General features: G+C 37.5%; 3 protein-coding genes and 1 long non-coding RNA gene across 7 annotated transcripts; 2 read left to right on the top strand and 2 right to left on the bottom strand.

Moving 5' to 3' along the window:
• The first annotated feature begins 84725 nt into the window (after window positions 1-84725).
• GPR149 (G protein-coupled receptor 149) lies at window positions 84726-123759 on the top strand. The gene is made up of 4 exons (XM_026668166.2): window positions 84726-85771; window positions 87909-88101; window positions 94751-95202; window positions 123096-123759. The coding sequence occupies exons 1-4, from the start codon at window positions 84821-84823 to the stop codon at window positions 123666-123668; spliced, it is 2169 nt and encodes a 722-aa protein (XP_026523951.1). The 5' UTR covers window positions 84726-84820; the 3' UTR covers window positions 123669-123759.
• A 15135-nt stretch (window positions 123760-138894) lies between these two features.
• Window positions 138895-170121, top strand: DHX36 (DEAH-box helicase 36). Its single transcript, XM_026665344.2, has 25 exons — window positions 138895-139213; window positions 140216-140334; window positions 142166-142382; window positions 143632-143670; window positions 144855-145025; window positions 145124-145203; window positions 148129-148203; window positions 148390-148556; window positions 149564-149645; window positions 150917-151057; window positions 151482-151584; window positions 152621-152708; window positions 154251-154306; window positions 156485-156549; window positions 157862-158005; window positions 159781-159898; window positions 161177-161275; window positions 162536-162709; window positions 162929-163015; window positions 164152-164235; window positions 164361-164460; window positions 164549-164639; window positions 166181-166301; window positions 167075-167227; window positions 169647-170121. The coding sequence occupies exons 1-25, from the start codon at window positions 139007-139009 to the stop codon at window positions 169830-169832; spliced, it is 2967 nt and encodes a 988-aa protein (XP_026521129.1). The 5' UTR covers window positions 138895-139006; the 3' UTR covers window positions 169833-170121.
• LOC148130953 (uncharacterized) lies at window positions 149563-152444 on the bottom strand. The gene is made up of 2 exons (XR_015749501.1): window positions 152277-152444; window positions 149563-149616 (listed from the first exon to the last, which is right to left on the bottom strand). It is a non-coding gene; the product is annotated as an uncharacterized LOC148130953 (long non-coding RNA).
• Window positions 170122-175135: 5014 nt separating the features above from the next.
• Window positions 175136-258704, bottom strand: ARHGEF26 (Rho guanine nucleotide exchange factor 26). 4 transcript variants are annotated; one of them, XM_087965207.1, is made up of 16 exons: window positions 258519-258704; window positions 240205-240282; window positions 229988-231092; window positions 227045-227084; window positions 221913-222058; window positions 209608-209664; window positions 203213-203373; window positions 199113-199265; window positions 198358-198487; window positions 196642-196716; window positions 190372-190461; window positions 189910-190064; window positions 184010-184219; window positions 180687-180754; window positions 178942-179046; window positions 175136-177466 (listed from the first exon to the last, which is right to left on the bottom strand). In XM_087965207.1, exons 3-16 carry the CDS (start codon window positions 231041-231043, stop codon window positions 177324-177326), a joined length of 2589 nt encoding a protein of 862 aa, XP_087821333.1. In that variant the 5' UTR covers window positions 231044-231092; window positions 240205-240282; window positions 258519-258704; the 3' UTR covers window positions 175136-177323. The 4 variants fall into 4 exon arrangements, with proteins under 4 accessions (XP_087821333.1, XP_087821331.1, XP_087821334.1 ...); XM_087965205.1 differs by lacking the exons at window positions 240205-240282; window positions 258519-258704 and adding an exon at window positions 233452-233604; XM_087965208.1 differs by lacking the exons at window positions 240205-240282; window positions 258519-258704 and adding an exon at window positions 233452-233604 and having other exon boundaries at window positions 230108-231092.
• Between the last annotated feature and the right edge of the window lie 29654 nt (window positions 258705-288358).

The following is a 288358-nucleotide window of genomic DNA, read 5'->3' as shown; positions in this document are numbered from 1 at the left end:
ACAAATACAATGATTTAAATTAAAATGAATTAAATAAAATAGAATTAAGAAGAATGAAAAGCGGGAGAAGTTATATAGAAGATATAGAATGGTAAATAAGATAGGTAATGGTATATAAGATGAGCACGAATTTAATTGAGTCCATACAAAGAGAGGTAATCTGGGGCCAAACTACTTTCTTAAAAGAAGTTTTATATTTTTGGGTTTTGTGCGTTCATGTTTGTTTGAGAATTAATAAAACCTCGGAGGAATGTTCAATTAGAATAATGGTAATCAAGTCAGAGAGAAATGTAGATGATGATTATAAATTGGATAAATATAGAAAATAACAATAATAATAATGAAATTGAATACGAAAAGAGAAATAATGAGAAATTTGCTAAGAGATATTTATATGTCCATATGGAAATGGTGTAAAACAGAGTTATGTTGTATAAAATAATATTTTACTTGACTTGTAAAATTAATAATGGAAAGAGGTTTTATGTATTCAATGGTTAATGATGGTTTGTTTGTCTTTAAAATTAATAAAATTTGTTCCAAAAAAAAAAAGAAAAGAAAAGATTGTACAACCATTTGTACTGGATTGTAGAAAGGCTCCAACCTTGAGCAGGAGATTAGATGAAGTTCCTTCCGGACCTGTGATTCTGAGAGAAAGGGTGCATGTGATAAAAGTTAATGATAACATGCTTCAAGTTATATCATAAGACTGTTCCAATAAAATGGTGTTCAGCAGTCAAATGCCATGATCTCAAATCCTTAATCTCTACCCATACTGACACCAAACAGCATCAGTTCAATTGGAGTAACACAAAAATCATGCTACCACCCACCACACTCATGAGTTCATCAAAGCCTGGCATTCCACAACAGACACATTGACCTTCAACCAGCCTAAGAACCCCTCAGAATTCAAATCAACCACACAGCTAACCAGAGACAGCACTGACTCTCAACCAACTCACACAAGCACCCCCACCAGCACTTCACCTCCCAATGACCCTCACTTGATGTAGCCTTCCCATCACAAGACCCATCATAAGACTCCCACTGATGACTCACATCTGACCCATCACAAGACCTACTGACTTGACACAACCACACCTGACCAACCATAAGATCTACTGACCACACGAAGCCCTTCTAAACAGAACATTGACATTGACATCCTCTAAGACTTGTGGACTTCAACTCCCAGAATTCTCTGCTGGCTGGAGAATTCTGGGAGTTAAGTCCACAAGTCTTAAAGTACCAAGGTTGGAGACCTCTGCATCTAAACTCCACTGATGATGTTACCCAACCTCAGAATGAAATATTCAGAAATCAACCCACAAGCTCAGAGAATGAACCTTCACTCTCATCCTACACCCATGCTACCGATATTTGCCACTATTGCATAGAATGTAATTTCCAGTAAATGGGACAATTAAAATAATAGAAAGATGTGTGAAGAAAACTAGTTGAGCATTGAAGAACTATTAGATGTTATAAATTGCAATGAATGGGCTGTTAGGGTGTCACTCAAAAATTCAAAGGAGAACAATTGGTTATTAAGTTGTCAGAGAATCATTTTCTGTGGCAATTATTTGCAGAAAAGAATGTCCCTAGTGATGCACTTTCATGAATGAATGTAAAACTTCATACAACAAAATACAGCATTATCAATGGTGATGGGATAAAATTTTATGTCTGGTGCCTCCAAATTTGTTGGAATTAATTCCTAAAATTCTCACTCAATTTAACCATCTGAAGAACTCTATGTTTGGGAAATGTCTTGCCAGATTTATTAATGTATATATGGATAATGCCTTAGAGATAAAGATGAATTATCTAAATTAGGGTGCTTAACTTGGCTCTTAATACATTTTACTTGGCAATATTACATAGCAATATTTTAAAGAAGGCATAATGAAAATACTCCTTTCTATGAATGCAAATAAAACTTCCTGCCATAAAGGACCGATTCAAACTAAATGCATGGTTTCTCAAATCTGGAGAAGAATTTTTTTAGTTTTAAACAAAGATTTGACATTTTAGCATTGATAAGCACAGCATAAAGAGAATGTTTTAGGAATTTAAAAAATTATTGCAAAATAGATGGTTCTGTCAGTTTTAGAGGCTTGTATCTCCCAGAGAAAATTTACATCTTCCCTAACATTTTAAAAATTCACATTCTTGAAAAACATTTGGAAAAAGTTTATCTTGCTGCTTAATTTGAATTTCTATGGATAGATCCAATTGGAATCATTCAGAAAATGGCTTAGAGATGGTTTGACAGTATACAAAACCACCTTCAAAGGAAAACAGAAAGAAAGTGTAGGTTTTACCTGGAGAAGAAAAAGTTGAACAACTGTTAAGTTGCAGCCTTAAATATCTAAAAGGCTACTACACGTTAGATAAGAAATAAAGCTAAACATAATTTAAGCTGAATTAAACTGGATTGCCCTGAATGATGTACTGTATACCAGTAAGAGCATGGGAAGTGAATTTCCACAAGATTTTTAAAGACTCCCCTCCTTTGGATCTGTCATTAAATCACCTCCAGTATAATGCTGATCTCCAAGTATTGATTGATGAGGTCAAGCATTAGCACAACAGTCTGAGAACTGAGATGACATCATTGCATTTTAAATAAAAAGGGAACATTAACAATCTCACATGTTATAAGCACAAATAATTATGAATATGATAAAAAGTAATATGCCGGGGAGTTGCATTGGAAGGTTTATAAAGGGCTGTGACATAGGCAAACTACCAGAATCAGTCACAAACAGCCTTAAACTGTAACTTTATTGTTTATCACCTATGTTACAAGCATCTAACCAGATGGCTTAATTTTACTTAGGAGTAAAGATAATGCTTCATAGATTTGGGAGGGACCGTAATTATGCTATTTCCACTGCACAATGACCTTATGCTAGGTTCTCATTTGAACCCTCTTCCAGCCTAACTGGCAATTCCCAACAGCCTGGAACCTGGCACTTTAAGGGTGCCGAGTTGGGGTCTAGAAAAATTAGTACTATCCTAAACCTTTTCTTCGTGCTGAAGCTTTTGGACAAAAATATACATGCAGCCTGAATCTCCAAGTATTGATATCCTGTGTGAACTTTAAAGCTGCATTAATCTCAATAATTCCCCTGTAGGCAGGATTAAGAATTCCATCATTAATGAATAACTTTTGCTACTGATCTATACACTGTATGAAAATGCTATAATTAGATTTAAGTGCTACTGGGTCAGCCAATTCTCTAGTTTCACCTTAACTAAACGGTAATAAAACAAAGCTGCATATTAGCCTTGTTTCTATTCAATATTTATATACATTTGCTTTAAAAATGCTTAAAGGGTTTTGGGGTACATGTGAAAGACCTACATGTGATAGATGTTAATCTATATGTGGCAAATCTAGTTGTGTATAAGTGGCAGATGAATAATTACCAGTCCTGATTTAAGAACTATTACGCTGCTCAAATTTAAATCAGAAATTGATTTGAATTGATTCAAATCAGTTATGTTGCTCAAATTTGAATTTGAGTGGAACTATACGGTAAGGAAGAATGGTTGATTATCGTTGATTATGATATAGGGTTTCCTGGACTAGAAGACCTCCAAGGTGCCTTTCAACTCTTATTCTTTGTTATCTTGTTATTCTATTATCAAAGACCCAAAAAATAAGAGTAATGATTTTTTTCCCCCTAACAGCTCCAAGAATCACAGTTGGTATATACGTAGATGATGAACCATAGAACAAGACAAATATTCTAAATACATAGGGGTAATTGTCTAATCTTCTAATTTTCTAATCCTTCATATTAACTGTTCTCCCAAGCTCAAAAGAACATGAGAATTATTTTACAATCCCGTCATAAATAGGAAACTATATTCTAGCCATTATTAAATCATTTATTGCAAAAACAGAAGCACAATTTCCTTGTAGGACATAATTAGGTCCTTATTTCAATTTTGGCCATGACAACAAATCAGCCACGTTTCTTAAGATCCCATTTATGACATCTAGATAGGTCTGCAACATAGTATTGAGAGAAGAGATGGCCCTTTATTATAACTGAAGCCAAAATCTGTCAAGACATGATAACTGCCTACCTAAGGGTGACCATGGCAGTGCTCCCATTAGTAAGGTAGTTCCTGACAATCACAGACTATGAATTCAGAATTGTGATCATAATTCATTGCATCATGTGAGTGGGCTCAATTTTATGACCATTTTATAAATATTGTAAAATGAGTCACTGCAATCACTCAATGAATCATCTGTTCATTAAGCAAAATACGGAATTGCTGCATGAATCCTGTCTCAAAGCTCACACTCTTTTGGCCTCACAGATGGCTCTGCATTGTTCTCTGCAGACTCTGGCATTGGTAGCTCCTCCTTCAAAGCAGGCTGTAACTCACCCACCTCTGGCACTTTCCCTTCCACCATCGCGCTGCTTACTCCTACCTGCCAGCTGCTTGGTCAACCACATGAGAGGCTGTGAAAAAGTGGGGGAAGAGAGGAGAGCACTGACTTTCTCACAAAGGTCTAAGGCCGGACCTGGGTAGAATTGAAGCCAGCACACTCAGGAACCATCAAGCAAACCAAACTTTTATTTTCAATTAGGCCAGAGCCCTGGCACACAATGAGTTAGGGAATAAGGTAACTTGCAAAGTTAGTATTGGGAGCTCCTATCTCCCAGCACGCTTTATCACCAAAGGACCACGCTCTCTGGCCGTCCGGACATGCAGAAAAGCATGATGGGTAGAGTTTTCCACCTGAGTATCTGATTGTCTACAAAAAGCTAAGGATGTTACTTAGCAGAGATCCAATGTACAAAGTTACAATAAGTCATGTCTCCTGAAACTATCAATTCCTCAGATATATTTTTCTGCAAACTATTTTCCAAAATGCTGCTTAAGAACCCATTTCAATAACAATCTCAGCAGTTTTTCAGAAACTATACCTCTGGGATTTAAGGAAGATGGAGTTCAGATTAAAACTAAGAATTTACAAGCAATCCCTTGAGCTAAAACATGCCCAGCTCAAATTAGTTTTATAAAACGAGTTTACTATTATAGGGACTTTTATTTTTTAAAAAAATCAATTCCACTGTATTTTTTCGCAAGCTAGCTTTTCAACAAATCCTTGTTCGTACAATTTATCTAGTAAATGTGATGGTAAAATTAAAATACCACTTCTTAAGGAAGAAAAAGGGATACCATAGAAATGTAACCACAGAGAAAAAAGAACATTACTGCCTGCAGAACTCACAATTTCCGCTAAAGAACCTGAAAATAGCAACAGCTAGACTTTTCATCATCCACATTGACTGACTGTGAGGAATATCAGAGGCCAGGAAGGAAAAAAGAAAATTACTGATAGAAGAGAATATTTGTAGCTCAGGATTAAACTGCATGGTCCTTGGTGTTCTCTGAATTTGGTGTTTTTCTTGCAGACGTTTTATTACCACGTTAAGTAACATCATCAGTATTTGTCCAATTACTCCTTCTGCTGATGATTTCACTAATAATATCACCAAAGTCTGAAAAGTGCCTATTTTCCAATAATGCTTTATGGTGCTTATTACTGCAGGAATCTTTGTGGCTGTACTGTCAGGGGCATATTTTTCAGATAAATATTGATTGTTAGCAGTGATAAACTATTTTTGTTAGGTTTGATTACCATTTGATCTATAAACAGTGTTGTTAATGATAATACCAAAACACTGGTCACATCATGCATATACTATAAAAATATGAGGCCGAAGGTCATGTAATATCTGTTCCTCTTCATGTTCATGATAACTACTATCTCCAATTAATGCAAATTAATTGGAAAAAAGTGTCACAAAGGAAAACTGGCAGTAGTTTTCACTAGATTAGCTTTTATAAGACAATAGCTGTCCAACAATATGTTCTTTATTATTGCATTGTGTTAGATCTGAGGTGGATCGGGTCGAAGGAGACACGAGACCATTCTAGTGAGTTCAGCTCTTTATTTAGAGTGGGAATAGTCTGAAGAATACAAGCCGCGGCAGCCCTTCATATAGGGCTGGCTCGCGGCTCGGCGGCCAATGGCAGCGCTTTGAATCTCCCGCGATCGGCACAGCCAATCGCGGTAGATTCTTACCGCTCCAATCACGGCCGGAGTTTCGACCAATCAGGTCACTGTCCGTCTGGACCAATCAGTTGTGAGGGTTTGGAGTATGCTAATACAGCACACCCTTCCCCTCTTGGTTTCGTCTGTCGGTGCGTCGTGACGTAGTCGCGCAGGTAGGCGGGGCTTCATACCTGTCTAGTTGACCTGCGCAGATCAGTTCTCGTTTGGTTGTCGACCAGTTCGGAGGCTTTCTCTGTCGCTCTGGTTCCCAGGGATGGAACCGCCTGGAAGGTCGGGCTGGGCCTTTCTTGGTAGCTCCCTCCCGGTCTACCTGGGCTGGTTGAGCTGCCGTCTCGGCTGTTCCCGCGGGATCTTTCCGGGCTGGTTGTACTGGCCTGGCTGCTCCTTCCTGGTGACGATTCTGGGGTTGCCTGTTCGGTTGGTCCCGCGTTTACTGGTGAGTAGGACCGGTTTATTTGTGGGTTATTTGTTCCGGGTGGGGGTTGTTCGGCTTGCGCTAGGGGGTTCCCTTTTTCTTTAATGCTTTCTGTTTCCCCCCCCTTCTAGTTTCTTGGTCGGGTGTATGGTTGTTAGCTATTCTGGACCTTAGTTGGTTAATGTGCCGTTTCCAGTGTTTCCCGTCGCTTGTTTCTAGCCGGTATGATACGGGGCCGGTTATTTGGGTGATCGTTGCTGGTATCCAGAGTGGTTCCCCCGACAGGTTTTTTGCGTATACGGCATCACCTATGTTAAATTTTCTGTGCTTGCTGGAGGAACCCGGGGGTTTGTCAGGGGTGTATGTGGGGTGCATTCTATCTAGTGTTGAACGTAGTTTTCTGCCCATCATTAGTTCTGCCGGGCTTCTATTTGTGGTTGCGCTCGGTGTAATATGTTGGATGAGGAGCATCTTATTAATTTTATCCTGTATGCTGGTTGTTTCTATTTTCTGTATGGCTTTTTTGTGTATTGGACCATGCGTTCCGCCTGTCCGTTCGCCGCCGGGTTTGCCGGCGCGGTTAATGCATGGCGTATGCCCAGGCCTGCCAGAAATTGTTCAAACGCTAGTGCGGTGAACTGGGGCCCGTTGTCAGACACTATTATATCTGGCAGGCCGTGTGTGAGTTTGCCCAGTTTTCTTATTACCGCCTCCGTTGTGGTTGATTTCATGGTGCTTACCTCCAGCCAGTTGGAGTAAGCATCTACTGTGATGAGGTATATGTGCCCCTTGGTCGGCCCCGTGAAGTCTATGTGAATCCGAGACCATGGTCCTCTTGGTGTTTCCCATTCATGTATTGGGGCGGCGGGAGGACTGGGTCTGGCCTCTTGGCATTGTTTGCATTTGGCTACCCAGGTTTCGATTTGTTTGTCCATGCCTGGCCACCATGCATAGCTTCTGGCCAGGCTTTTCATCTTAACCATCCCTGGGTGCCCCTCATGCAGCATCCCCAATACCCTTTCTTGTAATGTTTCTGGGATTACCACTCTGTCCCCTCAAAGTATACAGCCCTTCTCGGTAAAAAGTTCAGTTTGTCTGTTTCTGAAGGGTCTGAATAGTTCGTCCCTGTCCCCTTCTGGCCATCCTTTTCCAACCCAGCTTAGGACTCGCGCCAGCCGCTTGTCTTTATTTGTTTCTCTGGCAATGTCTGGCGCGGTCACTAGTGGGTTGGGCATTGTCTCTATTTGAAATACCTCCGTCGTGGGTGCCGGGTTGTCTTCTAGGTCGGGCAAGGGTGAACGGCTCAGGGCGTCTGCGTGGGTGATGTCCTTCCCGGGTCAGTGAATCAGCTGGTAGTTGTATGCTAACAGGAACTCAGACCACCTTGTCATCCTTGGTGATAGAATGTTCGGTGATGCTGCCAGGATCCCTAGCAGCGGCTTGTGGTCCGTAATGATTGTAAAAGTCCTACCATAAAGGTATTCGTGGAATTTCTTGATGCCGGCGATGACTGCTAGGGCCTCCTTGTCGAGCTGGCTGTAGTTCCGCTCCGGTTTTGAAAGTGTCCTTGATGAGAAGGCGATGGGTGCTTCCCTCCCGTCTGGTAGCTGGTGGCTGAGGATGGCGCCGATCCCAAAAGGCGATGCGTCGCACGTTACCGTCAATGGCAGGGTCTCGCTGTACTGGATTAGTACCGCGTCAGATGTTAGCAGTTTCTTTGTGTTGTTGAAAGCACTCTCCTCCCGTGCTCCCCAGGTCCAGGTGGCTGTTTTATCTAACAGCCTATGCAACGGTTCTGCCACGGTCGCCTTTTGAGGTAGGAAGACATTGTAAAAGTTTAACAGTCCCAAGAAAGCCTGCAGTTCCGTTTTGTTTTTGGGTCATGGCGCTTCCCTTATGGCTCTCAGTTTCTTCTCCGTGGGGTGAATTCCTTGTTTGTCTAGGAGGTACCCTAGGAATTCGACCCTCTCAGCCCTTAGCTGGCACTCCCCTTTCTTGACTTTGAGCCCCGAGTCTCTGAATTTCTTCAGTACCTCCCTCAGCCGGGCTTCTAGTTGTCTTTCGTTTCTTGCAGCCACTAGTATGTCGTCAAAATAGGGCACCACCCCCTCTATGCCCTGGAGGAGTCTTTCCATGAGACTTTGGAAGACCCCGGGTGCCACGTTGACTCCAAACTGGAGCCGGTTGCAACGGAAAGCCCCCCGGTGTGTTACGATGGTTTGGGCTTCGGCGGTTGCGGCGTCGACCGGCAGTTGCTGGTAGGCTTGTGCCAGGTCGAGTTTGGCAAAGATTCGGCCTCTCCTCAGTGTGTGCAGAAGGTGCTGCACTCCTGGGACGGGGTATGCGCTTTGCTGGAGCGCGTGGTTTAGGGTGGCCTTATAGTCCCCACAAATTCTCACGGACCCATCTGGCTTGATGGGGGTGACTATGGGGGTCTCCCACCTGGCGTGATCAATTGGCTCCAGTACCCCTTGCGCGATGAGCTTATCTAGCTGCTCATCGATCTTGGGCTTGAGTGCAAATGGCACCCGTCTGGGTTTAAGGCGGATTGGTGCGATGTTCGGGTCTATGTTAAAAGAAATAGGGGACCCCCGGTACTTGCCTAGGCTGTCATCGAAAACTTCCCGGAAGTCCTCCACGAGTGCCGCTTCCCAGTCCGACTCTGTGGTGCGGTGGATTCCGGTTACTTCAATGCCTAGGGGTGCAAACCACTGTAGTCCCAATAGGCTCGGCCGATCCCAGTCGACGATGGTCAGGGGTAGCACTTCGGTGTGGTTCTTGAAGGTGACTTAAATGGCCTCTGCCAACTACAGGGATGCGGTTTCCTGGTAGTCTTTGAGGGTTAGTGTTTGGTCTTCCAATTCTTTCTGCAGATGGAGGGAACCAGGCGCTTGATGGTGTGCCATGAGACCATGGAGAGGGAGGACCCAGAATCCACCTCCATGTCGCATGGCTGGTCTTCTATCCCCACCGTCACGTATACCTTTCTGGCGTCTCTTGTGGAGGAATGGCCGACGATGACGGTCTGATGTGTTTCCTCCCTTTGCCTTGCCTCGAGCCGCCTGTTCCGACCCTCTTGGCTCCAACGGCTCTCCGTCTGGCGGTCTCGGTATCTGGTGGGGTGTTCTCTTGCCTGCGAGGGCTGCCATCTCGCCGCTGGGCTGTAGTGTCTTTTATTTCTGCACACCTTGGCGATGTGCCCCGCTTTCACACTGCCGGCAAACGGCATCGAGGAACCGGCAGTCCGAACGGGGTGATCGCCTCTGCAGCCGGCGCACTGGAACCTCGACTTACGACCTTGGGGTTCCCGTGTCGCCTCGTGCTGCTTGCAAACGGTGGATTTCCTCCTCCTCGTCCTCGGTTCCTGAGAAGGAGTCAATGTCACCGTGGTGTGTGGCTGCGTCCCGGTGGTCGATCTAGGGCGCTGGGTTCGGTGTCGCCTCGCCGGTCGCTGCTCGTGGCATGATGCTCGATTGCCGCATCCGAGCCGCTGATTTCTTGGCCGCTTCAGTCACGGCTACCTCTGTGAGCGCATCGGCAAGGGAGATGTCGCCTTCGCCATGATGCGGCTCTGGAGAATGGGGTCTCGGAGCCCCAGGACGATGCGGTCTCGCAGGGCCTCGTCCAAGTCGGCGAACTCGCACAGGCCGCCCAAATCTCGTAGTGCCGCTTATGAAGTCGCCAAGCCCTTCACCGCGCTGGTCCCGTCTGTAGAACTCCTGCCGCCGGATGAGGATGGGCACAACGGGAGCGTAGTGGCTTCGCAGCAGAGGCTCGAGTTCGCCCCACTCCATGGTCTTGACGTCCTCTGGCTTGGCCAAGGCTTTGGCCATCTTAAATACTGCCGGCCTGCAGTGTGCGAGGAATACGGCCCATTTCTTGTGACCGTTGGCATCTTTAAGATTGCTACACTCGAGGAACATCTGGAACCTATCGGTATAGGATTCCCAGTCCTCGGTAGCGGGATTGAAGGGTGCGGGTGGCGAGTTGATGCCGGCCATGCTGCTTGCTGCTGTGTGCCGCCTCGCCACGTGCTGGGTGGTCTCTTTGTCTCACGATCCCACCCTCGTCGCCAGTGTTAGATCTGAGGTGGATCGGGTCGAAGGAGACACGAGACCATTCTAGTGAGTTCAGCTCTTTATTTAGAGTGGGAATAGTCTGAAGAATACAAGCCGTGGCAGCCCTTCATATAGGGCTGGCTCGCGGCTCGGCGGCCAATGGCAGTGCTTTGAATCTCCCACGATCGGCACAGCCAATCGCGGTAGATTCTTAGCGTTCCAATCACGGCCGGAGTTTCGACCAATCAGGTCACTGTCCGTCTGGACCAATCAGTTGTGAGGGTTTGGAGTATTCTAATACAGCACACATTGTATGAAGTACTCAATGAAAGAACACAGAACAGTATTGTTCTAAAGAGATCTTTCTTTCTGTCTGTCTTTTCTTTTCTTTATTTCTTTTGCTTGCTTTCTTCTTTCTTTCTCTTCTTCTTCTTCTTCTTCTTCTTCTTCTTCTTCTTCTTCTTCTTCTTCTTCTTCTTCTTCTTCTTCTTCTTCTTCTTCTTCTTCTTCTTCTTCTTCTTCTTCTTCTTCTTCTTCTTCTTCTTCTTCTTCTTCTTCTTCTACAAAACTCTTGGAATGAGGAGCATATGTTTGCATAGAAAAATTCCAGATTTAATCCCACCTTTAATAGCGATTAACTACAATATAATAGCTGGATGTTAGGGTCTTATTTATGGATGTGTGACCATTTTTTTCTAGCCTGAGATTTACATAAGTAAAAACACAGGTTTCTCAAATAGAGGCTTCCTTTGCTTTGTGCTTTACATTTTATGCTTCCCCAAATTTTCATCAAATAAATTCATATAAAGGGAAACACTGAACCAATGCAAAAAGGGAGGTTGCAAAGCTTTATTCTTCAGCATTACATCTCTCAAACCTGTTTTCTTCCTTAATTCATGTTCTATGTATGAAAGTATTTTTCCATCCTTTCTAGATCTGGTTTTCTAATATAATTATGTAATTTATGCCCGCCTAGTCAATTTGCACCCATTTTTCACCCAAATTTTGAGTGCAAATTGGGTATGCTTGCTGAAACTACATAGGAGTGACTTCTTTTGTGTAAGTGAATTGGTTAAAAGTGAACACTTCAACAATAGTAAAGTTAGTTGAATAACCAAGTTCAGAGAGCACAAGAACTTCACATTTCAACTTTGGTATTCTCTTATATTGGATCCTGTCTACTGTTAGGATGAAATTGCTAGAGAAAGATTTGTTTTCTGATTCAGCACAGCTGTTGTGTGATATGACTGGTTTCTGGATCTGAAATTTAAATCCAGGTCAAGCTCCTATATGTTAAACTCTTGAGTCCAAGTAACATGGAGGCTTCACCTTACCAATTATTCCAGCATCCATGAACTGAACTCTCTGTACCAGGAACGCAAGATAGAAACTTTTCTTTTGAAAATCATACACAAATGCTCCCATTGAACGCACAAATATAAGCCTCTGTGCACAGAATTAATCATCTCCTAAGTGTTCTCTGAAAGTACCATCAAACATAGGTGTTGCATTTAAATGTAGGCGTCACTCTTTGTAATTCTGTTTTAGTCAGAAGAACTGAAGTTCCAAAGAAGAGAAGCATCTCTTGAGTACAGCCTGAAAAACAACAACAGAACTCTTCAAATAGACTTGAATAAGCTGCTTCTAATGGCCCTGCCTAATTTCTTCTCCGTTCTTTAAGTTTTAGGAAAACATGCTTTGTAAAGGTTTCCTTTCTGCAGTAAATAATCTGTATCTCTTTTTAATGCTTAAAAGAGAATAAATCTCCCCCAATTTAATATTCTACAGATTGACATTCCAGGGAAAAATATCCTACAAATTTGAAAGAACTATTTTGCTGAAGAGCTGATTTTTGTGGCTTAAAGCATAAATTCTATCTTGCTTGTTTTGTTGGTCTGTAAAATGGAAGTAGAAGAGATGGAAACAGAGAATATGGAATATGGCAAATAAAATATTCAGGCTCCCCAGACTTGGTTTACACATTATTTCCTATAAGGCTTGCAGATTATTTTGTAATTATGAACCATAGGATTAGAAGCAATAATTTAAACTAGAATTCCAAAGTATAGTATTCAAGACCAATGACCACCCAGCCACTGCCTGAACACATCTAGCAAAGAACCCATCCCCTTCCTGGGTAATTGGTTTCATTATCCAACTGTGTTTTAATTATTAAAAAATATTGTTCAAAGTTTCAACTGGAATTTGCTGTCCTTTAACTTAAATCTGTCATTCTAAAATCTGAAGTGTGCATACTAGAAGATAGGTCTTGTGTAAGGTAGCTTTGATATCAGGTTATTTACTTTACAAAAATGATACAGTTCACTTATCCAAGCAAAGAGGCAATATAGTCTGTCTTAACAATGCACTTTGTGACACTTTAAAGTCTCAATAGGTTTTAATCTTCAGTCATCCAAATGGGTTTGTGTAGTAGTGAAGCAAAAATGGTCAGCTTCTTACTTTTCACAGATCAGTGAAAATGAGCAAGATCTAATTTAGGAACAAATCAATGTATAAAAAAACCCATTACAGACTTGCACATTCTGTAGGATTCTTCATCAGACAAAGTGGCTGAAACATCAGGTTGAAGACAATCATCATCAAGGCCAAATTAAAACTTGAGATTTAGAATGGAATGGAAACAACCCAAGTAGGAGTTATAAGATACATCTAGCACCATAGAAAAAAGAACTAGCAGATTCCCTCTCACCTATTTCTGAAAACATGAAGGCTAGGCAGAGATCTCAGCTAAACACTGAACTGATAGATGATAAATTGCCACCATAACAAAGATTATGCCACTACAATGGTTTTTTTATATATCCACCAAAGCATTTCATGTTTCAAACAGATAATATAGCAGCAGGCTTTTTTTTTTTCTGAGATGGTCAAGCAATTTCCATATTTTTTTATACACTACGTATTACATGATGTTCAGATTTCATATAAGGCTCTTTCTGAACAGAGTTCAGAGTAGATGCCAGAGTTCTTTGATTCCTGAGAACTTTTGAATTAAATTCATCTACTCCATATGTGAACCCTATATATGTATGGTTGACATTGGTAGTGGATGGATCCAGTTTGCTTTCCTCCCTCAGGTGGAAGATTTCTATTGGAAAATTTAAAAAGGCCATTGTTCAAAAAGCCTTCTATTCTCCACCCAAAACATTCTTTGAAAGACACTCAGCTTCAGGAGAACATAAAAATATTATCTTCAATTGGCAGAGAATTACTTACTGGATTGCACCCATTTAATTAATGTTTTTGGTTTTGAATTTGTTAGGCATTCTGTACAGTTGCTGCCTTCTTTGAAAGTTGGTTTTTTTTAAAGATGCTAAATAAATAAGCAATCAATAATCATTCCTGTGGTCAAATAAGCAGTGACAGTAAAAAAATAATTGAATATCTTGTTTCAACTTCTCCATCAGGACACCACTACAGGACACTGCATGCCAAAACAACTAGATAACAGAGACAGGTTTTTTCCCCCAATGCCGTCACTCTGCTGCACACCTAATTCCCACAGTACTGTCTTATATCTCAGCATATTTACCCATGTAGTGTGGCTGTATTATTTTTATCCTTCTCATCTGTTCTGGTACCTTCTCTTATTGGCATCATTATTATGATTTTTACTACTTTGTGTTTTGCATACACTGAGAACTTCTGAACCAGAGACAAATTCCTTTTGTGTCTAACCACACTTGGCCAATAAAATATTCTATTCAATGCAGAAACTATGGCCCTTCAAATAATACTGGGCTATAAATCCTGGCTCAGCTGGATGGAACTGAATCTCCAGAAAATCTAGATCAAGGTTCTTCAAACTTGGCAGGTTTAAGACTTGTGGACTTCAACTCCCAGAATTCCTGAGCTAACAAGACTGGATGAGGAATTCTGGGAGTTGAAGTCCACGAGTCTTAAACCTGTCAAGTTTGAAGACCCCTGATCTAGATGGTCCTGTTTACATCTTCAAAAGAAAAGACAAGGAAGTCCAATTGTCTCCTGTAAAAGCACCTTAGGGACAACCATGACCTGAATGACTGAAAATCTCTACAGACTTTTAGCTATACAATTTGGGATAAAGACCCTTTGAATGGTGTGGGAGTAGGAATTGATTTCTAGAGGGAGGGGAGGAAATTGCAGACTACAGGAACCAGGAGTACTACACAGGTGACTCTGAAGACACAGATAAACCTCCAAGTGCTTCAATGACCCTCTAAAAGGATGTAAATTACCAGTTGTCTGCAAGGAACATAAATCCTCCATTCCCCATTATCCTGTCATAGCTGAAGAAGCTTCTTGGATGAGAAGCGAAACATCTTCAATGGAAAAAACAAGGAAGTCCAGTTGTCTCCTGAAAAAGCACCTTTGGGCAACCATCACCTGGATAATTGAGAATCTCTACAGACTTTGAGTCCTGATTCCTTATTTCTATACTGTAAAACTATCTAATATAGTTATACCTGGTCTTTTACATTACATATTCTAAAGCCTTCCTTCATGTAAACCACACAGCCAGTTTTGTTTTTGAAGCAAATTTCTCAGCACAGCTGTTGCCAAAATTATTATTTCCCAAAAACTCTCAGTTCTGTCCCTAGTTACTCTGCTGCAACCTGATCAATTTCTTGGGGACTGCTTCAAATTACTTCCTGCAAAACTTATATCTTTTTAATTTATGGTGCTTATTCATAGGAGAATTACACAGTCTGCTAACAAAACATGTTCTGGGTACTTCACAAACAAAAATTAAAGCCATAAACTCTAAAACTGGAAGAAAAAAAAAAAGAAACATCTCTTAAATAAATAAAATGTTTGGGGGAAATAAAATGAAATATAGAGTAGGGTTATTTTTAAGTGAGCAAAGCAAGAATGAAATTTAAAAAAAAAACTAAATATAAAAAAAACTAAAATTCTGACTAGGAGGAATATTGCCATTACTGGAAAGCTAAATCTTGAGTTCTGTTGCGCTGAACTGAAATATAAAGTAGGAAGAGAAAATCTCGTACCTGTAGCTAGAGTACAATCACAGAGGAAGAAAAAATAACTACGTTGGTAATAAGGCTGGTATTATGTGCCATCAAGTCATTTTCGACTCTTAACGTTCACACTGATAGATCTTCTCCCTGGAAGGCTGATATATTTATAGTACCGTTATTATCAATCTATGCTCCAAAGAAAAAGAAAACTGTTGTCATGAAGTACCAGCTACATTAAAAGAAAGAATCCATGTTATGCTTAATTCTGACTTTTTCAATAACCTCTTATTGTTAATCTGTCACAACAATAGAGTCATATGAAGCTTGATCAAAAGTATTATTAAATTTCAGGTTTAAGCAAAGAGCACTTCACATTCTCTAATCATTTAAGGAGATAATGCCGAAAGTCTTGTGGGGCACAGAACAAATTATTTTGGAGAAGACCACATGGCTTGAAATCCAGAGGAGTCTTTGTGGGTCTATAAGACTGCATTGCATTGCATTGCAGTTTTTCTCCTTCTTCTGGGATCAGTTTCAATCGGTGCTGATTGAGAAAGAGATCGAGCCCAAGTCTTTATACAGAGCTCACCACTTTCCATGCTCCTATTGAATATCAGCCATTGGTTTACATCATCTATTAACATGGGGTCAGAAGATATCAATCTGCAACTAATAGACACAGAGGTTAGAAATTAAAGAGACTAAGAGAATGATTAATTATATAACGAAAGCTTTCTAGTATGGTAAGCCAACCTTACAGTTTCTATATGATCATTATCAATGATATGTATATTATGATTACCACTATGCTTATTGACTTTTTGTTGTTCAAAAGTAACTGTAACCAGACAACAGTTCATATAGATATTGAGGTTTTTATGTTTATTAAGGAAAAATGCACCAATAAAATATGTAAAAAGAAGATATCAATCTGCAGATGGTTTTTAGCCTTATATCCTGATACCAGGGTGAATATGTGATGGAAGGCTTGTCCAAGTACCTGAAGGCTATTAGGTTTTGTATAGGGAGAAACTGGCTTAGATTCATCCCTAGAAACATGTGCAGCTTTGAATTCAAGGACCTTCCATTTACAAGTAATTTTCATCATTAGATCTTGATGGGTTTACACTTCTTCAAATAGAACACGTGCACAATTTGGGGGTCCTCCTGGATCCTAAGTCACTGCTTCTTTTTGAGGAATTTGATATACAGGAACCTTGGACAAGTCTTCTTAGTGATGGCTTCTGCTCTATGGAATAGATTGCTCCAAATATCTAGCCCTTCTCTATGTTATTAGGATTGCAAAGCTCTGTAATTTGGAACTATATTCTGGGATGCAGAGTTTTACCCTTTCCCATGGATGATGTTGCCATGGGATGTGTTAGTTGATGTTCAGGGGCTGAGATCCTTGTTTCTGGGTTCTTATAGCCACTTAGGTCTTTAGTGGCACAGAAACCTTAGTAAATAAACCCATAATAGCAATAGCATTTAGATTTATATACCACTTCACAGCACTTTACAGCCTCTCTAAGTGGTTTACAGAGTCAGCATATTGCCCCCAACAATTTAGGTTCTCATTTTATCCACCTCGGAAGGATGGAAGTCTAAATCAACCTTGAGCCTGGTGAGATTTGAACTGCTGAACTGCCGGCAGTCAGCAGAAGTCGCCTGCAGTACTGCATTCTAACCACTTCATCACCACAGCTCATAAATTCCTTTTTATATTATGATTTCATGCTTTGGAATCCAAGCCAGCCAAAGATTGATCAAGAAGTTTGACACTTCACTTCTAATGAACCATTACCCTTCTGTGATGCCAGAGCTTCTTTCAGCACACTCATGTCTGGAGTCATCAGCATTCACATGAGGCAACATAGCACAATTCTTCACCATGCAGTGCATGTGCTTCCTGGCTTCAGCAGTGGGCTTGAATATAAAGAAAAATGTACCCGATTTCCTGCTCCTGTTTTATTCCAGTTGCACCAGAACTGCCAGCAGCTGTGTTGTCAGCATGATCAGTAAGTGGATGGAGCTACATACAAGCAATCGATGATAAATAATTCACTTTGCTTGCATTTCTACTGAGGTATGCCCTTCTCTACTATTTGTGTCCACAAAAACATTTAGAGGCTGCAGCTGCAAATGCTTCTAAACAGAGTGTTATTGTGTATATTTCCGCATTGCCATTTTGAAGAAAGAGAAATAAAATGCAAATGTTTAGAAGAAATAGAACAGCTTGCTTCCCAGAGTGGTTGGGGGCTCCATCTCTGGTGATTTACAAGAAAATAATGTGCATCAATTTGTCTGTGATGGTATAAGGACTCCTTCTATGGGCACAGGGTTAGATTAGAAGATCTCCAAGGTCACTTGGTTGATTCTAAGAAGAAAGCTTACATTCTTACACTGGAACAGCCAATTTTTCTCATGTTTGGAAGAAAAAGTCTCAAGTGTAGATTTTTCAGATCCATTGCCAACCTTTTATCTGAAAGCCATCTCTGTTGCCATATTCTGAGAGGAGCTTGGCTAAGTATAAAAAAAACCCTCCAAATACATGTATAGATAGTCCTTAACTTATAACTACAAATGAGCCAAAACGTATGGTAATAAGTAATTGTGAGTGTTAAGAAAGGAGTCCTTATTACCACCACTGAGTCAAAAACTTCAACCCTGGCTTCTCTATTGGGGTTGTTAAACAACAATACAGATTATTAAGCAGAGTTTGAGGTGCCTAGGAATGGAAGATTTTATGCAGATCCAGGACTGCAGTAGAAAACTCATACTTGGCCTGTGCCAAGTCCATGGGGTACAACAAGTCTTGGGTCTCTTCCCACATGACTGGGCCCTACAACCATTGGGCCCCTTCCTCATCCTGTCACATATTAATCCACTTACCTCTTCCAAAGATTGCCTTTTCGAAAGTGCTCTCAGCCAATGAGATGCATAGTTTTCCTACGGAAGCTGCCTTGAATCCTCCCAGAATCAGGCATCATCCTCAAAGCAGGCATCATTCTTGGAATCTCTCAAAAGGGTGCAAGTGTAGAAGCTTGGCATTTAGACAAATCAACCATCAACAAGGACATAGGTATAAACAATATTTATACACCATTCATAAAAGGCATTAAACAATTTAAAAAGAGAATATGTGACCAGAACACCTCCTTGCCAGCAATCAATACCCAGGTAAGCAATCATCAACACAAGGATTATCACCAGACAAACAATCAAGCAGTAAATGACAGCCTAATCAAAGAACTACCAAGGAAAAAATAACATTCCCACCAATACTGACAGGGAAAACTATTATATACCAACAGGTAACAAACCTTACACTCACTAGTACTGATGATGTTACTGAGTCAGGTAATGAAATGTCTGCAATAAAACAATCAAACTGAGTGGTCATGATTCCACAAGACATATGAGGAAATTTACAAATTTATTAAAGGAACCTAACTTAATACAAGACATCAAATCATTTTTCCAATTTAATCTGAAGATTTCATCTGAAGAAATATATTACTCCACACCCATCTTAAAAAGTCCTTGTAATTTTTAATCTTCTATTTTACATTTAAGCACATAAAACATAAAATATAATCCACAGGATGAATTCTTTTTCATTGAAATACAATTAAACTCTGTATGCGTGTGTGATAGATAATGTTTGGCTAATGGAACAAATTATTTTTATTATCACTTACTGATAAGGTATTTCCCCATATAACGATGTTATATTTTCTTTTTCTTTTTGCTATAGTAGCATGTCCTATATGCTGCTAAATTACTATATTATGTTTTTCATATTACAGTAAAAATAGAAAAATATCCACCTAGGAAACCCTATTTTACACAAGCCCAAAAACAGTTGGTGAAAAATAGTTCAGTATTTCTTTCCTGAAAACAACATAATAGTTATTGTATTTAGAATCCCAATCTTCTGTTTTTCCTAAAATAGGCTAAAGCAAATTTCCATCTTTTCATTTATTACTTACCACATTACAATTCAATTTTGCAAGTGAATTATTAAGGACTTGTTTTATTTTTAAGCAATCATGATTTCCCCTCCCCCTCTTATTTGTCTACTGAATGTGATTTTAACATTCACAAACAACTAGCAAAATGAGACTAGAATAAATGTTATACATGGTCCCTAAGAGGAAAATTATTTTCCCCAGTATATCTGGCATTATTTACTTGTGGGAGAAAATAGTAGCCTCAGGTACCCAAGGGACAGCACAGAATGGTAATTAAATCTGGCAGTTCTATTTTCTGAGGAAGTGATAGCTGTTGTTTTTCTTTTCTGCTTTCAACCCTTTAGTCAACCCTAACTAAAGTTTGTGCTTCCTGGATGTGTTGGGCTTAAATTCCAAAGAATTATTATCCAGCATCAGGGAACTGTAGTCTCAATAATTACAGGGCACCAGTTTGGTGATGTCTCCTGTAGATATACAGTTTGTTCTGACATGAAGACCACTAAGGAAGTGTTATTCCATGTTTTTGTGGTTTTAACTTTTCATCCGCTACAATATTTCTTCGAATCAGCATGTGAGTTCTCAATGTGACAGAACATGGTGTTGATCATGTCAAGTATGTTGACTATAGAAATTCCAGGTTTTAGATTTATCATTTGGTCAACATTTTCAAATTAGTACAAATGCACACCTCTCACTCTCTCTCTGTCTCACTCTCTCTCTTCTCTCTTTCTCTCTCTCCTTTTTTTAAAGATTTCCTTTTGTCCAAGGTTATTGAGAATTGTTCTTCAGGATTTGCTAGAAATAGTCTCATCTTGGATACAAAGACACAAATTCTTCTTGCTTTGAAATTGCAGGTGTGTGGCTGCAGATCAAAATGGAACAATGAACTGTATTTGGAACATTGTGCCCTTATTCATAGTGCTGCCAGTATTTTAAATATGATATCTTCTTGCCTTGTACTGAAATGCTATTATTATAAACATTTTCCTTTCTTGAATCATTTTTATTAACAAGTAACCCGTAAGAGAGTTTTGTCATGGTTATAAATGGAAAAAAAATATTTCCAAGATTGTAATTTTTATTCTCTCTCTTTATTGGAATTTGAGGTCTACTTTTATTTTTCCAAACTTGGTTTTCAAATTAAACTGAAGCATGGAAAACCAAGGCTTCTTTAGGCAACTGAAGAGATTATTGTACATTGAAAGTCAGGATATTCACATATATATTTGGCTACTCATAATTAAATAAATAAAAGAACATCATATTAGTTGAATAATAATTTCTTCAAATTTCTCTCCTCGATTGAGATAATTATGATACAAATATTCTTTCATTAAATTGAATGAGAACTGGTACAAAAAAACTTATGAGATTATCCTAAAATAGTAGATAGATAGATGATAGATAGATAGATAGACAGACAGACAGATGATAGCTAGCTAGCTAGAAGTTGATAGCAGTGTTTCACTGGGTCTTAGACAGATGATACCTCGGATTGCTAGCTATTTCGCATGTTTTAATATAGGCCTTAATTTGGGAGGGGCTTAATTTCATTCATGCCTATAAAACATGCTGGGACTTCCTATTGGGGAGGCTAGATAGATGATGGATGGATGGATGGATAGATAGATGATAGGAAGGAAGGAAGGAAGGAAGGAAGGAAGGAAGGAAGGAAGGAAGGAAGGAAGGAAGGAAAGAAAGAAGGAAAGAAAGAAGGAAGGAGATATTTGTTCCTTTGTAAAGGATTGACTTTTGGAAACTGCCTGGACAAGAGTTTTGGAAGTCGATTGCCATTGTTTATTTTGTAGGACTGAGAAAAAAAAATGACTGGTCCAAGGCAATCTTTGTCCCTAAGATAGGGTTAGAACTCACTGTTTACTAATTTCTCACCTCGTGCTTTAAACTGCTACAACAAACTGGCTGTCAGTATAATATATGACTATGGGTAAAACATAATTATATTTTTAAACCAGGTTTTTAGAAAAAGATCAGCTTTTTAGAAAAGCACGTGCTTTAATAAGTTATTTAAATCACAGCTGACGGCTGGCTGGGAACCTTTTCTATTTGAGCCATAAATCATTCATTTTCATTTGAAATCCATTCCTTATTGGTGCTACAGAATAGCCTTCAAAATAGGGCATTTGGGCAGGGATTATTTTTATGGAAAAACAAAGAATTTTCTGAATTGGTTAAGATTTCATGTGAGGGTGCTTTTAAACTACATTATTTATGATAGCTGCGAATGCTCATCTGGGAGCATATTCCTCTGAGGGTTTAAAATACATCTTGATTAAATGTGTTCTAGTTTTAATTAGCATTGTGACCTTTTCTGTCTTATTAATTCACATCTAATTTGTAGCTAAAGGATCATCCGCTGTTTACAGTCAGGGCAACAATTGATCCTTTTCAAGAAGAACCTACCTTTCTGATCAAAAGATAACCTGACCCACAAATATATTGATATTGGCATTTATGTTGCCATCTATGGTCTGTGGGAAGGTGTATCCAATAGCGAAGGAATGTGGGGAAATACAGAATACAAGAAAGGGTTTAGCTTTGGGAACTGAGTGTCTGTTGTATAACAGAACAGACTGTAGATACTTCTATTGCAGCTGTTTTCTACCAACAGCTTTCCAATGTTAAGAGAAACAGGAAGAGAAGGTGAATGAAGGCAAATGAAGGTGAATATACAGGTCCCAGGATAATGTTGCAGGATCCAATATGGGTTGGTCACTGGGACCAGAAAGTCTTCCAAGCTTTCAAACTCATGCTGGAGTCTTCTTCAGGGAACTTTGCTCTAGTAGAGTGTGGGTTCTAGAACACAGGGAACTTTATACATAGGGAACTTCTCTGTGCTTGAGAGAAGTTTCCTGAGGATGGGCTCCAGCACAAGTGTGAAAGCTCTGAAGACTAAACCTCTGGTCCCGGTGCCGACTCAGATTGAATCCTGCAGGAAGCCTCCAAATGCATTCCTGAGTTGGTTGTGTCTTAAACATTGCAATCTTCTTCTTGGAATGGCTTTCTTTGCTGCTTGCACTAGATTAGCACTTTAGTTCTACATGGAAAAATAGCAATAGCACTTAGACTTATATATCTCTTTATAGTGCTTTACAGCCCTCTAAGCGGTTTATATACTCAGCATATTGATCCCAACAATCTGGGTCTTCATTTTACCCACCTCGGAAGGATGGAAGGCTGAGTCAACCTTGAGCAGATGAGAACTGAACTGCTGAACTGCTGGCAGCCAGCAATCAGCAGAAGTAGCCAACAGTACTGCATTCTAACCACTGTGCCACCACGGCTCTTCTCTATAACCATATAGTAAACACTACTGAATCTAGTTAAATCCATCCAGGACTACCGCCTAAATAAAACTCATTTGAAATCCATATGAATATTCACTCTTGTATTTATTGCTTGACAGGAATATAGGAAACTGCCTAACAAGTCTGGCTACAGTATTGAAAGTTTTCTCAGCATTGTTTGTTCCAGATAGTAATAGCTGCTCTTGTTTTCAGACAAAAAAATAAAGCTAAGATAAACTTGTGTTTACTTATTTATATAAGCTGTTACAATTACCCAGCATCAAAATAAAGTAAAATTTATTATTTATTTATTAAGCAAATTTATATAGCTGCCCAACTCACAGATAGGGGAATCTGGGTGGCTTACAACATTTAAAAAAATCCATCATATAATAAATTTTTTAAAAAACCATACCCCACACCCCATGGCAGCAACTATACAATCAAATCAGCCACTTGATCAGGTCAATCTCCATTTGTGGTCCCCAGGCTCACTGAAAGAACCCTGTCTTTGGGATCTTTTGGAAAAATAAGAGGATGAGAGGGCCAGAATAACTAGGGACGAAAGATGTTCTATAAAGCAGAAGCTACACTGTTACATAAGGTTACATAAAGAAGGCCCTTTTTTTGTGTTCCCAACAAATGTACACCCCTAATTGATAGGACCCATAACATGCTCTGCCTGTCCATCCTCTTGAGCTGGGTGGATGTAATAGAGGAGACACGGTCTTTTAAAATACCATAGAACGAACAAAATAAGTGATTGCAATATAATAACAATATTGAATTTGTTATTTTCTTTTCACTGTTGATTTTCTCTTCTAGAGCAATGTTGTCCTTGAGATGTTAAAATTAAAGAAACATAGCAGCCAACAATGTAAAGGTCCCTCAAGAAATATAAAGCTGATTTGAATACAGAATGGATGAGAAATCACTGCAGAATGAGCAATCCAAAATATACTAAGGTTGCTTTTGAAATCACATTAATCACATTCTGGCATTGCAAAGCGTACGGACCTCCTACTTTCACCTTTGTGCCAACTGTTGATGACTTTGTTTGCTTGCTGGGCAGACAATACACAAGTTTTCTTATAGCATCCACGGTTTGTTTCTCAACTCTTTGAGACTGAGAAAAACAGAAAGAAGTGGAAAAGGAATAGCACCAGAAGTTCTTGGTGGTAATAACTTCTGGTACGTAGAGCCCAGAAAAACTGATCCTTAACAAATATTATCTTTTGAGTTGACACCAGTCATAACATGACAAAGAATCTGACATGAAAATAGCTAATATTAATTTATTTATTTTGGGGTCTGAACACAAACATCTTTACATTATTTCCAGCCAAGTGAACCTACTCTCCTTCTGAAGAGGTAGGCATAGAGAACATTTAAACAGATAACAATAATGTCATTTCATTATAACTTAGGCAATGTGTAATATGCTAAGAAAGTATCAAAACATGAATCCACAGGGTTTTGGAAGATTGAGATGACAGACTTACTTTTGTCCCACCACTTTTCACACATTTTTAGTCTTAGATGAAAATTATTAAATGTCAGGACAACAATCACAAAATAACAGCTGCTGCTGTGGATGATATTGATAAAGTGAATCAGAGAGAGTTTTTTGGTCATTTAAATTTAATGATAAATAAAGAGGAATGACTTGTATTTCAACAGCAAGCAGTTTGACTAAGGTGGGTAATAGCATTCCCATGGTAACATGGAATACATTTTTATTTTAATTATTAATCCAATTTATACAGCCATCCATCTATCCAAGGAAATTCTGGGCAGTGAACAAAATAATAACAGTGTCAGTCCTGAAGCCAAATTGAAGCATCTTCAGGGCTGCCACATCAAGACTGGTTGGAGCTGTGGGAATGGGAGGAAGGGAGATAGAGAAAGCTGGGGATGTGTAACCAAAATAAAATTCTTTTTCCTGGGAACCAAGGACATTCACACCAGGTGCTGGGAAGGCATGGACTGAAACCAACTGGAGTTGGGACTGCGACCTGATTGGACCATGTGATGGACGTGTGGCCTGGGGGCAAAAACTTTGGGCTTTGATTAGAGTGGGGAAAATCGTGGGTGTTTTAGAATCGGGTTTTCACCAGCAGTGCCAATATGACATTCCTAATAAATTCATACTTTGAGGAAACCCTACGCCTCGAAGTTTTGATTGTGTTGGGTTTGTTACTTGGAACCCTGACAAATAGAACATGCCAGTAAATAGCAAGAAGGGCCCCAATGAAGGCCCAACATCTCAGAGTTCTCATCATATGCGTATACCAACACCTTGGAAAGAAATAGGTCTTCACAGCCTTCTGAAAAACCAGTAGAACTAGAAAACCATAACTTAAAGGGAAGGCTTTTCCAATTGTATAGTTGGAGATGGTAGATAGATAGATAGATAGATAGATAGATAGATAGATAGATAGATAGATAGATAGATAGATAGATAGATAGAAAGAAAGAAAGAAAGAAAGAAAGAAAGAAAGAAAGAAAGAAAGAAAGAAAGAAAGAAAGAAACAAACAGATGTGTCAGTATTGTGTCAAAGGCCAATGAAGGCTCTAAGGAGAACCATAGATATGACACACAGGTGGTAAGACTTAACATTAAGATGATTGACATCAGAGGTGGTATTCAGCCAGTTCTGACAGGTTCTGGAGAACCGATAGCAGAAATTTTGAGTAGTTCGGAGAATACCACCTCTGGTTGGCCCTGCCCCCATCTATTCTCTGCCTCCTGAGTCCCAACTGATCGGCCAAGTCTTCTTTTGTTGCCCTGCATAGGAGAACAGAGCTGGAAAGCAGGTTAGTGGGGTGGGGAAGGAATGGGGATTTTGCAGTATCCTTCCCCTGGAATGGGGAGGAAATGAGGATTTTACAGCATCCTTCCCCTGCCACATCCACCAAGCCACACCCACAGAATCAGTAGTAAAAAAAATTGAATACTGCCACTGATTGACATAATCCTCACCACAATCTTGCAGGTGTTTTCCCTATCTCTTCCTACCCAGAAGGGACCAAGTCACTCTAAAGAGGGTCATTGGGCTCTATCTGTGGATGCAATAAAGATGGAGAATTAAGTGCATTTCATCATCTTAATTGCCACAAGGTGAGTCCCAATAAAGACTCTTATCTGTGCTCAGATTCATTGTCTAATTGCCTCTACCTGTGCTCAGGTTCATTGTTTTTTCCCCTTCTTTCATTTTCAGAAAGAAAAAACATCAACATTGTTGTTTATATGGTGTGCCCACAGAATATCATTATACCTGGATGAGATCTTCTCCCGTGGGAGTTCTTTCTAGACATGAATCTATTGGCTTTCTTTCTTTGTTAGTTTTTCTCCTTTTGGCTTGAATGGCAGTGGCTGTGGGATCCACACTCCGAAAATAAATCATTTTGGGCATATGTACAAGAACTGTAAGGACTGCATTTAACAGATCTAAATATAATACAATATCCAGAGTCAATTTTATTATATTTATATTTTGCCTTTTCAATAATAACAAAAGGTAACCTACATTGTTATGATTAAAATCTAGTGCATAATCTAATAACTTAATTATGTCTTGTGGCAAGTCCAATCTACTTCTGAAAATAAAATACACTCTACTTTTTTACTGCAGTTTATTGTTTTGTATAAAATGCCACAACTAGGTTATATACGTCTTACTGAAAACAACTGGACTGTCACAGTTCTGAATATCTTTCTTTTTAACACATGGAGACTGACCAAAGAGACATCATAGCCAATTGACATTATGTTGCTATATTAGGTGTATTGATTTAAATAAAGTTCATATTGGTACTTGCAAGAGTAAAACATTTTTATTTATTTATTTACTCAATTTATGTAACCACCCATCTACTTTTATGTGAAACTAAACAGCTTACAATAAAACAAATAAAAGCACAACTATACACACTATAAACAAAAATAAAAACACATAGCTTGGGGGTGTGTGGCTATTCTGTCTCAGTATTTTTCCATAAGACAAATCCTGCTCAGCACGTATACCTCTCAGAGCAAAGTTCACTAAGCTGACAGGAAAAGAACTGACAGGAAGAAGCTAAAGTTGATAAGATTAGTTTCACTGAGGTCTGTGTCAGATAAAAGATGTGTATTCGGTAAAACATGTTTATCAGTCAGAAAGTTCGTTACTTGTATCACGTAGCCTGGACTCAAAGATAAAGTTTGTAACTTCTTTGTCTTCCTGCTATCCCCCTGCACCCCTTCTTTGATTCAGCACAATAAAAGAGGACAGCGTAGAGCAAGCTGGCAGCCTGAACAATCCATCTGTCTCAGGCTCAGCTGGGACAATTCCATCTGCCCCAGGCGATGCGCTGCCTCACCTAAAGAAATCTTCGCCTTGTGTTCTTTTTTCTTTCCGCTTTGCAATCACTCTTGCGAGAGTCCCTCAATCACCCTGGCTAGGGTTCCGCTGCTCAAACTCACCCTGGATAGGGTCCTGCTTTTGCCAAACTTCGCCCTTGCGAGGGCTTCTCTGTATCTCACTCTTGCGAGGGTCCCGTTCTGAGAGGAATTCAGCAATCAACCAGAAGATCGAAACAACAGACCGGTCGCTCAACGCGACAGGGGGGCCGAGGGGCCTGGCTGAGGTGGGCATGGCCAACTTGACATCACTCAGGTCGGGGGCACCTGTGGTGGTCTGAGTGCTCTGCCAGCAAAACAGGCTCCCTGTTTTTTTTTTTAATGATGTGTTTTAATGAAGTGTCGTCTGAGGCCCTCACAAGCTCTATTTTTAGCTGCAATGGCCTCCTGCAATCCTCTGCCAGCAAAAACATAGCTCCTAAGTTCTGTTTTTGGTGCAGAGCAGTCCTTTGCTGTTTACAGGCCAGTCCCGTGAACCAGATCTAAGCATCCCACAGGCCAGATCGTGGGCCTTGAGTTTGACACCCCTGCCCTAGATGATGGTATCTGGATGGTACCTATCCTACCAGATTGGGTAGCATGGAAAGAAACAACTGGGGAGAGAATTGAAATCCACATGTCTTAAAGTTACCGAGTCTGAGAAACATTGCTCTAGGTGAACCTCAAAACCATTCCCACCCAGGAGGAACTGGGTCACCTGGAACATGGCAGCTATCTGGAGATGCATTAAGGATAGAGAATTATCGACCACCCCACCACCACCATCACTGTCATCAACACTACCACCACAAGGTAGGCCCTAATAGCATCCTTGTTCTTCCTTTGTTCCTATGTTGAAGTGATAAGCACTGTAACACATCATTAAAAAAAACAATTTATTTCAAATATGTGATGAGTTATACCATGATGAATCATGAAAATGAAGGCTGGCAGATTATGTCCAATTGAGAACGCATGCTCCCATTTATTTATGTTTCCTGCAACAATAAATTTGATTTTTCATGGTAGAACTGGATTAATTCTTAAATCCATTTCAGTCTTATATTTAAGGATAAGTCTTCTATAGAATTTTGAAGCTCATAAAATGAGGCCATGATATTGCTTTCATATTCTTTTAAACATTGGAAGGCAGTGTTGAAAGGAGGAGAAAAAACATTAGGATCCAGACATGATGAAATGTAAAATAAAATATTTATTATATAGCATATAAAAAGCTGAGCCACAGCTGAGCAGTTTCCCAAGTACTTTTTTGAGAAAGTTGAGTGGGTGTATCAGATGAAAGTTTATAATATCAGATGTTAGTCAGATCAAAAGCATAGTCTAGCATTTTGTTGTAAAAAATGTTGAAGGATGGATAGGTATTATAATCAATTCAGACACCACTTAAAATGAAATGTGTTACTATGCACAGGATAGTGCAGTCAACAATTTGTGCCATGTGTGTTCAAGTACAATGTCATTCTCTCTTCTAGGTTTGCACAAATATGGATAATAGAATAACAAAGTCGGAAGGGGTCTTGGAAATCTTTTAGTCCAACACCCTGATCAAGCAGGAAACCCTATACCATTTCAGACAAATAATTGTCCAATCTTTTCTTAAAATCCTCCAGTGTTGGAGCACCCACAACTTCTGGTGACAAGTCTTTCCACTCAGTCAATTGTTCTATCTGTAAGGAAATATCTCTGTAGTTCCAGGTTGCTTCTTTCCTTGACTAGTTCCCATTCATTACTTCTTTCTTTGGAGAATAAATTGACCCCTTCTTGCTTGTGGCATCCCTTTAGATATTGGAACACTACTATCACATTACCCCTAGTCCTTCTTTTCATTAAATTAGACACACCCAATTCTTGCAACCATTCTCTATATGTTTTAGCTCCCAGTCCCAAATTACCTTAGTTGCTCTGTTGCTTTGGTACTTAAGCTTAACTTAACAATTTTTGCCTACATGCATTTTCCAAGCCTCTTTTAAATATTTCTGCAGGTTTCAGCCATGCAGAGCTTACACTTTCTACCATTTCCCACAATCCCCAGTCTAATTTCCTATTATTGAAGGCAAAAGGAGAAGGGTGGAGAAGGCAAAGGATGAGATGGTTAGATGGTGACATTGACAGAACAGATATGAATTTGGGAAAACTCTGGGAGACATTGGAGGCCACCGATGGGGAGGCTGGCATGCTATGGTCCATAGGGTTGCAAAGAGTTAACCAACTTAGTGACTGAACAACAACAACAACAACAACAACAACAACAAATAATTGCAGATTGTGCTATGCTAATACCCTTCTTAGTCAGTCTTGTCTTTTGACTCCCTAGCATAAAAGTGTTTAACTGGCCTGAGGAGAAAGAGCTAGAAGCTTACAGTTGATTTCTAACTTAACCTTCTGAAAAGCCAGAAACTCTGTTCTGTTGCTCAGTTTATGGCTTTCTTCCTCAGGGCTCCTTGGGTCCCTTTGCCAAGCAGCACAATACTCATCTCCCTTCCAGCCACTGTTGGAAACTGAGTCAGTCTGTTACATATTTCATGATCCTTTCCTACCCTGTAGCTGCTTCTCTTCTTGATTTTCAGTTTCTGTGCTAGCTCTACTCCAGTCTGCAGAGCGTGTATATATATGGATATTTCCAAAAAGACTAAAGTGCAATTGTGACTGCATGACCAAAATCTTCCCCTTTTTGAATGTGATGCAGTTGCTTTTGACTCATATAACAAGGGAGGGAGGAGCTTTGATCACCCAGTCACAACTGTTCTCTTTACTTTTTTTAACCTCCTCCTACAGATATCCCTGTTCTGCATGGTATCTGTAGGAGCATCATCTGTAGACCTTGAAAGAAAAACCTGTCCTAACAGTTTATCCACTGTTTTCTACTATGTACTTTATTTCAAAAACCAAATGTGTCAGCTCATAGATAATCAAGGATAGTTAGGAATTTTCTTAATGCCTCTGTGTCTCTAATCTTGTCTTTGAGATGGCCAAGGATCCTAATGATCAGAAGAAAAATCTTGAGACATAGCAATATGAGTTGCCACAGAATGTCAACTTCCAAATGCCAGTTCAAAGCCCACCATAGAAACAAAACATGGTCACTTCTTTAGCCAGAAAATCCAAGAGGCTCATTGCTCTCATAATGCACAACTAGCACAAAAACCTTTCACCATCCACCTATCCATAATGGACTTCCTATATCTAAGTGCTTCCTCCAGTCACCCAATATTTATCCATGTCCAATAGCTGTAGCAGGAACTAAGCACAAAAATTACAGAAAAATGTTGATGTCACCAGCAACATTGGTCTCTACCAACCATTGGTTGTGATCTTCACATAATATTTCCAATATAAAAAGTCTATATTTGAAGAAAGATGCTTTAATTGTGGGCTTCCCAATGGCATCTGATAGACCATTGTGTGGTAGGAATAGTGCTGTGGTTCATCTATAATCAGATAGGATCAGGACTCACCTTTGGTCCACCTTTGCAGTATTCTGGGATATTGTAATGGAGTTACTTTAACAAAATGCTAACCCACTAAAGGGCTTTTCTTTCTCTTTCTTACTTAGAAATTTCAAGTGATAATGCCATTGATTTTCAGTGACTTTCTTGGAAATCTTTCTAAAATATTTTTAACGTTGAAGAGTATAATTAATATGTTTATGACCTGCAAACAACTCACAGTTGCTTACCCTGGCCTGGGAAAATAATGAAAGATATGCTTGTAAATTCAATAAAATTTGCATAGAGAAAAGATTAATTATAATTGTAATATTGATATCATGCATTTCCTTCAAGATAATGCATATATGATGTTCCTGTATTCTGTTCTCATAATCATATTTTGGGACTGACAGAAAGCAGTTGGAAGAAGTTAAGCTGTAGGTTCCATAACCACGGATTTAGGGAAAAAAATTACTCACCCTTTTCTTGGCATTCTAGTTAGCTATGCTGCTGGTTCAGCTTGAGAATATTTATAGATTAACACTTTAGCAATCACCAGATATGGAGCACCTTTATTCCTTCTCTGAAAATCCAAAGACATTTTTTCCTAGATCAGCTATATTTGTTCTTATAGGTTCATATGGTTGTCTCCTCTAATGCTCTTCAGAAGATGCTATTTTATTATCCACACTTATTTACCAATATGCAGCTTCTGCATAAGAGTGCAGTTAAATACTCACTTTGTAAATTGCTACACATGAGTGTAGTAAATTTCAGGTTTTCTAATCATTCCGTCAGCAGAATATTTATAATGCATTAAAACAAGAGTAGACACTAACTATTTAGATGATTGTAGTGCTTCATGATGTCCTTTTTCACAAGCAGATACCTATGCATGCTGTATACATGTATATAGTATGTGAAGTACTGTATTCTGAAGTATGCTACATGTTTGATGAAAGGAAATCTAATATGTTTGTTAGAACCACTTCCAATCAGATACTTCCATTGGAACCTTTAGATATTGCATACTGAGCAAAAAAAGTAAACTGCATCGATGCCATAAATTGAAAAGTATCACTGGGAATAAAACATAGTGCAATATGAAGAAAACACAATATTGGCTGGCTGAAAAACTTGGTGCTATATTCAGTTATATAGGATAACAAGTGAGTCCTATTTCTTTGTTTCTTAGTAAAATAGTAGTAAAATAGTCTTCCTTCCTTCCTTCCTTCCTTCTTTCCTTCCTTCTCTCTTTCCTTCCTTCCTTGATTCCATTTGACTAACAGTAAAAATATAAACACATAATAATACATAGAAAAAGCATTAGTTGCCCAATCCAATAGTCTCTGGAGGAACACGGAAGAAAAATTTCGATGATCTCTCTTTGTAAATAGAAAGAAAGATTAAAAGTTGTTTTCAAATTCAATAATAGTTCCATTTATTATGTGTTTTAGGAAAAGAACATTTAATCAGAAAAGGAAATAATTTCTATGAGAGGAAAATTCAATCATAATCAGATCTGATCCTATAAATAATTCATTGCATATTTTGTAACCAAAGTAAATATAGTATTTTTACATTCCAAAGAGGAAATGAGTTTCATGAAAAGGCCTTATTCTTTTGCAATCTTCTGTATCCTGTGCCCCATCTTTGCATATTTCTTTTTCCTATTGAGTTAAATGTCAAATGTTTTGTCCAGCTATGAGGATATGATATATATTGTGTGCTGTTCATGCATGTGGGAGTGTGTGTGTGAGAGAGAGGGGGGGAGGGAGAGAGAGAGAAAGAGAGGGGGAGGGGGGAGGGAGGGAGAAAGAGAGAGGGGGAGGGAGGGAGAGAGAGAAGAGAGAGGGGAGGGAGGGAGAGAGAGAGAGAAATAGAGAGGGGGGAGAGGAGGGAGGGAGAGAGGGGGAGAGAGGAGAGGAAAGGGAGAGAGAGAGGGAGATGGGGTTTAGGTTTAGAGAACTTCAGCTGCCCAAAAGTACTCCCTACCATAAACTGGAAAAGAATTCAGTGAAAAGGAATACATTTGTGAAAACTCTGCATGCCATTGGTGAAGTCACAATTTACTTTCATATCCTTTTTCTCCATGTGCAAGCAATTAAAAGTGAACTGAATACAACCGTCTGTTTATAAACAATCCTTATAATGATTATTTGCCTTCCCTTAAAAAATGATCCAGATAGAAAGTATTTGGAAAGCTAGACTAACTGGTTTTTTATATATAAAACTCTTAGACTATAATTTGTAATTGTACATAATAGAACATAATAGATATAGATATTTATATGTTCCTATGAACTCTATTTATCTATGTTAAAAATAGATACTTTAATGCATACACACATCTATCTATCTATCTATCTATCTATCTATCTATCTATCTATCTATCTATCTATCTATCTATCTATCAACTGTCTGTAAAATGAAGAAAAGCTGAAATAAGATAATAAGAACAGTTTGGTTTCACTTAGCAACTCCTTTGCTTAATGTCTTAGTTGCCAGTCCGAACTGTTGCTAAACAATTTTTACATATCTGAGTGGCCTTGGGCCAGTCTGTCTCTTTCAGACCTGGGAAACAGACAAACCATTTCCAAAATCTTACCAGTAACATTGCAGAGACTTGTCCAGGAAATCTCCAGGAGTCAACACTGACTCAAAGGCACAACAACAACCATAAAAACAGTAATAAAAAAACAAAACAAAAAGACATATTATCCTTTTTCTTAAAATGCAAAGCCCAAGATCACTCAGGAGGTATAGGTTTGGTTCTTCTGTGTAGCCAAGAAGAGCATTCCCAGAAATTGTCTAATATTTTGAAATATTTCTTTCTTTACAGTATTCACATATAGCCCCTCATACTTGACCCAAAGTTCTTTCAGTGCCAGAGAACAATATGTTTTGTTTCCTAGGACTGATCAGGAGTATATTTTTGTGATGTGTGTATGTAGAGAGGGAGGGAGGGAGGAGTCGAAAAGCCAGCTTTTTCTTCTGATTCCTATTCTCTACCTTGTGCTTGTTTGATCTGGTATTGTTCTAATAAGGGGCTTTTTCATGCTGAACATTTCTGCTTCTGCTGTCATTTTGAATCTCTAGCTTTTGCTGTAAGCCAACCAGAATATATCAGTCCTACTTTGGCATATAATACCCTTGAGTATATCAATAATAAATAAAATGGCAGTAGCAGCAACAACAGGTAAAAAAAACTTATGTGTGAACAAATGTCAGCGTAAAAGGGCTATAGAGCAGCAGCCCCTAAACTTTTCTGCACTTTTCTTCTCCAGGTTTCATGGAAGACAAGTCCAGGCTTTCGGTTTCATTCTCTGGCCCATTGCTCATCTCCATCTTTGTGGCCCATTCCTAATAAGCTGGGAGATTGGGGACTTCTGCTATAGAGCACGTGAGAACATACTCTGGATATGTTTCCAGATGAAAATCTGTCTGATTTTTGCAAGTTCAGATGACTCTGACTTCCATATATTGTCTGTTGTGGAGCGGCGGTTACAGAAGAGAAGATGGAGCCAGGTTAAGCTAACATACTTTATTCATTGAATAAAGGGTCGCCGGGGCTTCAGAGGCAATCTGACAGCCAGCTGGCGGTGACAGCTGATGCCGTTTGACAGCTCCCTTTTATAGCCAGCTGTCAAACGGCATCAGGCAATGGGAGCGATCGGCGCTCCCGCTCAGATGGCGGACCAGAAGGAGAACTGCAGGCAGGTTCTTAATACACAACACTCCTTCCCCCTGGTCGCGCGCATGCGTAGTCCTGTAGCCATAATGGCGGCCTTCGTTCGCGGCTTGATCTCCGCGGCTCTGGAGGCTTGGCGGCTGCAGCACAGTCCCTTTTTTCTCCGGCGGTGCCAGGCGTCTGCGGAGGGTCGACGGCCATCCCGGACCTGCTATCTGGTGGCTGCTCCGGTGAGTTTTCATGCGGTGGACGGTTGGCTGGGAAGTCGGGCCTCTGGTAGACCGGGTAGTTCTGCGGGACAGCTAGCTCGGCGGCTGGTTGTCCAGGCCTTCAGCGGCAGGCGAGGTCCAGCGTCTCCTGAGCTGGTCGATATGCCTTCTCCAGGTTCTCCCATCTTCCAGGAGGACTCTGTAAGACCTGGGCCCTGTAATAGAAACTATCCACCCTGGCAGCCATAACGGGTGCCCTGCATAGTTCCTGGCATAAACCAGGTCTTGCAGGGCAAAGCCCCTGGCATGGCTGTCAGATGCCAGGGGTGTGCTGGGGGAGTAGTGGGGGTGCAACCTGTCCAGGGTGGTCCGGAGTTGCCTGCCCATCAAAAGTTCAGCAGGTGACTTGTTGGTTGCAGGGCATGGCGTGGCATGTTGCGTGAGTAGGTAAGTGGACAGCTTGGAGTGCCAGTCTGCCTGGCCCAGCTTGGCCAAAACTTCCTTGGCTGATCTAACAGCCCTCTCCGCCATCCCATTATTAGCGGGGTGAAAGGGGGCTGTGAGGGCGTGTCTGATGCCCAGGTTGGCAGCGAAGATGGCAAATTCATTAGAGCTGAATTGAGGCCCGTTATCTGACACCAAGGTGTCTGGCAGTCCATGAGTAGCAAACAGTCTGGTCAAAACCCTTGTGATGGCTTGAGTTGTGGTGGAAGACAGCATGGCCACTTCAGTCCATTTGGAAAATGAGTCTACAACCACCAAGAATGTCTTCCCCAGCATGGGGCCAGCTAGGTCAATATGTAGCCTGGCCCAGGGTGCCCCCGCATCCTCCCATCTGGTGGGTGGAGCTATGGGTGGAGCTGCCCTTGTCGCCTGGCAGGCCTGGCATGCGTTGACCCAACTGGCAATTTGGGCATCTAGTCCTGGCCACCAAACGTAGCTGCGGGCCAAAGGCTTCATCCTTATCATGCCCGGATGTCCCTCGTGCAGTGCCCTTAGAACTGGTTCTTGCAAGGAGGCAGGAATGACCACCCTTGTCCCCCATAACAGACAGCCCTAAATTGCAGACAACTCCTGCTTGCGGGTCCTAAAGGGGATTAAATCAGGGGCAAATTGTATATCAGGCCACCCCCTTCCCACCCAGTCCAGGACCTGGGAAATCAATGGATCTTTTTTTGAGTGCGCAGCAACATCCCCGGCTGAAAGTGGGAAGTCCAGTCCCGTGCACTCGAAGATTGCGTGGATGGGAGCTGGGTCCTCGACTGGTGTAGGCAGGGGGCACCTACTGAGGGCATCTGCATGGCTCAGATTTATCCCAGGGCGATGGATCAAGGTATATGAATAAGCGGCCAAAAAAAGTGTCCATCTGGTCATTCTCGGGGAAAGTACCTGTGTCACCAGCTAACAGTCCTAAGAGAGGTTTGTGGTCTGTTACCAGTTCAAAAAAATGGCCATAGAGAAACTCATGGAACTTTTTTACAGCAGCTACAGCTGCCAAAGCCTCCTTATCGATCTGGCTGTAATTCCTCTCAGCAGCAGAGAATGTCCTTGAAAAGTAGGCAATGGGTGCCTCAGATCCATTTGAGAGTCTGTGGCTTAAAACTGCTCCTATCCCAAAAGGTGAGGCATCAGCGGCTAGTACTAGGGGCAAATCCTTGCTAAATTGCACTAACACTGCGTTTGAAGTTAACAGGGACTTCACAGCCTGGAAAGCGTTGGCTTCTTTCTGTCCCCAGTGCCAGGAGACCTTTTTGTCTATGAGCCTATGTAGGGGCTCAGCTACAGAGGCTTTGTGGGGTAGGAAGGATGCATAAAAATTTAAGAGTCCTAAAAAGGCCTGTAATTCAGTTTTGTTAGAGGGAGTGGGTACCTCGTGAATGGCTCTGACTTTACTTTCAATGGGGTGAATCCCAGAGGCATCAATTCGATAACCAAGGAAGTCTACTTGATTGGTAGCTATGGTGCATTTGTCTTTCTTCAATTTGAGCCCATTTAGTCTAAATCTGTCAAGAACAGACCTTACTCTGAGTAGCAGTTGTGCCTTGTTAGAGGCCGATACTAAAATGTCATCAAAGTATGGAACCACCCCGGGTAGGCCCTGGAGGATTCTTTCCATGAGTGATTGGAAAATGCCAGGAGCTACGCTGACCCCAAACTGTAAACGTTTACATCTGAAAGCGCCCCTGTGTGTTACTATGGTTTGAAGGTCAGCAGTGTGCTGGTCCACGGGGAATTGTTGGTATGCCTGGGACATGTCCAATTTTGCAAAAACTATGCCTGGCTCAAATGTGTGAAGCAGGTGTTGAATAACAGGTACTGGGTATGCGCTAACTTGAAGGAAACGGTTGATGGACGTCTTATAGTCCGCGCAAATTCTCACGCTACCATCCTTTTTTAAAGGGGTGACTATGGGTGTTTCCCACTTTGCAAAATCTACCTGTTCCAAAACTCCTTGATTAATGAGTTTGTCTTGCTCAGCGTCTAATTTGGGCCTAATGGCGAAGGGAACCCTTCGAGGTTTCAAACAGATAGGGGTGGCTTGTGGACCCACATTGAAGGATATGGGAGTGCCCGTATAACAGCCCAGGTCACTGCTGAAGACATCAGCATAGTCATTAAAAAGGGCATCAACTTCAGAGTTTTTGACAGAGTGAATCCCTGTGATGTTAAGACCTAGGGCAGGGAACCAATCTAGTCCTAGCAAGCTAGGCAGGGCACCATCAACAACTACCAGTGGCAAGTAACCTCTAAAGTTTTGGAATTGAATAAGGAATCTTCCCTTACCCAGGACTGGGATGGTCTTTCCCTGGTAGTCCCGAAGGTTCAGGTGGCAGGTGGTCAGCTTCCTCCTTGGGAACGAAGGTAGAATCTTCTTTAGCATGGACCATGCAATGATGGAGAGGGTTGACCCGGTGTCCACCTCCATGTGGCAGGGCTTATCTTCTAAAAGAAGAGAAACGCTTATTTTGTTAGGGTTAGTGGAGACGCTGCCTACGTGATAACAAGTGTAGCAGCTTTTTACTTGCCTTTGGAAAGGGGCAGAGACTCGAGATCTTTGGAAAGGGGCTTGCTCAGCTTGACAAATTCTGGTTATATGCCCTTTCTTCTGGCAGTTCAGACAAATAGCATTTCTGAACCTGCAAGTGGATCTAAGGTGGTTACCCCCACAGCTTGTACAAGGGGGTTGTTGTTTGGTGAACTGGCTGTTGTTCCTCCTTGGTGGAGCTAAAGGTGTTCTGGGGCGTGTGAGGCGATTTACTTCTAATGGTTCTTCTATTTCCTCCTGGGAGGCTTCATCATAGTGAACTGTAGCCTGCCCTTGTTTTGTGGTAGTACCCTGAATCTCAGCTGCAGATATTTCTGATAACTCAGCAGCCTGAGCTTCTTCAATGGCTAGGGCTAGGTTGAGATCTTTCTTTGCTAATAACCTTCTCTGCAGCTTCAAATCCCTAACTCCACCTACAATTTGGTCTAGCAGCATGTCATCAAGGTAATCCCTCAAACCGCAGTGTATGGCAGCTGATCTGAGTGCTGCCATATATTGACTAATGGTTTCCCCTTCACCTTGAATCCTTCTCCTAAAAGCCAGCCTCCTAGCTATCTGAGAGGGTTTTGGGGAATAGTGGTTGGCCAAAATTTCTTTCAACTCTTCCCAGGGAATAGCCTTAATGGATCGTGGGGACACTAGCGCAGAGGCTGTGTCAAAAACGGTAGCCCCGCAGAAACTTAAAAAATAAGACCTTTTCCTCAGGTCTGTAGCCCTGGACAAGTCTATGGCATTTAAAAAACATTCAAATCTGTTGATGTAAGATTCCCAAGTCTCTGTTCCCGGCTGAAAATATGGGAAAGTAGGAGTAGTTGCCATTGGAGTGGCAGAGTAGGTCTGCTGGGCGAGGAAAAATTAGTAGTCGCTTTTAAAAAAGCGTTTCTGGTAGCGCCTGTCAGCAGCGTTCGGCTCCTCAGCTGCGGAGCTTTGAAGTTCGCGCTCTTTTGGAGGCGCCGGCGGAGGTGACTTCAATCGGCTCTTAGCGGCTTCAGCTCTTTATCGGTGTGACTTCGGCTCAATTTTTTCGCCTGGACGTCTTTACTGCATCCCACCTTCGTCGCCAGTGTTGTGGAGCGGCGGTTACAGAAGAGAGACGGAGCCAGGTTAAGCTAACATACTTTATTCATTGAATAAAGGGTCGCCGCGGCTTCAGAGGCAATCTGACAGCCAGCTGGTGGCGACAGCTGATGCCGTTTGACAGCTCCCTTTTATAGCCGGCTGTCAAACGGCATCAGGCAATGGGAACGATCGGCGCTCCCGCTCAGACGGCAGACCAGAAGGAGAACTGCAGGCAGGTTCTTAATACACAACACTGTCCTCCTATGTTCCTTTACATTTCTTACAACTCTTTTCTGACACATTAAAACAAATCAGTTAAGGAGGAATACATACACCACTGTTTCATGTTTTTACACTAATAGGACTGATACCACTTGGGAACACAGTGGTGGCGCAGTGGTTGGAATCAGGGGTGGGATTCTACCAGTTCGCACCTATTCGCTAGAACCGGTTGTTAACATTCTAAGCAGTTCAGAGAACCAGGTATTAAAAGAAATTACTGGCCTAATCCTGTAAGGAAGGCAGGAAGGAAACATTCTGGTGTTGCTTACAGAAACTGCCTCTCCGTTAACCCTTATTACATTCTTGGCAGGACTAGACTTCCTGTCTCAGGAACGTCTCTGGAGTTTTTTCCCCCTCCTTTGCTGGTACTTTGCTTGTGTGGAGTGACCATTCAAAGTTACAATGGCACTGAAAAAAGTGACTTATGACCATTTTTCACACTTACGACTGTTGCAGCATCCCCACAGTCATGAGAGGCCAGGAGAGGATATGCGTGCCTCGATGTGAATGATATTGAGTTGGCCACACCCAGCCAATAACATGACCACTAAGCCATGTCCACCCAGTCACATGACCACCAAGTTACGCCCATCACCTAAGCCATGCCCACAGAACCGGTTGTTAAAAAGTTTGAATCCCACCCCTGATTGGAATGCAGTATTGCAGGCAAACTATGCTCACAGCCAGGAATTCGATCCTGACCAGCTCAAGGTTGACTCAGCCTTTCATCTTGCTGAGGTTGGTAAATAAGGACCTGGATTGTTGGGGGCCACATGCCAATGTTGTAAACTGCCCAGAGAGTGCTTCAAAGCACTGTGGGGTAGAATATAAGTCTAAGCACTATTGCTATTTGCTCTGCATAATTTTTTTTTTTTAAAGTACACCAGGGAAAAATAACTGTTTTTGTTATACAACAGCTTTGTATTTCATATAATGGAAAATAACTGTGACAAACACAACTATTAAACACATACAAGTGCCATACCAAATTAATTTGGTAGTATATTGTTATTATTATTGTTATCATTATATTCAGTTGATTGCAAGCTGTGATAAGTTATTGGCATTATTTTGATGCATGAAAACAATAAATGGAACAGAAATAAATGTAAAATAAATGTCTACCTGTTGCTGCTGCTACTGAATTGGTGCCTGTACATCTATTTCATTCCTTTTGTTTAATTCCATTTGTCCTAGAACCCAATCTGAGAGAGCATCCTGGGTCAAAAGAAGCAGAAAGGAATATCAGCAAGGTAAACCAGTGTTAGTTAATATGTTGGGCATGGAGAAGAATTTTCAAAGATATACAGTATCTTCCCACAAATTGGCTGCAACAATGGGTATGGCCAACCAGAAAATCAGGAACCAGAGAGCAAACAGATGATGATCTCCACTCTTACTCCTTCTAATGTCTACAGTGTTTGGCCTACCTATAGTGTTTCTGAACAGGAATGCATACCTCTTAGCAAGGCATGCGTTGCCATCTCCTGCTTATTTTATTTCTAACAATGTCTGTCGAATCTATAGGGGGTATATCAATTTCCTCCTGAGTTTTCTGCCTCAAAAATATCAGCATGCAGTCCACTTAGTAATAATGATTTTCTCCAATAATGAATATATTTCTCTATCTAGCACAAATGCCTTTGAATGTAGCTTAAGATCTCCTTGATTTTCTCAGGCACCTTTAAAAAAAAATCTGGTTTATTCATATTACAATATTAAAAAAGCAAAAGAAATAGCATGGTTTTTGTCTTCTTGTCTTCCCTTCCAGAAGGAAAGAGTTGCAATAATGAGCAGAAATTATTAGTACTTTGGAATATATTGTTTAAAAACAGTTTAGTGATCCATCAACTGGGGTGCAATTCCCCAGCTCCTGGGGGACACAAATGACAACATTTATGTTCCACTGGTTGCCCAGAACATAGACATAGTTGAAGTAACCTCCACAGTTGAAGCAGAAGGTAAATGAAGGAGTGACAAACTTTTAAAATAAGCTAATAGCAGTGGGGAATAGATAACTATTATAATATTGTTCGATCCATAAAACAAACATTTGTTATCAAGTGCAAACTGAGACTCAACTAAAGGTTAACTTATCTAACACTACACAAACCTTTGGCTAGTTTGTTAAATTTAATATATGTAAAAATGTCATTAATGCCTGTATTTTACACAAATATGACTGGATGCAATCTGTACATTTCCATGTCATCTTTCCTCGCTCCCTGTTGTAAATGCATTGTTCCTATTCTTTTATTTCTTAACATTTATCTTTCCCCTTTTAAAGGCCAAACATTTATGTTATCAATTGACTAGCTGTTGATCTACACCTAATATCTAATATCTTTCCTGATATTGGCTAGATCTTTACAACCATTTCACAGCCAAAGGCTTAGCTAAACCATATGAGCCAGCAATGTGCTGCAGCTGCCAAAAAAGATAACACAGTCTTAGGCTGCATTAAAGGGACAAAATCAAGATAATGTGAAGTGTTAATACCACTTTATAATGCCTTGGTAAGATCACATTTGGAATAATGCACCCAGTTTTGGTTGCCACAATGTAAAAAAAGATGTTGAGACTCTAGAAAGAGTGTATAGAAGACCAACAAAGATGATTTAGGGGACTGGAGGCTAAAACATATAAAGAATTGTTGCTGGAATTGAGTATGTCTAGCTTAATGAAAAGAAGGACTGATGTGATAGAAATGTTCCCATATCTAAAGGGTTGCAGAAAGAAGAGAGGGTCAACTTATTTTCCACAGCACCAGACAGCAGGACAAAAAGCAATGGATGGAAATTAATCAAGGAGAGAAGCAACCTAGAACTAAGAAGAAATATCCTGACAGAACAATTCATCAGTGGAACAACTTGCCTCCAGAAGTTGTAGATACTCCAATATTAATAGTTTTTAAGAAGAGATTGAACAATCATTTATCTGAAATGATATAGTGTTTCCTGCTGAGCAGGGGATTGGACTAGAAGACCTCCAAGGTTCCTTCCAACTCTGTTATTCTGTTATGATCTACACTCTGCCAAGAATCAGAAATGAAGTCACTGGAATGTAGAGTCCTAAGAACTATGTATCTTGAGGGGAAAAAATGGCAGTTATGTTTTACCATAATGATATTCATGACGATTATCACACACGTAAATGTTAAAACAGTATTAAATTGTGTGATTTACTTCTGCTTTAATTCTTATATGGACTTCAGTATTAATCTGTTCATACTATTAGAAGGTCCATACATGTTTTAAATGTGTGTAATAAACCCCCAATACATTTTGCAGGTTTTTATATTTTTAATCTACAAGTGAAGTAAAAATGCTTGCTTCTCAAATGAATTCAAGAAGGTGAAATTATATGCTTTCAATGCATTTGTCTAATCTCTATATTCAGTATGGTAATCTGCAGTGTATTCAGTAATCTTTATATTCAGTACCGAGCACACCACACCAATTATTCCTGAGCTACAATGACGATAGAATTATAATTCAGAACATATAGAACTTTACTGCCCATCTTCTTCGGTGGAATTCTGATTAAAATGACATTATCCTATGCAGGAAAACTTTGGATGTTCACTATCTATCTTCAAAACGTCTGTGTGATGCAGTCGTAAGTGTGAAAAACAGTTATAAGACACTTTTTTCAATGTTGTTGTAACTTCAAATGGTCACTAAATGAAAAGTTTAAAATCAAGAACTACCTATAAATATACTTATTATGTACCTATTTACAAACATAAGAAAATAATTTACTGTATCTTGCAGTAGTGGATGAGTGGAATCCTCATCTCCCTTGAGCCTCTAGCTGACTCTCCATCCTTCAGGTCTAGTCAACTGTTGTTTATAAGCAATGTGGAGTTCTGGATGTATGTGTTTTTTCCCCCAGTTTGGTTCTGCTTTCTCGTGCCTATGCCATTAATGAACCAGGCTTCTTCATACATATCTCTGGCTGGATAAAAAGACATGTGTCAGGATTTTATCAGTTTATTTTCTTGATTGTGAATTCCTTGGCTACAGCCTATATCTCATTACTTTTTCACTATCAAAAGTCTAGATTTATCAAAAGATTTAGATCAATCTTCTGATTTTTCCACACCCAAAAACAAATGCCTCAACTTACATTGATATTTATTGTGGGGAGTGATATACAGGATCAACTCTTGGTGGGGATTTTTCTAAAGACAAGGTGCCAAGGACTTCAATTACTTTAAAATGGACTATAGTATATACTGTTGTTGTTTGTATTTGGTATGATATATGAAACTAATTGTGGAAATTAGCTAAAATATTTGCTTCATGTGAAGTTTACCTCTATAGCATAGGAGTTTTGTAAAAAAAAATTGATTTCATGGTAGTTTTTTAATATTTTGACATATGAAAGGTAAAGGTTTCTCTTGTCCAGTTGTGTCTGACTGTGGAAGGTAATGCTTATCTCTATTTCCTAGCCAAGGGAACCAGAATTATCCAAAGATGCTTCCATGGTCATGTGGCCAACATGACTATATGCCGAGATGTACAGAATGCTGTACCTTCCCACTGAAGTGGTACCTATTTATCTACTTGCATTTGCATGCTTTTGAACTGCTAGGTTGGCAGGAGCTGAAGCAAAAACAGGAGCTCATCCATTATGGGTGCTTGGGTGCTTGGGTCTCAAACTGCCAACCTTCCTGATAACATGCCCAGTGTCTTAACCTCTAGGCCACTGCATAATTTCACCACAATAGAATATGTGTCACCCAGAGATGGTATTCAGCAGGTTCTACCAGCTCTGGAGAACAGTATCATAAATTTTGAGTAGTTCAGAGAACTGGAAAATACCACCTCTGACTGGACATTTGACAGTATCCTTCCCTTGCCACATCCACCAAGCCACACCCACAGAACCGGTAGTAAAAAAATTTGAATCCCACCACCGGTGTCACCACATCAAACTTATTACCTGGCTAGAAACAGAGACAGTGAATTCTAGTTTTGTCTCAGGTACAAAATCAGCTGGATAATTTTGGATCTATCACTCTCTCTCAGCCATAAGAAACAAGCAATGGCAAACCACTCCTGAAATTTATCAAGAAAACTGCAGGGACCTCTGTAGACACCAGGAGTCAAGGCTGACTTAGAAGCACACACAAACATACAACAACAACAACAAAATCTCTACTTGTTAGATTGAAGTCTTTTTAATCCTTAATGATATGGCTTCTAAAAATGATAAAATACATTAATGATAACAAGATGACATTTACCCACGCAAATTAGAAGCTCATCATAGTTGCTTAATTCTTAATTCTCCACAGAGTTACAAGAAGCCAATGATGTAAATAAATAAAACAGCTGTATATATGTATAGTGATGTCAAAAGAAACTGAGAATTCTCTTGTGGGGTAACACAGATAAAAAGAGCACAAAGAAGAAATGTGGGAGAGAAATGAACATGTATCTCTAGAAAAGCAGATTTCTTATGAAATTCAATTCCTTGTTAATACTTAATACTCCTTATTCCCTGCCCCCCCCCCCCCCAAATAACAATACTGTGAGGTTGGTTGGACTGAGAGAGAGGGGGGCTGAGCCAAAATCACCTATCTGACTTTCATACCTAAGACAGAACTAGAACTCACAGTACCTCAATTTTTAATCCTGGTGCCTTAGCCACTAGATTAAAGACAAGGATTAAAGACACTAAAGACAAGGAAGAGGGGAAGTGCATTCTATTATTGTAACCTTAGAAATAGGTAATGCTAGTATTTGTGGTTTTACTTTCTTGAAGTAAAGCTGGCAATTTCTATAATATTGGAGACCTACAAGAAGAACTAGTAGTGGCCTATATCTTCACCACCACCATCACTCTGGTACAGCTAACAATATGGAACTCCTCATAAATAAAATGATCACTTGGGGATAAATGTTGACATATTTGTTTCAAAATAAGTGCCACTTTCTATAGCACTTCTATTTTGTAACTCTAGAGAAGCAGTTTTAAGAATATTACATTTGTGAATGTTACATCTGTTGGTGCCTGTGGCAGTTGTTTAAGTCTCTTATATGTGCATGTCATCTCCAATATTGACAGGGCATTTTAATATTGGCAGTAACACAAAAAAAGAAATAAGACTCACCTCACTGAATGGGTCAATCCATTGCCAAAAGCACAAAGTCTAGGTGCCTAGCTTTTTATAAATATTTTATTCCAGGTGGTTACATGTACAACCTTATAATGTAAACACAATGAGCTTATTATTTTAGTAGAACAGATACAGTGGTTGGCAGGGAGAAGAAGTACCATCCAAGCTAATTAAGAACTTGTTAAGTCTGTCAGAAAAGCAAACTGATTAGGTCATTGCAGTTCATGTTTTAATAATCTAATCAGTAGAAGGAAGTCATAATTACTCTGCTGAAATAAGATGTGGTCCTCCAGCCAATAAAGTAGAGTAATCCCATTGTATTAATTGGATTATATTCTTGAGCCTGCAGCGCATTTCTTAGCTTCAGATCAGATTATTTTCAATAGGAAATTATAAAGACAGTTTAAGTCTTTAAAAACTGTTTAAGTCTATATGAAAGAAAGAAATGGAAAGTGTCATATTGAATTCTTGGAATCTCAAAACCCTTCTTTAAAGGGGGGAGGGAGAGAGAGAGAGAGAAAAAAAAAGAGAGAGAAAAATTAAACTATTTTCTTTCCTATTTATACTACTTTGCACAGGTAACTATATAAAAACCATTGAAAACTTACAGAGCCACATTTACATTTTAAATTATTCTGGCAAATAAATTCAAATCTGGCAATAGCTAAGAGCAGGAAAGGTGAAGAAAGAGACAGAGGGGCTAATTCTGGCTGCATTGGAATTCTGGAAAGAACTACCACTTGCCTGCAAGCAAGAACTGGTCAGATCACAAAATTGGCAGAGTAATAAAAATAAATAAGAGAGAGTTTAGAATTAAAACTGACAAGTACCTGCTTTATGATGCCCCACTCTTAACAGCTGTTGATAATAAAGGCAAAAATAAAAAGTCTGGATAGTGGACATTGCACTACCTGGAGACAGCAGAATAGGAAAAAAAAAAACAGGAGAAAATACAAAGATCTGCAACTAGAAGTAGAATTGTCTTCTTTTAATGACCGCATAATCTCTTGTGGGGTGGAGTCTGGGCAACTGAATGGAGTTGAGTGATTACTGGCCAGATGCCTCTTCCCTTCCTGTTGCTAATGTGGAGTTATATTCAGCAGATACATTCTCACCATGTCCAAAGTAAGAAATATCTGCCTCTACCTAGGATTGAACTCACAGTCTCCTGATTGTAAGGCAAACCACACCACTCTGTAAATAGAAGTAGAATGAATGTGGTAAAAGAAAGCAAAGATGGTACAAAAAGTAATCGATGCTTTGGGTACAATCCCCAAATCTCTGGAGCACTATCTGAAGCCCATCAGCATTGACAAAATCACCATCTGTTAATTGCAAAAGGCATCTTTACTTGGAACAGTTTATATCTTGCGATGGTAACTTTAACACCATCAAACATCTGCCTATCCTGGGAGGTTGGGAAACTTGCCAAATCCAGTCTAAAAGTCTAGCTGATCATGCGACCAACTCTAACAAACCAAGTTATGTTTAGGACAATTTATTTTTTATCAATTTTGCGTGTTTACTGCAATTCATATACATTCTATTGATGTTATCTTATCACCTCTATATCATTGGTAAATTATTATTATTAACCTGTCTTTCTATCAATAGGCAGAATCAAAGCATTTGTACTTAATTCTAATTCTATCCTGCTTGTTTTTTAAAAAAACAAAACCACCTTAATTACTTATTGACATCCCGTTCAACATTTTGACTCAAACAGTGGATCCTCTTGTGTCCTACAGTTTCTAACTTTGTGCTTTTAACATTTGTTTCTCCTTCAATCTTCAACATTTTCACAAGTTTCAAGCTTTTCCGGCCCTGTAGCTGTCCAGCTCTGCCAAATCCCTAATGCCTCCATCTATCATTATTGGATGAATGCTATTTTTATCTAATTTCATTTTTTCCATTTTTAAATCAGTTTTCCGAGTATTAATACATTGAGCCATCTGCTAGGGAATTTACATACCAACTTGTCAAAAAAACCTGCCACAGCAAAACCAGCAGGAGACACCACTTACAATTCTAGATGTTTCTGTACCAATACACATAAATATGGAAAACAAACAGGGATAACCTAAAACTAGATGGCAGGAGGTATGGAAAAGAAACAGGGGTACCTAACCTAGGAGGACACATATATCATAGACACTATTGAATCTTGATGAGATGACCCACACATCTGGAACATAACCCTGGAGGCTACAACTTATGTACAGAAAAAGAGGGGATACACTGTACATAATCAACCATATGTCTACACATAAATGACAGAAATCCTGTTATATTTAGGTAAGAATAAAAGAAGAAAGAAAAAGCAACTGTGATGTTTTTTATTATAGACCATCTGGTGAGGCAGAAGCTATAGAAATGAGGACTTTCAGTGTCAGATAAATACAGTTTTGGATAGGCCTGAAATAATGACAGTGGGAGATTTCAACTATTGTGTTGGAAATGTAACTCTGCCAAAACTTGGATGGCTCCAAAATTCTCCACCTCTACTGCTGATAATTTCATCTGTCAGAAAGTGAAAAACAAAGCAAAGCCTTCTATTCTGAACTTAATCCTAATTGACAGAAAAGAATTGGTTGAAAAAGTGCAGATTATTCAAACTTTGAGACCAAGACACCATATTATCATTGAAATCGTGTTAGCAAAGTGAGGAATAGGAAGAATAGGTAATATTCAGAATTGTATACTAGATTTCAGAAGAGCAGATTTTGATGAACTCAAAATCAAGGAAGGTTAGTCATACCTAATGGTATTCTGAAAGAGAGATGTTTCTGGGAATCTAAAGTCCAGAATTAGCTGAAGCTTATAAGAAATGCCCTTCTGCATCGCCAAGCCTGAAACCAAAGGAAATAATACCAAATTACACTATGAGGAGAAAAGGGTGAATTGCTTTTAGCTGACACTGAGGAGGTGAAAGTTCTACCATAGAACATGTATAGATAAGAGGGTGAAGGAAAACATATTCCTGTTCCTTGGTGTTCTTCAAACACAGCCTGGTAACCCTCTTGTCTGAACTGAGCAGGAGATTACACTAGATGGCTTTTCAAATCCTTTGCTACTTTATAATTCAATGATTTTCCTCTTTGGTGCCATGTATTTTTGGTTGTACTTGCTTGTCCATATGAGCTTGAATATTTGTTCTATCTAGTTCTTTGTATTGTTTTGAATTCAAGAGTTTATTTGAATTGGCTGTTTCTGATGTTGTGAAATGAAGAGAGAATGTGTGATAGTTATTGTCAGCTTACAAAAGATAGCTATCCTCCCATATTAAACCCCAAAATGCAAATAGTTAACGTATGAATGCCTCATCTTTGGGGAAAAAATAACAATAAAACCCACTTGTTCTATTATCTGGCTCTACAAGTGTAGTCATGCTAATCTGCATGTATTATGAGTGGAGAATGCTCAGAAGCAGTTTACTTCCCATTTTTTTCAGAAGCTCTGAAAGAAATCATCAAACATCTTTCTGATCATTAGCAGTTCCATTATGAAGCTGAAACAGCTTATGTATCTCACTGTAAGACCTGTGAAGCCAAATGCTTTTGCACAAGGTATGTGCCAATTAACAGTCTTGACTCATTAACATACATTTTACCACCTACCCTGTACTGTAATTCTGTTTTCATCTGACATAAACCATCTGCTTCTTAAAAGCCAATCTTTTTTTCTGTGAAAGTAGTAATGAGATTTTTCTTTTAAAGAAAGCAGAAGATGGAAAAGAAATAAAGCTGCTTCTGAAAGTTTATTCATGCTTTTGATAAAATCCATTGATAATATTTGAGAAGGAGACCAACTTACTAGGTGAATTTGGGGCAAAAATATAATGTAATGGGCCCTTCCAGACAGAAAAATGTGTCACTTAGAAACCAGTTCTGTACTTATATGATTCCACAACTATGACTGATTTGTAGAACTTGTGGACAATCTGATTCTCCATTTACTAGATTGGTGGTTCTCAACCTCAAAATGTTAACATGTGTTCAATTCCCAGAATTCCTCAACCAGCATGGAATTCTGGAAGTGCATCTTAAAGTTGCCAAGATTGAGAGAAATGCTGTATTGGAATACATATCACATCTCTCTTCCTGCTTCTGAGCTTTCTGCTACCCTAGAAATTACATGAAATACAAAGATGGCTTGTTAGGTTAGCTGCAGCTTCCCTTTACAGAACCACACAGTTATTTTTGCATTTAATGGAGCAAATATACAGTACATAACATGATGAACTTGGATTATAGGAAAGGGAGAATGCAAGGTATTATTTGATTTCCTTTTACATGGAATAGAGCAGAGGTGGTATTCAGCAGGTTCTGACCAGTTCTGGAGAACCGGTAGAAGAAATTTTGAGTAGTTTGGAGAACCGGCAAATGCTACCTCTGACTGGAGATTTTACCGTACCTTTCCCCAGCCATGCCCACCAAGCCACGCCCACAGAATCGGTAGTAAAAAAAAATTGAATCCCACCACTGAAATAGAGTAAAGGCATATTTATTTTTATAGGATTTGGTGGTAAATCATAGCAGAACTTTTGTACTTTTCTCCTTGTTCTCAGACTGTAAAGCTGACAGCAAAAATGATAAACTTCAAATAAACAAATAAACTTCAAAACTGTCTTTGAGAAATGATGAATGAAAGAGTGATAATGTGGGAGTGCCCAATTTCTTAATGCATCATTCTGTGACACCATCAATATTCCAATTTTAATAGATATTGTTTTCTCCAAAACATTTTGACCACTTTGGTGAATTAGGCTGAAACATTTAACATAAATATTCCCCATAATTTGAATTTCATATACATTGGTAAGGTCCTGCTAGACTGATGTATTTTTGTTCATTCCAGATTTCTATTTACAATGAATAGACACTTCCGGCTAGTAGCTTTGGAAACATTTACTAGGCTCTACAACCTTACTGTCATTCTACCAATAACAAAAACTGATGTTCTCATAATTGTATATTCTCTATGTCTGTATTTTCTTATACTTATTGAATAACTCAGAATTTGATTATAATTGATTTTCTTTTCTTCATTCTCCTGCCCACCCAGCAGTTCAAAACCATGCAATATTGCAAATAGATAAATGGGTACCACTTAAGTGGGAAAAAACCTGGCTGCATTCATGTGTGTGGAAACCAGAAGCTGGCATTGACCTGGCCAGATGTGAAGCAACGCAACATAAGATGAGGTGAGGTGAGACAGCAAAAGAACCCAGAATTGCCAGCAACCCCAGTGTTCTAATCAGCTGGTATAAGCTAAGCCATGCACCAAGGATAGGCATGCAAGCACTGAACAGAATGAACTAGCAATTTAGGCTAGTTCAGGACTGCATTGTGTCTAGCATTTGTAGATTTTCCTGACATTGTATGCCATACACTAAATAAATAAATATTTTCTTCATTCTTCACCTCTCTTAAGAGCAAGAGTTGATAAGGAAAATAGGATCAAAATTTTAGTTATACCCATCCACCCATCCATATGACAGCATGACATAGCCAAGAACTGTCTTCAGTCCTGTCACCTTTCCACCCAAACAGTATTCCATTCTTTTTAGTTTATAGCAGAAATTGAGAAATACAGATAACACATTTTATCACAGATTATTTTCTCCTAGGAAAAGAAGAATCAGCTTTTCTGATTTGAGGAGACTTCTGGGAAGAAGGAAGAATGACTGGTCAAAATCCAAAAGAGATTGGATTTTGAAGAATTGTTGGTTCTAAAATAATCCAGGATAAGATTCTTGGAGTTGACTGGGTCTTCCAAAACAAACAAACAAACAAAACAAAATCCTTATGTGAAAAGAGAAGAAGGGACCAATCGTGTTCTGCCAACAGAGGAAATGCTAGTTAATAGAAAGCCACATATTTTATTAATACCTGCTGTGTATATACATACCCAGCAGGTAGCTCTGTCTAAAAATGCTTGATCAGATGCTAATAAAGCAAACCTTTGTTTCCTACTGTTCTGCTACATATCAGAAAATGAGAAATGGGTTCCAGCTTAATCAGTGGCTGTTATTGTTTAGTTGCTGTAATTAAATATTCCTTATATTGTGCCTGTTAAAAAATTTGGGTTAATGTGGCTAATCAAAGGGAGAAAAAGCACAAGAAAGTGCCGCAAGTTGGATCAGCTCCCATGAACCCATGAATATTTTATCACAGTGACAAAGGATAGTTCTTCAGTTACTATACCCATGTGCTCTTCCCACCAGTATACAGCATATAAGAATTGCAACGCTTGCCAAATGATGGAAAGCTGCCATGTACATTGTCCTGGGAATGAAACTGAGATATTATTGATCCACTAATTTGTTTCTAATCCACCAAATTCCACTCTGCAAATGCCTTTATTTAATGCCCACTGGCATAGTTTTGGATCGTAATACTGACTTTGGTTGCTGAATACTTTCATACTTGTTGTAATAAGGCAGGCAAAACATTTAAAATAATCAAGAATTTCAAAACTTTAATACAATAGATCAAATGTTAGGAAATATGATGTAGCTATCAAAAAGTGACCCAGGCAAATCAACTGGAATTGCACATTAAATAGCAATTACCTATTGCTATATAATATAATTAAGCATGTTTCTGATTGCCATGTGGGTTTTCAAAAACTTTTGGATATAATAATTGAATTGTCAAGGGTGAAACTTTGGCAGCTATGTGCTTCTTCATTTCAACTTGCCATTACAGTAGGAGGGGGAGGTGTTGCTTTTAAATGGCTTAGATGGAGAAACGAAACCTCTAGATTCTACTGAAGACCATGAGAGCCTGGAACCTTTCCAAGGACATCGTAACAGGTGTGGAGTTGAAGTAGACAGTTCCCATAACAAAGTGAACTTGTTTACATGGACTACATGAGAATTTGGGGGTTTGGCTGTGGAAATTATTGTTTAATATTGTGAACTGGTGTTTGGGAACCTCAGAATTAATTGTACTTTGACATTACCATACAGTGTATTCAATAAACAGTAAGATTTTTGAAAACAAAATGAACCAAGAGTTTTATTTGGATTCTCAAGCTGGATATTGATATTAATACTGTTTCCATGTTCTGCCTTTAGAATGTTTTGATTAAGTCACAAAGCATTGTACCTGATCTGAACTGCATTTAAAACTTACTATAGCTAAATACAATCATAATTCATAACAGTTTGTCTTTTGGTGACTTGCCATGTTTACTGTAGCACCATTTTGTTATTGATCATGGCTAATATTTAGAAGGATGCCTTCAGCTTTCAAAATTTTTGCACCAAGACTAATTTTGTTTCCTATTCCTACCTACTGTTTGCAAAAGTGCAATCATCATCACCATCGTCTTTGTCATCATCATTGCCATAAAAATTCAGGACTGAGAAAATAGATGGGCAAAATAAATAAATAAAACAGAACATCCTGGTAAAGTGGCTGATTGGTTGGTAGAAATCCAGGAACACAATTCTATGTTTTATTCATTCATTAAAATGAATAATAATATTTTTAATCCTTAGTTCATTAAAATATCATTTATTTATTTATTTATTATTTGTATTTCATACTTGTCTATTTTTATCTAATGTTTGCTACCAGTAAATAAATCAAACATGGGCTAAATCCTTATTTCATATAAATGTTGTATTATCTTCAAATAATAGCCATGAGGATGAAATTGCAGCTGGTTGGAAGTAAAGTTTAATCTCCCCTCTTTGGCACTTCAGCCAAAAATATTCCTTCAAAACTGTTATGCATCAATAGTAAATTTCGAAAAGGCCAGATGAGAATTTCCTTTCCATGTTTTAACTCCATCTGTGATTTCTCATGTTCTTAAAGTGGTTGTATTAAATGTTTTATGTTACAAAAGTGACAGGTTAGTGAGGAACCATGTTCTCAACTGAGCAGACTATTAAATCACACCACGTTCTCTATAAACAACTATTTTCCATCCTCTTTTCTTAACTTAATCTTGGCCAAGCTCATTTAGCCCACATGAGGTAACATAACTTTGCGTATAGCAGTAAGAAAAACATCTACTGAAAGAGGAAAAAGGAAGTGAACTTCTGCAATCTGTATTGATTGCTAGAACCAGTATCTCATTATATTTCTTAGGTTCTACAAGCTTTTCATAACTTTTAACAGGTGGAGTAGCTTTTCTTCTTTGTGAGAAGAAATAAGTTTTAGAAATAAAAATCTGGTGTACCCAAATATTTAGTTTTTGTGTGTCAACATACATTATTTCTATATGTAAGCTTGCAGGGGCACATGAAAAATAATTGTCTAAATGTCAAGCCCCTTACATAATTTAAAGAGGATTATTCCACATTAGTTGGAAATGTTCTCAGGTTAGAAAAATCTAACCAATGCAAATCTCTGTAATATCATCACATGTAGAGAGGAAATAGAGAAGCAGAAAGAATCCAGCTAGATTTATTTCCTTTCATTTTATTTGGCTATGAAAAATGTTACTGTTAATAATGATGTTTCATCATTAGAGACCTAAACATAATATCTACCTAACATTTTCCCCTCAAGTATTGAGAAAAGAGAGACAACAAATTTTGAGCAAATTGATTTAAGTCTCTGATTTAACTTGATTTAAGTTGGGATTCTAAATAATTTGCCAGAAGCCTGAAAATAATGCCAAAAAGCAACTTATATCTAAATCAGAATGAGATTGTTCTATATTTTGGGCTCATTTATTTTGTTGAACATCGAAAGTCCCTGGAAATAAAGGCCACTTTTCTGCTATTATAGAGAAATTTCTGGCAGTTGTTTCCTTTTCATTTCTCCTGACTCGAGACATTTAGCCTCCTGAGGCAAAGATAGCACCCTTGCCTCAATTCTGTTTACAGAAATTGAGTTGACTAACAACTGAATTTATTTGGACAATCTCTCTCTTTTTTAAAAAACAAACTTTATTGATTACAAAACCAAAATATCAAACAAACACAACACACAGAAGAAGAAAGAAAGAAAAAAGAAAAAGAAAATGATTAAAAAACTAACAATTCTACTATCGACAGTCTATGGTTCCTTGTTTGTTATCAATATTGGTGATACATATACAAATACATCTTATGCGAATATATAATTATCATTTACATTTTACGTTATTTACTAATATATTTTCTATTTTTGTTCTATCCAGTCATATCAGCATTCCCAGCTTCTATAATATTCTGATGTTTCTTTTTCCTTAAGTGCTAAGGTTAACTTGTCCATCTCTGCACAGGCTGTTATCTTCTGTATAACCATCTCCTCTGTTGGAATATCTGCTTGTTTCCAACACTGTGCAAAGGTTATTCTGGCTGCAGTAAGAATATGCAGTATTATATATTTGACATTTTTAGGAATTTGTCTATTAAATATCCCCAATAGGAAGAATTCTGGTTTTAATTCAATTTGCTCTGCCATTATTTCCTCTAACCATTTTTTTTATTCTATGCCAGTATCTTTGGGCTTCAGTGCAGGACCACCACATATGAAAAAATGTTCCCTGTTTCTTTTTACATTTCCAGCAATTCGGATTCATGTTAGGAGACATTTTCGCTATTCTCAAGGGTGAGAGATGCCATCTATAAAACATTTTATAGGCATTTTCTTTATATGCTGCTGATCTTGTAATTTTATTATTCCTTGTCCAAACCTTTTCCCATTCTAATAATGTAATGCTACGTCCTATGTTTCTGTTCCAAGCTATAATGTTGCCTTTGACTACTTCCTCTTCTAATTCCATCTCTAGTAAATAATTATAAAATTTAGTTATATTTTTTTTATCTGGACCTAATAAAATTTTATCTATTTGTTGTGCCTTAGTATAAATTCCAAAAATTTTCTTGTCCTGGCTATATCTATTTTGAATTTGCAAATAAGCCCACTGGTCTACTTGTAGCCCCTGTTCTTGGAGATCTTGCCATGATTTTAAAGGTCCTGGCGCATCAAGAAGGTCTTTGTATTTTATCATTTTATTAAGATCTAGATGATTTGGATATATCATCACCTCCATCGTTGAGATCCAAATTGGGATTTTTAAATAAAGTTTTTATTTTATTTTATTCCAATTAGCCAATAAGGAATCTCTAATTATATGTCTGCTTAATTTTCCCACTGTCCCATAAAAATGCATGCCATCCCCTCTGTAAATCATGGCCTTCTAAAAATAAGATCCTTTTATTCGACAGATTTTCCCACTCTTTCAACCAGAGTAAGGAGGCTGCACTATAGTATAATTCCCAATTTGGGAGTGCCATACCTCCCCTGCTCTTCATATCTTGCATTGCCTTTAGGTTTATCCTCGGTTTTTTCCCTTGCCAGATAAATTTGGTGATTATCTTGTTAAGTTCCATGAAGTAATTTTTATGTATTTTTATTGGTATTGTTTGGAATAAGTAAATAAATTTGGGCAGAATATTCATTTTTATAGTGGCAATCCTCCCTAATAAGGAGATTTGCAATATAACCCATATCTCTAAATCTTTTTTAACTTGCTGTAATAATTTATTATAATTATTTCCCATTAGAGTTTTGCATTGAGCCGTCAACCAAATTCCTAGGTATTTAACTTTTTTTACTATTTGTAATCCCATTATCCTTTCCAATTTTAGTTTTTGTTTTTCTGTTAAATTTTTAGTTATTAATTTCATTTTTTCCCTATTAATTTTAAGTCCTGCAACTTCCCCAAACTGATCTAACTCTTTCAGTAATTCTTGACCTGTTTCAATTGGTTCCTCTATGAAAAATACCATATCATCCACAAATGACTGGAGTTTATATTCTTCTTTTTTAATTTTTAGTCCTTTTATTCCTGGGTTCTGTCTAATTCATGTAAGCAATGTTTCCAAAGATAATATGAAGAGCAGGGGGGATAATGGACATCCCTGCCTGACTCCTTTCTCTATTTTTATTGAGCGCGTGTACTCTCCATTAATTATAATATTTGCCTTTTGTGAATCATAAATTGTAGTCACGATGTTTTCAAACTTAGTGCCTAGATTCATATTGTAAATTTGTTGAATTAGGAATTGCCAATTTAAATTGTCAAAGGCCTTCTGTGCATCCAAGAATACAAGGGCTATTTGTTTTTCCAGGTGGGCTTCGTAGTATTCCAAAACGTTTAATACTATCCTTAAATTATTCCTGATTTGTCTATTAGGAAGAAATCTGTTTTGATCTTTATGTATATATTCATTCAATTTTTTTTCAATCTATTTGTTATAATTGTAGTAAATATTTTATAATCAGTATTTAACAGGGAAATTGGTCTATAGTTTTGTATAGGTTGTAAATCTAAATCTTCTTTCGGAATCAACGATATCAATGTCTCCTTCCATGAATCCGGCATTCTTGCTGCTAGTAGGGCCTCATTATATACTTCCACCATGAGAGGTCTTATTTGTTCTCCTATTTTTTTATAAAGTTCCCCTGGTATCCTGTCAGGTCCTGGAGTTTTATTGTTCTTTTGGTTTTCTATTGCTGCTTTTAACTCGGCCCACGTAATATCTCTAATTAACATTTCCTTCATCTCCTCTTTAATTATTTTATCTTTAGTAATACCCAAATAGTTTCTTATCATATCCTCATTTACCTCCTACTTTATGACTACCTTGGCATGGTCCAGATCAGAAAGATCTTCAAAAAATTTACATGCAATTTCTTTTTTCTGTTCTATCCCTTGTTGGGCATCCCCGTTCTCATCTATTCATTGGTAGATCAATCTTTTTTGTTTTTCTTTTTTAAGTTTATAGGCCAACCACCTTCCTGGTTTATTGGCCTGTTCAAAAAATATCTGTCTGGCTGTATTTAACTTTGAGACCATTCCTTCTTGTTCGATTAAATTAAATTTATGTTTAGTTATTATCATCTGTTTTTTCAATTTACAATCTTTTGGGGTGTTTTGCAGCTGAATTTCTAATTCTTTGATTCTTTCTAATTTATTTTGTTGGGCATATTTTTCTTTATTTCTTTTAGCAGTGTATGATATCTCATCACCGGAAGTCCTTCCTCAAGCTATTTGGACAATCTCAATGATAAAGTGTCATCTACAATACATGAAAGGCATAAATCTACTGCCTGAGATAGTGATTTGTCACACTGCCTTTTCAGAGGATTACTCCATTTATTATTGATAAATTCTTGCCTTCACTGGTAGCAAATCTTGAAATTTCACTTTATGACTACCTTGGCATGGTCCAGATCAGAATACTTTAATCTACGCCAGTGTATTTTTAATTGGCCAGTCTTCCATCTGGCAGTGGAATACAGATACAACATGGCAGTTGAGAGATTAATGCTATCTATTTGCTGTACTCTGAAGTTATATAGACATAAATATACATGCAAATAACAACATATCAGGAATTGCCAGGGAACAGTTTTTAAAAAGCCCTTCTGTTAATAGCTGTCAACAGATGTCATATTTTAATGGCCAAAATCCTATTTAAATAAGCAAACTACTTTTCCACTGGTCAACTCAATCCCTCACGCAACTCCTTAGGCATTTCTTAAGTATAAAATCTCTTTCTCATTTTGTTTTCCAGTTTTTAAACAGAAATATAGCACCCATAATCCTATTCTCCTTGTTATAATCCTTTCCTTTCTCAATTTATCTTAAAATAATGGCCATTTATCTCATGAAAGTGAAGTTAACAATGCACTATGTGAAGCTTTTCTATAAATCAGTTTCATTTGAATGAACCCACATTCAATTCCAAGATAGACAAACTGGGAGAAAAAGTTGTCTCTTGCCCCCATCACTAAGTTCAGCAATATAAATGCTGCAATGTTATATGGTGTAATAAATGATTCCTTGGATCTCAGCAGGGTTTATCCTTCTGCTGGCATGAATGGAATTGAACTCTAAAATGACACATTATTTTATGTTTCATGAAATAAGCAAAGAAAGCAGTCATAATTCTTGCAGCCTCCGAACTGTCAAACTTTTAATGACATTGTTTTGACCAAAGTACAAATAACATGTTAATGTGGATTAATTATGGATAGGAACAATCTGTATATCAGCTTCTAGATTACATTTTGCTTACTGTACCTTATTCATCTGGTTGACAGCTTAATAGATGAAGCACTCAGTGTTTACATTCACCTTCCTTTGTTTTCTGTAAAATAATTCTTCAGCATTAGAAATATTTTTTTAAAAAAAATGAGGTCATGAGTTGACTTCTCTACCAATCCTTTGGAAAATAATACTTTCTCAGTTTTATATGCTGTTTCAACCAAAGCAAAGAATATATTTGAACAGCCAAACAGATAGACCAGGAGTATATTATCCACAAACACATGCAACTATATGCAGAATCAGAAAATCAACACTACACTTTGGGCACATTTACAGGACATGATTTCTAGTATAATATGGAGGATTCCTGTAACCAGAATTCCTAATTCAGAAGATATGCTTAGCAAATGATAATTGGTATTTCCTATAATCTGTTATTCTTCTTATTCTTGCTAAGTCATTGTTAGGGCAATATGATGATTTAATGTGGGAAGAGGACAGTGACAAGATAATATTATTAACTGTGACTTCTCTTTGGCTGAGAATGAAAACAAATAATTTCATTGGAATAATGACCATGGAAGATTTAGTCAAATCAATGGAAACAGCTAATATTTACAGTATGAATCTTCTATAGCATCATAAAGCATTTGGTAATCAGTTTGATAGTGTCTTCCTGCTTGTAATTCAATCCTTTTCATAGCATCCTTCTTAGTTATCCAAATTATGGTGGCTGGCAATCCATAGCTGAACTCTTTCAGTGGTGGTACTTAAATTGAAGAAGTCCACAGAAGAGATGCATGGTAATTTGGCCATTATTTGTCCCACCCAGCATTATCTGTCCTTTCTTCAACAAACTAGACTCCCCTGAAGCGAAATATCTTCAAGAAAAAAACAAAGTCCAATTGCCTTTTGAATAAGAGCTTTGTCATGCCCCTGTCGGAATCTGATTCTGAGGGGAGGCTGAGCAGCTGACAGGGAGTGGCATGTGGCTCTGTTGGCTGTGGAGGAAACTGGGGAAGGGCAAAGTCTGGCTAGGCAGAGCAGGGGAGAGGTAAAGCAAGGCAGAGGGAATTCAGAAGAAGACCCAGGCCCACCCCACTCTTCATCCTAGGGCATGCAGGGAGGAACGGAGAAGGGAGCAACATGAGTTGCATGGTTTATGAGGGAGGAAAGGGCCCTGATTCCCTTCATTAGCTGCAGCTGGGAACACAGTGTTTAAAAAGGGAAGTTGCACACAGCCAACTGCGGAGAGAAAATTGTGAATTATCTGGTATTGTCAAGGCTTATCTGGGTTCCTGGTGTCTTCCCAACTGTGTGTGTTTTGCTGGCCTTTCAAGTCTGCAATTCCTTCTACTGCCCTGTCAAGTTAATTACTGCAGAGTAGTTTGTATAGATTTTTATTTACAGTTTGTATGTACTTTGTTTTCAGACTGAATTTCCTCCACTTAAAGACTGTTCTTGGGAGAGTTTTTTCTCCAGCTGAAGGTAACCTGGACATTGGGAACAAAATTGGAGGTACTAAAGGGACTTTTCTTACTTATGTGACTGTGTTGCCTTTGTGCCATGCCCCAGGTCATCACAACCGTTTGGACAACCATGACCTGGATGACTGAGAGTTTCCATAGATATTCAACTGCCAATTTAGATTATTTTGAAAGCAAGCTTGATTAATTCTATTCTTAGATTACGATTAAGTCTATCAGTGGCTATGTATGTAACCGGAGCTTATTTCTTATAGAATTCCAGGTAGTATATCTTAAATACTAGCTGCGAGAAACTACAATGTTCCCTGCCATATTTGTTTTTTTGTTTTTTTTTGGTAAAAGTTTTATTGATTTTAACAACAAACAAAAACACATGAAACATAACATAAGACATAACATAAAAACATCATCATCCTTCATAAATTTACAGACAGTGTATCGGTTGGTTCACCACTCCTTTTTGTGCATCCATTCATAGTCATCATAATAATTATATCACATAATAACTCATATTATCAATCAACAATTATATATCCTAATATCATTATTAAACAATCATTTGACTATAATTTTACTAATTCATACTTAAGCGAGATAACTATAATTTAGTTAATTTATTTTATAACAATTCATAAAATCATACCAAATCTATCTTAATAAAATATTCTAAAAATATTATCAAAACCAAGAAAAAGTGTATATTCATTATTTCCTAAATTTCTAAACATTCTATTATTATATTGTATTATCTAACCATTGATAAAAAAGATCCCAAACTTCATAAAATTGCTTATCTTCTTGTTCTCTAATTTCAAATGTCAATCTACTCATTTCAGCACATTCCAATATTTTTTTAATAATTTCTTCCTCTGCTGGTATTTTCTCACTCTTCCAATCTTTAGCAAATACAATCCTAGCCGCTGTTAATACATTTACAATCAAATACTTCAAATTTTTATTATATGTATCAGGTAAGATTCCCAATAAAAAAATCTCTGGTTTCAAATCTATATGTTTCTTTGTCATTTTTTCCAACCATATGCGGATTCTAGTCCAATATTTTCTAGCATCCTCACAAGTCCACCACATATGGTAATATGAGCCAGGTATCTGATGACATTTCCAGCACTTTTCAGATTTATTCTTGAACATTCTTGCTATTCTTGTCGGGGGGAAATGCCAACTGTAAAACATCTTATACAAATTTTCTTTATATGCTGGGAGAAGGCGGAGTCTCGTCGCTGCGATACAGCTGCTATCTCGGGGCTCTGAGATAGCTGCTGATATCCCCGCTCCTGGTCGGTCCCAACGGACCTAAACCGTCCCGTAGAGACGGTGATAGTAAGGGGCGCGTTCTGTAGATCCCAGGGGACATCGCAAGTCCCTGGTTGATCCAGAAGAAGCCCCTTTACCATCGGGCGGGAGGCAGCCATTAAGCTGCTGAAGCTGGGACAGCTCCGGAGGGAAGAGATCGTAAGAGAAAGTGTATCGGCTTGGTGAGAACTTTTTTTTTATATATATTAGTATTGGGGCTAAAGGACACTCTAAGGATGAGAAGAAAACTGTAAGATTATTGACAAAACTGACTTAGTGGCGATTTTCAAAGAGAAATGTCAAAGTGAGGCTTGGCTTTTTATTTTTACCTTTTTTTTTTTTTTCATTGAACTTCTATGGTGATCTAGTTAAGCAGACTGGTTTTTTCTTTTATATTTACTAGTTCTTTTTTCTCCTTTTTGACTGTTTTTATTTTATAAAATAGAGGCCCCCTTTAGTTTTGTTCTTTTTTAAATTAAATATATATATATTTGTTCTTTTTAGGCTTTTTAAGGGGGAAGAAGGGGGAGTGGTTTTAAGAAATTTTGCAACACTGCCAACTAGAGGCTTGAAAATATTTTATTTGAAGTTGAGAGCTGGGAAAAAACTTCTGCTTCAAGGCTATTGAAGTGATAAGATAAAGGGAAGATAGAGGGAAGAGTACTGGAGGATGTTTATACAGGTGCTCTTCGGGACTTCTATTATTAATTGAATATCTGAAGCTTGGCTTTGAAATGTGTCGAGAAGCCAAATAAGAGCCTTGGATAAATAAAAGGCAGTGGGTGTTTTTTTTATTTTTTATTTTTTATCAACTGTTCTATCCCTCCCCCCCAACCCCACAGCATTTTGTAATATTGGTATACTTATTTTTATTTTTTATTTTACCTCATTTTAGTTTATTTTTAAAGGGAAGCCTCAGAATATTTATTTTTCCTTTTTATTTTTTTTATTGGGATTTTTGCTTTCTTATTTCTACTTCTGACTTATTTTTATGGATATTTTTTATTTTTGAGATCTCTCAATTGGATTAAGGTGGGAAGAACCTGAAGAACTTCTTCTTTTTGTTTATTATTATTATTATTATTATTATTATTATTATTATTATTATTATTATTATTATTATTATTATTATTATTATTTTTATATTGTTGGCTTTATTTTGTCTCTTTTTTCTCTTCATTTTTAATTTTTACTTTTGAATTATAATTGAGTATTTCACAATTGGATTAAGGTATTGAAGAACCTGAAGAATTTTTCTTTTTCTTTTTTAATTTTGGGCTTTTTACTTCTTTTTGGCTTTTTTTTTCTTTTTGGTGTTTTCCTTTTTCTAATTGGATTATAATTGGTCACCTTATTAACTGGATTAAAAGAACCGGAAGACGCTGAATCACGAAATGAGTAAGAGAATTTTACCTCCGGGCACTTCAACTTCTGCTCCTGTTTCCCCATCAACTGGAGGACGACTTTCCATAATGGCAAAGCAAGATAAAGCACAAATGGATTTAATGACGGTTATGCAAGGAATACAAGATCTTAAAGTGAGCATGGAACAAAGAATGGAGAGTATTGATAAAAGAATTGGGAAGATTGATGAAAAATTTGAAAATTTTCAACAAATGATGGTGAATCATGATGAGAGAATCCAAAAAATAGAAGAGAAAGACAAGCAAAGAGATGACATAATTGGAAATATTGATAATAGATTAACAACGGTTGAACAAGAAAAAAGTGGGATGTTGAAGTGGGAGATGGACAGGTCAGAATTTTATCTTAGATTTCAAAATATTGAGGAGGAAAAAGGACAAAATTTGGCTGCAGTAATGATTGAAAACTTGGCTGGAGCCTTGGAAATAACAGAAGAAAAGATGATGGATGGAGTAGATGAGATATATCGAGTTTTCACAAGATATGCAACGAGGAACCAATTACCAAGAGAGGTTCATGTTAGATTCACTAAAAAAACTATTAAAACCCAAATACTACAAGTGGCAAGAGAGAGGGTGTTGAAGTATAAAGACAAAGAGATTGTGGTCTTAAAACAAGTACCTAGAAAAGTGAGAGAGATTAGAAGAGAATATCGATTTTTGACTAAAAGGCTATTGGAAAAAGAGGTGAACTATAGATGGCTGATTCCAGGAGGATTAATGTTTACGTGGCAAGAACAGAGATACAGAATTGATTCAATTGAGAAAGCAGAAATATTCTACAAGGAATTCTTTGAAAGAAGAGAAATGGAGATAGAAAAAGAGAACATTTCAACTGAATCTGAAGAGGATCTGATGGAAATGAGAAAAGAGGAAGGTGCAATAGGTGGACAAGCGGAGACCAAAGAACAACGTGAAGTAAGATCCACGAGAGCTGTTAGACCTAAATATAAAGTATAACCATGGAGGAAAAAAATTGATTTCTATTAATATAAATGGACTGAATTCAGCTACTAAAAGAAGAAAAACCTTTCACAAATTAGAGAAGCTAAAATTTGATATAATTTGCCTACAAGAAGTACATATTAAAAAACAACACGAACAACTACTGACACGACCAAAATTAGGGAAAATATTCACTTCTCTGACTTACTGTAAGAAAAGAGGAGTGGTTTTGTATATTAAGGAAACTATTCCAGCAAAACTGACTTTTACTGATGAAGACGGAAGAGTATTAATGGTTGAAATAGTGGACAATAATACAAAAACACTTTTGGTTGCAATTTATGCCCCGAATGATAAACAAGAAGAATTTTATAAAAAATTACACATGAAAATAATTGAACTGGACTATGCTAATATACTTATGATGGGAGATTTTAATGGAATTGTAGACAATAAATTGGATTATACAGTAAAAGCAGCACGACAAAATAGGAAAACTCTCCCTAAAACTTTTTTTAAAATGATAGATGAATTAAATCTTAAAGACATATGGAGAGAAAGAAATGCTAAAACTCAACAATATACTTTTTATTCCAATAGACATTTATCATGGTCCAGAATAGATATGATTTGGACATCAACGGAATTATTATCTAATATTCAAGAAATAAATATTGAAACAAGTACATGGGCAGACCATAATCCAATGACAATTAAATGGAAAGGACAAAAAGAAGATCTAGATGGACATTAAATAATACTATTTTAAAGGAAAAAAACTTTACACAATGGATGGAAAAAGAATTGGCCTTCTTCTTCAATGTAAATAAAAAGAGGACACTTCAATACAGAATGTTTGGGATACAATGAAGGCATATGCAAGAGGATTAATAATAGACTATTCAAAGAAAAAGAACATTAGGAAGAGGCAAATGATTAAAGCTTTAGAAGATGACCATAAAAAATTGGAAAAAGAATTACAAAAGCGCCACAAAAAAAAGATATTAGACTTAAAATGGACATAATTAAACATAAAATGGATCAAGCAGAGAAAGAAGAACTGGCACAAAAAATTAGAAGTGCTAAACAGAATTATTTTGAAGATGCAAATAGGCCAGGTAGATGGTTAGCATATAAATCGAGAAAAGAGAAAGAATCAAGGAAAATATTACAGTTAATAGACAATCAAGGTCAAGTATGCTATGGTAATAAAGAGAAAAAAGCAATCATTCAAGATTTTTATGGACAATTATATAAACAGGAGGATCTTGATGAGGGAAAAATTAAACAGTATTTACAAAATGCTAACCTACCTAAGATACCTGATGAAACTGGGGAAATGTTAGAAAGTGCTATAACAATGATGGAATTAACTGAAGCACTCAATAGACAGAACAATGGAAAAGCACCAGGACCAGATGGTCTCCCGGTAGAATTTTATAGAATACTACAAGAATCGTTGAGCATTCCACTATTAGAAGTCATGAATGAAATTATGGTAAATAAGAAAATACCCAAAACATGGTCAGAAGCTTATATTACACTTATCCCAAAAGAAGGGGTTGACCCATTACAAATTAAGAACTATAGACCTATTTCCTTATTGAATGCAGATTACAAAATCTTTGCCTCAATCTTGGCAGAGAGGCTTAAAAAATATTTAAATAATTTTATTCACCCTGATCAGAATGGATTTTTACCAAAGAGACAAATTAAAGACAATATGAGGATAATCCTGGATACATTGGAGTATTACGAGGCGCATCCTGAAAAACAAATGGCTTTGATATTCTTAGATGCCCAAAAGGCATTTGATAACGTGAATTGGAGATTTATGCTATTATTATTGGAACAGATGGGCTTTGCTAGAAAATTTATTCAAGCAATAGAAGCCATATATTATGAGCAAACGGCAAAAGTAATGATAGATGGAGAACTTACAGACTCTATTAATATTAAAAAAGGTACAAGACAAGGGTGCCCATTATCTCCTTTGTTATTTGTATTGCCTTTGGAAGTGTTAAATAGAAATATTAGAGAGGATACAAATATAAAAGGAATGAAAGTTAAAAAGGAGGAATTCAAATTGCAAGCCTTTGCAGATGATTTGGTCTTTATTCTGGAAGATCCTCTTGAGACAGCTTTAAAATTATTCGAAAAGATAGAGATGTATGGTGAGATGGCTGGCTTGAAAATAAATAAAGACAAAACAAAGATTTTGACAAAGAACATGTTATTAAGACAAAGAGAAGAGCTGACAGACCTATTGAAAATTCAAGTTACGAATAAAGTTAAATATTTGGGGATATATTTGACGTCAAGATGTACTACACTGAAAGAGAATAACTATATTAAACTTAAGCAGCAGATAGCATCTGATCTGAAAAAATGGGGAAACTTACAATTGTCACTGATAGGTAGAATTTCAACAATTAAGATGAATATTTTACCTAGAATGTTATATTTGTTTCAAACAATACCAATTAGGTTAGGTAAAGACTATTTTGAAGATTTAAATAAAATTGTGTTGAAGTATATATGGCAAGGTAAGAAAGCGAGAATAAAATTAAAACTTTTACAGGATGCTAGAACTAGAGGAGGATTTGGCCTTCCTAATTGGGAGTTGTATTATCAAGCTGCAAATTTAATGTGGGCTAAAGAATGGATAACGTTAAGAAAGACTAGATTGTTGGCATTAGAAGGACATGATTTACTATTGGGTTGGCATGCTTTTCTATGGTATAAGGGAACTAAATCACAGGGTTATTTTAGAAGGCATTATATACGGGAATCGTTATGGTTGAATTGGGAGAAAATTAAGAAACAATGTTATTTGAAAATTCCAGTTTGGTTATCAACTATTGAAGCCTTTTCTTATCCTATAATTTATAAGAAGGAACAAACAGTTAGATATGGGGAATTACTAGATGAAAAGGGTGAACTTAAAACGATGCAAAATTTAGAAGAACAAGGTATAAAGATGAATTGGTTTTCATATGCTAAAATACATTCAAGGTATCTTAAAGATTCCAAAATGGAAGGATTTTATGACAAAATGACTGATTTAGATAGGATTTTGACAGGTACTGATGAAAAAGTGATTAAAAAATTATATAATTATTTGTTGGAAATTAAATTGGAGGATGAACAAGTTAAAGAAACGATGATTGCTTGGGGGAAGAATTTTGGATATGGGATTGACTTAGAGAAATGGCAAAAGTTGTGGTCTCAAAATTATAAAATGACAATGTCAACAGCATATAAAGAAAATTTGTATAAGATGTTCCCTGCCATATTTGTGATGTTCCTGAATACATCCAGTGAGCCACTGTGAAAAAGAAACATATTGGGTATGTCTAGTCTAGTTAAAAGAAAGACTGGGGGGTGATATAGTAGCAGTGTTCCAATATTTGAGAGGCTGCCACAAAGAAGAGGGAGTCAACCTATTTTCCAAAGTACCAGAAGACAAGACAAGAAACCAGGGATAGAAACTAAACAAGGAGAGAAGCAACTTAGAACTAAGGAGAAATTTCCTAACAGTGAGAACAATTAACCAGTGGAATGGCTTGCCTTCAGAAGCTGTGGGTAGTCCATCACTGGAGGCTTTTAAAAAGAAACTGGACAGCCATTTTCCTGAAATGGTGTAGTTTCTCCTGCTTGAGTAGGATTTGGACATCTCAGGTCCCTTCCAACTCTTATTCTGTTATTCTGACTGATCACCTCATCCAACAGGCATCTTATGTAATATAATGCTCAACTATTTACTTTCAGGAAGCCAGAATTGGTCTTCTGAGGATACTAGTTATCTTCTGTTGTTGCTGTGTAACTGATACTGTGAAGGTCATATTTTCTTAGATTCTGGAAGAGAGATATAGCTAATAAAACTACTAGTCATAAATAATCTACTCTCAGTTGTTTGTATTGTATCTGTAAATGGTGAAGCTAAGGATAAACATTTCCTTTTTACATAATCACCACCAACTCTATTTTGTCTGCTACTGCTGCTATGAGTGATGTGGCTAATTATTTTTTCTCCAATGCTTTTAAATTTTGATATATATTTTAAAATAATTAGACAATAAATAAGTAAATTCTCAATATTCTGGTTTGATTTTTGTTGGCTGCCTTGCAGATATTTGATAAGCATGGAGCATCAATATTTTAATTCCTGGGACAGAATTCATAACAAATGCTCTGATTTAAAATTCTTTTTAAAAAAACTATGAAAAAAGTAACGACACTACATCAATCTACTGCAATAGTAGGTAGAATTTCAGATGCACAGAAATGGAAAAATCCAGTTCACACCTCTTTGAAAATTCATGGTGGCTTGGATGTTGTGTGGAGAATTACTACAGGTATTTTGAGCTTTCTTGAACAGGGACAGAATAAAAACAGAATGTAAAAATATCTACCTCATAATGAGTTGTCCAACCATTTTAAGCAGTGGAAGGATCACTATGGAGGAAAGCCCTTATTAAGAGGTGACACATCATTTTGGCTTTACTGCTTAATTTCTTCTCTGGAAAGTTTGCATAGATAATTACACTGGCTGTGTAGTAGGGGGATTAAGATACTTTAAGAATTTAACCAGAGAGATTTAGACCCATATTTAGCCAGGGAAGTTTAGTGGATGATTTTGGCCCAATCACTACATTTCAATTCATCCTTCTTCATGTTAATAGTGTACTGAACTCCCTGAAGAAAGCTAGGAGAGCTATCAACTAAACAAATTACAGGTAGTATTCAACTTACAACCATTCATTTAGTGACCATTTAAAGTTACAACAGCACTGAAAAAAATTACTTATAATCATTTTTCAAACTTAGGATCGTTGCAGCGTCTCCCATGGTCATGTTATCAAAATTGGCAACTGGCATGTATTTATGATGGTTGAAGTGTCCTGGGGTCATGCGATCACCTTTTGCGACCTTCTGACAAGCAAAGTCAATAGGGAAGCCAGATTCATTTAACAACTGTGTTTAACAACTTCAGTAATTCACTTAACAACAGTGGGAAGAAAGATGGTAAAATTGGCAAAAGCCACTTAACAAGTCTTGCTTAGCAATAGAAATTTTGGGCCCAGTTGTGATAAGTTGATGACTGCCTGTAGTTACATTTCAGTATGACAATATGTCATGCCCCTGGTGGAGACTGACTCTGGGGGAGAGGAGGTGTGGCTCCGGAGATTATGAAAGAGGCTGGGGAAGGTCAGAGGCCGGCTGAACAGTCAGAGGAGGACCCAGGCCCATCCCCTATCCATCCTAGGGCACGCAGGGATGAGAGGATAAGGGAGAGACGTGGTCTACTCGGGAAGAGAGGGCCTTGATCCCCTTCATGGGCTGCAGCTATGACAACTGAATAAGAGAACGGACATGCATACAGGTGAGTGCTGGAAACAAAGTGTGGAAATATTTCTAGTTTATGGTTCCTCTCTGAGTTTGGCGTCCTTCCCAGTGTGTGTTCTGTTATCTGTGGACGTCCTCCAGCCCTTATCTTGCCTGGTTTGTGTTGCTTTTTTCCTCCTTCTTGTAACTGTTTGTGTGGGAGTTTTTTGTCTTCCGTCAAGGATATTCGGAGCTTGGAAGCAAAGTGAAGGAATAAAAGGGGCTTCACCTGTTTTCTGTGACTGTGTTTGTTTTGTATCCCACCCTGGGTTATCACACAATATGTTATATTGTGTTGCTTTTTTACTTTTTGAAGGGAGAATTTTTTTCTGTTTCAGTTAGTCTTTGTTGATTTTCTCAGCCCCTGAAGGTCAGCTTTATATGAGTTAATCTATCTTTTTTTTCCTGATAATCAAAATTAATTAGCAAAGTTTTTCTTATAAAATTGCTTTCAAAGCAAAAGAACATCAGAGACACATAGTAAATGATGTTTTCCACCCCCCTTCATTCTCATTTCAGGAAGGTTCCACATCATGCTATTAAATCTATGATAGATCAGATTTTGTTTTCTTTTTAAATAACAAGTTCCCAATAGGCCAGCCCACTAAAAGCAGCCTCCCACGTAATGTTCTGTAACTGGCACTTCCCCTCCTCAAATAAAAGTTACATCTCAGGCATGAGTTGTTATGTAAACTAAAATAATATTGGATTCAATGTAATAGAATCTCTTGTCCTTGTCATCTGCCCCACTTTAGTTTCCAAAGAAAACAAACTTAGGCAACAAAGCAAGAGCGTGAGAAAAATCTTATGACATAATTCTTGCAGATGATAATACTGACAACTTAACTGATTTTTATTTCCTCTAGGCATCCAGCTTGGGTAGGTAAATTTGCTTTTATTTTTCAAAGATATGAAAATTCTAATTATCATAAAGTTATTGTTATTTAGCTGCTTGGATCTTTTTTTCTGAATCTCAAAATAGAGCTAGTTGGAGAGATAGATATAAATATAGCAATAGCACATAAGATATATTACTTCATAATGCTTTACAGTCCTCTCTAAGCAATTTACATAGTCAGCATCTTGCCCCCAATAATCTGAGTCCTCATTTTACCAACCTAGGAAGAATGGAAGGCTGAGTCAACCTTGAGCTGGTCAGAATCAAACTGGCAATGAGCAGAGTTAGCCCACAATGCTGCATACTTACCACTGTGCAACCATGGATATAGGATATAGATATAGATAGATAGATGGATGACAGTGTAGCCAAAGTAAACTAGTAAAAAAAAACTGCAAGGTCTTCTATTGCCTCTCTGATAACACAGCTTCCTTAGTTCTCCCGTAATTGATTACTTTAACTAACAGGAAGCCACTCTAACATGACTAGAGACAAGAATGCAAGTATAAGAATAATTGTTGAGAAATAAATTAACTGATCCTGATAAGCCTTGGCATTTCCTGTAGTCCAGAAGTTCTCCTTTGCTTAGGCACCACATGCAGCCCACCAAACAGCTTTGTACTTTTGAAACAACACCATATTTGGAAAACTCAATCAAACTACTAAATGTCCATTTCCCTCCGCCAGGAAGGACCCATCAATGCCTCTGCCTTGAAAGGCACACTTCTGAGTGTCTTCGATGCCTCCAGCAATTTCTCAAGGCCTCACTGACACTAGCCACCAACAACTGATTTGCATGCCAGCTACTCCTTTGTGGTCCACAATTATATTTAATTCATCAATATGATCCTTTTCCTCAATGAGTTCTACATTCCTTATATCTAAAATAGTCTGCAATCATCTCTTCCAAGGGCTAATTCTGGAAGCGCTTAAATTTACATGTCAAGTTAGGGCTATTCGTGGTTTGAATATGGCTCAACTAAGTGCTTCAGACATTGCGCAAGAGTGAGCACAGCACTTAACTGTTTTCAGAAAAGATGTATTGCTTTAACGGGCTTACTGCTGAGTCTCACAAATTAGCACATCTTTTTTCAGGCTCACGTGGAAGCCCAGGCCAAAAAAATAGCAAAGAAGTGTTGGCTTTGCATCTGTATGGCATCTAAAGCAGGGGTCACCAACCTTTTGGACCTCAGGGACCACCAAACTCATAATTTCAAATCCTGCAGACCACTAATATGAATTTTGACTGACGATGGTTTGCTGACGTTGGTGGAAAAGTCAGTCCCATATTCCAGAACTACAATAGTCACAGGACTGGCCTGTGCACCGGCCTGTCATGAATGAGCTGCTCCGGGATGGCCAAAGGGCCAGTCTTGTGACTAATGCAGCTCTGGAATATGGGACCAGTCCATCGTGGGGTTGGAAATCTCCACTGTAAGGGCTGGCACCTGTAATGTGCAAATTTGCAGGTGGTGCAATGTGAAAAAAGCAGCGCCTCCCTCGCTAGCCAGAACAAGGTAATGGTGCTGTTGTAGCAAGAGGAGACTGGTGGCACAGGTGGGCTGAAGCAGTGATGGAGATGGCTGGAAGGTGCCGGAGTACCACTCTACTTGCATTTGCACAGTGCTCCCACACCTTCTAGCTTGCCTCTCCTCGCCTGGGCTCTTCCTCGATGGCCATGGGCTGTAGGGATGGCCCGGGGCAGGAAAAGTACTGGCTGCTGGTGGTGGAAAGGGCAAGTCTGTGCTCACCATCCAATTCCGAGGTCTGGAATGAAGCGTCATCATCATCGTCAGTTTTTTCATCCCTCTCGGCAGTCTGCTCTGCTTTGCTACGGGTGGGGTGCAGCGTAACGGCCAGGCACCTGGAGCCCCTTCCTCTTCCTCTGACCTGGGCTCACTGCTAGTGGGTGGGGCCTCCTTGGGAGATGCCCTCCCCCCGTGGGGAGAGGCCAGCACACATGCGCTCCAGGGAGAGGCTTTGAGGCCTAGAGGGAGGGTCTCTTCTCTGCTTGGAAGTGGCGGGAGAAACCTGGAGCGTCAGGGAGTCCTCTTGTGTGGGAGCCGAAGGGGGGGTGTCAAGCCCAGAAAAGCTCACGCTCTTGCCTTCACAAACAGCAATGAGGAAAACTATGGGGCTTCCAAGGAGCTCAGGTCAACCCAACCTGGAGTTCCGGTGGGCTGTCAGTCCCGCAACAAGCCTGCAGTGAAGGCCAAATGCCCAGACCAAAAGAGCACCGAGGAAGATGGGCTCCTAATAACTGGCCAAAGGGGTGTTGCCTGGTTATTAGGAGCCCATCTTCCTCTGTGCTCTTTTGGTCTGGGCATCCAACACCCCCCTTCTGTCTCCACACAAGAGGACTCACCGAGGCTAAACTCCAGGTTTCTCCTGCCACTGCCAAGCAGAGAAGGGTCCCTCCCTGTATGGGGGCCAAAGAGGGGGGTGTCGAGCCCAGAAAAGCTTGAGCTCTCACCTGCACAAACAGGCTGGTTATTAGGAGCCCATCTTCCTCAGCGTTCTTTTGGTCTGGGCATCCAACATTCACTGCCGGCTTGTTTCAGGACTGACAGCCAGGGGTGGGATTCAAATTTCTAACAACCAGTTCTGTGGGCGTAGCTTAGGTGGTGGGCATGGCTTGGTGGTCATGTGACTGGGTGCACATGGCTTGGTGGTCATGTTATTGGCTGGGTGTGGCCAGCTCAATATCACTCACATTGAGGCACGCATCTCCTCGCCTGGCTTCTCATAACTGTGGGGATGCTGCAACGGTCATAAGTGTGAAAAATGGTCATAAGTCACTTTTTTCAGTCCCATTGTAACTTTGAATGGTCACTCCACACAAGCAAAGTACTAGCAAAGGAGGGAAAAATAGCTCCAGAGAAGTTCCTGAGACAGGAATTCTTGTCCTGCCAAGAATGTAATAAGGGTTAACGGAGAGGCAGTTTCTGTAAGCAACACCAGAATGTTTCCTTCCTGCCTTTCTTACAGGATTAGGGCAGTAATTTCTTCTAACAACCGGTTCTCCTTAGAATGTTAACAACCGGTTCTAGCGAATAGGTGCGAACTGGTAGAATCCCAGCCCTGCCGATGGCCCACCGGTTGGCGACCACTGATCTAAAACATTACTTCCAGATCATTTTGAAGCATAGTAACCCTAAATGTAATTACTAGTGTATATCCTGCATCGTTTAAGTAAATATATCTATATTCTAAACATGAACTTCACAGGAGATCAATATACACTTCTCAAAAAAATAAAGGGAACACTTAAACAACACAATGTAACTCCAAGTCAATCACACTTCTGTGAAATCAAACTGTCCACTTAGGTGGCAACACTGATTGACAATCAATTTCACATGCTGTTGTGCAAATGGAATAGACAACAGGTGGAAAGCATAGGCAGTTAGCAAGACATCCCCAATAAAGGAGTGGTTCTGCAGGTGGTGACCACAGAGCACTTCTCAGTTCCTATGCTTTCTGGCTAATGGTTTGGTCACTTTTGAATGCTGGTGGTGCTTTCACTCTAGTGGTAGCATGAGATGGAGGCTACAACCCACACAAGTGGCTCAGATAGTGCAGCTCATCCAGGATGGCACATCAATGCGAGCTGTGGCAAGGTTTGCTGTGTCTGTCAGTGTAGTGTCCAGAGCATGGAGGCGCTACCAGGAAACAGGTCAGTACATCAGGAGATGTGGAAGAGGCCGTAGGAGGGCAACAACCCAGCATCAGGACTGCTACCTCTGTTTTTGTGCAAGGAGGGACAGGAGGAGCACTGCCAGAGCCCTGCAAAATGACCTCCAGTGGGCAACAAATGTGCATATGGCTGCTCAAACGGTCAGAAACAGACTCCATGAGGGTGGTATGAGGCCCGACGTCCACAGGTGGGGGTTGTGGTGCAGTTGGCCCTGGGTTCCTCCTAATGCATGACAATGCTAGACCTCATGTGGCTGGAGTGTGTCAGCAGTTCCTGCAAGTTGAAGGCATTGATGCTATGGACTGTCCCGCCAGTTCCCCAGACCTAAATCCAATTGAGCACATCTGGGACATCATGTCTCGCTCCATCCACCAACATCACGTTGCACCACAGACTGTCCAGGAGTTGGGGGATGCTTTAGTCCAGGTGTGGGAGGAGATCCCTCAAGAGACCATCCTCCACCTCATCAGGGGCATGTCCAGGCATTGTAGGGAGGTCATACAGGCACGTGGAGGCCACACACACTACTGAGCCTCATTTTGACTTGTTTTAAGGACATTACATCAAAGTTGGATCAGCCTGTAGTGTTTTTTTTTTCACTTTAATTTTGAGTGTAACTCCAAATCCAGACCTCCATGGGTTGCTAAATTTGATTTCCATTGATAATTTTTGTGTGATTTTGTTGTCAGCACATTCAACTATGTAATGAACGAAGTACTTAATAAGAATATTTCATTCATTCAGATCTAGGATGTCTTATTTTTGTGTTCCCTTTATTTTTTTGAGCAGTGTATATTTGAGGTTACTTTTGTTTAGTTCAAATCTTTCTCTCCTATTCAATTATCACTCAAGATTCAAGTATGGGTATGGGATGGAAATGACATTGGTCACGTTTTTGGACAATCTCTGGAAGGAGTGGGAGGGAGGTTGTACATCCATCCTTGCTCTGCTTGTTTTCTCAGCAGTCTTGAAACCATTGACAATGGCATCCTTCTGAACATGCTCTGGGGGTCAGGGGTGGGGAGCACAGTATTATGTTGGTTTTTATCTTTTCTCTGGGGTGGATGCCAGTTGGTGGTAATTGGGGAAGGGAGATCCTGCCCTTAGCCTCTACTTTCAGTATGCCACAGGGTTTGATACTCTCGCCACTGCTATTCAACATCTTTAATTAAGCTGCTCAGTGAGCTCATCTATTGCTTTGGGGGTGACGGATCATCAGAATCTTAATGATACCCAATTAAACATCTCTGGCCCTGACAAAGAAATGTCATCATTGCATAATCAAACATTTCCCTAGTTTGATGCTCAACCTGTGTGTTGGATTACAACCCCCATTATTTCAAAGGAAATGATCGAAGTCACAGCCCAATACATTTAAAAATCCAGGATTTTTTTTTTTTTGGGAAGCACAGTATTATGTTATGTATAAAAATACAAAACAGCATTGCCAATTTTGTGTGAACCAAGTATTCTCTTTCCCAAACTATAGTGAGAACTGGATCTTATTTTCAGCTTCTGTGGATGAAAATGGAACTGAAGATTTTTATGACTTGATTTCAACACTGTTCGTGTCTGGTATTGACTCTTTCCCTAACAGCAAGCTTGCTTTTTCATATGTAGCATTGCTATGCAAACCAGAGAAGAAAGCAATTATATTTAACAGAGGCTTCTTTTGTATATTGAAGTTGCCCTTGATTTAAAATCCTTGGGGGGAAAAAATATTAGATTTGATAGATTCAGCATCTTCTGGAATTATATTGTATAGGTATACTTTTACTGGACTTTTTAAAGATGAGATGCTATGCTGTATTTCTCTCTCTCTCCTTTTATTAAAGTTTCCAGGGTATTGTCAGTGCTTGGAAAAAAATCCCCATTTTTGATATTTCAACTCTCTAATAGGTTTATATGAGGAAAGCTTTGGTTTTAGGAGCTGAGAAGAACTGGACATGAAGCAACTGTGTGTCGGATTTCAGGATCTCTATAGTCTGAACTGTAACAACCTGGGACAAAAGATTTGTCAATCACAGAATAACAATTTTGGGAATGAAGAGTTGTAACTGGCTGTGTTAACTGGACAGCAGAGTTGTGGTCATAATTCTTGGGCAACTTTTTTTTTTTTACAACAGATACAACTTATCTGGAAGTGTTCAAGCACATGGCTTAAAATACAGCAGAACATCTCCTTCCATGTATTATTATAACTATTTGTGGTATAAAAGAAGTATTTATACTCTGCTCTTTTAGTCTGAAAAATCAGAGGGGTTGAGAGAATAATAAAAAGCAGGCATTATATAACCCAAAAAGCTATGACATTGAGGGGAAAGGGGAAAGGAGACAATGTAGTTCAGACTGTCATTCTTAATGTTATTATAATGTAAGATGAGGCCTGCTATAATAACACTGCATGGCTACAACCCGTTATATTACTAGTTTCTACACAGCACAAAGCACTGTGTTTCCATTAATGCCACTTCCTTGTAGGACAATTTTATATATAGTGGCTTGCAGGACTATTTGTAGTTGTTCTCAGTCCATTCTCAACTTTCCAAGGAAGACCCAGTCATTCTCCTTAAGAGATAAGAGACCACTGACCCAGCTGAGTAATGAAATCTGTGTTGAGCCTTAGTGTTGATGTTGAAGTAGAATCTGGACAATATAGGAGACAGTGTTATATATTTCAGGCGTCAGTTCATGGGCCATATGCAAGCTCTGAAATCCTTTTTTGCAACTTCCAGAATCCCCCATTCTGCTTTTGGGAGAAGATAGCTAACATCTGTATTTGCATAATTTTGTAGAACATTTTGTAGAACAAATCACCCAGTCCACCTAGACTTCTCTAAATTCCTTCTCATCTGATCTGGTGACTTTGCTCTGTGGCATCTGGCATCTAAAAAGTAGAAGGGAAAGAGCAGACCCAGTTACCAAATACGGATTTGGACCATTAAAGGGACCATTACCCAACAGGATTGTTCTTGTGTTCTTATTGCACAATTAGTATGTTTATAGAGCATTTTATTTGATAATTCCAAATAATTCTGGTTCAAACTAATTTCCTTCTACTATGAAAGCTATCAGGCAAAAGAAGGGAAGAAATGTGAGGTTCCTTCTGAAGAGGAATAAAAGCAGAGGCTGTTAGCTTTTCAGTTGTTCTTTTGTTCTGGATTATGGGTGTATAAAAATAGAATGTGATATATTCAAATTATATTTGTGGACAGCAAATAATTAAGGGCTGACAAACATTCTGATTGTCATGCATGCTTTGAAACTGAGGAAGGCTTCTTGTATGAAAGAGCTCCTTCTGTGAAATGGCAGAAGTTTGCAGCTGGTTTAATTAAATAGAAAGTTTTAGAATGTAGGTAGAAATCAAACCGTAAATTCTATGTCTGTGCACAGTTTGTTGCTTGGCAGAGATCCTGCATTAAAGACAGCAGCCTGAGTGGCTCTGAAGAGCACCTATTGGCATCACAGGATAAAGGCCTACAATATCTATAGTCATTATTCTGCTTGTTTATAATTTCAGGAGAATGCTATTATTTTTTTAGAAATAAATATTTTAGCATGTGTTGCCCTGAAAAGGAAAAGGAGGAGGAGGAGGAGAAGGAGGAGGAGGAGGGGAAGGAGGAGGAAATTAAAACTGAATGTATTTTTTAAAAAATTGTGTTATTTTAGAGAACTTGTCCCATTTGTGGAAATCATCTGAATACTAAACAAGGAAGCAACTACAAAGGAGAACTGACTCTGGTAGAAATTCTTCACAAAAACCTTCCAGTTATACATCAGGCCCACATGATGATTTTGTGAAAATAAGATACTAATATTTGAATGTAATCATTTCAAGATTAGTATATGTAGCGTAAATACAATTATTCTTCTCATGATGCAGTAAAAATAATCTTCTATAGTCCTCATTTCCCTAGCAGCTTAGAACCATGCAACCTTCACAGTGCCAGAAAAAACAAAGGGCAAGTTTTCTGTCACTTCAATCACTAGTATGTGATGTTATAAAGACATTAAAAATGTCCAGTGAGGTACTCTTGGTATCTTCTCAATATATTAAGTGTGAAACTCACAGGATGCCTGGTTGACATTGCCCAAAGGCCTCATAAACACTGATGCCTAACATTTTATTTGTTGTGGGGATGTATGAGAACATTTGCTTCAGTTACCTCATAGAATGTCTACTGTAAAGAAAAAAATAGTGGGGGGATGAGGCGGTAGGATTCCTATATACAGGCCTTGAGTTTTTAAAGGAATAGTAAGTTATAAATCATCTTCATCATCTAATTTGCCTTTTTCACAAAAGAAATAGAACAAAATCAAAAATCGAATGTGGGAGAAAACAGCATTGACTAATTCATTCTTTTGGAAAGAAGCTTTAAATTCACAGCTCTTAAAAGTCTGCTTTTGAATTTCTGTGTATTCAGCTATGTTGGATTCTATTAGTGTTGCATTTTCCATTTTCTGACACCTCTGCATGGCAGACTGGTAATGCATAATCTGTCTTCTTGATGGGAACAAATGTATCTATTCATTTGGCACTACAGAAAGAAGAACTTTTTTTAAAAAAAGTTTTTAATATGTTATCAATTTTAGGAAATTTCTTCATAAACAAGGTGTAAAAAAAGAAAAGCATGGGAGAAAGTAAAATAACATAGCTGCTGTTGCCTAAACTGCAAAGTATATTGATCTGAATCACAGTCCCTGTAGAATCTTATTGTCTCACTGGTCATGTCCTCCCAATGATGATTAGTTAGTATGTTCAAAATCAGGAGGGGCCTTCTGTTTAGTTCTGATTTTCTAGATAGATGATTCACCCAACTGAAATCAAGCAGATTAGATCTACTTCAGAGTACAACTTAGAATTCATTGCTTCACTTGGCCCTTACAATGTTGTATGCATCCTGTACAGCCCTTCTAAAGTTTTTTCATGAATATAATAGGAGAACATTATTAGGTACGTGGGAAGTAATCATATTAATTGTGATTGACATTTTAAAACTTAAACTAAGTATATGTTTCTAGAATGTGACTCATGGTATAAAGTCCCTTGGAGTCTGTGATTCCAAACAGATTGGACATCCTTGAATTAGCCAATATCTGTGGCTATGCATTTAAATGTCATGATAGAAGAAAAGGAAGTTACAGATCAGTTAAATCAATTGATACATGAGGGGCAATGATTGAATTGATCATATGGTGAAGCAGGCAGGAAAAAGTAATTTATTTTTTCCAAAATTAATAGTCTAATAACCAGCCGTGATATGAAGAATAAAAGGGAAAAGAGCAACATTATATAAAAAGAAATTACATTTTGAAGTGCACATTGTAGGGTTATCTCCTGTCAAGATTTAGTACTAGATATGGGTTTAAACATTCTACCTATTTAAAGTAATAGATCTTTTGCTTTTCTTTTTTTACAGCCTTGAAGTCTCTTTAGCAAAAATCTCTCTTTGGAATAAGAATCAGGGTCACTCACCCCATCAACCATACCTCTTCTCCATCAGAGAAGTATTGATTTTTCCAATTTGATATCTTTTCTATTTTGTATTATGGTCATTATGCGGTGTCCCCTCCTTCTCCTGGCTTTTATAACTATTATCTTAGGACAGTCATCACATAAAATACTTTAATATGATTCATCTTTTAGGACTAACCTGATTTAAAAAAAAACAATTAACCTTTTCCCCTTGAAAGTGCAACCTTCTGGCATTTGACAAGTCATGTCTAAAACTTCCTAAGAATTCTTCACAAAATTGGTGATCTCTTAAACTTTTCCTTATTACTTCTGAATCGTTTTGACTTTTCTACCAGATCATCTTTCTCTCAGGTTCTCTCTTCCATTTTCCAAATGAATGGCTTTGTTCTGGGCTGCTTATTATATTATTTCAGAACAAAATACCTGAACCTACTTTTAAATGTATCGATTTATCCTTTTTTCTTCTTACCAAAGCCAAATGGCTACAGCCTAACTCTGCATTGTAAATAGATCTCACCATTATGTGAGGATTAATTTTCAAAATTATGGTAGAACACATCAAGCTTCATAAACCTGAGAACATACAAAATAGGAGCATTCACTGTTATTATACATGAAAAGAGGCAATTTAGGGTAGCAGATGTGCCGATTTCTTCCCAAAAACTGGGCTTTTGCTCTTGGGTTCATTAAAGTGTCTCAATTCCATTTACTGCCTTTCTTTTGTTTTGCTTTTCTAAATAAACTGATTGCGTCATTCTAAAAATATGGGAGTTATTCTGCATGCTTAATTAACCTAAATACATTCTGGGCTTTTTGTGCTAAAATAATTAAAATCCAAGACTTGACATGAATTAGAATGCTTCTGAATTGAATTACTGTTTTAATTTTGGAGTTTGGTGTGTGTGTGTGTGTGTGTGTGTGTGTGTGTGTGTGCATTTGTGCATGTATTAGAGGATATATATGTATGTTTGGTGTGTGGGTGTGTGTAACTCCTCTAACAATTTACCTGCCCAAATCAGATATGAAAGTGACTGAATTAAAAGAATCATGATGATTCCAGCTCAGACATCACCCAGATTAATAAGTTCCATATCTCATGTTGGTGAACCAGGACAATTTGATGATAAATGGTCTACTGAAACAAACCATATATGGATGAGACAAGAGAACCTGCAATTGAACAAATGCTAGAAGCTCCTCACAATGTATGGAGATTTCCATCCCAAGTCCAACACTCAGAGATTGTACATAAGCTGGAAAGAGGCAGGCAGGAAAGAGGCAGGCAGAGTCTGATGAATATCAAAACCACTAGTCTGGGAAACATGAGAATTTCAGTAAGATGCCATCCAAAGCTGAGATGCTAAAATATTGCCTTAGGCAGTGGCAGACATGAAAGATCAAATAGAGGAAATGGCTTCCCATGTACAAAACTCATACCACCTCTTGGAAACGATCAAAGATCTACACGTGGAACAAAAAGATCTGCTTGTAAGTTTCGATGTGGTTTCACTAGTCACTCAAGTCCCAATAAAAGAAACCCTAGAAATCATCAAAAATAAATACCAACCACCCAAACACCTCATGGAACTAGCAGAACACTGCTTAACCAACACATATTTCATATACAAAAGACAAAGATACAAGCAAATTGAAGGAGCCCCTATGGGATCACCACTGTCACCCGTTATTGCAAACCTGTTCATGGAAGAATTCGAATCCAGAGCCCTAGCCAATGCCACCCACAAACCCAAACTATGGTTAAGATACATCAATGACACATTTGTTATTTGGCCCCATGGAAAACCAATTTAGGTGTGTTAGAAAACCAATTTCCTAACGCACCTAAACAGCACACACCCAAAATCAAATTCACCATGGAAATGGAAACAAACAAACAACTACCATTCCTAGATGAACTAATCTACAAAAAAACAGATGGCACACTAGGACACACCATATACCAGAAGAAAACACACACCAAGCGCTACCTCAATGCCCAATCCCACCACCACCCAGCACAGATAAACTCTGTGGCCAAAACACTAATTGCCAGAACCAAATGCCTGGCAGACAAGACACACATAAAGACTGAACTATGCACCCCTGACTAAAGTACTGACAGCCAATGGCTTCCACAAAAGCAAAATCACAGGTCTGATCCACAAAAACACACTGAGACATAGTGGAGACCTAAAAGATGAACAGACCTATGGAACAGCTGTCCTGCCCTACATAAGAGGTACTACAGACAAAATCAGTAAGATACTACACAGGCATCACATCAAGACTGCCTTCAAAACAGACAGAAAAATAGGAGCCATCCTAAGAAACCCCAAAGATAAAATTGACCTGGAAAACCAAGGCATATATGAAGTCCCCTGCACATCATGCCCTGCCATATACATCCGACAAACCAACAGAAGAATAAGTACCCACCTGGATGAACACAAAAATGCAGTAAAAAAGCTGGAACACACTTCCTCACTAGCCCAACACATGAAAGCCACAGGTCATAGCATCGACTTCAGTGGCACCAAAACCCTAGCCACTACAGAAAACCCCAGCTACAGAATTATCAGAGAAGCCATAGAGATTGATAAAAAGACCTGAAAGCATGAATAGAAGAGATGACTCCACCAGACTGCCAATTATCTGGAAGCCTGCACTCACAAATCAAAAAATCTCCACACCACAAGCCAAGCAAACACCTGGGCACAAACAGGCCCCCCTGATACCTCCAGCTCAAACACACCCCAACCAGGCACCCAGATGAAACCTAGCTTCCTAATAAATCATAGCCATCCATTTACCTGAAGCCAAGCCGCACTAAAAGCCTCCAATACAGGAAACATAATGTTGCCAGCCAATCAAGACCAAAAATGCTACAAAACAGACAGAAGATATTAGAAACACCAATCAAGCAGAACACAGAAAACTCCAAGACCAATAAACACAGACAAAGACTCCCAACCCATCAGGATGAAGAAAAAACCATTCTAACACAGCAGTAGGCTAGCACCAAATTTAAAACAGAAATGGCTGTGAAAGCCTGACTCACAGACGAACGCAATACACGAACCTGATGGTGGCAGATGAGATTCTGCCGAAACGTTGCTACAACTTTAAAAGCACAACTATAATGATGTGGGAAAATACCCGAACAAAGTGAGGAGGAGAATGTATTGGTTTTTTTTTTCTTTCAGCACCCAGCCAGGGTGGCTCCTACATGTTAAGTGTTAAATTTAATTGATCACTTTTTTTTTCTCTCTTTTTATACACTATTTTTTCCTTGTTGTTAGGGTTGAAGGTATGTTTCTGTTTTGTTTCATTTTGTTTGTTTGTTTTCCTGTTTTGTATTTTATTTTCTATGATTAAAACAATATTTAAAAAAACAACACAAGTTTCAACAAACAAACACAAGTTTTGTTCTTGATCATTTTTTACAGCCCAATCCCATACAGTTGAGAGTTCTACCAAATAAGACTTAATCTTAGGTAACAGAAAATAAATTCTGGTTTATTCCACTTTCAAAATCTTGTAAAGATTTATGTTAGATTTTTGGAAAAAATAAAAAACCCATACTGATAATGTAATAAAACATATAAATAATAAAGGTGGAATATACATAAATAAATATCAATAGTTTCTAAATTTTCACCTACACATTGTTTGCATATCTATATCCTTACTTATTGTGGTTACTTTTCCTTTATTGGAGAGCAAAATACAGAAAGCCATGTTACTGCAGGGCTATGAAACTCCTGGCCCACGGGCCAGATTCATCAGGTGCTGGCCACGCCCACACCCAGTTTAACAAAGGGGGGGGAAGTCCTGATACGTCACATGATGCTGCCATGATGACACAAGTTTAATACTCCTGGTCTACTACCACTGAAAACTGGTCACAGAAGAACTCAGACATACTTTTCTACTTGATACTTGTGCATATTTCCAAGCAAGCTATACACAGAGTTTTCTCATTCTCACATTTTTACCACACATATTCTTTGTACTAGCTATAAAATCGTACATTGTCTACATTTTGTCTAAAACTGAGAATTGCTTTTCACAATATTATCCAATTGGAATATGGATCTCTCTCCTTTTCACTGCAGGAATAAATTAAGAAAATTAATAATGGATTCTCATTAATAACATCTTCAAACTGAAGCAACTGCTTCTGCCTACCTAAGAGCAAAGCCTGGCTATTGGATTCTACAGGGTGTGAAATGAATTGTTCAGACTGAGGAACTGATTTGAATTTTAATATTTCATTTAGTATGTCTCTCATGAACTGGTGAGTAGAAAGATCTTCAGGCAAGAACTACAGTCCATAAAGTATCCCAGATCACTTTGTATTGGTACTACTGATTCAGGAAATAAACAGCTCAATACAATCCTTGGAAGACCCTGTCATAAAATCCACCACTCCTTTCAGATTGAATAGAAATCTAAATATATAACTGATTTTTCTGAAAACAGTATTTTGATCTTTGAGTAGTAATTTATTTCCTGAATCTTTCCAGGCATGCTATAGTTACTATACTATAGTAGTATCAGATTGGACCATAGGATTTAGAATACACATCTTCAAGAGTCCAAAAAACCTTGAAGACCAATTCAATTCTTTCAGAATCTGCTTAGCATATAATGAAAAAAAAGTTTAAGATTTTGAGTACTGTGGAAAAGATAAAAAGAACTCTTCAGACACTTTTCCTCAATCATTTCCATTTTTCTTTCCAACACAGAACTGATTTGAATTCCAGAGAAAAACAGGGTTAGGACTGAGCCACACTGATAAAAATTGAAAGAACTCCCTGACAAAATGTGACTGAAGCGGAATAAGATGAAATTCAATATGTTGTATTATTAATCAAGTATTTCGTGCATAGCTACCCCAAGCTTCTGAGCGAAGCAGCGTGTAACCAAGAAATGGGATCCAGAGACTATGCTAATGAGATGGCTATTGATGTGATGAATGCAGAAAGTTAGTACTGCGAATGTGAAGCCAAGGTAGGAATGATGGATCTACAATTCCAACACTAATGAAGAGTGCCAAATTGGAGATGTTCCTCTGTGCCAAATCATCCCCAAGCTATCTTCATTTGCTTCATTTCCCCCTTTATGACAAGAGGCAGCAACAGAGGCAGTTTTAGAAGGTGAAAGAGCCCAGGTGTTACTCACTCAACAAATAGCTTGCCTCCAGTTTTGATTTAAGAACCTGTTGTAATGATTAAAGATAATATTGACATCAACTAACATTATTTTTCCCCAAAATTCTGGTGCAGCAATGCACAATCTGAGGATCCCAAACCCCATGAAAAGCTTTGGCTTTGACCTCAGAGCCTTTCTGAAAGTTGTTGCACTTGAGTTGCTTCTTCTGTGTGTCCCAAGTCCAACAACAGCTGTATAGTAGTTCTGGGGCTGGGAGGAAGAGATGACATTTATTGTTAGATCAGTGTTTGCATTGGCTCTGTGAATCAGTGCTGAAGGTGTGACTTTGCAAAGAGTCTTCCTTGCTTATGATCTGAGAGCAGCTCTGCTTTGAGATATCCTTCTTCCACTCTCTTCTGCTATCCTGCTTATATCTGACTCCTCCCTCCTGCAGCTATGAATTGTGCAGGCTGAACCAAAGAGCTTCTGGTGGTTATTTCCCTCCCTCCCTCCACTCTGCTATAGTTTCTCTGAAGCTGGCAATGAGAGACTGATATTCTGCTTGCTTTCTCTTACGGCACGTTTTTGACATCGGCTTTTTACTTTCAGGCTACACTTGATCACTTCTGAGGATTATAAAGAATGACAAAGAACTGAGGAAAGGAGAGATTATTGTGGTTTATTTTCTTGGCTGGAATTTTTTGCTCCTTTGGACTTAACATTATTGCTTCTTTTAACAATGTGAGCTGGGCATTACTTGGGAGTATCCTAAGCAAGCATTCCGAAAAGGTGGGAAATCTCTACAGTCCAAGAATAAACTTGGTAGAGAAGATGAGGAATCTACTGTGGAGCTAACAATGTTTTCATCGGACGAGAACTCAAAGAATCTGTGAGAAGGTAAAGTAACATCAACCCCAGCTATCTCAACCATCCTGGTAACAATGTCAGACACCTATAATAATGTTTCATTAAATGGGACAAGCTCCCCAAACCAGGGAATAATGAATATACCCAAAGACCAAAAATCTTTGAATCTTTTTATTTTTTGCTTGACTTTTGTCATCACATTCTTAACCCTGCTGGGTAGCATCTATTCATTAGTTTCCCTGCTGAGAATGCAGAACAAAAGTACAGTTTCAATGCTTGCAACTTCTCTAAGTGTGGATGATCTGATTAGTGTGGTACCAGCAACAATTTTTATGCTCAAGCCTTGGTTGAATGAGATGCTTCCCCAGACTGTGTGTACCACTTCAGCGCTACTATACTTATTTCAAGGCTTCTCCAGCAACTTGATGGGGTCCCTTGTTGTTTCCTATAACTTATACAGCCTCAATAAAATGGGAGAGAGCCAAGGGGCCACCAAGAGGCCAGTGAGCATGATATGGGCTGTTCTTACTATCTGGATTGTCTGCCTGCTGATTTGTATTTTGCCTTTATGTGGCTGGGGCACCTATGCTCCCACCTCCTGGGGATGCTTTGCTGACTGTTCCAGTTCGTATATCTTGTTCCTCTTTATAATCTACTCATTGTGTTTCTGTCTCTTAGTTATACTCTCCATTCCTCTTATTTATCAGTTGCTGTGTTCAGATGAGCAACAGCACTTTTATGATGATTATCATCAAATCACTGGAGGCCATTTTTCTTCTGGGATACTTCCATTTGAGAGCCACACATCTTCTCTTCCTACAGAAGGCACTATGAATAAAACCCAGAAGCACTGTCAAAACTCTGACCCAGTTACCAGACAAAATCCAGCTGACCGTTGTCAATTGGACCACTGTAGCACACGAAATGTGCCACCTAACAACCGGAACATCACTGTCGAAATTGCTCAGAAACGCTTCTCGCTAATTCTTGCTCTGACCAAAGTCATTCTTTGGCTCCCAATGATGGTAAAAAAAAAAAACTTGCCCAAGTTTCTTTTCCTTATCTCTAAGGGTTTAGTTGAGCAATATCTAATGATATTTGGAAGTGGGGCGCAGCAGAACAGAGTAAATTAAGCTACAGCTTGTGTCCAACTTGAAAACTTGTGTCTTGTGTTTAAAAACTTGGATAATCAAGATTTTTTAATGAGTTACTGTGTCACTTGCTTTGTATTTCTTTATTCAGTTTGGCTGCTGTTTAAAGTATTCCTTATCTATTCAAACAGTTGGGTACATTGTTGTAGTTTCAACTGAATGTACGTACATTGGTTTATTTAATGACCAAGAACTCAAAATGCACATATACTTGTGTCTTCTTAAGGGAATGAGTAAGGTTTTAATTACTTTTCAGATGATTGAGATTTGTTTTGCCAAATGTGGAAATGATTTGTAATAGTCAGATACAAGAAAGATTCCAGACAACTACTTTATAGCTCTAGTTTTATGCTAGCATAAGTGTTCTACAAATACATCTTGTTGAATGATTCCAAGGGGGAAAAAACTAGGTAGAATAAGCCAAGCTCTTATGCTTCGTGCAGTTCTGTTGGTATTAGGTTGTCTGTTTTAGCATCTGCCAAAAATTCCTTGTTTTGTTTATTAGCTTCAAGGCACACCGTTTTGTTGTGAATTGCCTGTAGCTATGTAATTCAGAAGTATTCACAAATGACTGGAAGAATTTCATTAGTTTCTATTTCCTTTAAAAAAAGAAAGAATTGCTGCCTTGAAGTTTGTGCTAATAGATTGCAGATAGGGCATTCTGTTTGTGTGTGTGTGTGTGTGCATGTGCGTGTGTGTGTTTTGTCATGTATCTCTTACACACATTCAGTGCCCTATTGCATTTGTGAATCCCATTTTTGCCAGCACATAGAAGCAATAATTTGAAATCTTCAGAGCCCTTTTCTAATCCTACATTCACTGATGGACTTTACTTTTTACATCAATTTGGTCTAAGACTTGTGTATTCTTATGTACTCTTTCCTGGAAATAAGCCCTACCAGACACTGAAGAATTTATTTCAGAAACAACGTATACTCGCCATTCCAGTAGTCAGAGCTGCATTCACTCACATTCTTCCCTTGTAGCCTTCTCCTCTAGCAATCCTCCCTTTGCCCTTACTGATGAGATTTAAATTGTAAGATCCATGGGGCACTGACTAGATTCTTTATTTATGAAGCTCTGCATTATGAAAGCACTGTGCAAATCATCTATCAACATGATCTTCTCAAGGGTACCTTTCCACCTCCCTGCAATAACTCAAATGGCCCTTTATTAATAGCTCAGGGTTGAAGCTACTTCTCTGCTACAGAACAGGCATCAATATTTATTGTTTCACTTGAAGCAACTGGCATTTCTGAGAGACACAGATGGGACTTGTGTTAGAACAGTTCCTTTTTGACATCTGTCAAGATTCAAAGACATGCAGAAGCTCAGTTGAGACAAATTCCAGGAGAACAGGAATGTTTATCTGCTGTATCTCAAAGACCAAATGGTTTGGGATGCCTTTTGATAGGCAGCAGAGATTGTTTGTTGTTGCATGCATTATTTTGCAATGGCCCTGTAAATACATCCTCAGACAAATATCTGTATAAGCTACTGGATGAGCCTGACAAAGAACATTAGGTCATGTCTAATGGACCATGGGCAATCCAAATCTGGGTCTTAGCTTTACCATGAGCAGAACAGAGATAAGTGGGCTGATAAATATGTTTGGTGAATGTGATGATACAGTGTGTGCAATTTTGTGTTTGGCTACTTTTGGCTTTGGTTTTGTCCACCATATTATGTGGATTGTAGAAGATTATCACCAAGTAAATGAGGTTGTTGGGAGGAATGGGCTCACTTGTACTACTTCTATAGGATTGCAACATATGTCAGATATACATTTCAATGCTAAGTAAAAGTCAGCTCTACCAAACTCAGTGGCATTTATTTGTGAGGAGCAGGTTTAGAAGAGTCCTGTACACATTTCTGGATTATATCTTTGTTTTCTAAGATGCTAATATTCAAGTCTGGGAAAACCTATGCAGCAAGTATTTAGGAGATGGAGTATAATATGTGATCACTTCTGTACAAGCCAGCTGTCTGTTGCTTAATTTCTCTCTTTCAGATACAAATGGTTGTTCAATACACTGTTGGGTTTCACAATCTTTCCTTTGAGATATTCAGCTTCCTGCTAACTTTGCTAGCTGTCACTGTCACTCCGATGTTTGTCTTGTCAGAGCGCTGGAGTCACCTGCCTTGTGGCTGCATTATCAATTGTAGAAAGAGCATCTATACAGTGTCATCAGAGGAAAACAAAGGTAAGTAGGAAGGGTGGGGAAAGAAGTTACCCTGCTTCTTCCAAAGGGACATTATCAAGTCTTTGTGTCTCATAGTGCAGATCCAAAGGGATGTAAAATCTATCATTTTATATCATTTCAACATTTTTCACTAGAATACTTTCTTTGGACCTGATCTGACTTATTTTAAAATGCAGACTCCACTGTGGTAGTGGAAGTTCAATCTGATCTTTGGCTGACAGAAGTTCAACATCCATTACATAAAATAAGACCTTTTTTAAAAAAATATTGCAATGGTTTTACACTCTTCTTTCATCAAAGTGGCTGTCAAGATAGTTATGTACAAGATAGCTGAAAGTCAAGTGCACATTCCCTTCTATTTATTTGGAGCACTCTATTTAATTCCCTATTTAATTAGCCCTTTCTTTTTCTGGGCAGGTGGATACAGCTCCAGAGTATTTGTTGCAGCTCCTTGTCATTTTGATTTTTTTTAAAACACCTACTGTGTATGAGCTATTTGAACTTGGAAACCTTCTTATGAATACAAATAATGTTAGAGGCTGACACTTAAGCAGCTTACTGTCTTCCCTGTTGAAGTCCTTAAGTATTATTGTGTGTGTATTTGTGTCAGTGTTGAAGAGGTCCCTGCATTTTTCTTAGCAACATTTTGGGAGTGGTTTACCACTGGCTGCTTCCCACAGCTGAGAGAAACTGACTGGCCCGTGATCACAGTTGATTTTATACCTCAGGTGGGATTAGAAATCATACTCTTCTGATTTCTAGCCTGATGCCTTAACCACTACACCAGACTTATTACTTAATATTTTAAGCAGCTTGATTGAACAGGAGTTTTATGAGTTCCTGAGCAGAAAGCTTTCTGGACTAAGCTGTTGCAAGACTGAAATATTATTTCATTCTTTTGCATAGAGCAGGAAAACAAACTAATACTGTTATTAGTAATAGTGCATAAGTACTAGTTTAACATCAAAAAGGATGTAGATGGAACTATTCAATATAACTCTGGGATTCAAGCATAGATGGTGATTGAACCACAATTGAAGAGATGGCTTTTATGTTCATCGTTCTTCCTGAATCACTACAGAAAATAAAATATGAAGAATTAAAGTCAGTTAGACAGAAAAAATGTAGCAGAAGTTGAATTCCAAGCCAATTACACATCAAACAAACAAACAAACAAAATCAGAAAAAATAGACTTAAATTGAAGACATTCAGTTAGATAATTAACATGTTAGTTAGGTAACAGTAAGTCAATCTTATTCCTGAGAACTGCATGAACAAATGTTCAACACCTCGACATTCTTCCCCAAGAAACCTATGGTATAATTTCTTTGATTCCTTCTATCTACTTTATTAGTTGTCTTCCCATTTCTCTAGTTGTCCCATACTTCTAAACATAGAGAACGTAGCTCTAGTCCATCATCCACTTATATCACATTCCCAAAGTATATGAGTTTTTGTTTGCTGTTTCTCAAGGGAGGAATCAGACTTTCCTGGGCCCAGGATTCAAAACAAATAACCTTATTACAATCATAATGCCAGAAATAAATAAATTAAAGCCTTAAAAATAAGTGAATATAAATACACATATATATCAATTGATAAGTCTATATAGATATAACATATATAACAAGAAGTAAGAATGAACCACAGAATTTAAAAGTATGGGAATAAATGTGCAATAATTATAGAATAAAATAACATAAAGCATCAGAAAGTAAATAAGTCAGGATCTTCAACTACAGTTACAATGATTAGTACATGTAGAAATGAGCAACCTAGGAGGATACACGGGTTCTTCTCAGTTAAGAGAACCAATAAATACAAGTTGTGCTCTCTGTCCCCAAATGTCTTTAGGATGAAGTGTTTGAGAGTCATCCTAGAGTCCTTATTAGAGGAACAACAGAGGAACATATGGCTATAATGAACTATCTCTACATGGGTATAGGTGGTGATACACTTCAGTATTCTTTGACCATCCAAAGATGACTAACGTTGGCAGTGCATCTAGTTTGGTTATTTTGATATTGTAATGGTAGAATCCCACTTGGAAATATTTCCCAAATTTTAGAACTAGACATTAGACTAGATCAGGGGTTCCTAAACTTTTTGTCACCATATCTTTCTTTATTTTAATGTACACACCTCTCCTAAAAATCCAAAGACCAAAACAAACATAAACGAAAAACGAAAATAATACAGGAAATTATAGGAAATATAGGTTTATTATAACAATGTAACTAAAAGGTTCTTCATACCTCCCCAGATCCTGTTCAAATCTCTCCATGGAAGGTACACCTCACAGTTTGGGAAACCCTGAATTACTGTAGATTGAAGATCTGTGTTCCCTGGAATTGGGTGGCCAATAAATGTAAATAATAATAATAACAGTCTGAATATCTGGCTGACTGCATCAAACCACAATACTATATACTTTTGAAAAAAAATAAATCTGTACTTATCCCAATCATGATTGGATCTCTCAGAGCAATACCCAAAGGACTCCCTCAGTATTTGGAATTTTTTTTATTTATTGGACCCTTGTTGTTTCACAATAACATCAAAAAACTCACCTTGCTTAGAACTGCCTATATATTTAGGCACTATCTTTAAACTTCTTAGTCCTTAGAAGTTGAATTATTAAGTTATCACCAGGCTTAGACTGTGAATTTAACTGTAGATTACTTGTAATAACAATATCTATGGCTTGACAACATGTCTGGCATTTTCAAAGCCTAAGGAGGCTTTCCATTGAAAAATTCAATAAATGGATTTTATCAGTAGCTTTCTTAAGCCACACTGATTTAAAGCAGTCCCTGAAGGCTAAAGGGGCTAGACTTATAGGGAAGAAAATTATTTTTAGTCAAAATTTGACAAATAAAAGCCAAGCTCCACCAAATCTAAATCCATCTCCAAACATAAAATGGTATTCCTAATTCATTTTGGGATAGCAAGGATCGATGAGTTCTTCTTAAAATCCATGATTTTCTTAGTAATAATTTTCAGATCTATAATTTGATGGCAATTATCTTCTTTCTCTTTCTTTTTCAAAAGCAGTTTTCACAGCCATATATTGCCACTGGAAAGATTATAATTGTAATTGTTCTGATTTTTGTTGTCATAGAACTATCCTTTCATGACACTATCAGTGCCTTCCTCATTAGGATTAATCTGCTTTTTATTCTACAGCACACTGACCTTGTCTATCTATCCTTGAGCCCAAGGAAACAAAATTATCACTTCAAATCCTTTACCATTAATAATAACATTAACCCAGATTTTTCACAATGCATATTTTCATTGTGAGAGTTGTCTCACTCTCTGCTGACAATGTTCTCACATCTTAAATTCTTATCTAGAATCAAAACAGGAGAATGGCTAATCTTTCCATTCATTTACTATTTAAAACACTAAACATCTATTAGACATGCATGGGAACAAGATGTATCCTTGTCTCTTTCCTTTTCCTATTCATTATTTTTCTTCAAATTTGGTTTCTGCAACAACTTCTTGTTTAATGTAAAAGTTCCTCAGAAGAATCATCAGAGACAAAGAAAATAATCTGATTTATTTGTAAAAATCTGTGTAGACATCTTCTTTGTAAAATTTCAAATTGAACTTTGCTTGCATCAGGAATTAATCAACCATGTCAGCATGGGTATATTCACCAATATTTTATAACCTTTAGGCTATAAAATCTTGTTTTATATTTATTAACAGAGAACTGTTAGCATAGTGACTGTTTCTTCTCCTGCAATTTTAATCAGTGCAAATATGTATTAACTTGCTTCACTGTTTTCTTATCTGATGCCTGATTTACTTTCTATCATACCTGACTGGTTCTTGAACATATTCTGAAAATGCTTTCTATAATTATATGGAATTATAATTCTATTATTATAATTATTGTTTTCATATTCCTTCGACCTTATTTGATTCAAATATATCTCTTTTGTGATTAGTTCTAAATATTGCTACCTAGGTATTATTTTCCTGTGATTCCTTGTGAATTCTTGTTAATTTTTTTTAATACTTCTATTTTTCTTTCCATGTTCTTTTTACCTTTAACCCAAATATTTATAGTATCTCCCTCAATTTCTTTCTGAAACTGCTTGGCCACCTGGATTGCACTGGATTGCATTTTTCAATCTTTTTTTCTAATTATAGTTTGTTTGATTCTGCTATTGTACACCCAGTTATGTCCATGTACTATGTATAATCTGTATTTATGTTACTTGAAAAAGAGGTTAGCAATACATATTTTTTCATGTGTTTATTTATTAACACTTCCTCTCCATTATTGCATTTCTTCCATTTACCTATGGAAGTTTACTCTTCCTCAGTAACCAGAGAAGTATTTCCCATACTAGGAGTCTCATCACCTGGCACTCTTCCCAATGTTTTAACATTGCCTATAATGTTTTCTTGATAAAATATGAAGTGGTTTGCTATTGCCTTTTTCCAGATTTAATTTTGGATTTTCTTCTCTTAGGCAGGTTAGCTTTCTTTATGCTTGCTTCACTGCTTTGTATATTACTCTTAACTTTATCATTTATCTCTACCAGCAAGAGTAGTCCTTTCAGAAGTCCTTTTTCCTACTTGTATTACTTTCAAGAAGCATCACATTATGATAAAAATGAAAATCCTATTACTTACTTATATTTAATTCCCTTTGAATTCAAGGTGACTAATTTATATCGTTTCAATTTTATCAGAATATTTTCAGAGTTAATTGTCTTAAACAACAAATATGAGGGTGAAACTAAGTTTACATCAGCGGTTAATTTACTTTGCTGCAATGCTATATTAAGTTACCAAAAAGTAAACCTCATTGATTCATTTTAGATCTGCTACTCATTAGAATGTTGCAGGCTTTGTATGTGGCGGTATATATTGGACGTGTGTAACTGAAATAAAACTATATCCAAGCCCTGAAAACAAGTTAAAGGCTGAATCATTAAACCAACAAAATAATATGCAGAAAATTGTAAAACTAGTATAGGATAGGATAGGATTGGATAGATAGGATAGGAAATTGTGTAATATATTTTATCAAAAAGTATAGTAATAGTATATTACTATATTATAATATATATTGTACAAATATATAACAATATTTTCTTTTTCAGGATATTATTCAGAATATTATTAATGCTAGCTCCAAGTCAAATTAGAATTTACTTTTATATTATTTCTATTACAATAAGGTCATTTATTTCCAGTGTAAATTTAACAGACTTTCAAAGAGTGTACAGTTCCTAATAGAACCAACATTAGAAGTGTTTCCTAATATCTGGGAAATAACTGTGCTCTTGTTCTAAGAAATTTTTACTTCACATTCCAAATGTTATGATATGCCTCTCTTTAAGTCATAAATAAATATGTACAATAAATGTGCAAAATACCTTTATTACGTTTAATACAATTTTAAACACACTCACTAGAATAAAACTCATTGATTTCACTTAATGACTGTATGACTGATTTACCTCTATGCATCCACTGCACATGATCAAATGAAGGACAGCTTTTTTGGATGGTTGCCCAGTTGCCACACTGTCTGGGAGATAATTACTTCCTGCTCCTTTTTTTTTAACCATAAAAATAAATCTGTTGCCCTGGTCAACATTTCTGTCAGAGGACAGCTGGGGAAGGCTTATCCACCTCAGCCTATGTCTTCATCTATTTAATCTCTCTATGAGCTGCAAGGCAAGGGAATAAAAAGCAAAGGGAAAGTAAGAGAAGAGTTCCTTAGAGCAATCACTTTAGAACTTTTATCTTCTTGCCAGCAATGAAAGAAAAGGTAAACCTTTTGTTAACCTTTGTTACAGTTTGCACAGTAATGAATATTGATGTCTGTTTACAGCTAAAACTAATTTCCTCTACTGACTGGTGCTAATTGGATTGTGGTGTTTATACAATAATAATAATAATAATAATAATAATAATAATAATAATAATAATAATAATAATAATAATAATAATAATAATAATGTTTTATTGTCATTGTGCATCATTGTACATATATACACAGTAAATTGTATGTCATTGTACGTATATACACAGTATACACATAGAAATTCACATAACATCCAGAGACCAGACCCAACATGCACACACATGACAATCCCCAAACACACCCCCAGCCATCAAATTTCCCACCTCCTAAAACACACAAGCACCCACACAACAGCTCACTGATGGTGGTCCTTAAGTTCATTAAGTGCAATTATAGCTCTGGGATAAAAACTATTCAGAATATGTGTGGTCCAAGTTTTAATTGTTCTATATCTTCTGCCAGAAGGCAAGAGTTCACAAAGATTGTAAGCAGGATAGGAAGAGTCTCTGAGAATGTTGTGCAACTTCCTCAAACAGGGAGATGCAAAGATGTTGTCCAGGGCCAGTAGCTGGAGCCCAATGATATTCTGGGCAGTTTTAATGATTCTCTGTAGAGCTATATAATATACTGACCTACTCCCTGCCCCAGTAAAGACTGTTGTGAAAACACACTTTGGCTTCAACTACTTTCTATTTTGTCATTTAATGTTTTGAAACATTGTTTAAAATATATATTTTGATTAAAAAATTACTATTAACTGTCCTGCTGATTTCTAGCTGTTTTAATGCAATTATTTACTTTTTTTTCTTTAGCCAAAAGAAGAGACTTTGAGTTCAATTTGTCCTTTCAACAAGGTTATGGAATCTATAAGATATCCCAGGACAATCGCCACAGTGATGATAGCAATTCAATATCCTACCACAGCTTGCTCAATTGCGATTGTGAGAACACAAAAGGAACTCAAAAAGAAAGTAGCAAAATGGAGTTCAGCACCATTTCCATAGTGGACAGTTCCACATGTAAAAATGTCGCTGGTTGCAACAACATTGACAGCATAGATACCAGGAAAGACTTAAGCAAGGATAAATTCATAGACTGCCTAATGTCTGACAAAATGTCATATAAAAAAGAAGAGGTCCGGAATATTGAAAAAGGACCTTTTTTTGAAGGACCAGAAAGAAGGTTGTCTCATGAGGAAGGCCGGAAACCAGAACTCTCTGACTGGGAGTGGTGCAGAAGTAAGTCCGAAAGGACCCCTCGACAGGTAGTGTGTAATTTAGTACTGAAATCTTTTATGTCCAAGGTTCATAACTTGGGGACTTTTTTAAAACCTTTTTGAATGTTATTCCAGGGAACTTTCAAAACTTTCCAGTAATGTACAATTTTTAAAATGAAACAAAGTGAGATGATTAAGTGTATGGGGAGTAATCATAACAATTATATTAACCATCTTTTTCCATTTATAAGATGCCCCCATGTAGAGCACACACACCCACTTTCCCAAAATTCTGAAATCAATATTTTAAACATTAAATAGAAGACATTTATTTTGCAGAGTAAGACATTCACGGTACTGGTATTTATTTTTTTATTTTCTGACATTTTTATGGGCTCAGAACATTCTGACATTACCGCTCCCTGTCACATCCTGACACTGGCTACACACTTTCCTCAGTATCAGCTGACGGCAGTTACATAAGGCTCATGACTGTAGGAAACCTGTTATCTTGTTTCTGCAATTGGAAGTTTTGCTCATGAGGCTAGTTTGCATAGATTAGGTATCGGCAGTTTTGCAACCATGGTTCTCCTCTCAGTTTCCTGTATATAAGATGCCCTTCCATTTTTAGGTAAATATTTTTAAGAAAAAGTATCATCTTATAGATGGAAAAAAATACGGCACTTAATTTCATCTCAAATATAAACAAATCAAATTTAGTTATGGTCCTTGACCTGCTCACTTCTTTGTCTTGGCCCTGTCTACTTTGGGAAGTATATCATTCAAAAGTTGTGTGGTTGGCAGCAAAAAGTTGCATGTGCTGAGTTGTTTGTAAGTGTAACAAGTGCTAAGAATTTCAGGGTCTAAACTAAGTGATAAGACACTTTGCTAGTCAGGTTCGTAAAAAACATAGCGATGTTCTAAATTACAAATCGGTCAAGGCAATATACTCAGCATAGTAGAATGCATTCCAATATACTTCACTGGAAAATAGTAAATCAGAGATATTTTAATTTAGCTATGTTGCAGATTAGCATAGGATAGGATTATTACTGAATTCATTCAAATGTAAGTATAATTCAAAGAAGGCATAATTCAATTTGAATGTGTGCTTTAAGAGGGAAAATGTTTAATTTAAGCAGCTTCAACTTTCTTCACCTGATTTTGAAAAAAAAAACAAACTTCCAACTATAAAGAGAAACATAAAAACATCTGCAGCTGCTTCACTTTTTCAAGGATAATAATATAAAATACCAGGAATTATAGATCTTTTACTCACCTCTGCTGAGTTTGGACTGAATACTTTCATTCCAATGATTTTTAAAAGGATATTTCCTTTGTACCTCTTTGAAGACAGATATAGTGCAGATAAGGATATGGCAGCAAATTAGCTTCCATGTATTCTAATCAGGAACTGTGGACAGGTAAGAACCTGTGGAGAAGTTATGTTGAGACAGATTGGCTTAGTAGATCTTAGCCACTCACTGGAAAAACGTTTGTGGATGCCAGGGTGGGTAGATATATTAGTGGATATATTAGTGAAACTTGGCCCCTTCTGAGTAAGATTTGGTTGCTTGTCTGGCAATTTTAAGTAGTAGAGGTATCAGAAACAAAACTCACAGAAAAAAGGCTGGAAAAGTGGCATTTGTAGAGTTGATTTCACTTCAACCCTCATGTTTAAAAGTAGTAAATATTTGGACCAATGCCTAGAAATGTGAGCTTTTACCTGATACTTAATCCTGTTCAAGTTGATTTTGAGCCAAGAGCGTTTATTTTATAAGCTTTCAGCCCATAGTCCAAGGGCTGGGACTTTCTTTTTAATTAACTTCTGGTTTAAATTAAATTGATTTTAATATTTGACATGCAACACTCAATCCTAGCTCTATTTCTATGTTCCAAAATGTAGAAATATACTTTTTTTAAAAAAAAAATACTTTCCTGCTGTGGGGAAAAAAATAAAGAAAATACTTTTTTTTAAAAAAAGTACTTTCCTGCTGTGGGGAAAAAAATAAAGAAAATAGTCTTTAAAGCAAGCAATAATGATGCACAAGATAGGTTGCAGACCATGCATGTCCAATCTTTTGGATTATCTGGGCCACATTGACTGAAAAGAAGTTGCCCAGGACCACATATAAAATATATAATACAATTAATGTATATAAATAACAAACTGCCTTTATTTATTTTTACAAATCTTTATAAATTTATAAAATCTTGTGGAGTTGCATTACTAGCTATCCAGGGATGCATGCAGCCTATGGCCACAGGCTGGATACACCTTTTGTAAATTGTAGATTGGAAAAATAGGTAGAATAGACAGAACAGAATAAACTGGACAATTTACCCCAAATGGTGCATTTTTTCAGCTTCCATTTCTTTAATATGTCAACAACTTCCATTTCTTTGTTATGTCAACAACTTTTTAAAATGGGGACACACTAAAACACTCATTTTAAAAACTGTATTATCCACTAAATCATCCCAGCCCCAGGTTCAAAAGAAATTGTTTTGGTTTATATGTTTGGACACTGTCCCATAATTTAAATTAAAAATGTGATGGTTTAGTGTTATCCATTTGACAATAATTGTCTTGGGAAGGCTGACCTTTATTTGATTTTCATTATGATACTCAAATGCAGTTATGTTCTGAGTAACTTTGAGCTATGTTGTCTCATTGCATACCTGTTCAAATATTTTGGAAGTCTTGTAAAATATCGACAACTTTTAGAAGCCTGTTTTTCAGCTTTTGTCTATAATAGAAAGACCATAATGTAATCTGTTGGATTTTTTAAAAAATCTTATCCACATCTATTCAGAGAGAATATCAAGCAATATTTTTTCACTATCCAAATGAACAAATGCTATTGTATCTTTAGCAAAGACTGAATAGGCTATTAAGTCATGGCTTACATACTATTTTGACAAAACCTTGCTTGTACATGTAAATGAACACATGTTCATTATGTCTTAGTATGTTATGTGACGTGCTAAGACTTAACTGTCTTAGTCTAGTATCTTATGGAAACATGGACATGGAAACATGGATATTGTGGTTTGTTAACCATATTTTACAAATTAGTGTTTTCTGTCAGTATAGTTTTACATATTATCATTTTTGTGGTGCAAATTTCCATTACTCCACTTAAAAAATTACACTTCTGAGATTTCTTCTTCTTTCTGAGTTTGGATTCCATAATTTATAAATTCTAAGGGCAAACTACAAAGCTGAACATTTGAAACCATCAGTTCACAGAAGGAAAACTGATTGTATTAAAGAAATATTTTCAAATGTGCAAGCTCCACATTCATCTAGCGAGAGAAAAAGCAGGAGAGAAAGAAACAAAACTATCATTATCTCACCACTCCCCAAAAGACAAAATTGGCTTTCAGAGATATCTCACTGAAATTAAACTAAATTAAACACTTATAGAATAGGATGAGAATCAAAATTACTTCCCCCCAACACAAATATGCATACAGACTAAAAAAAGTCCCTCCTTCTACCTCCATCTCTACCATTCACAGTAGACTATGTGGTCAGGATAAATACCAGATGACAATAACACCACCATTATTAAGGCCAGAAATAGCCTCAGTTATTAAAACCAACCTGCAGTCATCTTCTATGATCTTCAAACCTGACATCTTATGAAAGTCATTATTCTATAATGTAATCAGAAAGCTAGATCTGCAAGTGTGAGATACATAAGAACAAGGCGATAACGTATTCTTTCCCACGCACATACCCTCCCATTGACACAATCACCTTTGTTTGCCTCACTGGATAAATATAGCTTCTATGAAACTGTAGTTGAGAAGGGCATTGCACACAAAGAAGAAACCCTTCTACTTTCACTGATGTACCGTGGATACATAAATGAGAAAAACTTTCTAGATAGATAAAAATGTGCAACTATGAAAAAAAATTTGTTTTGCTCAAGTTAAATATTGAAAATAGTTTTTTCATGGCAAAGAAAGGAGAAATACTGGAACTCACCGTACTGAGCAAAAAAGACTACATACAAAGCACTTAGCGACTTCAGGAATATTTGCTATTAAAAATTAATGAGGAATAACTAAACACCAAAATCTTTTTGGGAACAGACATTGAGCTCACTTCCGCCTAAGGAAAACAAAAGGAATATCTATTGTTTTGAAACCAATTTAAAACCACCCAGAGTTAAAACAATAAAAATAACATAAAAATAACAGCTGAGAATGTTAAGCCTGGATTCCCAACGGGTGTTAAGGAAAACAAACTAAACAGAATGTACAGCGAAGTCAGATAGGAAGACAGGTAAATGTATGAGATAAGTTTTCTAGTTAACACGCAGTAAAAATACAGATACGCTTGTGCTATCCAAAATTATAATTTATTCCATTTAAGAATTATAGCATAGTCATTATAAACAGTCCATTAGTCAAATACCAAATTCAGTCAAGTCTTGTCGAGGATACTCTAATTGCAAAGTCTGTGTTGAATAGCCAGTGTCAGTACACATATAATAAATCTGTCCAAAACTTATCTTCTCTCTGTTGAGAAATATCTTCAAATTAATCCAACACTTCTTCTCCTCCCCGATCCAGCAAGAACGCAGTCTTCAATAAGCCAGCCAGTAAGAGCCAGAGAGTGCCTTGCTGCTTATACAGTACTTTTACAGCTGCACCCTTAATTACATTCCTTTAGCTTAAAATCACATACACTTTATCTGACAAACCATGATTCATCATTTTATTATCTTTACCCAAAACAGTTAGGGTAAAACAATGTTATCCCTAACAGAGAAGATTCACAAACACACAAACAAGCTGTGATACCATGTTGTTGGTTTCTTTGCTTTTTTCAAGATCATATCATCTGCCACAACTAATGTGTTTTGTTGCATAGCTATAGTCTTTTCATTTAAAAGCACAACTCTATGAAAATTTTCTTAGAATAAATTTAAACCCATGTTGCTATAAATATTACCACCTAAGTAACTCTTTGGATTCTGATATGAAAATGTCTCAAAAACAATATTTCTACCAATTCTAACAGGTACAGTCCATTAAAACAGAGTGTCATACCTGTAGTCCAAAAAATCTTGATGTTATTTGATTGCCTACCTGGGACAGAGAGGCTGTGATTCAGTATAAGCCATTTTTGTATGAATAATTAGAAATTAAATTGGGGCTTCATGTTGTCATTTCTTTGCCCTCCCCTGCCTACTTTATTAAAGGTTGGTTGCACTGCAGTACATTTCTTATATAAAAGCTATAGGATTTGTGCACCATTGTATATAGGTCACCTAAATACTCCTATAATTTATTTAATTTATGTATTTAAAAGGTTTGTATCATTGCCCACCTTAACTCTGAGCTGCTCGCAACAACAGTAAAAGCAAATAACTATAAAATATGAGTGTAAGTCCATAAAACAAAAACCTGGTTGAATTAGAAGCCAACTGATCACCAATGTGACTCCTTCAATATCCAGATTATTCTACTATAGAATCTCTCTCTCCCAAGTTACGTGGCTTCTAAATGATATAGGGTAATTTCAGGTACAACAAATTGCAATCTAACCATGAGCTGACGTCCATGAATTACCAGTTAGTCCTCCTAATCCAGAAAGATCAGAATATTTTCAGAACAGTAACATATGGAAAAATATTCCCCTTGTAAGAGTTTTTGAAATGCTAGATCTGACATCAGCAAAAACCAGCGTAGATCAGAAGCAGCTATAATTTCTTTTGATTTAAGAGGTTAAATCCACAATTTTGGATACTATCTGTCATCTATTTTTCTGCTTCCCCTGCCTTACAGTTTATTGATTTATCATGTCTCTGATTTGATATTTTCAAAAGTGTAATTCAGGTAACTGACATTATGCCCTCTTCCAGTAGAGTAGCTGAAATTCAAGGTCTATCTGCAAGTTATTGGTTATCTTCTGAATCCAGAAGTAACCATTGGCTTGCTATATATTTCCTGAAAAAATCAGGAGAATGGCAAAAATAAAAACAAATTAGAACTGATCTCAGAGGCTACGGAAAAATAGATATTGGTTTATTAATGACTGATTTATTACTCTAGTAAATTGCAGAGTATATGACAATTTCCTTATCGCCATTTTTTGTTTTCAGTTTTTGAATAAATGTTGTTCCTTATGTATCATGGAGAGAAGAAAATTGTTCCCCTTTTAGTGACATCACAAATGTTATCCTGTGGTTTTTCTTTAAAACATTCTAATTAACAGTTCACTGCAACACATACAAAAGAATGATTTTCAATAGAGCACATAGATTAAAAATACATAATTGTGTCTAAAAATTGCTTTTCTACTAAGCAAGTGAGAAAATAAATTCAATAATACTAATACTACTAATAATAATAGCATTGTCTCTTGCTAATATTGCTAAATAAATATTAGCTTTTATTTAGCTAATATTGCTAAACAAAATTAAAATGGAAGTTGGGACTAGTTCTGATTCTGAAATATTCCATGAATCTCAAACTTTCATCATAGTTTAACAATGGTATTGTTGTAGAGCGGCGGTTACAGAGAGAGACGGAGCCAGGCTGAGGCTAACAAGCTTTATTCTAACGAATAAAGGGTCGCCGCAGCTGCCGAGGCTATCTGACAGCCAGCTGGCGGCGACAGCTGATGCCGTTTGACAGCTCCCTTTTATAGCCGGCTGTCAAACGGCATCAGCCAATGAGAGCGATCGGCGCTCCTGCGTAGGCGGCGGACCAGAGGGAGGACTGCTGCTAGTCCTTGAACACAGCACTCCTTCCCCCTGGCCACGAGCATGCATAGTCCTGCAGCCAGGACGGCCGCTTTTGCTCGCGGCCTGATCTTCGTAGTTCCAGGGGCTTTTCGGCTGCTACCGAGTCCTGTTCCTCCCGGGCGGCGACAGGAGCCTGCGGAGGGTCGTTGGCCATCCTAGACCTGCTGTCCGGCTGCTGCTCGGGTGAGTCCTCTCGCGGCGGTCGGTTGGTTGGGTTGTCGGGCGGCTGGTAGACCAGGTCCTTCGGCGGGTCGGCTGCGGCAGCTGCTTGACAGGGATTTTGGCAGTAGGCCTATTCCAGCGTCTCCTCAGCTGGTCCACGTGCCTTCTCCAAATTCGACCGTCTTCCAGGAGGACTCTGTATGACCTGGGCCCTGTAACAGAAACTATCTGCCCTGGCAGCCATAAGGGGTGCCCTGCATAGTTCCTGGCATAAACCAGGTCTTGCAGGGTGAATTCCCTGGCATGGCTGTCAGAAGCCAGTGGTGTGCTAGGAGCGTAGTGGGGGTGCAACCTGTCCAGGGTGGTCCTGAGGCGTCTGCCCATCAAAAGTTCAGCAGGGGACTTGTTGGTGGTGGGGCATGGAGTAGCGTGTTGCGTGAGTAGGTAAGTGGACAGTTTGGAGTGCCAGTCTGCTTGGCCTAGCTTGGCCAAAAGTTCCTTGACAGACCTAACAGCCCTTTCTGCCATCCCGTTGCTTGCAGGGTGAAAGGGGACTGTGAGAGCGTGTCTGATGCCCAGGTTGGCTGCGAAGATGACGAACTCATTAGAACTGAATTGGGGGCCATTATCTGAAACCAAAGTGCCAGGAAGTCCATGTGTGACAAACAGTCTGGTCAAGGCCCTTGTGACAGCCAGCGTCGTGGTGGAGGGTAACAAGGCCACTTCAGCCCATTTGGAGAAGCAGTCTACAACAACCAAAAATGTCCTCCCCTGCATGGGACCAGCCAGGTCAATATGCAGCCTGGCCCAAGGGGCCCCCGTATCCTCCCATCTGGTTGGGGCAGCTGTTGGAGGGGCTGCTCTTGTTGCCTGGCAGGGTTGGCATGTGCTCACCCAGTTGGCAATCCGGGCATCCAATCCTGGCCACCAGATGTAGCTGCGGGCCAAGGCCTTCATCCTTATGATGCCAGGATGATCCTCATGCAGTGCCCTTAAAACTGGTTCTTGCAAGGTGGGTGGTATGACCACCCTTGTCCCCCATAACAGGCAGCCCTGTAGTGAAGACAACTCCTGCCTGCGGGTCTTAAATGGCATGAATTCAGGGGCGAACTGAATATCAGGCCACCCCCTACCCACCCAGTCCAGGACTTGGGAAATCACATGGTCTCTTTTGGAGTGTGCTGCAATATCCCCAGCTGAGACTGGCAGGTCAAGTTCATTGCAATCGAAAATTGCGTGGATGGGAGCTGGGTCCTCGACTGGTGTTGGCAGGGGGCATCTGCTGAGGGCATCTGCATGGCACAGGTTCTTCCCTGGGCGATGTACCAGTGTGTATGAGTAAGCGGCCAGAAACAGAGTCCATCTGGTCATTCTCGGGGATAGCACCTGTGGGGCTTGCTTATCACCAGCTAACAGTCCCAATAGTGGTTTGTGATCCGTTACAAGTTCAAAAAAATGGCCATAGAGAAACTCGTGGAATTTTTTTACAGCAGCCACAGCTGCTAAGGCCTCCTTATCGATCTGACTATAGTTCCTCTCTGCAGCAGAGAATGTTCTTGAAAAATAGGCGATGGGTGCCTCAGATCCATTTGGGAGCCTATGGCTCAATACTGCTTCTATACCAAAGGGTGAGGCATCAGAGGCCAACACCAGGGGCAGGGAACCAATCTAGTCCTAGCAAGCTAGGAAGGGCACCATCTACAACCACCAGTGGCAAGTGACCTCTAAAGTTTTGGAATTGAATGAGGAATTTTCCCTTACCCAGGACTGGAATGGTCTTCCCCTGGTAGTCTCGAAGAGCCAGGTGGCAATTGATCAGCTTCTTCTTTGAGAGCGAAGGCAGCAACTTCTTCAGGGTGGCCGAGATGATGGAGAGGGCTGACCCGGTGTCTACCTCCATCCGGCAGGGCTTACCTTCTATAAAAAGAGAAATGCTTATTTTGTTAGACCTAGGGGTGGTATTGTTTGCGTGGTAACAAGTGTAGCAATTTTCCACTTGCCTTTGGAAGGAGGCAGAAGCTTGAGGTCTTTGTATGGAGGCCTGCTCGGCTTGGCAAACCCTGGCTATGTGCCCTCTCTTCTGGCAGTTCAGACAGATAACGTTTCTGAACCTGCAAGTTGATCTATGGTGGTTACCCCCGCAGCTCATACACTGGGGTTGCTGTTTGGTTGTCTGGCTGTTGTTTTTCTTAGGTGGGCCTAGGGGGGGTCTTGGACGTGTGAGGCGGTTTACCTCAAGAGGTTCTTCCTCATCTTCTTGGGAGACCTCATCATAGTGGATTGTAGCCTGCCCTTGCTTTGAGGTGTTTCCCTGAATTTCAGCTGCTGATAGTTCTGACAACTCAGCAGCCTGAGCTTCCTCAATAGCTAAGGCTAGGGTTAAATCTTTTTTAGCCAGTAACCGCCTCTGAAGTTTTAGGTCCTTAACTCCTCCCACAATTTGGTCAAGCAGCATGTCCTCAAGGTAATCCCTAAATCCACAGTGTATGGCAGCTGATCTTAATGCTGCCATGTACTGACTCACAGTTTCCCCTTCAGCTTGAATTCTCCTCCTAAAAGCCAGTCTCCTAGCTATCTGAGAGGGTCTGGGGGAATAGTGGTTTGACAAGATTTCCCTCAACTCATCCCAGGGAATAGCCTTTATAGAACGTGGGGACACTAGTGCAGAGGCTGTGTCAAAAACTGTAGACCCACAGAAGCTTAAAAAATAGGACCTTTTCCTCAGGTCCGTAGCTTCAGACAAATCAATGGCATTTAAAAAACATTCGAATCTGCTCATATATGATTCCCATGTCTCTGCCCCCAGCTGGAATTGAGGGAATGTCGGATCTGAGGCCATTAGAGTGGCAGCGTCGGTTTCCTCAACTGAGGAAACTTCGAATCTTCACTTTTAGAAAAGCGTTTCTGGCTGCACCTGTCAGAGGCGTTCGGCTCCTCAGCTGGGGAGCTTTAAAGTTTGCGCCCTTTGGAGAGCGTCAGCGGCGGTGACTTCGATCAGCTCGTAGCGGCTTCGGCTCTTTCTTATTGTGACTTCGGCTCAATTGTCTTGCCTGGTCGTCTTTGCTGCATCCCATCCTCGTCGCCAGTGTTGTAGAGCAGCGGTTACAGAGAGAGACGGAGCCAGGCTGAGGCTAACAAGCTTTATTCTAACGAATAAAGGGTCGCCGCGGCTGCCGAGGCTATCTGACAGCCAGCTGGCAGCGACAGCTGATGCCGTTTGACAGCTCCCTTTTATAGCCGGCTGTCAAACGGCATCAGCCAATGGGAGCGATCGGCGCTCCTGCGTAGGCGGCGGACCAGAGGGAGGACTGCTGCTAGTCCTTGAACACAGCAGGTATAGATCCATGTCATTTAAAATGAAAGGAACTTCATCAAGAACTTGACATAATGACTTTTAATTAAACCCACTAGGTTATCGTGAAAGCCTTGAAAAAATATAGGAAGAAGTTTTGAAATTAAAATTGAATAAATACATTTGAACCTCTTTGTGGCATAAAATTCCTGTCTCTTCTTCTCTAGCTTACCTTGCAGTTTCAAAGACTATTATCTTGGATTATACAAACCTAAACCCACATATTTCTAACATTATGGCTAAGAATGGACTACTTCAATTGTTCCTGTTCTATTGTCTTCCAGGCCAATCTCTCCCTCCCTCCCACCCTCGCTCTTGCCCCCTTTCTCCTGCTGTTAAATAGTAAGTTTGTTAGAAGCAGAAATATGTGGTTTTGCAATTGGAGCTCAGGCTTTTTTTTCTGCTTAGGAAGTTAAGCAAATTACTTCTTTCTAGCCTCACCAATTTGTCTTCTAGAAAATGAATCTCAGATCTGTATTCTGATAAATAAGTCCTATACACATTCTTAGTTAACTCGAATGTAGACTATTTCTTTTTCAGCACTAATTCCAAAAATGTCAGGCTCTTGCTGAATCCTTCCATTGAAATGGCCCACTCCTTCAGCAGAATGCTACTTTTGGCCACTAAAAAAAGTAGGATGACAATATTTTTGTTATCTTTTTTTATCAGGTTGAAGGTCAGTGATCGCTGTATACATACATGCATACATACATACATACATACATACATACATACATACGGAGGCAGAGGAAGCACATGGATTTTCCCATGATAATATTTTACTTGTTAAAGAGTTTTGAAATGAAAATAGTAATGTACTTCATGTTTGCTTCAAGAAGTTTATTAACAGAGGATGGTGGAGAATAAATGCCTTACTGGGACTCAGCTGTCCACTTGATTCTTGCCTGGAGCTCCCCTGTTTAAGGGACTTTCAAACTAGACTTAGCACTCTGCATAGGGCACTGTGCATTCCCTTCTCAGCACTGAACTAAAGAAATAACAACTAAAGAACTCGGCACTTTACTAAAGAAATGGGCTGTGTTACCAGCCTTTTCCTCCACCCTTCTCTCAGGGTCATCTTGAACTTGCAAAATTGATGCTGTTAGTGCCTCTCTCATGATTGTTCACTAGAATTTTTCTCTAATGGGAAAACTAATTCAGGACATATACATTAAGCAAAATGAATTTGATTGGGCCTTGTACTCTATTCCTTCAGGAAAGTTTTATTATATTATAGCAATTCTTCATTTAAGTAGAGCTTTGGCAACAACAAGGCTTGATCAAAAGGAGTCTTTGCTGAAATTTAGCTATTAATTAGTGTGACGTTGGTTTCTGGGGGGAATCTTTCAAAGTGTCACACTCATTTTCAGAAATTAATTTTCAGCAGACTTCTACCTGAAGCTACATCACTCATATTAGTAAGAACGGCACGTTCTGTGCAGGATTCTTTGTTTTATTTGAGGACATAAGCATACTACTTCTTACAGCACTGAGATATATGTAGATTGAAGCTCCATATACTATCAATCAGGAAAACAAATCTAGGCACATAATTTAATATATTTCATCACAAGGATTCAAAAAACAAAGTTGTAGATCCATCACATTTTGTTCACAGCTCTGGTAGTATGGAAAAAAGAAAAAAGCAACTTTCTCATTTGCCTATTAATTTATTTATTAGGTTAGTTATATATGATTTCTTGCTTTCGTATATTGAATTTACAATAATTTGTTTAATTATGTGCTGCCCAATTCCCAGTGATTTTCCCAATAGGTCATTAAGCAATTATTAAAGATAACGAATAATTTAAATTCCAAATAGCTAGCATTTTAAAAATTCATCAAAGATAAATAGTCTTGAAATATTTTCTTTACTTAAAAAATAATAGTAATAACTTTACATTTCGTTACCTATAGTAATCATATTTTTCAACAGCAAGTTTGTGTTTATTCATATTGTTTCCATATCTTTTATATATATATCATTCATACTGTTTTGAATGCTTAAACTCATAAACATTATGATAATCTTTTCAAGGATATGCTTTTCTAGGAAACTCTTCCCATAATGTTTGTCATTTTATATGTAACTGCATGTCAGTTCTTTTTGCCAAATATGTTTTACTCTCCAGAAAAGAGACAGGGGGGTGGGGTTTGAAATTAACACTTTGAGGAACAATTTTGGGCATTTTGAGAAAATGTCAAAGAGAAACAGAGGAATTGAAAAAAATGCATTTCAGAATATCTAGGAAGCATCAGATTTAGGAAAGACTAGTCCAGAAAGCTGTTTTTGAGAAACAGGATTATCTATCTCTAAGCAAAAGCATTGGCTCTTTGGAACTTGTTCACTGACCAGAGTTTTTTCATACCTTATGCTCTCACATCAACCCTCATTTCAGGTACTTATATATGTCAAACAGAACAGAACAGCCTTCATAACCACAACAGTCTGGAATTATTATTAGTCTAACAATGCCTCCTTACCAAGATATAGATTTGCCTATCAGTAAATTCTGGAGGCTTAATGATACTCTCTGTTTCGGTTTTCAGAGCCTTAATTATTTCATGATAGGAATCAATAATTTGCTCCATTTCTGGAAAGTGCAGACAGTTTTAATGGAATAAAATAAAAAAAGGAGCAGGCCTCATGTGGGACATAACTATAACCAGATATAATCACAAAACTTATTTTTTACAAAATGAACATTCAATCAGGCAAGTGAGGATTTCTGATAAAAAGAAAGCAATCCTCTCCAGATTAAAAAATACCTATAGACCTATAAAAATACATATACGCCTGTTCTCTAGGATATATATTCTAGAGGTTTTTTCCCCACCTTCCCAATCAACAGATACTTGAATTATTGCCATGATGTCCTGGAAGGTATATTATTTAAATTGACATAATAGATTTCTCTAACCTCTGACCATCATTATTTTTTTCCTTAAAGAATGATGGTCTGGAACACTAGTGGGATTCAGTTTTTTTTTTACTACAGGTTCTGTGGGCGTGGCTTGGTGGCCGTGGCAGGGGAAGGTTACTGTAAAATCTCCAGTCAGAGGTGGTATTTGCCGGTTCTCCAAACTACTCAAAATTTCTGCTACCAATCTTCCAGAACTGGTCAGAACCTGCTGAATACCACCTCTGGTCTGGAACAACTGTTAACAGAGGGATCAGATGAGATATAATTCTTATTTCTAAATACTTGATATGAGTGTTGCTGAACTGATTGAACAGGGGTACCATAGGATTAAGAAACTGAATGTTTTTGTGGAGAGGAAATTTACTGTGAAGTCAACACAGACAGAATTTTTTTATTTTTTTATTTTTAGTACTTTTATTTTTCTTATACTTATTTATTAAAGTTCTATATCACCCATCTCATCAATGATTCTGGGTGCTTTGCAACACTTCTCGATGAAAGAACATCGGATAAGGTTTTTAAAGAATGTTTAAATTTTTAAAGAATATTTAACTTTCTTCCCTAACTAATAAGCGGTAATCACAAAATAAAACAGAGATCCTTTGCTTTATCAATAATGGACACAATAAGAAGGTTATGTTAAGATAGGATTCCCAATCTTTCCGAAGGTAGGCTGTGGAAAAATGGCTACAATGGAATGAGAAAACTTACGTTTTTACAAAAATTTAAATTATGATATATATGTTCTGTCATAACATTCCCATATACTAGAAGGCAAACTGGGCAAAACTGTTTTTGGTCATTGCCACAAAATGTTATTTTTGCCTTCTCTCTCTGCTCCCTCCTCCCTCCCCCCCGGCACATACCCAAGTTTCCAAACATTCCTCAGGTTGCGCTCACCAACTGATTTCATACAAATAGTAATGTGAATTCTGTAAGTTCCCATGGGTATTTTTGGAGATAAGGTGGACACTGTAGCCTGCAATGCTTTATAACTCACTACCTTTTTTCTATAAAAGTTAGGGCAAGGAATCTTCTGGATACTAAATGTATGTTTGTCAGGTGCACTAGGGTATTAGATTACCCACAGATACCTTGTATTAGGATCTTCAGGATGAAGACATAGTTTGGGAATGGTAATGAAACCGTCAGGGTTCCAAGTAATAGATCCATTGCAAGCAAAAATTCTGAGGCAGGTGAATTCCTCAGAGAACAGCTTTGTTGGAAATATCAAATTGGTACATATCTGATGAAAACCAACTCTGAGGGGCCCCTTGGTTTTCACCTAATTAACTCCCTCAACCCCAAACGATCAGTCACATGGCCCAATCAAGGCAGTGTTTGCTGGTCTGGTGACATCACTCCTTCCTCCAGCCAGGTGTGAGAACATTCTTGGTTCCCAGGAGAAAGTATTTTATTTTGACTACATAACCCCAGCTATCTCTAATCTCCCCTCCCTTACCCCTTGCTCCATGTGGCCACACTGAAGCTTCAAGATGGCTTCAGTTTTCTACATACTCTTGATCAGGAATGTTGTATCTCCCATTAATCTCAGAACTATTGTTAAATTTTATATATGCTTTGTCAGAAGCAGGTCTCAATTTAATAGGTTTTAATCTTGTATTCTTATAGGATAGCAGCTCTGGAACCACTTCTCCTCCAAGTCAATTACAGGAGATATTTAATTCTTACTCTCCAAAGTTCAGTTGTTACAAGACAAATTGATGCTCAAGGCAAGCAGACTTGCAATGCCTATTTTTTTTCTTTTTGAAAAAAAAAGTAACAAAACACTTATCATTGTCACCCATTTCAATTTCTGTAGTCACGTGGCTTTGAAGGCTAAAAGCAATGGCCTATTGTTTCTTATAGTTTCAAGAGAGAATGCACATATATTCTAAAAGAAAAAAAAAAACACTCCAACTATTAGTAGGAAATAATAACAGAAAAGCAATATGAGCCCCAGACAATCAAAAAAATAGTCAAGGAAACAAGGTGTTGACATTTTGAATGTCATTACAATATATTAACTGAAGTGGCTTCCAGTAGATTGAGCTTTGTATTTCAAGGCCAGAAAAGAGTACATGAAATGGTAAAAAAGTACACAAGCCCCATGTTCTATCTTCTCTCAGACAATGATTTAAAATTTAAAGTAGCTATGTCAATGTATTCAGATTAAAACTATTAGTATGCATAAAATTATATCATAGATACCATAGATAGGTAATTATATCATAGATACCGTAGATAGATAAATACATAATTACATACAACGTGCAAATATATTCTAATTTCCCATATGATTTTATAGAAATATATTAGAGCAAAGGCAAGCCATTTAGAATATTCCAATCTATTACTTATATGAAGTATCAGATAAGTATTGCATTTTGAAATACTACCTCTCTTATTTATGTCAAATTCATCCAATTAGAGTATTCAATTTTTCTCACAGTCTATCCCATTTTTCTCTATAGTTGTCTCTTAAAATAGTAGAATAAAAGGATATAATAGAGAGAAAAGCATTTCTTGAAATTCTGCTCCATCTAAATAGATATTTTCCAGAGAACAGAAAATGCATGTTGTGCACTTATTATTAGACACTGGGGAAATGCCAAACATCACATGAAACACATTAAAATTAGTATTACTTTTCCTACATATCATGATGTTTCACATTAAAGTTTGATAAAATGACAAATATATTTAGACCTTATTGGAACTTTTAAGTATGCCTGAATTTGCAAATTTGTTGAGGATCTGTACATTCTATTGAGCTTCTACTTTTCTTTTATGCTAATGGAATATTCTATCTCCTATCTATCTATCTATCTATCTATCTACCTACCTACCTACCTACCTACCTACAAAAATATTCTACTATCTAAAATAGTAGGTTATATTGCCAGATGAAATATTTTTTTTATGATTTAGACTCAACCTTTGGAAGAAAAAGATTTCAATTTATTCAGTTTGCATTTGGATCCAAATTCATCTGTTGTTGTTTTTTTTGTTTTTTTTTTAGACAATACCAAAACTCAAATCAGAATATTGTAACTCTTCCAAGGTTGCAAAGCTGCTTGCTATTTTTAAAAACAAACAAACAATACGGATAGATATATTTGAGCAAAATCTGCTAAAAATGCATATGTAGAAAAATAATAGAGAAAAATATATTACATTAGAAATATTTGAAAATGGAAAAACTGCCAACAAAAATGCATTTATTGAAGAAATCTGCTCCAACTCAGACTAGTTTTTAATAATGCCCTTAAAAGAAGAAAACTTCCCATTCGAATTGAACCTCCCTTCAAATGAGCAAAAGCAAGCAAAAGAAAGAAAAATCTTAATTGATTGGCAAAAATGAAGTAAGGATAAATAAAACTGATAGATTCTCCTTCTTATTCTCTTGCCTTATCAGGACTTGAAGCATTCATATAGTGCTTGAAAAAGCTCTGCCCATTTTTTCCTCACTTACAAGCTCACCAGCCAACAACTGACATTTCAGTGGGCTTATTATACAAATAAATATCATTCAGATATTCACAAAATTCATGGAAACAAAATGAACTGAATGCTGTATTTTCTTAGGGATACATGTAGAGTGAGATTCTACACACACACACACACACATACACACACACACACACACACACGGAGATGGATGGATGGATGGATGGATACATGTAGTCTTTGACTTATGTCCACTAGTGAGACCAAAATTTCTATTGTTAAATGAGACATTTGTTAAGTGAGTTTTGCCCCATTTTACGACCTTTCTTGGCACAGTTGGTAAGTGAATCATTGCAGTTGATAAGTTAGTGACCTAACTATTAAGTGAATCTGGCTTCATTTGTCAAAAGGTTGCAAAAGATGATCACACGACCTTGGGACACTGCAACGGTCATAAGTATGAACCAGTTGCCAAGGATCTGAATTTTAGTCACATCACCTTGGATGCTACAAGGGTCAGTGATCATAAGTCACTTTTTTCAGTGCTATTGTAACTTTGAATGATAACTAAATGAACTATTGTAAGTTGAGGACTACCTGTAGACACACACACACACACACACACACACACACACACACTATAGCCTTCTTTAGTCTTTCAACAAATGTAAGAAAAAAGATGGAATGTTGTTATCTTGTACTGTGCTAAAAAGAGTCAGAAGACAACACTTTTTTTCTTTCTTCCTTTATGCCTCATATTTTCTTTACCCTCTCTTGTTCCTTCCCTTAATTTCCTATTTTTATTTGTATTTTATATATTGATAAAACAATAAAAGTCATAATGGATTCCAATGAACGTAAGAAAATACCATTTTGGGGGCAAAGGATAAACTAGGAAACTGTACTTTTTATTCTATCTTAATATGCTATATTATGCTTTCAGTCATTCAAGCTTATACTTGCATGGTGAGAAGTGACTCTGAACAGATTCCCTGGACCTTGAACCAGGATGTTCAAGTAATATAGTTTAAGCACTACATAGAAATTAAAATTTCATCAACTTGAACTTCTCTTAGAATAATTGTCATATTTCAGCCCATATTGTGTACATTACGTTCTTAAATTTCAGTTTATTATTTCCCAGGATAGTTTCGTTAGTCTACCCCTATTATTATTTTTTTGGTAAGTTTTATTTGAGTTTTCACAAAGAGAAAAAAAATACAAATAAAACATCTTTTTTGAAAGCAGCATAATCCCGGGTTACATTTCTTCGTACAGACACAAATTCAGGTTCATGCTCATTTTTATATTCTATTCCATATCTTATTACTATTTTACATTTTCTGCATAGCTTCTCCCCTCTTTTAATTTTCTCAATTTTATTTTAATTATCTCATCTCAATTCAAATCATTGTATTTATATTTTTTGTCTGTCCTGTTTCAATTATCTATTATCTTTTCTCATTAAACAAAATTTCTCCTGTAGTTACTGATTGGAGTATGACACCTTTATATATTTTCCCTAAAGTTGTAACATTCAATATAATACATAACTTCCATTCGGATTCTGCTTGGTACATTCTTAAAATACACACTGTATTCTTAAAAAAAGAAAAAAATTATAAACGTATATAATTAAAACAACATTCCATTCCAATTCAATTCTATCATTAATATTAATATTCATTAAAGTCTTAACATCTTTAACATTACTTTTCAATTAAATATCATACTTCTATGGGAACAATTATAACCCCCCCCCTTTTCACTTATATTTTATAAAACATTAACTAATTAAAATGTTCCCGTTCCTTCCTAATTCAGTTTTCTCATTTATTTTATTTCACTTATTTTATTCACAAACATTTTGCTAAATTACACTAACTATTTTATCCCTCATTTTAATCATACGTTGTTTCCAATTTTCTAAAGTTATTTCTATTACTAATATAACAATACAATCTTATGTACCTTTACAGAATCCCTTTTTCAGTTAGATTTTCACCCATTATCTCTAAATAGGTCTCTATATCTTGCTCCGGTCCTTTGTAACTTCTTTTCTTTTCCTTCTTCCCTCTCTTCTTCTCTCTCCCCTTTTTACCCCCTTGTCTCTCTACCTCTATTTCTCTCTTCTGTATTCTCCTTTTCTGTTGCTTTCCAGTATTATACTTATTTTTTTAATTATTTTTCTTTTCTTTGGTTGTTTTTTTAAGTCTTAAATTCTCCATTCTCTTTCCCCCCCTTTCCTTTTTCTTCCCCAAATAGAATTATTTGTTCATTAAAAATGGCTTCTTCTTTGTCCCAGTGTTCTTGTTCTGCAGTCTTTTCTTGTTGTTTCTCATAGTTCCAAATCTCCATTTCTAAGAATTGAAAAACGAAGCCAAAAGAACCCTTCCCTTCTTGTGCATCTTCTTTGTACTTTTTAAGTTCCATTTTCAATTCATCCAGAAGTGGTGCCATTGTATAAATTTTTAAACAACCACCCGATTGATTTTAGTCATTCAAATATAATAACCAAAAATCCAAAGATCACCAAATAATCCAAATACACGCAAGCTGTTTCTTTTTGCTCTTTTTTTTCGCTTTCTCTTCCTGGGGTTACTATTTAGTTGCAAAGTTTCAGTTAAAATGTATCTTTTAGAAGTCTTGTTGAAGTTTTACTGTAGATTCTTTTTAATTCCAGGCAGTTTCCTCCCTCTTCCAGATCCTGCCTTTATTCTTTTTCTCTCCCTTCCTGCTTATGAAAAAGAAAGTTTTTAATGTCCAGAAATCTTTATTATCCCTTTGGCATTTTATTTTATTTTCAGCTTAATTGCCTATTGATGCCAAAGTGGATTTTTCCCATTTCTTATTTAAGTCTCTTAGTTGTCAGTATAGGGAAGGAGAGAGAAGAGAAAAAAAAAGCCAAACCTTTCCCTTTTCACTTTCCTTCACTGCTTCCGACTCTTCTTTGGGAGCGATGTTATTTTTTGTAAGTTTAAATTCCAGGGTACCTTGGTTGTTGCTTTTACAATTTAACCCAGCCAGCCAAAACTTTCACTTCTTATCTTCCTCCTGCACGTTCTTTTCCGATTGAGTTCTTCTTTGTGGTGGCCATTTCTGACCACTGCTGCAACCTCCTTCGGGAAAGGGAGTAATGGCCAGCTGAGGAGGAGAGATGCAGCTCTCCTCGACCCTGCTGGCAATCTCCCCCCTCTTCACCACCTCTATGGGTTGGCTTAGCCCCGAAACCAGCCGGCTCGGGGCGCTCCAGTTGCGAGCCCAGACAGAAACCGCGCACGATAGCGGATTTCTGTCTGTCACCAAAGTCCTTCAAACCCGAAGCCTCATTAGTCTACCCCTATTATAAGTGCTGTTTTAAAAACTGAATAGTCTGTACATTAGAAGCAATTTTAAGGCCAATATAGTACACCAAGAAAAGCTAATTCTGTAGGAAAAAAGAGACAAATGATGCAAATGTCATAGGAGGTAAATTTAGTTTTCTTGGCATGTTGTTTGGCATCTGATTTCCATTTTAACATGAATGTGCCTCAAGATATAAATACAAACAGATTGCTACTGTTTTGTTGGATCACTACTGCCATATGATTTGGGGTAGCCTGAAATATTTCTTCCAATTCTGAATAAGCTCCACATATATTTTGGGCTCTTTAGAGAAGTCAGTAATTAAGCTGGATGCATGTTTGAAATACTAACCCTTTAATACAAGGGGATATAAAAAAAAGGGGGGGGGAATGCATGCTTTTCTTTATCTAAAAATACAATTATGGTTTTTGTTCCTTTGAATTATGGAAAGGTCAAAATCCATATTTATTATGTTACCTACCAAATTATTTCAAGAGTTTCTTCCTGTATTTTTATTCATGAATGGAGAATCATCACTTATATATATGATTCACATTCTATGTGATAGAGACCCAGAGCCAAAAACACTGCAAAAGGGAAGCTGTTGTTCTTGGTTCCACAATTTTCTACCATTTCCTTAATGTGGTAATAAAGAATTAAGCTTGTGAGCTGGCTTCCTGCCTGAAGCATTTGAAGGACAGTCTGGTTTTTTTTTTTTTTTTTTTAACAATGGCAGTATTTATCTTGTCAAGATTATCTGCTCTTCAGTTACAATGATTAATTTTCTTATAGGAATGAATGAAGGCCATTCGCCCTGAAAAAAGAAACCTAGTCTCAGAACTCCAAGAAATGAATTCTGCTTAGACACACTTTAGCAGAACACACTCACAATTACTTGTGGTTGTTCTTTTCTTTTCCAGTTGTGCCATCTTCCACAGAATATCTTTTGATCTATCTCCTCTTATATTTAATATTTATCTCCTCTTATATTTAAAAGTGGTAGGCAGCAGCAACAGTAACATGATTTTCTACTGAATGTTGGTTAGATTGGGACTCACCAGTTATCTAATAAAATATCCTAGAATGGTTTAGACATTATGTGGCATTAAAATAATTGTTCTTACATTCCAATGTGGAAAATGAAATGTCCACATTACAGTGGATGGTGCAGCTGCCCAATTAGATCAGGTGCTAAAAAATACCAATGTATGCTTGGCCTACATTAAAAGGATTGTGTTGAAATCATAAAATCTAATATTTCCATTGTACTCTGCATTGGTTAGACTAAAGTTAGACAACTACATCCTATCCTGGACAAAATGTTTTAAGAGACCTGAATTAGTTGGAGTTCAAAAAAGAGACCAGGATGTTAAAGAGTCTGGAAATTCATTCATTCTCTCTCTCTCTCTCTCTCTCTCTCTCTCTCACACACACACACACACACACACACAATCAGGAAAGATTATTCAGTCTGAGAATTAATAGGACTTCCCCATAGATAGAATAATTCTGTCTAGAATGGTTGGGTATTCACTCTTACTTCAGGTTTTCAAATGGAAGCTTTCAGAAAAAGTTTAATGGATCCCTGCGCAGAGCAAGAGGTTGGATTATATAATCTATAATGTCTTTTCCAGTTCATCCATTCTATTATTCTATGATTCTGACATTCTGGTTTGGATCTATAAAGAAAAGAGCTAATAGGAACTGATAATGGAAATTTATCAGAGTGGCTAAATATTACCTGATAAATCAGACTGGCATGCCTCTGAAAAACTAACAATTGAAGGTTCATGGTAAAAAAAAAAATTTGTATTCTCACCTCTCAGATTTTTCATGGGGTAGCAGACTAAAAAAGCATTTCACAGCCCAACAGAGCTCAAATTATATTTGTTTACAGTGATGCTACACAGGCAGATATGCTGCTCTGAACCTCTGTTCCTATATATATATTCAGAAACTTCTTTAAAATATTAGGCGTAAACCAGCTCTTATTCTACTTGGAGATTCAAAATTCAAAACAGGCAAGATTTGCTCTTAATTTTTCACTAACTATACAGTGACAATGCAATTTGACTGGACAGATATACTAAGATAAATAAAAAATTACATCAGACACAAATAACATCTGAATAATAAATAGACTTGGATGAATGTATAATTACACCTAAGAAGAAGACATCAGCAAGCAAAACCCCACCAAATAACTGTTCAATTACTCCATTTTCCTCTCCCACTCCCTCTCTCCCCATTTCCCAGCAGATTAAGCTGCACAGCAAGCAAATCTTAACAAGTGAGAAAATATAAGCAGAAACAAATAAATAAACAATGTTCGGCCCTCAAATAGTTCTGCAAGGCTGTTTATCAAAGTAAAATCCACTGGCCAGCTACTTGTATGACTGAGAGTCTGCCACAACAATCAACTGCCTTTCTCAATGTTCCCCACATAAGAAATTGTACTTACAAATTTGCATATACTTGTTACAATACCAAAAGCAGTAGAAAAGTCATAATTCTAAACAAAATGCTTTGAAAACTTCCAGTTAAATCCACAGTTTCAGAGCTAGGCTTCATTTTGATAGAGAGGTGTGGCTTGAGCAAGGTGTCATCAAATCAAATTACCTTTGCGCTGTCTTATGAAAAAATAATAAAGGTCCATCTTCTGTTTTTCTTGTGGAATAATGTCTTCCTCCCACAAGTAATTTTCATGTTATGATAATATGTCTTTCAAAAATGTATCCTTTCCTCTAGGTCAGGGGCTGTAAGTGCTGCATGAAATTGTAACCTTTTAATGTGACTGTACTGGGTAACCCTGATCTTCCTATCTTTCCTGACACCTTCCTCCACCCCTTTCTCTCGATCGTGTGGCATTTCTAGTCTTTTTTCTATCTAGGGGTCAACTAAGATACCTCACTGGTGCTGCAATATCATTCTTGTCAGTAATTGAAGAAGCTTCTTGAATGAGAAGCGAAACATTTTCAAGGGGAGAAAAAAAAGAAACTAAGAAAATCCTGTTGCCTTTTGAAAAACACTTTTGGGGTGCAAAAAATTATGCATCACTGAGTTCAATCAAATGTACTCCCTTCCTCAAAAAAGTTACTTGAATATACAAAATAGAAATTATGAACAAATATGTTCTTTTATCAATGATGTAACAAAAATAAACCAAATATTCATCTTACTAGTAATTAATGGTTAAAAGCTTCCCCTCTGGCCATGATCACCTGGCCATGATCCAGAAAAATACATTTTTTCTGGATCATGGCCAGGTCTGTTTCAGGAAGCTTCACATTCACTTCGAACCAATATCCAGGAAACAAAACAAAGTTTCAGTAGTATAGCACTGTCTAGTCACATTTAGGATTAACAGCCATCTCTACTCTTTATTAAATCCATCAATCTATTGTCATTGCTGTCTAGGTCCATCTTAGTTGCTAGATGCTATATCTCTTCTATTCCGTTTATGTCTCCACTTCTTGTTCTTCTTTCCAAGTTTCCTCTTATAATTTAAAACTTCACTTCTGATGCCAGCTCAGCAGCTCTTTCTCCTATAGGACTATCTTCCTATGAGAAATTAGCTATTGAATTACTTTGAGCTTCTCCTTATCAGCAAACTAATACAAAGTCATTCTTCAAGTTTCTGAATACAGAAACCAATTTTGTTCCTCCAATACTTTCCTACATTAGCTGCTAGCTGTCTAACTGATTCTCTCCCCTTGGTTCTCTCCATCCTTTCCTGATAAGAATTTAACGCCACAATAGTTAACAGTATTTGATATAATTTTGATTCATTTAAATAGCAAGTACATTCCATCACATTTTACTTTTGTTTTTGTCCCACCCATTTGACCTACTCTGGTTACAGTAGCTATATTATGGACTGATGCCTGGTTCCTAAATGTTTATTTTTTATTTATTTTATTTGATTTGTCAATTGCTTACAAGACAATAGCTATCAGTACATAGTTATGAATACATGGATACATATAAGAAAAATAAAAGAAATGTTGCACTCAGTATATCTATAGCTTGCTAATCATCATAGAAATCTACGTAGCTCTCAGGAAAAAAAATACCTTTTATATAAAAAGCTCTAAAGACAGAAGTAATAACCCTAAATATAGTTCAGTCAATATTATATCTTTTTGAAGCAGTCAAACAAGAAAATAGTGAAAACCTGATTTATGGAGAGTCAAGTGAGAAGAGACACAGAAACAAAGAGCATTGCTGGAATGAAGTTGTAAATATTCTTCAAGGATTCATTTGGATATTTTCAGTATTTTCATCAGGAACACATCAATGTAGATCTTCAGACTTGTAACTTGAAGAAAAAATACTCTGGTGTTTGATAGTATTTCTCTTACTCAGACCAAAGTTTTCCTCCCAAGTAATGGTTGAATAGAACCAAATCCAAATTTTGGTAGGTTTCTGTGAAAAATAAATTAGCTTTCAACTGTATAATTCCATCCCCACTTCTATGTGATATGGTACATAGTCCCATTGTCTAGCTATGCTACAGGAATGTGAGCTTATGATTACATATATAGATTGCAAGAGTGGAAAGTGTTTGGCTTGTGAATGAATTAATGTACAGCATGTCCAAACAATATCCCATCTATCCATCCATCCTTCATTATTTCCATTCCTCTTCTCTCCAAGTCCTTTTTTCCACTTGCTGAAGAGCACTGCAATATGTTTGTGTGGAGAAACATGTGGAAAGAAAAGTTGAATGAAGACTATAACTCAACACTAGGGAAATTGAAAGATGTTCTTTAAATTAAATTGTTCCACATAGAGATTTTCATTGTTTTCCATGAATGTTTTCATCACATGATTGCTCATAAAAAAATTCAGAGTAATAAAAGCAACAACTTTCTTTCCTCCATCCCTCCCTCTCTTCCTGCTTGCTTTGTGTTCCAAGGAAAAGAGGTAGAAAGGTAGAAAAAAGAGCAATGAAAAGGTATGATTAATAACAGAAAGAGGGAAAAAACAGATCTCCCAAATATATCTGGTTGTTCTTGCCTAATTATGGTCTTGTACACAAGACCATAATTAGAAACTGTAAGCACACCTGTGCAAACCAGACAGGAAACACGACTGGATGAGATAATTCTACTTTACTATAAGGCTACATTAATAGTATCTTGCAAGTCTTAAGGTCCAACTCCCCACCACTCCTTTTAATTGCCTGATTAATTAGGGCAGGTACTTCCTAAATTTCTTTCTCTGATTGTTAATCCATTAGGGGCTTCTCCCTCACTTGTCTGATTGTTTCCTAGGCCAGCAGTCCCCAAACTTTCCAACTTGGCGGCCTGGCCCAGCCCAACGCAGGGGAGGCATGTGAGTGGCAGGTGAACATGCGCATGCCCAGCTCCATTCATCATGCACAAAGCTCCGCTCATGCAAGTGGCAGGCACTTGTGCTCAGGCACAAAGCTCCACAAAGCTTCTTGCACATGTGCACACGCTTGCCTGCTGCTTGCAAGATGGAGATTCACATGCTTGCCCATTTCTCCCATGGCCTGGTTTTGAACAGCCCATGCCACGATAGTAGGCCGCAGCCTAAGGGTTGGGGAACCCTGTCCTAGGCAGTATCTCTTCCCTTATCCCCCAAGATCATCCACACATTCCATTACAGAAATTGTACCAGAGAGCCATTTCAGGGATGATTTTAGATTTTCATTCTGTTCAACAAGATTCATTCCCTTTAAAGTGCTCCTACTGTTCCAGAATTTTTTTATAGCCTGAAACATTAACCACTTTCTGCCAGAAATCTAATTAGCAAAAACTCCCTTTGTATCCAATCTGGTGTCTGGGCGTTTCATCTCAGTCGATGTATGTCCTGAATAGATTTTAGATGAAGGCTCCAAGCTGCAAACATGAATACAAAGGTATATTAGAAAGAAACTAAAGTGCAAAGGAATCCTTCAATGTTTATAGCTGGTACTTCTTTTGCATTAAATGGCAGCCCATACACTTCAGTACATCAATCTGTCTGGGATAAAATAGCAATAGTGCTTAGACTTATATACTGCTTCATAGTGCTTTATAGCACTCTCTAAATGGTTTCAGATGTCAGTATATTGCTCTCAACAGTCTGGGTCCTTGTTTTACTAGACTTGTAAGGATGGAAGGCTGTGTCAACCCTGATCCCGTCAGGATCGAACTTCTGGTTGGGAAAAGACTCAGCGTGCAATACTGCTTTCTAACCATTGCACCACCACAGCTCAATAACATTTCATAACTTCTTCACCATTTGGATGTCACTGGTGAAACTGGATATATTTTTCAGACTTTTACACACATTTTCACTTTACATGCTTTTCTACACTGACCAAAAAAACCAAAACAGATCCATTTATTGGCGGTTCAGAACATCATAATTAAGGCACTCAGTACAGGAAAATAGTAGATGATTAATTTTTCTTCTGGCTGTTTTTGGTCTTGTTGTTCATGTGTTCTATAAACTAAGCTTACTTGTATGTATTCAGGAGTAGATTAAGATGTTTTTCTTTCCAGAAAAGTGTGCATCAGATTGTCGCCTTGATCTCTTAAAGTTGATTCTCTCTCTTCTTGTCTTTAGAAATAATAAAACTTTCTGCACTTTCAACAGCCTGGGTAATGAACATGAAAATGAATTTATCTTTCATATATATTTTTTTCTATTTCAAATATATTTGTATATTTTTCTACTGCAGAGATACAGGTAGTCCTTGATTTGCAACCATAATTATTTCAAACTCAAAATTATAGTCATAAGTCATTATGATCACATCAGTCAAGGCATCACATGACCAGATTAAAAATTACACTTTTGCAACAGTCATGAAGCAAACGTTAAGCAAACCTGGGGCATTTATTTCCCCATTTATTGCTGGAGTACAGAAGTAAAAGTCAAAAACTGACGAAAAATGTCACAAATCATGTGTCACATTACTGTGAGGTACTGCAAACACTCATACATGTGAACTGGTTGTTGAACACCTAAAATGTGGTAATGTGACCAAGGTGTATGCAGCCCTAATGAGCTGAAAGCAAGTCATAAGTAGCTCTGGGAAAGTCTGTCATAATTTCAAATGGTCATGAAAAGCTATGGTGGCAAAGTGGTTAGAATGCAGTTTGGCAGTTCGAATCTCATCAGCTTAAGGTTGACTCAGCCTTCCATCCTTCTCAAGGTGGTAAAATGAGGACGTGGATTGTTGGGGGAAATATGCCGACTCTGTAAAAAGCTGAGAGGGCTATGAAGAAGTGTAAGCTGTATATAAGTCTAAGTTCTATTGCTATTGCACAACTGGTTGTAAGTTGAGGAATATCTGGCAGTAGTGGCTATTTGGCCCAGTTCATTTACATGTTATATTTTTTTGCCTTTAGTTTATAAAATTATACACTCCAATCCAATCAATTTATCAACATAATCAACTCACTGATTAATAATTATAATTTGATACATCCCAAATGAGCAAACAAGATTAATGGGTAGAGGGTCTTTGTTCAGGAAGATAATTATTTCATTATGAAACTCTGGTAACTTTCCACTGTTTTCAAGATAGAAGCATATAGCTCTGATATTCTCTGGAGATCTTCTATTCAAGTATTAACCAGGGCTAATTCTGCTTAGCTTCCAAACTTAGACAACATTGGACAGATGCTGATACCTGCAGAGGACAAAATTGTCTTAATGGCTAAAAGATAAAAGGGAATAGTGGGTTTTGTGTACTTGTGTGGGAAACAGAAGGAGTCAATAAAAGATACATAAATTCTGTTTTACACATCAGGATAAGAACTGTAAATAAAGAAGTATTTTTATACCATCAGTTACATTTAAGGCCTTTAAAAGGTATTCTCAACACATAGTCGTGAAAATAATGTGATGTAATTGGATTGTTGACAACTGTTTTTCGTTTGTGGAAGCAACATTAAATAATAACAATTTTTCTCATTTCAGCGTTCAGGTGGTGCCTTAGCTATTCCTCTGTGTGCATTTCAAGGAACAGTGTCTCTCCAAGCTCCCACAGGAAAAACCCTCTCTTTATCTACATATGAGGTAAGCACAGAAGGACAAAAAATCACTCCCACATCCAAGAAAATCGAAGTGTATCGCTCCAAGAGTGTGGGCCACGAGCCAAATCCTGAGGATTCTCCAACCACATTTACTGACACCAATGTGAAGATTCACTTAGAGGTACTTGAAATTTGTGACAATGAAGAAGCCATGGACACTGTTTCCATCATTAGTAATATTAGCCAATCCTCTGCCCAGGTCCGCTCTCCATCCTTACGTTATTCTCGGAAAGAAAATAGATTTGTCTCATGTGATTTAGGAGAAACAGCATCTTATTCACTCTTCATACCATCAAGCAATCCCAACAGTGATCTGAACATATCCATTCCTGACACTGTCGAAGCTCACAGGCAGAACAGTAAAAAACAGCACTTGGAAAAAGAGGGTTATCAAGAAGAAATACAAATGTTAAACAAAGCATACAGGAAAAGAGAAGAAGATGGACTTGGCAACTAAAATGCAGAAAAAAGGGACTGTGAATAATTTGTACCCTCATTTTTTAAGTTTGCTTGGACCCTGAACCATTTATTCATGGCATTTGAGAAAATAATTGAATAACATTAATGCATTCACAACAGAATCTTACATACTTTGTCCAAAAGCTGTTTTAAGCAGTATTGCTATATTCCTTATGAATAAGGTAGCAGGGAAGGACAGCTCTTTCCTCTCTGCCTTCTGAAGAATTACTGTTGGAAGTTTCCTTGATGAGGCAACTCAAATCTCTACTCTTAATGCCAGTTTTGCTGCACTAGCAGCAGAGCCAAAAGTGAGGCGTTTGAGGGGTATGTAAGGGAGGCTGAGAATCCTGGATTAAACATTAGAGTTAAAGGATTGCAGCCTCCCAGCCAACCATCTCAGGGGGACCATGAGTTACCTCGGACCCCCATTCTTCATCTAACAACAACAACAAAAAGCTGGTTTCTAGCTTTTATGTAATTTGAGGTGGGAAGCAAAATGAATTGGGCCTCAAGCTTATGACTACATTGTAATATTTTTGATAAAAGGATAAAGATGGTTTTGACTTCCCACCTAGCGTACACCTCTGGCATTCTTTAATGGTATGCTATCCAATTACTAACCAGACCTGACTCTGCTTGGTTTCTAAAACCAGACCAGCTCCACCAGGTGCAGCACTATTCAGTCTATTCCTTTCACTAGAGAGGAAATTGCTATCATATTTCAGTGTATTTAGCCAACGTAACGATAGCCGTGACTGGCCATTTGTGAACAATGTTAAGTATAGAGATTAATGCAAAATGCCCACTTGTTTACAGTAATAACTTTTTGGTCATTTTAATCCAATGATCTTATTACCTTCCTGGAGTAGTGATTAATGACCATTGAAAATTTTGCTTTCAAGAAAGCATGTAACCTGTTATTTCACTGATATAGTATATAGATTGGAAAGGCTTTTGCACTGATGTATATGTATTAAAGAGCTTTTTTTCCATAGAGCGTACACAAATATTATGGACGTCACAGACAAAATAGGAGAACCACTGGAAGCAACTAGCTCCATCAGGAACTATGAATATACAGAATGCTATATACTGCTTTCATCAGAATGTGGTTAGGGCTAAGTTGAATCTGGAGTGCTCATAATACTTTTTCTCCTATTCAAGCCAATGAGAGAGAAGTAATATAAAGAGACCAGCTCCATCTGTCATTCTGACCTCAAAAAGCCAATTGGGTCTCATACCTAAAATAACAAAAATAATTTCCCTCCCTTTCCATTTGATTTACACAACCTATGAATGGTTCCAAATATTGAAACCACTTCTAACTGGAATAGGACAAAAAGAAAAAGAGATACAGTGTTTTTCTAATTTAATACTTCTACCATTTGTTGTAATTTTTAATATTGGCCTAATTCCATGTGGATATAAAAGTGGAGGTGGTCAAAGCTATTTTTCAATGGAGTATTATTACACATACAAATGCTGTGTGTGTTTGTAGTTACACAAAATTACCTGCACTTTTTAATTCTTGTATTCAGTTTTTAATTTCATAAAACTGAGATATGTCTCTCATATTTTGAAATAATTGCTCTGTGCCGCATAAACTTTAAAAAGTCTTGTTGCTTGCTTTAGACTGACAGTTTTATCACAGTATTTGCTGAGACACAAATTGAGCTCCAATAGAATTACTACAAAGTTACCACAATGTAAGTAACTAAAAAAGAATTGATTTTACAACCCATTTTTCATCTTTAATAAACGTTCTACCAAAAATCATGACTTTATCTTGCTCTGATTTTTAGTGATTTATATGTGACTGGCCATCTTTCAATCCATCATTTTATCTGTGGAACGCAACTAACTTTGTCTTTGTTGTATTCATTTTCAGATCCATTCTTCTCATTACAATCATATAATCTAACACCCATTTTATACCATTCAGGTTTTCTGCAAACATCACATTGTTTTCATACAAGAGTGTACACCTGCTAAAATCCATAAGCAACTTAACTCTAATAAACACAAGCATACATTTATCCATCAATATATTACACAATTATAAGATCATCACATGCCCTGGTTTTATTCCCTCCTCAATGTTGAAACATTTGTCAAACGTTAAACTTTTTTGTCACTCGTTCTTTACTTCCCCCATATACCACTTTTACTATATTCAATAGCCTATATTCAACTCCATCTGTCTGCAAAATATTTCATAATCCAAGCCTGTTCATTTTATCATATGCCTCCTTTAAATAAATAAGCATATAAACAATGGAAGCTAGTTTTTCAAATCTCACATCAGTCTCGAAAGTGAGAAAGAAGTGTGGTTCCAGGTGTATTTGCAGAAACATCAATAATTTTGGAATATTGTTCCAAAATTCATTATAGGAAGTTAACTCTTCATCTTTCTTGCACTGTATGAAAATAGTGTGAAATCTAGAGACATTCTCAACAGCTTGCTATGCCCAAAAAGGTATAGTCTGATTTATATTTTAAAAATATAGCTATTACAATAATATTTGAATTTAATTGAATTCAGTTGTGTATTTTGATGCTTTGCTGAAAACTTGTAATTCCTTCAAGTGACCTATTTCCACAGGGATCAACACTGCATAGATTTCAAAGCAGCCATCATACACATACAGGGAATTGCTGATTAAGTCATCCTTAAACTGTCCATATTCTTGTGATGTTGATAGGAGAGATGCTGATATTTTACTGCTCTTGTTTACCAACTCTATTTTTAATCTGCATTGAAATCATCAGTCTGTAAGTTAAGATGATTAATTTATCTTTTCACCTTTCCTTGATTTTTATCAACTTCAAAGAGAATTTTTCAATTAGTTCAAATTTGAACTGTTCAAATTATTGATTCAGAACTCCTGCCATGAGGTGTTTTGAAGTCACTGAAACTGCAGACCACAAATGTGGAGAGCATGTTGACAATTTTAAAGAGTGGGCTAAATCTAATTTTTGCAGACTGAAATGAAAATTGTCTTTAAAGTCTCCAAATTCTCACTGTTCGGTACTGTCAATCAGCCTTAGGTCCTGTTTTCTATTAATTTGTTGAGACTATAATGACTGTACACAGAAACTTATCATACTTTCAAGAATTTGTCATTGGTAGTTGTGCATTTATCCTGGGTTTGGTAAAACCAGCTCAGGATTCAACCTATTGTAAGGTAATGTACTGCTGTGATAAAAGCACTGTTCGCCCAGTCAATAGATGGCATTCTATTCAGTGGCCAACTGGATTCTGTTTCATTTAAGTAAAAATTTGAAATAATTGGATATCATTTATCCATTAACAGCTATTTGCATGATATCAAAATTTATTTATCCCTTTCTATTGTTTATTTCTTAGAGAACATAGTGAATTGCTTGTCATTTTTAGAAAACCAGATGGATTTAAATTTTTAAATCCTTTTAAAACTCTATTGAGTTACTTCATCTTTTTCTTCTCTGATTTTTCCATCCCTCTGACCTTTAATAAGCTTCAGAACACAGTATTTGACATTTCTGGGCAGAAGGATGATTGTCAGAGACCTTTTTGAAGGTGATTTGAAAGAAATGTGATCCAACCAAAGTGCATGTGGGATTGGGAAAAAAATATGGACACTGAATTAACTGAACAATAGTAATTTTAGGCTACTGAGTAATACATTTTACATCACATTGAAATTTGGGAGGTTGAATGTTCAAAACATTTTCTGTATGTCAGTTCTGTCTTCTCCCTGTCCTTTCACATTTTAATTTCTATTTAATTGGGCTATAATCTAGATTCTAAAACACCAGTCCTTGGCTAGGAAGTGCAGTGGTTCAGTGGCTTAATGACACTAGAGATGGTCTCTGTTGCCCTGGCTCAAGTCCTAGCAGTGCGTGACAGGGTGAGCTCCCATCACTCACCACAACCTCTGTTCACCTAGCAATTCAAAAGCATGTTCTTTTTTTTTTTTTTTTAAACAAGTTTTATTAATTTTTAAAACACACAAATTATCATTATTCATTACATGTTTAAACCTTTTTTCATTGTCAATTTAACAAGTCAGATAAATTATAATTCTGTTTTAAACCATTTCCATACAACATACCAAAACCTCTTATTCAATTTCTCTTTACTTCTCTTTACTCTTATTCAATATCATTATTATTATTTCATCTGTTTCTTTCTGACTTAGTTACCATTATTCTCATTCTATATTTCTACAAGTTTTAACTAATTCTCCCCCAAAAGACATATACACACAACACACAAAACATAAAAATCTTTTTGGAAAGTAACTTGGACCCAGGTGTCTCTCTCTTCATGGACTTCAATTATATTCATGCTCATCTTACATATCATTACTTATTTTATTTACCATTCTAAGCCTTCTATATTAACTTCCCCACATATTTCACACTTCTTACTTCTATCTTAATTAATCATCTTAATTTGAATCATTATATTTATATCTTTTGTCCATTTTTTATCATCCCTTTGTCTCATTCCTTATAAAAAAAAAGAAAATAAGTTTCTCCTGAAATCATTAATCAGAGTATGATGCCTTTCTATCTCCCCTAAGTTAATCAAATTAATCTTTAAAATAATATCTAATACCCAATCCGATTTTGCTTGGTACATTCTATCTAACTAATACATCCAACATAATTAAGTACATAATTAGACAATAAATCCAAATATTAAAAAAAAGATACTATAATAAAATTTTATAATAACATCAATACCATAGTCTTATTAAACTCTTTAATTAAAACAATATTCTAAACCTTCCCTATTATTAAGTTTTAAAGCCAATCATTTTTAAACATTTTAACATTTTAATCTCTTATCAACTCTAAATCATTACAATACTACCATCTCATCTTATGTACCTTGCAAAATCTTTTTTTTTAAAAAAAAAATTATACTTTATCCATTATCCATAAAAATTTCTTTTTTCATTTAATTTCAAAACATTGTAGCTTTTCTCCACCTTTTCCTTTCTTTCTTCTCCCAACAAACCTTTCTACCCCCTTCTTCTAGCCTCTGCCTTACCAGCTTCCCTTCTCTGTCGTATTCCTTTTCCTTTTGTTTACTATCATCATATTGGTTTTGCACCTTATTTTTCCCTTTCTTAAATGTTTTTTTAGATCTTAAGTCCTTAAGTCCTTTAGTTTTCTTCTTTTTCTCTTCTTTTCTTTTCTTTCTCTCTTCCTTCTTTCTGGATCAAATTCTGAGATTCATTAAAAATGGCTCCTTCCTTTCTTTCTTGTTCCTCTGCTGTCTTCATCTGTTGTAATGTTTGTTGATAATTAATAAGCGCCATTTCTAAGAAAAGGAAAGCTTCTTCCACACCATCTTTACCATTTTTTTTTTGCTTGTTCATATTCTTTTCTTAGTTCCTCAACAGAAAGAGCCATTATAAATCTTTTCTTTTCTTTTCCCCTTCTTTCTTCTTACAACAACCAGAATATTCAAAAGAAAATAAAAAATAAAACAGTCCCAAAGTTATTCAGTCAGTCCAAACCAAGGCAGAGTTCTCACTTTCTCTCTTCTGGGGTAATATCAATCCAAGAGAAAGAAAGTCCAAATCTGTTTAAAATCTTATTGCAATATATTCTAGTCTTCAAATCCTTAAGGCATCTGCTCCAACAAAGTCTTAGCATACAAATGTTTTCTTTTTTAATCCTCTCTCTTCCCACTCCATCGCTTTAAAACCAATTTTCACCTAAAAGAAATAGGTTTCTTAATATCCAGTTATTTATTCCGTAGGAAAAGAGGGAAAGCTATCCTTTCAGCACCTTCAAACAGCCGCTTTTTTCCTCTTCTGGCAGGTATTATTCAGAAAGTCATACTTTTCAGGAATTTTATTAAGTATGTCTTAGAGTCCTAGGAGCCAAGAAAACTTTCTCCTCTCAATCACTTTCTCCACTTCCTCCTGCGCATTCTTACCCGGCTGCTCAGCTTCTTTGTGGCGGCCATTACAGACCGCCGCCATAATCACGTCCTGGGAAAAGGGAGTTCTGCCGCCAGGAGGGAGTCTGCAACACCCCAAACCCTTCTCTGGATCCCCCCTACTTCAGCTGCCCCTGCAGGGCAGCTCCAGCTCCTCACCCGTCTGGGTCGGAGCCCCAAAACGGCTAGCGCGGGTGGGATCGCGCAGCCGCAATCCCCTGCCGCCGTCATGGGGTCGGCTGAACCGGAAGTTCCGCAATTCGAAAGCATGTTCTATGAGAGTAGATAAATAGGTACCACTTCAGTGGGCAGATGAGTTGGTGCTCCATGCAGTCAGTAATGGGCTAGTGACTTGAGGTTAGCTAGGATTCATTTCAGCTTGTGAATATGCTCTTTGGCATATACTCTGCTATCTATCGTTTACAGCTCATATGGGTAGCCTGGAAGTACCTAAGTACTTAGATTTCAATTGTCAATGTCTCTTTAGGGGAAGAATTGTGCCAGATGCCTTTAAGGAATCATTGGTCTGCCTCTTTCTGTAGAAGTTTTCTCTGGATCCATCTGTTTTTAGAATTACTGTTTTCCTTCCTGCATTCTCTTTTATGGGAAGGCTGTTGAGAGGATTATCTGAAACCAATATTTGGATTACCTGTAAGGGATGAATATTTGAGACAAGAGCCATGGTGGCACAGTGGTTAGAATGCAGTACTGCAGGCTATTTCTGCTGACTGCTAGCTGCCTGCAATTTGAGAGTTTGAATCTCACCAGGCTCAAGGTTGACTCGGCATTCCATCATTTCGAGGTGGTAAAATGAGGGCCCAGATTGTTGAGGGCAATAGGCTGACTCTGTAAACCACTTAGAGAGGGCTGTAAAGCACTGTGAAGCGGTATATAAATCTAAGTACTGTTGCTAGTGCTGTTGGTACTCTGCTCTTTCTCAGTGGATTAATCCAATAGGTGGAATTGCAGGGAGGAGAAGGGGAGACAAGTCCAGATTGATAAAGGTACCTTTGTAGATTCCTGCAAGGTATTTTTCTTGTTCCATTTAACATCTACATAGTCCTGCTGGGAGAGGTTCAGTTCAGGGTGTTATATCATCATGGGGTTGATGAATACTCAGCCATACATCACCACCCCTTGCAGGCCAGAGATGTCACATGATTCTTGACCTATTTATTTATTTAATTTTATTTATTTATTTGTCAATAGCATACAAGATAATAAACATAAGTATAAACACAGGAAATGGGTATGAATAATTGGGGGACAATAGGATAGGGATGGTAGGCACAATTGTGCGTTTATGCACAATAAGTATTGTGGAGGTTATGGCCTGAATGAGCCAAAGCTTTTACCTTAAAAAAAGAAGTTGATTTATTTATTTATTTATTTAATTTATATTGCCGCTTATTCGTCCATGGCGACTCAAGGCGGCTTACACAATGTAAAACCATATTTAAAACAAAAAATAAAAAGTTGCCTTTTCCCAAATATTATCTGATTCTTTGTTCATTATAAATCAGAGTGGCATTATCCTCAAGGTAACACTCCACAACAGGGGTCTCCAAACCCGGTCAATGGATTGGTATCAGTCCATGGCATACCAACAACCGGGCTACACAAGCAAGCAAAGCCCCATCTGTGGGATGCAGGCAATACACAAAACAACACACTCTCTGGTGCATGGAAAACCCTCTCTCCACAGAATTGGTCTCTGGTGCCCAAAAGGTTGGAGGCAGCTAGTCTACAACACAGGTGTCTATCAAGCAACTCTTTTAACAATAGGCAAATGCCATACCAAGTGGCCTATCTGGAATGACCAGATAATAGTAACTCATGCCCTTGTCACTACTAGGAATGATTAATGCACCGTGCTCCCTGTGGGGCAATCTTTGAATACTAGTCTAAAATTGAAGTTGGTGCAGAATACAGTTACTCATATATTGATGAGCAAAAGCCACTTCAGCCATATGACACATGTATTGCAGCCATTATGCTGGCTTCCGATAGGCTGCCAGGAACAACTTTTACTAACATAGTTTTGCACCTAGGTACTTGAAAGTTCATGTTCTGGATCCAAGAATCTATCCACTACATTTATCCCAGCTGGAGGTGTTGACAATTAGTATATGAGATATCAGATCAGTAGGACTCCAGAGGTGTTATTTTCTGTGAAGGCACCCAATTTATGGAATATTCTTCACATTGGAGAGTAGAGTGGCACCAACTTGAAATTTTTGGTAATTAAAACTGCATGATCTTTGAGAGCTAGTGTCATTTAATAAAGGTGTGCATCTTTAATTATGAGATTTGAAATGGATCCCATTGTTTTAAATGTTATTCTGTTATTTATTCTGGTTTTAATATATTTGTTTTATAGCTCTGTTGTATTTATGTCTGTAAATCACTACGAGTCACAAAATTTAGCAGTACATTAATTTAATAAATAATCAAATAATCAAAGTCAGCGTCAAACCATTTCATTAAATGTCTGTGATGGAAATGGTGGTGCTGTGGAAGTACCCTATAATTTTTCCAGAGGCCTACATTGATCTTCTTGTAGAATGCCCCATCTACTGGTCATATGAACACTTCCAAATCTATCTCACATAAAATGATAATATATGTCTAAAAACAAACACACATCGAGTGGCATTATCCTCAAGGTAACACTCCACAACAGGGGTCTCCAAACCCGGTCAATGGATTGGTATCAGTCCATGGCATACCAACAACCGGGCTACACAAGCAAGCAAAGCCCCATCTGTGGGATGCAGGCAATACACAAAACAACACACTCTCTGGTGCATGGAAAACCCTCTCTCCACAGAATTGGTCTCTGGTGCCCAAAAGGTTGGAGGCAGCTAGTCTACAACACAGGTGTCTATCAAGCAACTCTTTTAACAATAGGCAAATGCCATACCAAGTGGCCTATCTGGAATGACCAGATAATAGTAACTCATGCCCTTGTCACTACTAGGAATGATTAATGCACCGTGCTCCCTGTGGGGCAATCTTTGAATACTAGTCTAAAATTGAAGTTGGTGCAGAATACAGTTACTCATATATTGATGAGCAAAAGCCACTTCAGCCATATGACACATGTATTGCAGCCATTATGCTGGCTTCCGATAGGCTGCCAGGAACAACTTTTACTAACATAGTTTTGCACCTAGGTACTTGAAAGTTCATGTTCTGGATCCAAGAATCTATCCACTACATTTATCCCAGCTGGAGGTGTTGACAATTAGTATATGAGATATCAGATCAGTAGGACTCCAGAGGTGTTATTTTCTGTGAAGGCACCCAATTTATGGAATATTCTTCACATTGGAGAGTAGAGTGGCACCAACTTGAAATTTTTTGGTAATTAAAACTGCATGATCTTTGAGAGCTAGTGTCATTTAATAAAGGTGTGCATCTTTAATTATGAGATTTGAAATGGATATTGTTTTAAATGTTATTCTGTTATTTATTCTGGTTTTAATATATGTTGTTTTATAGCTCTGTTGTATTTTATGTCTGTAAATCACTACGAGTCACAAAATTTAGCAGTACATTAATTTAATAAATAATCAAATAATCAAAGTCAGCGTCAAACCATTTCATTAAATGTCTGTGATGGAAATGGTGGTGCTGTGGAAGTACCCTATAATTTTTCCAGAGGCCTACATTGATCTTCTTGTAGAATGCCCCATCTACTGGTCATATGAACACTTCCAAATCTATCTCACATAAAATGATAATATATGTCTAAAAAACAAACACATCTTGCAAATGCCCTGAGACAAAATCCAGATCTGAAGTATGACCCTCTGGTACTTGTTGATCTTCAATAACCTTGGATAGTCTATGGCTGAGCTGTAGGCCATAAACTCCTGCGATCACCTGGCAATAAATAGAAACCCCAATGACAGGCTTTCCAAAACCACCCCAGCAATAGAATTCAGGAGGTCAGACAGTGCTCTTAATGTATGGCAGCAAGAGTGGAACATAGCAACAATCCCAAATGTTTCCCAAGACTCAGCATCAATCTGAGAGCCTCACATGCAGTTATTTACTGAACAAAATGTAGAAGTGATCAATCTTAGAAGTGAATTCTGCTGTGGGAACCATATTACATTTCAAGACAACTTCAAGGAGTGCTTAGCTTCAAATACCGTGTTTCTCCAACAATACGGCCTCCACCAATAGGAAGGCCCAGCATGTTTTTTGGGCATAAAATCAAATTAAGCCCCTCCCCCCAAATTTAGGCCTATTTTAAAATATGCAAAATAAGGGGGAAGGGCGGGGAGACTTGCCGTTAGGAGCGCCGTTAGGAGCGCCCGGAATTCCTCGCCACCAGCCGCTCCTAATGGGCGATCATGGCCAAGCACAGAGAGCTCCCTACTCCCACCTTTGCTGCAGACACCTTTGGCACCCGCCGCTGTTGCTTTCCCTTCTGCCCATTACGCCGCCACGTTTGGAGCTGCCGCTTCCGTGTTTGGAGTGCCGTCGCCATTTGGAGCTCCAAACACGGAAGTGGCAGCTCCAAACATGACGGCGGGCGATCTTTTTATTTTGGTCCGCGCGAAGTTCAAAGCGAGCAAGAGAGGGAGACTGCGATGCCTCCATCCGAGATGGCAACCTCACTAGTGGATCACAACGTGGCTGGAAGCCCAAATCGGCGGGATATGATGGCGATCGTTTTGGAGCGAGAGGAAAGGGAGAGAAGAGTTGCAAGGCGTAATTTTCAGGAGGAAGTGGGTGTACCCCACGGCAGGCAGCCCAAGGAAGAAGGGCCGGTAGGCAACGGAGAGCGTCCCGTAGCTCCGGAAGCAGCCTAGAGACGCGCCCGGGAAGAGGCGCAGATGCTGCCTTGTAGTCCCCAAGCCAACTGCGTGCGCCGCCTTTAGTTATGTGCGCTCCGCGCTTTGGGCATCTCCGTGTGATCGCGACCCTGTCCTTTCCACCTGGCGCCCTTGCTGCTTTCTGGCTCTTTAGCAACCGGCTTCGTGTTTGGAGCACTGCCGCTGTTTGGAGCTCCAAACGGCGGCGGAAGCTCCAAATGCGGAAGCTCCAAACATGACGGTGGGCGATCTTTTTATTTTGGTCCGCGCGAAGTTCAGAGCGAGCATGAGAGGGAGACCGCGATGCCTTGCTAAAGAGCCAGAAAGCAGCAAGGGCGCCAGGTGGAAAGGACAGGGTCGCGATCACACGGAGATGCCCAAAGCGCGGAGCGCACATAACTAAAGGCGGCGCACGCAGTTGGCTTGGGGACTACAAGGCAGCATCTGCGCCTCTTCCCGGGCGCGTCTCTAGGCTGCTTCTGGAGCTACGGGACGCTCTCCGTTGCCTACCAGCCCTTCTTCCTTGGGCTCCCTGCCGTGGGGTACACCCACTTTCTCCTGCAAATTACGCCTCGCAACTCTTCTCTCCCTTTCCTCTCGCTCCAAAGAGATCGCCATCGTATCCCGCCGATTCGGGCTTCCAGCCACGTTGTGATCCACTAGTGAGGTTGCCATCTCGGATGGAGGCATCGCAGTCTCCCTCTCTTGTTCGCTCTGAACTTCGCGCGGACCAAAATAAAAAGATCGCCCCCCCTCATGTTTGGAGCTGCCACTTCCGCGTTTGGAGCTCCAAATGGCGGCGGCACTCCAAACACGGAGCGGCAGCTCCAAACGTGGCAGCGGAATGGGCAGAAAGGAAAGCAACAGCGGCGGGTGCCAAAGGTGTCTGCAGCAAAGGTGGGAGTAGGGAGCTCTCTGTGCTTGGCCATGATCGCCCGTTAGGAGCGGCTGTTGGCGAGGATGCAAGGGGGGGAATTAAGTCACCCCCCGAAAAGACGGCCTAGCCGTCTTTTCGGGGCTCAAAAAAAAATAAGGCCCGGCCTTATTATGTGAGAAACACGGTATTATGAAACATCGCTTTTATGATTTGTGTAATCCTGGGGAGAATCTTTTATGAGAACATATATGAATCTGCAGATCTTAGTCATACAAAAGACTCTTGATTTTCTGCACCCATAATGGCTTTCATTTTATGCTGAAAAATCAGAATGTGCAGATAAATCCCCAAATCCTAGTTGAAATGAATGAGTTCTAAATGGTAAGAATTTTATTTTAGTTGTTCTACATTGTTTCCTCCATGAAAAAAGCTTAGCTCACTGAAATAATTCAATAGTCATAGCAAACAGCAGAGCAAAAACTAGACTATTCTTGGTCATGGTTATTATTTGCAAAACTGTAACTTCTCCTTCCTAAATGAGCCTGATGGGTGCTGTGAAAAGAAAAACTGGTAAACAGCATGATGAGAAGCTGCAAGAAGCAAAATATGACTTTAATATGGATGTCAGAATTTTAAGGTCTTCTAACATTCTCTACTTAACATGGATTTTGGTGGGAAGTTATCAGGAAGCAGCAGCAGGAAAACAAACAAATAAGACAAACAAATAATTAACCCTTATTACATTCTTGGCAGGACTAGACTTCCGGTCTCAGGAACTTCTCTGGAGTTTTTCCCCTCTCCTTTGCTGGTACTTTGCTTGTGTGGAGTGACCATTCAAAGTTACAATGTCACTGAAAAAAGTGACTTATGACCATTTTTCACACTTACGACTGTTGCAGCATTCCCACAGTCATGAGAGGCCAGGAGAGGAGATGAGTTCCTCGATGTGAATGATACTGAGTTAGCCACACCCAGCCAATAACATGACCACCAAGCCATGTCCACCCAGCCACATGACCACCAAGCCACCCCCACTACCTAAGCCATGCCCACAAAACCGGTTGTTAAAAATTTGAATCCCACCCCTGGGAATAACATTTTCTAGACAGCTGAATAGTACCGCAGAGACCTTTGACTTTTTTTCTGATACCTGTTATCATCCTGCGTCCTTAATTTCCTTTGGGGAATTGGGGGTTCCACCACATCTATCAGTGATAGAGAAGTAGGTACAAGAAATGGTAGGAAAATAAATTCTTTGAAATATGGGCTAGAAGACAAGAAACAGCACTTAACGCAAGTGGAATTAATAGTGTTCATCATGTCACATAGCAAAAGGTACATTAATTGCCATTAAAGCTGAAAAATTTCAGTGATTATTTCAGAAAACTGTCAGGCTTCTGATTTTAGTATTATACAGAGCTATGATGAAAACATCTACTTGAATAGTCATCCTTTCCAAATGTCTTGTACATCACAAGTTATTTGCAGAATATTTTACATTTAATAATAAATTAGTAATTACATTCAGTACTGATGCAGACCAAAGTGAAATTTATTATAACTGCAGACTCAAAATGAAATGCATTATATGGAAATAAACTATCTTCACCAATTATTATGCTGATTTATTTTTATTTGGTGTAATTGAAAAATGAACTCCAGAATCTACTGGTTTTTTCACTATAGTTCAATAGATATTTACTGGACACCCAGCAAACCAGTTTGGTGTAGTGGTTAAGGTACCAAGCTAGAAACAGGAAGATTGTGAGTTCTAGTCCCACTTTAGCACAAAACAGCTGGATAACTTTGGATCAGTCATTCTCTCTCAGTCCTCAGAAGGAGGCAATGGAAAACCACTTGCCAAGAAAACTGCAGGAACTAGTCATGACAGTACCAGGAGTCAATACTGACTCGAAAGGACAACAAACAAAAAATCAGCACCATATATACAAAGCCACATTTCTAATAGTAAAACAAGGGGGACAAACTTGCATTGTCATGGCAGTGTCATGTGACGTATCGGGACTTTCCCCCCTTCGCTAAACTGGGTGGGGGAGGGGCCAACATGTGACGAGTTTGACACCTCTGTAGTAAAGCATTCTGAGCTCTGTACCTGGAGGAATGAATGCCAGTGTCACATTCCCTTACGTTATTTTATTTGTAGCACATAGCTAAATGTCTATGAAGATTTTCAGTCATCCAGCTTCTTGGGTGAGAAGCAAAATGTCTTCAAAGAAAAACCAGAAAGTCCAGCTGCCTCTTGAAAAAACACCTTTGGGACAACTGGTTTAATATTTGAGGACTTTAGAAAATTCTTATTGAAAAAGGACAAACAGAATTCTTGCCCTTTTCCTATAAGAAATAGGCCACTATAGCTGCTTCAAAGTGTCATCCGCATACATTTGCACATACAAACCTGACTACTTTATTCATGCCTTTCATATCCTTCTGTCAGAAAATCAATATCTGAGTGAAACATGTTTACAGTAGGCACTGAAAAATGTAAGATGGTTAAAATTCTGCACATACACTTGACTGTAATCAGCAAACATTTTTCTTGGTTTTGCTAATCAAAATTCAAAGTCACTAGTGTGTGAAGTGGAACTAAGAGTCTAATTGTATTAGCAAAGGCATTACAATATAATTTTCATAAGTAAGAGTTTGCCTTGATTTATACCTACTTCCACTGAAACTTCTTTATTCACTGACTGACTAGGATAGATTTAGTATGAACTACACCTATTAAATTACAGCAATTACAGCATGGCCTGCTATTTGAGGCTGCTGCCTACTAGGCGCAGAGACTGTACAACTATTTTATACAATTGTCCCATAATTGTAATTGTCACATAATCCTGGGGTAAGGTGGTCTATTTTGAAAAGTTGCAGACAAGAATTTTATGAACTACGAAGTATAATTTAAAACGGGACCTGAAAGTATGCACAGCCTTATTGCATGTTGAAAATATATTATGGGCTGTTGCAATTCAACTGCTAGTGTCTCCAATTGGCAAAATGCTGATCATAATCACTTACAAAAAGCCGATGACCCAAAATGAGATCGTGCCTTTTCCTATGGAGGTGCACAACAAAGCTTTTTCCCTTCGATTCGCGCCTAGGCTGCATCGCTGCGGTTTCTTGATAATCTCACATCGACCCTGCAGCCCTGAATAAATTGGCAAAATGCTGCCGCTTTTTAAACCGGTGAGAATTGTCACGTAATAAAAGGCTGCGATTGTAACTACAGTGCACCGCCCCGGGTAAGACTGGAGCAAAAACACCTTTCGTTGAAAGTTGAAAATCTCTCACAAAAGATTTAAACGCATAAACAGCACGGTTTGGTGAACACACACACCTTCCGCCGCTCTTGCTGTGCAAATCCCGACCACCGCTCGAGGGCAGCCATGCAGCTAGCATCGCGCATAATTCAGCTGGGTTCTAAATTCTAAAGAATGGGGAATTCTGGGAACTAAAGTCCACAACATCTTAAAGGAGGTTCAGAAACACCGTTCTTTTAACGCCCTCTTAACGGCGCTTGCGCCTGCGCGCCAGCCTTTGCTTTCTGAACGGAAGTTAATAATCCTGGGTCAGGCCGGCTTTTATCGGTGGCCGGTTCTGCTTCCGGAGGTCATCGCGTCCGCCGACTGAGAAGAGGGTCTTACGAACCGCGTTTCTGTGACGGGTTTACGATGAGTTATGAGAACCGCCGGGGTTGGGGCCGCAGGGACGGGCCCCGCGCTTCGCAGTCATCGTCCTCTTCTTCCAGAGGTGGCGAAGGGGGCGGCGGCGGTAGCGGCAGCCGCAGCCGACCTCCTCCTCACCTGAAGGGCCGCGAGATTGGCCTGTGGTACGCACGGAGACAAGGCGAGAGGAGCAAAGAGGCCGAGAGACAGCAGGTGGGTGGTGGTCCCGGCAATGAAAAAGAAGAGAGGGAGCGGAAGAGCTCGGTTCTCCTCAGTTTACAATGCGGGGTTTGCCTTCTCAATTAAGGCCGTTTTCCTTGGTAGATTGAGGAGCCTTGAAAGTACGGCGAGGAGCTCGGCTGAGGGGCCAGGGAGTTGCTGCTATAAAAATGACAGTGAAATATGTCTTGAATGTGGGGGACTCTTCAATTTATCTCTGGCCTTTGATGTTCTCGCCTTTCCTGTTTTCATAAACAGCGGTACACCTCCTTCAGATCAGGTTTTTAATAACAATCATAGACCAGCATAGTTTTTTGTGTGTGTTAGACAGACAGGCAGATACACACATACACACACTCACACGCTTTGATTTTTTTTTTCCCTAAGCAAAAGAAATTTCAATTACTCCACTGTATCAAGTTGAACATAGCAAAACAAGTGTGGTTGTATGATGATATTGTCATGCAGTTTTAGCTTGTGGTTCTTTGATCATGTGTAATTGACTTTTTTCCTCTTCAGCTCCTTTTTGTTTGATGTCTTTGTTAATCTGTGGTATTTGTCACATTGTTAAACAATTTTATTACTTTCCTTTTGCCACTCAGACACTTTTAGCATGTATCTTACTACATGTAAGTAATTGTATGAACTATTGCTGTAGCAGTTCCTAGCGGTTGGCACGTTATGTCTTTCTTATCTAAGTCCACCTTCAGAACCCAAAACCTTTTCATTGGCCTTTTAGAGGTTCTGCTATTCTCCGCCACATTTGCAATTACAAATTCCTCTTTTCCTGCTCACTGTCATGCCCATCTGGATTTGGGGGAACATAATATAATGATTATAGAGGCGCAAAAATATAAGAATGGCCCTGTTTCTTTTCACTCCCTCTACCACATCATAGTGACACTTTGTATAAAATTGGTCAGCGAGACAGTTAAATCCAAAATAAAATCAAATACTCATATTAAATTTGTAATAACTTACATTTTATTTACATAGAGATCTGTGGTGCATATGGATGAGCGCAGAGAAGAACAGATTGTACAGCTGCTGAATACTGTCCAGAACAAAAATGAAAAAGAGCAAGAAGCTATGTCTTGGTGGTCAGATGAAGAAGGGTAATAAGAACATTCAATCTTTTTTTGTTTTAGACACAGTTACTTTATTTTTCAGTAGAAATTAAAAGCCAAGTAAGGACAGCTTAAGAATGGTAAAACAAATAATACAGTCTGATCTCATTTCATGTCCTGATTATAAGTTTTGAGATTATATATATCAGTTTATAACTATCCCCAACATATAGTAGGGTTCAGTTTAATAACTAGATTCAGTTTAATAACTCCAGTGAAAGGAGAGTAGACCATCACCTAAGACAATCTGTTCTAGTATTAAATAGTTCTCACTGTTAGCCCCTCCCCCATTTATAATCAAACCTACTTTCTTGTCATGTATATACTTTGTTTCTTACCTGTCTTCTGCATGAAATCTAAATGGTACTGCCTGTCTTTTCCATGACAGCCGTCCAAATACTTGAACACAGCCTTCTTTCTTCCAGACTAAACATAGTCGACGAGCCTCCAACTGTTCCTTTTAATCTTTATCTTTCAGCCCTTTATCATCTTGGTTGCTCTCTAAATTGCAGTGTCAGAATAAAGTAATATTTTCGTCTCGGTCAAATAGTATTAGTTTCTTGTGATACATTGAGTCAAGTACTTTACTGTAGCCAAGATCCACTAAGTCCTTCACATAATTGGTCAAGTAAATAGATCGTTCTATCAAAAAGGAGGATTTGAGTGTTTGGCCATGATTTATTCCTGATAAATCCATTCTACCTCCTGTCATGATATATTCTTTCCTGTATGCTGGCTGATTAATATTTGATCCATTATATGCCATAGATTGACCACATTGTAGCCAAAGTCATGACAAATATTTGCCTTTCTCCTGTCCTCTGGCAATATTTCTATCTTCTGTGATCTCCATTGTCCATGCTACCTGAAACCAGTTCTAGTTGAATCTCTATTGGAGAGGTGAGAGTGGAATTAAGTATATGTAGTGTATGTATACATCCAGGTAGTCCTTGTTTAATAACCACAACTGATACTGGCAAGTCTGTTTTTGAAGCAAAGCAAATGCTAAGTAAAACTAACTGCTTATGAACTTTAACATTTCTTTGCTCTACAGACCTGAGAAGGTTGTAAATGTGAGGATTGGTCATAAAGTTACTTTTTAATCGCTGTCATAACTGCAAATGATTGGTAAGCAAGGCAGTTGCTAAACAAGAACTGCCCATACACACACACAACCATTGTTTATTTGCTGTTGTTGTGAAGGATATAACGACAAAGCTTTTTATTTTGACACATTGTCCATAGGTATTGGCATTATCAGACAGAGAAATCAGTTGAACTTTTGGTATTTATGGATGAACATCTTAAATTGTCTTTTCAAAATGAATTACTTTAAATTATATATGATAACTCTAGTCCTGTGAATAACTTATATGCTGAAGTTTGATTGCTAATGATGATGAATATCACTATTCTTTATATAAACAGTTGATGTAAAACTGTATCTGTCCTTTACTGTCATATTATTCAAAATACCATTCCCAATACTTTTTCTGAATGTTGTCTCCATTGACAATAGATTTTTTTTTGTATCTTTAGTTACAAAATTTAACACTGAGGTCAGAGGGAACCATGATAAAGTTTTAGGCTGCAGCTTATTTGAGACAGTACTGTGAGTAAGCAGAGGGAGAGTGGCACATTAATACAGGTGAAAAGAAAGTACAGATAATATCTGATTCTGCCACATTCATTAAAATTAATAGCAACTACTTAATTGTAGATGAGCAGATAGTTATAGACCAGACTTTTATGATTAAATATATATTTCATTAACATGCATTTTTTCACAGTAAGAATACATGCAAGTATTCTTTTCCAGGTGTACAAAGGAGGTTCCTACTAAAACAAAACCTGTGGTGGAAAATCGTGTTGTGGAGAAGGCTCCTGAAAAGAGAAGGCCAGTACTGGAAAAATCATCTCTGGTTCAAGATTCAGATTATCTCTTACAAGAAAATATGCCTGATAGTGACTTAGATGAACAATATAAAGAAGAACTGAGAAAGAAAAAATCTGATTCAAGATACATTGAGATGCAGGTACTGAGATTTTCTCAATGGCAGGATACAACTTCTTAAAAGTCATCTAAGGTTTATGTTATTACTTCAAAATTATAATAAATTGTACAAAAAGGTAATATAATTCAATAGAGCATGAGGTATCAATTTTACAAATCTAGAATCAGACTTAATTTCTGGGTTGATACATATAGAAGTATAATAGGCATTTTTTTCCTTCATCCAAGAATGCTCAACTATTGAAGTTTCATACTCTCTGAAATCCTGTTGACAATGAAATGAAGAGTTGGAATTGAGGGAGAAAAGTAGTTTATATATTTATCTCCACTTGGAGTTAATAATTTTCATAATAGGATAGGATCAATGTCAAGGTCTAGGAATAATGAAAATAAATTGGCAATTTAAATCACATTGAATTTAGTTTCAGTGGAATTAGGATAAAGCCTTATTTCTTAGTACATAAGGCAACTTAGTTTGTGTCAGCAAAGAAGGCACCAAGGTAATTAAACAAGACCAAACATAGTCTTAAACCAGGATTATGGGTAAGTGATTTGGCAGATGAAGTATATCCAATAAGTGTTAGAACTGTAATAGATCTGGAAATGTTTTTGGTGTCTTGGTAAAGTGAAATAATAAAACTTACTAGGCTCAAGAAACTCATGCATTGGGCTAACAAATGAGATTATCTATAGGATTGTGAATTATACCCTTCTGGACAAATATTGTTATAACCAATAAGAGAAGACTAATTGGAGGAGATACATAAGTAAATTCAATTATGTTTTCTCTACATACCTTAGGGTATCATTTTTGTTTCAAACCAGTGTTGTTCAATTAACAACTTCATGTGTAAAAGTATGTGGATATCAGCTTGCTATTAAGTAGGATAAGCATTCGTTTCACCTTTAAATTGTGATAGTGAGCAGCTGATCTGCAGTAAGCAGTTTGTCAGAGCTTTGGCTTACTTTGAAGGATCTTGTTGCAGTCCATGATATTTTCACTGAGGCTAGCACTCCAATGATGTCACCAGTATGACTTAGAAAAAGGTATGCTAAGGTATCTCTTTAACAGAGGTGCTGTCTCTTAAATATTTGGTATACTTTGTCTTCAGTTGATATATAATGACACTTTTAAAAAAATTATTAAATATAAATAGAGAACTGAAATCTATTGAATAGGGGATATCAGGGAATTTATGTCTTATAATGCTATTGAACTTTAAGAAAAATGAATTACGAAGTAACCGAGTTTCATGTTCTTTAATTTGCAGAGATTTCGTGAGAAATTGCCTTCTCACAGTATGAGGAAGGTATGGAATGTTTATTAAAATAATTTGTTTGCATCTTTAACAGGGTTTTGATAAAGAGGTTTAATATGAACAAAATGAATGCTAAATAGCATGAGAGAAATCTCAATAACATATTAAAAAGTAGTGCAATAGGGTGATTACTCTGAAGGAGTTGGAGCTTGATAATACACTATAACAGGCGTCAAACTCTATTTCACTGAGGGCCAAATCCGGGTGGTATTTGACCTTGGGGGGCTGGTTTTGGCATGGCCAGTTAATGTCACTCATGTTGGGGTCTCCCAAGCTCTGTTTTCATCTACGATGGCCTCCTGCAACCTTCTGCCAGTGAAAGTGAGCTTGGGAGGGCCACCTGCTGCTGTTCCTTCACAATTTCCAGGTTAGCCCTGCGAGCCAGATCTAAGCATCCCATGGGCCGGATGTGGCCTGCGGGCCTTGTTTGGCATCCCTGCATTACTATAACATCAAATTTAATGACCAATTTTTATAAAATTGCCATCTAGTCTTCCTGCTGAGACAGTTATGAACCTAATATTAAAACACCACTTTTAGTTAATGTGGTTGGCTAAAAATGTAAACTGTAACTCAAGAAATTAAGTAGATGCTTATAAAACTGTTAAAAACTGTTATTGCATTAATGCTAACATTTATTGTGAAGCCATCTTAACAATCTTAAAGGAAACAACTTAGCAAAAAATGCCCTTTTTTAACATGTAAGGCTTGTGCCAACCATAGTACAAAGTAGAAGATAAGCTGTCTTTGTTTCTATTTAGTTCCATGTATTAATCCATTTTTCTAATCAGATAATTAAGAATAAATGCAAACATTTCAGATCTAGTGCAACTGTTTTCTTTACTGGAGATGCATCAAACAATAAGCATTTGGTTTCTGCAAATCCAGACTGCATTTTAATTCCCAACATGTCTGTTTTTTTTTTTTTTTCTTTTTCCAAAGGGGCTATAGTTGGTATAATTTTTTCTGGCTATGTTACGTATCTTTTAAAATGATTTAAAATTTTAAAATTTTATTTAGAGGAGCAGTTCAGACATAAACAAAATTGAAACCAAGCACTAACTTTATCAATGTGTAGTGTGAATTTTATTTGCTTCATCAATGAATTGGTGCATGGATACACAGGTGTTGCATTTATACACACAAAGTGATCACTTTTATGTTTTTCAAAACAGGAGCTCGTCAACCTTATAAATAATAGCCGGGTAACTGTAATAAGTGGTGAGACTGGTTGTGGAAAGACAACCCAGGTAACCCAGTTCATTTTGGATGACTATATTGAAAGAGGAAAAGGATCTTGTTGCAGGATTGTGTGCACTCAGCCTAGGAGAATCAGTGCTATTTCTGTAAGTGGTATTTAACTCCTTTCTGTAATTAAAAGTAGTAACTATGTTTTAGAAAAACTTAGATTTTAATAAGGTATTTCTTTTTTAAAAAAATTAAGGTAGCAGAAAGAGTTGCAGCAGAAAGGGCTGAAAGCTGTGGTAATGGAAAAAGCACAGGATATCAAATTCGTCTTGAAAGGTATGTGATTCTTGTTTACAACCTGACATTTCATAGAATGCAGATTCTCTTGAACATTTTCCAGTCAGTTGGAAGTATAGCTAAGATTTGGATGGCTAGATCAAATTTTATTTGATTTTTATAGGCAAGAATGATTTATGCATCACAGTCAATAACTTGAACAAAAAGGAAGCTCTGAAGTTCGATCGGCCTTTAAAATCATATACATGATTGCACAACTTTCAGAAACTCCACTGATGTGTTGGAGTTGCAGTTTAACAATGTTAGTTTTGTAGCCAAGCAATATTTTACTGTGACAAATATTGATAGAAAGAGAAATGATTAGCCTCATTCTTGCATATATGTAGAGATACCTATATAATTACACTGTTATTTTTCTAACACTGAAAAGAGACACATAGACAGTGATTGGCATAAAGAAAGGTTGAAATGATACTGTTCGGAAAATAGTAATGAAAAATTGGGGGATTTATGAAGACGGGGAAATTTATGAATTTATGAAATTGCAGTGTCCGGCTGGATGATGTAAGAAGAAGAATGATCATATTTAGAAAAGGATCAGGAGAAAAAAGGAATAAAAAATAAGTAAGATGTCTTATTTCAGAATGAAGGAAATGCATAAGGCCTCACTTTGAATATTGACACACGTACTGAGGTCTAAGTTAGGCTTTAATGTGCTGCCTTTACAAATGCCCTGAATACCTGTTTGTTCTAGAAACAGCCAAATAAGTTCAAAGAGAGAACAATGGGGATAATTAAGTTATTACAGGTTTCTGAAGCAAACTGCGTGATAAAACATTTTTGATTAGTAAGGCTAAAACAGAAACATTTGGAATAAAGATAAAGTGGATTATCTATCAATTCATTGGTACTATCTATTTTTTGCCATGTTGAAGTGGGTAAGATGTTGGGATTTATATTTACCAGTGTTTGAAAGAATTAGGATGATTGCCAGCAAGATCACAAAATGCAAGCTGTCATGATTGGTTTTCAGGACCATCATAAGATTGACTTTTGATACCGCTAGCTAGGCAAAACACACCATAAGTTAGAATAAATTAAACAAAGGATGACTTCTGGATCAAACGTTAATCGAATGACTTGTGCTACTGTGACCAAAATGTGTGTATGTTGCTATTTTCTTGAATGTTGCTTTATTTGTACTGTGCTTTGTGTATTGAAGTTAAAGTAGTTCATAGCAAAACACAATGCAGGTGGTCTTTCTTTAGTGACTACAGTTTAGACTAACAACTCAGTTCTTTAGTAAAGCAGTTACTACGTGAAACTACAACTGTGCTTATGATCTTAGTTCAGCTTTTGTTTCTTTCACAGACCTATGAAGTTGCTATTTGCAATGATTGGGCATAAAGTTACTTTTTCATCAACATTGTAACTGCAAATGGTTGCAAAATTGGGCAGTTGCTAAACAAGGCTTATCTATATTATAGTACCCAGTATAGTGCTTATGTGATTACCGTGTTTCTCCAACAATACGGCCTCCACCAATCGGGCGGGGGGTAACCCGCCGCCTCCGCCTGGTGGTGGTGGCGTTCGCGCGGCGGCTCAGACCCGCTGTGGCCGCAGCCGCCCGCCTGGCCTTTCTTTGAGGTGGCGCCGCGGGTGAAGGGACGCGGGGCGAGGAGGAGGGAGGAGGCGGGAGGAACGGAAGAGGCCGAAATAGCCTCCCGGGGGCGCCCTCGGCAGGGGAGGCGAACACCGCCAGCAAAGGACGAGCGCCTGAAACCAGGCCCTCAGGGCCCGTGGGAGGAGCCCGACGGCGCCCTGCGCCCACGCCGCTTTGTCTAAGCGGCAGCAAGGGAGAAGGAAAGCAACGGGCCAACCCAAGGCCCACCAAGCGCGCGCCCGCCCACCCACCCAGGATGCGGGGGGTTGTCACCCGAAAGACGCCCCAGCTTGGTCAAAAAAAGGCCCGGACTAGGAGAACACACATTGGAAGTGGCTGCTCTTTTTCTTTTATTTTTACACTGGATTATTCAGTTATTTGAATAAGCTTTAGTTTATTGAACTCATGCTTCAATTCCAATGATTTTTTTTAAAAAGCTGAACAACTACTATTTAAACAGTAGATTAGGGTGTTGTTTGGTTCCAAATAACAAGCTAACAGAATAACGGAGTTGGAAGGGACCTTAGAGGTCTTCTAGTCCAACCCCTACTCATGATGCTCATGACTCTAAAGATGATTCAGGAAAGAACCCACAAATTAAAGAATAATAGTATTGTTTAAAAATGGATGGATTTAATAAAGTGACCAAATTTTGCAAGATTTTGATATATTCTTTTTAAATCTCCATGTATTTTGGGTATCTCACAAATCGTTTGAAATTTTGCACTATCATATCATGTTTTGATGATTTTATGAGAAGTAAAACTATTATTTTTATTTTAGCCTGAAATTATGGGCAGTTCTCTTGTCCACCATGAGTACTTCTTAAATCACCCAGAGTATTTTTTTAGTATAATCAATGTAGTACTATTTGTGCACAACTAATTCCAGATATTCATTTCTGTGAAGAGTTTCTTCCATTCTTTAGTGCAACTAGAATCCAACAGCCATTTTCCTGGCATTATTTTTTCAGCACCACGAAAATCTTTTTGTATGCTATTCAAGCAGTTTATAGATTGTTTCTAATGGCAGTGGAATATGATTGAATGCAAGTTTTGATCCACTCTATTGATTTCAATTGAGATTTTGTCTCAGGAAATGTGTTGATAGAATTATAGTTGTCATCTTTATTTTGCACTTCTACTCACTTCATTTGAATCTTAATAAGTGTATAGAGCTGTTGCTGAAGTCATATTGATTCGTTACAGCTTTTAAAATGCTATGTCTCCTCCTAGTCCTCTATTGATTTTTTTCAAATGCAAAAAAGGGGAACTGAAGTATTCTTAATGGATTTCTTTCAGCCGGTTGCCAAGGAGACAAGGTTCAATTTTATACTGCACAACAGGAATTGTCCTGCAGTGGCTCCAGTCAGACAAGTATGTATTTTTTTTTTAATCAAGAACCAGTAAATGAGCTTTTCAAGGATTTATTTAATGGAACATTCGTTGCTGCTAATTATTGTACTTGCTATGGCTAGTCATTTCCATTTACCTACAACTTTTTAATTGTATTTCCTAGTTTTGAAAGCCACTATGTTATTTCCTTTGTATTTTTTGTTGTAGACAATTGTCCAGTGTAAGTCATGTAATCCTTGATGAAGTCCATGAGAGAAATCTTCAATCAGATGTTTTAATGGCAATAATTAAAGACCTCCTGAATGTACGACTAGATTTGAAAATAATTCTGATGAGTGCTACATTGAATGCTGAGAAGTTTTCAGATTATTTTGGTATACGACATACTCAAATTTTAATATGTAAAACATAATTAGTTTTAACTGTTGCTAATATTTAAAAATAAAACAAGTCTACACTGAGAAATCAAGTGAGCATGAAACTAGTGTTGAATACTTCTGAATCAGAATAACTAAATCAAAATGGCTAATGTATGGGGTGGTATGGGGTAGTTTGATTCTTTAAACCAAACTAAGGTGCATATAAATTTGACAAATTTTACAAAATATAAAGTGAGTTCAGGACAAAAATCAAACATTTTAATTTAATTTCAGTTAATGTTTTATAGCATTTTTTATTTGGGTAAAAAAATAGGTTCTTATAACTTGGGGTGATTTCATAGCTTCACAGTGCAAAATAGACGTTCCAAACTTAACATAATATTTACATGTATGTTTACATATTTTGGAAGCCAGTAATTAAATGAATTTGTTGGAAAGTGGGGTTTGGGATGTGCAGGTCCCCTTTTTAGTTCATTTCCTTGACACTTAGTTCATTTCTTTGAAGACCACAGCACAAAATCAATTTCTGGTATTTCATGTGTAGATAATTTAGAAGCATGATGAGGGTTTAGTTGGGTTTCTATTGTGCTTTGCTGCTTGTCGTAGCAATCTTTCTTGAACTTATGCAAGTATAGCCCATAGATACTGTTAACTAATCCAAACAGCAGCTTTACATGAATACTAACAGTGGATGTTCCCAAGATGCTACAGGCTTACTCTTTTACCTTCTAATGCATAGATAAGTTTGCAGTTTGGGTTTTTGTTTGTATAGTTTTATGTTCCTTATAGTATTCTTGTGCATATGTAAAAGAATGTTTACATTCTTTTAAAGAAACTAGATCAGTACAAAGTTTTTTTGAGAGGGTCTTTTATCCTGTATGTTTATTCTGTACATGCTTCACATTTTTTTCTTCTGGTACAGTATTTTATGCCTAATTCATTCACATAGCAGTCTGTTAAAAATGCTAGTATTGTAATATTTTTTCTCTTCTTTACCGCAGACGGTTGTCCTATGATCCATATTCCTGGCTTGGCTTATCCTGTCAAGGAATACCTTTTGGAAGATGTAATTGAGAAATTAAGGTAGGTTAAAAGATTCCTTTTTTCCTTTTCAGAATTAATTCTAATCTGGATTGAGCAACATATAGATTTCAACCTATTCATAAGGTTTCCCTCTAATCTTTCTTCATATTCCCGCACATGATCCTTACCTAAACCTTTCAGAATAAATTTGAAGGTGGGTGGTTAATCTTCACTTGTTCAACGAACATTCAAAGTTGTGATTAAGCTGAATGACTGGCCTTGAAGTTCCAGCCATTGCATCACTCCCACAATCATGTGATCATGATCTGGGTGTTCAGCAACTGGCTCACAGAAGGGTTTGCAGCATCCCATAATCACACAATTGCAATTTGTAACCTTTCTGCCAGCTTCCTACAAGCAAGGTCAATGGGAATTGGGCACGGAAAGTTGCAAGTTGCTTCCACTGCTTTTCTCTCTTATAGAGAGAAAATTCAAAGGCTCTCATACTCCATAGCAGACTTGCAACCCTTCCTTCCCAATCTGCACACAATTGTGTGATGTCTCAACCCTACCTTGCTCTGTAGTATTCACCCACCCTCTGGTCTGCTTGCAAGCTGCCCAGGAGTTGCACCTTCCAGCCAGCTTCTGCATTGGCTTTGCTTATGGGAAGCTTGGCAGGAAGTTGCAAGTCACAGTCACGTGAGGTCCTTGCCCAACAACCCACGATTTTCATGTAACTATGGCAACGATGCTGGTATTGCTATTAAGTGATATGATTAACAGCTAAGTGATACAGTCACATGATGTAGTGCAGGGGTATCAAACTTGGGCTGCATCAGGGTTGTGTTTGACCTCGGGGAACTAGGTTAGGCGTGGCCAGGGTGTGCATAGCCAGCTCAGCATCACTCGTGTCAGTGCCTATGGTGGCCTGAGCACTCTGCCAGCGAAAATGGGCTCCCTAGCTTCGTTTTCAGCTGCAATGGCCTGTAACTTTCTGCCAGTGAAAACAGCTCAGGTGGGTAAAGCACAGCCCTCGTAAACTCCGTTTTTGTTGGCAGAGACACTGCGGATGGTCCTTCACTATTTCCAGGGCGGCCCTGTGGGCGAGATCTAAGCATCCCATGGGCTGGATGTGGCCCCTGAGCCTTGAGTTTGACACCCTTGATGTAGTGCTTTATGACCACATTGCTTACTGATAGAAATTCTGTTCCCAATTACATTAAGCAAGGATTACTTGTAGTGAAGTAAAAAAAAAAAAAGTAGAAATCCATTTTGCAAGCAAATCTAATCTTGTTACAAGTCTGTAATTATAGCATTGTGTCTTTTTGAAGGTACATGCCAGAAAATACAGATCGCAGGCCACATTGGAAAAAGAGATTTATGCAGGGACATATAAGCAGACCAGAAAAGGAAGAAAAAGAAGAAATTTATCATGAACAATGGCCAGATTATGTAAAGCAACTAAGAACACGGTATGTGTCCCCTTTTAAAGTAACTTTCCAATGTTATCTAATAACTTATTTTTTTCTAAGGAAGCAAGTTATTGACTAACAGTTGACTTCATGATAAATATGTATATAAAGATTATGAAACAGCAGGATACAAGTAGCAGTATTTTTAGAATTTTTGATAAGTGTATTGAATTCTCAGTAAATTAATTCATGACAAATTTACAGTAGATGTAAGTAGATATGTAAGGGAAAGCAAAAAAAAAATGCCTGAAAACAAATAATTTCTTTAATGTAATTCCTTTTTAGAACTGTTACCTTGGCCTTAACACATGCTATAATTAATTTTGTTCTTTCTTTTTCATACAATGAAAAGCAGCATAACCTCCTTAAGCATAGCAATTTTGTATTGGCTGTACTGATTCTTCAATCTCTACATGATTTCTAGATATTCAGAAGCTACAATTGATGCACTGGAAATGATAGATGATGATAAAATTGATCTTGATTTGATAGCAGCATTAATAAGATATATTGCTCTTGAAGAAGAGGTGAGTTTCTTATTGGCTAGTAGACTGGCTTGCTTGTTTTATTTACGTTTGTTTAGTCATCTGCAGAGAAGTGTTAATATACATTGAGAAACAGTGAAAAGAGCCATATTGGTGTAATGGTTAAGAGGCTGGCCTAGAAACCAGGAGGCTGAGTTCTAGTCCTGCCTTAGGCATGAAAGAGAGCTGAGTAACTTTGAATTACTCACTGTCTCTCAATCCAGCCCACCTCATGGGCTTGTTGTTGTGTAGGAAGAGGACCAAGTACTAAGTATCCTTATCACATCCAGTTACTTATAAAGCAATAAAGGTGGAATAAAACATCTAAATAAAAAAAGTAAATATTTTACTGTTATACATTGCCTATACAAGTGTTAATTTATATAGTATTGAATAATACTAGGCTATCAGATTTTGACAATAAAATGAGAAACCAGATTTTGACCATTATCTGATGACTTTAACCTTTTTTCAATAAATGACGAGCATGATGCAAGATCACTGCCATTCCAAACATTCACTCAAATATATGGCTAGGAAGTAAATTTATAGGCTTGAATGGGTTATTTTAAGAACTACTTCATGTTTATAAACAGAAAAATATTCCTTCTTATCTTAAGCTACATAGCTTGAGAGAAAACATTCAAACATTTTTTATTTCTTTGTTAAGATAAGAAGAGGTTAATATAACTTACATTTCTGAAGTTCCAATCTGGTCTAGTGGAAATGGGATGAAAATGAGAAGGTGGAGATAGTTTTTAATGTATGGTGTGTGAATAGAATTGTGTCTGCTTTATATAAAAATATAATATGTTGTCCTCTTTTAATTTCATTGGCACAGTATATCCTCTGGTTGTTGGTGGCTGGAAAAAAAAAGAAAAAATCTAGGCCTTGGCTTCAGATGAGGGTTAGCCTATCTCTGTTTAAACAAGCTGTATTTAAAAAGTTTGGCCTAGAATTTTGTATACTATATTTGTATGCTATATTTATGAATTTAAAAATGCAGATTTGTTGTTTAACATACCTGTTTTACATCCAGGAAGGCGCAATTCTGGTATTTCTTCCTGGATGGGATAACATTAGCACACTGCATGATCTTCTGGTTTCTCAAGTTATGTTTAAATCAGGTAAAATTTTAAAATTGAAAGAGTTTCGTTAATACCATATGGTAGACCAGGCTTTTTGTAGAATAATTCAGTAAATCATTTTCAGACATACACCATATTGGTTTACATTATCTTACAATTTGGAAGTGGAATGAAGAACTAAATCAACACTGTTGAGCAACTATTCTAATTCATAAAGCTATGTATATCTATGTTATGTTGAATAATAATGGCACTAGTTGCATAGTTGGAAAGGCAGCACAGTAAGTAATAATAGAATTTAAGGGATAGGTCAAGGAGATGATGATAATAATAGCAGCAACAATAACAGAAACATATTAGATATGCTACCCCACTGTAATGACTCTGGGGCTTTGGCTGATTAATTCTAGTGTAATAGATTTAAACTGCAATCCAATGTCTATACAGTTCTGCGAAAAAAAACATTTATCCCTTTCATATTTTCATTTCTGAATGTTTGCATGCCTTTACCTGTGAATTTATATAGGTTTTGCTGAGGAAATCTAACTAAACAGATAACACTAATATTTAGTGATTTTTTTCATTTATTTCATAAACATTTATTTAACAAGCTGTAAACACCTTGAATTGCACCTAGAAGCAAATTGGCAGCCAATGCAGGTCACGGAGAAGTGATGTTACATAGACAATTCTTTGGTCACAAGAACTATCCATGCCACCACAATCTGCACCAGCTGTAGCTTCTGAATGCTCTTCAGAGGTAGCCCCAAGTAGAGTCCAGAAGTGAGACTAGAGCCTGAATAGCTAAGCACAGTATAATTGCAATATAATTTGAAAAAGATCTTAATGATTATCCATTTTAGAATAGCTGTACATACATATAATGTTTACTGGGACAGTGTGAACTATTTTAAAAAGGATTTTCAAGAGTATATTAGTGTAAGGAAAGCATTCTCCTGTCCCTGATACATTAAAGTAGTAGCATCCTCTGTAAAGATAGATGTGCCTGTTTCAAAATTCCCTTCCACATATAAATTGTTCATTTTGTTCACAGGAACATGCACTCTTTGGAGCAACTGTCCCTGTCCCGTCCCATTTCTCCCCGCTGTTAAAATTGTACATTTGGAATGGAGAATAATACAATCTAGTTAGCCCTTTGTAACACAGAGAAAAACTAAATCATTCTTGAGAAGTAACTCTTCAGCTTTTCCTTAAAAATATCAGAGATGGAATACTCCAATCTCCATAGATGAAGAGATCATCCCTTCCAATGTTTTACACATTTCTGGCTGCTCTGAAATTTTGATTAAATATTTATCATTATTCTTTCTGTCAAATCCATCCATTCCAATTTATTCAATACCTATCCTAATATTGAAAATGTACAGTGTTTTTATCTTAGTAACAACAAATGTGACTGTATTAAAAATCATTTATAATAAAACTTAAGTTTTTAATTAATTGGAAAGTATCTTTGAGAACTGTACAGCTTCATTGTCTTTTTATTCTTAAACTCTCTACTTTTTATTCTGCTTTATAACTGAATTTCACATACAACATCATGTGTATTTTAATTTTCAGATAGGTTTGTCATCATACCTTTGCATTCATTAATGCCTACTGTTAACCAGACTCAGGTATGTATAACTAGTGCTAAGCATAATTATATTAACTTTATCTGTAGTAGTAGTCCTCCCATACTGACTGTATCATTTGGTGACTATTTAAAGTTACAACAGTGTAAAAAATAATAGCTTTACAACCAGTGCTTGCATTTATGACTGTTGCAGCATCTCACAGTCATGTAATCATTATTAGGGTGCTTTGCATTTTTCACATTTATCATTTATAACATTTCGACATCATTCTTAAGTGACTGGATGATTATAACAAGAAACATATCATAGTATAAGAGGAGAAATAAAAACAGAGGTTCAAGATCTAGATGGATCTTGATAAGACTAGAATACTGGGCTAAGAAGAGTTCTCCACTCTTCTACTCGTTGTAGAATACCTTATGCCACCAGACTTGAAATTCTAAAACTAGAAAACCTTGAATTACGCCGTCTTCGGTCTGACCTAAGCATGGTATATAAAATCATACATTGCAATGTCCTACCTGTCAATGAATACTTCAGCTTCAACCATAACAACACAAGAGCACACAATAGATACAAACTCAAAGTAAACCGCACCAAACTTGATTGCAGGAAATACGACTTCAGCAATAGAGTGGTCAATGTCTGGAATACTCTACCCGACTCTATAGTCTCTTCCCCAAACCCCAAAAACTTTAACCTTAGACTGTCTACTATTGACCTCACCCCTTTCCTAAGAGGTCTGTAGGGGGCGTGCATAAGCGCACCAACGTGCCTACCGTCCCTGTCCTATTGTTTCTCTTATTCTTTTATTTTTCTTATATGTACCCATTTCATGTATTCACAACTATGTATACACTTATACTTATTATCTTGTAAACAATTGGCAAATCAAATAAATAAATAAATAAATAAAAATGAAACCAAAAGTACACATATAGACTGGGTGAAAACCAGACTTAATAGCAGTAACTGTGAGAGGGATCTTGGAGTCTTAGTTGACAACCAGCTAAATATGATCCAGCAGTGTGCAGCAGCAGCCAAAAAAGCTAATGCAATCCTAAATTTCATTAACAGAGGGATACAATCGAGATCAAGTGAGGTACTAATATCACTTTATAAAGCCTTAGTAAGACCACACCTAGAGTACTGCATCCAGTTTTGGTCACCACGTTATAAAAAAGATGTTGAGTAAAGTACAGAGAAAAGCAACCAGGATGATTAGGGGACTGGAGACTAAAACATACGAAGAATGGTTACAGGAATTGGGCATGGCTAGTCTAGTGAAGAGAAGGACCAGGGGAGACATGATAGCAGTCTTCCAATATTTGAGGGGCTGCCACAGAGAGGAAGGGGCCAAGCTATTTTCTAAAGCGCCTGTAGGCCAGACAAGGAACAATGGATGGAAACTGAACAAGGAGAGATTTAACCTGGAAATAAGGAGAAACTTTCTGACAGTGAGACTAATCAACCAATGGAACAGCTTGCCCTTGGAAGTTGTAGGAGCATCATTACTTGAGACTTTCAAGAAGAGATTGGACTGTCATTTGTTAGAAATGGTGTAGGGTCTCCCGCTTGGGCAGAGGATTGAGCTAGATGACCTCCCTTCCAACTCTGATTATCTGTTAAATCTGTTAGAGGTGGAGGGAACAACTTCATATCATCAACCACCCGCAAGATTGCATATCCCTTCCCTTTTATACCTCCCTGCCAACTGGTAAAGCCAGATCTGATCCCCTTTTGTCTGGTTTGCAACTGGCTTGCAACAAACAGAGTTAATATAAATAATAAATATATCTCTAAGATAAAGAACATAATGCTTTAATTAGGGGAAGTTATCCTACTTTCAAACACTTATTTTTCAAGAGATTAAAGAGTATTGGTGGTAATCAGATTTTGACATAACAAGAATAGATCACTTGTCTGTGGCACTTGAATATTCTTTGAATATGTGAAGAGTGGCTCAAATCCCACTGATTTGAGCAAATCTCTATATATAAGAAGTTTAGCTCCAGCTTCTGTATTTCAAAGTTTTGTTTCTATTTGGTTGCTAGTAGTTGCTATTTAAATAATGTGTTTCAAATTCATTGTTTGTTTTAACTGAAGTGATTTAATATTTAATAAATTTAACAAATAATATATTAAAAATCCTTGTAATAAAAGTGGATTTTATAACAATATTTATTATCTTTATGTCTTTTTCATGCTTTTCCTTAGGTGTTCAAAAAGACCCCTCCTGGAGTTCGTAAAATTGTAATTGCTACAAACATTGCTGAGACTAGGTAAACATTAGTTTATGATACTAAAAATACATGAAATTTGCTACTCAAATTTATTAGCAAAAATATGAGCAGCAATAAAAAGTGATTTCTTTGCATCATAGTAGGAGTAAAATGGAGGGAAATATTTCTAAACCTTATTTTCTCTGTTTTTTCATTATTAGACTATTTTGTTTAGATATTTTAAAGAATATACAAGAGGATCTAGGAATTTTCAGCATTTATAAATTGAATTGCATTCCTGAGTTTGAAGTTAGGGTCAGTGCCCGTGACAACTTTGCTGAACCTGCCATAATTTAATTGAGCCAAGAATTGCAGAGTTCTAAACCAGGATATGGACTGTCTGTGCTGGGAAATTGTGCAGGGCATCAAATTGAGTAAGGGAGGCTAACAGAATAAATGTACAGATTCTTTCTTTCTTTCTTTCTTTCTTTCTTTCTTTCTTTCTTTCTTTCTTTCTTTCTTTCTTTCCTTCCTTCCTTCCTTCCTTCCTTCCTTCCTTCCTTCCTTCCTTCCTTCCTTCCTTCTTTCTTTCTTTTTCTTTCTTTCTTTCTTTCTTTCTTTCTTTCTTTCCTTCCTTCCTTCCTTCCTTCCTTCCTTCCTTCCTTCCTTCCTTCCTTCCTTCCTTCCTTCCTTCTTTCTTTCTTTCTTTCTTTCTTTCTTTCTTTCTTTCTTTCTTTCTTTCTTTCTTTCTTTCTTTCTTTCTTTCTTTCTTTCTTTCTTTCTTTCTTTCTTTCTTTCTTTCTTTCTTTTGGTTATGCCTCAGAAGGCAAGAAATTAAATGAATAGTACATTGCTGTTTTGCTTATACTGCTAAGTTTCCGCTGTGCCAGTCTTAATTAAGGCAGATTTATTTGGCTTAAGATACCTGTTCTACAATTTATTTGATGCTCAGACTGGCAATTCTTATTGATGAAATGTAGCTAATTATATGTAGAATTAACACTATGTCAAAGTTAAGTATTAAACATTAAGCAATTCCATCAAGTTTCTCCCAGTTATATCTGGCAATGTGGTTTAATTCTAATATTGCAGTGTAACTTTGTCCTCTGATAATTTCACCATTTCACACTACAGTATAACCAGGATTGCCTTTTTTATTTTATTTCACTTTTTTGGCAAAGGAAGAAACAAAGCAGTAGCCAGTAATTGTTGCTGTTCCTTATGGCTTGATTCATCAGCCATGAGGGAGAAAAAGGACAATATTTCTTGCAAGGAGAAAATTGCTTTATAAAAGTATTAGCTAAGAATCTGTGTGATGTAGATAAGCAAATTGCTTATCTATTTCTCATTTCTCTGTTTTTCATTTCTGCAGTATCACCATAGATGATGTAGTTTATGTTATAGATGGAGGAAAGATAAAAGAAACTCATTTTGACACGCAGAACAATATCAGCACAATGGCTGCAGAATGGGTTAGCAAAGCAAATGCCAAGCAAAGAAAAGGGAGAGCAGGAAGGTAAGTGTAATGCCTATTGTTATAAAATTTGTTAAGCAGGAAAATGTTGGCATTTGGAACATTTTCTAATTAACTTTGAAGACATTTCATTTTTTTCCCTTCACTGCAGATGGTTTCTTAATATTGAAGTCTTACTGCTTCCCTATTGAATTTTTATTTGCTGACTGCCTCTTCTAATTTTATACTTTTTAATGAGTGGACAATCAAGGTAGTACAACAGAGCACCATTATATTTTATGGTAAATATATCAGGGCATTGGGTAGAAATTGCTTTATCAAATGCAACCCCTGCTATTTTCATAGTTCACTCAGTCAGGTGCTTAAACTATTAAAATGGATACCCAAATTGTACGTGTTAGTGGCTTTCCCAATTATTAACATGATTATTTTCTGTGGTATTTAAACTTAATTTAAATATGTCAATTCAGTTGTTTGATTTTACTTTTCCTGTGATCTCTTGATACTTGCATTAAAAAAGTAGTATGTAATATGAGTTACAATAAAAATATGAACTCTAAATCTAAATGTATTTTAACCATTGTACCATCAAAAGTTGTTGGAGGCCTCAGAAGAATTCTCTTCTTTTCTGTACAAATGTTACAGATAACATGAGAAGTTGAATTCAGAGGGTCAGATCCTTTTTGTTGATTTGATGATGTTGTATGTGTTTGTAAACTAATCGCTCAGTGTGGATTTATCAGTATTTTTTATTCTAGGTGTTATCCATTTACTAACGTTCATTTAAAACATAGAGTTCAACATCAGTTGCATATAAATATTTGTAAATCCCAAATTCCAAGCATCTGAACGAGGGGTTTTTCTGTGTGTCTCTTCCTGCATATACCCATATTTACAATTATCCCTGTAGTTTTCCTTGCAAGATTTTCAGAAGTTTTTTTGCCATTGTCTCCTTAGGGCTGAGAGAAAGTTATTGGCTCTAAGTCACCTAGATGCCTTTGAGTCTAAGGCAGGATTGGAACTCCCAGTTTCTAGGCTGGTGCTTAATCATTAAATCAAAATGGCTATTTCTAAAACTGGGTCATCACGTCATCACATGACGTATTGTGACTTTTCCCCCTTTGCTAAACTAGGGTGGGCATGGCCAGCGTATGACATCATCTGGCCCGCAGGCTGCGAGTTTGACACCCCTGCTGTAAGGTAATACAAGAAGTTTTTGGGTTTTAAAAACAAAACAACCCTCCATATTCTCCAAAGAGAATACCTAAACCCCACTTACATTGGTGACAAGATTTTATCCCACACTATGTATTATCAGCATTTCCAGTGGCGAATTAAGGCTCGCTGGTGCCCTAAGCACTGACAAATCTTGGTGCCCTCCTCCTTTGTACATAATGTACAAATGAAGCCATATTCTCAATGGTACCTCCTTGGGCCTGGTGCCCTAAGCATGTACTTAGTCTGCTTAATGGTTAATACACCACTAAGCATTCCTAAAACTATAAAAGAGTGGTCTTTGGCCACAAGATGTTTGCTCAACACTTATAGGAGAGATAATTTTATAAATAAAATAAAAATGATAAAATGTAGACCATTGACCATCTTTATAACTGCTTCTGAATGATATATTAGATAGGCATGGATATGAAGTTTGATGTTTTCCCATTGTAATTTGGGAATGATGATTTAGATGATTCCGTTTGAATTTGTATGTAACACCATTCTGTAAAAGTGCTACTAAATAGCTGTAATTACACAAAGCATTCCATTACTACTTGGGAAAAAGTACTTAATAGAATATATTTATACTTTTACAGAGTCCAACCCGGCCACTGCTACCACTTGTATAATGGTCTTCGTGCCAGTCTGCTAGATGATTATCAGTTGCCTGAAATCCTGAGGACACCTTTGGAGGAACTGTGTTTGCAAATCAAGGTAATTTACACAATTGGGACAGTGATCCCAATCCTGGTGAAGTCTTAGTCTTGCTCTTTAGGAAACTGATTTTGATAAAAATGTTGAATTGGCCATTCAGTAACTTTTACAATAATTCTGAATCTCTGGGTGGCCTAGTTCAAAGCTAGGGCCCTAAAAGATGTTGGGATACAGAAATCAGAAACAAAAATAAAGAATAAAAAATAGCTAATTGATAGTACATTTTTAAAATAATCATTAATGAGTAAAAATAGATTAGCTGGAAGGTTTTAATGGATGTTTTTTTTCTTTGAAGTAAAAAAGATTAAATATTGTGAGGATTATGTAGAATAAAATAATTAATTGTATATTGGTTAATGTTGACCTTTTACTTCAATTTATTAATATTAACTGTTAATTTAATTGTGTTATTCAGACTATTGATTTATATGCATATTGGCTGTCAAAGTTTTTAAAATAAATCTTGAATAGTATTAAGTATATACAGTTCATTGTTAGCATGATTTCTAGTTGATTTCATAATACATATTTATTGTTATATTTTTATCCCATGTTTTAATTTAATTTAATCCAAGGTGGCAAATACAGGTAGTCCTCAAACTTAGACCACAATTGAACCCAAAATATCTGTCACTAATCAAGACAATTGCTAAGTGAGTTTTGTCCCATTTTATGACAGTTGTTAAGTGAACCATTCCAGTGAATAATGGTGAATAATGTCAATAATGCAGTTGTTAAATTAATCTGGCTTCCCCCATTGACTTTGCTTGTTGGAAACTGACAGGAAAGGTTACAAATGGTGACCATATGACCCCGGGACAGGGAGACTCATAAATACGTGCAAATTGCCAAGCGCCCAAATTTTGATCATGTGATCATGGGGTGCTGCAGCAGTCATAAGTATGAAAAATGGTTGTAACTCACTTTTTTCAGTGTTGTTGTAACTTCAAATTGTCACTAAACAAATGGTTGTAAATCAAGGGTTACCTATATACCTAATATTCCCATTGCCTCTTTTTCTTACAAGAATCTCCTTCTGAGTTTGAAAGAGAATGGTTACCCAACTGGCTTTCATGCCTGTAAGAAAATTACAAAAATCTTTTCATGTTCTATGTGGTATTCTTGGTTTTGAGTTTTGTGAGCTCATTTGGGGTTTTGAAGTCATTAGAGTTGTGAATTAAGTATGTTTGTTTAGTTTTCTTACAGATGATGTTTGATTGTGGTTGTTTTACTTATTATGGACAGATATAATCAAGTGGAATCATGGTTTTCTTTCAGATTTTGAAACTTGGAGGTATTGCAGACTTCTTGATGAAGCTCATGGATCCACCATCACGTGATGCTGTGTTGCTGTCCATAAAGCATCTAAAGGAGCTGGTAAGTTTCTTTTTCTCTTGCTTGTATACAGGTAGTCCTTGACTTACAACAGTTTAGTGACCATACATAGTTACAACGGCACTGAAAAATATGACTTACGACTGTTTTTCACAGTTACAACCTTTGCAGCTTCTCCATGATCATGTGAATTTTCATGTGAAAATTCAGATGCTTGGCTACTGGTTCATATTTATGACTGTTGCTGCGCCCTTTTGCAACCTTCTGACAAGCAAAGTCAATGGGGAAGCCAAGTTCATTTAACAACCAGGTTATTAATTTATTAAGTGCAGTAATTCATTTAACTGTGACAAGAAAGATCGTAAAATGGGGCAAAACTCACTTAACAAATGTCTCGCTGAATAACAGAAATGTTGGGCTCAATTGTTGTCATAAGTTGAGGACTACATGTACTAACAAATGTATACATAGTTAATTTTAGAGTGATCATTGAAAATTTAAAGAATTGTCAAATGGATACAGTTTTAAATTTAGATATTTCATTTGTATTTAGACTAAAATACTGCATCATTTACTGTAACACAGTCTTCTTTTTATAATAAAAATAATTGGTATAACTACAAATACTAATTTAACATTGCAGCTTTCCAGATTCAGAATATGTTCCTTTTTGAAATTATATATCTTTCTTTCTTTGATTTGCAAAAGAAATGGTCACTTATAAATAAAATAAAATGTTATAAATATTGTGTTTATAAATGAAATAAAATGTGAATCAGTAAACTACGATAAGCAATGGATATTTATTTTAATAATTTCAGTTGCACATTTTAGAAATTATTTAAAATGAAAGCTTTATGTTTTACTTACAAAACATTAGCCATTCAACTTTATTTTTTAAAAAAATCATGTCTAGAATTCTATGTATATTGTTTATGTTCTGTTCTTGTACATTAGTTAACCTGTAATCTGAATCCATGTGTAAATTTTCTTCTCTTTATTTTTGCCTATGGATGAAAAATGCAAGGAATGACTTTGATATATCAACATTGTGACTGAATTTGGCCTCATTTTCTATTTTCATGTGGTGAAATGAATAGTTTGGAATAAACACAGATAATACTCTTATATAAATATGCCATGCTAGATATTAAAGAGTAATGTGGCTGCCAGAAACCTAATAATTGTCCTAACCTAATTTAGTAGCTCATTCTTCTTTATTAAAGCCATTATCCTTGCTCTCCTCTCTCAAGTTGTATATTTTTTTCATTGATTCTGTCTCTTTTCTCTTCACACTGATAGAATGCATTGGACAGACAAGAACAGTTAACTCCCCTTGGTGTCCACTTGGCACGATTACCTGTGGAGCCCCACATTGGAAAAATGATTCTGTTTGGAGCCTTATTCTGTTGCTTAGATCCTGTTCTCACTATTGCAGCTGGCCTCAGCTTCAAGGACCCCTTTGTCATTCCCTTGGTAATGTATCTGAAAATAAAATTAAAAACATGTAAAATGCCTTTTTAAAAACTGTCAGTAAGAAGTAGCTTGAAGAAATCCAATGTTTTACTTGATTCTATTTTAACTGTATCAAATTCAGTGATGCTGTTTGTTGCATGCTCAGAATGTTTTTTTTTAAACTAAACAAGTGAATAAATGTTCTTCGTTTATTTCAATAAGTATTTTCCTCCTCTAAAGGGTAAAGAAAAATTGGCAGATGCAAGAAGAAAGGAACTCTCAAGAAATTCTAAAAGTGATCACCTGACTGTTGTGAATGCTTTCAAGGTAATTCTGTTACAATTGACAATTTCAGAGGTAGCTGCCTCTTTGAAAGAAAAGAATGCATAATTCATAGATATAAGAAACCTTTATTGCTGGGCAATGAATGAAAGCCATGGGAGGTTTTTTTTTTACTGCGGTATATATTTAATTTATTGGCAGAGTGAAGTGTAATCTATGTCACAAATACTTTAATTTGGAGAGCAAAATCTTACATCAGCAGCTACTGTGATTCATTCTACATAATTCAGTTTAATATCACTTCAATGTTTCATCCAGTTTGTATATCACAAAGTCCCTTTATCTTTGTTTTAAATGCTGAGTAATTACTTCAAATATGTTCATGAACAATAAAACAACCTTGTGATAGGTTAGGTAAAGGTAAACTTTTGGATCATAGTCCATTAGTTGCCTTTTTATTAAAAAATAGTGTTTTGGAATTCATTTTATTTATTATTAGATTTTTATGCCACCCATCTCCCCTACAAGGAAACTATGGGCAATGAGATTATTCCTTCCCTACTCTTATTATATCATAATGCAAACTCAATTTCATTGAGGGTCACATCAAGGTTGTGATTCATAAGGTTGTGGACATGGCCAGGGTGGGTATGGCCAGCTTGATATCACTCCTGTCGGGGCACCTGTGGTGGCCCAAGTGCTCTGCCAGCAAAAATGGGCTCCCAAGCTCTGTTTTCAGCTGTGATGGTCTCCTCTGACAGAGAAATTGGAGCTTGTGATGGCCATGGGCTGTCCTCACGAGCTCCATTTTTAGTGGCAGAGGCACTGCGGGTCAGTCCTTCGCTGTTTCCAGGGTGGCCCTAAGAGCCAGTTCTAAGTAATCTGTGAGCTGGATCTGGCCCCGGGCCTTGCGTTTGACACCCGTGCTATAAGGAAACATTATTGATTTTGTTTGGGGCTTTTTCCTGATTTGCATAAATACATAGCCATATGACAGATTATCAGTATATGTATTTTTTCAAAAATAATGTATTTTAATTATAAAAGTTCCTATTTCCTATGAAAATTATTAAATCTACTTGGTATCTGGCATCTCATTGTATTTTAGCAATCACTTTTATTCAGTTTTTCTTTGAGTCAATCTAGTGGGACCTGTATTAAAACATACCTCTTGCTTTCAGGGTTGGGAAGAAGCTCAGCGGCGTGGCTTCAGGTACGAGAAGGATTATTGCTGGGAGTATTTTCTTTCTTCAAATACCCTGCAGGTAATAACTGTTTGCCTCTTGGGACGTAGGGAATCCAGACTACGTCTACCACACTGCTTCTGGCAGGAAACTGCATTTTACAAAATCTGCAAGAGGTTAATTGGTGCTTATATGTTACTCTCTAGATGCTGCGAAACATGAAAGGGCAATTTGCAGAACATCTCCTTGCAGCTGGGTTTGTGAATAGTAGGAACCCCAGGGATCCCAAATCCAACATTAATTCAGGTAAATGTTGAGGGAGAAGCAAAATAACAGGAAGGCTTTCAGTTCTTCCATTGACAGTTTCACTTCCCCTGACTGTCTTTTCTTCTAGAAAATGAGAAGTTACTCAAAGCTGTTATCTGTGCTGGACTATATCCAAAGGTGGCAAAAATCCGAGCAAACTTCAGCAAAAAGAGAAAAATGTAAGGCTTCGGAAAATTTACTCTTGAGACTATTTATTAGGAATGCATATAGATTAATTTATTAAGCAGAGCTCCATAATCGCAGCAAATTTACTTGGTAAATTTTTTAGCACTTCTGCCTGCTAAGATTTGGTGTATAATCATTGTAGGGAATCATTTTCAATGAGCATTCTTAGCAGTGGTGGTATTCTACTGGTTCGGCCTGGTTCTGCCGAGCCGGTAGCGCCGATGAGCAGCAGAGACCAAACCGGTTCTCTCCGCTGCTCTGCTGTTGGGCCCACCCGCCCATCTGGGCTCCCATATTAACCTTTATTCCCTGATTGTAAAATGCAGCTGCTTTGCACGGCACAGCGGATTGCCATGCATCAGCTGCTGAAGCGGCAGGGAGAGTGCAGGATTGCTGGAGGTAGTCGGAAAGCCTCTGCGCCTGCGCAAAGTGCTCATTTGGCGCACACATGCGCAAAAGTGTGCACGCGCACAAAGCGCACCCAAGCCATGCCCACCAAACCGGTGGTAAAAAATTTTTTTGAAATGCACCCCTGATTTAGATTTGATGCTTACTTTAGTTATTTTAGGCTCTCTAAAGTCTTATCCAAATAATTTTGTATGAATATATTTTTCTTTAAGAAATCAACTAACCAGATCTTATTGAAGCATATTGTTTGATTGTATTAACGTCTGAAAGCTTGAAACAAGTTGCAGTAATATTATTTTGTCACTAGATGGTGTTGCTAATGAACATTTTAACATCTTAGCTCTTAATTGCTCTCTTTTACATATTCTAAAAGTATGTTTGTTTAGCAAAAATATTTTAATTATATATTTCTGGGATATTCTGAATTAGGAAATGATAGAAGATGGCTTTTCTTTAATACCTTTTTACATACCACTATGTAAAAACTAAATAACAAGGAAGCAGTAGGTTATCGATTTGGAACTATCTTTGTGGAAAAAGCAAGATTTTAAACATGGAAAGCAAAAATAAAAGAATTTATACATATTCTTGTAGGAAACTACCTAGATTATTTTAATTGTAATGAGGAATTTTAAAAAATCATTCTTAATCTCTTTTGCATATATCTTCTGGTTCTTATTAAGGTTTTAATGAAATGTTTGGCAGACACCCACTCCCAAAATTCCCCAGCCAGCCATGGAATTGAAGTCCATATGGCTTAAAGTTGCCATGATTGAGAAACATTGGTTCAGTGTGTAAGCTATTTTCTAACATAATTACTGAGAGAAGACATATATGTTCCACATTTACATTTGCTGATCCTTACACGAAACAATTGTTTAATGTCATTGAGGAAACTACAATCCAGATTTTCTTCAGTTTTCCCCATTCCTAGTCACCTCCCTCCATGGTACTTTTTTCAGAGGCTCCCCCAACTCTCCCCCAACTCCAATCAGAAGTCACTATCTCACTATAGAATGGAGAGTGAATCAGCAAATGGTCATTTTTCAGGCCTTTAAAAAAATCATTTTTAAAAAATTCCTGTATGTCTCTGTCATGTAAGTTGTAACTGCTTTGTGTCTTTCAGGGTTAAAGTTTCCACCAAAACAGATGGAACAGTGAACATTCACCCCAAATCTGTGAATGTTGAAGAGACAGAATTCCATTACAACTGGCTAGTGTACCACTTGAAAATGAGGACAAGTAGCGTAAGTTATTTTTTATTTTTTACTAATTTTAAATATAAATGTGTATATAGATGGACTTTGCTGAAACAGTTGTGGTCTTTCTGTGCTTGTTTCATCTCAAACAACTCTTATAAGCTACAGATATCAGAAATAATTAAGCTTTTCTCAAAAAAGTAATAGCAATAGGTAGATAATCCTAAACTGGAAGGTATCAGTATTAAGTATTAAATACATAGTATTAAGAAGTATTAGGTACTTAATACTTAAGTATTAAGAAGATGTAGCCAGAATAAATCTCTATGAATAAATCTTATTGTATATTCACCTTTGTATCATGCTTTTGCTTAATACAAAGCAAAAAGGTACAAAGGTATCATCACCTTTGCTTAGCATTTGGCCCTATGTAATACTGTTAGTAGTATAAAAGAGAAAACGTTTATATAATTATTACAAAAATATCTGAGTTGATTTGTATTCAATCAAGTGTCATAAAGGTGTACTGAACGATAAACAAGCCTTTACATTAATTAAACTGAGTGAATTAGATAATATAAAATGCCTGCTGGGTTAAAAATAAAAACTGCTCATTTTTTCTTTGTGGCTACAGTAGAAAACAAATGTAACTTGCAGAGCTGCAGGAATGGGGTTTATTTCTTTTCATTGTAAATCATGATTTACTGTGCTATATGGACATCGTAAAGGGCCAAGGCATTTAAAAATCAAACAATGTTCCAAGGCCTCGTGTTGATTATATTTCTATATTTATTGTGTGCTAAGTGTTTTTGTTACTATAGATATACCTGTATGATTGTACGGAAGTTTCGCCATATTGTCTCTTGTTTTTTGGAGGAGACATTTCAATTCAAAAGGACAAAGATCAGGATACAATTGCTGTAGATGAATGGATTGTTTTTCAGTCTCCAGCAAGAACAGCACAGCTGGTAAAGGTGAGTGAATTTCTGCTACCCTCCTGGAATTGGCTACTTACAATACTGTAGTTAACCCAATTTTATAATTATATTATAAAGACTATTTTAAAAAACATGTTTCATGTAGATTATTTTCTTAAAATATGAAAAAATATTAGACATAATTCTATTCAAGCATTTCATTAAGTGCTGATGCTTAAAACAGCTGCATCATTTTTTTTCACAGCCTGTGAAAAATATAGGCAGTTTTAATTAATAGCAGAATGTTGCCCTACTCAGGATCCAAAATGCTTCTTCTAAATGATTTTCAAAGCATACACAGACTTAAGATAGAAAGTTGTTTAAAAACTTCCAAATATTTCTATTTGGAATGCTAACATTAATTATAAAATAATATTTATATTAAACTACAGTACTGTATTTGCTATTCAGGTGACATTACTTATTTAATTTGACCTTCATGTATTATGTTCCGCATAGATTAGCAATTACCTTTTAAAGATATATGTGCATTAAACTTGACTTTGACAAGTATCTTACTTTGAAAACAGAATATTTTGACTATTGGTCCCTTTAATATCATTTTCTTTTGATACTTGCAATTTAAAAAAGAGTCCAAAACTGCATTATATACTACATCTTTATATAGTTTGAACAGATAAAGTTGTTCCCAAAACAAAACAGTTGACTTTCTAAAAACTCTCCCTCCTGTTATAAACCCATGGAACTGTTAAGAACTACAGACAGTCCTTTTGAAATATTCTCTAGTGCTCAAAGGTTGATTTCTGGATATGTAGGAGATGGGTTTGGTTTCTTTTCCAGCTGCAGAAAATCTGAAGATGCAAATTTAAGTTAAATGTAAATTTTAAATTTAACATATATTTTCAACTTTTTAATTTTATTAAGCATATTGAGTGTGTTGAATAGAAATTTAATAGTGATAAATTTAATTGCATTTGATAAAATATCGAGGGGAAAAGATGGGGGGAAATGAAAAAATAACCGCATGGAAAAAAAACATGAAGCTCTAAATGAAAAAAAAAGTATTACTTCCCAAAATAATGAGTGAAAAGAAGATATGGAAGTTGCTTGGTATAGAATGAAAATAATTCTGTTATAGAGTGCTGTATAAGTATTTGTACAGTAACGGCAAGAATAGGAAAGTATGCTTGATAAAATGATTAAGTTAAAGAGAAATGGGAATGAGAAAATGCTTCTAAGAAATGATGAAAAAAGCGATAAAAATATTGTGCCTGAACTATCTAGAGAAAAATAATAGTAATCAATAAAGCAACAAATAAGACTAAAAAGGCAAAGCAAATGCAGAGTAACTGAAATAAGGGAATTCTGGAAAAAATGTTTTAGAGATTTGTAGGGAAATAATAGTGATATATCAAAAAGAGAAATTGAAACGAATACTTTAAACATTACTGTCAAAATATATTTTTTTAAAAGGTCATAAATACTGTGAAAATCTTAAATATGCAGGTATGCATAATAAAACTGGATAAACATGACTATGGTTTGTTGACTGTGCAACTTGTTTAATTTTAACACATCTTTGAAGGTTGCTTCTATGCCTGAAGATTGAAAGAATGGTGTTACTTTTCCCTGTACTGTATACAATGGAAAATGTATGAAGGATGAATTCAATAGAGAAAGAGATACACGTATGCATGTATTAATATTTGAAAGTGTAAAGGGAAGAGTATAGATGAAATAATAAATATAGAAAATATATTGTTTAGATGTTTTTTTTTTTTTTTTTTTTTTTTTTTTTTTTTTTTGGGGGGGGGGGGGGGGGGGGGGGGGGGGGGGGGGGGGGGGGGGGGTGTTTTTTTTTTTTTGGGGGGTTTTTTTTTTTTTTTTTTTTTTTTTTTTTTTTTTTTTTTTTTTTGGGTTTTTTTTTTTTTTTTTTTTTTTTTGTTTTTGGTTGGTTGTTTGTTTTTTTAATCTAATATAGCTACTGTATATAAAAACAGAATACAGGTAGGTAATCAACATACCACTGTTCATTTAACAATGGTTCAAAATTACAATGGCCTTGGAATTAAAACCCATCCTTGAAGTTACAATCATTTCACCACCATAGTTACATGATTATAATTTGTGCACCTGGCAACTGGCTTTCATTTACAATGGTTGCAGCATCTTGTAGTTGCATGACTGTGATTTGCGATCTTCCCTGCTAGCTTCTGACAAACAAAGCAATTGGGGAATCACTTTAATGATTGTGTCATTTGCTAAATAACTCCATGATTTGCTTAACCACCATGATAAAAATGGTCTGAAATCAGATCCAGTGAGTACTCACTTAATGACCATATCACTTAGCACTGAAATTCCTATCCTAATTGTGGTTATAAGCTGAGAATGGCCTCTAATGGAAAAAACTTGATGTTACTCACTTTCGCCAACAACCCTTTTTTATCCTTAGGATTTGAAAAAAGAATTGGATGACCTTCTGCAAGAGAAAATAGAAAATCCGCAACCTGTGGACTGGAACGATACTAAATCAAGGGACACTGCAGTGTTGACAGCTATTATAGACTTAATCACTACACAAGAGAATGAAACTGCCAGAAACTTTGCGCCTCATTTCCAAAATGAACAATACAATTAATAGTTTTCCCTTGCTGTTGAAAACATGGGAGTGCTACCAATCTTTTTTTCCATCCCTCCTTTTAATTTTTTTTGTATATCTGGGCGTCTTGATATTTCATCTTTACATTAATATTTTATAATGGCTTTGTGTAAATGGCATGCTGTGTATAAAGTACCTGTTTACATAGCTCTAAGTGCATTATCATCTGTAATATTGTATGTGTGTCAAGTTATTTGCTGCTTCTTGTATGACTTTTATTTCCCTCTGGGAAACGTTGGATAAAATAAAAGAATGAACTGATTTTTAACATTCTTTGGTTTATACAATTCTGTGAAATTGTTGGTTTGAAAAGTGATCAGAAAAACTGAAATTTTACTTTTTGAATATTAGCCTTCTATTTATTGTCTGTTTAGAATTAGTAAGGAATTCAGTTAGAAGATACCCTGCTGGGAGTTGTAAGGTCTGTAAAGTTGAACGAAGTCACTAGATAAAAAGTCTGATGGGAAAGGGATTCATGAAATGGGTATACGTTTGCATCATTTTAGGAATAAATACGTGCTTCGTTCCAGCTGTTTTGCATACAATGTAAGAAATAACAGGTTGATTTTCATCAACCAAGGCTTTATTTAACAGGATAAAGCCTTCTCTGATAGCTTGCAAAAAACTGTCAGCTGTTTAGATGAGAACAGGTTTTAATGTCTTCCCCTTGCAAAGTGTATTTGAATATAGGGCTGTGAAACAGAAATAAATATGGAATCAAGTACGCATTAACTGTATACTAAGGAACAACCAGTATTCTATTTCAATAGTGTATTCTTTATTTTTTAAAATTGTTCCTGCAATTATAACTGAACCCATGTATTACTTTTTTTAAATCAGTCTGTCCATGTTGGACATCCTGTTAATGTGTGAATTCCCAGTCTTCCCAGCTGAGATTTGTGGGAGTTGAAATTCACACATTTGGAGAGTGTGCAGGCTTGGAAACATTATTTGTCCTAGTGTACATAATGTAGAAAATTATAGCATAATTATAGGATTATAGAATATTCATGAAGTTATTTCAAGAGTAGTATAAATATGTCATTATATAAGTTATGAGCAGAGCTATTGTGTTGGCAGTGTCTAAATGTCATTGCCGAACTCTTTAGGACAACACAAATATTTCTTGCAGAATCTGGATTTAAGTAGTATCTAGTTCAAATTATATTAGATATCTTGAAACTGATGCGTCAATCCACATCCAGCTAATTGAAATACTTTTCTTAAACCATAAAAATGGTACAAGACCTTCATCTTCCTGGGGCATGCAACTCTAAATCTTAGAAAATATTTTTAAGATACTAATTGTAATTTTATAGACGTTGCTTGTGTGATCTGAGGTTTTGTTTGCTGAATATGTGTTTTGTATTTGATTTCTTATAACCTGATGAACTCTTTATATTTGCCATAAATTATGTCCAAAATCCCTATTTTTGGTTTCTAGTTGGTTTCCTAATATATTTTTGCAGTTTGCTTCAATATATTTTTGCTATATATGCTCATTTTCTTTAATAGGCAGTTTTGAAAAAATAATTCCAGTTCACTTGTAAAATTTAGAAGAGTCACTAGAAAAGGTTGTATTGATATTCAAGTTGAACATTATTTCTCTCCATCCCTATAAACAAAATGGACATTATTAGGTGCAGTAGTCCAAATAAAATTTAGTACTTCCGCTAAAATCCTTGCTAATGAAAATAGCTGCATAGATTCCTAGAAACAACTCCGTAGAAGTGGTTTTATTTGACAGGATCTTGAATCACCTCAGTGAATTCATCTGGAAAGTATTGTATATTGTGTAGGAATCATGCCTTTCAGTACATGTAGGTTGTCTAGAGATTCCTTGCTGTAGCTGTTATTTTTTAAGTAAAGGTTGTTTCCCCTGTCCAGTGCAGTCCAACTCTAAGGGGGGTGGGGGATGCTGATAGCTGTTTCTTAGCCAAGGGAGCCATCATTGTCCAAAGGAATCTGTTATGTGGTCAGCATAACTATATACTAAAGCCAATGGAATGTTGTTACCTTCCCACCAAAGTGGTACCTATTTATCTACTCATATTTGCATGCTTTCGAACTGCTAGGTGGGCATTTTTTAAATTAATATTGGTTTAATTTTTCTGAACCCTTTTCGCAAACACTCGTCCTTAAGGAATAGAAATTATTTTAGCGTGTATCTTATAATTTTCTTATATGAATCTTAGGAAACAAACTGTTACTCTAATGGAATTTTTGGTTGCATACTGTCTATTGCGTACTGTATATTGTGTTCCTAATGGGTTAAATTTCAAACTTTGTGTAACCAAGCAGTGAATTATGTTTACATACATAGCTATCTAATGTAAAAGATAAAATGGTACGGTTTGAATATTAGCAGTTCCCCAAGTGACAATATATTAACTGAGTTCATTGGCTAATTTGATTCAACATTTCACATTTCATTTCATAGCATATTTATTTCTCATGGTCCAGTTATATTACTTAGCATGAGGTATGGTCAAATACAAATCTTTCTGCTGCTTATAACTTGTTCCCTTTAAAAAAACACTTGATTATATTTTCTCTTTGCATATTGCAACAATGTTTATTTTAAATGCTAGTAACCAAAACAGAGATGTATCCTATCAATACATAATACATGTTATTTATTAATATATGTTACTACATGTTTGTTTTTCAACCATATAAACTTCAGGATCTGGAATGAAATGGTTTTAACTTTTTTTCATTTTCTGACTCCTTGTGACTTAACAGCATTTCATCAAGACTGTCAGCAACCGTTTCTTCCAAGCCGATGTTTGTCATCTGACATGTAACCATAATTGTTAGAAAACTTTTAAAATATTAATTGTAATTTTATAGAAGTTGTATTTGGCCACCTAAATGTTCTTTCATCCTCTTCCTTCAATTGCTTTTGATTTTTTTCACTTGGATTGTTGGCATATATAGAGGCAAGGGCTGCTATTGCTAGGGCCAAAGTTGATGGGTTCACTTCTTCAGACTCGCTGAAGGCCGAGCGGTGTACTACTTAATCATCTAAAAGCTCATCAATTGTAGTTGGACTGAATTTTGCAATCCCATCAGAACTGAAGCCAAATTCATATAGGGAGTTGGAGCTTGACCTTTTGCTGAAGTAAGTCAGGGCCATGACTACCATTTGCTTCAACATCTACTTTCATCTGTGCCTGCCGAAATGTTAGTTGTTCAAGAGGACTGTTTTTCAAACTTAGCCAAACTTTAAAATGTGTGGACTTCAACTCCAGAAATTTCCTGGCAGCATGCAAATTTTTCATACAAAAGCAAAATCTTATGATCAGATGCTTTCTGATCGAGGAACTGGAATTCTTGATTCAGTGTTGTATGGATATGCTACTTCCAGATACGTCTTTTGGCTTGGGAACCATAGATGCTCTACGTCATCCTAAAGGCAAACTCCCTTGGTTCAAACTTTGATAATCCAGCCCCTTAGGCAACATTGGGAAACAGCAGATGTTCCTTTTCAGACTGAATATCATGTTAGCCAGACTTTCCATTCAGAATGAAACCCGGGATGGGATTGAGCAACTGGTTTACCAATGGAAGACATGGCTCAATGAATTTGGACTTCAATTTAATTTGGCAAAAACTTAATACCTGAAATGCCCCATTGATGCAGACTGGACAATTGGTGAAATTCAAAACTGAATCATGCGATATAATGGTAGTAATGCAAACAAGATTTTCCATTTTACGTTCCGTTCAGATGCAGACTTCTATGGATAAAGGGTCATCCCTAAAAACTGAGCAGCTACTGTTTCTTTACTATGTACAGAGCTAACATAATCCTGAGCAATTTTTATCTTAGGAGAGTATGTTATTTATTGAAGAAAAGCTGTTACCACTCCTTTATTATGTTCATTCCACTTATAACACCAGATCAGAGAATAAATTTCAGTTAATAACAGATGTGGGGAGAAGTCTATTGCAATACTATTTGTACCACAACTAATATAACTTCTCAGTGTAGTTCTCATTTCACATCACAGTGGAAGAATTTGGGGTGCCTCTTAAGTAAAGCACCACAGTTTTCAGAGTATTAGTGGATGGCACGAAGTCAGTTGTCTAAATAACTTGGGAGTAAATTTAGTAACCATGTTTACATATTTGTTGGAGTCCTCGTAGATGTGTTGTACTTATCGACCACAAATTTCCTGCACTTTTTGTATGAGTTATGTATTCATTCCATCACAAAGCAGCAAAAGAAACTTTTGCAGAAGTTTATTGCAGCCATAAGCAGAATAGAGTAACGTCTGATGGACTTCATATTAAACGTTTGTAAGTAGCAGTTGCCAGTACCAGAATAATACAGTGTTTCTTTTACTTATAGCTTTTTCAGAGGACGTTTCGGTGGTCTAATACCTCACTCCAAACTTACAATTGTTCAGTCTGAATACCATGGGAAAGGTTTTTTTTTAAATAAAGTTGTTTTTTTGCTACTACCAAGTTACTGGTGGAATGGCTTCTTCATCCCTTAGTGGTGGATCAAGCGGGGAGAATTGCTAAATCTTTGACAAAACAAAGAAAAGCAGGAGAAGGAAATTTAGAGTTTCAAAAATAAAAAATAAAAAAAATTGAATTTTGTGAAATTCAAGCGACTAGTCTTGATTCAACATTAAGATTAGCTAAGAAAATACCCACATGTAATTTCAAAATAGTAAAAGTTTGCCCATAAACTTACATAAGATTTAACCCATGGTGACAGTGGTTAGACTGCAGTATTGCAGGCTAATTCTGCTGACTGACCTGATTCTCACTGGCCCAAGGCCGATAAAATGAGGCCCCGATTGTTGTTTGAGGTAATATGCCGACTCTGTAAACCACTTAGAGGACTGTAAAGCACAGTGAAGCGTGAATACAAGTCTAGTGCTAGTGTTATTTTCTTGTTCATAAAAATTCAATTTCTTATGGCACATCTACCATAATCCAGAATGACCACTAGATGGCATTGAACAGCTAAGCACATTCTCTTTCTCTATCCACCCCATCTACTATCATCTAATAGCCACCTGAACTTTTGTAGGTTGCACCCCAAATATTTAAGTCATGCTGTAGTTCACTGAAATTTAAGCCTTGCACTGTAACATCCTTTTTTGGTATATATAGACCAGCTTTCCCTTACACATTGCATATGGTTTAGCTCTTGACAACACACTATTAGATTTTATGCGGTTGGATCAAAATTTACTTACCAATAAATCTTTTTAATAACACTTAAATTGCCATTTTTTAATTTAATGTAGTCCACATTTCGATTTTTTTTCATTTCTGTTTTTATTTCCCTGGTTGTCTTTCAAAACAGCAAGTGATGTAGATAGCAGAAAGGTACTAATAAATACTATTTATAACTCAAGTATGAAACGCTGTTTAGTGCATCATAGCATATTTTTTAAAAAATACATATAATTTTAATTATTTCAACTATAATAATAAAAACTAATACAAATTAAACTTAGAGGGAAAATGAGGATGATGGAAACAAATAATAAAAAGTGCAGAAAATAAGAAATATATAATTATTTCCAACTTTTATCATAAATATAAACAAATGTAATATCTCTTAATCTGTAAAATGAAGCAGATTATATCTTCATTCCATTCCTTATTTCTAAACAAATCCATAAAATACCAACTTTTCAATCCTGGTGCTGGTAAAAAAAAATCTACAGGGGGTTGCCAGTTAATTGCATTTTTTAAAAAATTCTTATTTGATCAAATTAAGCAATTTTATATTTTTTCCTTTTAATTCTACTAGTCTTTACCTTTCATTCAATCAATTATGGTTGTAGGATTTGATTTCAATTCTTTTTCCATGTCAGGATTTCTTCAAGGCATTAACAATCTTTTTTTATAGATTGAATTAATCATTCTTTCGGGTTATCATTTGTATTAACTTTTCCTTTTTAAAACTTCAGCCAGTCTCTTTTGTATTTCCAACTCATTCTCTTAACCTGTCATCTATAGATCCACATATTTATCATTCCTTCATTAACCTCTTTTCGAGACTGCCTGTCCATAGAAACAGACATCATTACTGACACCATTGATATTGTAGTTACTAACATCTGGCTCCATTCTTCAACAATCTTTAATATTTCCAATGTTTTTTATTTTTTTTATTTTTTGCTTAAAATCTTTAGTTTCCTGCACTAACCAATTTCTAAAACTTGTCATCACATGAAATTTCCATGATAGTCAAGTTTATTTCCCCTAAGTTTTTTTTAATTTTTTATAATTAATTCCAACATTTCATAGTAAAAATAAATACTCCAAGTTGACTGGTCCTTAATCCATTTATAACTTTCTTAGACTAAAATGTTACTTAGCTTTTTGCTGTTTTATTTCAAATTCTTTTGAGTCCTTAAGTTTGTAATTAAGACTTGTAATTTGTTCAGAGTTGAGTATAAATTTGCCCAATGAAGACTTTTCAATCTTGTTGTTCCAAAAGTCTCTAATAGATTTAAGAAGGCTAATAGGTAATTTGCAAAAATAATTAGAAAGTAAGGTTTGTGAACTTAAGCGTCTTTTAAAAGGTTCCATCATAGTTCCGAGCAAGATGGCATTCAAATCTGCAAAGGCTGCTGTCTTGAAGTCTCATGAGAAGCAACCATCCTGAGCACATGTGGGCAATTTCCCATCTTCTTATCTGGAGACTGGATAAGTAGAATCAGTCTACTCACCATTTCTTGCTCTTTGCCATGGTTGTAGTCTCTGTGTCTTCATTCATCATATGTCCCTGACTAGTATCACAGTATATGCTATGAAATCAATTGTGTTTCAGTTCAACCGAAATCAGTTGGAAGGGTGATAGTCAATGTTCATGGGACTCAACAGCCTTTCTTTACTTCAAAATATACAAACAGGTAGCTCCATCATGTGCACCACAGCAACTGCACACAGAACAGAAGCTTCATCCAATTCAAAATGTTGATTGTGGGAGTGGAAACAATTAAAACTGTTTATTAAATTAAAATAGAAGGTGAAATGAATGGACTACAGAACTAGTTTTTAGAACAAAGGTGTATTAGATATAAGATACAGCAATATTTTGTAAATACTGTAAATAGGAATGCTATCAACATATGCTATTAAATCAACATTTATTTATAGAAAAATTTAAAAACAAAGTTTATTGTGAAGAAATTGATTCAGCAGAACCCTTATTTTTCAACTGGGTTAATTTCTTCCATTCTTAAAAATCTATTTTCATATATCTGATTAGCTACCAACATAAAATGGAGGGGACCAAAATGCCATTGACTTTAGTGCAAATTCTAGAGTCTGTGTGTTATAGAGCACAGGGCCCCAACGTTAGCAATTTTAAGACTTGTGGACTTCAACTCCCAGAATTTTTCAGTCAGCTTTACTGGCTGAGGAATTCTGGGAGTTGCAGTCCAAAAGTCTTAAAGTTGCCAAGGTTGGAGACCCCTGCTATAGAGAACTTTATACATTAGTTTCTAGGCCTAGCAAACGTCCCATTCTTTCCATGTTTTTGTCAATTGTGGCTTGACATGTGATCTCCTTGGCACATTCCATTGGAAACCAGCCTCTTTCTCCATCACGCAATCGCTCTCCTTCATACCAACCTGTGATGAAGTGCAAAAGGGATTAAACACATTAAAAGCCACCATAAACTTCTTGGTCTCTGGACATAATTTAATAAAGTCAAAATTCCCAAAGACTATATTTTGTCTCACATCAAACTGGTCAGAAACCATCAACTTGTACAGAATGAAACCAGATAAGCATTGATAAATGCCGCACCAGTGTTTTTTAAATAGGACAATTACCTTCAAGACAATTCTTGAACAAGTACAAAATAATGTGGCATAAAAGGCAGCACTAGGCAACAGAATAGTGGTAAGTGCAGCAGTAATGGCCAGAGCAGGGCATTGGGGGCAGCTGGCAGTCATGGGTAGGCTGGTGGCCAAAAAGTAGTTGCAAACATGTTCAATATTTTTAACATTTTAATTATTTAATATAGTTGTTTGTGCTGTTGTAAGCCACCTAAAGGTACTTAACAGTGAGATGGGCTGCATATAACTTTAATAAAATAAATAAATGTGGGTGAACCACAGGGACACTCATTTTGATTGTGTGAACACAGAAATATTGCAATGGCCAGAACTTTGAGGATCAATTGTAAATCCCTTTGCTCAGCTCTATCGTAACTTGGAATGCTCACTGAACAAATAGACATTAAGCAAGGACTATCTGCATTATTTTGGTTACTTTCTAAAGGATAATCATAGTTGTGAAATACAGAAAAGTGTTATGTAATTAACTTTCTGAACAGCAATACATATAATGTTACCAAAAGTACACATTCCAAATACTCTGGGTCCCAAAGGGATTGGGGGAAAAGACCATTTGTTTTCTTTCATGTACCATCAATTAAAGTAAGCATTAATTTGAATTTGCAAAGCTTAATGTTCTTAAGATTAATCATTAAACCTTCAGTATACTTTGCATTCCTTTTTTGTGGTTACTTAAAAAACATTCAATATATTTCTGTGGCTTTCAGTCAAGTGACTATTTTGAATATCCTACCAAACTTGGTTAAATAAAATTACAGGATCAGATACTTTCATGACATTTTTATAGAAAGTACTTCAGATGTTATTGAAAGCATAAGTAAAAGATAAAATGCGGTATTTATTAATACTCATATTGCTTACAAAAATGACTTTCAAAAATCTCTTCAGAAAGATGTTTTCAAATTAAATGTTTCTATTCAAGCACATTTATATGTACTTTTATTCCATCTATGTTTTTTCACATACTGGGGGGGAAATGCCCAAAGAAGGTACTTATGTTGAGATAATCCACATTTTACTTATGTAGACAAAAACAGAATGAAACATGAACCTCAATTATAATAGCGTAATATCTTAAACAAGTAAAACTGGTTCTTACATATTAAATCTCAATTAAGATATCCTAACTCTAAAAGAATAAATGATAGAGAGTAACATTATAATTTTCTATAGCACAGATGCCAGAGTTTTGCATTTAAAAGGGTTTTACAGCCACTAAACAACTGGAAAAGCCCTTTACTTACCATCTTGGACTTTTTGATCAACAAGAACTACATCAGCAGCCTGGAGGGATAATTCATCAGGTTGCTTGGCTGTGTATGACCTGATAACTTCTACCTGAGTCAATGCTGAGGGGAAAAAATAGTATTTATTGAATCATATGGTGGATTTCAAAAGCTCAGGAATTCACTTTAACGATGAAGCAATTATAAACATATTCAGTATGACTTAGGGTTCTCTGCATGCAGTTTCCAAACTGACTTCAAATGGAAAATTCTTCATTTTTTTCTGCAAATCCAGGAGAATCACAGAATACAGAAAGAAGCAAGATCAAAAACGCTCACGTAAATCACATCCAAAGCTACAGACTAGTAGGGAGCATCCTTGAAAGTTTCTTAAGTATTATTCAATCTCTCATGAGAACTAAAAGGAAATTAGTTACTTATAATAAAATTTCTTTTCTTTAGCCAATTTCACATACATTTTATTAATGAAAAGAGAAACCATTTTCACCTGAATTTTTACAGTTTGTAAAGATTACTTTTACAAATGGGTATTTCTGTTTAAGCTATAACACTCAGGAGAAGATACATGAAGTAATAGGCATATAGTTATAAACATGCTTTTAAGGGATCAGCCAAATTTAAGCTTAAAATCAGAACATCTTCAATAGTGTAAATGCAGAAAAGGCTACTTTCAACTGGCCAGAACTGGACTAATTCAGAGAGGGAGAGCGAAAACTCCTCTTGGAAAATATTTAAATAACTTAAAGACAATGATGTATACAGTTTTTAAAAAATTGCAACAGGCAAGCATCCATTCTTTGTCACCTTAAACCTTGCCACATCACTGAGGAATACAAGCTAAGGTAAAAGTACTTTTTTGGAGGTATATCAGATGTAAGCTTCTGTTAAATGGGACTGGAAAACCAGTATAGCTAGATTTTTCAGAGATATAAGTCAGGAAAAATCTGTGTAAGGCATTTCCAGAAAATGTGGGGCAGTATGGTTCTACCAAATGCTAATCAAACATCACACAGCTCACATCATTAAAAGTTCTTATCTGAGACCAAACAGAATAAACAAATTGGAATAATTTCTTATCAGAAGCAGTCTATGTCAATAAAAACAACAAAGGATAAAGACAGATTAGAGAAGAAATCAGTCGTCTTTAAAATGGATTGGCACAATATAGTTTGGTACAGTATCTTGAGAGGGTACTCTAAAATTAGATGGAGGCATAGACTATGTGGGGAGTGAGTTTTTTTCTAAGCAAAATGGAAATTTTTATACTTATAATAAGTATATATATAAAATAAGTATTATAGTAATATGATAATAATATAATATAATATAATATAATAAATAATAAAATATAATATAATATAATAAATATAATATAATATAATATAATATAATATAATATAATATAATAATATAATAATATAATAATATAATATAATATAATATAATATAATATAATATAATATAATATAATATAATATAATATAATATAATAATATAATATAATATAATATAATAATATAATATAATACAATACAATACAATACAATATAATGTAATAATATAATATAATAGAATAATATAATATTTAGTAAAGTTTTTACTGTCTAGTTATAATTCGAAGTTGACAGATAAATATGGGCCAGGGGAAAAAACACCAGAAACCTACTTAGGTTTAATTTTTTTATCAATGCTCACTAAAGCTCACATTACAACCCCAGATAATTTTCTCATTCCTTACTTACTTGTCCTGTCCTTGGTTCTTCTATCATTGCTTTGTCCAAGTGCAGTAATCCAGCGAGCTCTCTCATTCCTAAAGAAGGGAGAAACATTATGAATGTTTAATTATCTTCCTCTTTTTAGTGACATGTATATATTTATATTACACGTATTTTAAAAGATCTAGTGTCCACACTTCCCTTTTAAAGTGACATGGGAGAAAGCAGTACATAGAAGCTCCTGAAGAAAACAGATCATTTAGACCTGTATTAATTGGAATTTAGAAAGGTTGCACTGATAAGACTAGGACAGAAGAGAATGATCCTCTTAAATCTTTATGAATCTCTCTTTGACTTTTGATACCATAAATATATGTATGAACTGTACAGGAGACTTTGGAGTGGGCAATACCACCTTGTGCTACTTCTTGTTTCTTAAGTGGCCAGTATTAGTTGGCAGGGGTGGGGAAGTTTAAACTCTCAAGGGTGGGGGAGGTTAAACTCACAGATGCTCTGGGAGGTAATTCATTAGCATGGAATAAAGTTACTATCTTTATGTTGATGTTACCTGCATTCAACTCTGCCCCAGGCCAAAGAAGTGACCCAGTAGAGGTGATTAAGATCTGCATTGGGACAAAGGTGCACAGAATGGCTGCAGATGTGAAAACCTTTTAAATCTAGAGAGAATGGTTAACTAAATTTATATGCCACCTTATTTGATGACTAGGCGGCACACAACAATTAACAAAGATTATTTCAATGAAATCCATAAAAGATGTCAAAGCCAATGAAGTGGGAGTCTCACTCTTCCTCACCGAAGGGTTTGATAGTGGGCCACCTCATCTAAATAAGAGCACAGTGGGGGCTATGCATATCTCGGGGGGGGGGGGGAGGATCTCATTCTAAGAAGGTAGGTGCTGCTACAGAGAAGCCCAGAAGTCCAATACAATTAAAATCAAAACTTGGTTTTAATTGAAGGAATCTGAGCACCCCACCTGCAGGATCAAATTAGGTAGGAAGATGTTATGGTAGATAGGCGTTTCTTTAAGTAACCTGTAGGTAACAATCAGCATCTTGTATTCTACCTGGAAGCAAGCAGTAACTAGTGTGGTAAGGTGAAGGTGTTCTCATGGCACTTCAGGAACCCTGTCTTCTTTGTCGCAATATCTAATCTCTGGAATAACATCTTTTCAGAGACACAGATAATTCCTGCCCTGACGGGAGCTACTGAAGACCCAAGTTGTTCTCCCTGGCTCTGGGATGGAATAAATTGACCAATTTAATTTGGTCTTTATTTAATCTCCCTCAAATATCTTCACTACAACTTTTTAAATTATGCTTTGGTATTAAAACAAAGCAAAATTGTCTATGTAAAAGACATTGTTATTTATTCACAACACTGCTAATGCAGTAAGAAAATATAGCCCATGGAGTTATTATTTGCTTGCTAACAAAAAAAAATGTAATTATGTCTTGAAGGTGCTTAGTTTGTAATACATGTAGGACAGTTCCTGAAACAGAAGGGCCTCCATGGATCAGCTCAAAAAATAAAATCACTTGAGTACATAAAGAAAAAGCTATTATATATTAAAGTGATTTTAAGTTATAAGACATCAGAAAATAGGTAACTACACTTATGTTAATGATTCTTGTCATGTCATTTGAAATACAGCACAGACATCTAAGCAATATTAAAAGAAACTTCATTTCTTCCAATGAAGAAGTCTGGATAATTAGACTTTAAAAGACTGAAGTGGGATAGAAATGGTTTAGTTATGCCAATTTCCAAACTGGCTGAATTTACCAGGGGCATTCTGGCATTTTAATCTAATAACATTGCAATATTTAATCAGTAGCTCTATAGCCATCCTATAGGAATGTGCATCTGTCTGTGTATCTCACAATGCGATGCTTCATGGTTCATTTTAATTTTTGAGATGGAAGAAATGTCCTAACGCTATTGGGCAAAAATGTACAGACTTTTATGCAGATATACACTCTTTTGCTTTCCAGATTCCAGAAACAGATTTAGACTTTTAGTTTTCAGCAAGCTACTCAGATGCACCAAATGGAACTTTTTTTAATGGAATCTGAATCATTGAAAACAAGATGCTTCTTGTTGTTGCTTTCTCAGGATGAATAGTCTTTCAGTGTAGTCTAGCCAAACAAGGAAGGGGAGCTTCTTTTATCATCTCCTTTTTCCAGACTACATAGAATTCAACAAGATAGTTTCCATGGCTTCCCTGCAGTCTGCAGTTAACATCTGAATTATAATGTTTATTTCTTAGGAAATGAATGTGTATGAAATGAATGCAATGTTTAGGTTGAACCTCTTAGAGGCACAATGAAATTTAAATAAAGGAAAAGAGATTTTACATCACTATTTTTTTTTACAAATAATGAATGTAATAAACATAGTAAAGGAACAAATAGTACTGTGATGCCTTTACAATATATATATACAGTATATGCTCTTCTCTTAGGCAAAATTAGCAAAGACTCTCTTGGAATCCCAAAGTCTCAAATCAAAGAAGGCATGAAGCTGCTATTGAAACTTAATATGTTTTAATCATGAGTATATAAAAAAGATGTGGAGACTCTAGAAAGAGGAACAGAGTTGATTATGGGACTGGACACAATATATGTGTTTACATAGATTGCCATGATATAAAAAAGATATGGAGACTAAAGTGCAGAGATAAGCAACAAAGATGATCAGAGGCTAAAGCATATGAATAATGGTTGCAGGAATTGGGAATGAAAAGGACTAGAGGTGACATGATAGCGGTGTTCCAATATCTAAGGTGCTGCCATAAAGAAGAGGGAGTCAATCTTATTCTCCAAAGCACCAGAAGGTAGAACAAGAAGCAATGGATGGAAACTAAGCAAGGAGAGAAGCAACCTAGAACTAAGAAGAAATTTCCTGAGTTAGAACTATTAATCAGTGGAATGGCTTGCCTCCAGAAGTTATGGGTGCTTCAACATTGGAAGCTTTTAAGAAGAGATTGGACAACCATTTGTCTGATATGTTATAGGGTTTCCTGCCTGAACCGTGAGTTGGACCGAAAGACCTCCATGGTTCCTTCCAACTCTGTTATTCTGTTAATTCTAATTAACTTGATAATATGTATTGTCTGAAAAATCTGTAATCCTATGATAGCTGCTAACAAGAAAATAAGCAAATTAATAATAATTTAAGAGTATGTAATTATTATGTATTTGCAGAATAAAGGTGAACAGAAGCAGAAAAAATATATTACAGTACAATGGATGGAAAAGTCTTGTTCCACAATCCCAGATTTAAAAAGCAAATAGAAAAAAAATTACTTACTGAGTGACATTTAACTTACTGAGTTTCAGTTCCCAAAAGCAGTTCAACCTTCTCTCCTGCATGGTTACTCAGGGCAGTTAATCTGAAGAGGTGATTGGTAGAACTCTGCCGAGAGTAAAGCATCGGTGTGCTGCTTTTTACTGGAGAGGAATTCTGTTCTTCATTGTCACACTGCTCAACTAGTAACTGGTCCCTTAAAGAGTAATCTGTAACATTGTAGTTCTCATCACTGTCAATAAAGGGAACCAAAAGAGACAAGTCAAAGGGAGCTTAGATTCAAATCAATGCTAAACATGTCAGGTGAGCAACAAAAGGTCTAGAGCAGAGGTCTCCAACCTTGGCCACTTTAAGACTTGTGGACTTCAACTCCCAGAATTCTCCAGCCAGCTATGCTGGCTGGAGAATTCTGGGAGTTGAAGTCCACAAGTCTTAAAGTGGCCAAGGTTGGAGACCTCTGGTCTAGAAAACAGTCCACAATGCCTAATTTTCAGACATTTTCAGCTGTTCAACCAAAAAGGAAGACAAGAAAGAAAACATTCATGAAGGATCTAATTATCAAGATAGGGCCATGGTGGCACAGTGGTCAGCATGCAGTACTGCAAACTACTTCTGCTGACTGCCAGCTGCCAAAACTTCAATTCTCAATCAAGGTTGATTTCCACCTTTCCATGGTTGGAAAAAATGAGACCCTGATTGTTAGAGGCAATATGCTGAATCTGTAAATCTGCTTAGAGAGGGCTGTAAAGCACTGTGAAGCGATATAAGTCTATAAGTACTATTGCTATAACAATAATATTGAGTCCTTTAGAATAGGCCTGTCAAACTCACATCATCATGGCAACGTCATGTGACATATAAGGACTTCCCCCCCCCATTTGCTAAACTGGGTGGGGGAATGGGCAGCATGTGATGCATCTGGCCCACAGGCTGCGAGTTTCACAGTCCTGCTGTAGAAGAAGTCTATTTCATATTTAAAAATATGCAACCTTGTACTTAACTTAAACATTCCTAACTTTGTGTTGTGTGCCCATTGCAGCCTTTCCTGGATCAGGATTCTCTGCACTTAGCCTCTAGTCATCTCATGGCTGGACTACTGTAATGTGCTCTATATGGAGCTACCCTTGAAGACCATTTGGAAGCTACAGCTGGTACAGAGGTTTTGGGGTCCCAAGAATACCTGTCCTGTAACACCACTGCTCCATGAGCTCCATTGGTTGCCAGTCTGCTTCCAGGTGCAATTCAAGGTGTGGGTGATCACCTGTAAAGCCCTTCATGGCATGGGTCCAGGTTCCTTGAGGGACCTGATCCCACTGGATTGGCCTGTACCATTTATGCAGGTAATGAGGCATGTTACGGGTCCTGTCAGCCTGGATTATTCAGGCTGACAGGGTCCAGGAGGAGGGCCTTCTCTGCTGTGGCTCCTGCCCTCTGAAACATCTTGCCCCTCAACATGAGAGAGATTGGCTCAACCTTCCTATCTTTTCGTAAGGGCCCAAAGATGTTGCTGTACAATGGAGGTGGTTGATCGAGTAACAGATTCCACCTCCACCCACCCACCCCCATTCCGCCCCTGCCCTCCCCATGTCTTTGGTTTTAATGTTCGATTTCATCTTTTTATGATTTAACTTAGATGTAACTGTAAGCCACCCAGAGCTGACCTATGGTAAGATGGGTGGCAAATAAATAAACAATCAGCTTTCTTTTACAGATCTGGGTGATAATAATGCTAACTAAGGGGAAATAGATTATTTATAAAGTTTCCCTCTAAGCTCTTTGTCCAGGCCCTTGGTGAGGAACAGTGAAACCCTTTGTTTCATCTTACTAGCCACATTACTTTGCAGGTTTTATTGATTTGTAGGTCTTTGTTTGACTGTTGTGAGCATTTATATTCCAGTTATGAACTAGCCTTCCCAATGCTGTATCATTTGGACTCCTGGACCAGACTTTTTATTTTGCAATTATTTTTTTTACCGAGGCATTTAAGTTTATGTTATTTCAATTCAGAAGCTGCATTTTATTTGTGCTTCTTCCAGGACTGTCTATGCCATATGAGATTTGCAAGTTTAACGACTGTCATTTAATCATCTAATAACTACATAATAGTTTAAATTCATTTGCTTATAATAAATTCATTAAAAAAATAGAACAGCAAAGTCACATTTCTTGATTCTTTGAATATGAAAATGTACGCTCGATAAAATCATTTGGATTTGTTCTTAAGTTGGATAATGGCATTTATATAGGTCCTGGGGAGATGCCTGAGGTGCAGTCTTGCACAGTTGTCTCAGAATGGTTTGAACCTGATGGACCAAAGGAAGTGATGGGGACAGTATGACTGTAAACTTTCCCTTCTGCCCTTTAGATCCATCCCCTTCCTGGCTGGCTAAGTCCACTTGGGGAGGGGGTGATGTGTGGATGGATTGTGGCAGTGGTGAATTCATCCTTGAGGGAGGGTTTTGTTCTTCCACCCCTTTTAAAGAGGTATTGGTCTGCCCCATCAAGAAGCCATATTTGTTTGGTGGAACTCAGAAAGAGAACCTTTTCTATTGAGCAAATAGGCTTTTTACCGCAGAAAATGTTATTAATGATAAATTACCAATCACATGGGAATACAAATTTGATGAAGACTATGCGTAACTTCCACAATGCTTGTTCCTAACTGAATGAATGCACTTAGATAAATAAACTGATTTAGTGGGACCTAAAACTCAAGTCGCTCAATTTGGATTCAATCACAATCCTTAATGGGGAAAAAGAAGTGTATAAAAAGTGTATGTAATGTTTAGCTGATTTTGAATCATTAAACATATAATTCTCCCAATTTCAGTAAATATATTGCATTAGTTCCATCACTGTCTATGGGATCCAACTGAAAATTCATACAAATAATAATTTGATATAAACAATTGATATTCTGAAGTTTGTAAAGCAGTTATTTTTCGATTCCACTAGAATGAGAGAGCTTAATTTACAGTGCATAATGAGTCCTTATGAGTAATGCCAAATCCTCCCCATCTCAAACAACAATATATTGCTGAAGAACATGGTTAGCAGATGTATGAAAATGGATATGCAATCAGGCTGGCTTTATACAGAAAAGTGTAAAAGTAGAAAAATTAGGGATCTGCTTGCTAGTAAACTATTGCTGTAGTTTCTATGTAAAATTTGCCTGCATGCCAAGAAATGCAGCCAATGTTACTTCTCATACCTACAAAAATGTTTTTTTTTCTTTCCTTTTTCTTTTAGAATTTTTTTTTTCTCAATGAAATGTAAACGATTGCAAAGGTTTCAATACATTTTGACTTCACTATTTTTTGTTGGTTTTAAATCTCTATAAAACTCTACAACTGTAAAGAAACTCAAGCAGTAGTTTAATTACAAACGAGTATTATTGTTTTGAATATTTTTCTGCTATGTAGAGCCCAAATTCCATTTTATCCAGAAAGTGAGCACAGGTAACATTCCAAAGAGTTTGTGACCTTTGGCTGGCTTCATATTTAAGAAGTCCAGCTGCATTCCACTAACAGGATTATCTCAAGAGCTGACAAACCATTAGATGGAGAAAGAATTTCAGTGATGTCCTAAGGGGACTATATACCATGTAAGAACATCTAATAATCACAGAGTTAAACAAAAAGCGGGGGGGAGAGGGAAGGGTTTCTTAAAATGGAGCATGCTACTCTGACAGTTACTCATGTTTCTGCTAATGAAGTAGCTTCACAGTAATCTGAATTGTTGTAAAAATAATTAATTCAACAGTTCAAAAAAAAAGGAAACATTAATTATGTATAAGAGAGGAAAATACATCGGAATTAATCAAATCACATATACTATATTTTAAGACAGTACAGTCTAACAACAATTCACTGAAGAATGGGAAGAAGTATCCCATCAAAGCTATTCCATAAAGCACTGAAGGTCTTAATACAGAAGAAGAAAAAAAGCAACACATTCCATCTAGTTTTAGAAAGACACAGGGATCCCACTTGGCCTCCATGTGCTTCAGAACTAGTAGAGGTGTACAAAACTTGGTAATTTGGCCAAAGAACATTCTGGAAAATTTCAAATCATGCCCAACCCTCTTTGGAGGGATAGTTTCTGGAAGATATTTTTTCAGAACTGAAAGAAAGTTAAGGTGCCCGTGACACAGAATTCTGGACAACATAAACCTGTTTCAAGGCTGGACTGTGATGAAATAATTCAAACCAGTCCCAACTCAGAGAATTTAAACCTGAAATCTGTCAAAACTGTCCCTGGAAGGACATAAGTCAGAGGGAACAGGCTATTCCATAAATCTCTGGAATAATGTGTTCCAAAAATCATGAATTTTGGACTATCCTAGAAAGAACACCAAAAGACAAATGCAATAAAGTTAGAAAGACATTTTATTCACTGGTGGTCAAGAACTCTCCCAGGCTGAACAGCTCCCACAATATGCTAGGTAAATTCTACAATGTGAGCTGAATCAGTCAGAATTAAGTACCTTTCAGTGCTCCCAAAAGTTTTCTGGGTGAAGCCATATCTAAGTGATTATTACCATGATGTACTGATTTTCAAGTGTTTATAAAATTACAGATTACTCAATCCTCTGGGAACTATTTCACAACTCTACTTCTCAACCCAACAGGATCCACCTTTGGATTACAAATTATTCTTAGGAAGCACACAGCTAAAGCAAAACAACCTATCAGATTTTGCCTAATGTGAAGAAAATTTTCAAGTACCGTATATACTCGAGTATAAGTCGACCGAATATAAGCCGAGGCACCTAATTTTACACAAAAAACTGGGAAAACTTATTGACTCTCGAGTATAAGCCGAGGGTGGGAAATGCAGCAGCTACTGGTAAATTTCAAAAATAAAAATAATTAATTTGGGAAACGATCTCACTATCATGAAAGGTTTAATTGATTCACTAACCCAAAAGAAGATGATGATGATGACAGCGGGAGGCAGGAGTCACTCTCTTCCCCTCCCTCGGAGGCCCCTGAGTCAGGAGTCACTACCGCCGGCGCGGCCCCAGTCCCGCCGCCTCGGGAAGGGAAAGGCAAAGCGCTTTTTGCCTTTCCTTCCCGGCTGGCTGTTGGGAGTCGCTGCCGCCGGAGGCCGCGACTCCACACCATTTTTTTTCAGAGGGATCTGACTCGAGTATAAGCCGAGGGGGATTTTTCAGCACAAAAATTGGGCTGAAAAACTAGGCTTATACTCGAGTATATACAGTATATAAAATTTGGACTTGAAAAAGTCTCATTACTTGGATGCTTTTCAGCATGCTTGATGATTAGAAAAGTTCCAAGTAATTTATTTAATGACCTAGCTGGTATGTAAAGCATTTGGAAAGTCTTCTTATAATATACAAGCAATTTTAAGCCAATGTACAATGTCATCCTTAACTACAAAATCATTTTGCAATGTATTTTTCTTTTTCTCAATTCCAAATGTTATCACCAATCCATAAGATTCCCGGTTCTGTATCTCATATTGCTCTTTAATAGAATCTCAAATGAAGAGCTGAACAAAAACTCTGAGAAAAATGACCAGACTAATAAACATTAACATCAGTGTATACGATATTCAGATGAAAATTCATCTTCCTCTATTAGTTTTCTTTTTTTCAAAAGACTAGTTACCATGGTTTCTAAAAAACAGCAGAAAAGATAATATTCCTTAATCAGAACTTATTTTTTAAAGTGTGAATATGAGTAATCTAAGCAGATTTCTTTAAGAAAGAAAACCCTAATTAAAAAAAACCCTGATTAAAAAAACCACAGAAAAAGGCAATTGATTAAAAATCAGCAGAGCTGTCAAAAGTTTAAATAAACAACTAAAAAGTAACAATTTGTTTTAGGCATAATAAAAGAAATACAGCCAAAATTCTACTATTTCACTGTAAAAAAATGTGTTCAGCATAGTTCCTACCTTTTCTTTTTAGTGATAATGAGGACATCATTAAAGAGGAAGAAGTATACTTGTTGCTTTGAAGTCCTTTTAGAAAAAAGTACAGTGTCTTCAACAAATGCTGCCAATTCACCCCGTTTCACTAACCACCGTGAAGAAGAAACCAGTGGAAAGGGCTACAAAGTAAGAAAACTGCAATTTAATCTTTTCTCCAGATTTTCCAAGCAGATATTTTAATAATAAAAAGTGTTCCTTCTACAGTTATGAATGCAAAAAGAAGAAGAAGAACTGGCATTTGCTAACCAAAAATATGAACTCTGTTTTTATCTTTATTGCTTTCAGGAAGCACTTTTGTTATTTTCTAAAACATCAACTGAATAATCCCTATTTCATCATAAGAAAAATAAACACAGCTCACTCAGAAAGTTCAGCACTAAAACAAAGCAGAAGTTAAATAAAAATGCACAGAAGGAAGTATCCTACCTTGATTTTAAATTCCAACTGGGAGTTGATGGTATACATCATTTCTGTCCTTTCCATTTTTCGAGCACCTTCATTGCACAGACGAACCAACTGGGAAAAAAAGACATCTATGTCACCAAACACATTTTCACTCAGTACTAAACATTTAGTTTTTTCTTTACAAAGTCCCATCTTTTAAAGGTACACAACAATAAGGGAATCAGAAAAAGATTTTTAATGTGCAACTATCTTTGAAAGAAACAATACAAACAATATAAGAATCCCACTTCCAAAACAGGATCCCTGGGTTTTTATGTTTTTCTTGACAGGCCCTTACAGGCACATATCCAAGGTCACTGGCTATCTACACCTTCTTATAGCCACTCACGTCTTAGCTATTTTCCCCTTTGAACAACTGTGATACACTTAGATATTCAGAAGCTACAGCTGGTACAAACTGCAATTGCCCAGGCAGTTATGGATGTATCTGGTGTACTAGATTGACTTCTTTGGTCTGGAAATTAACTGGTTACCTGTTAGTTTCCAGGTATGAATCAAGGAAGCTATCAATGATTATCACTTTCACAGCCCTATGTTGCTCTACTTCTGCCAACATCTAGAAACAAGTAAAGTAATAACTAGCAGTCAACACGGATTTGTTAAAAACAGATCATGCCAAACCAATCTTATTTCATTCTTCAACATAGTGACTAAATTAGTAGACCAGCACAATACTGTGGACATAATATATTTAGATTTCAGCAAGGCATTTGACAAAGTAGGCCACAACCTACTTCTTAGTAAGCTAGAAAAATGTGGAATAGATAGCACCACCACTAGACGGACTTGCAACTGCCTGGCAAACTGTACTCAACAAGTAGTCCTTAATGGGTTTAAGTCTACATGGAGGGAAGTAAGCAGTGGGGTGCCACAAGATTCCGTCTTGGGCCCAGTACTCTTCAATATCTTCGTTAATGACTTAGATGAGGGAATAGAAGGGGAACTTACCAAATTTGCAGATGATACTAAGCTGGCAGGAATAGCTAACATCCAAGAAGATAGGCTCAAGATCCAGATGGATCTTGATAGACTAGAACACTGGGCCATATCTAACAAAATGAAATTCAATGCAGAGAAAAGTAAAGTCCTACACTTAGGCAAGAAAAACCAAAAGTACCCATATAGACTGGGTGAAACCAGGCTCAATAGCAGTAACTGTGAGAGGGATCTTGGAGTCTTAGTGGACAACCAGCTAAATATGAGCCAGCAGTGTGCAGAAGCAGCCAAAAAAGTTAATGCAATCCTAAATTGTATTAACAGAGGAATACAATCAAGATCAAGGGGAGTACTAATACCACTCTATAAAGCCTTAGTGAGACCACACCTAGAGTACTGCATCCAGTTTTGTTCACATCATTATAAAAAAGATATTGAGACTCGAGAAAAAGTACAGAGAAGAGCAACCAGGATGACCAGGGGACTGGAGGCTAAAACATACAACGAACGGTTGCAGGAACTGGGCTTGGCTAGTCTAGTAAAGAGAAGGACCAGGGGAGACATGATAGCAGTCTTCCAATATTTGAGGGGCTGCCACAGAGAGGAAGGGGTCAAGCTATTTTCTAAAGCACCTCTAGGCCAGACAAGGAATAATGGATGGAAATTGAACAAGGAGAGATTTAACCTGGAAATAAGGAGAAACTTTCTGACAGTGAGAACAATCAACCAATGGAACAGCTTGCCCTCGGAAGTTGTGGGAGCGCCATCACTTGAGACTTTCGAGATTGGATTGCCATTTGTCAGAAATGGTGTAGGGTGTCCCGCTTGGGCGGGGGGTTGGACTAGATGACCTACAAGGTCCCTTCCATCTGTTAAATCTGTTAAATCTGCCTTCTCCTATATTCGCCTATCCATTCAAACAAACTGAACAGGGTCATCTCCTTCCAGATCCTGTCCCTTCATGATTGTCATCCAATCAAATTCCACTCTCACAGAGGTTTATCTGGCCCTGACCTCCTGGGCCTTAGCTGTTAAGGACCATTTTGTCCCATCCAGCATAAGAGGAGGGAGTGCTTTGAATGGTAGTGAGTTCTAAGCACATGATGGTTATTTTGCTGGTTTCAGTTTTATTTTTATTTTTTCTTTGATGTATGTTTGCACTGTAATTTCTTTTATCTATCATTAAACTGATAATTTATGCTCAGTTCAAATGAATATTTGAATATATGGCAGCCCATATGTTTCTGAGTGATTCATAGAAACAACAATAAAAACATAAACAGACAACACCAGCATTGAAACAGTCAGGGCCCCAAATCAAACATCTCAACATTTCTCCATACATCCATATTTAATTTGACCAGGTTGTATCCTTTAAGTCCTTCTGGAATTAACATCCTGATCACCTCTTAACTAAGTGACTGAACCCTGAGACTTTCTAGTATTTATTTATTTATTTATTTTGATTTGTCAATCACTTACAAGATAATAGGTATAAGTATATACATAGTTATGAATACATGAAATGGGTACATATAAGAAAAATAAAAGAAACAATAGGACATGGACGGTAGGCATGTTGGTGTGCTACAGACCTCTTAGGAAAGGGGTGAAGTCAATAGTAGAAAGTCTAAGGTTAAAGTTTTTGGGGCTTGGGGAAGAAACCACAGAGTCAGGTAGAGTATTCCAGACATTGACCACTCTGTTGCTGAAGTCGTATTTCCTGCAATCAAGTTTGGTGCGATTAACCTTGAGTTTGTATCTATTGTTTGCTCTTGTATTGTTATGGTTGAAGCTGAAGTATTCATTGACAGGTAGGACATTGCAATGTATGATTTTATATACTATACTTAGATCGGACTGAAGATGGTGTAGTTCTAGGTTTTCTAGGTCTAGAATTTCAAGTCTGGTGGCATAAGGTATTGTGCAACGAGTAGAGGAGTGGAGAACTCTTCTTATGAAATATTTCTGGACTTTCTCAACTGTGTTAATATCAGATATGTAATGTGGGTTCCATACTGATGAGCTTTATTCGAGTATTGGTCTAGCAAATGTTTTGTATGCTCTAGTTAGTAGTGTAATATTACCAGAGAAAAAGCTACATAAGATTAGGTTAACAACTCTTAACGCCTTTTTGGCTATGTAGTTACAGTGGGTCTAGCACTTAGATCATTAGAGATGAGTACTCCAAGATCCTTGACAGAGTTTGGATCATCAACAAGATCTTGACTATTCAGTCTGTGTTTTATTTTCTGATTTTTTTTGCCAATATGTAAGACAGAGCAGTCTATAGACCCTCAACTGTAAAATGCCAATGACATTTTTGTATTACTACTGACCTACTTTTAAAAATTAATGCAAAACTTGTTATTTTCCTTACTACCAAAGAAATGCAGGATTTCAGTGCCAGAGAAATGAAAACCAAGTTTTTAAAGCTTTCTCTTTGTCCTTTTTTATTTCTATTGCAAAGGTCAACTTCAAGAACTGTAATAACACAAAATATTGATTCTATTTATTTCCAATCTATATCATTAAATCTATTTCCCAACTAAATCATTAATGAAAAGGAACATCAGATGTTGTTTGGAAAAAAAACTTTTTCTAATTGTCACCAAGATATAACTAGTACTGTATATTCAGTAGCAGCCTTACTCAATTTTCTGGAGGACACCTTTGGGAAGGTCTGTTCTCTTTCCCAAAAACTTTGGACCCTTCCCCCAACCACCAAAACAAAAAAGGAAAAAAAGAAAAAGAGGGGGGGGAACCTTTCTGATAAAAAAAATTCATCTGGAGTTACTTAGATACAAAGCAGTTATATTTCTATTTCTAGCTATTTTATTTGTAGGAGGCATATTAAAGTATTTTCTTTTTTCAGTAACAATGAATTTCAGTGCAAATAATGAGTAATTTGGAAAAAATGAGGAAAAGGCATTTTTAAAAGACCCACGAGGCATTCTTTTTTTCTGGAAAGTATTTGTTAGCAAGCCATAAGAAGCATTTTTTATGAGCTAAAGATAAATCAGATTTATCCATTGGTAGTTTAGTGACTTCCAGATAGAGTAACAGTATCAGTCAAAAGAATGCTAGTTTGTCTTCTTTTTTGATTCTGAACAGTATGTAAAATGCACCACTTTTTTAGAACTATTACAATACTGATTACATTATATAACATGCAGTATCAACGTGGAGAAATAAATCATTCTTGAATGAACCATTTTTATATTGTTTCCCTTTCTATTTCTATATATTTTATGAAAAATGTTAACACCAGGAATAATTTGCAACACAAATTACTGAGTCTTAAGAAGAATATAATTTTTACTTCTAATAAACAGAGTTTTATTAAGGGTTCTTAATGCAAGTCAGATCTATATCAATATTATTGTCTCTACCCAACATGAGAGGAAAGTTAGCACTGCATTCCTATATAATTTTACACCACCAAACAAGTGTTCATTGAAAGCAGTATCAATAAATGCTAATTAATTTACTTTCCAGTGATAAACATCTCTCTGGCAAATTGCCAGATTTGGGGAAGAAAAGCTCATCTCATTGTCTTGGAGATTTGGGGGAGACAACTGGATTCATTCTCCATTTTTAGCCAGAAACCACTTTCCCCCCCCTTTTTTCAGATTCTCAATGATTGCTGATTGCAATGGAGACGAACTACTTGTTACAGAGGTCCAAGCTATATGACATTTCAATTGTCCTTTGCAAAAGAGGGGGTTCTTTCTTTTCCATATTAGGCTACAAAAATTAGCAGCCCACCATCCCCAATGGCAATGAATGTAATCAACACTGCCATTTTTTTCTTCCTTCCTTCAACATTCTATACATCTCTACAAATACAGAAGGCTCAGAGACTGTTAAGCTAAATGAAGAATTGGCCACCTATTTAGCTTGCAACAAAATTCTTCTGCAAACGTTAATGTGGTAGATAGTTAATCCTAAATTCTAGCTCATATGATCAGTACACAATTTTAGGATGTTCCTTAAAGGAAATGAATTGAGAATCAAAATGTATGAGAGATTAATGGTTGAATGTGTTCTAAATGCAAACTTAGTGTAGTAAACATTAATACATTCTGACACCATTACATCTGTATGAGATTGCTCTGAGGACATGCATCAACCAACATGTATGAATAAAGATTTGACAAACATAAAACCAAATGCTAAATAAATGATAGAAAATGGTACACTGTATTCAACTGTTTGCAGCTGACCAATCTTGGATGCCTCATAGGCTATTGAGTCAAATTCAGGCACTAAGTAGCTGCATATATTTTAGCTCACCCCAAAGAGAAAATTAAATTTAAGGTGCAGGAAATTTTTAAAAATGTTTAAAGCTGCTGTAACTGCAAGAGACAACATATTTGATGCTAGTAGCAAAAGCTACAATGCCATTGCATTAAGTAGAATCAGTATCTATGATAATGAGAATCAATATAGTTACAATAGCAGCATGTTGAATAAGGACAAGGCGATCATGTTTAGATGATATTCAATAATGAAGATTCCATGATAACTTCTCTTGGTCTCTATAGTCTCAGCCCAATTTAATGCAGAAGGTCATAAGATAATAGAACACTAGGATGGGAACGACTTATGCCACTTATAACATGTAAATAAAGATGACTGTACTGTAACTGAACAACGTAATTCATTTTGCTAAGCCAGTAGGTCAGTTAACAGTCTGGGAAGTTCTTCATTCTTCTTGCTATCATCGTTTTCCTAGATGCAATGAATAATTTTTCTGAAAGCGTTAGCTCCCAAAAGGTAGATTTGCCCAGTGAAATTCTGATATAGGTAGTCCTCGACTTACATCTTTTCACTTAGTGATTGTTTGAAATTATTACAACACTAAAAAAAATGACTTATGGCTGATTTTAACACAACAGTTGCAGTATCCCACAGTCACATGATCAAAATTTGGATGCTTGGCAACTGGCATATATTTTGGATGGTTGTAGTGCCCCAGAATCATCTGATCACCTTTTGCAATCTTCTGACAAGCAAACTCAATGGGGAAGCCAGATTAATTTAACAACCATGTTACTAACTTGACAATGGCAGTAATTCACTTAACAAGAAAATGTTGTAAAACATTTTTTGTAAAATGGGGCAATACTTATTTAACAACTGTCTTGCTTAACAATGGAAATTTTGGGATCAACTGTAGTTGTAAGAAGATTTTGAGGAAATATGGAATATATGGAATTCTGACTTCTAAATATGCACAAGAGAATTTCAGCAATAAACACATTGTATTCTGTACAGAGAATCTAAGCATACCTTGCTTACTGCTTTTAAAGCCCTTTTGCAAACTTCGTATTTTGGCAAATCTTTCTGTGTTTTCTGGCAAATTGTCTGAAATAAAAAATTCACCAATTTAGAGATGTGTTATTTTTTTTTAATTAGTGAGAGGAAAATGTATGTGATATCTGTATCTGAAAATCTGTATCATGAATTTCATGCAAATGTTTACATTCTGGTGAATCAAAATATACTATCTTCTAGACCACCAAGACATCTTGTTCTGAAATGTTTTTTTCTCCCAGGAAATACCTAAATTTCACTTTTAATATTTAATGTAATGTAACACCATCTTTCATTCTTTTTTTTTTTCTAGTTTCAAGTACAAATGTCTCTATCTGCCTACCTCTCCAGTTCAATTTTAACAAGGTATTAAAGTTCTGCATACTGAAGTCTTTGAAAACATTTAGATAGTTAGATCTAGAACAAGATGCCAATTAACATTTTCTCTTTTTAAGGAACATAATAAAAACAGTCTGATCATTAAACCAACATTTTATTAACTTGCTTTTATAAGCAAGCTATGAAAACAAAAGAACACCAAAGCAAACATCTCACACTGATATATTTCTAATAACAAGGGAGTTAAGAGCGGGTTTTTTTGTGAGAAGCCAAAATGCTATAAAACTGTTCCTGGTAATACGTTTTTTTTAGACCCTTAATGGAATAAAAAGAACCGTTATTGCTGAATTGCAGACCAAAAGACAGCAATTATGTACTATTACATAATTTAGCATACCAAGTTATGTTGGCAGAAGATTCAAAACTCTTGGTGACAAAATTCATTGGGTGGTCCTGACCACCCATTCTCACCACTGAAATTCTGTCTTGTGTTTTATTTATAAATATAGCTTTTTATTAATAGATTTTTAATTGTTAAATGAAACTATATATGAACTTATCTGTACAGTACAAGATCCAAACATAACTTTTATTTAATTTGTATCCCACTTTTGTTTTTACAAATAACTCAAGATGGCAAATATCCAACACACCTTCCTATTTTCCCCATAACAATTGACTGGGCTGAAGGTTTTCACAGCTAAGGCTGGATTAGAATTCATGGTCTCCCAGTTTGTAGTGTATGCCTTAACCTTAACCTCTACACCAAACTGGCTAGTTTAGACAACACTCCCTCTTTTCTTCTTCTTATTGTAATTTGGAACTGTTTCAATTGGTTTTAATTATTGGATTTTATTATAGCTAGTTTGTGCCACCCTGAGTCATATTGCAAGTGAGAAGGTCAAACATATAAGCTAAATAAATATTATAAGGTATTGTGACAATTGGTTTAAGCATGACTACCTTTAAGATTACCTCTAAAACTTTTATAAGAATTGTTTCAGCACTTGTGCAAAATATAAACTACTGAAGAGAAAATAGCACTAAATAGTCCTATTAAAGTCAACCAGCAGGAAAGGACAAAAAAGGGATTATAAAGCTTTATGCAGAAATTTATAATCCCACGGAAACCACTGAAAATTAAACACCCTAGCAGAAAGTTTACTTGCCCCAGCAAAAATATTTCCCAGGTTCCTCAAGACCAATTCTAAATTACTGAAATTATCACAATTCAGCAGCTTATATGATGGATAAGCAAATAAGTGATTATATAATTATAAATTATGACAGCAGAATTACATATATAAACACAATCATAAATAGAACAGACAATTAAAAATAAGCTGCTCTTACATCCATCAGCAGTGGAAGCCGGGTAACCCTTTGCATTGGGAGAATGAGGAAGGATATCATTGGTAAATTCCTACATTCTTCTTGGGTTTCAATCCGCGATAATACTTCCTTGAAGGATGGGTTGGTAGCTCTGTCCAAAATCGCAACAATTTTATAAGTTTTCTTCTGAAAAAATTTGTTTGGCAAATTGTTTTGAAAACATGAAAAACTAACACCAACAAACACATCTCATAAATCAGTTTTGCCCAAAATTCACAAGACTGTTCCACACATTTTCTATTAAGATGTGGTAGTACCCAGGCTAGGTATAAAACTGTTGCCTATGTTTTTTTCAACTCAAACAAAACTGCTGATTAGTTATCATAAAGACTCTTTCACATGTAAAAACACAATTCTGAATCTAATTTTCTTTTCTATAATAGATCTGGTGCTAAAATGACAATCTTTTCAGTAATATTTTATTTACAGAAAATTAACAAAAACATTTTAATAACAATTGTGACTGAAATATTTTAAATTTTACCTACAATTATATTCATAGTTTACTCATGATGCCTGTAGATAAAGGACAATTTAGAGATATACTGAAATAAATTAATCCTGTGGGAATCACTTGAGCAAAATTAAAATCTCAGTTTACCGTCTCCTTCAATGAGTATGGCTGAAATATTTATTTTTCAAAAACCAAATTTATACATGATTCATAATATCATTTTCCCCAAGCAATTCCAGGGGTAATAGTTTCCACTACTTACAACAGTTTCTGAAGCGTCCGCTGTTGATAGACTTCATTTGTGCAATACTTTATATAAGGGTCAAAAGTTGATGTAGTATGCTTTTCTACAATATCACTGATATCATCTATGAAGATGTTACTCCGATGCCTTTCTTCAAGCTCTGTGAAAAACCTGAAATGAACAGAACATTTTTGAAGAATACATTTAATCACATTTTGTTATCTAAAAGCAAAGAGATTCTTAATTGTCTTTCCACCCAAACAACTGGAACTTGCTAGACAGCCTGTCCTTAGATACTCTGTGTAACTGTAGAACCTTGACCTAATTGTCTGAAAACCATTAACCCCCGTTATTTCTTACTGGCAGGAAAAAATGTCTCTGAAATTTGTCTCTCTGGATGGAAGGTGAACAGTAAATTAACTACAGAGGAGACCACATTCAAAAGATAAATGAACATATTTTATGGGCTACTCAACAAACAACTGGAAGAAACTGAATGGAAACATTTGTTTTAGAAAAATGAATGTTTGAGTTAAATTAGGTTCTTTTATTCCTCATTTAAAACATATGAGCCTGAAATTGGAGTTTACTTACTTCTGGTGACCAGAAATGTTACATAAAGTAGTAGCTCCTAAATGTTTCATTCTCAATAATTCCAGATGGATGGTGATTACTTTCGCTGACCAGCAAGACAAACGCCTTTTCTTTATGCATACAGTGGATATAAAAAGTCTATACACTACATAACAAGTTTTAGAAATGTGACTGCTGTCCAGATCTACAGGAGGTTATATTCAAGATGGACAGACCTCTGAATATCCCTCTGAATTTTTAAGAATTTTTCCAATGAAGGCAATATATTAAAAGCTCTGTCATTGTTAAAGGCATTGGGGAATCTGGTAAGAAACTATCTCTGAAATGATGCCCCAACTGACACAACTACATTAACTTAATAAATTTGGTTCTAGTTAAGAACTGCTTCATGAAAGCAAGGAAGATGTTCTATATATTAATAGCTGTTGTAAATTTATGTTTATTTTTAATCTGAAGATCTATGCATGCCATAGAAATAAGATCTATACAGTTCTCTGCTGGAGACAATCTGGCTTTGGTTTCTCATAGTGCTTGTTGTATTTGGAATTGGGAAACAAGGTATGAATGACAAGAAACTGAATGCATTGCAGAAATAGAGCACCAGAAATACAAAATTGTGAAGCCCATACTATTCTACTGTGAAAATATGTACTAAAGTAAAATAATCAAAATACTACATCTACTGTCATGATAACATCTGATAACTGTCATGGCGACATCTACTGTCATCAAAATACTAAATAGCTATAAATACATAAATGGTCTTCCTGTGTGGGAAAAGATGACTACAGACACAGCACTGTACATCCCTATTCAACGGCCTAAAAGTTTTGTGATTACATTCCTGGGACATCCCACAATACGTATCTTATACAGAGATAAACTGCAATATCCTCACCAGACGTGATATATGAAAAAATGTATATGTGCTGGCCACAATACCTATTGATTTGTTTATGAACAAATCAGCTGTTTATGAAAGTTTTAAAGACTTGAACATGTCCCTGTTTCAGCAAAAAAGAAAGTAACTTCTGTATTTAGAGGCTAATTTAATATAAAGCAACAGGTTAATAAATCACAATGATGCAACTGTTTTAGGTGACAAAGGCATCAAATGTATGAGTTTTCAGCCAAGAAAAAGCAAATAATAGCACAAGTGACTCAGAGTTCTTGGATTAGGCAAGGCCAAGGTTATACTGTTTACTCTATGATAATTTCCTTATGTAAGAGGATTTTTGGCTCTGGCATAGAACAGCCAATATTAAAAAACAGATAAATAGTAACCTTGACTCGATTTCAGAAGATTCTGATCTAGTTTTCTAAGAAAAGAGAAAAGTATTTGTCGCATATTTATACTTATTTCTTGTATACCATATCCTCTAACTACACTAGATATGTGCAATTAATAGTGTAATCATTTGACCATTATGTCCATAAATTTGGCATGATGTGGAGATGCATTTCATAAATCATAAGCCATAGGTGTTAAGCTATAGGGTGGTTTAATAAGCCATAACTTGGCTTATGTGATGTGGAATAAATCAGTTATTCTAGTCAGGGCGGCAGATACATCTGTGAAGCCCTGGACTGTGTTTTGGTTTCAAACATAACAGTTAACCTAGACTTGGTTTACTTATAAAATAATAAAAGGTGGAATAAAAATCTAATAAATAAATAAAACAATAATTTGCACGCTGAAAGTGTTAACAGTGTAATAAAGACTGATAATATGGGTTAATATTAGTTTCATAACTGAAATACAAATGTTATTTTAATAATATCATTTGCCATATGAGTATATTATGATATAATAGAGTTGCTTTATTGTTGCACTGACTCTATTTTTTTTTTTGTAAACAATAGTTTGCCAATGTGAAAACCAGGCTACTAGGGTTTCTTTATGTTTTATGTTTGTATGTTTTAACAGATAACTTTCATTGGCAGTTCTAAGCAAAATTAAGCATCCTATCCCTGCAACTATTACAAATTGTTCAGGAGGATTACCTGATGGAAAGGTCCTTCCGAAATAACTAATCTTTGGGATTAACCATTGTTTTCATAGGCAGCCTATATATAATTGTATCATGGCTAGCACTTAGAGAAATGCGGGGTCCTTGGTGCTTTTGACCTTGGTAGCTTATTTGCAAACATTTCATCGTCAGACTAGGTAACATCCTATCAGCACAATGTCTGCAAGAAAACTATCAAGCCCAGAAAGCATCAAGGACCCCACAGTTCATCCTGAGCTATAAATATTATTTTCTATTGATACTCAAATATCAAAATGTCATCTGACAGAAAACAACCAATGCTGGAACTATGGCCGAAGTGTTGAATTAGAATGTGGTGTAAGAGTAAAGTGGAGAAGGCCAAAGGGAGAATGGAAATGTAAAATCAGGGATAATATGAATTCCTTGCCATGATAGATAGAATTGTACTCCCACTTAAAATGTGGTTATAAAAGTAAACATATAAATGGAACTCTACTCATAAAATATTCCTCCGGTAGTAGAACTCAATTTTTCTTAACAGTAGGATTATTCTTGCAGTTATCCATGAAAATATCCAGTGAATCAGTATATTCAATTTTTATGAAAGAAAAATTTGCTCCTAGAAATGAAAGCTACCGAATATATTTATTCAGAAATAAATATAACTGCATTCAATAAGACCTCTCTAACAAGAACATTTAGTTTTTCAGCTTAAACAGACTATCTACCATGTTTACTACAAAGAAAGGGATAATTATATAAACTAGTCCAAACCTGACTAAACATCTGTAGGAATTTACAAACATAATTTCGATCACAAATTAAAGAACCATCAAAATATCCGGCAACATAAAAATCAAGTTTCTATCAAATTCACAACCTTACAATAGCATCTACTAATAAGTTAATTGTTTATGCATATGATTCCCATACATCTCTTAAGGGTTTGGCAAAAGCTGTTTGGTTTAAGACCAGAAAAGATATGATTCTAAACCAGAAATGCCTTAATTGAAGAAATCTGTCAAAGCTTTCAACAGTATTTGTACTATGCACTACATGGTTTGCCAAAAGATTAACACAGAACATATATAAATCTACTATAATAGATCTGTGTAACAAATATTTAGCATGCTCCATGCTATCTTATAGCAAAGATAGGCAACATAATATGATTTCAAACAGTAAAAAAAATGTAAGATTTTTTTTAAAAAAAAAATCATTCCCATGAACATTCTTTTATCTAGCAGGCATGCTTGGTTAAGCTCCATTGATTTTGATACGCCTTAATAACAGATGGAAAATAGCTAAAAGCTCTTTTCTTTTAGTTCTTAACTTCTTATAAGTTGACACAACAAAATTTGACCCACTTGATCACACGTTTATAAATTTGTTCTTTGGCTGAATTGTCTAAAGAAATACAGCAACATGTACTTGCCAACAATATAAACATGAAAGAATTTACAAATTCCTGGAAGCAAGAAACAACCAGATGCATATCATTAACTTTGGTGATAAAGACGGTTTAAAGCATACTTCTTGCTTGCTTCACAGACATCTGCAATATTGGAGAAAAGATGATGGCTTTCTGTCTTTGTCATTGTAGAACTCAGCTCTTTGGAATTCTTAAACATCCGAATAAGAATTTCTAGACTGAGCAGATATGAATGTTCTGAAGAGATTACTTCAAACATAGCCTGCATGATCGGGGAAACAGGGAAATGAGAAAACTAAAGTTATTTCTTTTGATTTTATACAACAAATCATTTCACAGTAATACATTTTCAAAAGGGTATTTTTGAACATCCAGGACAATTATTCTGAATTATAAATTAAAATTTAATACTTGAGTACATTTTTCAACAGTAAGCAAAAATGCAAATTTTAGGATCATTTTATACCTGTTTTAGCATGTACTTTGTTTAAAACAAAAAAACTCTATAAAGAAAACTAAGTGAAAAATTGTAAATAAAATAAAAATACCTTTTTGCCGCTGCCTCCACTTGGCCAGTGAAGACACACTAAATATATATATTAAACATGTAACATAAAAAGAAGAAAGTATGTAAAACAATTAGTTAGGCTAGATTGGATATCAAAAGGTGGCAAATTTCAATCATTTTTAAGATTTTGGGGATATTTTAAAGAGGAAATGCCAGCAACTTGACTCTTAGGCTCTGGATCTCAATCTCATCCTTTAAAAGAAGGAAAAATTAAAAAGCAAAATCAATCAATCAATCCATAATATTCTAGTGGTAACCCCATAGCATTCCTAATGAGAGCCAGAAGCTGGATGGCTGGGCTGTTGCTTTGAGATCTTAAAATATCTTCCAACCCCGACTTCAGATAAATATGTGAATTATATCACATTTTTCAGATCAGTGTTCATTATTTTTGGATTTTCTTTCCTCATATATTTTAATATATTGATTTCATAACATATTTGTACCCATGCAGTAACATGGATGGTGGATGTGTGTGTGTGTGTGTGTGTGTGTGTGTTTTATAGAAATAAAACAAACAAAAAGGAAAGTAAAAAGAAAGAAAAAGAACCTCATTAAAAAAATTAAATGTCAAATTACTTGAAAACTAAAAAAAAATCAAGCATTGACAAATCAAAAATATTAGAAATTTACTGCTGGCTATGTTTTTTAGTTAGCTAAGAAGATGTCATAAATTCTTGATATTATAATAATTCTAATAATCCAGGATACATTTTTAACAAATCTATATTATTTTAGCACTGTTAAAAAGTCATGTTAATTCAGCTGTTAATTCATAACAAAAATAAGACAAGCCCAGACCTTATATGTTACTTATTGAATATTGAAATGTCCAACATACATAAAACAAAAATAACCTTTATTAATTTATTGCAAAATTAAAATACTTCATAGTAAATCAGCAGCAAAGTTGCACAGCACAGAATAATGCTGTTTTTTTTATTGAAAGTTGGCTGAACATGAAAAGGATGGGGATCCAGAATATATATATATATATATATATATATATATATATATATATATATATATATATATATATTCTCTCAAACTTTTTTGCAATCTAGTATTCATTATTCAAGTCAACGTATATCCAGTTTGACACAAGGAAAATGATAAAGAAGAAAACAGCTGAGATAGAATATGAGATTGATTTAATTATTCTTAAATTTTGTTACAAAGCAGCAGTGTTCAAATTTTGGTGGAGGTTAGGGTGGAAAGGACTTACAAGAAGCGGTTTGGTTTAGTGGTTAAAGCACTAGGTTAAAAAATAGACCCTGAGTTCTAATTCTACCTGAGATAAGAAGCAACTGGGTGATTTATTCTCTTTCGGCCATAGAAGTCAATGGCAAATCATTTCCAAAAATCTTTGCAAGAAATTGCACGAACTAGTCCAGTAAGTCGCCAGAAATCAACACTGACTCAAAAGTGTACATGCGCATAAAAAAGCAGACCTACATGCAAGTCCAGGGTAGTTAATAAAAAAAATCCCATTTATGAATGAATATGAATCTTAAGAAACAGCCCTTCTATCTACCAGGATGTTTTCATTACCTCAGTGGGCTTTAGTCATTTTTTACATGATGGCTGTACCACTTTCAATAAGATTCTCTGGTTCCACCCAAAATATATATTTTAAAGTAGTTTTGATGCAGCCCATTCTTTCATTGTTGTTCTTGTTTTTACAATGAATATTTAGCATACTGATTGAGATCCTGGTGTTCCCTACTGTCACTGTTTTTCAACTGGGAGTTTAATGTCTACAGTGAGCTGTATTGTAGCTATAAAGTCTATAAGCATTTCAAGTATGTATTTCCGTTCTTTTCAATCTGTGCATTCTTCTGCTGGGTGGGCTTTGACTCCCAAAGTTCTTGCAGTGATAATTCTGGCTTGGAAACCCTAAGAATTAAAGTCCAAATATCTGGAAAATGTCCAGCCTTCTGGGGCAAGCTGGTTAATTGTTTTCAAGTCCTTAATCAACAAACAACATAAAGAAGATCTTTATAATATGACTAGAGACAACAGAAGCACTGTGACTTACATTCCTGCTATCATCTTGCCCTGAAAACTATGTTTCTACTGCATCTTTTTTGCCTTAAATTCAGTCATAAAGAAAGGATTTGCCTAAAGAGAGCAGCAGTGTTCCATGACTAATTTGTTCTGATCTGATTTTTTTTAAAGAAAGGACATCAGAGAACTCATCTTCAAGACTATTTAAAGATTCTTTGTTCTCTGTCCTGATGACAGCCCTAATTGATTCCTACAAAGCTGAGAAATCTAAGACTAGGCATCCCAGTTTTGAAAGTGTAAATGAGATAGGGGTTAGCCAGTTATATCTGCTTGTGAGCCAAGCAGATAATGAAAACAGCTTTTCAAAGGATTTCAGAAAACTTCCAGAAAATTAGTTTAAAAAAAAAAACAGAACAGAACAGGGAGTGTTTGAGCTCATGTATAACCTAGTGATGCTAATTGGAGATGAAGAATGATAACATATTTTCCAATTCTTATTTCTTACTCAAGACAAGTAACAATCTTCATGAGTGACAGTCCAAAATGTAGTTTCAGTTCATCTGCATAACAGCAATGCACACAGATGTTTAAAGCCTGATAGCTGATGAACAGTTGTCAAAACTATTTAGAGATGAAATGTGCACTGAAGCTTTACATATGGCACTGAAGAAGTGCTTACATTTAAAATTAAAAGGGCTTTAAAACAGAAGGCACGCTTTTAAAACTGGTGCTTAGAACCCCTGTAGTAATTACATTTAAAATTAGAGGGGCTTGTATGTAGCAGTTACATTTTAAGAGCTATCTTAGGCCAGATTATTACTCCTTGCATTATCACACAGATTAACTTAATACATTGCAACAGTAGCATCCGAGGTAAATTGCAACAATAGAATCCAAGGTACATTAGTATGTACAAAACGTATGAACCTTAAACGAATAAGCAAGGGAAACGGCATCAAAGTGTATACTGTATTTAATTTACATGTAAACATACATATATAGTTTATTATAATATATAATTATAATATTAGTATATTATAATATACTAAAAGTGTGTATGTGTGTATGTTTACACACACACACACACACACACACACACACACAAACACACACTATTAAAGCAGTCTTAGGTTGAGTAGTTTATATTATTATATCCTCAACACTCCTGTCCAATGGAAAAAGTGTGCATTTGGGGAATCTTTCTTACCAACATGTATATCCACTTTACCATGTAACATTAAGCTTAAGATTAATCAGCTTATTTAAAAAGCCAAGTGATATAACATGAAAGCCACAGAACTCACAAACTGTGATGGGGTTCACACCTAGGTTAAACCACAAGACGTGTTGTAACCATCATTGCTCAGTAAAAAGCCTTTCCAGGTTATCTTCCTTATCATTTTATTCCTATTTTACCCAGGGGTGGGATTCTACCGGTTCAACCTGGTTCTCACCGAACTGGTTGTTATGCTGGTAGGATCTCACCCTTGACTTTACCGTCTATAAAGTTGTAGCCAATCCAATCCAACAGCCTTTTCCCTTTTTTCTTCTTTAGTTTGAGTCATTACCCAGCCTTGAGCTCCTCTGGTTTGGACTGCAGCTGAAGAGAACTGCACCAACTTCAACTTTTCCCCTGACAACTAGCAAATTCCTATCATTTTAAGAATTAGTTGCTTCTTTCCCACTTTATTCACATCAGAGTTTAATTTAAAAGGTTGATATTCCCTCTCCTTTGGACATTCCCTACCCTGACTTTATGCAGCTTAAAAATCTGACTTGACTTACACTCAGATTGCTCTTTAGGTCCTTCCTTATGATCTCTCATTGAATTGTCAGGACTATTCTGAGGAACAGTTATCTTGAGTGCAGTCCAGACCAAAAGGAGCTGGAGGAGAGTTTTCCAAACTCATCAAGAGGGCAGCAGAAGCCTCTAGAGGGCTGAGGAGGAGAAAACAACAAATTTTAGGATCACTCCTCATACTAATACGATAAAGATTAGAGATCCAACGCAAGCTCATGAGCAAAGTCACAAAACGGGGAGGAAATTATTTCCACATCTCCACATATCTCTAGTCCAACTGGCTACATGCCAATCTATAACAAATGGCAAATATCACAGAGCTCTTTCTCTTGATGTACTACTTTCCGCTATTACTGATGAAACATATTTAAATACATTTTATTTAATATTAGATAAATATTACTAAAATGTTCAATGTACACAGATATGGTAAAGGAAGTAAAGGAACAAAATCAGAGATATCTTAGCATTTTTGAACCACAACTAACTACTGTATTTTTTGCACTATAAGATGCTCCAGACCAGCAGTCGCCAACTGGTGGGCCGTGAGAAAATTTTTGGTGGGCCACAGAGAAAAGTCACCCCCAGAGCACCCCCCCAAAGCAATTAATCCACGCTGCGCAGAAACATAAGGCTGCCCTGCCCACATGGCCCACGGGAACCCTTCCTGCCCATTCACTCTTTACCAGGCAAACTTGCCTACTAAGTTGCTATTTTTCCTTTTTCCGACCATGATCTGTTCTGCTGTGCTGGGAGATTTAGATTAGCTAGGAAGCAGGAAATGGTTAGATTTCTTGCTTTCTAGCTAGTCTTTAGATCTTCGGGGCTCTGCTTTTAAGCACAGCCGAACCTCCCTTAGGACTGAAGATTCTATTATTCAGTGCAAGCAAATTTTATGGGACAGACTGAGCTAGCTGATAGCAGATAGATAGATCACTGAATGATTCTGTGAGCAACTCAATCTGCCTGCCTGCTTTGCCTGATTTTGGGTAAAAGTTGCTCTTTGTTATAAAAAAAATATCAATATTTACATACATGGTATGTTGTGAGTTAATTTTGTAAGTTTGCTTGCTAGCAAATTTTATGTGACAGACTGAGCTAGCCGATGGCAGATAGATACACCTCTGAATGAATCTGTGATTCTGTGAGCAACACAATCTGTCTGCCTGCTTTGCCTGATTTTGGGTAAAAGTTGCTCTTTTTTAAAATAAAAAATTAAATATTTATATAAATATTTATAATATTTACATACAAGCCATGTCCAGCCAGTCACATGACCACCAAGCCACACCCACAAATTATGTCATGCCCACAGAACCAGTGAGTAGTCCCTGGGATTTAAAATTATGAATTTGGTGGTCCCTGAGGTCCAAAAGGTTGGCGACTCCTGCTCCGGACTATAAGACGCACCTTATAGTCCTTTTTGGGGAGGAAAACAAGAAAAAAAAATCTACCTCTCAGCAATTTGCCTCCTTGCAGAAGACAGCAAACAGCCTGGTCAGCTTCAGCACAGCCTGATTTACCACAAGCAGCTGATTGGCAATTGGATTGGCCTCCTGGAATACTGCCAACCATGCTGAAGCTATTGCTGCCTCTGTGCACTCCATTTTCAGCCTCCGCATGCTCCATTTTTTGCCTCCGTGAGTCCTGCTTTTGGCCCATTCTAGGTGGTAGGATTTGCCGCCAATCAGCGGTGATAAGCAGAGATGATTGGTGGTTATCGGCGGAGATGGCAATCGCCACTTCAAATGGGCTGAAAACGAGACACACTAAGACCGAAAATGGGACATGCGGAGGCTGAAAATGGGATGCATGGACCCAATATGTGGCAGCAGTGATGGCGATCCCGGCAGCCTGGAACAGCTGGTTGGCGGTATTCCAGGAGGCCGATCTACCTGCCAATCAGCTGCTCATGCTAAATCAGGCTGTTCTGAAGCTATAGGGAAGAATACAATGTCAGAGAACCTGGATAAAAAGAATGCTATTGTAAGCATTCATGTATTTCTTTGAATGCTATTCAAAGAAAAAAAGAGAACCAGAACTTACTGTCATTATAAAATAAACGTACTAGAAAGGCATATATTAATAATTGAATTAATGATTAATAACACTTCAGATACCTCTTGCCTTTTTCTTTCTTCTTGGCTGATGGTCTGAGATAAGCCATTCCTCTTCACCTGAAATGAATGCTTAATTAATATATTTTTATAACTCATACTTTAAAAAAAAATAGAAACAGTACATTTGCTTACCCTAGCTCATAGTTTCTACAAATTTATGATTCCTAAATGATCTGACAATGTCTCAACCATAGGTAACTTCCGTGTTGTCAGTTCCCTTAACAAATGTTACAGACTATTGAACCTCTGGACAACCAAAGGTGTTCTGGAAAGATTTTATTATGGGTCCCAGATGTAGAAAATTGTCCTGGGAAGGGTATTACTGCCAGAAGTATGTTCTTAATTCCCTGGTACACTAAGGTATCAATTTAATTCTACTACAGCAGTGATACCCCAGAAATGTCAAGGATGGACCAAGGATGTAAAATGTAAAGAATGGGGCAAAATCCAGGCATAAAAAAAGGTATTTTTTATATTAAAATTCTAACAGCTTGGGATTACAGAGGGAGGTATGTAGGCTGATGGATCAGTGTGTGAAGACTGGCAGATCGGTAGTGGGCATGTGATAGGAAGAAAGATAAAAACCTTGCAAATATTCATGAATGTGTGGTAAGATTAGGGCAGGCTGTAAGAAGGAAGAACAGAAGACAAACATATGTTATCTCAGTTACTTTATATAATTTTCATTAGATTTTTTGTTATATGAAAAATCATGTGTGCTTATTTTTAATCAAAAATCAAAACATGTATAGCATGTGTTTGCATTTTATTTAATTATGGTAGTTTTATTTATGTAATTGAATTGTTTGTAAGGACAGAGGGGGGGAAATCTGCCTCTGCCTCTCAACAATTTGCCTCCTTGCAGAAAACAGTAAACAGCCTGGTCAGCTTCAGCACAGACTGATTAGCACAAGCAGCTGATTGGCAGTTGGATCAGCCTCCTGACAATCAGCTGTTTCAGACTGCAGGGATCGCCATTGCCTATTGCCGCTTCCACGCACCCATTTTCAGCCTCTGCATCCCATTTTCGGCCTGTCCCAAACTACAGGAATTGGAACGAGCTGAAAATGGGGTGCACAGAGGCCGAAAATGGGATGCAGAGGCCAAAAATGGGGCGCGTGGAGGCGGCATTAGGTGATGGTGATCCCTGCAGCCTGAAACAGCTGATCACTGGGAGGCAAATCCAACCTCCAATCAGCTCCTTGTGCTAAATCAGGTTATGCTGAAGCTACCAGGTTGTTTGTTGTTTGCTACAAGGAGGTAAATTGCTGGGAGGCAGAGGCCAAGGGGTGGGGGCCAGCAGGTGGGTGGGGTTTCAGCAACATTCACTGTATAAGATGTACAGACATTCCCACCTACTTTTTTTGGGGGGAGGGGTGCATCTTATACACCGAAAAATACGGTCTATAGACTAATGTTTAACATGGAAAGAGGCATTACTTTATTGTGAGGTTATAGAGATTAGCTAAAGCATACCTCTACTAATTTTAATACAAACAAAACTCTGAATTATTTCATTAAAAAATTAGAATTAAAATTAATCATTTTTGTCCCTGTTAGACAGATACAATCATCCTATATAGCCCAAGAATGTCAAAAAAAGGCAATTCAGATTTCCATCCCCACAAATTTTGTTTTCTTTCCTAAGAGCAAAATTTGGAACTGATCCAATGGATTGGTCATTTATAGGTACTTAGGTAATGAGAAAGGCCATTCTTCTGATGATTTATGAGAAAAAAAGTTTAATTGTTCCCTATAACAGTTGTTTAGCCAAGATTCTCACTGTTCATGAAAGCCAAGAGACAGGAATATTGGTATGGTTATCTCTAAACATTTGCTTGGTCTCTCTAAGCTTCTATCATCAGCTAAGTCTCAATGAATCAAAATTACCTGAAAGGCAAGAATTCACTAAATCTACCACACATCCCTGTGTAGCTTCACAGGGTATACTTGATATTCACTGTTAGTACTCTTTTTGTTTTTATGTAACCTGGCAAAAGATGCAGCTATTTTACAATAATTTGAGTTGCAAATAATTTGAAAAACTTTCTTATATAACTTAAGATATACTATTGCCAAATGCATTTTCACTTTACTTCCTGGTATGCTCACAATTCAAGCTACTTTCACATGCATATTATTGCCCTGTTGTTGCATATTTTGAATGAGACAGCGTAGCTTTTACTTCTTTAAACAATACAGCTTTTAAAAGAGCTGAATATATCTTATTTCTAATAACTTAGGAACTATTTTCAAAAGACTTTCTGTTCTATCCAGCTTCTTTTTCATGCAGTCAATTAAGAAGAGATAAGCAAGCTAAAAAAAAGATCTTACATAAAACCAGAGCATTGGAAAGAACAAAAAAGATAATAACCCACACACATAGGACCAACATCGCCCATATATTTCCTATGTATATTACACACATATATGTAAGTGGATGTGTAACATGCTTGCTTGCTTGCTTAAATGAGAGACATTTCTTGTCCACAAGGAAGATTTTTTCAGCTGCAATTCCTGTTCAATACCTCAATCTGCTTTTCTCAATAGTTAATCAGATATTGTTTAACTAGGCTATAATGGATGGATTTATACATTACTTTAAATCATAAACCATGAATTACAACCTCCAATGGCCATTAAACCAAAACCAAGCAAACTGCATTATGTTTTAGTTGTGATATGTGTACCAATGCTTATTGGTTATGAGTGGGGTAAAACCTGCATGAACTCCTTTACATTTACCAACACAATGTTTTCATGAGAATTGTAGCCAATTACAGTGGAAGATGATTAATTCTAAAGCTCCAGTGCAAGTAGAATCCCACTTCCAGTTCTTTGGTTCTAACTCATAAGGTCTATAAGGAACTCTGGTATCAAATGTTCATGATATAGTAGAATTTTGTTGTGAACCAATGAGCAACAAAGTGATTTGATTTTGCTTATCATAAACCTATTTAAAACAAGAGCATAATGGGAACTATGCTAATTTTGGAACCATTCAATCCACACAGTTTGCATCTGATCCTTGTAGTAGCAAATACTACATCCTCTTGTCTTACAGAAAAAGGGGTATGTCCCAAGTTGTATACATAACTCTGCTCCACAAGGCACTAACTCATCCAACTAATTTTTGTCGAAATATAGAAGTCTTTTCCTAGTGCAGAAAACTGTGACTAAGTGATCAATATTTGTTCAATATTCTATTGTTCAAATATTACTATGTTCTTCCTTGTAATTTATGCAGTTTTATCATGAAGATTTTTTTTTAAAGGGCACTGTTTAACTGTTTAAAGATGCACCCACCTGACTACAGAATGTGACTACAGCACAATTTGTAATCCATCACCTATTTACACATAGCAACTTTAAAACTATCTTTGAAAATCATTGCCCTTAGCTTGTAAAGAGATTAGATTCTGCTAACATATAAATCTTGGCTTACTACCACCACATGGGTTCACAACTGCATTAAATCAGAGGTGGTATTCAGAAGGTTTTGACCAGTTCTGGAGAATCGTTAGTGGAAATTTTGAGTGGTTTGGAGAACTGGAAGCAGAAATTTTGAGTAGTTTGGAATACCACCTCTGACTGGCCCCACTCCCATCTATTCTCTGCTTCCAGAGTTCCAGCTGATTGGCTGGGTCTTCTTTTGTTGTCCTCCACAGGAGAACAGAGCTGGAAAGCCAGTTAGTGGTGTGGGAAGAGAAAAGGGATTTTACAGTATCCTTCCCAGGAGCGGAGTGGGAATGGAGATTTTGCAGTATTCTTCCCCTGCCTCACCCACCAAGCCATGACCACAGAACCAGTAGTAAAAATTTTGAATCCCACCACTGCATTAAGTGATAATGCAACTTGTTTGGTTTGATATGCTGAATAAATCTAGTCAACAATAAACCCAACCATGCAATTACCCAATTTTGTTTCATATTTGTGAGATCAAGAAGAGGTCATAAAGTGTGATTACTGAACTATACTTGACGTGGTGAATTTTTATGTCTCACACCTGTGAATTAATCAAGTCATTCTTACATACAAGATTATGTTATAGCCAATGGAGACATTTTTAGAAAGGTATTACTGCATCAATAATTGGTTAATGATAGAGTTTACTATAGAGCAGGGTCCCCAACCACCGGTCCGGGGACCGGTACCGGTCCGCGAACAACTCCTACCGGGTCGCGGCTTGCTGGCGCCGCCATCTTTTTCATGAAAAAGTGCTTCCAGTGAGCTTTTCCGGGTAGAAAGCTCACCGGAAGCACGCTTTTCATCAAAAACAGATGGCGGCGCCAGCGCTTCCGTGAGCTTTTCCGGGTAGAAAGCTCACCGGAAGCATTTTTTCATCAAAAAGATGGCGGCGCCCAGCTGATGCCGGTACCGGCCGCGGCGCCAGCTGATGCCGGTACCGGGCAGCGCATCAAAAGGTGGGGATCACTGCTATAGAGGATTGGAATGGTTCTTGAGTCATTAAAATGTTAAGTTCTATTCACTTTTGGGAACAACAGTCGTTTGCAAAGATACTGCCAAACATTAAAATGACATATAAGTAGCTAACAACATTACATCTTAAGCAATGAATTAAACTGTACTTGTGAGTGCAGCTAACTCCAGAACTTAAAAAAATGTATATTTTTTGATGTCTTACAGATTTAAGATTTAAAATTATTTCCTTACCTGTGAAATTGTAGGAAGATATCACAGAACTGATTTTCATTATCTACTTATACATTATCCATTCATATTGCTCTGATAATGCTGAGGTTGCTGATTTCAAGTGAGCAAGGAACTAGTGGCATGATTATTTTTTGCAATAGCTCTACATGACCCTTGTGGAATGATTATGGGAAGCAACCACATGAAAGCAATAATTGGACTGCTAAGATAATGGCCAAATTTGGATGTTCACAATATAATTTAAGTTCCCTGCAATGAACTATTTCAGTTGATTCAGTCCATCTTCTCTTCTAATCCAGCAGAGACCACAGTGGGAAATTAAGAGCACAGCACAGTTGGTTGTTCTGACTGCAATAGGTCAGACTTTAAGTAATTAATTAAAACAACTTTTTAGAGGAGTTGATAAAATAATAAAAAGGTTTTTTTTGCTTTCTCTTAAACTATACTATTAAATTATGTTGTGTACCTGATTTAGCTGAAATCCAATCATACTGTTTCAGAAAGATTTAAGAAATATTCATTCACAGTTGATCTTTTGACTAAGGTCATATTTGAACATTCTGAAAAATTTTAAGGTGTCAACTGAATGTATAGAAGACTGGACATATAGAAATACACAGAAAAATATGCCCTACTCTTGGCTTTTCCTGCTCTTTGTGCAGGTCTCCACATCTCTTAAACAAAATTGTTACTTTTATATATTTGAAACAAATATGTGTAGTTCTCATTTAACAATCACAATTGGGACCAGAATCAGTCACTAAGCAAGGATGTCACATGATCTCTTTGTTCAATGAGTGCAATCCTGGCTCTGCTAGTTGTTGTTGCTAAGCAATTGTGTAGATCATTAAGTGGAAGGAGTGCCCAGTAAGAAGGCACAGTGGGAGGCACTGGAGGCTTGGCACAGGCTGTGTATGAGTTGGCAGGGTGCTGAATGCAACACAAGTCCAGGCCTGCTCCCACCATCTTTAGAACGACTACTTATGAGAAGGAGGCTTCTGAAATACTGCAAAAGTGGGCACCATTCTCACAATTATTCAGGAGGTTGGAAGGCTTCTGAATGATCAGGAGACTGGAATCATTTGCAGTTGCAGAAAAAGTGAAGTGGGGTGCTTTGCATGCACTGGTGGGCCCTCTAACTGGCTAAGGCATCTTAGGCCTCATGGGGCAGGGAATAGGGCCAGGTATCCCAGGCCTAGTGAGGAAGGGAGCAGGCCCGGTCTTCTCATCCAGGTGGGTGACTAAGATGAGGGGGATATTGGCAGGTGGAGAAGCTGCAGCACACCTCTGGTTGTAAGGGTAGACAGACTGCCAAGTATCCAAATTTTTATCATATGGCCACAGGGTCGCTGCAGTAGGTGCACTTTCTGGTAACAGTTATTAAGTCCACATTCTAGATAGAGAGGACCACTGATTTGAAAGATGAATTAAAAAGTCCAACTATGTTAGAACTGAACAGCCGTCCCTCAACAGAGGGGGAGGAAAACAAATCCTTCCATCCCTCCCTCCATCCCATCAGAACTTTTCTTAGATGAGAAGTGAGATGTCTTTTTCCTCAAAGAAAAAGCATAGTCCAGCTGTCTTTTGAAAAAAGCACCTCTGAGTTAGTCCATTCATTCAGCACCGTTAAAATTTCAAATAGTTGCTGAACAAATAGTCATTAAACAGTAACCACCTGTACACCTCTCCATAGAATTGAAGATCGCCAATAACGAAAGAATACTCAGAGAAAGCAATCACCAAACCTCTACCAAAAAAGTTAGAATTCTAGTTTGGCCAGTATGAAAGAAGTCCCAATGGTTCCTTGATAATACAAAGGTGAAATGGAACTGAGGGGTCAGGAAAAGAGGATGCGACAGTCTGCTGACAGTTTTAAAAGAGACCACTGTTTAAAGATATATTACAAGCAATGCTTTGCAGGGAGCCATTCTGTTACGAACTAACTAAATAAACTCATTATTAAAAACTCTTCGAGCTCCGCTCCAACTGCAGGCTCATAAACCTGCAGTTCGGATTGGTCCGCAAGTAAGCGATCATGATTGGCTGCCTTCGGCTAACCTGATTGGCTGACAGCGGCCATCCCTGATTGGAAGACTAAGCGCGGTTAAACTCGTTCCCATTGGTTATTGCGGCAGCAGCCAGCTCTATAAAAGAGCTGCTGCTGCCCAAGTGTTTTGCTCTGTTCTGAAGTCACTATTAAAGAGTTGAGTCACTACCCTATGCCTTGTCTCCGTTATTGTGCCCACTCCTCCAAATCTAACACTGGCGACGAAGGTGGGATGCGGAGACAATAGAGCCAACAGAGCACTCGCTGTGCACCGAACAGAGCACGTGGCTGAAAGAGCGTCAACAACGGCAAGATGGCCAGCGGCGCTATACCACCCGCTCCATTTGACCCGGCTAACGAAGACTGGGACTCGTATATGGACAGGTTCCAGATGTTTTTGAAGACCAACAACCTGAAGGACGCTTCGCCTGGCAAGAAACGAGCGGTCTTCCTGACCCATTGCGGGCCTGCCGTTTTCAAAATGGCTAAGGCACTTGCAAAGCCTGCAGAGGTTAAGTCAATGGATTGGGATAACCTCGCTCCTATTCTTCGGGCCCATTATGCACCCGCGGTGCCAACCCTCATCAGAGGACATGAATTTTACCAGAGGGACCAACGGAAAGGCGAGAGCGTTGGAGACTTCATCGCTGACCTCCGGAACCTGGGTGGACTCTGTGGTTTCTCAAACCTCGAAGAAGCTATGCGAGACCGCATAGTTCTGAGATTAGATGACCACACGGCACAGAGCAAGATCATGGCCAAAGGGGACATTGATCTTGCAGATGTCATCGCTGACACTACTGCAGCAGAGGCAACCAGGAAGTCGGCCGCTCGAATGCGCCGCACCAACGCACCGCTCCGTCAACTCACCAATGATACTTCGCCTTTCCCAGAAAAACACTCAACAACGGCGCACCATAAAGACCTCGAATCCCCATCGGATAGTGAGGAAGAAGAGGTCAACCGACTCCGGTCAGAGCACGACCAGCGAGACCAGCAAAACCAAAAACCTTCGCTTCAATGAGCCGGTTGTGGGGCAAATCACCCGCGAGCTGATTGCAAATTCCTCGACGCACTCTGCCGTTCCTGTGGAAAGAGGGGCCATATCGCAAAGGTCTGCAGGAGCAAGCGGGGGTCAAGTCCAATCCGTAGAGAGAACAACTCCCGCCAAGCTACAGGCAGCCCGCCCGTGAACCGGGATCGCCTGAATCACAAATGGAACCACTATCACTACAGAAATCGAGCGCCTGCTGCATCAGCTAGACGAGAAGAGACGCATCAAACCATTACCATCGGTCACGCCTCATCCTTGGATGCAAGGAAGATCCGAGTGAGGGTCGCCATTGAGAATCGTCCATGCGTAATGGAAGTAGACTCGGGTTCATCCCTATCAATGGTCTCGTGGAGGACTTTCAAACAGCTGATCCCTGACATCTGTCGTCAAGACCTCAGCACCCAGAAAGTCATATTAAGGGACTATCAGGGAAACCGAATTCCCGTTGCTGGGTCCCGCCACGTCCAGGTCTCCTTTAAAGACAATACCGCAACTCTGCCTCTTACCATCATCGATCGAGACCGGCCCAGTTTGTTGGGCTTACAGTGGTTCGCTCCACTGGGGATTGAACTAGCCGGCATTCACCAGACTGGGAGCAGTGACTGGGAAGCCGCCCTCGTCCAGGAGTTCCAGGACGTATTCACAGAGAAGCTAGGCAAGTACAAGGGATCCCCCATATCGTTTAGCCTCAGCCCCGATGTTGCGTCCATACGCCTTAAGCCTCATCGAGTGCCTTTCGCACTCAAGCCAAAGATTGATGAACAATTGGACAAATTGATAGCCCAAGGCGTGTTAGAACCAATCGATCACGGCCTTTGGGAAACCCCGATTGTAACACCCATAAAACCGGATGGATCGATAAGAATTTGTGGGGATTACCGAGCCACCCTAAACAACGCGCTTCAGCAAAGCACTTATCCTGTACCGGTGGTTCAACATCTTCTTCACTCCCTGGGCGGCGGAAAGATCTTTGCAAAATTGGACCTAGCCCAGGCATACCAGCAACTACCCGTAGATGCAGAGACTGCTGAGGCCCAAACTATCGTCACGCACAGAGGTGCGTTTAAATGTAATAGGCTCCAGTTTGGCGTGAGTGTAGCACCAGGCATCTTCCAAAGCCTGATGGAGCGATTGCTGCAAGGCATAAAAGGGGTCGTGCCTTATTTCGATGATGTCTTGATAGCTGCCCCAATAGAGACGTGTTGGAGACCCGACTCAGAGCGGTTCTCCAAAAATTCAAAAACACCGGGTTAAAGGTAAAGAAAGACAAGTGTCAACTTTGTATTGAGAGGGTTGAATTCCTGGGGTACCTCCTTGATAAAAAGGGAATTCATCTTGCCGAAAAAAAAGTAACAGCCATAAAAAACGCCCCCAGACCTATGAATAAAACGGACCTCCAAGCCTTCCTGGGACTCATTAACTTTTATAATATCTTCTTGCCCCAGAAGGCGACTGTAGCTGAGCCCCTACATCGTCTGCTAGACAAGAAAGCTTCTTGGGTCTGGGGACAATGGGAAGAACGAGCGTTCCAGCAAGTAAAAGATCTCTTGACCTCCGACGCTGTATTAATGCAGTATAACGAGACTTTGCCTTTAACTGTCACGTGTGACGCCTCGCTGTTCGGGGTGGGAGCCATTTTAAGCTCCCACCTACCAAACGGCAATGAGGCACCTATTGCTTTCTTTTCCCGAACATTATCAAAGACTGAAAGGAACTATAGCCAACTCGATAAAGAGGCTCTTGCTATTGTAGCCGCTATTAAACTTTTTCATGAATATGTGTATGGACAGCCGTTTACTATAATAACCGAACACAAACCATTGCTTGGCATATTAGCGGGGGACAAGCCTACTCCCCACATCTTACCACCAAGGATGACCCGTTGGTCAGAGTTTCTAGCTGCATACGATTATCAACTGCTACACCGCCCGGGGAAAGCCATTCCCCACGCTGACGCTTTGAGCCGTTCTCCGCTGCCGGAAGCCATAGACGATCCAGCTCCAACCCTTACTGCGCTCCAGATCGAAACTCTCCCTTCGCCACCCCTGACTGCACGAGAGATCGCAGCGGAAACAAAGAAGGACCCCACATTGGCTCGGGTCCTCAGCTGGGTGGAACGAGGCTGGCCTGACAACGAACCCGACAACATCTTCACACCATTTAAAAACCGACAGACGGAGTTGTTCTCACAGAAGGGCTGCGTTTTGTGGGGAGACAGAGTCATCATTCCTGAAAAATTACAACACAGCGTCCTAAAACTATTGCACGACGGTCATCCAGGCATCGTACGGATGAAGGCGTTAGCGAGAAGTTACACGTGGTGGCCAGGTATCGATAAACAAATAGAAGCCTGGGTGGCCACATGCAACAAGTGCCAGGAAATCCGCGCTGCCCCACCGAAGGCACCTCCAACTGAATGGGATCCACCTCGTGGCCCCTGGTCCCGCATCCACATTGATTTTGCAGGACCCACCAAGGGACACACTTTTCTAATAATGGTGGATGCCTATTCAAACTGGCTCGAAGTCCACAAAATGAAAAGCACCACAACAGAAGCCGTCATTAAAAAGTTAAATAGACTATTCGCTACACACGGACTGCTGGTTGTTTTAGTCTCGGATAATGGCCCCCAGTTCACTGCCCTTGCATTCGAGCAATACCTAGCGGACCGGGGCATCCGCCATGCCTTAACCGCCGGCTCACCCTGCGGCCAATGGCAGGGCCGAGCGTATGGTACAATTCATTAAAAAAACATTGCACAAAATGGAACATGGCGATATTGACGACAAGATAAACAGGATGCTTCTTCTTCAACACATCACGCCACACAGCACCACGAACAGAACCCCGGCCGAACTCTTAATGGGCCGGAAACTTCGCTCACACCTCGATCGCCTACACCCAACCTACACGCCAGAAAAACCTTGCGGTTCCAGCAGCAAGTGTCGTGCGTTCAAGGTAGGCGATTTAGTTTTTGCAAAAAACTTCTCGGCTGACCCATTGTGGGTCCCCGCTACCATCACGCAGCTAACAGGCCCCAGATCGTACCGTTTGCAGACTAATGACGGCAAACTGTGGAAGCGCCATATAGACCAACTTCGTTCCCGTTTGGCGCCGAACTCTCTCTCACCCCCTGATTTTCCAACTGGGGGGGGAAGGGAAGACGAGGGGGCCGAAATAGAAATAACAGAGGACCCAATCAGCGAAGCCCAGCAGACGGTACAACCAGCCAGGGGATACTCACCACCCGACGGAAGCCCGAGCCAAGGGATGGCCTCGCCACATAGCAGCTCAGTCAGGGAAGCAAGCCCAGAGAACCCAGAAAACAACCAAGAGAACAGCCTTGATTCACCCAGCGAGACAGTGGAACCGTCGTCACCACCCGGTTCTACAAACGATCCACCGGAACCTGAACGGAAACCGGTAGAACAGCGGAAATCGAATAGGCAGGTAAAACGGCCTGCTTATTTGCGAGAATACGTCACCCCACCCCTCAGACGGAACCTAGGGGGGAGGGGTGTTACGAACTAACTAAATAAACTCATTATTAAAAACTCTTCGAGCTCCGCTCCAACTGCAGGCTCGTAAACCTGCAGTTCGGATTGGTCCGCAAGTAAGCGATCATGATTGGCTGCCTTTGGCTAACCTGATTGACTGACAGCGGCCATCCCTGATTGGAAGACTAAGCGCGGTTAAACTCGTTCCCATTGGTTATTGCGGCAGCAGCCAGCTCTATAAAAGAGCTGCTGCTGCCCAAGTGTTTTGCTCTGTTCTGAAGTCACTATTAAAGAGTTGAGTCACTACCTTATGCCTTGTCTCCGTTATTGCGCCCACTCCTCCAAATCTAACACATTCCTTGCTTGCCCTAGCATTTAGAGTAAAAGAACATTGTTCAGTTGCTCTTTCTTCATGTTTTATATTTTCATTCTCTATGTATTGATGTACTGCTTATTCCATGAATTCTGTGGAGCTTGTAGACAAGACAAATAAAACCTATCCAATTAATTATTGGGCAATTAAATAGCTAATTTTATTAAATATTTTATTTAATATTTATTAAATATTAAATAGCTAATTGGACAATTAAATAGCCATATTTTCAGTCAACCACATGTGAAGATCTTCCAAAAGCTCTGTGGAAAGACCCAGATTTTTCTGGTTTCCTAAGTGGTAAGAAAGAAGGAATCATCCTGACCCTGCTCCATATGGTTATTTTATTAAGAATGAATCAAAGGTTTTCTTTTCCATAAAATAGTTTGTTTCTAATTGTTTCCTGAAGTCTTCGCCCAGTTAGAGTTTGATTGGTTTAAAAACCATGAATCAAAGAGAGGAATGCAGATGTAGCAGCCACCTCCTTGCCAATTACAACTATTGAATAGTATCTGCATGTTCATAAACATTTTGCTTTGGGAGGTAATTGAGGGTAAATAAGGCTGTAAAAATTCACATTGACCGATAAAAACCTTGCTTATAAACATCACTAATTTACAATTTGAACTTTGAAGCACTTACTAATATTACGACACTTACTGCAGACAGTTGACTCCATGTTGATCTTAGAGGTTTGTATTGAATAACTATTTTTTCATCTGACTTTTGTTCTTTTGATTCTACGTCTTCATCGGAATCTATATCCAAAGCTTTTTCTTTATAATTCTGATACAACACTGCATTTTCTGCAATAACAAAAAAGGAAAATGATTTGAGATGCTTCTAGACCATATAATTATAATAATTTTCTCTTAGACAGCTAGTCTTGTTCAGAACAGACACTGGGCAAGCATATTATAAATGACAGGAACATCAGGTCAGCCAAATTCAGGAAGGAAAAAGAAGATAGAATCTATTTTATCCCTCCCGCCCCCCCATCCTGTGGACGACTGAATACAAAGGGTTCTTATGAAAGTTGGCTGGTTTATCTTGTCAGCAAGGTATGTACTGTAAGCAAGGTATAAAATCATTTGAAATTTTAAACAATCAATTAGCTTGCAATTGAAAATGCAGAGCTAAAGTGTATATAGCAAAATCTTAGAGTTTAGTACTAAATATTTGGGGGGGGATGTTCTCATGCCTATTAAAATGTCAACCAAATCACTCCATACTTTATCATGTTGCATAAATTATACCTGAACTGATGTTTAGATTTCTTTTACTTTTTAAATACCAAATGCATATTAAGTTAACAATTCAAGAAATTGGTAATATATGAGCAAAATATTGTAAAGCCACAGTAGAACCGGATATTGTTAGTATAAAAATAGACTTGATCTAAGTATCTGAAGTTTCGATCAGAAATCCCAGAGAGTCCTATTTCAGTTAAATGTAAGTTCTTTACATTCCAGATAAATGACAAATAATTAATGCAGTTCAAAAATACACACATAATCAGTTAAGAGAATTAAGAAGTCAACAATACGATTACTTTGTGACAGTAGGCTGAAACCATGTTTCAATTCTTCCTAGATGTGAATCTTATGATTGCTTACTGAAATCTATAAAAATTAGTTCTACCGTGTTTCTCCAACAATACGGCCTCCCCCAACAGGAAGTCCCAGCATGTTTTATAGGAATAAAATCAAATTAAGCGCCTCCCCCCCCAAATTAAGGCCTATATTAAACATGTGAAATGGGGGGGGAATGGCGGGGGGGCTTGCTGTTAGGAAGTACTTTTGTTGCACACCCGGATATGGTGCTGCCTGTGTTGACTTCGGCGTTGGTGGGGCACTTCGTATCGGGAGACCTTCTGCCACCATTGCTTTCCCTTCTCCCTGTGCTGCCGGCATTTGGTGCAGCCATGCGCGACCAGCCAAGGCTCCTCCCTGCAACCGGAGCCTGGCGGTGACACTCGGTTTCAGGCGCTCCTGTCGCTGCCTTCCCTTCGCCTTTGAAGGCAAAGCCAATTCTTTTAAAAATGACGCCCTACTACCGGTACGACAAAGCCTCCCCTGCCCGAGAGGGCAGCCCAACTCTACATGGGGAGGTGAATCTCCCGGAGCCGCAGCACAGGATTGGCCCACCCCAGGAGAAGCGCCTAGCTGCCATCCCTACCTGGCGCTGGGCAGAGCATGAAGAGCTTTGCCTGGGGCGCCCAGCGCAGCTGACAGGCGGGCCTTCCTGCCCGGTGGCAGAGCTCTCGCCAAGGCAGCGAGCGCCTCCCTGCCAGGCCCTCCGCACATCCTGCCAGGGCTGTGCCGGAGCCGTGCGGGCTGGGCAGAGCTGGGAAAGCGAGCTGCGGGTACGCGCCTGCCTGCCAAGCGAAAGAGCTGGGCCGACCCGAGCTTGGCTTCCTTCCCAAGTCCCTCCAGCCCGAACCCGAAGGGGCCACCGGGAGAGGCTGCCCGAGGCAATGATAGCGCCCACCCATCCGCAGACAGGGAGGCAAGGAGAAGGCAGCGCTGTTTTCCTAGCCGGCAGGTCCGCAGGGAGAGCACAAAGCCACCCATCCTTTCCATCCCTCGCCCAGCCCGTCCCCGTCCCCATGCATCTCCAAATGTGCCGGCAGCTCCAAACGCTTCAGTGGCACGGGCATCAGGGAGAGGCGCTCACTCAGCAGGGCTCAGCTCGGAAGAGGACGTGGCACAGGCCGTCGCCTTGCCTTCCTGTCCACGGATGGGTAGGCGCTATCACTGCCTCGAGCGGCCTCTCCCGGTGGCCACTTCGGCTTTGGGCTGGAGGGACTTGGGAAGGAAGCCAAGCTTGGGTCAGCCTGGCTCTTTTGCTTGGCAGGTGGTCGCACACCCACGCCTTGCTTTCGTCGCTCTGGCACGGCCCTGGCAGGATGAGCGGAGGGCTCGATGGGGAGTAGCTCGCTGCCTTGGTGAGAGCTCCGCCGCCGGGCAGGAGGGCCTGCCTGTCAGCTGCTTTGGGTGCCACAGGCGAAGCTCTTCACACTCTGCCCGGTGCCAGGCAGGGATGGCAGCTGGGTGCTTCTCCTGGGGTGGGCCGATCCTGCACTGCGGCCCTGGGAGATTTGCCTCCCTACGTGGGGTTTGGCTGCCCTCTTGGGCAGGGGAGGCTTTGTTGTACCGGTAGTAGGGCACCATTTTTAAAAGAATTGACTTTGCCTTCGAAGGCGAAGGGAAGGCGGCGACAGGAGCGCCTGAAGCCAAGTGTCTCCGCCGGGGTCCAGTTGCAGGGAGGAGCCCTGGCTGGCTGCGCGTGGCTATGCCAAACAGCAGCACGGGGAGAAGGGAAAGCAACGGTGGCGGAAGGTCTCCCGAAACGAAGTACCCCGCCAAGGTCAACATCCAAGCCATCGCCACCCGCCCACCCGAGGATGCAAGGGGGGGAATTAAGTCACCCCCGAAAAGATGGCCTAGCCGTTTTTTCAGGGGTCCAAAAAAAATAAGGCCTGGCCTTATTTTGTGAGAAACACGGTATGTATATGTACCTGGGATCAATCCTATCAAGTCTGCTTTCCTGTTATTAATATTCTTGGAGTGGGGGGAGACTAATTGGACCTGACCCTTGCTTTCAATTTATCATGTTATTTTTCAACTGTTCAAATTACAATTTGGACTAAAAGCCTAAGATTTCTAAAATACAGGATATATAAATAAGTTACACTGGTAATAAAAAAGTGTGAGGATGCCACTGAAAGTGTAAAAAAATATTAAAAATTGCAATATGTTAAACCAACAGCATATGTAGATGAAATCAAGTCTTTATTATGATCACAGACCAGGATAAAGCATTCCCCCCCTCTATCTATCTATATATGTATAGATAGATATATATCTATATATACTCTATCTATATATATATATATATATTAAAGTTGTAGCAACGTTTCGGCAGAATCTCATCTGCCATCATCAGGCTTCTGTATTGTGTTCGTCTGTGAGTCAGACTTTCACAGCCGTTTCTGTTTTAAATTTGGTGCTAACCTACTGCTGAGCCAGAATGGTTTTTTCTTCATCCTGATTGGTTGGGAGTCTTTGTCTGTGTTTATTGGTCTTGGAGTTTGCTGTGTTCTGCTTGATTGGTGTTTCTAATATCTTCTCTCTGTTTTGTAGCTTTTTTTGTCTTGATTGGCTGGCAACATTGTGTTTCCCGTATTGGAGGCTTTTAGTGCGGCTTGGCTCAGAGTAAACGGACAGCTATCATTTATTAGGAAGCTAGGTTTCCTTTGGGTGCCTGGTTGTGGTGTGTTTGAGCTGGAGGTATCAGGGGGAGTCTGTTTGTGCCCAGGTGTTTGCCTGGCTTGTGGTGTGGAGATTTTTTTTGTTTGAGAGTGCAGGCTTCCAGATAATTGACAGTCTGGTGGAGTCATCTCTTCTATTCATGCTTTCAGGTCTTTTTATCAATCTCTATGGCTTCTCTGATAATTCTGTAGCTGAGATTTTCTATAGTGGCTAGGGTTTTGGTGCCATTGAAGTCAATGCTATGACCTGGGGCTTTCATGTGTTGGACTAGTGAGGAAGTATGTCCCAGCTTTTTTACTGCATTTTTGTGTTCATCTATACAGAAGCCTGATGATGGCAGATGAGATTCTGCCGAAACGTTGTGACAACTTTAAAAGCACAACTATAATGACGTGGGAAAATACCCAAACAAAGCTGAATACCATACATATAAATACCCGTGAAAACTTAAGAAAACATATATATGTATGTATGTATGTATGTATGTATGTATGTGTATATATATATACACACACACATAGATACATACATACATATATGTATATATGTATGTATGTATATGTATGTATGTATGTATATGTATGTATGTTTTTAAATTATTTTTTTTAATTTGTTTTATATTGTTATTTGTATATATCTTTTGGTGTTGTTTAGTTGTATGTTGCGAAAGAGCACCTTATTTCGTTGTTCTCAGGTTCCTGAGCACAATGACAATAAATTTATCTTATCTTATCTTATCTTATCTTATATATATGTATATGTGTATATGTGTATGTGTATATGTGTGTGTGTGTGTGTGTGTGTATATATATATATATATATATGTATATATATATATATATATATATGTATGTATGTATGTATGTATATGTATATGTATATATATGTATATATATATATATATATATGTATATATATGCCAAAAATGAAGCAGTCTCAAAAATTAAGAAATATAAGGCATTTAATGAACAAAGACAAGACTGCTTGAACAATATAAAAGAAAAAAATATGAATTAAAAAATTCACAGACATCTGAATTGCAAATGACCAACAAACAAATCAAAGTGATGCCTACAAGTGATGAAAATATGTAAATTATAGCCAAGAAGTAACAATGATAACAAAAGTAATTCACAATACCCATGCGGACAAATGGGAAGCATTGTAAATAAGACATAACCAATGCTATACAATATGACAGAATTGCAACTATTCTTTGCAATAGGAAGTTTTCTTCTCCTATTTTACTCTACTTGAATACATTATAAAGTTGGTCCAGCTATTCTCCTATCCATATCATTGGTAGAACCCTACTGGATATTGCAACAATAATGCTACTTTGTATTTGCTGCAATGACTTTGGTTTGGTTTTGTCTCACCCTGTTAATACAAACAGAAGAATCTACACCTTTGACCCAAACTTTGCTTTGCAGAGTAAAACTTAACTTGGTTCTTGTATAAACTTCTTTATACAATATATCATTAAAAATAAGTACAGTATATCCAAGCAGTTCTTACCTTGTCCGTCAAAGGTCCCTTGTCCTTTTAGCATTTTCTTCTATAATATTTCAAAAAGAAAATAGAGAAGAAGAAGGGGAAACTGGTGAAAATAGGAATAAGAATACATGAATTTCAAATGTTTTCCGTAACATATTTAATCATTAGTAAGTTAGGATAGTAGCCACCTTCCAAGAGATCTACAACTTTGGTACAGTTCTGATTCTGAACCAGAACTTTCCAAACCCATTCACAAAATAAAACCATTCTTACAATCACTGTCTCTGCTGAAATTAGAGGAATGATTAAAAATAACAGACTTTTAACATGCATCTCAGTAATGTTTTGGCTGAAGAAAAAATTTAAATTCTTTGTTAAAGTATGAAATGATTCACTGTGGTTAAGCATAATAAAACGCATACAGTAAATGATTTTATTAAACCCCTAAAGTCAATAGCATTTGTTTAAAAAAGGAAAGCCAGACTTTTTTTTCCTAATTATCCCAAAAATACTCTCTAGTTCTATAGAAAATTACTATTCTGCACCAGATTTTATCCAGATTTCTATTTTTCAAGTTTTTTAAAGCATTTTTAGACTTTGTATGTATTCCATCACAGATAATATCTTCACAGTTCAAATATTGTATTATTTGATAAGTCTAGGGCAGGGCTGTCAAACTCGTGGCCTGTGGGCCAGATGCGTCACATGCTGGCCATGCCCACTCCTGTTTTAGTGAAGGGAGGAAAAGTCGCAATACGTCAAGCAATGCTGCAAGTTTGATACCCCTGGTTTAGGGAGTTGGATTGAAATTTGGATACATGTAATAGGACTGACATATTCCACCTCCACCTAGCAGATTCTTCATGGTCCCAGAGTTACATAAAAGATCAAAACCAACAGATCAAAACCAGAGGTCAGACGAAGGCTGGAATGACAGATACACCTCTTGCATCACAATTTACCTCATTCAGCTTCAACATGATAGAAGAATTGAAATGAAAAGAACAGGATAGTCATGATCTGTTAGTTAAATCACAAGTAACTAGGTAACTTACAAAAACACAATGCCTGGGCTCATAACACATTAAGCTAAAACTAAACAAACGACACAGTGGCTCAGTGATACTAAAAAAAAAATCCTTAACATTCCTCAGACGATATCTACATTCCAAAATGGAATTTTAAAAAAGAAATGTTTTTTTAATAGTTTAATGCATACATTCCTGGATAAAATCTCTTGAAGTCCCAAGCAGGGGGTTAGATTATGACCTTTAAAAAAATATCGGCTAGACAGCTATACCTTGGTGTCTAACAAAGACTGGACTGTAAATAAAAAAAAATCATGTTGCTTTTAGTAAAGACAAGATTAGCAAAATTATATACAAAAATTCCAGTAAAATCTAGTAAGAAAACCTGTGCCAAATAGCAATAGCACTTAGACTTATATACCGCTTCACAGTGCTTTATAGACCCCTCTAAGAGGTTTACAGAGTCAACATATTGGGTCTGGGTCTTCATCTTACCAACTTCGGAAGGATGGAAGGCTGAGTCAACCTTATACATTGTATATGTGTTGAACTCTGTAATTGAGTTATACAGATATTGCCTTTGAGCAAATTATTTGACTTTTAAATTCTGGGAAATTTAACTTTTCTTTATGCAAAAGGTTCTACATGAAGAGATAGCAACTCTGTCAGTTTCTTTTGACCAATACAAATTAATGATGCCAGAAAAATTGATTTGAGGATATATCTATCCCCTTAATACAATTATCTGGGAAAAAAACCCAACTCCAAATAATGCATCCAAATACACACGCTGGAATCTATATGGGACATGTAAGCTGCACAAAAAGTTTATGAAGAATGAATTCATTAGCTTGCATCTTTGCATCCTGGCAGTTTGCCAGTTCCATGATTATCCTATATAAAATTAATAGAATCTCTATAAAGTGGATTAATCTTGAAGTATAACTGAAGCGCATTGTTGCCTAAGCAATATTGCCTAAGCAATATTTCCATCAAAGTTATGGAGATATTTACAACCAGGAAATAATTAGCATCATAAATATAATAGAAAAAAACGTATAATCCCAAGTCTTCCATCAGGGCATATTGACCTAATCTGGAACAATCATGTTTACATCAATGTCATAAACTTAAGTATATGAATAGAAATTTATCAAAAGTAATTTCACTCTCATACATATAAACATTTTAGGTTGCCAGTCTGGAGAAAGATCAAGCAAATCAATGCATGAACCTACTTTTTTCTGAGATAAAAGTGAGGCTTGCCTCTGATTCTAACAAGAGTTACAGTACCTAAAGGGGCAAAGTTACTGTTCTCAACAGTTTGTTTCTGCACTGAACAATACTTCGCACTAACCAAGTTCTGAACACAAAGAAGAAAATTGAATTTGTATCCAGAGCTTGTGCTACAGCTGAGAAACATCTCAGACACAAGACCTCATCCAATATGAATGTCATAGGGATAAAATTTTGGATAGCTACTAAAAGTACTTGATGAAATAAAGAACCCACTGTGATGTTCCAGCATTGCAGTTTCAATTAATTTCCCACTTAAGAGTAAATAAAGGATGATCACAGATAATGAAAAGTGGGTGATGAATTGTAAAAAGACTTAAAATACATACATTTTAAGAAAAATAACTATTAACTATTAAGTTTCCCCCCCTAAATGGATATTACATATAATAGCAAGGGTCTATTTAGGAAGATTTTGCAGATTCATTTGGTGGTGGAGCTATTATCACACTCATTTACGATGAATATTTCCTTTCTCATCCTTAAACCTGTAAGATTTCTCCCATTTTTCCCTATTAATCTAGGGTTAAAATACTATCCTGATCTTGCAGCATAAAAACTAAAACAGCAAATGTTCAAAATAAGACCATCTGTACTACCAATGACTGTGAACTCTTAATAATTTCACTTATTTACTTACCTTTATTCTTCCTAAACTAGAGAATTTCTCTTTATCTTCTATGACTGCCTTCAGCACTGGCTGAGACAGTTTGCTTTTCATTTTAATATTGGCAATACCATCAAAGTCAATACCACTCACAACAGCTCGTCGGTATGAAGTAGACCTCAAGCTACGCTTTAGCATCCCTGGGCTTTCCACATCCCCTTCTGCTTCATCATCTTCACTGGCTACTAAAGGTGCGTCAAGAGTCTCCACCATGCTGCGTACCTTAAGTACCCTGCTGTTTGGCTCTGAATTCTGACCATTAGCTTTGCCAATTATTCTTGTTTCAGAAGCTAAGCTCTTGGGGATGATCTGCTGTTTCCCCACTTTTAATGCAGCAAGACTATTTGTGCTCAGAGTCACAGATGACCTATCTGATTGGTCGTTCTGATTTGATGGTATTCTTTGCAGAGGCAAATGCAGAATGTCTGAGGGAGCATGCAGGCGAACAGGTTCATTTTCAAGGTTTTTAGTAAGTTGACTGGATTGTAATGCTAAGGCAATGGTTGTGTTATTATTTGGCGAATGTACAACTTCAGGTGGCAACACTCCAAGGCTTGATGTGAAAACAATATGTTCCTTCTCAGGACTAAGTGATGCTTGATTAGAAGCCTTCCTTGTGTAAGTTGATTTACTGCTTGCTGAATCTATACAACCAGTAGATGAAAAGTTTATAGAATTATTTGAAACCATTTTCAAGATTTGTGGGGACTGATCAGAAAGCGTTGAAGATAAGATTCTATGTTCTGGAAACTGAACCTTTCCATTTGGTACACTTTTACAGGTCAAAAGCAAGGGACCTCTTTGAATGGAGTTGCTGTCCGGAGAAGGAATTGTTTCATCACGCTGCATTAAAGTGAATGTATCTTTGTCTTCCACAGGAAAATCTGTGAAGAGGACCCCAGTGGAACTTTGATAGGACTGTGGTCTATGTTTGTTCTTTGTATGCAAATGCCCACGATGCGCTGATCTTCTCTTCCACAATGGTGTAATGTTGTTATTGGAAAAGTCTATTTCATTTTGTTCATCCATAACCCAGAACTGAGGTCAATTCATCATCAACACAGAAATGCAGTATGGCCTATTGCACAACAAAAAAGGAAAAACAAAAACTTAAATCATTCAGTAGCTACAATCTAACAAATCACCCTTGATGGGGAGAAGGTAGAAGAGAAAGTGTCCATCATTTCAGTTTTACTTTTTTTAATTAAAAAAAGGAACTATCTTTTCTAAAGTATGTCTAGTACCCTTGGAAGAGGATTCGAGGAGTAGCAGCTTGAAGCTGGCACAGCTGATGGATACCATTCAAATGTTTCTCACAAGTACAGAGGAGGAATGGATTAAGTTCTAGATCCTTCTTTTAAACAGTAATTGCCCAGACCCCACTGATGGAAGATAATTATGATATATTGATATTTTTCATTCAAATCAAAATATCAAAAATTGTTTGTGTTTTCCATCTTCCCACAGACCCCCATCATTGTGGTTAAAGAATAAAGGAGAAAAATTGTGTTCCATAAAATGAAATAAAAAAATGCTTGATGAACACTCTAAGATTTTAGTCCTATAGCTGGTGGGTACACTACTAATAGTGGATCTATGCAAGCAGAGTTTAACATTTAAATAAATAAGCAGTCTCAAATGTATTCTTAGAGTTATTCCCAGCATGATAACATGAAAAGGGTGACTGACTATATTTGTGCCAGAAAAAAATTAAAAACTTTTAATTGAAGTTTTTCCGAGACATTTAAAGTAGGCAGTTTCTTATTCTACATGCAGTTAAAACAGTGAGGCTGTTTTTTGAATAAAAGGTCTACTTAATTACAGCACAAGAATACTAGCCAAGAATAATTTAACATAAGCCACTGCTATTCCAGAAGGCAAAGCAAAGGAAAAGTAATCATTTGTATTGGATCAGTTTCTGTTGATCTACAAGTCACATTCTGCTCTCCAGCAGACAGGCAAATTAAGAACTCTTTATATTTCCTATCACAAATTCTGTAGAAAAATATTTTTTTAAAGTTTCATAGTAGGTTTCATAGTTATGCAGTCTGGAGTAATTTTTTTTCATCAAATCTAATCTCACTCAATAGCACCACCAATCCATATTTCAGAAACAATTATGCAAATATTTCAGGGTTATTAAGGAAATAGGTAGTTTGTACAAAGCCTAACAGTGCCTCCCAGAACAGGTGGAGATACCTTAAAATATACCCCAAAATGTCCACAAGGAATCCTAAGGAAGAAGCTACTGTATGACAAACCTGTTCCCAAACTGTTTCAACAATGAATAATGGCATTACATGCTGCAGAGCAGCACAAATTTCACCTCCTTTCCCAGAAAACAAATCCTTCATAAATTTACATTGAAGAAAGCATCAATGAACTCCAGGGTATTCATTTTTGAGCTAACATGTACAAGATTGCAGTTCAGCAGCAAAGTTTATTAAATTGTGCCTCCTGCCAGCAGAACCCCAATCTGATAAACAGAACTGTACAAAGTCTAGGAATGTTTTACAAACTTGTATATTTATTACACAACATTAGTTTTTAAAAGCAAAAGATAGCAGCAGCTAAGATTTTGCTTTTAGACATTTGTTCCAAAATACTTAAAATGGGGGTTAAGAACTATGTTTTGCTCCAACAACTCCATGCTCAAGAATGCCTGTTTACCCAATCGCTTAGCCTGAGGCTGAGAAAGGCCAGGCCTGTTTTGAGGATTACAACATTACACAGTTAGCATTAAGAAGGACAACAAACAAGAATTTCAGCATCCCCATTAATCCAACTGTAGGCCATAATACACTTGCAATAGTTCTGAATCAGCACTCTTTGATAATGTTTGGCTGAGTTTATGACACATAATGAAGCACAAGAGGAGGGGAGAAGCCTTCTGTGCGCGATCCCTCGAAGTGAACAGTATCTGAAACGAAGGATTATTATTATTTCCTCCTTTTGTCCTTCCAGGACGCATAATCCTTCTGAAGCCTTTGAATTAAGCAGACTGCACCTTTAAGAAGAAAATTCTGAACTCTCACTCCTAGCAGAAGCACGAGTGTAATTCCTATATTGTGCATTCCTCTGTAACTGCTCGCATACCAGCTCACTGTTCCCGTTAGCAGTCTTAAGAGCACTGACATGATTCCCTACAGTAAGTCTTCTAGAGGATTGTAAGACCCCACCCTCAATCAACATGCTCAGCGATGGAAGAAGCACCGTGTTTACAATCACCAATTCAGCCCCCCTCCCCCTCAAGATCCCTTTAACTGCAGCGGCTGCTAGGGAAACTTTCTGCGAGAAAGGGGGGGGGGGTCCTGCCAGTTTGTCTCCCAACTAGGGGAGCCCAAGCGTCTTTCCCGCCAAAATATCAACATACAGAAGCCCCCCTCCCCTTCTCGGGTCAAGTCTAACCTTTCCCCTATGAAACCCATCCAACTCACCTCATCGGAACCGCACCAAAGTAAAGGCGGCGGCAAAGGACTGGCAAAGTTTCCGAGCTTCGGCGCAGCCAAACACTTCCCACCGGTTGCTCCCGCGCGCTCCAGGCGCTCGCTCCAAACTCGACCTGCTCCTTGCCCTCCTGTCCCGTTCCCGCACCGTGCTCGGCCTTCCTCGGAGCCCCGCCCTCGCCAAGGCAAAACCCCACCTTCTCAACTCGACAGGAGGGCGTAATGAAAGCCTATCCCCGCTGCTACTGCCGCCGCCTCGCGGGCACTCGGGCGGCTTAGAATCGCGAATCCCCCTCCCCACCCCGAGGTTTCTCCGCCCGTCTCCAAAGAACCTGGTCTATTTTGCATGCAAAGACACGACCCTCCCGTCTAGGGCGCGTGAAATGGTCCCATCAATCAGGCAGCGTTTGGGAATCAGACGCCCCGGTCCTAACAGGCTGAAGAGGATGGTTTCCAAAAGGGGCGGAGGAGGAAATAGGGAGCGGGGGAGTCTTTTGAGCTATTTCAGTCTGTGGGACGAACAGAAGTGCAAAGACCGCAATAGACAAAATATATGACATATTATCAGACCAAAAGATGCGAGCACCCTGCAGGATCCACAAGAAGGGACCACCTGGATGAGGCGTAAAAACAAATCACGTGGTTGGGATTGTCATATAATTAAATGAAATACTGCTTGCCACCAGGAGCGCATTTTGATGGGGAGAAGCAATGTTGAACTTTGCTTTCTCCTTCATCGACTTACTGATAATTCTAATAAACATGAAGACTCGCCCGTTATCCTGGTTAATGCACAAATTAAACAGGTTTTTTTAAAAAATAAAAAATAAAATAAAGCATGATCTGTTAAACTAGCCATAGTTTGGGCAGCCAGGTCTAAGTGGCAGATATCCAGATGGCAAAAAGTAAGGAAAACTGATGTCATTTTTGCTGTTATCTGGTTGAAGTTTGGATGTTTGCCACGTGGATATGTTAGTTTATTGTTAGTAATTAGTAAAATGACCATACCAATTAAATTGAGTAAAACCATATGGATATTGTAGCCCTACCATAGTGGACTGGTTCATATAATGCTAAAATGTAATAAGCTTTCACAGTGTTAAATAAGCCATAATTATGTCATAGGGTTTTTAATTATGCTCTGCTGACAAATTAAAGGTATTGGAACCTAAATGGAGGCCTTGGCTGTTACAACTCATTAAGGAGTGGAGCTACACTACCTCACTCAAACATGGGGCTGTGTTCTGTAGCCTTGCTACTGCTCAGTAAAGTATATCAAGCATGCATAAATTTTATGCATCTACCTACATTTTCCAGTCTGATCTAAAGTACTAAACTGGCTCCCCACATATAATGGGCCAATTCAAAATGAGATTCAACAATTTCAGAGTTTCAAGTACTAAAACAGTAAAGAGTTGCGGTGGCACAGTGGTTAGAGTGCAGTACTGCAGGATACTTCTGTTGACTGCCAGCTGACTGCAATTTGGAAGATTGAATCTCACCAGGCTCAAGGTTGACTCAGCCTTCCATTCTTCTGAGGTCGGTAAAATGAGGAGCCAGGTTGTTGGGAGAAATATGCTGACTCAGTAAACTCTTAGAGAGAGCACTGTGAAGCAGTATATAAGTCTAAATGCTCTTGCTCTTGCTAAAGAAAAAAAAAAACGGCTAGGAGCTGAGAAATGTGAGATTTTTCTTGCATTGCCATTATTGGACCATGCTTTCAGTGGACAAATAGGAAAGAAGAAAAGTACTTTGTCAAGTAAAAGAAACCTCTCTGTATTACAAAGGTCCCGCATGCTTGTTGTGCAGTTAGTAAAATAATTGTCAAATAATTGTCCATTATTACTCTAACCTTTCTACCCTGGTGCTGTGTTCCAATATTTAACCTTAATTCTTATGGAAGAGTTATGAACCTAGAGGATTGAAAAGGAAAGTGTCCATACAATTCATTGCAGAATTGCCATTATCACCCCACTTTTTTTTTAATTAAAAATGTCTGCTATAATGAAGTACAATGAGTCTTTCCTGTTCTTCTGTATCCCCAGCTGCAATGATTTTTCTGGTCTGTTATCCTTTCATCATTATTACCTTCTGCTATCATCTCACAGCATTCCAAATGAAGTTTATGATGACATCTAGAGAAGGGTCATGATTTTGGATTGTAAATAAGCAGAAATAATGTTGGCTATCTTTGTAAATTACTAAGCACCAAAGCCTGCAGCTTCAGAGATGTCGTAACTTTTTGAAGGCTTTGGTACATACTGTAATTTTAAGGATGAGAAGAAAAACATTTAAAGTAGTAAACTATTTGTATATCATGCAAATTTGCCAAGAGGTTTTTAGATAGCTTCAAGAATTTCAAAGGCTCCTGAATGCATTCATTAGAATTCCTGTATACCAGTCCTTTTCAAACTTGGCAACTTTAAAATATGTAGATTTGCCAACTTCTTTTTCAGAGAAGCCACCTCTATTTGTATGCCAAGCAAGCTAGAAATCAAATAAATGAGGTTTTCTTTATTATTGCAATTCCATAATAAAAAAAAATCGCAATTTTCAGAGTTGATGAAGATTACAATTACTGTATGGTTTGAGTTGACAAAGATTTTTCTCTCATGTGTCTGCTGACAATTTTGTATGCTAACATCAAACTTCTGATAGGATTAGGATTAAGTCAGAAAATCACTCTATTTTAAAACCATGAGTATAAAATATAAATATATATATACTATTTTTCCTTAGCAAAACTGGAACAGTATGGATAAGAAAAACACTTTTCATACCAATTTCTTGAGTTAATGTAGGTATGGTAAAGTAATATGTTCTGATACAACCAACAGCAGCAACCAATACATTAGCTGCACAGATGTGCAAAAATCTCTCCCAGCTACTAGAGGAAGCATTCAGAATGACATGAAACTTCTAGTTGAGAATCACATTTTCTCTTTTTTAATGCAAAATGCTTCCCTCACCCAAGGAGAACTAAGGTGACTTCTTACTATTGCCTAGATAATATATTACCAGAACATGTGTGAGCTTTTACACACAGCACTGTGTTTGCATATCACACCATATCGCCATGCGATATATATTTTATATATATATATATTTATATAACATATAATATAATATAGTTTTGGTGATTTATAAAATACACAGAAAGATTGTGTGGACCCTATATCATTCAATAAAGCTTTGGTGACAAAATTATGGTTTACTACAAAGTAGGAACCTAGCAGTAATTTCACTGGCTTTTGTCCTCATGGCAACACAGCAATTCTTCAATCCATAAATTTTCAAACCAAAATAATTATTCAGGCCAAAGCATAACGCAAATAGATCCTGTGTTTAAATTGATATTGTCAGTAGTACATGCAAAATTACATCTCAGAACCTTCCTTTATTAGTTATTTACAGCATCAGTAGAACAGCCTAGCAACCAGAGTTTTGTCCCTATTCCTACAAGGGTGACCTTTGTCAGACCATGATTTACACAGCTTTATCCCACTGTTTTCTAAATCACAAAACCCCAGCAAGGCCAACAAACACAAAGGAGGATAGAGATTGTCAAGATAATGCATTATTATGCCAGCAACATTTTCTATTGCCACCATAAAAACTGAACCCTGCTAAGGACTACTAATGAGGACAGGCTTTAAGGGGTGACTCTTTCTATTTGTAGAAAGCTATTTCCCTGTGACCACTTTTTTAATGTGTTTATATGCATGTCACCCTTAATTAATGCTTTTGCAGCAATTTACAGTGTAGTAATTAAAATACATTAATAATCTGAACAACCACCTTTAAAAAGGACAAAAAGTAGTTGTTAAACCATCAGCAGGAAATAAAGTCCAAATGCCATTTTTCATTGCTGGTAAATAAGAAGTAGTGTCAAAGGCAATATAATTATACCATCTATTTCTAAGTACAGGAAAAAGGAAATGCTCATACTAGTAATTTAGATTTAAAATTTGAGCTTTCTCGAAGGGTGAATAGGAATGGCATTTCCTTTCTTGTTTCCTGTTCCTCTTTCACTGGTCAAGAAAGGCAACTAGAGCTAGGAAATAGAGAACTATCCATAGGTTACCAGCAATATTCTGAAGATTTTATTTATTCTGTGTTCTGCCTACTTGACACCCAGACAGAACTGGGAGGTCAGATTTAATGGTTGAGTTGAATAAAGTGAGTTGGCAAAAACTCATCTGATCCCAAGATTACTCTGTATTCTAAATTTATCTGTTGCTTTCAAATTGGGATGATGGGAAAATCAAGCATACAATACTTCAACATGTTTTCTGGATGATTCCAGATGTAACATGAAGTTTCTATCAATTTTTGCTTCTTGGGGTTCAAGTTTTGTGTTTATTTTTAATTATTAAATAGATTTATATAGCCACCCAACTCACACATAGGTGAGTCTTATAATAAAATTGCTTGGGCAGGAATTGCCAACTACAGAAAAAGAAGGCCTAACTTCTGCAGGAACATTGTTCCAAAGGTGGGGGAGAGTAACTTTTTAATTTTCTATTTTTTTTATTTTTCTTAACTGATGGACATCATTTTGTCACACTAATGATCAACAATTACTTCACTAGGTTCTTGTCACTGTGATTGCATCAAGTCACATTTTTTTCTCTGTTTTGAGTTGCCTTTGATTTTTCCAAGTGTCATGATCTTTTATAATGACTCTTGCCATTTCATTAAGTATCAGAAACATTGAAGCTTAGCTTCATTATTAGTGCTTCAAACAATAATCTGGTTGTACTTCATCTACTAATGAATCATTTTCTTTTCCTGGGGACTAAGGTATTATTCTCAATAATTTTTTCAAGAAATGCAATTCAACAGTATGGTTTTTTTTCTTCATTCAGTCTAATGTTCCAGCTTTTACAGTCACATGTTACAAATGGGAACCTTTTGTAGGACCTTGCGGTTAATGCAACTCTTTAATAATTTGTCTAAATTTGTAACAATCTTTCTTCCACATAAGAGACTTCCTTTTTTATGATTACAGTCACAATTTCTTTGAATTTTGGAATCGGGCAAGACAAAGTCCAGTACCATATCAAGTATCTTATTTGTTGACATAATCTTGGGAAAAACCAAGCGTACGTATGGATGGATGGATGGATGGATGGATGGATGGATGGATAGATAGATAGATAGATAGATAGATAGATAGATAGATACGGTAGATAGATAGATGTGACTGGATTTTGCACATACTGCACTGTCAACAAGAGCTTTCTGTAGTAATATGTAGAAACCATAGTTGAGAACTTCCTAAAATAATCCTTCTTGAGAGACCTCTAAAATAAACCATAATCACTGAATCAATAAATAAAAATGGGAAGGGAAAGCAGACATTACCAACTAATTAGTATTAGTGAAAGCTGTTTTAGAACTAATATGTATTTAAAAAGAGGAAACTCTGTCAGAAAAAAAAAATTCTTACAAATTTTGCAGCTAATTTATTATTGAAGTAGTATGTATATTTATCATTTATTTTTTTAGAAACACAATGGGTGAAAAAACATTTAGAGTTTAGTGATTAACCAGAATTGGTGTATTTATAAACAAAGAATAAGGGATAAAAAATTATCAAATAAAATCTTATAAAAACAGGGTGCTATATTTTAATCTTTTTACGTAATGGGCACGCAACCAGTAAGACAATAGATTGTACAACAGCAAACATTCCTCTCATAGCTGTAGAAGCAACATAGTGCTAATTTTAACAAAAACAATAGGAATTCTGGGAGTTGAAGTCTACAAGTCTTAAAGATGTCAAATTTGAAGACCTCTGAATTAATCCATAGCCCAATTCACCATGGGCCATTGTATTTATCCTGCCATATTTAGTTGAAGGCTGCAATTTAATGTAAAATATTTTAAAATAAAATAACAGTAAATATTCCCTCAGGTCAAGCACAATATCTATTGATTACATGGACAATAAACAAACTGCATGGGTTGACAAGCAAAATGATTGTGTGGACACAAATTGTGTAGTTCGGCAACAATATATAAGAGGTTTGCCATTAACTTTCACCAGGATTTGTTTGTTTGAGCCTATTTCCCAGGGATTTCCTGATATTCTCCCATCCATATTAACTTATCTGGCCCTGCTCAGCTTTTTCTTTATTATTAAAGTGGTTTCAAGAATACATTTTAGGTAAACTGATAAGTGATGTCACTGAAGACATATTTGGCATAAATCTGTTGTTTTAATTCCCCTGTAAAACAGCCTGAAATACAGTCAGATTATTGTTATTATAAATTTCAAAAAATGTAGAAGGAAAAACATTCCATCATAATTAGGAATAAAACCCAGGTGTTATTGAACTAGAATAGTTATTAATTATTTTTCAGGTTCAGAACTTTTTAGATTAGTGTACATTTTTCCAGAATATATATTGATTGCCCTTTATGTTTAGATCTTATTTTAAGTCCTCAATTTTCAAGTAGACACATTCTTTTGGAAAGTTTTGTGCATACCTTCTATAACTACTGTTAGTCTTGGCTTGTGTCTTCAAGTTTCCTGCTACTTAAATTCATGTTGAAATATTTTGGTCATTATTTCTGAAATTGAGCTTAAAAGGAAACAGGTAGAGGAATGCAGGCTAGCTAGTCATTTGGTAAACATACTGCCAATTTCCTTGTACCTGACAAAGGCATTCTGCTTTCATTATGCCTGAGAAAAGATAAGGCTTCCTTCCCTCAATGAATTTGAACCTGAATACTCACCTATACACATACCTTTAGAACAAAAACTTGGGCCTACACCCAACTTGCCATGCAGAGAACAGCAGCGATTCTGTTTATCTGGAAAAGGAAAATGTGAGATGTAAAAAGTAGTTGGATGTAGTAAGTTACAACAGGATTTAACACATAAAGGCTACATATCATTCCTAATACAGGGAATTTCTGATTGGATATATAGATTATATCTAGGCGGCAGGGAGATAGAAAATTGGATTTGAGGTTAGCATTGCAAAGGAAGTCAGAAATATAGGATATTTTCATATGAATTTATTTTCATATGAATTTAGTGCCATACATTTTCTTTAAACATTACTCAGTTTTCATAGCTTCTTATTTAAATTTTGTTCCAAAAAGGCTGCCAAGCTTAAGAATCTTGTAGAACTGATACAGACAAAAGCACATGAATTGTCCCTGTGCTGCTATTATTCATGTGCTTCTGCTACCAATTGAATTAAGAAGAAATATATGCATGCATCTTGGAGGAAAATTCAGAGAATGCCAATTCACTTCGCCAATAAACCAATAAGGAAACCAACTCTTTCACAGATCAAGAGTTTTAGTGTACAACCTGAATAAATTAACTGCGTATAGCAACTTTGTCCATGGTAGTCTGTCTTTGTTTAACGTTTTAAAGGCAATGAAGCGAAATCAAGCTTCTGTTTCTTTTCATTGCTTGAAAAGAAACACACTGCTTTCTTTGTTTCACCCATCTTAACCATAGTCCCGTGATCACCGAGTCCCTTGCTGCTTTGTCTAAAGTCTGTAATTGTTTTTAAGATTGAGCATCAATTGTGTTTTCTTGTTCATTGTTTGTTATGGTCTGTCTATCTATCTATCTATCTATCTATCTATCTATCTATCTATCTATCTATCTATCTATCTATCTAATTACTGTAGTTCTTGCATAATGATTTGGTTCAAGAAACTGACTTGGATTTTTTTTAAAAAAATATTTTTCACCCTTTCTTTTCAATTCTTACCTAAAAACTATTTCTATCTAAAAAAAAAAGAAAGCTATGTGTTGTTAGGAGTGAAAAATGACTTGATGGCACATAATCAGTTAAACAAACTCTATCTCTACCATAGTCAGGGCCTCCCCTCCCCTCGCCTCCCTATTGACTCTCTTCCCCTTCCCTCCCCTTCCCTCCACTCCTGTCCCCTCCCCTCTTCTCTTTTGATTCCTAGTGATTACCTCAACAAGTCCCTGCAGTTTTCCTGACAAGATTTCAGAAGCTGTTTGCCTTTGCTTTCTTTTTAGGTCTGAAGATACCTATCTGGCTTTTTTGCCCAAGGCAGGACTAGAAATCATGGTCTCCTAATGTTTTAATTACTACATTGGACTGGCTCATTGGACTGGCTCAAATCAGACTTTAATCTCCAAGCGAGAGTTGGAAATATATATATATGTCTTATTGGCACCTTCCACAAATTCATTCATTCAATGTGTCATTCATTCTTTACTGATGAAGGTTTTGCTCCCTATTTTCTGCCTGACAGAAAATCAGGCCTCTGTTTGAGCTTCTGACCCTAAAGCAAATAGTTGTTTTGTTTAAATGGGGAAGGACCACCATCAAAGTTGTCATGTGTATGGTGATTATTGCTCTCTTTAAAGCTATTTTTACAAGCAATATATTCAGGATTTAAAACTGAAGACTTCCCTCCCTGTTTCTGGGAGCATCACTGTCAGAACTGGCTTGGGGTGAGTAGTGGTGGTGGAGTAGACAGTTGGGAACTTCTTTATTTTCAGGACTGGGTTCCAAAAGCTTGATGTATTTGATCCTGTTTTAATTTGGATCCAAATATAAATTTCCCTGGGTTTCAATTTTTATGCAATGTACATTTGTTATTTAGATATGAACAGCTGAAATTTAATGCTTTTATGTTTCTCTTACCAGAAACAGAAACTGCTTCTTTTGTACTTTTCAGTTTTTCTTTCTTCTAATAACTATTTTAACCTCCTACCCCCAGCTTCTCTTTTAAATTAGCAATTGAACTTCCTTTTCCTTTGTTGCTGTCCAATCCTGTTATTTCCCTGGCACTGTCTTTCACTCTGAATTTAGATAATGCTGGTTCTCCTCAGGTTGCCATTTCTCTTTTTAAGTTGGGGGTGGTTAGAATTAATATGCTCCTTGTGAATACGAACTAAAATCTTTTTCTGTTCTTCTTTAAAAATATATTGTTTTATCAACAAAAATAAAATATAAACCAGGAAAAAAATAACCCATACATCCAGCACTAACAACAAAACAATAAAAAAGATTGATGCACAAAAACGTTCCTCCACAACTTTATGTTTGCATAGTATGTAAAAGAAAGCTGTGAACCTTTTAGAAATGAAATGTCTCTGATAAACATTTCCCACTGTTTGGAGTTGAAAGTGCTTGTTCAGCTGCAATGACTTATTTGTCTAATGATTCCATGTTGGTTGTAAATCTCATAGAATCATAGGCTGGAATCTAAGCAAACTGTTCTCAGTTTAGACAGAATATAATGGAATATTGGTACATATGCTATGTGTCTGTAACACAGCTATATGGAAATATCTAACTCTACACAAACACCCAAATTGGAAACTGAAGATGTTCAACACCAGAAATAGGGTAGTCCAACGGCTTGTGGACATTGACTTGCAATATCTACGAGCCAGAGCTAACAAAACTTGCTCCCCTCTGATCTTCAGCCAATTTAATAATTATGGACTGAGGATGGCTTCCTTTTTTTACACTCTAACCATTCCCAAGTATAGAAGAGCTTTCTCCCTAGCTCGCTTTAATGTCTTGCCCTCAGCACTACTGGATGGGCGATTTAAGGGGCTCCCGATTAATGAGCGACTATGCACCTGTGACAGAGCTGAGATTGAAACTGAGGAGCATGTCCTTTTATATTGCCCTATGTATAATGCAGGCAGATCTAAGTTACTGTCTCTCCTTGAAACAGGCCCTTCTAGACCCAATGTTAGTAATTTGTTCTTATATTGTCTAGGGAATGGCTCCTCATACATCACTTCTCAGGTTTCCAAATTTTTTTTAAGAGCTGTAACCATCAGAGGAGAACGTTGTAATTCCCCTTAGTCAAGTTTTTGGTGACCAATTGTTCATGACTAATTTTCCCATGTTCTTCTTTTGTTGTATTTGTGTTTTGGACTGTGAACGCAAATAAAGTATTATTATTATTAACACCAGAAATTAGCAAACATTTTTTCCCCAGAAAGTGGAGGTCTTAGAAATAGGAATGTGTGGGTGTAAGTAAATTCAGACCACATAGTTACATTTTTACCCTATTGCCTTATTTGTATTTATTTATGATATATTCTGTTACATTACATTGTTTCTAAATTAAAAAAATAGAAGGATTATATTTGTTATTACAAGCAATTTGCCCTAATACACACAATTCTGTGTGTCTTCTGCTAATATAGAAACTTACCATAATTCAACAATAATGTATAAATTGACCAGGGCCTATTTCAGAAAAGCACTTCATCATATAGAGGCGAAGTGCCTTATTGTAGCAGTTAATCTCTCTTTACCTTCCTGAAACATAGGCCTGACCTGTGTCATTTCTGCTTCTCTTCAACGAAGACTTTTGACTTTCATTTTGAAAGGAAAGAGGTCCACCATGCCTAAAGAAGCTCTTTAAATTGAACCAAGATGGGTACAAAACCCTAACCCTAGTTCCCTATTTTCAATGGAGTTTTCCCATGCAATGAGCTTAGGATTTCAAGGCAGACAGATAAGGAGGAAAAACAGGTTCACTAGGCATAAAGAGGCTTTATTTTCTTTGAAACATTGTGGTTCTTTGGAACTTGGGATAGTTCATTTCTCCATTGATAGCAACTCTGGCTCCATCTTGCTTCCAACTTCTGGGCTTTTGCAGTCCTAGAATCACAAGGAAATGTTGTCTTTGCAGCTCTTCTTCATTGGAATTGCTCAGGCGATTTGGACAGTAAGCAAATGATATTCTTTGCTGTATGTTCATAGCATTTAAAAGTCAGTAAATAAAAAGATTTGCAGATGATCATCAAACTGTTCCATGAAATTGACGAGGAAGAGCATTGGCACTGTAAAAAATACTTAACATCATGTTAGCCCCAGGTGTCATATCTCTTTTAGCTGTCTGGCACACTATACACATTTTGCTATCCAGTACTATTTTCCATAGATGCTCAGCAGATTATGTATTTCCTCCAGCCTATGACCTTCTTAGAGTCATTTTTTCATTACCATCAGCTTTTCTATCAAGATATTCTATTACAGGGAGTCTTTTTGAATAAAATTAGTTAATATATCATGCTTAGTTTAAAATTAATGAGCACGAATATTGTTTTTGGAATATTCACATAACAAGGAGTGCTTAGCCATTTCCTTGTTCCTAACCCAAGGCTTTTAAAAGCTTTTTCAAGCAAGAAACATTTTTGCTTTTATAATGTACCCTGCCATCTAAGCTTTAAAATGATATATATTAACTTCAAAGCAGTATTCCTGTAATGGCTGCATTATCTTCAAAAACCACATACAAATGAATAGTCAATTAACTCTAGAGTTACATTTGAAGTTGGTGATTGATTTTTATCCTTAATACATCTTTTCACTTACCTAGAAAAACATGACTACATATGCATTACCACAGAATAGGGCTATACAACAGTTCAGATTTGATTTCAGAAGGGCACAAGGGCAAAAACCTAGTACTTGATTGCAACTCATTAAATCAGCCACATCTTTTCTCATGAAGAAACACAGATACTTAAAAAAGTTACAAACAGATGCATAGGGCGTGCATAAGCGCACCAACGTGCCTACCGTCCCTGTCCTATTGTTTCTCTTATTCTTCTTTTATTTTTCTTATATGTACCCATTTCATGTATTCACAACTATGTATACACTTATACTTATTATCTTGTAAACAATTGGCAAATCAAATAAATAAATAAAATAAATAAATAAATATTTGTGACCCTTTACACTCTTAGCATCTTTTGGGAATCAAACCTGAAGCTCCATGTCATCCTATCAAAAAGGAAAGAAGAAGAAGAAGAAAAGAATGGCATGTTTGTCTATGCTAATTAATTTATAACTACCGTGTTTCTCCAGCAATACGGCCACTCCCAATAGGACGTCCCAGCATGTTTTATAGGCATAAAATGAAATTAAGCCCCTCCCCCCAAATTAAGGCCTATATTAAACAATGGGGGGGAATGGCAGGGGGGGGCTTGCCGTTAGGAAGTACTTTTGTTGCATATCCGGATATGGTGCTGCCTGTGTTGACTTTGGCATTGGTGGGGCACTTCATATCGGGAGAACTTCCGCCACCGTTGTTTTTCCTTCTCCCCGTGCTGCCACAGCATTTAGAGCAATGCCACTGCATTTGGCGCAGCCACACGTGGCCAGCCAGAGCCCGGCCTCCCTGCAACCAGAGCCTGGTGGAGACACTCGGAGACACTCCCTGCAACCAGAGCCTGGCGGAAACACTCGGCTTCAGGAGCTCCTGTCGCCGCCTTCCCTTCGCCTTCAAAGGCAAAGCCAATTCTTTTAAAAATGACGCCCTACTACCGGTACGACAAAGCCTCCCCTGCCCGAGAGGGCAGCCCAACCTCACATGGGGAGGCAAATCTCCTGGGGCTGCAGCGCAGGATCGGCCCACCCCAGGAGAAGTGCCCAGCCACCATCCCTGCCTGGCGCCAGCACGAAGAGCTTCACCAGGGGCGTCCAGTGCAGCTGACAGGCGGGCCCTCCTGCCGGCGGTGGAGCTCTCGCCAAGGCAGCGAGCACCTCCCTGCTGGGCCCTCCACTCATCCCGCCAGGGCTGCGCCAGAGCCGTGGAGGATGGGCAGAGCCGGGAAAGCGAGCCATGGGTGCGCGCCCATCTGCCAAGCGAAAGAGCCAGGCCGACCCGAGCTTGGCTTCCTTCCCAAGTGCCTCCAGCCCGAACCCGAAGGGGCACCAGGAGAGGCCGCCCGAGGCAGTGATAGCGCCCACCCATCTGTGGACAGGGAGGCAAGGCGACGGCCTGCGCCACGTCCTCCTCCGAGCTGAGCCCCACCGAGTGAGTGCCTCTGCCTGATGCCCATGCTGCTGCAGCGTTTGGAGCTGCCGGCGCATTTGGAGATGCGTGGGGATGGGGACAGGCTGGGCAAGGGGTGGAAAGGATGGGTGGCTTCAGGCTCTCTCTGCTGAACCCGCCGGCCAGGGAAGCAGCACTGCCGTTGCCTCACCTCCCTGTCAGCGGACAGGTGGGCACTATCACTGCCTCGGCCAGCCTCTTCGGGTTCGGGCTGGAGGGACTTGGGAAGGAAGCCAAGCTTGGGTCAGCCCAGCTCTTTTGCTTGGCAGGTGGGCGTGCACTCGCGGCTCACTTTCCCAGCTCTGCCCAGCCCGCACAGCTCTGGTGCGGCCCTGGCGGGATGAGCGGAGGGCCTAGCGGGGAGGTGCTCGCTACCTTGGTGAGAGCTCCGCTGCTGGGCAGGAGGGCCTGCCTGTCAGCTGCACTGGGCACCCCAAGCAAAGCTCTTCGCTCTCTGCCCGGTGCCAGGCAGGGCTGGCGGCTGGGCGCTTCTCCCGGGATGGGCCGATCCTGTGCTGCAGCCCTGGGAGATTCGCTTCCCAATGTGTGGTTTGGCTGCCTTCTCGGGCAGGGGAGGCTTTGTCATACTGGTAGTAGGTTTTCATTTTTAAAAGAACTGGCTTTGCCTTCGAAGGCAAAGGGAAGGGAAGGTGGCGACAGGATTGCCTGAAGCCGAGTGTCTCCGCCGGGCTCCGGTTGCAGGGCAGAGCCCTGGCTGGCCATGTGTGGCTGCGCCAAATGCCGCGGCGTTCTCTAAATGCCGTGGCAGCACGGGGAGAAGGGAAAGCAATGGTGGCAGAAGGTCTCCCGATATGAAGTGCCCCACCAACGCCGAGGTCAACATCCAAGCCGTTGCCACCCACCTGCCCGAGGATGCAAGGGGGGAGATTAAGTCACCCCCAAAAAGATGGCCTAGCCATTTTTTCGGGGGTCAAAAAAAAAAAAGGCCTGGCCTTATTTTGTGAGAAACACGGTAGAAGTGCAAACTTTAACAAATGCTGCACTTCAAAGAGAAATATAGGTAATCCTCAACTTATGGCCTCAACTTATGGCCTCAACTGAGCCCAAAATTTCTGTTGTTAACTGAGACATTTGTTAAGTGAGTTTTGCCCCATTTTATGACCTTTCTTGACACAGGTGTTAAGTGAATCACTGCAGTTGATAACTTAGTAACCTGTTTGTTAAGTGAATCTGGTTATCCTGTTTGATTTTGCTTATCAGAAGATTGTAAAAGGTGATCACATGACGATGGGACCCAGCAACGGTCATAAGTATGAACCAATTACCAAGCAGCTGAATTTTGATCACATAATCATGGAGATGCTGCAAAGATCATAGCTGTGAAAAACGGTCCTAGGTCACTTTTTTCAGTGCCATTGTAATTTTGAATGGTCACTAACTGAAATGTAAGTAGAGAACTAGAGGTAGAATATTTATTATTATAACATAGAAAGATGGGTCACCTGTATGCTTGCATCCTATTTGTACCCTAACAATGAGCTCCACCTTCACCTATGTCTAGTCAAATCTGGAACTGGCTTTTCATTGCCGGTCTCTCATTTTAGATTGCCATGACAAATCATCAACAGAGGAGCTGCAGAAAACTGGGTCCCATAGTGAGATTGGTGGGACATCATCAGACACCACAAAGATTACAGGAACTTAGTTTGCTCTTGTAGAGTATAATATTCGTGAAAAGTTTAACAGTTTCTCTCCAGTTTACACCAAAGAGAATTGAGCCTCTTTCTCACCCTTTTCTCATCAATGCTGACCCAATGTTTATTTAATTATTCTCACATTCCTTCTTCAAGGTGTTCTCATGTACCTCTTCAGTGGGCAAGTTAACATGATTTCTTTGAAATCGCTCCATCCTTATGGAACATTCTCCAGGAATATCTGCAGCTTTTATCTTGCAGCAGTTCTAGAAAAACATTCACATTATTCTTTTTTAATGTGTTTTTAGACCTAGCTGTCTGATTGTGGGCACTTATCTGATCCCACATTTGAGTTTTTATCCTTGCTTTTATATTAATACTGGTTTGGATTAAAGATGAAGATCTGTATTTCTGACAGAGATGGAATATTTATAAATACTGTAAAATAAATCAGTGAAATAAATAAAAGTTGTGAGTCTTTAGAATAAACGGACTAATATATGCTGATGTTTTCAGAGAGACCCCCAGAATTAAATCTATAACAAGAACATGGCCACTTATGGCAAAAAGTCCATAGGTAATATTTGCTACTTTCTTGGTGCTATCACAGGGGTGTCAATAAATCAGGAAATAAAGCACTTGGGATCCAAACAGGTTTTTTAGACTAGGGGTGTCAAACTTGTCATATTGTGACTTTCCCCCCCTTTGCTAACCTGGGTGTGTGTGTGGCCAGCGTGTGACGCATCTGGCCCGAGGACTGTGAGTTTGACAGGCCTGCCTTATACAATCAAGTTTTATTTTGGATTAGATACCTTAAAACTGGAAGCAACATGTCTAATACTTGCATGATATCTTCAACCGTGGTCTCTTTAGTAGGGTCTCAGTTTCTCTGTCATAGTCTGCCTACTCTTCCACAGCAATAAAGGAGGGTCTGATGGACAACTGTCAAGCTTAGGTCTCCATAGGCAGAACTTAATATAAATATAATACTGGAAGGCTGAGTAAAATGTGATGTTCATGTAAGACATGGTAATATTGCCTAGGGATTCAGCAGCAGCATCTTTCTCCCATGTACATGTACATGTATGTTATCCTGCTAAGCCTGGCTACAAATACAAACCAGACAGCCAGAAATGCAATTAGCTTAAACAAAAGAGCTTAAGAAGTAAAAGGATGCCAATCAATCCTCTAATTTTTCAAAATAGACATGGCCTTTTGTGGGAAAGGGGCCCAGACAAATGTTCCCTTGGCACTGCTTCTGAGTAAATATGCATATTCTCAGGCAGTAACTTTCTCTCTCTTATACAGAGATCCTGATGGGTCTGTTTTTGAATAATATCTGATCTGAGAATACTCAGATGTAAGTGCCATCAATATTTTCACATCTCATGAACTGTACCCAGTTTTGCCACTTGTCATAGTCTATTGTTAAATTTAAAAAAAAACTTTCCACAGAGCAAACACAAGGAAAAGAGGAAAGGCATGTGGTTGCTATTGGAAACTGAAACAAGCTTGGAGGAGGAATAAAACACTATGTGAACTTAAGAATTCTCCCAGTTAGTAGAAATTTATTTCTCTAAGCACCAACCCCACCATCGCCTTTGCATATGCACACAGCACACAAAAGATGTGAAAGTAACCATAGTTAACAGGAAAGAATATACATTAATTTTATTTGTTTATCTAATCTATTTAGAAGCTGCCTAAATTGCCAAGGCAACTTTAGGCATTATACAGCTCTATTACAGTTGTAAGTCAAGAAGTACCTGTACTACTACTAATAATCTACTAAACTTGTATGACGCCTGACTGTTAACAACTCTGAGCAGTTATTTCTAACAATCATACAAAGAAATTACAATAAAAACAATTAAAGATTAAGGGGAAAAGATGGCAAGTGTGATGACGTGAGGGATCTCACTCTCCTTCAACAAAGGCCTTGCTGAGGAGCAACAACAATTTTAACAACAACTTTAACAGTCCGTGTCATGGCAGATGATAATTATAGCTGCAAATACAAACTTTAGGGCATTAAAAAATTTTTTTTTTAAAACAAGTTTTATTAATTTTAAAACACACAAATTATCATTATTCATTACATGTTTAAACCTTTTTTCATTGTAAATTTAACAAGTCAGATAAATTATGATTCTATTTTAAACCATTTCCATATAACATACAAAAACCTCTTATTCAATTTCTCTTTACTTCTCTTTACTCTTATTCAATATTATTATTATTATTTCATCTATTTCTTTCTGACTTAGTTACCATTATTCTCATTCTATATTTCTGCAAGCTTTTACTAATTCTCCCCCAAAAAACATATACACACAACACACAAAACATAAAAAAATCTTTTTGGAAAGTAACTTGGACCTAGGTATCTCTCTCTTCATGGACTTCAATTATCTTCATGCTCATCTTACATATCATTACTTATTTTATTTACCATTCTAAGTCTTCTATATTAACTTCTCCACATATTTCACTCTTCTTAATTCTATCTTAATTAATCATCTTAGTTTGAATCATTATATTTGTATCTTTTGTCCATTTTTTATCGTCCCTTTGTCTCATTCCTTATAAAAAAGAAAAAAATAAGTTTCTCCTGAAATTTCAAAAAAAATTTTTTAATGGTGTCACAGATCACCCTGTCCCAGGGCCTGCTGAAAAGGCAAGCCTTCAGAGCTTTCCCGAAAATCTGTTACACTATCACATCAAAAAATAAAATGAATCCTGTTGCTAAAGGTTTTGCACCAAATCACAGCATATTGTTATAACTGACAATACAAGTATCAAAATCAAGAATGCAAGTTTCTTATTACTATAGGGGGACTCAGCAAAGACGAATAGTTTTAACTATTTTGAATAACTGGTATTCAGGTTTAGTCTCCTTTTGAATGAAATGCTTGTGCAGGTGTCCTGCTCATCTGTATTCTCGATCAAAGTTTTTCAATTACATTCTGGAGAGTGATTAGGGGAAGGTAGAGGGACAGCTAGAGTAGAGATGAAGAGCTCCAACCGCATTCCATCACAATCTGCTCCTGATAAGATGGACCCTGGCAGGTTGTGAGCGATGCGATAAAATGAAGAATGAAATGTGTGGTTGCCACCTGACACTTCCACAAGAAAAATAAAATAGAATTGGACAGAATAATGTCAAAGAAGATTGATGTCTGGATGCAGCCTACCTTTCTGACAAAAACAGTTCTAATTTTGGATTTAAAAAAGAGAATAATTCAAAATACCATTCAAAAGGCATCAACATTTAACTTTTGCAGACATATAGCTAGCAAGCATCAAAAGAAAGGAAGAAGTGTAACTTTTAAGAGTGTTTTGCTTCCTGAGATGTGAAGAAAATGTAAATCCTTTTTCTTGCTTAGGGTTGATGTGATTCTACATGCACATAGATAAGTGTGATAATTGTGGTAATTCATTTTTCTATACCCCTTAGCTTGATTACTAAATCCAATTGATTTAAAAATAGAGTAATCTCAACATAGTACATTTGGATCTTCAAAGATAAACAACATTCACAGCCTGTTATTTCTGCTTAATAGCAGGCTGTGAAATTTGAAGGAGTATATGTATACTTCTGTTTTTCCTAAAATACTAAAAATGAGCCACACAGTCCAACATTCATTCATTGCATGTTTTGAGTAACTATCAGTTGGGTCAGCCAGACATGGTTAGCTGTAATGTAAGAATAAAACTACAACCATTGGTTCTATAAAACCTTCTAGTATTATCTGATTGATATTAGTTGAGCTAAAGGCAATCGTTGTGTATTTATTTTTTATCATAATTTTAATTGCTTTAATAACCAACAAATCTTACTTAAAAATTGCATTGAACCAAACATTTACTGTAACTCAACTGTGAGTATTAATAGTATTCAAATTCTTGATGGGGAAAAATATGTGGAAAAAGTAAGCTTTTAAAAAATTTATATTTGAAGATTAATAGTAATCTAACTGGTAGAAAAGATCAGCTGAATATGTATAATAATCTACCTTCAAGTGAGAGAAAAGTCAGTATAGATTTTTTTAATGCTTTTATTTTTCAATGAAAATATTCCAGAAAAACCAGGTTTAGTGTGAAAATTAAATGTGGTTTGCACATATCTGGTGGGAGAAAGAGAACAAAAAAGGCATCTGATTATAATGGAATATCATATTAAAAGATGACAAATAGTTTCAGATAGTGGATTTGCAATAACTGAAAAGTATTTCTGGTCAGGGTTCAAATCATCTTTAGATTCAACCAGGTTATCAGACAAACTTCCAAATGTTTTTTTCTTCTTCCTTTGAATGGGAAAGGGCTATATGAAAAACATTAGACAAAGAGGCACTTCGAATAGCAGGATAGTTTCTGGAAAGTCAGTCCAAAGCCCTTTCTTCACTTCCTCTGAACATGCAAGGCAAATACACTGTGGAAGGAAATCCTTAAAGTGATTTGCATGAACTCTTCCTTCCCTTTGATTTGTCCCCTGGGACTTTAAGGCAGCATCAAGAGCCTTGGTTTCTACACTTGGTTTCCAATTACAAAAGGAAAACACTGTTAGCACAAGAGCATGGGTATGTAGGTGTGTTTTGGAGAAAGCTTTGTGTTGTGTGGGAGAGCAGAGAAGAAGAATTCACAGTTGAGGGAGTGGAGCAGCCATCAGCTCAGCAGGCAATTGATGGTGAAGGAGGAGCCAACTTGGACTTCAACAAGGCTACAGCAGACAAGCTGAAAAGAAATCCAGCAGCTTCACCATCCCAATAGAGATGTTACAGCCAACTAGTAGCTGGTAAAGCATCTTCCTTTTCCCACTTCAGCACAGACAGAGGAGATTGCAAAACCAACACTTCAGAAGCAATTCAGAACAGCAGCTAAGAGCAATAGAAGCCAAGTAACTTGAAGGTGACTAAGGGCTGGCTAAAACCTGTGTTATAAGTTCAGAAAAAACTATCCTGTAATCTGCAACTCTTACACTGCAAAAACATATGGACTACACAACTCGATCAGGTCAAAAGAATAGATGCAATCTATGTAGACTTCTGTAAAGCCTTTGATTCAGTGGTACACGACAAACTACTCCTAAAACTAAAATCTTATGGTATCTCTGGACAACTGCATAACTGGATAGAAGCATTCCTGTCAAACAGACAACAAATGATCAAAATTGGGAGTGTTCTATCAAATTCTGTACCTGTCAATAGTGGTGTCCCCCAAGGCAGTGTTCTAGGACCAACTCTCTTCATACTCTACATAAATGACCTCTGTGATCATATTAAGAGCAACTGCGTCCTCTTCACTGATGTTGTAAAGCTGTTCAATACCACAGACAATACTGCTACCCTTCAAAAAGATCTTGACTATGTATCAGAATGGTCAAACAAATGGCAACTTCAAATCTCAACAAATAAATGTTCTGTCTTACATATTGGCAAAAATAATAATAATCAGAAAATAAAATACAAGCTAAATAGTCAAGACCTTGGAATACTCATCTCTAATGATGTAAGTGCTAGAGCCCACTGTAAGTACATAGCCAAAAAGGCATTAAGAGTTGTTAACCTAATCCTACATAGCTTTTTCTCTGGTAATATCACACTACTAACTAGAGCATACAAAACATTTGCTAGACCAATACTCGAATACAGCTCATCAGTCTGGAACCCACATTACGTATCTGATGTTAGCATAGTTGAGAAAGACCAGAAATATTTCACAAGAAGAGTTCTCCACTCCTCTATTCATTGTAGAATACCTTATGCCACCAGACTTGAAATTCTAGACCTAGAAAACCTTGAATTATGCCATCTTTGCTCTGATCTAAGTATGGTATATAAAATCATATATTGCAATGACTTACCTGTCAATGAATACTTCAGCTTCAACCATAACAACACAAGAGCACATAATAGATACAAACTCAAGGTTAACCGCATCAAACTTGATTGCAGGAAATACGATTTCAGCAAGAGTGGTCAATGTCTGGAATACTCTACCTGACTCTGTGGTTTCTTCCCCAAACCCCCAAAACTTTAACCTTAGACTGTCTACTATTGACCTCACCCCTTTCCTAAGAGGTCTGTAGGGGGCGTGCATAAGCACACCAATGTGCCTACCGTCCCTGTCCTATTGCTTCTTATATTTTTCTTATATGTACCCATTTCATGTATTCATAACTATGTGTATACTTATACCTATTATCTTGTAAGTGATTGACAAATCAAAATAAATAAATAAATAAATAAATAAAAGGGCCGGCTAAAACCTGTGTTATAAGTTCAAGTAACTGAGGAGAAAAGAATTGTTCTTAGGATTGTTTAGGTATTAGAGAAAAACCTACACATGGACATACACATTAGTATAAAAGTAAGATTATGTGCCATCAAGCATCATTTTGTAAAGTCTCCATGATGGTCTATCTTGGACCTGTTCTTTCAAGCCTTCCAAAGATACACTCGTCCCTACTTTAACGGAGTCTGTCTACCTTGTTGTTGAAAATCCCCTACTTCTCTTTCCTTTACTTTTCCCAACATTAACACCTTCTTCAGAGAGCTACGATTTCATGTAATGTGTCCATGGGACCATTTGAGCATGGTCCTTTGTGGCTTGAGTAAGAACGCTGGGTTGGTTTGTTCAATCATACATCAGTTTTTTTTCCTGGCTGTCCAGAGTATTTTCAGGAGTCTTCTCCAGCACCAAAGTTCAAATGAATCAATACTCTTCCTATACTGCTTCTTTAAAGTCCAATTTTTGCTTCCATACATTGTCACAGGGAATAGGCTTAGTGATTAGGGTTACATATAATAAAAGCCTTCCTGTGGTTTGTGTTATTTCTTTGTGTTTTTTGTTGTTGGTCTATAAGGCAGTTATAGATAAGAAATATACTTCCTGCTCTTGTAAAAGACTGTAAAAAACCCACATTCGTAACATTTAATTCCAACTTTTAAAAAGGTTATAAAAATGTAAACCAGTAAAAATGTTTAAATATTATTGTACATGAAATGTAATTACAATATATGAAATGTATACATTGTAATGATATGTCATTAACAATAATTTTCTGTCTCCTGCACAGATTTTATATAATTCGGAATATCCTCAGAACCTAGCAGAAGTCTTAAACTTGCCAAGTTTGACCTAGATGGTCACCCATTTCATGCAATGATTCTAGGTACACAAGAAGCAATGAAAACATGGTAAACACGAAACCACCCCTAACTCTCAACCCCATCTTTGCCCAATGGTGAGGGCAAAAGTCAAGCCTTCACTGCCTGGAATTACTACTTCTTTCTGCTACCCAGGAAATTCCCTGGGGTCAGTTTGGATCTTGGACTGAAATAAGTTTTCTACTGCTGCAGTAGATATTGCCATATGCATGAAATATGCCCACACAAGCCACTTGAAATTCAGTGCTGCAACTAAAGAGTAATTATCTCTTCAAGGTTTCTTCTTGACACAATGTCTTCCTGAACATTTATTATAGGAATTGATAATTTGCATAATAAATATGCATGTGATAAATTTGCATCTTTATTCTAGACCAGATGTTTAAAGGAAAACATTCTTGGCTAATTGATGCTCTCAGATAGACAACAGCAATGAAAATAAGCAAGGGTCAAACAATAAAAGTTCTTTAACTGAACAAAGTGATATATCATTTCTAGGAGAGAATTACTATTAAAGTTAAATTGTTGGGATTCCACAGGTAAGGAGCATGAAGCTAATCTTTAAAGGAAGAATGCTGAATGTAGCACTGTTATCACTTGAAAATAGCTCTGTCGTAGTTACAGCAAATGAGGATCAAATATGTTGTTTAATTTAATTGATTTTAACTGTTGTTTTAAAATCTGTATTTTTGTTTTAACCATAGTATGCCACCTTGACTATTTCTATAAATAGAAAGGAGGAACACAAATGCAATCAGTAAATTCATAAATTTCATATTACATTGAAATAAATTATAATAGATAATAATTTTATTGGAACCAACAATAGTAAATAAATAAGGTATACAAGGTTTTTAATTCTCCAAAATTGTTCTTCAGATGCAATGCTACAAAAATGAAATATTGTATCATTTTACATGTGGCATTCAGTTACTAGCAAAATTATTGCTTCTTTTGCCTTGAAAATCAATGACCTTCTATGTCCTATCTCTTTCTTACCATGCATGGTATACACAGATATTATATAATGCTTTATATATAATTTTTATATCAGTAGGGCCAGAAAATAATGGGGGAGTGGATTCCCTATGCCATTTCTTGCTAACAAATATATTCAAATTATATACTTCACCTTAAACTGACTTTGATATGCAGATCCTACAGCTGTAAGGTGCTTTGAATGAACGATAAGAGTTGTCTAATCTCTTTTCCATAAACGCTACATAAACCACATCAATTATAGATTCACTGTAGACTTTAACTGTAAATAAGAAGCTTTTTTTTACCAAAAATAGTTACTTAGATCTGCAGTGTTTTAAATTATTACTATTAGTATTATTTCATTTCCTTTCTTTAGGATATGGATATATTTTTATATTTACATAAAAATGACATAGACATTTGCTGAGGTATCTGGATTGCATATTAGTAATTGTCCTAAAATCATTGAATCAGTGGTTAAGGATAGACTGAAGCTTTCCTCTTAATCCTATCTGGTCAGGATTCAGTTTTCATGGCGGTCAGCACCATGCCTATGAAAATCTCACAAGAGGACTTGAGCGTCACGTGAATCTTGGTTTACATTCCCCAGTAGCTGACGAGAAACTGTTTTAGATACTGAAGATATACTCAACATAATTAACTGTTCATAATCTGACCATACATAAATCTGTTAATCCCTCCTTTAAATTGTCTATATTGCTGTCTATCACCAGATCATCTTAGAAACATGAGTGCTGTAATCTAAACAGGAACTTACCAGACCATGAATAGCTGGAAAAATAATTGTAATTTGTACAGTTTTCCATTATGTATTTCCGTTATGTATTGAGCATGGGCATAAAGTAAAACTAATGTGTCAGAAAAATCAAAATCACCCCCTCTCTCTCTCCCTCCCTCGCTCCCTCCCTCCCTTCTTCCCTCCCAATGTGTTTGTTTTATATTTAACTTTCCTTGGAGCAGCAAATTAAACTGATAGAAATGCTAACCTCTTTCATCATAGAACATTCAAAGCAAGGATAATTGTTCATATTCTCAAATAATGTACACTACCAGCCAATAACAATAAGTTTGCCAGAAGCAATGCTTTTGGCAAAGGCTACAGATCCAGATAAAAAATAGCATCACCCTATAGTCCCTTAGAAGACTTTGGGAGTGCAGGCATATCTTTTTACAAATTATTCTGCTTGCAGTCAAATTAAAAGAAAAACAAAGTCTATTGTTAAGCAGGAATAGACTGACACTGTTAGAAAAAGGAGGTGATAATTCATTTTTGACATACTGTATGCAGAGTTATTTCTCAAAGTATGTGAATATTGAATCTAGGACAACTCACAGATTCTGTATGGAGTAATTCTCGTCATTTTGGACAGCACAGTGCAATATACAATTGTATGATGCAGTTTAATCAAGATGTATATTATACAAGTGGATACATCTGATTAGAGAACATAAAACATCATTATTAGAATTGTCTGTTTTTTAGCTAACATTTTAACATTCATTTCTCCCATACATATTGGAGCTGTGATACTTATAAATTTAGCCCCCCCACATCCCAAGTTGAGCATGTTGTAACCAGAGGTGGAATTCAGCAGGTTCTGACCAGTTCTGGAGAACTGGTAGCGGAAATTTTGAGTAGTTTGAAGAACTGGCAAATACCACCTCTGACTGGCCCTGCCCCCATCTATTCTCTGCCTCCCGAGTCCCAGCTAATCAGGTGGATCTTCTTTTGTTGCCCTGCACAGGACAACGGAGCTGGAAAGCAGTTAGTGGGGTGGGGAAGGAATAGGGATTTTGCAGTAACCTTACCCTGCCACACCTACCAAGCCATGCCTACCAAGCCACACCACGCCCACCAAGCCATGCCCACAGAACCGGTAGTAAAAAAAATTGAATCCCACTACTGGTTGTAACCACACTATATACGGTTCCCAATAGGATCCTTTATGTGCAACAGGAGTGGGGGAGAGGGCTTGCATTGCAGGGAAGAAGAAAAAAAAGGGGTGAAATATTGACATAAAGTAAACTAGAATGTAAAGAATTCAATAGATGACTCTAAAATCAATAGATGACTATCAGTTTGCAATTGATTTAACCCTCCTTAGTTTTTGCTCTTTAATTTTTAGACTTGATTATTGTTAAGAACAATTAAGTTGTATCTGTGTACCATCCATCCATTTATGCATGATAAAAGTATGGCATTTATGCATAGCAAAGTCTGTCTGTTGACACAAAGAATGGACCTTTGAGCTGCAACTATAACATTGCTGCAATTGTTCTGCAGTATTTAAATATTTAGAAAAATACATGGTCATAAAATGCATGGTTTTATTTTTGCAGGTTATCTAATATCAGCTGCCCAGTTTCCCCCCCCCCTTTAAAAAAAACATTCTTTCCTCCAACTTACCTCTGAAACGGTTTCCCCAGGAGATGCTCTGTAGAAAAACAAAGGGGAAAATTGGTAATAATTAGGAGGTTGATGAATGGAGACTAAGCTGGGATCCAAAACATACTTCTTTGAAAAGAGGTTCCAATGAAATCAGTGAGGCCATTTCCACGTCATGTCTGAAGAATCAGAGTATGTGGAAGAAAGAAATGCTTATTGAGAACAGAGACTGGAAAACGTTAAAGGCTAGATATTGACCAGCAGCCAAAAAACATACCAAACTGAAAAACAGACATGAGGATTTGCAAGGAGTTGGCAGGCACTTGCACAAGGAAATGCCAACACAGAACATACAAAGTGACTAAAATGAATTAGGGATGACGAAAGAGAAAAAGGAAGAAAAGCCAGAGCAAGGGTAGAGAGAGAAAATAATTTGGAAAGCTTTCTAAATCATGTGAAATAAAAATAAATGGAAAATCACCAAAGAAAAACTAAACAAAGCAAAACGGTATGCATCTACAAACTATGTGCAGAGATACTCTACCAGTAGTGTAGTGTACAGAAAAAATAAAACTAAGAATTATGATGTAGTTCATCTCTTCCATTCCTCAAGACCCTGAAGTTAAGCTTGCTGTTGGAAATGGTGTCCAACAATTAATTATTTTGCACTAAGAATCATTGCATGTATATCAGTAAACATGTTAGATTCAAAGAACAAATTCAAGATTCCTAGAAAGCTGTATTGAGTAAGATTGTTTTCCAACAGTGAGCTGAAATTTTACTGTTTTGTCTCCACCTACTGGGAATACATTTACTCTGCAGTTTGCTCAAAGTTTCAATTTGACTTGATTCCTGATATCCATATATATATGTCTTCAAGGATTGTTTGTGAGTGTGGTAGTTGGGAAAACATGCAAATTGAAATGTTTGTAATTGTTTTGGGGGAGGTTTCTTTCCCCCTGAATCTTCAGATGCCACCTACAGTTTGCTAAATTCTCACAGAGATTCAAAACTGATTAGGTTTTGGAAGGCGGTTCTTTCTTTTTTATTCAGCCAATGTCAGCTAGATATTGATGCTTGAACTGAGCTGCCTGCTAAAAAGAGCTTAATGATGCTGTCCAAGAAGCTTGCAATTATTCAGTAACAGATAGGGACAGCTTGGAGAGGGGAGAGAAGGGAGAAGAGAACTTTATTACTATTATATACCAAAAAGGAAAAGACTACCCTAGTAAAACATTGGCTAAGTGGTAACAGTAACAACTCATAGGAAAATGTACTACTGTATGACTTAAGTATTCATTGTCTAATAAGTAATTTAAATAAAATAAGTAAGCGTGACCTGGGATTGGAGAGAAGTGGGGGAGATTAACTGCAAACCAGTGTCCTTGTAGAACAGGGCTGTCCACATCCATGGTCCGGATGTGTCATGTGCTAGCCACGCCCACACCCGGTTTAGTGAACGGGAAAAAAGTCCTGATGCAGCATATGACACCACCGTGATGGCGTGAGTTTGACAGCCCTGTTGTAGAACAAGTGTAAGTCTATTTTTTTTAATGAAATCATTATTAAATAGCCACACCAGTGCTGAGGGTCTCTAGCAAAAGAAAACACATTAAATAGCAGGAGGATTAGGGTAAGTATATATGTTGCATTTATTTGCCAACAACAAGAAATCTACAAAGGCCAGTTAGGATGTTCCTTAAGAAAGGAGCTGTATCTTATTTCAAACATTTGCAGGTAAGCCATAGTAAGCAAATATTCTGTGAAATAAGTGAGAATTATAGTAAACTGCATTTCATTTATTTTTCTCACTCATATTCCATCATCTCTATCAGCAGACAAAGAAGTGTTTATTCTAAGTCTGGTACTGATTGCTTTTTTAAAGTTTTTTTTTTTAAAGTACAGATCTCTTAATAATGTGGAAACTAGCGGTTTCATTTTCTTGTGCAGGCCATCAAAATGGTTACGAGTTGAAGAGGAACTATAAAATCAAACATGGCAGATGATTCTTCATACTGAATGGTCCGGTGGTTGGAGACAGAAATGAAATAAAACAATCACAGAAGGAGGAACCCTGTCAAATTTCCTAGCTTGCAAGAAGCAAAAGTCATAGGAATGTAAGAGACTGCCTTACCCAGTACTTCCCTCCTCCCGTCCATATTGTTTATTTCAGTAAGTTTCTAGTTTCCAGTAAGTCCTTCTCACTCTCTTAATTGGATATGCCAGTGATTATTTAGTTTTTAATTGTTTGAAAAATTACCCAATAGCCAAAGCGTTTGGGGCAGTTTAATAATAAAACACACTGAAAAATACAGGCTGAATAAGAACATAAGCAGTAAAATATGAAATAAAAACACTGTATAAAGTAGGTAGCTGCAAGGTGATTGTTTAAAGATTAAAACAAATTCAAATGATTTAAACTATAGTAAAAAAAGATGGTTTGGACTGTTCATTACAAGAATTTTTCAAAAAATGGAAGCCAGCTTGAAAATCAAATTCAATATAAACACAATGTGAATCTTCTAGTTGTGCCAATCATTTTCTTTCAAAGAGGAAAGAAAAGGTGCACTTGAATTCCATAAGTGTGATATCCTAAAAGGAAAAGGCAAATGTAATCAGAACAGCTGCTGAACCATCTGGCTCCAAACTGATAAGATGTGTGAGTCTTCTTATCATCAGAGGAGAAAAGACAGTAAGTTCTACTTGATTTCTCCTTTCCTTGGACATCTGGCCTGACTGTTTCCTAGAGAAAGAATAAATATGGAGAAACATGTAGCTTTCCAAGGGGCAAGGAAAGACATGATGTGAATCTGGCACACTAGATTAGGTCCTCAGATTATAGATTTCCTATCCCTGCTGTATGCAAAGTGTACATGAACTAGTCTTCAAAAACAAAATAGTAAGATAACCTTCATTTTCTCCTCCCAGCTAGCCTGCTAAAGACTGCTATTTTTCTATTGTCAATGGAAGACAGAAGCAGCATTAGAAGAAAATAAAGTTTATGTAATGCCAAGAAGTTCTACAGGCAGAACTTCTACAGCTTGCATTACTATCCAGAAAGATATAATACAGTACAAGGATTGGCAAGCTTTTTCTCATAGAAACTAGAGATTACACTAGCACTGACACCATTTTCAGGAGACAACCAGTGAAGCCATCCTCCATAGGACCATTTGAGCAGTCAGCAAGCACTTTCTTTTACTCTTTTTTTTTTGAAACAAATTTTATTAATTTTAAAAACAAACAAACCATCATTAACCATTGAGTACATAAAACCTCTTTCCATTATAAATTTTACAAGTCAAATAAAACATTATTTTATACAACATAATTCTATTTTACACCATTTCCATATGAACATATAAATATCTCTTAGCAAATTTCTCATTATTTCTCTTTACTCTTATTCAGTTTCATTATTATTATTATTATTTTCTATATTTATCCAATTTATAGTTATCATCTTCATTTCTCTCTGACTTGATTACCGTTATTCTCATCCAACATTCCTCCAAGGTTTTATTAATTCTCACACAGAAATAAACACACAAAACACAAAAACATAAAACTTCTTTTAAGAAAGTAACTTGGCCCCAGATTACCTCTCTCTATATGGACTTCAATTAAATTCATGCTCATCTTATATACCATTACCTATTTTATTTACCATTCTATATCTTCTATATAGCTTCTCCGCTTTTCACTCTTCTTAATTTTATTTTATTTAATTCATTTTAATTTAAGTCATTGTACTTGTATCTTTTGTCCATTCCCAAATTATCCATTTATCTCATTCCCTATAGTAAAAAAAAAAAAAAAGAATTTCTCCTGGAATCACTAATCAGAGTATGATGCCTTTCTATCATCCCCCTAAATTAACATTTAAAATAACGCCTAGTACCCAATCTGATTCTGCTTAGTACATTCTACCTACTAACTTTTAAAAAGAAGAAAAATAATAAATCCAAAATGATTAAATACATAATTAAATAATAAATCTAAATATTGAATCTTGAAACATTCCAATTATCTATTTCAAAAACAAATGCTACAGTAATAAGTTTATAATAACATCAACACAATAGTCAATTAAACTCTTTAATTAAACTCAATATTCTAAACATTCCCTTTAATATTTTATTAAGTTTTAAAGTCTATCATTACTAAACATTTCAATATTTTAATCTTTTATTAATTCTTATAACATTCTAGTTTTCTATTTCTAATACAAATACTACAATACCATCTTATGTACCTTGCAGAATCTTCTTTTTAAAAGAAATTATACATTACCCTTTGTCCCTAAAAAAAATTCCTTTTTTCCCATCTTGTTTCAAACCTTTGTGGCTCCCCCCCCCTTTCTTATCCCACCTGACCTTTTTACCCCCCCCCCTCCTAACCTCTGCCTTGTTAGCTTCCCCTCTCTGTTGTATTCCTTTTTTCTTTTGCTTTCCAACATTGTATTGATTTCGCATCTTATTTTTCTCTTTCTTGGGTGTTTTTTTAAGTCTTAAGTCCTTCATTTTCCTTCCTCTCTTTCTCCTTTCTTTCTTAATTAAATTTTTGGATTCATTAAAGATGGCATCTTCTTCTTCTTCTTCTTCTGCTTTCTCCATCTGTTGTTGTGTTTGCTGATAAATAGCAAGCGCCATTTCTAAAAAAAGAAAGGCTTCTTTCACAGCGTCCTTGCCTTCTTTCTTTGTTTTTTCATATTCCTTTCTAAGTTCATCAACAAGTAAAGCCATTGTAAATCTTTTCTTTTTTTTCCTTCTTCTTAAAACAACCAAGATGTTTCAAAAGTTAGAACAGTCCCAAAGTCCCAGAGTCATCAATCAGTCCAAGCAAAGCACAAAGTTCTCACTTTCTCTTCCTGGGGTAATATCAATAAAAAGAAAAGAAAAGTCCAATCTGTATTTTAAAGCCTTGTTGCAATTAATTTCTAGTCTCAAAATCTTCAAGGCATCTCCTCCAACAAAATCTCAATATTTTTTTTTGTCCTCTCCCTTCCCACTTATCACAAGAAGCCAAATTTTTTGATTCCATAGGGAAGGAGAGTAAACTTTCCTTTCAGCACCTCAAATTTGCCGCTTAAAATTCTCCTCTGGAAACAGAATATCATTCAGGATGTTAGATACATCTTAAAGTCCTGGGTCAGCCAAGAAAAACTTTCTCTTCACAAACTTTCTCCCTCTTTCTCCTGCACAGTCTTACCCAGCTGCTGTCTTCTTTGTGGCGACCATTACAGACCGCCGCTCCACCGTCTTGAGAAAAGGGGGTTTTGCCGGCTGGGGAGGGGGTCTCCAACACCCCCAAACCGCTCTCCGGATCCCCCCTGTCTTCGGCTGCCTCTACGGGGCAGCCCCAGCCTCCAAACCCGTCCGGATCGGAGGCACCAAGACGGCTAGCGCCGCAGGGATTGCGCAGTATCGCGAATCCCTGCCGCTGCCGAAGCCGACAAACCGGAAGTCCCACTTTCTTCTACTCTTGTGCAGGACAAGTAAATATATTTCTTTTATGGACCACAGATTGAATGAATTTAGATGGCAGGCAACTTTTGGCCCATAGGCAATAAGTTGCCTATCCTTGACAATGGTGATTATAACTTTAATGACAACAAGGGAGAGAAAGGGTGATGGTGATAAGGAGGAGGAGAAGTAGGTGAACACAATCTCAGACTTCCTGACAAGTTCAAATAGCAATAGCACTTAGATTTATATACCACTTCACAGTGCTTTACAGCCCTCTCTGAGTGGTTTACAGAGCAGCATATTGCCCCCAACAATCTGGGTCCTCATTTTAAAGACCTCAGAAGCAGTGGTGGGATTCAATTTTTTATACTACTGGTTCTGTGGGTATGGCTTGGTGGGCGTGGCAGGGGAATTATACTGTAAAATCTCCAGTCAGAGGTGGTATTTGCCGGTTCTCCGAACTACTCAGAATGTCCACTACCAATTCTCCAGAACTGGTCAGAACCAGCTGAATACCACCTCTGTTTAGAAGGCTAGAAAGCTGAGTCAACCTTGAGCTGGTGATATTCCAACTGCCTGCAGAAATAGCCTGCCATACTGCATTCTAACCACTGCATCACCACTGCTCAAACATTATATAATTGTTACCCAAAACATATGGTGTGCTTTCTAATTGTACAAAGTTTTGAACCTTGAAAATTCATAGAAGATGCATATTGGTTACTATTATACACTGCATCTTTCTTTGAAAATGGACTAGGTTTATTGCCTGGGTATTATACAATTTGTATCTTCTGAAGAACCAAAATTATGCAACCATAAACTTGTAAACTATGTAGAATTCACTTGCCTTCTGTCTCCCTATCAATAGCTTTGTGAACAGATGGTTGAAAAAAAGCCCTCAAGATCAAATAGCACTCACATCCTAAAGCTGTTTCCTTTGAAACATGTTGGCATGTAACTGAAAAGACAATGTTAAAAAGATGAATGGAATAAGCAGCTCCCAATAGAAAGCTGAAATAGATAACTGAATATGTCTGAAAAATAGTTTCATCCCAAGAAAAGTAAAATGTGGACAGTATGCCAAATCTACAAACCAAGAAACGTTGCTGTTTAATAGCTTCTATCTTTCAGCTTTTTAAAAGTAATCTCTAAAAAGTACATGAACAATTTTTAGGCTCTGCGAGTAATTTCCTCTTTGTGCCCTACACAGCAGATTTGGTAAGTTGTTCTATGATGCCACTGGAGTTACTGTAGCTCCTCAACATCTTCACCTTCAAACAAACAAACAAAAAATAGAAAAATAAGGACAGTTTTTCAAAAGATTTCTGAATTCAGAAAGCACTTCCAACCATGAGATTGATATGGTAAAGAATGCCAATGGACAGTACCTGAATCAAAGGAGATCAAAGAAAGAGGAAGAAATATATTGAAAAAAAATCTATATTGTAGTTTCTATACAGTATATTGTACAATAGAAATGTCAATATCCACAGTACCTTAGAAGATATTCCATATTTACTAACTCAAGTACTAGACTTAGATAGCTGAATACTTGAGTTAAATAGTTATATATTACCAAATAAGAAAGCAACAGCAAATGATAGAATACTCCCTGAAATATGGCAAGCAAAAGAAGAAGAATCAGTAATGGTTCTTACGAAGATATACCAGTAAATCTGGAGAATGATATAGTGACCATCAGATTGGAAGGAGTTTATCTACATTCCAATAAGATCCCCCCAAAACACACAAACATCAGAGTGTACAAAATATTGTACAATACTCTTAATTATATAGCGAGACAATGCTTAGAATCACTCAACAAAGGTTGCAGCCATTCAAAGAAAAAGAAATGCAGGATGTTCAGTTTGACTTTAGAAAAGGCCAAAGAATATCATGAGAATTCATATATTTATATTTTGTTGATTCCCTGCTCCTCCTAAAGTTAGATTTTGTTCCCCAAGATTATACATTTCTCCTTTTATAAATTAGAACAAAAGCATTTCACCATTCTGTATACATTTTGAACCATGTTGCTGCTATGGTCACTCTATTTGGTCACCATATTTTTGCAATCAGCTTCCAACAACCTGGTAATTGTATTACAGGTAGTCCTCAACTTACACCGATAATTAAGCCCAAAATTTCTGTTGCTAAGTGAGACAGTTGTTAGGTGAATTTTGTCCTATTTCACAACCTTTCTTGCCACAATTGTTAAGTGAATCACTATAGTGGTTAAGTTAGTAACACATTTGTTATGTGAATCTGGCTTCCTCATTGACTTTGTGCCAGGATTCTGGCAGTTAATCCAACTAAATCATGAGCCTCGAGTCACACTCCCAAAACTAAAAAGGATTTATTAGAAATTAACATTCCGGCATTAGCCTGGGCATAGCCAACTCTGAGACACGTAATTCACCGTCACCCTTGATCCTGCTCCCCACCCCCACCTCTTTGGGTGTATCATCCAATGAAACACGTCCATAGCCAAGAGTCATCAATCATGCTCTCCAATTAGATTTTTGCATGGCAGAAGCTTCAGTCATCTAATCAATCTCTGAAGAAAATATGAATGGAATGTACTTTCGATTCCACACTGCTGCCTGCTCTTTGAAACTTGCCCCCTGCTTCTTTCTGTTGACAACTATAAAATGTGCATACACAATGTTTTATGAATTGACACTTTGCTGTCAATGACACATGGAATGCTGCAACCATCATAAATATGAGTCAGTTGCCAAGCATCTGAATTTTGATCCAGTGATCGTGGGGATGCTATAACAGTTGTGTGAAAAATGATCATGTTATTGTTTTCAGTGCATGTGTAACTTTGAATGGTCACTAAATGAACTGTTATAAGTCAAGGACTACCAATATTGTTAATACAACTTTCCCTGCAACCAACCTCCACAATCTAGGATTTTAAAGATATTTCTTTTCAAAAGTCTGATGTCTTTACCAGTTGACTGCTTACCATTTTTTCAATTTAAGAAATTACATTAATAACTGCCTGTAGGTCATCTAGGGAAAAAAAACTATGATCATAAAAGCATTCTTGCCTTTGTCCAAGATTAGTTATGTCTTAATTTCACCACTATGTGGCAGTAAAGCAATTTTTTTCACATGTATAATTTTAAAAAGAATATTGCAACAAGCTATTGACTTCTTTGCAAAATCTGAGTTGCTAATTACTAATTGACTTAATAACCTTAATGAGGTATCAGTGACCCATTTCTATGCAGTAGATCAATGTCCTGCCTCTTGTATTTAGTGTTTTATAATATGCAATTTGGTCACAAGCCTAAGGGTTGAACAGTGGAAAAAACTCCTGAACGCTAAATCAACAACCATTTAATAAAGCAAGCAAGCAAAAAAAGGGTGGGGTTTTAAAATGCTTTTCCTAAACAGCTGTATTAGAATATTTTCAGAGAACTACAGATGGCGTCTAGCAATATTTTTTATTATATCCAATCCAGACTGGCACTTAAATGCCTTTGTTTGCACAAGTCTGTGTGCCAAATTAATTTTTATACAGAAGATACGAAACTATACCTTTTTACATATTTAATGGTGCCATCTTCTATAAACCCAGCTAAAGTTATCTTAATTGTTTTTGAATGAATGCTGAAGCACAGCATAAAATACTTGCAGCCACACTATTTTAATCAATGCCGCTGAAAGATTTCTCATTCAAAACCAACTGGAATCAATTATCATGAGGGTGAGGCAGAATTCCATTTGTTCAATCTGAGATAATTTTTTCTCAGTAGACTGATAATTCTGAATCCAATTTCTTTTCTGTGTCATATTTAATATCCTTCATTGTGACTTCAGCAAAGAAACTTTTACAAGTTCCCACATACACATAGGACTTTTTATTACTTTCACACGTGGGTGAGCAGCGTGCACACAGAGAGATATGATTACACTGAAACATTGATATCATATACATACCAGCATAATGGTAAAATATATTAATTCTACCAAGGTGACACAAGCAGATTCACATGAATATCTGCATGATAAATTACACCTTTGGATTAGAATCATAGTGTTGACAGTGGCCTTAGAGTGCATTTAGAAAGGGTGAGTCCCATTAAATGAGAGATAGTGTGCTAGCAGAGTGTTAAAATCCTATTATTATTTTTGGTTGCTCCTATTTTGGAGGAAGGGGGTAAGCTATAGAAACTCATGTTGGAAGAAATATCCATCTGGTTCAGTTCCAAGTGGGGAGAAAGACACTGGAAACATGGATTTGAAATAGGAAGCAGAACCATCAAGCACATGGTCCTGGTGCAACCGACCACATGGAGTTGAGAGAGAAGTTATTTATACCCTCTCTTGGGATTTGACCTTGAGCTTCCTGTTCCTCTACAAGCTATTGGCTGCTATAGGGGCCATAGCTTATGTTGTAGGTTTTCTGAGTGAAGCTTGGTTGAAGCTTGCTGGGTGATAAAATGTCCCCAGGTGATTTTGTAATGCAGTGAAACCTGCTGCTAGATAATCCTATAATTTCCTGGAGGGTCATGTCTTAATTCTATCACCCTGGAGCTGAAGGTCTTTTGTTTTGTAGGCTGGCCCAGTCTTTCTTAATGGGCACAAAATATCTGCTGGGGGCAGGGAGCTGAAGCTCTGGGTTTCTGTCTCCCTTAAGATTTCTCTTTCTCTTTTAGGGGAAATATAATATTCTGCCTTTTTTAATATTTCCTAAAACATTTGATTCTTCTACGAAAGGGGTGGGTGCTAACTTTCTACACTCAGGAAAACTTTACTTCATGGTCTGGAATTAGGCAAGTCAAACTGATAATAGTACATTAATTATTGGAAGTTTTGTTTGCCATTTTTAAACTCTCCCTCTACTCTAAATTTTGTGATTTAGAGATTTAGAAAACAGGCTAGTTCAGTTTGGCTCTCCAGAATTCCCCAGCCAGTATGGGAATTGAAATCCACACATCTTAAAGATGCTGGATAGAGAAAACTACTATGGAAGACTCTTCTGTGTTCAGAATCCAATCAAAATCTCATTTTAAATAAATGTTTTTCAACCTCAGCAGCTCTAAGCTGTGTGAACTTGAACTCCCAGAATTTCCCAGCCAGTCTGCTCTTAGAATTGCTGAGGTTGGTTCGGTTTCCCTACTGGGTATTGCTGAAAATTAACTAGGGCCTCTTTTTTGACGGAAGTATTGTAAGATTTGTAGGCATAGTAGGTGCCTTTAAAAGCATGAACTGTGCCAAATTTCCAGCAGTTTAAAGTTAGATCAAGGAATTGATAAGGTTTGTTCACCTTCCCTGTTAATATAACTGCAAAATATTTACCATTTTTGCAGGATGGAATTTTGACAGTTTTCAGCAAGATGCCATGTTTCTCATATAATAAGGCCGGGTCTTTTTTTTTTTTTTTTTTTTTTTTGAGCCCCGAAAAAATGGCTAGGCCGTCTTTTTGGGAGTGACTTAATTCTCCCCCCCTTGCATCCTAGGGTGGGCGGGCATCGTCGGCTTGGATGTCAGCTTCAGCGTTGATGGGGCACTTCATATAAGAGAACTTCCACTGCCGTTGCTTTCCCTTCTGCCTGTGCCGCCACGGCATTTGGAGTGTCACCGCAGCATTTGGCACAGCCACACAGGGTGAGTCAGGGCTCCACCCTGCAACCAGAGCCCCACCAGAGACACTCGGCTTTAAGCGCTCCTGTCGCCGCCTTCCCAGGCATCGTTCGAAAGCAAAGCTCATTCTTTTAAAAATGATGTCCTACTACGACAAAGCCTCCCCCATTCGAGAGGGCAGCCCAACCCATGTGGGGAGGTGAATCTCCCGGGACCACAGTGCAGGACCGGCCCACCCCGGGAGAAGCGCCCAGCTGTCGTCCCTGCCTGGCACCGGGCAGAGCACGAAGAGCCTTGCCTGGGGCACCCTGCACAGCTGACAGGCGGGTCCTCCTGCCCGGTGGCGGAGCTCTGGCCAATGCAGAGCTGCCTCCCCACTGGGCTCTCTGCTCATCCTGCCTGAGAGAGGCTGCCTGAGGCAGTGATAGCGCCCACCTGTCCGTGGACAGGGAGGCAAGGCAACGGCAGTGCTGTTTCTCTGTCCGGCGGGTCCAGCAGAGGGAACCTGTGGCTTCCAGTCTTTTCTGCCCCTCACCCAGCCCATCCCCGTCCCCATGCCCGTGCATCTCCAAATGTGCTGGCAGCTCCAAACATGGCGGCGATGCTCCAAACGCTGCAGCGGCATGGGTGTCAGGCAGAGGTGCTTGCTCAGTGGGGCTCAGCTTAGAGGAGGACGTGGGCTGTCACCCCACTTCCCTGTCCGTGGTCGGGTGGGAGCTATCACTGCCTCAGGCAGCCTCTCCCAGTGGTGCCTTCGGGGTCGGGCTGGAGGGACTTGGGAAGCCAAGCTCGGGTCAGCCTAGCTCTTTCACTTGGCAGGCGGGCGTGCACCTGCGGCTCACTTCCATGGCTCTGCCCAGGTCCAGCGCGGCCCTGGGGGGATGAACGGAGGGCCAGGTAGCTCCTGCTGCCTTGGCCAGAACTCTGCTGCCGGGCAGGAGGGCTTGCTTGTCAGCTGCACCGGGTGCTCCAGGTGAGGCTCTTCGCCCTCTGCCCAGCTCCAGGCAGGGCCGGTGCCTGGGTGCTTCTCCTGAGGTGGGCCGGTCCTGCGCTGCGGCCCGAGGAGATTCACCTCCCCACGTGGGGTTGGGCTACCCTCTTGGGCATGGGAGTCTTTGTCATAGTAGGGCATCATTTTTTAAAAGAATGGGCTTTGCCTTCGAACGATGCCCGGGAAGGCGGCAACAGGAGCACCTAAAGTCGAGTATCTCCAGCAGGGCTCCAGTTGCAGGGAGGAGTCCTGGCTGGCCCCACGTGGCTGCATCAAATGCTGCTGTAATGCTCCAAATGCCGTGGCAGCATGGACAGAAGTTGAAGCAACAGCAGCGGAAGGTCTCCCGATATGAAGGAACCTACCAATGCCGAGTGACCATCCATGCCAACGCCACCCGCCTGCTGACCCGGCCTGCAGCAAAAGTACTTGGTGAGAGTAGAGAGGTTGGTGGCGAGACATGGTGGCTGCCTGCGGGGCGCTCCTAACGGTAAGCCCCCCACCCTTCCCCCATTTTGCATGTTTTAAAATAGGCCTAAATTTTGGGGAGGAGCTTAATTTCATTTTATGCCTATAAAACATGCTGGGACTTCCTATTGGGGGAGGTCGTATTGTTGGAAAAACAAGGTAGGTGGAAAGTTTTTATGTAGGAGTAAACTTTGCCATTTGGGGTTATTTTCCGAAATGAATTTATTTCTTATCACCATACAAATGAATTCATTTGTATTTGGGAAAGCACCTTATGAAAACAATATACAGGTGAAAATCGAAAAATTACAATATCATGCAATAGTTCATTTATTTCAGTAATGCAACTTAAAAGGTGAATGTAATATATGAGATATTCATTACATGCAAAGCAAGATAGTTCAAGCTGTGATTTGTCATAATTGAGATGATTATGGCTTACAGCTCATGAAAACCCCAAATCCACAATCTCAGAAAATTAGAATATTGTGAAAAGGTTCAATATTCTAGGCTCAAAGTGTCCCACTCTAATCAGCTAATTAAGCCATAACACCCGCAAAGGGTTCCTGAGCCTTTAAATGGTCTCTCAGTCTGGTTCAGTAGGAATCACAATCATGAGAAAGACTGCTGACCTGACAGTTGTGCAGAAAACCATCAATGACACCCTCCATAAGGAGGTAAAGCCTCAAAAGGTAATTGCAAAAGAAGTTGGATGTTCCCAAAGTGCTGTATCAAAGCACATTAATAGAAAGTTATGTGGAAGGGAAAAGTGTGGAAGAAAAAGGTGCACAAGCAGCAGGGATGACCACAGCCTGGAGAAGATTGTCAGGAAAAGGCCATTCAAAAGTGTTGGGGACTTTCACAAGGAGTGGACTGAGGCTGGAGTCACTGCATCAAGAGCCACCACACACAGATTGATCCTGGACATGGCCTTCAAATGTTGTATTCCTCTTGTCAAGCCATTCCTGAACAACAAATGTCAGAAGCATCTTACCTGGGCTAAAGAAAAACAGAACTGGTCTGTTGCTCAGTGGTCCAAAGTCCTCTTTTCTGATGAGAGCAACTTTTGCATCTCATTTGGAAACCAAGGACCCAGAGTCTGGAGGAAGAATGGAGAGGCACACACTGCAAGATGCTTGAAGTCCAGTGTGAAGTTTCCACATTCTGTGTTGATTTGGGGAGCCATGTCATCTGCTGGTGTTGGTCCAGTGTGCTTTGTTAGTGTTTGGGGATAAACCCCTAGCAGAGTATGCAGCAGCAGTCAAGCCAGGCAGCCAAATGAGAGATGAAGGGTTTTAGAGTATACACACACTGAACACAAACACTGTTTGTAGTTTAAATAGTTTTTAATCCTGTTAGAGTTTAAGCATTGTCAATCAGTCCGTATGTCATTCACAATATATCCATTCAGTAAGACTCACTAACTCAGTCCAGGTAATAGTCCTTACTATATCTTTATCAGCCGATAAAGATATCTTCTCCTCCTCCGATGCTTTTCTCCAGAGGATAACGCTGGATATTCAGTAGGACGATCAAACAGTAGACAGTCGCAGTAAAACAGTAATAAACAGTTGTATCCAGCAGTAAACAGCAGTAAACAGCAAACAGCAAACGGTAAACAGTAAAGCAGTAAGCAGTAGGCTTTCCAGCTTTCTCCTGCTTCCTCTTATTGCAGTTTCTAACCGCACCCTTAATTGGCTAATTACATGCAGTGTGGTGCTTAAAGTTACAAACACTTAAACTATGATACCTTAGTTTATATATTTATCCATCCAAACCTTGTTGGGTATCAATGTTATACCTAACATGCTTCATTAAGTCCAGGGTCAATGCAGCCATCTACCAGGAGATTTTGGAGCACTTCATGCTTCCTTCCACAGATGAGCTTTATGGTGATGCTCACTTCATTTTCCAGCAGGACTTGGCACCTGCCCACACTGCCAAAAGCACCCAAACCTGGTTCAATGACCGTGGGATTACTGTGCTTGATTGGCCAACAAATTCGCCTGACTTGAACCCCATAGAGAATCTCTGGGGCATTGCCAAGAGAAAGATGAGAGACCTGAGACCAAACAATGCAGAAGAGGTGAAGGCTGCTATTAAAGTATCCTGGTCTTCCATAACACCTCAGCAATGCCACAGGCTGATAGCTTCCATGCAATGCCGCATTGAAGCAGTAACTGCTGCAAAAGGGGCCCAAACATATGCATTATGCATGATTATACTTTTCAGAGGTCCGATATTGTTCTATGTACACTCCTTGTTTTATTGATTGCATGTAATATTCTAATTTTCTGAGATTGTGGATTTGGGGTTTTCATGAGCTGTAAGCCATAATCATCTCAATTATGACAAATCATGGCTTGAACTATCTTGCTTTGCATGTAATGAGTCTATCTCATATATTTGTTTCACCTTTTAAGTTGCAGTACTGAAATAAATGAACTTTTGCACGATATTTAATTTTTTGAGTTTCACCTGTAGTTTATATAGGTACGTATGGGGGGGAGGGAAACCTTGCTAAATTTAATAGGAATTTCTTTGTGGTAGAGAGATTATTCTAAGTGCTTTTAAAGTAGATTGTGGTGTGAGAAATTAAGCAAGAGATTTTGTGGATATATAGGATGCTTGTAAGTAAAGAATGTACAAAGTATCAACCATATGATGTGGGAGTGATGAATGAAAAGCAATTTAAGGAATTTGGGCTTGTAGTTTACAATAACAAAGTTCACAGAAGCCTGCTTTATTTTTAAAGGATTAAATTGATTATCATTGAGAAATTACACTGATAAGGAATGCATTCAGGATGTTGCTTCCCCCACTTCCTCCAGCTTTAATATTCCCTGTTTCCTTGTGAACATTAAGTATAGGCAAAATTCTACTTCTCAAATTTAAATGGATCCTAATTGTGAACAGGGTTTCAAATTCTATTTTAAGTGAAATGTGGCTGATATTCATGGTGCTACAGTTCAGTTACGTATTCAGAGTTCTGGATCACACCTGACATGCAGCAAGGTAAGGTCAGCACATCAGACAGCTCTTGTTTTGGATAAAATGCAAAGACAACAAACGATGGAATGAAGTAAGATGTTATTACTGTATGGTTACAATCAGGGATTGGGAAGGGCAGGATTTTTTGTTTGATCTTGCAAAATAATGAGTTTGGATTTGAACAACTTGCTCACGATAAGGGTGAATTTAGATACTGTACTGAAAGACGTGACGGGCAAAGGCACTCAAAGCAAAGAGCAATGTTAAAAAGATTTGTATGAGGATATGGCCTCGTGCAAATATCTCTTGGTTTTTTCCCCAGTCCATTATCAACCGGCCATTCTACCATTGCCCTCCCACTTTTCCTATGAATTCCAGCATGGGTGTCAAACTCGCTGTGTCATGTTGCCATCACATGATGTTTCACATTTTTCCCATTCATGGAGCTGGGGTGGGTGTGGGCTGCACGTGACACATCCAGCCCATAGGCCTCCAGTTTGACACCCCTGAATTTCTGTTGTGGTTTGTCGGCAGCAGGTGCGGACGGCTGAGGAGAACGAGGACTCAGATGAGGGGCCAGGACCATTAGGGAGTGGATTGCTGCCTTCCGAGATTGTAGGGGCTGGCAGCAGCAATGAGAAGGTTTCCGAGGAACCTGTGCCAAGTGCGCGTGCACATGATTTCTTGCAGGAAAGAGTAGCAGGGGCAACTAAGGAGTAAGGCTGCAAGGTAATCGCCCTTCCTTCAAGAAGATAAAATCCAGCTGTGAATCAGACGTTATTTGTAGGAAGCAAAAACGTTTTGAAAGTCCAGCCTCGTGGACATTGTAGTATCTTAGTTGGTATTTAAAGACTCTTGTGTTGTGAAAAATTTCTTATCTGTGATTCTTGGCAATCTCGCACAGTTTTGCCGAGGTTTGTGCTTATCAAAGTTAATTAGTTTGCAGCAGCCTTTTAACTGGGATTTGTAAGATTCATTAAAAGGTTTCTGTTCCCTTTGGTTATTGTTTGTTTTATTTGAAAAGGGTTTGACTCAAAACAATTCCAGAATGATGGGTTCTCCTTACCTGGAATGTTAAATTTAAGGTGTACAGAGACCTATCAGGCATGCTTTAATTTTGATTCCTGCTCTAAGTAGCACATTAGAATCCATTAATTAAATGTGTGCTTAACAGCTTTATGATTCTACCAACTTTGGCCTTAAGAAGGAAGAATTTGCATCAGTGGCAGCAGATGTCTGCACCCAAAAGTAAAATAGAAAGCGACGCATAAACAATCTGTAATGCGCTTCTGATCTGCTAACTATAGTAAAGAAACTGGGAAATATGACTCAGCCAATGCTGAATATTTTAGAAGTGCAAAGGCATGAAATTTTTCTTCTGGAGATAAACTTTGTTTATGCTCCAAATCCTGAGATGATGAATAATTCACAAAGCTCAAGTGGAATTATAAAGAAAGCACATATCTAAGAAGCAATTGTTTGGTGGTGGTTTTTCTTTCTTTCTTGTATTATATCAGATAACCCCCAAAGTTTCATTGAGTAGTGACAGGATGTTATTCTTCAAGGGAAGATGATGATTTCTTGAGGAATACTTTGATTAAAAGCCTTACAAAATGTCTAGCCAGCTCTTCTATTGCCTTAGAATGAGACACAATATATCCTTGTCCCAAAGTTTTTAAAAAAGTACTAATACATTTAAGTTCTCAATTTCATTTTAGTGTGTCCAATGTTATGAAGCTCACCTTGCTTTCAAGGTTTTTTAAATTTATTCCTTGGCATAAATATACAATGTAAGATATATTTTATTATATGGCTGTTGTTTCTTTTAGCTTTTCACATTGCAATGTTATCTAAATATTCATTGATTAATCCAGGTTATTGATTTGACTTACATGTAGTTAAAGTTACATGTACCACTTGATTAACAGCTAGACAATAAAGTAAGAATAAGCAACTTGTTTCTGGTCAAAATCATGTTTCCCTGAGTTAGCCTGTGGTTAGGGAACTCTGGGCAAAGAGGCATTGTCTGAACTAGAAGTAGATGAAGGTTCCAATTCCTTATATTTTCTTCCCCTTTCTCATTCACTACCAGGGTTGACATTATAACATGGAAAAAGACAAATTATCATAACTATTTCTAATGATATTTTTCCTACCTAAATACTTTACATATTTTTATCACGTATATTTTCTGAGTATCAGTGAGTGGGATGTATCATATCTGAGAACATTCAGGATCATTTTTTTCTCCCAATGTAAAACTTGGTTGAATTCTGGTAGGCTTAACCCTGTTTCTCATCACAACCTACTTCATAGAGTTCCTGGGAGGGTAAATAAAGGGGAATGGGCAAATTATATATACTGGCTTGATTTTCTTGAAGAAAGGGTGAGACATAAATATGATACAGGTAGTCCTTGACTTATGATTGCAATTGAGCTCAGAATTACATTGTAAATTGTTATGGATATAAGTCAAGGCATTATGTGACTGGACTCAAAATTGCATTTTTTTATGTCAGGAAAAAAATATCAGTGACTCAGTTCGAACAATCATTAACTAAGAAGTAAACATTATTTCAAGAGTTTCACTAAGGTCAAAATGCCAATACAGTAGTTTCCATAATAAGCAAAAAGGTTCCACAATAAGAATATGTATTTTTTTTTCATCCTGTACCTAAATGATTTTTTTCTAGTGATAATGTTAATAATGACAATGACAATTTTCCTAGAAAAATATTGGAAATTATTGGAACCTTGGCTCAACTCAGACATTCACTCAGTATTTTTCATTATCATGTAGTCAAGCACAGTTTTTGTTATAATACTGATTAGATGAGGATCATTATAAGTTCAGGGTTTCCCACATGAGATAGCTTTGCAACAACATACTCTGGACAGTTCTCTGCATTTAAGAGACTGAACATAATGTTTCTGAAACATGCACTTAACATAATGATTGTTTTGTCTAGTGTTCAGTCAGGAAACAGTGAGTGAGATCAATGGAATGCAAACTTGTCTTTGTAATGAACCCCACCTCATTGCTTGTTGCATTTTTGCCCAAAGAGAGGACTATGGAAACCATGGTGATCTGTTAGTCACCCATTCAGACAACTCTGCAGAGGTGCTTCCAAATTTCAGGATACAATTGTGTAGTTTGACAAATCTTTAGATAGTGGCTGTGGTACTTCAAACATGTTCATTGTCTTGAAAAACTCTGAAAAATCTGCTTCAATACAAAAGGACAAGATGTTCTGTTCCATCTCATTTCCTGCATGCTGCTTCACCAATTTTGTAAGAAAAAAGTGCTGAATTGTAATAAATCACTGGATTTATTTTTGGACAATTGGCCTTTACTTTCCTCACTCTCCTTTTTGATTGCTGATGACTATAGATAACATCCCCTCAAGCAATTCAGCTGCCATAGGAATATTGTCAATTATTGTTCTAAGTAGCCTGCAGCCACTGTCTACTTAAAAAAACACACATCCCAATCAGTTGTGTTTCATTTTCTGAAATTAATAGTCTGGTGACATAAGGTAAGCATTTGAATGCTGACTTCTTGCTTCTTGATATTTTTTTCCAATTCTAGCAAATCACCTTACACATAATCAGTGGAAAAGCATAGTCTAAGTTTAATCATTTGGAATGAAGTTAGGGTGATGATTGTCTCACAATGTTACCTAGAATTAATTTCAGTTTGTGGAAACTAAGGAAATAGATATGATTCTTTGTAGTATGCACATATCATTTCTGATTTGTACCCAGGTCTGATTTCTTTTTAGCAGCTGAATTTAAGAAGCTTCTTTAAGAGAAACCAGAGTGCCATCAATCTGGAAAAAGATCAGTAGATTGATTGTTCAGTGGACTGAACAATTAATCAGTGGAATGACTTGCCTCAGAAGATGTGGATGCTCCAACACTGGAAGTTTTAAAGAAGAAATTGGATAACCAATTGTCTGGAATGGTGTAGGGTTTCCTGCCTGAGCAGGAATCAACCAATGGAACACCTTGCCCTCAGAAGTTGTGGGAGCACCATCACTTGAGACTTTCAAGAAGAGATTGGACTGCCATTTGTCAGAAATGGTGTAGGGTTCCTCGCTTGGGCAGGGGGTTGGACTAGATGACCTACAAAGTCCCTTCCAACTCTGATTATCTGTTAGGGGGTTTGACTAGAAGATTTTCAAGGTTTCCTCCAACTCTGTTCTTCTGAGATAATAGTGTGCTCTCTCTTAAAGAGGCCATATCTCATCCAGCTTAACTTGACAATTATTGTCTTGTCTCTAACTTACAAGTGCTTTTCAAAAGGCAACTGAATAATCTGCTGAGTGAGTGCTTTGCTTATCACCAAAGAAGCTTCTTGAGAACTGAAGAAAACTTTTGGAGGAGAAGTGAAATGTTTCCAAGGAAAAATTAAGAAAGTCCACTTGAAAAGCACCTGTGGGACTATGACCTGGATGATCGAGAATCTCCATAGACATATGCCCTGCCTCTAGCTTAACTTTTTTGATTATGAGTCATCACTGGACAGATTATTCAGATACTTTTCAATTGTGATTCGAGCTTGACCAAGAGAAAGCAAAAAAATATTGTTGATCTGGAAGACAATCCACATTGGAAATCGAATGATGGGACTGAGCTCTTCTTGGTTCTATTAGACTTCTCAGTGGCCCTCATTATCAACAACAGTGGTATTTTATGGGCTGCTTACCAAAATGCTAAAATGCTTCTGAATATCACTGCTCTAATTCCTTGCCTTGATGAATTGGATCTGTGATGTCTCAGCTTTTCAAAACTTTAATGATTTTAGAGATAAGAATTCCTATTCTGCAAGATCAGTTGGCACCAGAAATAAGATAAGTGTCCTTGTTATTAATATTTATTAGCATAGAGAAGAAAGCTTTTAAAAACCTAGTTGATTCAGTTGGCGTTCGGGGATTGAGGAGTCAATGATCTATACTCTTGGGATGCTGTTTTATGCTTTATTGTTACTTTTGTTTTATTGTTATTGAACACACACTCTATATCATTGATGTATTTTGTGTGTGTGTGTGTGTGTGTGTGTGTGTGTGTGTAATATGTATATATGTGCATGAATTCTGCATATATAGAATTGGGTGTGTGCATGAATTATACATACATCATTGTTATACAGCTGTGATAAGCCACTTATTCACTTGGTTGAAGTGGCATAAAAGCCCTTGCAATAAATAAAAAATAAATCAATAAACAATCTGGTGTCTATAAGAACTTGATCTGTAAACAGCTTTTCAATTAGTTCCTTGTGCTTCTGACTGGCTTTAAGCCATAAACAGATCAGCTTGTCAGGATTTACCAGTACAGGGGATGAATCTAGCAGACAGCACTTAAATCCATCCAGAATTGACCTTTAGAATCCCTGATTATCTGGAAGACATTAAAGGAAGAAGTTTTGCACAATTTCATTGGCCAGGCATCGAGGCTCATTGTTGAGTAACTATTCCATCACAGTACAACTGTAAAAGAAAGTAGAGTATTAATATTATATTAAAGACATCATCTATGTCATCATTTTGCCTGCCTTCAAAATGAAAAGGAGATAATAGCAGGCTGGGTATGGTTTTGCATTCTTTACTCCTTGCTTTTGGTGAACTTCAGATACTTGCTGTTATTTTTATACTTTAGTAATTTTAGATACATTATGAATGCCTGTGTGACATGTAATTGTGGCCTTGCTGTGATAATTATTCACGACGGAGTAGTAATTACTATAGCAGGTTCTAAGTATAGCATTTTTGCGTGCCTGCTAGAATTTGCCCTTTTTATTATAAAATAAAAATGCTTGGATCCTCACATTTGTCCACTGAAGCAAAACTGCCTTCCATTTTAGCCAAACTTGTTTTGTCTTCACTGAGATATAAAGCAGAGAGAGAGAGTAGTGAATTAGTGAGTTACAGTTGTTATCCCCTTCCTCAAAAAGATGCATTCCTGTATGAACATTGTCAGCATGAAAAATCAGTTCCACACATGAAGATTAGATTAAACTGATTTATTGCTAAAGCCTATGCAAGTAATCTTTTCATCTATATATGGCACCTGCTTAGATTTAGATAAGGGTCAATGGCACTCAAGAGGGGTTGGTTCTCTTATGGCTACATAGGAATTTAGGCTGATCCCCCTTTTCATTCCACCCAGATGTTCTACCATCCCTTCACACATATATGGCACTGATGGGGAAATGCTTTGCATTGACATCAAGGTGAAATTAGGATCCAGCATAAATTTTCTTTGAGATTTACAGCTAAATTTAGAGTTAGGAATAGAATTTGAACTACATTTCATGGTTAATTGTAGTTCTTAGGTTATGTTATAATTGGCATTCTGTGCCAGGCTGAGAGTTAAGGTAAATATTTATATTGGCATTATGGTAAATATTGGGTTTATATTCAACAAAATTTAAATTTTGTGTGAGATTGAGTTTCTGTTGTGAGTAATAGTCTTAGTTTATATTACACTGAGATGGAGTGCTCAGTTAAGAAACAATGTTTACACTGGAGTTAGGTGAAATGAGCACTATGGTTAGTCTTCCTTGAAGCCTGTAGTTAGAGGATTAACATAAAGGTGAAGTTTGGTGATTGGGATTAGTTTTAGTTTATCTTCAAACTAAAGGGCAGGACAACTTTTAGAGTAAATATTTATATTAGGGTTAAGGTAAACTAGGGATACGGTGAGATTTCCTTGAGCCATTGTAAAATGTAGTGTTAAGTTTACATTAAATGTAAATGTTAGAGTGAGTTTTAATTGTTAGTGATAGACTTTATGCTATGGTCTGAAATTAAGGTTAGGATTTATTTATGTGAATTTCTCTATAATTTAAATTTATAAGGCAGCCCAACACATAACCAGCTGATGTAAACAATTTGATGGTGTCCCATAAAAGCAATTCATTATACTTTTATACATAAATGCTTCCTTCCACACTGCTGAAATACTCTATCCCAGTTACAGTTTCAAAGTCATTATGACATATATCATTTTCACAGTTTTTAAAGGTATACAAACCTATTGAAAATGTCCAAATCCGTAAACATTTTTAAATGTACGCACACACATGCTTTTAACACCAGAACTTATTAAGGATTGCTTTGCAATAGTTAGGGCAGGGTTGGGGAGAGATGGGTTGATTGGTTGAGTATATTTACTTTGTTTCAAATATTTCTTATTATTATTTGAATTAGTCACTGTGTCACTAGATGGTATTATTTAACTTGCACAGTGCTTCTTAAGGCTAAAATTAATTATCTAAGAAAGATCTGACCATACCTAATTCTATCCTTGGCATAGACAAGGCATTTCACTTTCTTGCTTAAAAGTCTGTGCTGACCAATTGGCCCCCATCTTCACCTGAATCTTCAATAGATCACTAGAGATGTGCTATGTTCCTTCCTGCTTCAAATGTTCTACTATCATCCCAGTGCCAAAGAAGCCCTCCATCAAGGAACTGAATGACTACAGACCAGTTGTTCTAACATCTGTAGTTATGAAAATCTTTGAAAGGCTTGTGCTGTCTCACCTGAAAACCATCACGGATCCGCTGTTAGATCCCATGCAGTTTGCATACCGAGCAAATAGATCGACAGATGATGCTGTTAACATGGCTCTGCATTACATCCTACAACACCTTGAATCTCCAAATACCTACGCAAGGGTCCTCTTTGTAGACTTCAGTTCAGCATTCAATACCATAATTCCAGACACTTTTCTAAGTAAATTAAACCAACTAGCGATACCTGAACACACTTGTAAGTGGATCATAAGCTTCCTAACATACAGGAAGCACAGGTGAAGCTAGGCGGAATCACATCTGATACCTGTACAATCAGTATAGGGGGGGGCCCAGAGGTTGTGTGCTTTCTCCACTTCTCTTCTCCCTATATACCAATGACTGCATCTCAAATGATCCATCTGTTAAAATACTGAAGTTTGCTGATGACACAACAGTGATTGGTCTCATTCGAGACAATGATGAATCTGCATTCAAACAGGAGGTTATACAACTTGCTTCGTGGTGTAACCAGAACAATCTGGAACTGAACACACTCAAAACCGTAGAAATGGTGGTAGACTTTAGAAGAAATCCTACTATACTACACCTCTCACAATACTAGACAACACAGTATCAACAGTAGAGACCTTCAAATTTCTAGGTTCTACTATATCACATGACCTAAAATGGACACCTAACATCAAAAACATCATCAAAAAAGCACAACAAAGAATGTTCTTTCTGCGCCAACTCAGAAAGCTCAAACTGCCCAAGGAGCTGTTGATACAGTTCCACAGAGGAATTATTGAGTCTATCATCTGCACCTCTATAACTGTCTGGTTTGGTTCTGCAACCCAACAGGACAGATACAGACTTCAGAGGATAATTAGGACTGCAGAAAAAACAATTACTACCCACCTGCCTTCAATTGAGGACCTGTATACTGCATGAGTCAAAAAGAAGGCTTTGAAAATATTTACAGACCCCTCACATCCTGGACATAAACTGTTTCAACTACTTCCCTCAAAACGATGCTATAGAGCACTGCACACCAGAACAACTAGACACAAGAACAGTTTTTTCCTGAAAGCCATCACTCTGCTAAACAAATACTTCCCTCAACACTGTTCAATTATTTACAAAGTGTACACTACTATTACTGTTAATCTTCTCACCACTCCTTATCACCCATCCCCTTCCACTTGACTGTTTCCTAGTATGATTTGATTGTTGATTGTACCCTATGACTATCATTAAGTGTTGTACGTTATGATTCCTGATTCTTAATGAATGTACCTTTTCTTTATGTATACTGAGAGTATTTACACCAAGATAAATTCCTTGTGTGTCCAATCACAATTGGCCAGTAAACTATTCTATTCTATTCTATTCTATTCTATTCTATTCTATTCTATTCTATTCTATTCTATTCTATTCTATTCTATTCTATTCTAATTTCTATTTCTATTTCTATTTATTTCTATTTCTATTTTTTATTTGTCTAGGAGGGTATTACAGGCCATTGCCAGTAATAATACTAGAAGAATCAAGATTCAAGACCATTATTTTATCCATTTTTTCCCAAAAGGAAAGACTAGGAAGTGCTTTAGGTGGAAATGAATATGTTAATATCCATGGATCCTTTTTTTTTGGGAAATAAAGTTTTATTGTTTTTTTAGACAAACACAGACAAACACAACATAAAAACATCAAGCCATCTTCCACATATATACATACAGGGTGTCAGTTGGTTTACAAATTGTTTTGTGCATCCACTTCATAGCCATCACTTACAATTTCATTGTATATATTCTCATATTGTCAATCAAATATCATGAAGTACATTAATATCATTGTTAAGCAATCATTTGACTGTACTATTATTCATTTATGTTTTACAAAATAATCCATATTTTACTTGATTTATTTTATAATTCATATTATCATCCCCAAACTATCCTATAATTATATTGTAGTTATGATAAAAATAATACATCTTTATAATTGCTTATATTCTAAAAATCTACATATTTCATTACCATGTTTTATTGTCTAACCATTGATAAAATAAATCCCAAATCTTATAAAATTGTTTATCTTCTTGTTCTCTGATTTCAAATGTCAATCTACTCATTTCAGCACATTCCATTATTTTCTTAATAACTTCCTCCTGCGATGGTATTTTCTCGTTTTTCCAGTTTTTAGCAAATACAATCCTAGCTGCTGTTAATACATTTACAATCAAATACTTCAATTCCTTACTGTATATTTCAGGTAAAATTCCCAATAAAAATATCTCTGGTTTCAAATCTATGTGTTTTTTTATCATTTTTTCCAACCATATGTGGATTTTAGTCTAATATCTTTTAGCATCCGCACACATCTACCACATATGGTAATATGAGCCAGGTATCTGATGACATTTCCAACATTTTTCAGATTTATTCTTGAACATTCTTGCTATTCTTGTTGGGGAGATGTGGAGTGTTTTCCATTATTTCCACCATTAAGAGTCTTCCATCTTCATCCGTATGGTTCAATTTCGCTGGGATAATATCTTTTTTGTATAAAACCACTCCTCTTTTCTTGCATTGTGTCAAAGAAATAAACATTTTCCCTAGCTTTGGCTGTATCAACAGTTGTTCATGTTGCTTTTTAATATGTACTTCTTGTAGGCAGATTATATCAAATTTTAATTTTTCTAATTTATGGAAAGTTTTCCTTCTTTTAACAGCAGAATTAAGTCCGTTTATATTAATTGTAATCAATTTTTTATCTTCCATGATTATACTTTATAAGTAGGTTTTGCAGCTGTCGTAGATCTTGGTTCTCATTTTTCTCTGGCTTCCACCTTTCCACCTACTGCACCTTCTTCTTTTTCAATCACTGCTTGGCAGTCCTCTTGGAATTCAATTAATGACATTTCTTTTTCTGTCTCCTCTTCTTTCCCTCTGAAGTATTCTGTGTAAAATAATTCTGCTTTCTCGATTGAATCAATTCTGTGCCTCTGTTCCTGCCATGTAAACATTAAACCTTCTGGAATCAACCATCTATAATTCACCTCTTTTTTAAGTAGGATTTTAGTCAGAAATCGGTACTCTCTTCTCATCTCTCTCACTCTTCTGGGTACTTGTTTCAGGACCACAATCTCCTTATCTTTATATTTCAATGTTTTCTCTCTTGCCACCTGCAATATTTGGGTTTTAATAGCTTTCTTTGTAAATCTAATGTGAACTTCTCTTGGTAGACTATTTCTCATTGTGTATCTTGTGAAGACTCGAAAGACCTCATCTATTCCATCCATCATCTTCTCTTTAGTTATTTCCAGAGCTTCAGACAAGATTTCTATCATTATCTCAGCCAAGTTTCATCCCTTTTCTTCCTCTATGTTTTGAAATCTGAGATAAAATTCTGAACTGTCCATCTCCCATCTCAGCATCCCACTTTTATCTTGTTCAACCACAGTTAATCTGCCCTCAATATTTCCAATCTTCTTATCTCTTTGTTTATCTTCTTCTTCAATTTTTTGGAATCTCTCATCTTACTTCATCATCATTTGTTGAATATTCTCCACCTTTTCATCAGTTTTTTCTGTTCTCTTTTCAATATTCTCTGTTCTTGCTTGTATGTTTTGAATTCCTTGCATTATCATCTGCAGTGTCACCTTTTCTTGTTCTTTTTCTTGTTGTAACATCGTCTGTATTGAGCGTTGTCCTCCGGATGGTAAGAGGAAGAAGTAGGAATTGAGGAAACAGCCGCTGTTAGTTTTCTGCTCATTTCAAATGATTCAAAATCTTCAGCTTGTTCTAGACCTTAATCCACTCATGTAATGACCAATTGTAATTTCAAGTAAAAATAGTGAAAAAAAAGGAAGCAGAATAAAAGAAAAGTTTCTTCAGGTTCTTGTACACCTTAATCAAATCGATTGGTTAAATAGCAGGAAAACCCCCCAAAAAGAAGAAAAAAAACCATAAACAGAAAAAGGAAAAATTGTTAGGTCTTGTAGGTGGCAGAAAAAAAAAAAAGAAAAATTAAAGAAGAAGAAAAAAGAATAAAGATTTTCAGGTTCTTCAACACTTTAATCCAATTAAAAAGTCTCAGGTATAAAAAAATTATATTAAAAAAAGAGCCACAAAAAAGAAAGAAAGAAAGAAAGAAAGAAAGAAATCGAAGGGAGAGAGAAAAGAGAAAATGGACTACTCCCTTAAAAAGAAAAAGAAAAAAAAAATACTAAGACTTTCCCTTTAAAATGAGATGCAAAGATAGAGAATCAGCTCCAAAAGCAAAAAGAAAAACAAAAGCAAGTTTCAAAAGGCCAAAGATCCAATGACTATCACAAATAATAAGCTAATAAGGAGGGAGTTTTTCTATCTACTGATAGAAACCCAGAGGAGCATCTGCAATAATACTCTCCCGTGCTCTTCCCTCTATCTTATCAAACAGGCTCAAAGTCCTTGAAAAGAAGCCTGAATTCTTTCTCAGCTTTGTCTGGTCGGAAAAAAAAAAAAAAAGAGAAACAATATTTCTTAGCCTCTAGTTAGCAGTGTTACAAAATTTCCTCTGCTTTCACTTTCCCCCTCCTTTTCCAAACAAAACATAATGTAATGAAAATTAATTAAAAAGGAAAAAAGACTTAGAAGAAAAGGCTGAAAGGGAATCTCTAGCCTAAAATATTATAAAGACAAAGGACAAAAGACAAAAAAGAAAGAGTAAGGTAAAAAAGAAAACCAGTCCAGTTTCAATTTCAACATTAAAAAAAATGTATTAAAAGTCTAGCAGTAAAAAAAAAGAAGAAAAAATTAATTTGACTTCCTGTTTAAAATCGCCGCTTAATCACTTCTGTCTGAGATTTTACAAATTCTTTCTTTTCCTTAGGGTGTTCTTTCAAATCTTAAAATAAAGAAAAAACTCTCACCAAACCGGCACACTTTCTCTTTCCATTCTCTTCTGTTTCAGAGCTGTCCCAACTTCAGCAGCTTTAATGGCTGCCTCTTTGCTGCTGGCAAAAAGAGCTTCTCCTGGATCTACCAGGGACTTTGTGGTATCCCTGGGATCAACAGGATGCGCTCTTCACATTCATCATCTCTTTGGGATGGTATAGATCCGTTTGGACTGTCCAGGAGCAAAGATATCGGCGGCGATCTCAGACCTTCAAGATTGCACGACGTATCGTCGTGACGCCAGCTTCGCCCTCCCTCTCTATGGATACTTATTATCATGCTAAACATTAAATAAGATTGGACCAGATTAATATCTGATGGACGCCTGCTAGTTCTCCATCTGTTTGGCAACAAAAATGGATATACTGCAGTCTAGCACAGAGAAGGGAAAGGGGTGGGAATCTCCACTCAGGTTTGTTTCAGAATACAAGATGTTAGCTCAATGGGAATAATGAAAAACTACAAGTGTGAGGAAGCTACAATAATGAGAAACTACTAGGCAAGTGTGAGGAAGAGCACTGTAAATCTTGCTATTATTGGATGCTTTTGCCAAATACGTTTCCATTATTTAAAGTCCATGTCCTGTTAGAAAGTCTTGGTCATAAAGTTAGCTATTCCAATTAATATGAATTAAAGTCATATCCTTGATGTTTGCTTCTAATCCCCCCATCCCACCCCAGACTATAACATTTTACATCCAGTGATTAATGCTTTTTATTTACTGCTTTTGGAACAGCAATGAAAGCATCTAATTTTATTTTCTGATCTTCAGTTCAACAGAGGTTTTCAATAGCAGTTGAAGTAATTGGAAATCTGATGTGTAACATCACGATTTATATTGCTTTTCTTCATCAAGTTAACTTCTGAGGCTTGTTTTAAATATGAAGATAAAATGGAAAGTATCCTGCTATCACTGGCAATTTTTAACATGATTCTTTATTAACAAGCCAAACAAAAAGAACACACTAACTCTTTATTTTAAAGATATATTCAAATGATCAAATGCTTGTCATGACTCACCTAAAGTTATAGACAATTTTCATTGGGAGATGAATAAAATGCTCACCAATATATTTCCAATCACTATTTGTCATTTCTTATTACAAGATAAAAATTATTTCTAAAGTCTTATGAACCAACATGAGGAATATACTGCCAACTTCATAAAGTCATCCAAATGAAGGAGAAAAAAACTTATTCCATGAAATACAAGCCTTTCTTCTTTTATTTCTGTCTCTATAAGGAAGGTATAATTTCCAGCTTTAAAAATGGAAACTACTTTATTTCAGAACCCTGTCTTCAACCCATTAAGATTCCACAGAAATATCATTTAGACATTATTTGCGGGGAAATATCTGAACAGAGTTTAAATTTAGCAGTGACTCTCGTTCATATCTTGTCCACAAAGAATTCAAGGTTGAAATGGAAAGAAAGGATTATTATGTTGATTCCACATATGGTAAATGTGGACCAGGAATCTGGAACCATTCTATTTGTTTCAGTTACACTCTACAGAATCAGAAGTAAACGGCAATGATCAAGGGAGGGAGGGAGGGAGGGTGGAAACTTGTGATTTGGGATCATCACAACTATTATAGTCCAAATGTATGAATGAAGAATTGGAAGAAAGAAAGTAAGTAAGCCAGAGAAGCTAAAAGCATGAAAAAAGGAAATACAGCTAGATCTTATTTAAGGCTCTTAATTATGTCTCTCCATACCTTTAAATCTTTGAAACCATCTCTGATGACATCTGTTCCTGATACCATTACATATGTCATCTTTTTTTCTTTTGTAATTTTCACATCACATTTTAGAGTATCTCATCTGTTCTATCCAAGTAACACTTTCTTGGTCTTCCCTTTTCTTTTAACCCATTC

This window comes from Notechis scutatus, chromosome 4, assembly GCF_049901735.1.
Source record: "Notechis scutatus isolate UNSWTSFEM ecotype Mainland chromosome 4, rNotScu1.2, whole genome shotgun sequence".
Classification (NCBI taxonomy): Eukaryota; Metazoa; Chordata; class Lepidosauria; order Squamata; family Elapidae; genus Notechis; species Notechis scutatus.
This window is presented reverse-complemented; position numbering and strand designations above follow the sequence as displayed.

Excerpts from the sequence above, each read along its gene's own strand:
- GPR149 (XM_026668166.2), top strand. The coding sequence starts at position 84,821 with ATGTCAGACACCTATAATAATGTTTCATTAAATGGGACAAGCTCCCCA. Across the intron at positions 85,772-87,908 it reads TTCTTTGGCTCCCAATGATG|ATACAAATGGTTGTTCAATA; the intron begins GTAAAAAAAAAA and ends TCTCTCTTTCAG. Across the intron at positions 88,102-94,750 it reads GTCATCAGAGGAAAACAAAG|CCAAAAGAAGAGACTTTGAG; the intron begins GTAAGTAGGAAG and ends TTTTTTCTTTAG.
- ARHGEF26 (XM_087965207.1), bottom strand. The coding sequence starts at position 231,043 with ATGGATGAACAAAATGAAATAGACTTTTCCAATAACAACATTACACCA. Across the intron at positions 222,059-227,044 it reads AGGGACCTTTGACGGACAAG|AAAATGCAGTGTTGTATCAG; the intron begins GTAAGAACTGCT and ends TTGTTATTGCAG. Across the intron at positions 209,665-221,912 it reads CATGGAGTCAACTGTCTGCA|GTGAAGAGGAATGGCTTATC; the intron begins GTAAGTGTCGTA and ends CATTCATTTCAG.
- DHX36 (XM_026665344.2), top strand. The coding sequence starts at position 139,007 with ATGAGTTATGAGAACCGCCGGGGTTGGGGCCGCAGGGACGGGCCCCGC. Across the intron at positions 139,214-140,215 it reads AAGAGGCCGAGAGACAGCAG|AGATCTGTGGTGCATATGGA; the intron begins GTGGGTGGTGGT and ends TTATTTACATAG. Across the intron at positions 164,236-164,360 it reads TTTCTTCAAATACCCTGCAG|ATGCTGCGAAACATGAAAGG; the intron begins GTAATAACTGTT and ends GTTACTCTCTAG.